Genomic DNA, 214,409 nt, shown 5'->3' on the forward strand with positions numbered 1-214,409 from the left:
CACAGCATACAAACCGGTTCCTTGTTTTGGTGTTGAGGTGGTGCACGACCAAACACACGTTGCAAAACATGCATGACACCAACCTGTCATCTGTATCACAAACATGCACGTGTGAGTGAGTAATGCCACGAGCTGTCATCCACTGATGTGCTTCAGGGCCGGGAGACGTGGAGTTACCTTCAGATTGTCCTCTCTGCTACTGCAACACTGGCAGAGCGATGGAGGGAAGCAGCACAGCGCCGCTTCATGCTGGAGGTTAATGTGTGTCTGTGTTCACTTGTCAGATGTAATTGAAAGGAACAGCTTATGAAAATGAGGTGGCAGGGATGAGCTCTTTAATTAGATCAAGATCATGGACAGAAATGAATTAGAATCCCTACTCCCATTACCCGCAGCAAAAGTGGAGCAGCACGACAGTGAGGAGATGGAAACTTCAACATCCCACAGACGCTGCTGCTGTCTAAACAGAGTTTTCAGGCAACCGCTGCTCTATTTTATTGTACCTCACCCGACTAGAGCCAGGAATACGAGGCTGCCTGTGTACTATTAATCTCCATGTTGTTATATCTGAGGCCTGGTGCCGTAAATCCACTGAGTTCATTATTTGTGAATAATCCTCTGCATGTCAATGCTCAATTTAGCCCAGATTTACAGTTAATAAGGCTTCATGGAACTCATACGCCACCTGGTGCTGAGATCAGGCTTCAGATGTTCAATGATGTTACATTTGTATGTTTTTATCTCTAGTCTTTCAAATAAAGTCTGAGGACCGTGAAACTATATAATGATGATTATTATTCATGTGATGATGATGATGATGATTATTATGCATGTTAAATTAGGTCTAAGTCTCTGAACTGTGCATTATTCATGTTTATGTTGGTTCATGTGCAATTAATTTGACCTAACGTATGCTCACACTGTACATATTATGTTTACACTGTATATATTAGTATCGCATGTTACTTCCTACTCTAATGATAATTGTTGACTGCCCTTGTGGCTGTAATATTGCAAATTTTACCGTAGGACTAAAGAATAATCTTATATTATTATTATTATATTATTGTATTATATTATATTATATTATATTATATTATATTATATTATATTATATTATATTATATTATATTATATTATGTTATATTGTATTGTATTATACTATACTATACTATACTACTATACTATACTATACTATATTATATTATAATATATTACATTATATTTGTTTTGTTTTTTTATTTTTTTATTTTTTTTTATTAATCAAGGGAAGAACAAAAGCAGGTTGAAGAACTAGATGTAAAAAAATCCAAAATATTTAAAGTTATGTAGTAAAATAAAATGAATGTCTTATCTGTAACTTTATAGATAAGGCACACATTTTATTTTACTATATAATCTTGTTATTCTTACATCTAATTCTGCAATCTTACTTTATAAATCATATGAGTGATGAGCCGATGTGATGATATTGATTATATACCTGATAAAAGTCAGGGCAGAGACATTTGTTGAGCATGAACTTAATAACATGAACAAATGAGCATGAACATTGTTTATTGTATTCTTTAGTTGTATTTTGTATTATTTTCCACATAAACATTCACTGACCTTGAAACACTTGATTCCCTCCTGTGTGTGTGATGTCATACGGCGACAACGTAGCTCTGAAGGGGATATTTTCCCCCTGAGTTTGGTTTGCCAGGCAAACTTCCTGCCAACGCAACACTGATTCCATCCATTGGATTTGTTTACGCGATGGGGGCGGGGACTGTTGGCTGCCTGACAGGTAAAGAACAGGGAACATTTTCCCACCCATATGAAACGGAAGGAAACCAGGTGTTATGGAGAAGGAGCACATGAGGAGTCGGTGTCCCACACGTGTCTGATGCTTCGTAAACAAGAAGAAGAACTCGTTGAAGTTATAAACACAAACACCAGCCGGTGGCTCGCAGTTTGACTCCAGCTCCTCTGCAACCGTGTGGTGAGTTCAGGGTCTGGGTGCTGGTTTGAATCCGGCCACGTTTAGTGCTGCGACAGCTGTGTTTACATGTGAAGATGCTGTAGAGTCAGTGGACTGGGACATGATGGTTAGCTGAGCACAAGCTACAGTATGAGTCTCCACTAAACAACGCGATGTTAAAGCTCATGTTAGGGAAACAGATGATTCATGAAGCTAACTGAGCTAACTGAGCTAACCAAGCGAGGCCAAACTCTCCTGTGTGTATTCAATGTTTAGATAAAGTCAACAAACACTGTTGTCAGAAATGTGAAATGTCGCTGTGTTGCGACCCGACAAGAGTCTCTTCCGGTTTTGATTCTACGTCATCGCTCTTTCCCGCCGTTTAGTCTCCTGACATGTGTCAATCACGTTGCGTCATCACAACCACGTGTCACTCCTTCACCCTCAGTTTGATCAGATTCTCTTTGATCAATGTCATCGTGTTGCACCAGTCGACCCCACATGTAAACAAACATGGCGCCCACCTGCCAGGTTTATTAAGGGCATGAATTTAACTTGTTTACTTCTGTTAAATTGACTCGTTATACATTTAAAACACGTTATACTTTAGTAATCAAGTGAGAAATACATCTGCAAACATTTTATAGAAGTGGTAGTAATACAGCACACTGTTCATTATCTGTATTGCATCAGCTCGACCTCTCACATGTGGTTGTGCAGGTTGTGTTGGACATATTTTTTAAAGTATTTCTTTGATAGATAGATAGACAGATAGATAGATTACTTTATTCATCCCCGAAGGGAAATTAAGTCGTCATAGCAGCCGGTATATTTGAATACAATAAAATACAATACAATAGAATAAAATAAAAAATATTAAGGTGGAAAGAATAAAAACAGAAACACAAGATAAATAGGTAGATAAGGTGCAGTGGCAAGATGATCGTAATAGTACTGATGATATGATGGTAATGTTATTGTTGGACAGTATATAAAAATAGTACAGTATACATAGTATATAATATAACATAATATATATTTATATATGATAGTAATTATACCAATATAATAGCAGTATATAGTAATAATGGCAGCAACAGTGTATATATAATAATAATAGTAAATATAATAATAACATGTACACATGTATAAATATGTGTATATAGACTTATATATACAAAGAGTAAGATATGATATATAGTAGAGGTATAAATATAAGTATTTGACTACAATAGATAATATAATATACTATGAGTGTAAGAATATGTAGACAGAGTGTGCAAAAGACAATATTATTGTATAAAATGATATATAATATCAATAAGGTTTATATTAACACATATTTGTGTGTTTGTGTTTAGTTGTAACAAACCACCATGAAGTACATCCTGGTGACGGGAGGCGTGATCTCGGGGATCGGGAAGGGCATCATCGCCAGCAGCGTGGGAACAATCCTCAAGTCCTGTGGCCTCCACGTGACGGCCATCAAAATCGACCCCTACATCAACATCGACGCTGGCACCTTCTCACCATATGAACACGGTGGGTAACTGAGCGTTTTTTAACATTTAACAAGTTTTTTGTTTTTGTTTTAGTTGCTGTCATCTGCTGTTTTTGTTTTAAATCCTGTGGGTGTTGGCAATTTCTGTTTTAATAAAGATCAAGTCTTTCAGAGATTTAATTTGACGCCTCACAACACATCCTGCACATGAGATAATGAGAAAATTTGAAGGAAGTAACATCAGTGATTTATAGCCGTTAGTGGGGTCACACATTGACAGTGCGTGTCTCTACTGTCTGTACTTTGAGTAGGAAAACAATGTTTTGGTGATGGCGAGAACTTCAGGTCGTCTTAATTAGTCCTTTCCTTTGAGCTGGTGCTCAACCAGAGAGAGTAAAGACTGTGATGGAAGAAAAAGATTTCCCAAGATAATGAATTAAAAAGAAATTAATAAAGCATAAAGCTTAGAAATTTGAATTTGTAATATGTGCTTGAGTCTTGCACTTAATATTTGATGCTGAAGGGAGCATGGTGGTCCAGTGGGGAGACGAACCACTCTCTGTTGAGTGGTGTCAGGAAAGCTGTTTCCATACAATAGATATGTTATGTCCTTAGACTATATATAAAGATGGACGACATGTCTCCACTTTCTCCTGTTATACAAAAATTTAACCAAAATGTCCTGGATACCGACATCATCCAAAGCCCATGTCTGCGCAGAAGTGATGGTGGTGTAGTTTTCAGTTTCACTAACTCTATGATTAATGTTCATATTTCCTGTGTGGTGCAGGTGAAGTATTTGTTCTTGACGACGGCGGAGAGGTGGATCTGGACTTGGGGAACTATGAGCGATTCCTGGACATTCGTCTCACCAAAGACAACAACCTCACCACCGGAAAGATCTACCAGTCGGTGATCAACAAGGAGAGGAGGGGAGACTACCTCGGCAAGACTGTACAAGGTTAGAGACGACTGTATTTACCTGGTTCGGTATTCTTTAATAGTGAAAAGAGATTTATGCATTGTCAACTAAATTAATTGTTATTTACATTAGTAATGTATCAGCACAAACAACACATCAATTGTATTTTTATATGTATATTTTGGTCAAAAAAGTGTCTACAGTGCATTTTTTATATGATTTATATGTATCTATTTTCTCAGTGGTACCCCACATCACAGATGCCATCCAGGAGTGGGTCATGAAGCAGGCCAGGATCTCAGTAGACGATGACGGCGTGGAGCCACAAGTTTGTGTCATAGAAGTACGTTTGTGGTCAAGATGAATTTTGTATTCGTAGAGAAAACACCCGAAGAATGCTGTGTTTGTGAGAAGTGTCATATTTCAACAACCCTCATGGGCCAATCCGAGCTCATCTGGGACCAGCACATTTTGTTCTTGAACATGAACAAGAAACTGAGAAGGTTTTCATTCAGAAATGAAATAAAGTGTGATGCATCGGGCAATTCAAATTACTGGCTCCATCTGGCAAATGGAGGAATTTAAAAATTATTTTGTTGAGGAGAGGAGCCTGAAATTACCCACTTGTGCAAACCTCGCTCTGTTTCAATTCTATAAGAAAGAAAATTCCACAGGGGTTTTTTATTCTGTCAAAAAGCTAAAACTAATCTCGGTGGTGGTTTAAATCAAGTGTTTGTTTGACAATACGTGCTGCTGTGGCATTTCATCTGGTATTTTACCAGTCAAATCCTCATAAACCAAGTTAAATTATTACCCTGCCTCCAGCAGTTCTCTTTTATACGTCATGCATCAAACGCAGCACCGACAGTATTATGGGCTCAGTGCAGCTGATGGCAGTCAGTACCTGCCAAGACTCTGAGTGTGCTGGGAACCAGGCGGTGTATCCATGCATGCAGTTCTGTGTTCTGAGCTCGTGTTGGTGTGTCAACAGCTGGGAGGCACAGTGGGGGACATCGAGAGCATGCCCTTCATCGAGGCCTTCAGACAGTTCCAGTTCAAGGTGAAGAGGGAAAACTTCTGCAACATCCACGTCAGCTTGGTGCCACAGGTACGGCACACAGACACATACATTATGTATTAATCCCCGAATAACACAGACAGCAGGATATTTACAGAATGACAATGTCAGATTGAAGTATTTTTGTTCCTGTTTTGAATTAAAGTCTTTAAGTAGCAGTAAACCCAGCAACATCCATTTACTTAGTGTGGTGATATGGTTTGCTTGTTTACATTTGTTTCCATAGCCCAGCACCACAGGAGAACAGAAATCCAAACCAACCCAGAACAGTGTCCGAGAGCTCAGAGGGCTCGGCCTCTCTCCAGACTTGGTGAGTTTGATTCACAATTTGGTCTTCAAGTTGGTCCATCCATATTTCCTTTCATGTGCAGAGGAATCAGTCATTTGTTGACAAGCAAATTGTGGATACAAACCTTAGAGCCTGTACCTTGGTCCTGATGGGAAATATGTTTTAAAATGGAGCCCTCAATTTTGACAGATCATGTGCCGCTGTACATCACCGCTACAAACTGCCGTGAAGGAGAAGATCTCCATGTTCTGTCATGTCGAGCCCACACAGGTACGGTGATTATAACCCACAACCTCATTTGAAATGTGTGTCAACATCTGTTATGAATCAGACCATGAAATGAAGGTTGCTTGCCTGAAACATGTTGGCAATAGTCCGAAGTCAATTCTCTTTTTGTGTATTTGTTTATCAGCCGTTATCTCAATTCAAAATCGATCCCTGTTTCCAGGTGGTCTGTGTCCAGGATGTGTCCTCGGTTTACAGAGTGCCTCTGCTGCTGGAGGAGCAGGGAGTCGTCAGCTACTTCTGTCAGCGGCTGAACCTGCCTGTGGAGATAATGAGGCCCAGAAGGATGCTCACAAAGTGGAAGGAGATGGCCGACAGGTGAGGAAGTTTGTCTTCGGAACACGGCTTTTTCCTTAGTTTGTGTCTTGGTCAAAGAAAGTGAGAATATTGACTCAAATATATTCAGCTTTTTAGTTACGGAACAGTCTGTTTAACCAAAGAGACAATTTGTTACCTCCAGGAATTTAGTAAAAATTCAAAGAAAGGTTGAGCTCTGACAGACAAGTGTTCCTCAGTCACTACAGCACAGAGGCAGTGGAGGTAAAATCTAATGAACATGAAATTGTTCATGAAATAGCTGTGAGGTAATGATCAAATAACGTTCTGTGAATCATCTTCCTTGTTATCTTAGATCTGACCGTCTCCTGGAGCATGTCTCCATCGCCCTTGTGGGGAAGTACACAAAGTTATCGGACTCCTACACTTCAGTTATTAAGGCCCTCGAGCACTCAGCCCTGGCAATCAATCACAAGCTGGAGGTCAAGGTATGAAAACACCTCACGCTTTTATGTTTTGTATATTGATTTCTGGATTCAGTATCACTGCATCAAACACTGCTTTGTAGTTTGTGTTCTTTGTTGTTAGAGAACTGGAATAGTGCCTCACATGTGACTGTATTTGTGTTGTCTTGTTGTCTGCTTGCTGTGATGCTGACTGATCTCCCTCCAAATGCTCTGCTTGTTGTTATTACAGTACATAGACTCTGCAGACCTGGAGACTACGACTCTTCAAGACGAACCAGTGAAATATCACGAGGCCTGGCAAAGACTCTGCAGCTCTCAGTGAGTAGACTCACCAGGGAGAGCACGGCTGCCAGTCGGCTCGGAAGATAGGAACATTTTACAGCTGGTGATATGAAGCTTTACTGGTGAAAGTGTTCCTAATGCTAAATGACAGTCGAGCGCTGTCATGCCCAGTGCTTTCACGCCTCAGTAAAATGGTTTGTGAGGTCGTCTGTGCTTAAATGAGTTAAATAAGGCTGTTTGTTGGCAAGACAACAGAAGTATGCCGTGATAACCAGTGTTTCCTACTATGATTAGATAATCAGCTATAATTTCTTACCCACAACAAATCAAAATGTGTCTCTACTGTTGACACCAGTCATTTGGGTCCATGGATTCAAGATGTTGACACAGAATTCTGACCAAACCGCCTGTGCTCCTCAGCAGAAATCCAGTTTCATTAGACCACATTACATTGGACTACATTTTCCAGTCTTCTTCTGTGGTTTTATTGATTCTGTGTCCACTTTGATTTCCATTCTTGGCTGACAGCAGTGGGACCATATGTGGTATTCAGTTGTAGCCTATCTGACGATTTTGCATGCTGTGCATTGTGAGATGCTTCCTCTGAACACATTGTAAATATGAGTTATGGGAGCTCTTCTTTCAGCTCCAACCAGAGTCTCTGACCTCATCAACAAGAGCTGCCACTCACAGGATGTCCTATTTTTTGTTTTTGTTTTTCACATCACTGTCTCCTGGAATTTTGACAGTAAAACAACAGGAGAGGAGCAGTTTCAAAAATACTCAAACCAGCTCCTCTGGCACAAACAATAAATCCACAGTCAAAGTCACCGAGATCACATCCACCCCCCCATTCGTATTATTGATTTGGACATGAACTCAAGCTTCTCACCTGTGTGTGTCTGTGGGAATTGATAATGAATAAATATGCTAGAATGTGCAGGTGTTCTATTACAATTCTGAGAATCTGTGTTGTTGACTGTATCCTCCAAAAACATAACCTTGGCTTTCTTTAAAGAAATAACCTCATGTTGTCAATATTTTCTTCCTCCCACAGTGGTGTGTTGGTACCAGGAGGTTTCGGTGTGAGAGGGACAGAAGGAAAGATTCTGGCTATTAGCTGGGCAAGGAAGCAGAATAAGCCGTTCCTGGGTAAGAAAAATTCAGAACTACTTTGTCTTTATAAATACTGCATTTTTTCATAATGCAGGCTTTTAAATAAACGAAATGCAGACTAGACATGAATCAAACGTGGGCCTGTTTAAGATTCTGCTTCATATTTTCATTTCAGTGTCTGTTTGTGAATCAAACAACCTACTTAATCGTTAAATTGTCTTTAAAAGTATCTTCTGCTTTGGGCTGTCATGTTTTATTGTTTAACTCCACTGAATCACAGTCGATGCTGTTCAGTTTTTGGCAGAAATGTCACAACAAGCCTCCTAGATTAATATTAAGTGTAGTTCAAAATAAAATATATTTGATTATATAACCAATGAACCACTTTGTCACACTCATCCATCACTGGTGTAGCCCAGAGGATTTAATAGTTGCATAATAAATTAAATGCCTGTCACCTGCATGGCTGCAAGATGCTGTCGGGATATTTTACTGAACAAGCCCCTGGAGGCTTTATGAAGGGTAAAATGACTTCAGCAAGAATTAAGAGAAATCTTTAAGAAAAATCTGCTGCAGTCTGCCAGAGAACTGTGACTTGCCAAAGCTACAAATAATGAAAAGTGATCGTATCAGTGAACTGTGAGCAGCCAAAATCAATATGTGGCGGTCAATGTTGAAAATGTGGCACTGGCCACGGATAAATCAATGTATATGAAAAACTTAAGTTAAAAAATATTTGGTTTATTGTGAACAGATGAGGACGTCGGCTGAGTAGCTGATCCCTCAATGTGGCCCAGGACACATTTGTATTCACATTGCTAAAAGAGCGTGAACCTTCAAATGTGGCCTGAGCGACTGGATCTTAAATGCGTCCTCGAGGTGTCTTGAGTTCACACTCTTACTTGTGATCCGATCACCTGAGACAGATTTTAATGCCGGGTCATCACAGGGCCACGAAGGTCACAGAGGACTAGTTTTAATGCAGTATAATAGGCGCAGTATAATAATATGCAAAGACTGTAACATTAGCCATGCAAGCGGCTTGCACAGTAGGGATCTTGTTAAGAGTCTTTCTTTTATTTATGAGTCCTTACATTACCTCTCATTATGCAAGAATCCTGCTGGTCTTGTTTTGTGCAGGAGTATGCTTGGGCATGCAGCTGGCTGTGTGCGAGTTTGCCCGCAATGTTCTCGGATGGGAAGGTGAGTAGTGGCACAGTTCAGTTGGGCAAACATTCAAGGAACATTTAGTTCCTATGGTTTCTAATTTAGTGATGAAAGAGCTTTAGGCCTGATCAAAAGTTCAACTGAGCTGAGACGAGTTTCTTTTTCAGATGCAAACTCCACAGAATTCAACCCTGACTCCAAACACCCTGTGGTAGGTTGTATTTCTGGTGCTGTCCTCACCTCATTTTCAGTCTTTCAACAGAACGGTTTTAATATCCGTTTAATGTTTGATCTGGGCAGGTGATTGACATGCCGGAGCACAACCCAGGGCAGATGGGTGGGACTATGAGGTTGGGGAAGAGGCGGACGATTTTCAAGTCCAACACCAGTGTCCTGAGTATGTTTCTACATGACGTTAGTGGTAGCCTTAACTTGTAAAGCTTTCCAGTGATAATGTTTCTAATGACTCTTTAATTCATTTTTTGCAGAAAAGCTGTACGGAGATTTCGAATATGTTGAGGAGCGGCACAGACACAGATTTGAGGTAGAGATGAAAATAAGACTTTAAATCTTTTTTCTCAATTTTATTTTTAAAGGAAAACAAATGTATATTCTACAACTATTATTCATCTAATGCATATTTCAGGGAGTTGAGGCTCCCCTTTAGTCTTAGTGTTTTGTATTAAAAATCTCTTGATTAGTCTTAAAACTTATCCTGAATCATCTCTTCTCATTTTAGGTGAATCCGGAGCTGAAGCATCATTTTGAAGCGAAGGGTTTTAATTTTGTTGGTCAGGATGTGGAAGGAGAGAGAATGGAAGTCATTGAATTGGAAGGTGAGTGAGGAAAACAAGCCTCTGCATGCTATCGATGTTCTCTGTTTAAACTCGCTTTGGTTTTGATATACAATTATTTCTCCTCTTTAGTCACACACTGACTCCGAGGACTAAAGTGGAGATCAAAACGTGTATTGATCCTCGTGTGGGTTTTGTTTCAGGACACTGTTACTTCGTCGGAGTGCAGTACCATCCAGAGTTCACCTCCAGACCCATCAAACCCTCTCCTCCATACTTTGGTCTCCTGCTGGCGGCTGCAGGAAAACTCCAGGGCTACATGGCCAAGGGCTGTCGCCTTTCTCCACGGTGAGCTCCCACCCGGCCCAGTGCTGTCGTCCCAAAGATTCAAATGAAATCTTGTGTCTCGTCAGTCTCCATCCTTAGCTCTTAGTTCTCACAGATACACTTCTATTCAGTTTTTCCCAGTACTGCAAGCATGCAAGTTATTTCAGTGATTTTTCATGACACTGTAACATCACCATAGCATCTACAACCACATCAAAGTCGTCCCTGCCACTTGTTACTGCTGTAACACTCGTTGTGTCTTTCATTTCAGGGACACCTACAGCGACCGCAGCGGCAGCAGCTCTCCTGAAGTGGATAGCTCCGAGCTGAGGTTCCCCTCTTTGTAGTTGTAGAGTTGTGTTTCTGTCATTGAAGCAAATCAATACGAAGCTGCTCTGCCCCCGTAATAACGTTGCGAACCAAAATATGTGTTTGGTTATCATGGTTTTAGCTCTAAATCAGCGCTTTTGTGCAGTTAAAGGGTTATTTTGCTGGTATCTCTGTTTGTGCTTCAAAGTGGCTGCGATAAGCAAAAAACTTGAAATGAAAAGCTGACAGGGATTAAAGTTTAACCAAATATGGACATTCTAGAGAAACTATAAAGAAAATGGGGAAATGGTATAAATAATTAATTGTATCTGTATGTTTCTTCAAATACATAAGGAAATGGACTATGTATTTTCCAGTTAGATGGAGAAGACGTAGCCTCAGTGACAGATGTCTATGGTTGGAGTTAAGGTCTCTGCAATCGGGTTTTTGTTGGAGTAACCGTCCTACGATTGAAAAACTGAAACGAAACAGAACTTACGCGGTTTTATGTGAAATTCATAGTCGAGTAGAGGTAGTGATCTGTTTTCCTCTCAGAAATGTTGTTTTTCTCTCATACAATTGTATTTACTGTGCCCTCAGGCTTACTACACAACACTGTAAACTACGTGTTATTCTGGTTTGAGATGACCTTGTATTTTGTTCTAAATACTACGACTTTACTTGCTATTCCAAGCAAATCTGTTCACGGAACAGAACAACAATGTTGCACTTTTGTGGCTGCGGGATGAATGCATTTCCCTGTTGTAATGAGGTGAGAAGTTTTAATACGACAAGGGTGCTGGGATTTTGTTTCTGCATGCAAGTTGTTATTTACACTTGTGTTGTAATTAGTTTGTATTCCCTGAGTCACTTGCTCTGGTTGCATGACTTCCTGCTTTTCTTTGGAACCTTTGAGCTGCTGACATTAACAAATATTGTTTTCTGACTCCACTGCCTTTGACAGTCCCATGTGACCCTCAGCTTTTTAATATGAAATCTACTGATCCAGTCATCTCAGAATCCGGCCAAATTTAAGTGACCCTTGAGTTAACACAACTGGTTTGGCATATGAAAACAGAAATCTGACCTAAATTTGATCTCAAAGCTTCAGTAGCAGCCAAATACGGATGGGAAGCATCAAGCCCCCAAGTTACATTTTTGACTTGGAATCCTGTTAAATTATTCCTGCGTTTGTGTCGGTGACCCAAATGTAAGAAAAGAAAAGCATTATTTTATATTTATGAAGTTCTGATGCCTGTGTGAAAGGAATATGTGCATTTATCCTCAATAAATAAGTGTTTTATTTCTCATGACATTCTCGCCTTCATTTAAGTTCAGCTGCGAATCTTGGTAAGTTTTTGCTTTCTGTCACTGACTAACAGAAAAACTATAAATAAATGTACAGATCACACCCACCGCCTTCATTACAGCCTTTACTTCACCTTATGGTATGGTTTTGTGCATCTTTTCTCTGGCAGCAGAATCACTTAAGGTGTCTCTCTGGTTTGTTTTGTGTCTTTACAAAACTAAACGTCTTAATCTCTTCTAACTGGGGTTTCTTATTGCCCTAGAGGCTGTACTAGTCACTGTGTCACACAATATCACAGTTCAGCAATGAATGAACGTACTGTGGAGGAAAGTCCCACTGACCAGGTGTCTCACTGCTGTGATGCTGTCTACCTGACAGGATGGAACCCTTATTTGGTTTTGTCTCACTGCTATGACCTTGATAAACAGGGTATATGCCCTTATTTGGTGATGTTTCTTCTAACTGCTACAGCGAACGGGCACAGCATATAGACAGATGATGATTTCATGTCTTTTTTTCATACTATGTTTTATGAAACGCCTCTTTGTATAAGTTTTGGCTTTTGTGAACTTGCAGCCAGTTTCATTTTGAGCATACTATTAAAAAAACTCAAAGGCAACTCCAGTCTGAGAATTTCATTATTTCAAATCTCAAGATGAATTTCCATCACAGTACCACCAAGTCAGATGCTGATGATACCTTAAAGTTCTTTACTTAAACGTAACACTGTTGTTTTGTGGGAGCAATCAAGTTAAAAGGTTAATCAATGTGGAAGTGCTGTCATGGTCCAGATGTGTTTTAGAAAATTCACAATTATCTATTGTAGAATATTGATTAAGAATACAACTTTAAAGCCTTTTGACTGACTATTTTATCAATTCAAATTTTTATTTTTAAAGGAAAAAAGATTTAGATTCTACAACTGTTATTCAGCTTATACATATTTGAGGGAGTTGAGGCTTCTGAATCATCTCTCCTCATTTAAGGTGAACCTGAGCTGAAGCGGCATTTTGTAACATAGGCTTTTTCATTTTGTTGTTCAGGATGTGGAAGGCGAGAGAGAATGTTTTGTCTAAGCCATTAAGTTAAAAGGTTAATCAATGTGGAAGTACGTCATGTCATGTGCAGTTTAAAGATTCATAATTATCTATTGTTTAATTGATTTTGAAACTCCCTTCACGTGTACATGTGAACCAGAGATTGTGCTTCCAATAATGTATCGCCGACATAATAGCCATGATGTCATCACTGAAATATTAACGGTAAATAGAGCAAACCTATTTTAGGAAACTGGATTGTATATCAGAAGTGTTCCGTATCCCAGGGGATGTGAAACTGCATTGTTCCTGACTTCCTTTTTCAGGTGGCAGTTTTTGCCCTGTGGTGAGGTCTTATGATTAATAATGGCATGTAAATATAATTTGGTGATAGGAGGACTGACAAAACTTTTGTGCATGGCTTAAAGTCCAACCCCTACTTCATCATCAGCCCCCCTCCGTTTCTTTCCTGCGTCTGTCCCTCCCTTTTCACAACAGCCCTCCCTGCGTCCCTGTGCTCTCGCCCCTCCTTTTGTCAAGTATCAACAGGCAAACCTTTAGTAGTCCACACCCCTGCCCAGCACACACTCATGTGCATGCTCACAGTGACAGTCAAGATCAGCGGCTGGGATGAGATCTGCTGGGATTCGACTCACCAGGACAGATCTTTCTACTCATGAGCAGGATTTGAGGATCAACTGAAGGAATGACAGAGCTGAGGTGTAGCTGTACTGGGCCCAGGAGCAGGAGATGACTGTGGACACAGATTTCTGTCCTGATTGGGACATTTCAATAAGGAGTGGCTGCTGTGGTTTTCACTTAACTTCTGTACTGTAGGAGTGGGTTCCTAGTCTCATTTGCAGGTTTCAAGTTTCCCCAAAACTTGAAAAACTTCCTCAATCCTTTGTTGTGAGGCTAGATCCTATCTTCTGGTCTTTACCCTTTCACCAGCACCACCAGCAATGGACCTCACCCTGTGGCAGTACCAGTTCCGGATCATCATGCTGGGGGACTCCACGGTGGGCAAGTCCTCCCTGTTGAAGCGCTACACCGAGAACTTGTTCCTGGAGTCCATAAACCAGACGGTGGGTGTGGACTTCTATGTTCACTTCCTGGAGGTGGAGCAGGGGGTGCGTGTCAAGCTGCAGTTCTGGGACACAGCAGGACAGGAGAGGTTCAGGTGAGGACAAACTCACCTCAAAACAAAGTGTCTGTCCTCTGTACTAGTGGTAGTTATAGCCTATGTTTGGATTCTTTCCAGGAATGGATGTCTTAATATATTAGATCTTTACAGGACCTCTTTAAGCACAAGGCCTGGTAATAAAGAATTTAATCTACTACCCATATAAACAACCAGTGCTTATCCTTGTTTCACCAAACCTGTTAATCAGTGTTTGCTTTCAGTTCTGTATCCGGACTCTTACAACAACAACAGTGTGCAGTGTTTACACACATGCAGCAATTGCAAAGCTTAGAATGGGGAAAAAAATGCAGATCCTTGAAAAGGCGTTATTCTCCATGCCAAGCATATTTAATGAAACGCAGACGAGTACCTTGTTTTCGCTCGGTATCTAAATTCATTATTCCACTTCTCCAGTTGAATGAACCGTAGCAAATTGCAACGTGTGCCTGTTTGTGTTTACCTCCTCTCTGCCTGGTATCTGCTTCTCCCACATGAGTCAGCTAAAAGCTCTGGCAAATCAAAGTATTCTAATGGAGAAGTCGTTTTTCACCCAGCGGCGCGGATGCTGTTCTAAGCCTTTCCTTTGGTTTCAACACCCGGTGACTCATGGGGGAACTATGCCACATGCCAGATTGTTGATTAGGAGGAAAAAGTCAGTGGTTATCAAGTTCTTACAGAAGCGGAATCTTTGTCAATGTGCTTATCTAAAAAGATCTCGGCTCAAACAATGTGGAGATTTAGGTGAGTGTTTGCTCACTGGAACAGGAGCTGGTACCAAAGGCTGAACTCTGCACTGCCTTGTCTGGGGTTTCTCTCAAATATCCTCCTGGCTGTAGATCAGGAGGTAGAAAGGTTTGTCCACTAACCAGAAGGTCGGTGGTTTGATCCCTGGCACATCCAGTCAGTATTCTAAAGTGTCCTTGCGCAAGATACTGAAAAGGCTCTAGATGACTGTGTGATAGAAAGGCACTGTATGTAGAAGTGTTCTTTCAATCTCTGTGTAAATGGGTGAATGTGACTTCTGAAGCACAGAGTGGTCGATGAGACTGGAAAAGCACTGACGTTTACTTTCTTCCATGTGTGTTTTCCTCAGGTCAGTGACCCGTTCTTACTACCGCAACTCAGTCGGAGGCCTGCTGGTGTTCGACATCACCAACCGCGCCTCCTTTGACCGCATCAAGGACTGGCATACCGAGGTGTGCGAGCGAGTGCAGCCGCACAAGGTTCTGTTTGTCCTGGTTGGACAAAAGAGCGACCGCGACGCAGTAGGAGAGAGGGCGGTGAGTCGAGAAGAGGCTGAGAAACTGGCCGGGCAGCTGGGGATGCCGTACCTAGAGGCCTCCGCCAAGTCGGGCCACAATGTGAGGGAGTCTTTCGAACTCCTGGCTCGTCGGGTCTACCAGGGTCTGTTGAGCGGGGAGGTGGAGCTGCAGGAGGGATGGGACGGAGTCAAGTGCGCCGCCCCCCAGGCGCTGCAGCTGCAGAGAGCCAGTCAGGCTACGGTCAGCAAAACCTCCAACAGCAACAAGAAGTGCTGTGGTTGAACGGTGGACTGACTCTGACATGGTGGTGACCTGCAGCCAACATACCCATATGAAATGCATTAGCACCTTTTGTTGTGAGGATACAAGCTTCAATACTTGTAAGCAAGGGACTGATTTGTGTGACCTACATTTTGGTATTTCTAAATAGGTGAAGATTTAACTTTAAAAACAAAGGTTCTTTGTTTTAGTTGAGCAAGGCTTTGTGACAGACACTTATTGGTCCAGAAACAGTAAATAAACCGTACCCTCATTTGCACTTTTTAGAACTATTAGCCAACGTTAGCCTAATATCAAGTTATAGTATGATGCTCTGAAATATATCATTAGCATTGTGAGCAAAGTGTGATAACAGCATTTGGCCCAATCCTGGCGAAGGTCAGCAGAAAGATTAGTGTTCTCTTATGTGAGCTACACAGGCCACAGGTCATCAGACGCCTCCAACACGGATCAACAGGTCATCAGACCGTACAGACTTGATGAGGTCCTGAGGCTGGAGATTTTTTTCCTCATCTTTCATATGAGTTTGTTACCAACACATTCTGTGTTCATCTTCCCTTCCACTCAGTCTGGGAGCTTTATAGACCCGCGCATTGGAAAGATGTTTTCCAACCTTAGGTCTGGGCTGTCCGAGGGTTCTTAGGACATATGAGGAGTCATTTTACGCATCGCTTTTACAAATCCAAAATGACGAATGATTCAAAATATAACAAGGAATGCAAGTAAACACTGGTTTATTTGAGGACTTGCAACCCCAAAAAGTTTTGGAACCGCTGCACAAGAAAATTCTGCTTTTACCTCCAACCTTAATTTTCTAGACATAAATCTGTGATTCTTGTATTGTTTGTTCTGTCAATAAATGGCAGCAGTTAAGTTATTGGGTCCCCTGGTTGATTATAAACATCACCTCAGGCCCTTATGTGAACTAATCATCTGGGCCCGAGCTGTTATTTAGAAAAAGCCTTTTGTTTTCACTTCTAACTGAACAGCATCCTGCGAGTGACTGATAGTTTTTAGGTGCCGTTATTTTGAGATTAAATAAGAGCAAACTCTGAGGTGCCTTTGGATATTGTTCTGTTGAAATGTTGTGAAAGGTTTCCATAGCAATTACTGTTCTTCTGGCTGATGAGCAACCTCTTGTGTTTCTGCAGGTTTATTTTGCTAAAGACACACGGATCCACTGCTCTGTGTCCTTGGTTGACAGCAATTATACAAGATAGCAAGTAAAATGACTTTTTAAAATAAGAAAATGAATGTTTTGCTTTCGTTTGACCCTTTCAAATGTGATGTATGTATTTCTTGAACTTAAAAAAATGTTCAATCACAAATATGAAGAATCTTATTTAATTGGAAAGCAAATGACTTGCATTAGTTATGACCTTAAATGTTACCCTTTGTAAATATGTAGGTCTCTTAGCTAACTTCAGTGTGGCGACAGAAGCCATACTCCAAAACGTGTTTTTTTTATAATATCAGTAATTTATTGATTGTAATTTTTTTTTTATCTGACATTGTGAAAAATCAATATCTGGGGATCGTTTCCTTTACCATTATTTCTAATCAATAAGGTAAATGAGGCAAACTTCAATACAGAATTTACAACAACGGTTGAATTAAGTGTTATAAAACCTACAACATTGAGTAACAATACAAAAAATACATGTAAACAACAAAGTAGAGGAATTTACTGTTTGTGCAGCAACTATTTGCAGGACAGGAACTTGTTGTCATAAACCCTCTATGTATTAAAACAAACTATCATCAACAGCATGAAAAGAGGGTTAGATGGACAGGGATGCCCAGATACTTTACATACTTTACGAGGATCTATTATTGTCGAGATAACACCAAAGACCGGTTTAAGGAGGCAGAAGAATCTGTAACATTCACATCCAAATGCTCTCTAGTATCAAAAGGCACACTGGATACAGCAGTGGTCACAATAAAAGGATTATTCCAGTAAATGTTTATTCACAAAAATGCAACGAACAGTGTTCTGCCAGGCGTAGCTCGATGGAAACAAAACATAATCGGAGACAATAATTACATAATTGTGTGACGATCCTGACAAAACACTCAAATGTTAGAGAGACATAGCAATGATTCACGAATGTCAAAAGAAAAATATACCCCCCCTTTTCTTACCCTTAGTCCAAAAGATTCCACTTTAAAAAGGTAAATAATCAAATAAAAACTATCCAAAAAGAAAAGACATTAGACAGAGAGGGTCAACATTTTAGTTTACAGTCTTGTTATTTTTTGGTTGTCTTACGGATCAGCGCCATTCTCTGAAATAAGAAAAAGAGAAAAATGTCAGGTCAATAATAATTTAAGTGCATTCCAATACAAAACAGGTTGATATTACAGACAAATGCAAGAATGCAAATTAACAGTTAACGTTTCTCAACCAATGCAAACTTAAAATGTACCATTAACAGAAAGAAAGCATTCTAGGACTCACCTGTTTGTGAGCCTCTGTGGTGCAGGCCTTCTTGAACGGCCGGATTTCATCTGAGCCATAACCAGGAATCCACATGTTCCACTGGCGTTCTGCGGGATATTAAATTATGAATAAATTATTGCACACCATCAAAAAGACATGAGCTGTCTAAACGACTCAGACCTTACACCAAAATACTTGTGTTTAAACTCAGTCTATCAGAGAAATTTCTCTCGGCCACAATCTACTTTCCATCTTATTTCCAACAATTGTTTGAAATTGTTGCATTTTAAAAGGATAAAGATTTAAAAATCAATGATCTCCACATAAAACTGAAATGAAACAGGGAAAACAATATTCCTGCTACAACATCTTTGAAAGAAATCATACGGTATATATTTGTGTGACCTAAAGAGACAGACTAAATCCAACTTTAAGAAAATATTCAGTGGAAGAATCTTGCAAAAAAAAAGCCACTTACCAAGATGTAACTGAACATCCTTCACCTCCAAGGTGTTGGACTTGCGATGGCGAGCCAGTTGACAGGCTGCTGTCACTACACTCTCTATAAAGTCGTCTGCAATTTGTAGCAGCATCTGAGGAAAGACAGGCGGTTTGAAATCCATCAATCATGGTCAGCAAAGGAAAGCAACTCTCCACAACAGCTGGAAAGTCCCTTGTGTTTTTTCGGCTGCTCACCCCATTTATCATGCAGCTAAGCTTTCAACAGAATTAAGTTTCAAAATGATGGATGTGCAGTGGAATGGGGACGCTTTAGGGCGGCAAGAACATGCAAGTGGTTTTCATTTCACTGAGAAAAATGCGCTGCTGCTTATTTTGTTACTCGATGCTTATAAAGAAAACATCTAAATACAATGTTCATTTCAAACTGCAATTAGAACCGCAGACAGACCTCCTCCACATCTTCATCCAGCTGCTCATTTGGGTCAATCTCTCGCACCAGGTCCTGGAGCTTCTTCTTACTAAGAACCTGAACAGGAAGCAGAAGAGTACATCAGTTAAATACATCTAACTTAGATAGTTACAGAGTGTGTATGACGTGTGCTCTCTAAAGTAGTCTAGTGTTGGCCTGAATTCTGAAGTTAACAATCATCATCATCATCATCATCCACTGTGGAGCTGTTGGGTGTCTCCATAATTGTTACGGTATTGACCTTCTATGTTAAGTACCTTGAGATAATGTGTATTATGATCTGACACTATCCAATTAAATTGGAAATTGAAATGTATTTGAATTTTCTTAATTAAAGGCAATGGACCTTTTTTGGGGGGTTAAAATATATCTTATATTCATTCATGTAGAAATAAAATCTTTGTACCAAACACAATACAGTTGTATACAAACCAGCCGAATACATATAATCTGTCACTCTGATCATTTGAGGTGGTGAAACAAGATATGCATAACAATAAATACATTTAACATGAGCCTGACCCCTCTTTGGGCAACTCTGATCCTAGGAGGATTAGTTCTTGATAATGAATTAATAGTTAAAGCCAAACGCACTGTGGAGACAGTCGACTGTCTAGTAGAGAGCTGACAAACTTGAGCTTTGGTCAAAATCATTTCATAATTCAAAATAGATAAAAGTATCTCTTCTAGGATATAAGATCTTCTGTATTAACAAACAGTTTTTAACCCTTATTTGCAATAGAAATGATAGATCCTTGTGTGTGTGCAATGTAAGCAGCGGACTGACCTGAGATCCCTCTGGACTGGTTCTGCCAGCAGGACCAGGGGTCCCCAAAACCTTCACAGCCGCTGTGGTGCTGTTAGCCATGCTGGTGGCTACAGGAAGCGTGGAGGGACTCTGGAGATCCTCAGGAAGTTAAGTTCTTGTGTCTCCTCTGTGTCTGAGTCCTGAGTGAGAGTCCAAGATCAGCAGCGGAAAGATGTGTCGTCTTCGGACAGGGACCACGTCTGTAAACCTGAAGGGAAATCAGAAATAGCATATGTAGTATAGTATAGTTATGTAACAGGGTTAAAGTGACAGCTTCAACCCCACAGTATATAATATCTACTGATACATCCATCAAGTTTTATTTTTCTTCTAATATTTGATCTACTCGCTTTTCTGATTTCTATCTCGTAGATTGTGTCATTTAATTTAATTATTTTCCTTTTCTTGATTGACAGGAAACAAAAGTAAAACCACGATTTAATTACTGAAGTTTTAATCTTTCTTATTTTGTGTGCTGGATACATTCGGTTCTGCAGAGCGTGTTTTTAAAATCTTTACAACTTTCACTAAAGACATTCTTCCTGTTTAGCTGCGAGACTCATGTAGCGGTTTAGCCTCAAACAACGGTATCGATGTATTCACCTCATCTAGTAAGTCTCAGCAAACTAACACCAAGTTTATTAAAAACGGACCCAACAAATCTAAGTGTTCAGTGGTTTTGAGTCTCAATCAAATGATGAAAACGAGTAAAAATCCGAAGCTAACGTTGCATTTTGTGCTAAAAACAATAGCCGCTACCTAACTGTTGGGTTAGCCTCACAGGCTAATCTGGCAGCTAACCCAACGGCGCCGCTTTGTGCTCCTCGCATCTTGGATTCAGACGTGAAAAGACAAACTCACCCGGTTAAACAAACACTATCTGTCCATGTCCACGTCGCTTCGGTCAGAAATATGAGGATTTGACACAGAAAATCCGTCTTGGACGCGTCCGCACAGCTAGCTGATCTGATGGGGGGATAATTTTCACTACTTCCGCCCTGTTCACAACTGTTTCCGGTGGCAACGGATCCCCTCTACACTGCCCCGTGCTGGTGATACTGGAGAACTACATCAATATACCGGGACGGATCACGTACCCAGAGTCCTATTTAAATAAACACCTGATCTCAGAGCAGTTTTACACCAAAGAAACTCAATACTGTTAAATTATAAGTCTGCATGAGACAATGTCCACTTCAGGAATGACAAAAACAAAATATTGTAATACACATTCACACATTTACACAATAAAGCTCTAATCTTAACAATTAAATAAATAGTAATATGCCAAAATAATACTAAAAGTAGCAAATTAGTGTTTTTTATTATTGTGAGCAATGCATGCACAAATATTATTATTCCCCATACTTCTTATTATCGCCAATATTCTTCGTTCTTCTTCCTCAAATTTTATCCCGCTATTCCTCTCGCAGTTGGATGAACACAAAAAAATCCCTTCCCCAAAGGGATATAGGGTTCGCTTGTAAATTGCGAAAAACCGGGAAAACTTTTGGAGTGGGAGCCAATTGAAGTCTTCATCAAAGGAAGGAGTGACAGTGTCAGTGGTCATAGATCACAGGAATCAGTCAGTATCTCTCTCTCTCTCTCAGTCAGTATCTCTCTCTCTCTCTCTCTCTCTCTCTCTCTCTCTCTCTCTCTCTCATGCTGAAAGATGGCTATTTACATTACTAGGAGAAATAAGGTCGAGCAACAACCAGGGACTAATGTCATTGCTCTGTTTCCTGCCCTGGTAAAAGCCAGAGTTGTGGTTGATTTCAGGTTTTATGAGCTAATGCAAAATCTTGAAACATTCAAGGATGTATGGTGTGTCAAAGAAGCGATCTGCACTGTAAAAGAAAATGAATTGCATTTTAGCCATATTTTATAATTGATTTTAATGTTGTTTGTTTATCATTTTTAATCTCTGAGTCTTTGATGGAAAAGAATAATTGATTGCCCTACTTTTGTTCTGTAAAAACTGAATAAAGTAGGTATTTAAAAATCTAAAAATCTCTCTCTCTCTCTCTCTCTCTCTCTCTCTCTCTCTCTCTCTCTCTCTCTCTCTCTCTCTCCCTCTCTTAAACCAGACAGTCTAAATCCCAATGGATAATTCATGTGGATTACCATTAAAACAAGAAACCCATAATCAAAACCGTATGGCCGATAATAAACAGTAAGTAACCCTGTATGGAACACTAGACTCTATAACCACAATGAATCAGGTGCAGATATAAATATTAATATATATTAAACAGTAATATGCTTTAAGTACAGAGGTTTGTAGTAGATGCAGAAAGACTAAAAGCTTAATATCTGACTGCGAGGGGGAAATGTAATACTTCAGAGTCACTCAGTCTAAAGATGTCGAGTGCGAGTGTGCGTAGGCCACAGCAAAGTATCTGTGAGAGCTTGACAGACCGAGTATCTTTCGATTCTGTCTCCTGCTCAGCTCTGGTTAACAGCTAATGAATCAAAGGTCAAAGAAAATGAAGCGTAAAATGTTTGCTTGTCCAGCATCAGATATCACGCCAGGGATTTTCAAAGCTCTGTGGCAACATGTCGAGACTACTTTCCAATTCCAGTGAAGGTCTTCAGACGAACGCCGGCCTGTAGGTAGAAAGGCTCAGCCTGAGAACATGATAGACCTCACCCCCCTCAGAGACAAGTGACGTGCAGCGAGTGGATTTGATTATTGGAGCAGGTTTTCTTCCCCCATTTGCTGTTCAGATAAATAATAATCAGGTGTGAATTCTCATCAGCAAATATAAGTCAAGACCACAGACATATAACACGGCTTATTGAGCCTTTTATTCTCGGCTGTGTGATGATTTGCATGGATTGTTTTTCCTTTTTCTTTTCATTTGCTTTGAGAACTTGAATCCACTTCCTGCCAAACAAAGAAATGAAAGCCACTCCTCCACTGACTCAGAGATAAATAGAGAGCGAACTTTCATTTCTGATTAGACGCTGCGTAGCACTGCACACTGTTTGTCTGATACTGGAAAGCTCTTCTACAGCCATGAACGTACTTCTTGTTGCTGCAGTGGTCGTCCTGATCCACGGCAGTTATGGTAAATATGCTTTTATTACCTCGTGCCGTTTAACAGTTTCATCTGAGAGAGGAGTTGTATTGTAATGGGCTGTTGGTTTAGTCTTCTAGTATGATTCTTCTTTTTTCAAAATGATATTCAAACAATTGCTATTTCATGGTTTTTATTTTGATGTGTGTGTGTTTGTGTTTGTGTTGGTGTGTTTGTGTGTATATCTTTATATATGTGTGTGTTTGTGTGTGTTTGTGTGTTTGTGTGTGTTTGTGTGTGCGTGTCTGAGCTTGTTTGTCCTCTAGAGGAACACAAATTCTTCTGTAACGCTGCCGGGAACTCCCTGGTGGTTTCAAGTCTCAGACCAAAACAGGAAATTGTGGTGGACTTATCTTGAAACTGCCACGAAGAACAATTAAATGTTTTTATATATTGTCCAACCCCCATATTTAGTTATCATATTTGTAAACATTGTGTGATGTGTTTTCATTCTGCCGTAAATCCTCCGTGAGGTGAAAGGCAGATTGCCTCCGTCGTCACTTGTTTGCTCAAAGTGGAAGAACCTGCTGCTGCTGGTCATGTGACCCTGGTGACATTGAGAGTACTTTGGCAGTTTTCCAGCAGGAGCCTGAAACAAACGACAGGAAAAGGGAGAGGTTGTTTCTCCAAGTTTTTACACAGAGCAGCAGTAAGATCCCCCAGCGCTGGTCAACACGCCCGAGCCACCTCCCCGCAAATCTATTCATGTTGCAATCAATAACTTTTGTCATCTCCTGTCCACACGCAGCCACTCTGCTCATCACAGGGCCATCCCAACTGGTTCTGGAGGGAGACCGGGTGACGCTGGAGTGTCGCTACTCAGACTCTGAACTCAACATCAGCCAGGTCCGCTTTGAGGTCTTCTCCAAGGTGAGCAAAGACAATGTATCCCCCCCCTCCACCTTGTTCACTTTTCCTACATAAGTTGCCATGACGCAAAGAGTTTCTGAGCACACCCCCATGTAGCGTATCAGATTTCCTCCAATGTCAAATGATGTATAACATCATTTATCCATATTCAAAACACTGGGGGGGAAACAAATCCGTCTACTTAAGCAGTTTAAGTCGTCTGCCTAAAAGAAAAGCAAAAGCTATCATATTTCCTGCCTGACAACTTTATTGTTATTGTTTGAGGTATTATCAGGCAAGAGCATAGATTAATCATTTTATTATGCTGTTTTTGAAATGCAGTGTGATACTTTACCCGGCTTTTACAGCCTTAACTCATTTGCATTGCCTGCTCCTGGATGTGGAAGCTGCTTTATGTAAATATCCCATCATGCAGCTGTCTGCTGTGGGGTTTAGCACAGTCGGGAATTTATGAAAACTGTAATAGATGAAATGCAATCCGTGAAAAACTCTGTTGCAATAATGTGACGTGATTATGTCACTTTTGAATAACACCTGAATCTCAGAATATGCAGTTAAACAGACCAGCAGGCATCTTCCACAACAATGATCAATGTTGTTTTTGACCTTAACTCCCTTAAATACGTCACTTTCTTATAATCACATTGGAACAGCCAACACAATATGACAAGATAAATGAAAGTGTCTCTTTTCTCTTTGTCCCTTTGTTCTCTTTCTTTCTCTCCACCAGTATTTGCAGAGCTGGCATCAGATCTACGAGCGCTCTTGGTGCTTCTACTCGATGGAAACCGAGCTGACAGCTGACAGCCTGCTCCTGACTATCCCCCACGCAGGGAGTTACTTCCAGGGGCCTTATCGCTGCGTGTCCGAGGCCGAAAATGTGACCGCGCCAGACAACTCCTCCGAGCCGCTGGCCTTCAAAGTGCATTGTGAGTTCCTCGGGCCGGGGTTGATACGAGTGGGAGCCGTGTGTGGGAGCTGAAACTCTGTGAAACAATGACTCTGTGACTCTGTACTTCCCTGTTGCCAAATTGAGAAACCTTGGTTTTTGTTTCATGTCCGTGTGCCGCAAAGGTCGAAGAGATTTCTGCAGCAATATGATAAAAACTTGCGTAAATACAGTGTGTAGCAGTGCAAATAAGATATTGTTTCACCTTCCGATAAGGTAAAGCTGAGAATACTGACATAGAGGGGACCTGAAGATACACCGGTAAACCCAGAGAGAAACTCTGAATCCTTATTTCCAACCAGCAGGAAGTAAAGATCAATCTTTCAAACACCGTGGACACAACTTTCCTCACAGTGCGAGACAGAAAAACACATTAATAATTACTAACATGAGAAATATCAATGCAAGGCAGCCGCACAACAAAACAGCGGCGCAGGTACAATGCTAACGCTGCCTTAGTTATGATATCTCGTCTCCAAACAAGCAAAGATGCACCGATCAGGCAGGATACCCGATAGCACGAAATACCATCCGTGCCATAGCTGGTCATATTATCAGCGTCCTCTATCTTCTCGGTGGTCATCAAATCGACAAATCGTAATGCTGTTTGATAGGCTCCCTCGGATTCATGGGGGGGGGATCAATAAGAGGCAAAGATTAGAACGGACAAAAGGCCTGAAGGAGACGGTGGAGGAGAGGAGCCAGGAGCTGGATGGACGTGGGCCATTTATTGAGATGGAAGAGAAAAGGAGCTATTATTCACAACACTGCCTCTCTAAAGACTTCGATAAGATGAAGCCTATTATCGTTAATATCGATCGCCTGGAACACTCTGCACCACTGGGGGTATTTTCTAGAATATGCTTAAAGGATGTAAGTGTTTACCAGCTGCTAGCACAGAAAACATACGTAGCTTCATCTGACTTTCTTGCTTCTCCTTCTCCTTCTCCTCCTCCTCCTCCTCCTCCTCCTCCTCCTCCTCCTCCTCCTCCTCCTCCTCCTCCTCCTCCTCCTCCTCCTCCTCCTCCTCCTCTTCATTTCAGACATGGGGAGTCTGTCAGTGACCAGGGAAGGCTACACCCGCTACCTGGGTATCCCCAAGGACCTGAAGGTGCAAGTCAAGGAGGACGTGGTGCTCAAGTGCTCTGCCAGCTCGTCGGAGGAGCTAAGCTACTTCTGGCAAAAGGAGGTGAGGAATGTGCACAGTGGCAGTGTCCTCATTATGCTTTTGGATACATGTCATTCTGTCTCCCTCCCCCGTCTTTTTCGATGTGACCTCTTTATTTCCTCCTCCAGTCTCTCCAGGTCCCTCTCGGCTCTCTCTCTCCTCCTCTAAACACACAAGCCACTCGTTCGCCCCGGCCTCTCCATCCCCAATCCAAAGTGCTCCGTAGTTAAGTGACCGGTTGGCTTATGCGCCCTACCTCTCGCCGGGGGGATTGCAGCTCGCCCACTTACAGAGGATTAATAGTTTAATGAGGTCTAGACAAGAGCCAGTCAACCTGAAAACAATTATGTGGAGAGATTCCTAATGATTTTTTTAGTGTTTGGTTTACCGACATTGAATTATTCAACTGGTCTCGACGCCGAGCGGAGAAAAGCTCTCGCCCGGGGGAAATTAAGACGTCTCGGTGTAAAATGCTATTGTGACAACAGGCATGTAGAACAAGAGCTAAGTTGAGATGAGTGGGGAGATGCGCCGTGCCCTGGTGATGACAACGGGGTATTACCCTTTTCAAGGTGTCATCCACATCACCACTGGCAGGTAACAGGTGTAATGAAGCTGTGAGGAGATATCTGGGGAACGGGAGAAGATAATGATTCAGTTTCCTCTTCTTGATTGATTTTGGGTTTGGGGTTAATATATTCGTTAAATGGTCACAGCCAATACTGGTTTTAAATGCGAATCCAAGACAGTGGATATTTTATACGGCCGGTACCGTTTGTCCTCCACACGATTACGTGTTGTTGTGTTTTTGTCGTTTGTTAAATATACAGCTCTGACATTTCGATGAAGAATAACACGCGTGAGTGACAGCTTCATCACCTGGAATCAGTTACTGCACCGTCGCTCGTGATCCACCTGTTGATGCTTTCCTGCTTTATTTACATAAGTCACATGACCTTTGGAAAAGAGGAAGGACAGGTTCAGGGACATGATGAGATGAGATGGAACGTTTGATGGGAAGTGTGTGTGTGTGTGTGTGTGTACGCCCACTGTATGTTTGACAGGCCTGGATGTGTCGCAGGAAGTGGCATCAGAATGTCCCACTTTGACAGACAGTCGCCATGGACACATTGGCCCCTGGTAATGACAGCAGGACAGACGCAGAAACAGGCCACTGCTTTGGGAGCCAGTGGATTTGCATACAAAATGCTGCTTTGGCCAGACCCGGTCTTTATGGGAAATCCTCTTAATTCAGATCCATTCAAATTGAAATAGACTTTCTTGGCAGGAGCTGCAGCTCTCAGGAGCCAAATCATTTGCATGGTGTAATGTCTTTAAAAAAAAAATGTTATCAACCCCCCTCTCTCTCCACGTTCATTTGTTTTCCAATCCTTGTGTTTGGCCTATTATTTGTTTCCTCCTATGTTGGGCTCTGCCTCATAATAGTGCTGCTATTTTCGTGTCAACAATTCCGCCCGCTCCCTCGCCATCTCATTACGTGTTGTGTTAACAGTGTGTAGTGGCGGCATCATTCTTTGCGGATGAAGGTGTTATCGGGGTTATTGACTTGTGTTGATGTGTGATTCATTGGGATTACAGCCCAGGTAAATACACTTCCCTCAGGACTTTGCAGCCTGTCGTTTCTGCCCTTCGGACTCCGTCTCATGACCATTGACATTCCTGAAGTCCATGTCTCCATATCTTGTTCTGCTTTCTTTCTTTGTCTTTCTTTCCACACATTTACACATTCACTTTCTCTTTGATCAACAAGCTTTGTTTAGTCTCAATTCCCCCTGCTTTCTCTTTCTCTTTCTACTGTTTTTCTTTCAACAGACTGCAAACAATCCCGCCAACAAAATATTGCTTCTCCTCACTGCCCTCATTATTTTTCTTGTTCCTTTCACCCTCTTACACGCTCCCATGTCTTTTCATCTCAGGGTAGCGACTGGATCCTGCCGTCCTCGACTCTGACACTGAGGAAGGTGAGCGCCGAGGATGACGGAGAGTACACCTGCATGGCTCAGAATCGTGACGTGGAATCACTCAGCAAGAAACGCTCAGTCAGAATCACCGTTCTCCCAGGTAAGAAAACACTTCATCTACCCGGACAAGGACTTTCTTTGTACACAGCTTTTTTTCTTCACTTCCCTGTTCTAAAAACAGGTTGGTCATTTCCTTGTATCTGTGGGGAAATTTATCTGTAAGAGGCAAAACAAACTTGTTCTAATTCCTCTTAAATCAACTTCTCAAATGTGACCGGAGTGGTTAAGTGTTTGGGTTCACTCACGTCATCAGGATCTTGTGATTTATCTTTAATGCCTAAAATCTTTTTGGGGAAGTAGTGCAGGGTTGAGGTTCAATTTATCTTCTACAGAATTTCTGAAAAAGTAGGAAGAGGGCCGCGGTGCTCCGACAAAGAGAGGTGACGACATTTAAGAAAACACCTCATACCGAAAAGGTGACGGAAAGTCCCAAATGAAATTACCTCTCAAATGTCAAAGGACAGCAGCAGTAACTTTAAAGGATGAGAGGATGAAGCAACCACACAAAACAATATTCTACCTGACCTTTGCTATGTTCTTCTCTTCTTACAAACAGACAGAAATGCACCATATAGAACAGAGTCAAGAGACAGAGAAAGTGAATTTCGTGGGCAACTCATTCTTTTATTTATTAATTTTCCTTTCTCTTATCCCATTTATTTCTTCGTATTTGTTCTTAAATGATTCAGATGTTCCACACGGCATCGGCTGACAGAGGCTCAGGGGGTAGACGGGGTTGTCCACTAACAGATGGGTCGGTGGTTTGATGCCCGGCTCCTCCACTCTGCATGGTGGTGTCCATGGGCAAGAAACTGAAGCTAAACTGCCCTTAATGACAGTGTGTGATAGAAAAAGCGCTGTGTACAGAAGCATGTGCTTGAATGTGTAAATGTGACTTGCAGTTTTAATGTATTTATACAGCACTGTGAGTGATATATACAAACAGTCCATTTATCATTTACCATGAGACTTTATAAAATGGTCAGAGCGTGTACAGTACTTTGCAGTACATGATAATTATAGTCGACAGACGACGGACAGTCAGTTGATTGGAAGTCTGCTCGTCTGTCAGCGTTTGAAGATGGATAATCTGCAGAGAGACACTTTGTCTTTGTCTGATTCGACGGACTCATCGCGCTCATTTCTCCTGAAACATGAATTTTGTGTTCAAGTGGAGGACTAATTTCATTACAACATTGTAACTAATCCAATTTACAGCACATCATCTATCTTCATCATCTTTATCACTGACCTGCGAGACGACGGCGCTGTGTGTTAATTCACTGCAGTTTTTAAAACATCCTCCTCTCACCCTGCAGGATTCATAGGCCTCGTGATTCCAATCACCGAAATTACACAACCTCTAAAAATGCAATTAAGCCAATGCACGTTATTTATTATGTTACAGTTATCTTATTACTGCAGCAGTCGACTCATTGGTCACTGTGCTCCTCGCCGTCTCCAGCATCGCTCCTGAAGCACATGTACTAATTAAAAAGGTTTTAATTTCTCGAAGCTGTAAGAAATGTTTGCTCAACCTCGGAAGTACGTTGAGCGAAGGCCACACGTCACTGATTCCTGATGCTAACCCGCGTGGGACTCCAGCTACCAAGAAATCCTCTTCACATAAGGAATTACTGATCACGTGAACAGACAATGCATTGTGTTGCTGCTTCGGAATGTCATAACCTCAAATTTTCAATGTTTACTTTTTCCAGCGTTCATAGCAACAGTTTCAGAACATAAAGTCCCTTAGATTTACTTTTTTTTTAAATATTTGTAATTGTGGAAATTCATGCACATAAATAACATAATCTGTATTTTAATTTTTATTTATTTTTTAATTTGAAAGTTGAAAGAAAATATTTTATGATAAACAGTTTTTTCTCTCTCGATTAATTTCACCTCCTCAGTCAAAGTATCAAAAAATTTGAAGCTACAGACTAATTTACCTTTTGTTTCCTCTACTGTTTTGTTTTTTTTTAACATTATTTTTCATTGAAGTTTCAAGTGCATATCAAACGTTATGACCATAATCTGTATTTTTAAAAATATGAATCACAGGTAGACTTCTTGAGGATCAGTGCTGCTGGTAGAACTCTATAAAAGTCTGAACTTCTGACAAACACTCTCTCATCCCACACAAACAAACAAACAGCAGACACTGTTAGATCCTCGCCCGGAGGCAGGAAGATCATAGTTTAGCTGATTTGATATTCCATGTGATGCATGTTTCCCTTCATGTCCGACTGATCCGTCCCACAGAGGATGCCCCTTGGTACGAGTCCAGTAATGGCCGTCTCATTCTGATGACCTCGGCGGCGGGTGTGGCTCTCCTGGTGTTCGTCCTCTCTGTGAGCGTGTTCCTGTGCCGCAGGGCCAAGCAAGGCAAGACCAGCAAGGGACCGATGTAAGCAAAGACTGTCTGTGTGTTTGTGTCTGCTCCTCTGTCATCATAAACAATCCCTCTGCTCTTTGCTGGCGATGCTCGTCTTAAATCATGTTCAAAATCTGATGGATTACGTGCCTCTGAACACAAGTAAATATATGTGTGTGTGTGTGTGTGTGTGTTTGTGTGTTTGTTTGATTTCTTTACAATGCTTTATGAACCTTCCTATTTTCCCTAACTCAGCCTCAGTGCCTCCTGCTAAAGTCAGATTTATATAACAGATATTAATAATAATTCTGCATTTTTTCATCCTGTCTTGTGATACAACCACGGCCAATTCAGATACTGTGGTACTTTGGTAAATTCAAATTCTATGCATGTGCTTTGCCAAAATGCTACTCCGAAAGGACCTCTCTGCAAATGTGCACACTTGTCCCTGATGTGTGCTTTTCATGTATTTCAGAATTGTGTTATTCACACTATATGTGAGTTTGCCTCTGCAGCTCCGACCTACTTGACCCAGTCCTTGATCTCGCTCACGCTCCCTCCTCTGCCGCGTGTTTCCACACACTTCTCTGCTTATGAAAAGCCTGAGCTAATATCACGGCTTTACCTCTGTGAACCACAGCAGTGATACGAAAATTAATGGAAGTCCCATTAAACCTGCATGTTGACGGCATGTTAATATACACCTGACCCTGTGCAGCTTCGCTCATTAACTTCTTTCCACAGCGGCTGAAAAAAGCATTTTCAAAAGACTGAATTTCCATAAGTGCCACATTAGCGTATGCTTCATTTGTGATTTCCGAGTCTTTGTGGTTGCGTAGCGAGTAAAAAGGTTTAATCCTCACAAACGTGGCTGAGCATGTGCCGCCATGAGTTTATGAGCATGTGGGTCCAAAGATGGACAGAGAGTGAAAGAGAGACAAATGGACTTTCATATCAGCGGCCAGGTGTGGCTCCCTCGCTCAGTTTACAGTCTATAATTTCCTCACTTATGCTTTTCGAGTCCCTACTGGGAGGTCGATAAACTGGTAATCATGCTCCTCTGTCTTTCCTTCTTCTCTCCCCCTCTCCTCAGCGACGACCACTCCCAGAAGAAGCCCATCTACCGGGGCAGCTCGGAGTCCCTGCCCTCCGCCTGCGGAGACAAACAGCCCCTGGTGTGACTGCACAGGCTGGGGGGAGATCGGGGGGGGAAGATAGAGCGAGAGGCAAGGAAGATGGAGTGGGTGGCCCGGGAATGAGGGATGGCATAGAAGGTATATTGAAAGAAGGAGGAAATGGTATAGGATTTGAAGTCTGGAGGGTGAAAATCAAAAATAAGCAACAAGCTGGGTGTGAACAAATCCTGAAGGGCAAATGGATGCTTTAGAGAAGCTGCTTTGCTTGTGGGCGGATGCAGTTATACATCAGGAGCACAAAGGTGGGCAATTTTCTCTTCACTTATTCCGCGGCGTGGAAAATGGTGAGCTACGTTCTTAACAAATACCAAGGTGGCAGCGGAAGGGGGGGGTGGGGGGTTCTTGTGTACTGTATGAGCTGAATAGATCGACGTACAATCTTCTCCTTTCTGTTGCAAACATAATTGCTGAGCTGTCTATTACCAATAAACCAATCGGGTGACGGGGCAAGGTTTTATTTTGTTGATTTTTTATTCCCTTTAAAAAAAAAATGTATTTTCAACCAGCTCAACGAATCTGTGAACATGTCTTTATGATCTCTGTGCCGTTTGCAGCTCCCAAGCACATTGCACTTCACCGTTTAATTTACTGTACTTTGTATTTCTTCTTATATTAAATGGCTTTTTTTTTTACCGACCCTCCTCTGAGTGCCATCGATTTTATTCCCACTTTAGAGATAAAAAGGAGATTGCTGTGTATTGACGACGTGGCGAGAGCCGGACACGCATTGCCTGCTCGCTTGGCCGCACATCTTCCTGTGTATCTCCGTCTTGCATCAGCTTGTTTACCAACCTTCCCCCCCCCTTTCAGTATGTAGGACCACACACCAAAGCAATGTCTTGAACTCAGTGCCCCCCCCCCACCCACCTCCCATCCGCCTATAAGCACATTCTCAGTCAGTTCAGCGCACAAAGAAAAGCACATGACCTAAAAGTCTCACACGATTACACAAAACGAGAATAATTGCAAAGTCAGGTAACCTTGAAGCCTTGTCCATTCACTGCGGGACATGGTTAGCCCCCCCGCTAGCTCTTTTGTTACCGGACTAGATTGAGTCTGTTCCGACCCCCCCCCCCCCTGAAAAAAAGTCGTCATAGCTTACAACTTCATCTTTTTTAATTTTCTCCTCTGTTGCCTTGTAACCCTCGACGACCAGCACCACAGCACCGTCACTTATTACCATAACTGTGCTCATAATGCCCAGGATTTCATTATGCTTGTCTGCTGAAGTTATGTTGGGTTTTATGTGGTTTTATTATCGGTGTGTGGTTGACCGTAGGCCGTCGTTAATAACGGGCGAAGTGGCAGTTCAACACTGACACTCCATTAGCGGGTGCATGCGCCACGGAGCACAGGCAGGATAATGTTATTAAACTGATTATTCAAGCCCCCCCCCCCCCCCTCTGTTTGGGCCGCCTCGGCTGCAGCCGTCCCTCGTGGAGCATTTTACAGACTCCTCCAATTTTGTTTGTGCAACTCTCCAAACTTCTTAGCCTGACGTTGTCATACTCAGAATTCTAGTCAGAATATGAGTTTAGGGTTGCAAAATTCCGGGAATATTCAAAGTTGGAAACTTTCCATGGGAATTAACGGGAATTAACGGGAATATACAGGAATTAACATGAAACATAAACTGGAAATGTTGTGGGTAATTTATACTAACTGTATTTATCTTGTCATATACAGTCATAAATATAAACATTTTGTTGTGTCATAGGCTGATTTGAGCCCTGAGGAAACTTTGGGCACTTGACTATATGCTTCTGCATCGTTGTGTCATTCTTAACATAGGTCTTTGCACATTATTTGCAAATGTACACAGCCTTTCCTTCTACATTGGATGGGGTGAAATGTCTCAACACATGAGATAGTGCACGTGGCATTGTTCTGCAGAATAAGATGAGAAAAAAGTTTGTAAAAAAACACTAATGCAATGCCAGAGATATAAATAGTTAGCCAAACAATTGGAATAGTCTGTAATAACATATTTTACAATTGATGGATAAATTAATGGAAATAGTAGTGTGCAGGATGCTGGGAGTTGTCTGTGCATGTGATGGAAGAATGCACAGTGGAGGGTTGAAACTCAACATGCAGCGTGTGCTGCATTCCATTCATCTTTAAAATAGAGTTTTGAATGATGTTTCTATTGCTCAGCATTTAATTTGCATTTTTTTCTTTTTTTCAAAATTCCCAAAATTCCCAAGCTTAATATTCCCATGGAAAGTTTCCAGAAAGTTTCCGGAAATTTACCAGAAACTTTCCGCCCCTTTGCAACCCTAGCAGTGATTATGGGGCGTGTTTCAACCGGACCAGGAAAAGAAATGCCTCTTCGCTCAATTGGATAGACCTACAACCAATCAGAGCAACGTAGTATGTGACGTATGTCAGGCGACATTGTGAGTTATTTACTAAGTCAGACAGTCAAGACTTTCTCTTACCATTTGTAAGTAGGCGTGTCACGATACCAAAAATTCAGTAGTCTGTGCCAATACCAGTAAAATAACACGATTCTCGATGCCAATGTTACTGTTGATCATCTGTCCATCATCGTATAAAGCCCGCCCTGACAATTGGTCCGATAAGTTTCTGTTCGGCCATAGTTTCTCCCCAACGGAGCAATGCCAGACCGAACGTCCCAACCTCAAATGTTGTGGGCGGGGCTAAGTTCGTCTGAAGACAGCGAATGGAGAGGGAGACTCTGACCAGAATAGACTTAGAATAAAGAAAAACAGTCACGCTCTGAAGGGGAAAAAAAACACAATGTTGTAAATTCAAAAATGCCCTGCTGCATGCCAAATGCCAGCGAGCACCATTTTGTTTTGGCCTTTGAGAGTCAGTCATGAGTGAAAAGCCACGCGCTCCCCAGTGGGCTCTGGTCCGGGGGGCTTCATTCATTCGGTCGGGCTGAAAAAGACAAGATTATGTATCAGGAGTTTCACACAGCGGAGACGTCCCTGAGGTGCCAGGCTCCGGTCGAGAGGGGGGGGGGAGAGGTGTAGTTTACAGTGACATCTTGACCTTGACAGTTCCTCACGGATAAACCACCGGGCAACAGCTCAGGGCGAAGCAGGAGCCGCGCGCTGAATACCGAGCAGCCGCCCGCGCTGTGCCGGGTCCTGTCGGGGGGGCCGGAGTCGACCCCTCGGTGAGCACAACCAACATGGAGAGGTGACTTCTACCAAACATGACACCTCATTGAGTAATGCCCTCGAGTGCCAGACGCTCGCCATCGCCCGCTGCTGTTCTCGTCATGGCTACTTGCCTCCGTGTGTTCATCCTGCATATGCTGTGTCAGACGTGGGGAAATGAAGTGGTAAAGTTTGCAGGTGTTTCCCTCTCATTACTTCCTGACAATTCTGCATCTGGTGCGAAGGAAGAGGGAGACTCCCTGCCAAGTGGGGAACAAACACTAGCAGAGAGGCTGATGGGTAATAATGGGGCGGGATGGAGCTGGGGGAATGAGAGGTGGGACTAGGGCTGCAAAGGGGCGGAAAGTTTCCGGTAAATTTCCGGAAACTTTCCGGAAAATTTCCATGGGAAGTTAAGCTCGGGAATTTTGGGAATTTTGAAAAAAAAACAAAACTAAGCCAATTAAATGTGAGCAATAAAAACATCATTCAAAACTCTATTTTAAAGATGTATGGAATGCAGCACACACTGCACGTTGAATTTCAACCCTACACTGTGCATTCTTCCATCACATGCACAGATAACTCCCAGCATCCTTCACTCTACAGCAGGGCTATTGAGGCCTGCTGTAGTGTGCAGGACTAGTCAGATAAGTTTCGATGATATTACTGGGTGAAAATATATTAGCATGCTGATTGAGGATTGTTCATCTGTTCATCTAGCCTATTTCCATTAATTTATCCATCAATTATAAAATATTTTCACAGACGATTCCAATTGTTTGGCTAACTATTTATATCTCTGGCATTGCATTAGTGTTTTTTACAAACTTTTTTCTCATCTTATTCTACAGAACAATGCCACGTGCACTATCTCATGAGTGGAGACATTTCACCCCATCCAATGTAGAAGGAAAGGCTGTGTACATTAGCAAATACTGTGCAAAGACCTATGTTAAGAATGACACAACGATGCAGAAGCATATAGTCAAGTGCCCAAAGTTTCCTCAGGGCTCAAATCAGCCTATGACAAAACAGAATGTTTATATTTATGTCTGTATATGACAAGGTTAATACAGTTAGTATAAATTACCCACAACATTTCCAGTTTATTCCCGTTAATTCCCATGGAAAGTTTCCAACTTTGAATATTCCCGGAATTTTGCAACCCTCGGTGGGACATATAACTTTGGTCGAAACAACAAGGTTAAAACACGTGTCAGGAAAGAGACTCGTTTAGCAGCAGGCCGCAGACGTTCAGATTTCCCACAGATCCATGAGGTCAGACACGAGGCAAGTGCTCAAACGCAGCTTTGTGCAAGTGAAGGGTAGAGAAATATTAATATTAATGCGAAGCGACTTCTCTGATGCCTGCAGCCTGTTTGAACTCCTCTGACTGTTTGAACCAAACTGACCAAAGCGCCTGGAGGATTTGTGACAGATGAGAGAGTCGCCAAAGCAGAGTGGAGACCCGTGACGTGCTACGCCCCAATGTGACCTGAAGGGGGCGCCAAAGACACAGTTACAAAAAAACATGCTTGAGGCTCACAGGCCCGTGGTGAAACACTGGATTAGGGAGGGAGGGAGGGAGGGGGGAAAAAGAGATGTGGAAAGAGAAACAATTTTCATAATGGAGAAGCGCTCTCTGGCTAGAAAACGCAATTATGGGCAAACTATGGCCACAGCATGAGGGTAAATTTAAAGAGCCCCTTTAGAAGGAGGTAATAGGCCCTGACCACAGAGGAGCAGAGACACTGGCTCATCCGGAGCACACGTTTGTGTTGCGGACCATTAGCATCATTGTGGACGGTGAATTAACTGGATACATTCAGGTGTGTGTGTGTGCAGCCCCCCCTTGATGAGTCCTGAGGATATTGTTGGAGACAAAGCAGCTCCAAACACCCTGAGGATGCTGCTGCTGCACAGAGGAGAGGATCTGACACCACATCTCCTGCATAAACACCAGAATAGCCACAAAAAGAAAAAAGTGATAGAGTAAAAACATGAAAGATGACACAACAAGTCAGCCTTATAGAATATGGAAAAGGTGAGTGCACACGACATGCAAATGAATCAGCAGCACACACACAATAAAAACCACTGATTCATCTGCATAATCTGTTTCCAATTGACTCCATGCACACAATGAACGACTCCAACATTGTTCATCTCGTCCCACAATAAACATCTGCTTCACTTTCGTCATCTTAATCAATGTGCCACGTGTCCTCTCCGCTCCGAGGGGCTGCGTTTTGAAATAAATTGGTTATTTGCGTCGGGAAAATTAATGTTGGTTATCAATCACGTTTACAGCGAATTGAGTGCAATTAATTGGAAGACGCGCGGGCCCCCCCCTGTGTCCCTCTTTGCTCTTCAGCTCCTCTGCTCCTCTGCTTCCCCCCCCCCATGAAGCCCGGCCCCTCTCTCTCCTCCGCACCCCCCCCTCCACCTGCTCCTAGCTCGCTGCTATTGGCTGGGATGACGCACGGGGACCCGCCTCGTTCCGGAGCTTTTTAAATACACTTCCAATGTAAAGGAAGCTCAAGAACAACCGGTCGAGCTGTCACATCCCCGGCAGTGACAGGAAGTGTGTGTGTGCGCCAGAGAGAGAGCAAGAGAGAGAGAGAGAGAGAGAGAGAGAGAGAGAGAGGGAACCTTACTATGTAAACACCTGCTGTTGCGTCCAAGCACGGTGGCACGCGTGCGCACACACACCCACACACACACACTCTCACACACTCACACACGCACCAGGAGAAGCTGCTGTCGGAGAGTGGACCTGCGGGTTCCCGTCACTCTGGTTTTCTGCAAAGCAAGAGGAATACTGAGCAAGACGTCCCGCAGAGAGGGGGGGGGAGGACCAGCGATGGCTCCAGCGACCGTGTGGAACTACTGCGTCCTGCTCGCCATCATCTCCGTCTCCTGCCTGGCGCGCACCGGTAAGGCTCGGCTGTGGATGTGTGTGGTGTGCACGGAGGAAGAGTGTTGAGAGGTGGTCGGTGTGTTGTTGTGTCTGTCGGTTGTGTTGTTGTGTCTGTGCAAGTTGTCACAACTCCTCCAGGATAGACGCAGAATGACGCGTAAAAACGGACCGAGCTGGGTTTGGAGAGGAGGAGGAAGCAGGAGCGCGCCACGGGATAACAAAAAAACAACATGTGCATATATTTCAATATCACAAAAAACCCCGTCCTGCATGCGGACACACACCATTAGTATTCACCAGTAGAGAGTCAGAGCCTGCATCCGTTTAGCGACTTGGGTGTGAGTCATGTGTGTGGATCACTTCTCCTGGAAAGACCCGAAGAAAAAAAAAAACCCCACTGGAATAAAACCAAAAGTGAAAGGGCTCGGACTCGCTTTTACTTTTCTCCCACGCAGCAATCTTATCGTGCTCTCTTGACCCTTGTGCGTCATGGATTTTTGTGTTGTGCTATTGTGTGTGTGTGTGTGTGTGTGAGTGGACATCCACGCATGTTCATAAACAATCTGACAGCGAGCTCATAACAAATGCCCGCAGTGGAGCCCAAGCGCAGGAGCTCAGCCAGTGGTGTGTGTGTGTGTGTGTGTGTGTGTGTGTGTGTGTGTGTGTGTGTGTGTGTGTGTGTGTGTGTGTGTGTGCCTCTGTGTGTGTGTGTCGCTGCTTTCATATTCCACCGCGGTGCTGAGCCACTGAACGGACCTCAGAGACCTCACCTTATCAGATACAATAACACCAGGCCATCTAATACACAGCTCCCCTCATAACAGCACCTGCAGTGCCTTTGTTGCTCTGCTGCTACCCCCCCCACCCCCTCACCCACCCCCACTGGAGCATCTCAGCTTGGGACAGCTCTGCATCCCTTCTGTCACACACTGGTTTCCTGCATGCTCCTGGTGTAAAGGGCATCATTCTGCAAAAAAAAATAAATAACAACAACTGGGATTTGGTCCAGGCTCCATCGTAACTCTGAACGACCTTTATAGCCCCGGTGCAGTGTGTTGCTGTGTGTGTGTGTGTTGCTGTGTGTGTGGATTGCGATGCAGACTCATAACAAAGCTGATAAAGCTCCAGCCAAAGCTCCAGTGGCTGAGAAAGGAAACGAGGAGGTGCACACAGCTCCAGTGGTTGTTGCACTGTTGTTGTGCTCCTTGGGGGGGGGGGGGGGGGGGTTGTTTACCTTGTCCCGAGGCAGTGAACGGGTTAAGTGCCAGTGTCACACAGGAGGCCTCTGCTGTGCTGGTTTGATGTCATACACACCAGGAAAGGCTACTTTGCTCCTGTATCCATTCTCCTGGCTGCACTGATTCCACCCTCACCGTGGCCTGTGTATTGATTTCTCCTCTTTTGTGTGTGTGTGTGTGTTTGGTGTATTTATATGTCTCCTCCAGGAATGGTGTATGCTTCATTTATATGCATGGCTGTGTGGGTGTTTTTATGTTGGTTTAAGTGAACTACTGTGTTTAAGGTGTGTGTGTGTGTGTGTGTGTGTGTGTGTGTGTGTGTGTGTGTGTGTGTGTGTGTCTCGCTGCTCCTTTACGAAGCTTGTGTGTTGTATGTAAACGAGCCTGATGCCTGTGTTCATCGCCCTGCGTGCTGCTCACAGTGCCGGGTTTTGCCGGAGCTGCAGGCAACCTCTGCTGGGGGCTGCGCACTGATCACTGCCATTAATCTAGCCACTGACAGGGGCCTGGAGAGACAGGCGGCCGGGGGGGGGTGGGTGGTGGAGAGGAGGTGCAGCCCCAGAGAGTGGATGGAAGAAAGGAGGAAAGGAGGAATGAGTGCTAAGATGGTTTGTTTCTAAACACGTATAGCACAAATGGATTTGTGTTTTTAACAAAAAATTATAACAAATCACAATGTCTCCATTTTTCTTCCAAATCGAAAAAATGTCAAAATCAATTGAGAGGAAAAAAAAAGCCGAAGACGGAGAAACAGTGGGAGGATATGGGGGGGGATGGTGGTTGTTATTATTGGAGGATAGAGATGGACAGATTGATTGGGCGGACTGACGGATGAGTGGACGGAGAGATGGAGAGGCTGCTCTGATGATGGCGTGGATCTCCTTTGTCACAACGAAAAGAGAGACAGCAGCAGAGATGGAGAGAACAAGAACGACGGAAAAAAGAGCAAGGGAGAGGAAGAAGAGTGGGAGAAGAAAAGCAGAGAGACTTCACAGTGTGTCTGACGGGCAGGCCTGAGGGACACACACACACACGCACACACACACACACACACACACACACACACACACACACACACACAATTACTCACACACACACAATGTGTTTGTGCGCTGAGTGCATGGCTCTGTGGGGGTGGCTGATCCTCAGCAGCTGTGGGCCAAACTCCACGTACAGTAACAAATGTTGTTAACTCCATCTCTGCTGACCAACCTTAATGACCACCACGCCCCCCCTCCCTCACTTAAGTTCCTCCTCCTCCTCCAGCCTTCTCATGCCTCCATTACCACCTGCCTTGTCGCCCTGTGCATTAAATCACCTCCATTTGTTTATTTGAATGTGTGTGTTTATATGAGAGTCATCCGTTTGAGCTTGTTCCCCAGTTCGGAACCTTGGCTGGCGCTGTGGCGGTTGAAAAACGGCAGCAGTTGGACGTAGTTGTGGGAGGAGATTTGAATAGCAATTATAGCTGGTGTATGTGTGCAGGCAGACACACACACACACACACACACACACACACACACACACACACACACACACACACACACACACACACACACACACACACACAGAGGCCATGCATAAATCAATGTCGCTGTGAGTCACAGAAGGGAGGCCTGGCGTGTAAACACAAACACGCAGGAAAACGCTGTTTACACAACTAAGTATGGATGCACATGAGCACGCTTATGCTACATAGATGCACAAACACACACACGCTTTGTCTGTGGACAGCTTACGTAGTATATTAGAGTTTCCCTGAAAAAAAAAAGGGAATAGGAATGTGCATGCAAGAGTTTTTCTGACTCCAATTGCAGTTTTTGATGCTTGTCAGGTGCAGTTTGCATCACGCCACGGCAAAGATTGCCTTTTTCACTTTCTTCCCCATGGCGCTGGCCTTGCTCTTTCAATGTCTTTGTTCTCTAATGCGAAGAAAAAGTCTCCACCGTGAGCCAAAGGTTTATCGCGGGCAAATGGGTTTACCCCAAAAATAAAAATAAAATAAACGTGTTGACAATTTAATTAAAAAAGAGCGAGACCTTCCATCCTTGCTCTCTGTGTCCCGACATCTCCTGGTTCACGGTGTAAATCGTGAGCCCGGCACCCAATCGGGATTCAGTGCTACATTATTTTATTTTAAGTCTTTTTTTTTGCTGCAGGTCTAAATAATTGGACAACTTGAACTTGGCAGACAGCTCTGGCGTGCCCATCATGCCGCCTGCTGCTGGGGTGCGAAGCCCTGTTTGATCAGCTGATGCAGTCATAAAGGGTCCTGACAGGGGGGGCCCACTATCTCAGCTGAGCAACTGCCTCGGCATAAGCTCCATAAACAAATTGGACTGTGTGGCTTCTCGGGCAAGTCACGACTGAAAGAGTTACGGAGCTTAGAGTGGGCTGGTTTTTTATTCTCCCCTGAGCTTTTATTGGTCCATTACTCAGAAGTTCCTTCGGCTCAGGTACAGGTGATGTATTTTACCATAATTATCTCCTCTGGAATGCAATCCATAACTCCTTGTTTTGAATTGCTGTTGTTTCATACAGTGATTACATCTCAATAACCCCCCTCCAGCATTATAGACCAGGTCCATGGAGGATTTTATTTTTAACGCTGACTTAAATGGAAATAGAGCGAAAGAGGAAAAGTTTCCACTGAAAGGATACATCATTAAACCCTCTCATATCCCTTGTCGGTTCCTGTTTACTGCAGCAGTGTGTTGTGTTGTCCTCGTGGAGAGGTTCATTTAGAAACAGAATACATGAGACACAATGCTTGAAAGGCTCACGCAGAGGAGCCAATCGGTAATTGAAGCCTTATATCTCGTTTGACCATTTGTTTAATTGTCCATTAGTGAAACTTTCTGTCAGTCTAATCAGGCCAGTGCTAATGTAGAAACACTCTTTATGACTGCCACCTCATCTCCCTCCCATTACTATTCCCCAGACAGAGCCACTTGCGATTATCATAATGGTGATCTATGTCGTCCTTACGTGTCTCTCTCTCTCTCTCTCTCTCTCTCTCTCTCTCTCTGAGAACAACTGGCGTTTCACCAACTTTGCTGCTGAAGTTTTTTTTTTTGTATTTATGCTGAACAGGATGCCAAGGACATCTCCTCCATTTTGCTGGCATGCGAAGCCTGCCAATCAATCAGGCGTTCTCTAACTGCATCTGATCCGATTGGCTTGGTACAGAAGCAAAACGCCGCCCCCCCCCCCCCCCCTTGGGTGCAGCTTCCCGTACTGCAACCTGATGTCCCCTGAGCCAGCAGCTTTTCTCCAGCCACTGACCCTCGCTCACATTTGTCTTTGCCAGTGGAGTGTGAAATCACAAAGCGCCGATTCCCGCTGCATCGCTTCTCGGCAATACACCCAAAGGTGGTTGCTGTGTATTGTCTTTACTGGGGAACGAGGTTGTACTTGTGTTTAAAGCCAGTCGATGTGGAGTTTCGGTCAGGGAACGTCGGCGCAGAGGAAAAAGATGGAATCCTGAGTCTGAAAAAACATTTAGATACCGGTGCCATGGGGTGAGCATTCCTCACTGCTGGTGACACAGTTTCCATGACAAAAGAGTAAATGTTTATACCGCCTGCTCATCCCTGGGCTTGTTTAACACCCTCGCCTGCTGCTGTGATACCTGTCTCCACAACTCCTGCAGGGCGTTATGCTAACATGGCCAGACAGCGACCTCCAGTAACGCTGGCAACCAAGGTGATTATCCCCATTCAGGCACTGCGACGGAGCCCTCACCAGCCATGATTGGACGAGAGAGGCTGATTGAACTGAAAAGGGCAAGTGCCTAAAATTGGAAAGCTTGAATGTTCAGATTTCCGCCAACGCACATCCCATTTGGAAGATGATGATGTTGATGTAGAGACAAGAGGAAGCTGTTAATAAGGTGCTGGTCCAGGGCCGAGGAGGATTAGCTGGACTTAAACCCAGGTGGAACTGTCAAGCCCGGGGCTCGGAGGTTGCCAACTAGACCCCGTTTCCCCTTACCCCTTGGGAGGTCTGTGTGTCCAGTGGGGGCCAGCTGATGAAGAGTGACCGGGCTTAGCGGGGGCACCGAGGGACTGATGAGGTCAGAGAGGGAGAGTGAAAGAGAGAGGGGTAAAGATGGCTGGCTGCACAGTGTATAAGGGAGTGAAGGAAGAGAACGATGGGGGGGGGGGGGGGGGGAACAGTGCCAGGGGCATGCGTCACAGACCAGTGGAGCAGGGAAGAGCGGATCGGAGGAGAAAGTCAGGCAGAGAGCACTCCAGCAAACGAGTGAATGATTGCAGGATTTCATCTCTAAAATGGGGGGTTGTACATGTTTAAAGAAAAAAAACGAGAGACAGAGAGAGAGACGGCAAACAATGGCTGCAAATAGTGACAGATTTAGAGTGCCCAAAAAATTGAGGAAAGGTGATATTAAGAAGGAGGGACCAACACAGGGTGCTGCTGTAAGAAAAGGATGGGGGTGAAGGGAGACTGAGAGATGGATGGCGATACATAGAGATAAAGAGGGAGAGGGGGCAAGCTCTGTGTAGGTGACCACTCCAGAGAGACGAGGCGCCGCGATCGATGAGGTCACAGTATTGCACACACGCTGACACACACTCGCAGACACCAGCAGGTATTGATATTGTTTTCCCAGCGAGCCCATGGCGAGTCCTCCCACTCCCAGCGATGCTGCATGGCGCTCCGGTTCCAGAGACTTGTACAGAATCCCTTCTTTGTATCGTCGCCATTGATAAGATTCGCTTTGATGAGATTGTTGGACGCAAAAAACATTACCAGGCAAAGCAGTGCTCTTATCTACTGGGAAATCAGAGGGAAATTACGAGAAGCGGCCACAACAATGCTGGAGAGGTCTCCGGAGAGTTTTCTATCTTTGAAAACTCTCAAAATGTCTGGAGTGGTGAATTCATTTCAGCTAAGACCATGTCTGGCATGAATAAAGCAGTTGTCAGACGCAGTGGTTACAGAAACCTCAATAATGACACGCTTTCAAAAATGCAATCATCTCCTCCATCATGTTGGCGAGTGTGGAGACATTGAGTCAGTAGCAGATTATCAGGTTTCAGCTTTGTGTGATCACACATATTTGCAAATGTTAGACAAAACCACACATTCAGGGAGACAGTATGCGATGGAAGAACAGAATGCAATCTCTCAACGAGTATCAAGTGATAACAGCAGCTGCCAATAGATCAAACTCCAGCTCCGTTCTGGACAGATGCCAAGTGATTGTTGACATAGCGACTGAGAAAAAACTCAAGTGCAGCTTCTTCTATACTGATGCACTCCTCCACTCGCTGCAGCTTGTCTTTATCTTTCTTTTCCCCTCTTTGTCTTTTGCGGTCCTGAGACAAGGGCCTCAACATCAGGAGCAGTAAGCTTTCATCCACTTCATTAGCAAACAGTAAACAACCATTAATTAGAGGCAATTATTCAGCAGCACATGAAAACAATCCTTGAAAAGTTGGCTGCTCTCAAAGACGACCACGCACTTGTAGGCAGGAATGACTGAGAGAAGGAAAGACGAAGCAAGAAGAAAGAAAAGGGAGAAATTGAGGGGAAAGGCCGGCGGTCATGCTCAATGTTCTGAGACGAGATTTACCGCAATGATTTGCTGGGTTCTTTTGAGATTCATAAGGTCATCAATTCATGCTCTGCTTTCAGCAGGGTAAAACAAAAGTGAGGCTATGCAGCCGTCTTCACTGAAGTAAAGAGGAAAAGAAGGCAGGCCAAATTGGATTGGTGCTGTGATTGTTTCTGCAGAGATTGTTACAGTTGGCAAGGCCACTTAAAAAAGTGGCCACGCACCAACGACCTTGAAGGAAAGCTGCGTTTGATTCTCTCCCAGGATTCATTTTCCCTTGAGCGGCTGGAGGGGCATTTAAGTGCATGACTGCTGATTCACCTTATGGCCGTTAGGAGGTACACCCCCCCCCTCGCCTCATTTCCAATAAAGTGCACCGGCAGATTGAAGTGGCCCTTTAACTCATGTTCACAGACATGTTCCTATCTCTGTGTCCATCTGTTGGGTAAATCATGTTATCGTGGACCACAGAAGGGCTCTCTCTTTCCTTCCTGGCTGTTGCAGAAGAGTGAAGTGGAACAGCAGTGGAGTCTGTGATACCCAATGAGTTTCACACAGGCCTTGGGCACTGCGCGCAGTTGCGGAGAAATGGAGGTTCCTAGCAACTGCCACCTGCTGGGCCATGCTAGTGAATTGAACCGCAGAGCAGCTTGCAGAGGCCAGTGGGGTTCAGTGGTCGGTACCAAAGTAATTTTTAGCTTTTGTGGACCATGTTGCCCCGGACGACAAGTGGTTTTTTGTGTCTGCAATATAGATCCTACATTCTGGAGAGCAATGCAGTACAAACAGCATGACACTGCCGCCGCTTGACTGCATATACAGTAACATACTTTATTGCTAGAGAAACTAATAAAAGAAAGCTGTGGGGGAATGTGCTTTCATTCTTGATTATTTTTCACTTCCCAAGGGCCAAGATGGCTGCCATCTGTCGCCCCTTGTATCAGAGCAGTTCTCTACTGTTTCAGTCATCTAGTTTCCACTCGAATGACTGATCCATCTTGATTTGTTAAGGGATGAAGTACTTCTTCTTTTATTCAGTGTGAAAAAAGCCCAACGTGACAGGTACCTCTAAGCTGTTCTTATATAAGGTGAGTTTAAACTCAAACAGCACAAGATCTGGGGATATTGAATGCCAGGAACTTGCCAAAAGTGCAGCAAAAAAACCCAAAGGCTTGAATTTTAATGAATTAGGTTTGAGTCTGCGAAAGCAACCAGAAGATAAAGGTAATATCTCAAAATTAGAGGTGATGTCGGCTAAGATGTGAATCTGGTTAATACGTCACTGGGATATATTTGAGATAATGTGACCCTGGATATTTGCACATTTCAACAAATAAGGTAAAATACAATTTTAAAATTTGATTAGTATAGACAAACCAATGTCAACCCAAAAACTTTTACGACGGCAAAGTTCTTACTCCTATAAAACAACAATTTGTTTAACTTAACTGTGCTAAATCATTTTTACATCCAACTTCCGACTGCATTAGGGGGGGGGGATATTGAGTTTTGTGGCACCACTAGTTGTATACGCAGTCATAGCCGATGCTTATTTACCATGGAAATGGATTTGAGTTGTACTGTGGGGATAGCGATTTATGAGCTTATGGGGAAAATTAAAAACAAACATAAACCATTGGTAATTATAAAGCAGGTTGATCCCAAATGATGACTTAATCACCGGCCGCCTAACAGAAATGTGCAGAAACATGCGCAGAGCACACGCCCATTGGCTTGTGTGCATGCACTCAAACACACATTTGCATATGCATCAACACCACAGCACACTCCGGAGACGGTGGAGACCTTTTGGAGTTTCCAAACTTATTTGCTGCAGCGACTCGGCTGCTGATGCTCTTTGCTTTTTAAATGCCATGTTCTCTCTGTGGCCTCCTTTTTCATGAGCTTCTCTAGCACATAGCAGACAAACAGACGAGCACACCTGGTGATTTGGTTCCAAGCACACAAACGTATTCACGAATGCAGACAGTGTTTTCAGTTTGACTGTCCATGCAGCACCCTGCCTGCCTGTCTTTTTATTCTTAAATCAGACGTGCTCTTGTAAACTGTTGATTGCTGTACTGGTTCTCCTCACATTGCCTTTTTTTTCTTATTCCTTGTTCTTTTTTACGCCCCCATCTGTCTTTCTTTCACTCAATGGTTTCTCTCTTCAAATTCTCCCGCAGTGTTAAGCTGGTTCAAGGGTCTCAGCGGTGATGTAGTGTCTTTTTGTTTGTGCTCTCCATGATCTCAGAGCGGGGGTGCTGTTCCTTTGAGTACCACACTGCAGCTATAGCACGAGGGCATTGAGGTCATTGTCAAGGATATGTAATAATATAGACAGAAAGGTTTTACACACAATAGTCAACTATATTGATCAAATAGTGCACAGACCTAGGGTTAAGTATAATGTTAATATAATACACAGCAGGCAGCTAAACTTCTAGCTAAGGAGTATTATTGTGGCAGGTTTTAATTAGCGTGGCATTAAGCAGGATCGGTGAATGGATACAAGCTGCCAGTGTTTTAAATCAATCCATTTACGTTCCCCGAGCAAATGAAGCCGCGCTCCGAACATCAATTCTGAGGAAATGTTGCAGTGCAGGCAGAGGTCAAGCTCATCTAATACGCAACGGTATAAAAGTGTTGCTAAGGAAGCTGTTATTTTCCAGCATGGCCGTCAGTGTTTAATAGGCTGGCTTTGTAATGTTTCTTCAGAAGAAGAGAATGAAAGGATGTTTTGCTTTCTTTTCATCCTAACTAATACTGGTTGAATAAGAAATAAATTAATTCACTGTGGCCTCCAGAGCTGCAGGCAGCTATAGGCAACTTTTAAGGTGGAGGTTGTTTTGACTCAATCAATAGAGCTTAAATGTCAACCATGACAACTTTGACCGTAGCAGCTGTTTTTGTGGATATGCAAAAATATTCTATATTCCCTTATGCGGAGTAAAATAGTGGCAGAGGCTGTTTGCGGCCTCTATTCCTCCCTGTTGGTACTTAAATATCAAGGTCCATGCTCGTGCACATCTTCCACTTGTGTGTTCCAGGTGCACGAGTCCACGTCTTCTCCAGCTGTTAGCGGTTTAGTTTACAATAAGCAGTATATCACTAATAGCTGACAAAAGTCATAGTCTGGTGCAGAGACTTTTCATTGCCAGAATCGCCTGCTGGTGGATCCTTTGGCAAACTCTCCTTGCCCCCACCCTGTCTGCTGTCTCCTCTTCCCATCTCCGTCCCTCAGTAGCCACGGGCTGCACGGATGCCAGGAGCAGGTATGGAGAGGTAGACGGCGAAGGGGGGGGGGCGAGGAGGAGAAGAGATTTACAGGACCCAGGTGGCCGGCTTGAGCGCCTGTGCCTGTGCTTTCCTCCTCTCATTTGCATAGACAAAATGGTTTTCTCCCACTGTCTGACTCTTTACTTCCCTCCCTCTCTCTCTCTCCATTTGCACAAGTCCCATCATTTCTTTTCCAATATTATATTTTATATCCTGCCAGCTGCCGTGGCTTTTTCTCTGAATATGTTAAACTTCCTCTTCCGTCCTTGTTCTTTTAACTTTGTTTTCTTTTTTGCAGTCAATAGATTTGTATTTATTTATTTTTTACTTTACCTCCAGATTTGCGTTCTCTCCCCACCTCTCCTGCTTTGGGTTTGCTGAACTATGCATTTTACTTATATGCCGCACTGCAATATTCTGAAGGTGGAGGCGGATTTCCACCATATGTGCAGTTCAGAGATTGTACCGTCCCCCCCAACCGTCTTCATTCATCCCCCATTCACCCTCTCCCACTCCCATTGCTGTTAAACCAACATCTTCTCTCTCCCCTTCCACCGTCCTCCTCTCTCCTCCCTGACTTCTTTCATGTCTCCTTAAGCCTGTGCATAACTTTGTTCCTTGTTATTTACAGCAAAGGAGATTTTTTCTCCTTCATATTGAACTCCCTTGTCTACTTCCTCTACCCATCTTTTTTCCTCAGGCACACACACACACACACACACACACACACACACACACACACACACACACACACACACACACACACACACACACACACAGTTCATCCCTCCTCTCTCTTCTCCTCTATTTCCATCTTTCTTCCTTAACCTTTTTGTCACTGCACCTCACTTATCCATTATATATCATGTCTCACCTCTTCTTCTTGGCCTATTCGTGGCACATTAGGTCATTTTTACAGTCGTGTGTGTCTGTGCCCTTGTTTTTGTGTTGCTGGAAGAGCCTCAGTATTCTGCTCACACATGCAGGCACACACACATGCATCATTGTCCTTGTGTTTTTGTCATGCCAAACACACTCCTGACTGGCTGAGCACGACACATGATACATTTTACATATCCAGGCGTGTGCTCGTGAGATACATTTTGATATAGCGGGGGACTTTTTTTCCATATTCAACACACACACACACGTAAACACATCTTCTGTTTGGAGATATGCCAAGTTGTCGTGTGTAAAGTTTCACAGGGCTATATTTTATAGCAGCTCCCATGCACACAGTTGTCTGTCTGTCATATAGCTGCACACGGAAACACACACAGACGAACACACAAAAACAGCCATCAGGTTTCCTTAAAAATTGATAAAATTGAGTTATGTTGCCTGTCAGTCTATTCCCGGCTCCCACACGTGCACACATCCCCGACAAGTTTCTTCCCTTACACACACACACACATGCCCGTCTGACTGTGCATATTCCGCATGGGGAAGGGACTCAATTACCGGGAAGGTGAAAGAAGCAATAAACACAGCACAGATACAGTGGCGCTCACCCAGCAGCCCTGCAGTCCATCACAGAGCCAGGCAGGCAGCCACCGCCGCTCTGCCCATCCGGTGGAGAAGTGGCGGGGATGGCCAGGGTGTATGGGGAGGGGGAAGTGGAGGTGGTGGAGGTGGAGGTGTGAAACGCTGACCTTCCAAAAAGGATCTGAAGACCTCCATGGACCCTGAGAGGTCAGAGGGGAGATGAGGGAGGGAAGGGGAGAGTGGGTGATAACAGCCCACCATCATTTCAGCCTTAGGCATACGCACATAGTTACAGTGCATGTATAGACTGGTCACACACACACACACACACACACACACACACACACACACACACACACACACACACACACACACACACACACACACACATACACACACACACACACTCTCGATCGTCACTGTAACACCTCTACATGATTAGGTCGCCCACTCTCACTGAGGGCCAACAGCACAATCACAAAAGAAAAAACAAAAAACTGATTTGTTTGCCCAGAATGCGTCTGTTGTCCTTTTTCCCTTTGTGCGTGTGGGTTTATGTGTGAAGCTGATGTAACACACACTCTGCCTGATAGAACTGTTGTTACGACCCGGCTTCTGAGCACTAAGCACATGTGACCGCTCGCCACTTTACAATCAGACATTGAATAAGAGCGACTACAAACAACTACGACCGTGACCCTGCTGTCGATTTCCCAACTGAAGGTTGTCGACGAGTTCAAACCTTAGAGACGGATTCTGCTGTTGATCCAAACGTGGATGATGCTTTCGTCTTCAAACTAAAGATGATTCTGTTTTATGACATGTGTTTGTGGTCTTGCCCAGTTTTTCTACATTTTGCTGAGATATGATAACACATACGTCAAATAGAGTAAATGCAAGAGTGGGACGTAAATCAAATCTGTGGTTTTCCAGACTGAATTGGAAGACAGACTTAGATTACTATCAACTTTTTTATATAAACATCCATCACAGTATACAGACTGCAGCAATTTAGAATTCGTCAACTACCGCAGTTGTTCCCTTGCTTGAGGTTTTAGATAAAAATGTTCTTATCAGTCGACGATAAACATCACAACAAATATCACATTAGTCTTTCTTTTACGTTTAAAGACAGATTTCGGCTCCTGAGTGACTGTTGTGGTTTTAAACTCGTCTTTATGAGCCGACAATAACAAACACTTGATAAACAGCAAAGCATTTATCAAATCTGAGGTCCATCAATTATGTGATAAACCTCCTCACTGTGTTTGCACAATGCGAAATAATTATATTGATATTCATTGGCTCTTTTGTTATGTTGCTATTGATTTGAAGCTATATTGCGATAACTATTTGTATTGTTTTATTGCCCGGCCACAGCTGCTTGTAAATCCCATCTCCAAGTTTGCCAAAGTAAGTTGGAAGAGACTGAAATTTATTACCAAGTGTAAACAACCGTCACAGTTTCCAGAATGACTTCCTGCAGCAATTTTGAACCTTCTCCACTTACCATAGTATTTCTGTTTTGCCTCTAAAAATGATCTGACTAGAGTGTTGACATGTTTACAACACCGGCTACCGTATGTCGGCTCGTATAACCAACAAAATTACAGCTGAAAATATGAAAATGAGTTGTAATAAATCAAAAAGTATTTTTTAAGTGCTAGTACCTGGTTGCCGGTATCACTGGGCTGGAGCACGGCTGCGTTGGTGGGTTTGATATTCGGTAGCCTTGGGCATGTTCCCAAACTGACAGTTAGTAGGTTACACTTGGCAGACAAGTCAATAAATAAATAAATAAATAATCATACCAAAAATCATATAGACAGCTGACACAATCCTGCTTCTCCTCCGCTCTAACACCAAGTCTGTCTGTGTGGCATATTTTTTACCAAGTGTCAACGAGAGTTCACAACCTCTGTCAACAACAAGTATGTTAATCCTACAGGCACAGAGATTTACCTGCAGTGTTTTGCAAGTAAAGCATTTAAACACATTCTGTAGTTGTAAGTGGATTTAATCCCCGTACGCACACACACACACACACACGCACACACACACACACACACAGTTCATCTACATTCCCAAACACACGCTTTCAAGCCAACAGATGAAGCTTTATGCATATCCCGTTTATTGTCGATGCAAAGCACACAGACAGGAGAACGAGTCCTGGAGCTCACACGCGTCACACAGCGACAGTTTAGTAGTTGCATTAGCAGCGTTGCATGAAGCAGGATTTTATAACTACAGAGGTAGAGGGGGGGGGGGGGGGGGGCAGCCTGCTGAGAATCTAATAGTTCCAGCAGCTCCCTCACTCACCTCAGCTCCTTTTCGATCCTATCTGTCTCCCTCCATCTTTTATTCATTTCTGCTCCCCTCAGCACATCCGTATTTCTCTCTGCCTCCTCCTCCGTCTCCCTCGCTCTCCACCTTGTCTGCCTCTGAATTTACCACCGAGGCCTTTTGGCAGTCCCCCCCCCCCCCACCGTTTCTCACCACCCGGCTCTTCGCTCGCTCTTGTGTCTTTTTCCCTCTCGTTCCTCTTGGCCTCCCTTTCCCTCTGTCACAGTCGCTTTTCGTTCCATCCCGGTATCAAATCCGTCTCTTTTGTGCTCGGGCCCGAACCTCTTCCTCTGGCTCTGCACCTTCTCTCAGAAGTTTGAAGTTGGCAGAGAGCTACGTGGAGGCAAAGCCTGGAGCAGGAGGGAGTGAAAAAAAAGTGTCGTGGGTGTAATAAGGTCAGGCGTAGAGTCAGAGAGAGACCTGCGCTGTAAAGAACATTGCAAACACGCGTCCGCCAGCTTTAGATTAATCTCATTAATTGCTCGTGCGAAACACGGGGTTGTGACACTCTTGTTATTAATAAAGAGAGTTACAGAATGCTGGGGCCTGGAATCAATGAGCTGGTTTTAAAGGGAAATTAAACAAGGAGAGAAGGGGACGTGGCATATAGGGACAAGTTAACTCCGGCCCGGGCATCGTTATTAGATGCCGCTGCTCTTTAATGAGGGTTATTAAACAGGCCAGCGTTCACGGTGCACGCTGGTTTGAAAACGCATCAACAAACCAACGTCGGACAAATCGCCTTTCAACACCGAGCTGAAACAGTGAGAGTGAAACAAGGAGAGAAATATGACGGGGCCTGAAAAGAGCAAATAACTTAGTCCCCACCCTCAGGCCTGCTGACCCTTAAATCCCCCAACACTCCCTCTCGCTTGTGTTTGTCGTTTGTTCCACTCCTGTCGACATTTACCTCTCTCCGCTCTGGGTCTGTCTTTATCGCTCTCCTTTTCCCCGCAGCAGCCTTCTTTTATGGGAAACGTATTCATTACGGGACAATAAAGGTCTGATTGGAAAGACTGGACCATCTTCGCGAGCGCCGTGTTTTTTTAAAAGCGAGCCAGGAAGCAGCGAGGGTATGTGATGACATTACACACCTGATGTCTTCACTCAAGTGGTTACACTGATTCTCTCCCCCGCTGCCGCTCGCTCCTCAGCTTCGAATCAGAGCTCAGCGAGAGAACATTGTTTTTTACGCCATTAGAGCTAAAGAGAGTTCAAGGAAATCCGGTTGTGCTTTACCGCTCCGCCCGGCCTGCAGCGCAAATACAGAGCTATTCGTAGACTAGTGTGACTGCAGCTCGGGTCTCACAGCCACTCGGGCGGAGCCGTATTTACATCTAACAATTGTGTGGATGCGCGTGACACTCGTTCAATTATGTGATGTGTCTCCCCTGTGTAAACAGCATCGTGGTGTAATGTGATTCTCTGTAATAAAGACATCTCGAGGGAGGGAGACAGAGAAGGATAGAGCCGAGCAGCCACACACTCGTCTGCGTGGCTCGAGTTCTGCCTCCGCTATCGCTCCCAAATTCTCTCTTCTTCTTTCTTTTCCTTTTCCTGTAAGTTTCACATAAAACAAAGAGGAAGTCAAAGATTTCAAATATAGAACTACACTATTTGGAAAGCAATGCTCATGGAGTGAAGTCTTTACTTAACAGTTGTACTCGTAGGAATATTGTGTATATATAGTAGAAGGTATATAAAGATGGACGACATGAGAAAAGTGAAGCTAAAACTTCCTGATTGCCACCTGGTGAGCAGCTGCCTCCTCCAGGTTAATTGATGGGACATGGACCAAACGAAAAAGTATTGTTTTCTCAAAGATGATATCTGCCATATTAAATTTAAAGTATTAATTCTGAAGTGCTCTCTGATGTTATGAAAACAGGGTGAAACATCATGATTGATAGCTGAGATTGACACGTGATTGGTTGAGAGAGGACCTGGTTACCCAGTTCACTGCTGTGCAGACTGTGGCTCTAAATGTGCAGAATTCATATCCGGGATATTTAAGTTCCGTTTCTGAATAGATAGAGGAAGTGGGGATGTGTCGGCCATCTTTGAATCTTTAATTTCGTTTTGTCTCTAAGTCTAGGGTTTATATTAAGGGGGAATTCAATATATTATGTGTTTGACTGGTAAAATGGCCAGAACAAAACATCTGAGGTCATTGTAAATCTATTGGTGATGTGTTGGTTGATGCATGAAAAGATATTAAAGATAATTTAGAAACAGTTACCAAAACAAGTTTGATGGATCCTTCTATTGTTATATTGATATGACCAACTTCTTAAAATATATTGTTATTGGATAAAAACATAAATATTGTTGGTGGACTAAAATAATCTGCATCCGTCGGGCCGTGCAAACGATATTACAGCCTTCTTTCCTCTTCTTAGCATCAGATCAAGTAGAATAGAACTTGCATAAACATACAAAGGAAAACCACATTACATTCCTAAATTAAGATAAATATGTAAATATATGGCTGTGCAAATGGGACAAAAACACATTTGCACTGGAATAAACATAAATGATCATATTTATTTAGGTTTTTTTATTTTATTTTTAAAGATGCCAAATGTTGACATCATCTTTGGCTTCCAACAGCCGCCATCAAAGATTTATAAAACACTACATAACCAGCAGACAGTTTTATTACTTTCTGGCTCAGACAAACTGTGGCATTTGATTGGAAAACAGTTCACCGACTGAAAGAAAACAAAATATAAACTGGACTTTACTTCACCCCCCACAGAATATATATCTTATACAAACCACTGCAGCAATTAAACAGAATAACATCATTAGAATAAAGTGATGGGAAATGGCTCTATAATGTGTGGGAGCTTCAGTTTAATGAATATAAACTATTCTTAGTGTCTGTGCTTTCCAACAAAAGATTCATAACCAACAGCACAGAGATCTGCTGCTGAGTACAAATGCCTGTCATGAAGAATACTTGCCTCAAGCTTAATAGCAGAATTTGTCGAGTACACCTGAGAGCAGTTCCCCCATCAGTTCCTTAAATGTCAGCTCAAGCTGCTCATTTACAAAATTTGCAGTATTTTAAGCAGAGAGAGCAGAATGTGCTCTGGTCGGGGGATAGGCTCAAAAATGTCATCCCGATAATTATAAGTTTAAAGTCTGAATTTAGCTTCTGAGTAAATGGAATAGAAGTCAGACAATTAATTATAGCTTTAGAAAATCAACAAAAACACAAATTATTTCACAAACCTGAGGTTGAATATTGAAAAACAGTTATAAACATCCTCGCTGTGCCTGCACATTGCAAAACATTATATTGTTTTTCTTTTATATAACTTTGTAATATTGCTAAAGAAGAAAAATTATATCACAATAAATAAGAGCTCCAAGGACCAAATGATTCAAAACTCAAGGTCTGTGAAGCACAAAAGCACAAACAAGGTAATCTGAACTCCGGACCACATTTTATACTCATAACCTAATTTGTATAGCGAGGTTACAAAGTGCATAACAAAATCCATGGCTAAAAATGAATGAACTAAAATGAAAGATATTTAATTCAGTTCAATTCTAAGCGCCAAATCATAACCTATTATGGTCGAGACCTTAATATAATTAAAATAACCCCTGGTCAGTGGAAAATTTTGCAAAAAGGGTAAACACAGGATGTCGGTTTGCACAATTATCAAAATAACGAAATCCATTATTCACAGCACATGTGCTGCTCACAGCCCTAATGTCATACATGTTATTCCCGTGGTGCAGCATAATTTGTATGAATGTTAAAGCATTTACTCGCTGAAGGATAAAATTATCACGAAGACAGTTGGATGGTAAAGCACTCATCTGTTGACATTATGTGGAACTCTGTTGAGAATGAATGAATAAATCAGTCAGACTTTATTTGGACAGCGCTGTTCATATAACCACAATGTTAAAGTGCTTTATATAATAAAAATACCCACCATTCTATGAACAAAGCAATAAATGGCTTTGTTTTAAAGAAAAGACTCAATAAATACACGGACTGAGGAACGAAGTAAACGCCGTCATGAATCTCATGAAATTGCAATGAGGACTGGAGGTTGTATTAAAAAAATGAGTAGCAATTTAAAAATGAAGAGTGGGGAATGAATAAAAGTTAAATATTAAACACTGAAGTGAATAAAACCAGAAATAAAATAGAATCTATTAAAGGGAAATTAATCTAGAAAATAAAGATAGAATATACTAGAAAAAAAGTAGAAAAATTAATAAAATGTGTTAATAAATAAATAGACAAATAAGTCACCTAAAACAAATATTAACATTCCTTGCCGCCCTCAGGAAAGCTGTTCCACAGACGTGGACCGTAGTAATTAAAGGATTCCTCACTGTGGGATTTTCCTCTATAATTAAAAAGGCCATTACCAGAAGACCTAAGGTTTGTAGGGTAAAAGCAAGTCTGATAAATGAGTAAGACCACAACCATTAAGAGCTTTATAAACCAATAACAGGATCTGAATATCAATTCCTAAACACACAGTGCAGAGACTTTAAAATGAGTGTGATGTTGAATCTGTTTCTGCTCTTATTCAAAACCCTGCTGAGATTTGAGGGACTTGTAATTCAGATATTCTGTTCTTATAGGGAGATTAGAAACCAGCGCACTGTACATAGTCCTGCAGGTATAGAGAAGCGTGCAGGAGTGTCTGTGTTTCAGCTTCAGAGAGAAACAGGTGTAATCTGTCACTGTTTTCCAGATGATTATGTTTCTAATGTGAGGGTCAAAACAGACGCCAGACTCAGACTTGGTATCAACATCCATCTCTGGGAATCGGGTCACGAGTGGACGGCTCCAAGTGCGTCAGTTCACACCTGACAATAGAATGCGTCTCCACATGCGTCTCCTGTGACCACTTGGGATCAGCTCTCACTCCCCCCCCCCTGCTCTGTATGCAAATAAACGTGTTTATGTTCACAAAAGACCGAATGATGTTGTTTGTAGCCAGTGTGTCTATACAAATTGGTTTGTCGACAATGTGCATTGTGTCGGCGTTTGAGAGAGAGATGTGGTTCAGTGTTAATCATTTGTTAGTTGCCACGAATATTTCATTGTCCAGGAAACACTAAGAAATATAAATAGTTTCAGTTCATTATGAAACAGTAGCGGGCCAGAGGACGTCAGCTGAGCCGGTGGAGCAGGTTGCCCACGTACCAGGAGGTCGGTGGTTTGATTCCCCACTCCTCCATTCTGCACGCCCTAGTGTCCTTTGGCAAGAGGCCACAAATTACCCCTGACGGATGTGCCTGCAGTTTGATATGTGATATCTTTACATGGATGCACTTTATGGACGTGTATGTGAGCGTATGAATGGCAAAATTGTACTGTAAAGCACTTTAAGTGAAAACTGCTGCATAAACATAGACCATTTACATGCATTCGCGACCACCTCTGAATGTGACCAGAGTGATGGGCACTTAGATGCGTTCTCAAAGCGTCCGGTACTTACAGCCACCCATTTGTGATCATATCACCGAGGCAGATATTTATTCCAGGTCTGAACAGGGCTAATGATGATAGCTAGTTTGCTCACTTTCTGACATTCCACTGAAAATGGCATTAATAGTCCCTGGGTCATCAGGAGACAAAGCAATATAAAGCTGTATGTCATCTGCATAGCGATGTATAGTGATTCCCTGCCCCCTGATGATGTGGTAGCATGTAAAGGTTGAATGGCGTATGTCCTCAAATTGAACCCTGAGGAACACCACAGTTAACTCCATAGATTTGACATCAGCATTCATTCATACTTACAAGAAGAGATTTAACTGTAATGGGATATTTGAACCTTACCACAGAGGATGTTTGTTTTTTCTTGGGCCTGAGAAATTGTTGAGAATTGTTGAACAGGATTTGCTGCAAAGATCCAAAGACTCCAAATCAAATTTCACCCAAATTCCCTCTTTACTCTCATCTTTCTCTTTTCCACATTGCTATTATGCACTCAGCTCGAGAGGGTCTTACAAAGTGGGATGTGAAGCATGTAGGATAGTTAGTGCTGAAAGTTAAATTAATTGAGTGGATTGAAAATTAATCAGCGTTTATTTTGGAAATGAATTATAAAGGGCCTGCGATTCCGTGTTAGACTTCTCAAATATTAAACTGTTGCAAAGAGGTGTTTCTTCTGAATGGCTCTCCGTGGTGCTGTTGCCAGTGAAGACCGGCTGCACAAATCAACACGTTTGAATAACGAGGTGTTGGGGTGAGTGTAAATGCACCAATACACTAGAGCCAGAGCAAAAACACAGCCATAGGTGCATGTTTACACACTTATTGACATGCAGACTCACGTACACACACATCTCACCTTCCCCTTCTTGGTAAAGAAGAAGCTCATCAGTATGTATCTCAGACTGCAATGATTTACCTTGCCCATTTAGAAACAACCCACTTTATTTGATGTTAAAATGCATCAGTTATCACCCAGACTGTTAATACAAGAGCATTATGCTCCACCTGGAATACACAACACAAAGGGAGAAAGCGAGTACGTTTATCGCTCTGAATCAGATGAGATATTTGTGCCTGTGCATCTTCACTTTAGCCTTTTCATCTGAGTGTATTAATGTGTTTCAAGCCTGCGAGTGCGTGTGCGTGTGTGTGTGGGGGTATTATGTGCGTGTGCATGATCAGACTTGTGTTTGTTGCCGTTTCTGTTTTGAAAGAGTACAAAGAGCCCACGGTGGGAGTGAAAGCTCAGCCTCTAGTGCTCTAGGCCACCGATGGAGAGATTAGCGGGGAGGACTGTGAAATAAAGAGTGTTAATTAAAAGCAGAGAGTGGGGTGTGAGAAAATCAGGTAAGAGAGATAACACGGAGTCAGAGCGCTGAATGAAAAATATTTTCCTGCCCACACACACACACACACACACACAAAAACCTTTTTAACCAGAGCAGATAGGGGTTGCGGAATGAAATGAGCAAGTTGGTGATGTGGAAAGTGTGTAACAGAGGCAGCATCTCTGAGTAGGAGGCAGTGGGAATAAAGGATTAATTGAATCTGATTTTAATCCTGTTGTTTGTCTCTTCTTGTTGAATATGTGTTTTTACTGAAATTGAAAAGGTGGGCTGCTGCTGCTGCATGGGTTCTCGAATTCCCGAATGCAAAGTTTGGTTCACATGCAAGTGAAGTCAAACACTTACAGCGAGTCCTAACTTTAAGTAGTGTTATTTGCGATCTACATATGTTGATAATGTTGATTGTGAAAATGAAGTGAACCTGTCTTTATCAAATGGGCTGTCTGTTTGGTCTGTGGTGACACTGGTTGAGTTTTGGTTCTGACACTGTGAAAGTGACCTGCAGTAATTGAGTCGTGTTGATGCTGCACCACCGCTGCTGCACCTGTAGCTGTTCACAGGTTCACTCACAGCTCAGCAGAGCTCGACTCAGTACGCAGAATCGCTGATGAGTCCCATCCGTTGCTACTACAGAGCTGCCGGTTTATTCAAGATTTATACATTTTGAAAGTGTCATTTGTCCAAATCGCACAAAATCTAACACTGCACTTCCTCGACCCGTAACAACACACATGCCAAGTGCGAAGGCGACAAGATGGACAGTTGTTATTATTTGCAAGTTACATACAATAATTATTCGATAGATGAGAGCAGGTTGTAGTCAGGGTACCATATATATGTGGAGATTTGAAAAGAGGAAAAGGAAAATGTGCCTCACCCCCTTGGTTCCTGTTTGAAATACAGAGTAAATGAGAGCAGATAACATTTCAGCCAGGCTTCCTAAACCATGACAGTTTGTAACGGTAATGTAATTACAGAAGGGCAGAATGTTTACGTGTCTGAACGGGCGAAAGAGAGCCGGGGCAAAGGTGAGGGAAAAAAAGGAAGGGAAGAACAGAAGCGGCGACAGGATGTCGGCTCGTAAAATAAAACTGTTTAACCTGCAGAGTTGGGAGTTATGGGGGTGGGTCGGGGGGGTGAAGCCGCAGAAAGTTGCTGAGGTGGAAAGGGCGGCGAGGGCGAAAGCATGAAAAGAGAGAGAGGCGGGGAGCAGAGGGGATTAATCGAAGCGGATTTTAATCCCGGCGGCGATATTAGGGTGAGTAATATTTGGGGGGGTGCTGGCAGGGGGGGACGGGGACTCGGAGAGCGAGAGAGTGGAGGATGGGGGGGGGGGATTACATCTGTAAATCTTTTTAATGACGCCTCTCCTCTGCATTAGAGGGCAGCCAGGAGGCCAAACAAACAGTGTGTAATTAGAGCGAGGGAATGGGAAATAGAGAGGGGCGAGGGAAAGTCATTTGGTAAAGTAAAGGATTGGAACAGGAGACCTTTGGACAATAATGGTTATGGCTCTCATTATATGCTGCCGCTGTTAAGAAATGAGCCCCGACAAGCTCTGCGGAACCGCTGAGGAAGAGGAGGAGGAGGAGGAGGAGGAGGAGGAGGAGGAGGAGGAGGAGGAGGAGGAGGAGGAGGAGGAGGAGGAGGAGGAGGAAGCTGCAGGCGGCCACAGCGGTGGCGTTGATGATGCGCTGATGATGATGTTGAAGGTGATAATGTTAGATGGGCGGGTGATGAAGGTGCCGCAGTAATGACGATTATGATCACGACGGTTGGAGTTATGATTACAGTAATGGAGATGATGATAAATGCAGGGACGGTGTCGCTGCTGCCAGTGCTGTCAGTTCTGCTAATTATCCATCCATCCAATTTCTATACACGCTTATCCCGCTCAGGGTCACACGAGGTTTGAGGCCTATCCCAGAATGCATTTGGTGGGAGACGAGAAGCTCCTGTACACTCACATCAACACCTTTTTTTATAAATCCTGTGAACTGCATGTCTCCGAACTGTTGTAGAGATTTGGAGCCCGGGTGCTGCCCGCTGAGCTAATTATCGTAAGGTAAAAATGAAATTTTCTTTTCAGCTGATCCACATAATTATTTGAGAAGTCAGCAGGATCTTCAGGTTCAAACTGTGCAGGAGCCTGAAGTGCTGTGGCCGAGACATTTTTATTTCTTTACCTGCACTTAATGGAGGAAAGAAACTAAAGGTTACAGGTTTCCTTTCGCTGCAGGGAGCTTATTCTTCTACTCCCGCAAAACTAATTATGATTGTACAAATTGAGCGGCTTTCATGTTTTTACAAATGATATATATGTGGATTATTTTCTCTACTCTACTTCAAAATAGGCCATTTTCAAATCATTTGTTTTGTTCATACAAAGACAGAAAGACAATGAGTAATAAAAGACTTCATGAACATACTCATATGCAGCAATTTAGTAGCTGCAAGTTCACCTGTTAGTTTTCAGTTGATTTGTTCAACTCTTCAAGGATTTGGGATATTTTAGTTTTCTTGGGCGTATCTGTTACTCAAGGTTTTGGAGGTCATCTTCACAAATTTGCTAACTTTGATGAAACTTGTCGTAACTTTTGTCTCATGTAATTGTGCCAGCGTCAGCGATGGTAACGTTACTGTGAAGCCTAGTTTATGTCCTTGCGTGGCGGCGCATCTTGCGGAACATGGATGTTCAGGTCAAGCCACTATGTTAATAAGGGAGCAAAGATCATATAGACCTTATCCCAGATGACTCATGGAGGGAGACTGCAAAGACTGTTGGTAAATACCAGGCATTCTGCAGGAAACCATGAAAAACCACTGCGACTGGTTTGTCGGGTCAAAGAACTGAACACAAACCCGAAGCTGTGCATCTGCGTCTTACGGGCGATGATTGTGCTGAGTCATCAAACCTCAAGCGCGTGATACAAAGTGAAAGGCGTCGCGTTCACGGTGCCGTGACCAATCTATCAAGCTTAACCTTTAGCTTCAGTGTCCTTGTCTTAGAATAACTACAAATAATATGTGCACGCATTATGAATATTGATTTAAAGATTACCACCATAATATCGCACTTGTCAAAGTCTGATTTGGACATCACTTACCATGGCAACTGTCAACGCTTTGAAGCATGTGTGTCGGCCCTAAATCAAAGCATCTGCACATCCTTTAAATCCATTTGCAGAGGTCACAGGTCAACGCCCCGGCACAAGGTTGTTCCTCACACGTTGACACTGCTGCCGCTAGTGTTACCACAGAGCTAACGCTGATAATGATGAGAATGAAGTGGCACATTCGCTCTCATCAGTCACCTAACGGGGATCGGCCTTTGTCATTTCTGCACGACCTCCTCCTCACACCCACACCCATCCATAATTCATACGCTGTGTGTGTGTGTGTGTGTGTGTGTGTGTGTGTGTGTGTGTAGTGTGTAGTGTGTAGTGGCCGATCTGCAGTGATACCCAGATCCGATCTGCTGTACACGGACGGCTGTTTGTTTTGCCAAAGAGCTGCATATAGATGAACACACAGGCAGGAAGGGAAACCATATAGGCTTATCTAAGGGGGCAACGGATGCTGGCTCGGCAGTGGATGAAAGGGGTGGGGTGGGGGGTGGGGGGGGATAGAACAGAAGGATGAAGAAGGAGCCAGGTGGAGAAGTGCAGCTCCGTGCACTCAGCGGATGCATAGTGTATGTGCTCTGCGAGTGTGCGATTGTAGATGCGTTTAGCAGAGTGGAGAGGACGGGTGGGAAATGTGCGGAGGAGAAATTCGAAAAGAGGAGCGGGGGGGTGGGGGGTGGGGTAGGGGGGGCTGATGAAGTTGCGCAAGCGTTTCTGTGTCCTTGTGACTAAAGGCATGTCTGAGAGTGATTAGTCTCTGACCTGTCGCCTCTGGCTGTGTGTCTACATAGACCCTCTCATTTGCACCGCACACACACACACACACACACACACACCACACACACACCACACACACACACACACACACACACACACACACCACACACTCGTCTAAATCCAGTGGATAAATCCAGCCAAGGGCCACAGGGCAGGCAGGGGAAGCACCTCACAGACACAGAATCTCTCTCTTGCTCCCACTTTTTCCGCTCTCTGATATCTCCCCTCCTTCAGTCCCCCCCCCCTCTCCACTCGTTCCTCATCTCCCTCTCCCCTAAATCCTCATCTCCATATTCATAGACAGAGGGGCTCTTTAAGAGGGCTGCTATCTGAAAATGGGCCGGCAGCACCCTCTTGTTTGTGGCTCTCCAAATGGAGAAAAGCCATTTCCTGTTCCTGTCAAGCATGGAGGTGTACTAGTTTGGGCATTTATGTGTCTGTGCATGCCCGTCTGTGGAGTGCGGCTCTGCTTGGATGGAGAGTTGCGTTGTCAGGCAGTTTCACCGTCTTATAGGCTGAGAGCCGGGCCAACTGTGGGAAGCTAAACCCTCACTTCCACTTTCACAATCACACTTCTCGTAAAAGCCCTTCAACCGCAGCGGTGCCGGGGAAAGTTGGGAAACTGAAGAGAAGAGAGAATTTTTGAGTCGGGCTTTGTAAATATTTACAGATTTCGTTGTCGAGATAGCACCAACAGCCGCATTAATACCAAGCACTAAGTGGTTCTTCTCTGAAATCGCAAAAAGTTCAAAACCCCGTATTTCACACGGCTCTGCAAAGCGTGATTGATGGCCTCTTGTTCTGTGATGGATTATTTGTGCCGACTGATGTTTCCCGAGCGGATTTCTGTGGCGTTTGGAGAATGAATGGAAGTAAACAGCAGTGCATCGAACATATTTAACAAAATAACATCAAATGAGCAAAAACTAAGAAATTCTGCTCTGTGACCTTTTGAAATACAACAACAAAAAGAAGCTCTTTGAATGTGTTAGACTTTTGAACTGTATTTAATGTGCTGTGGAAAGTGTGGCTCCAGCGAGAAGCACAATATAAATGTATTTCATTAAATGCTGGAATAATTTCATAATGAAAAGGCCCATAAATAGAACTTGATTACAAGTGTGCATAATTGCACCAGTGGAATAACTCCAGTTCATGTAGCACTGCCACCGCAGCACGTTCTCTCTGCAGCACAATGACGCAACCCCATCGCATTTTCTAATTTAGAATGAATGAACATGTGATCACTAGAGAGCAATTGAACTCGGTTTTATGGCCTGAGGGAGGTGGAGAAGTGAGAGAGAGAGAATGTGACTGAAACAACGGGTGGAGGGGAGGGGTGAGGATGAAACTGAGCAAGTTGAAGAGTGTTAGGAGTAGGGTTGCAAAATTACGGGAATAATCAAATTTGGAAACTTTCCATGGGAATTAACGGGAATATACAGGAATATACGGGAATATACGGGAATTAACGGGAATTAACGGGAATAAACTGGAAATGTTGTGGGTAATTTATACTAACTGTATTTACCTTGTCATATATAGACATAAATATAAACATTTTGTTTTGTCATAGGCTGATTTGAGCCCTGAGGAAACCTAGGGCACTTGACTATACGCTTCTGCATCGTTGTGGCATTCTTAACATAGGTCTTTGCACAGTATTTGCAAATGTACACAGCCTTTCCTTCTACATTGGATGAGGTGAAATGCCTCCACACATGAGATAGTGCACGTGGCATTGTTCTGTAGAATAACATGAGAAAAAAGTTTGTAAAAAATATATTTTCCCCAGTAATATCATCGAAACTTACCTGACTAGTCCTGCACACTACAGCAGGCCTCAGTAGCCCTGCTATAGAGTGAAGGATGCTGGGAGTTATCTGTGCATGTGATGGAAGAATGCACAGTGGAGGGTTGAAATGCAACATGCAGTGTGTGCTGCATTCCATACATCTTTAAAATAGAGTTTTGAATGATGTTTTTATTGCTCAGCTTTTAATTTGCTTATTTTTTTTTTTTTTTCAAAATTCCCAAGCTTAACTTCCCATGGAAAGTTTCCGAAAAGTTTCCAGAAATTTAACGGAAAATTTCCGCCCCTTTGCAACCCTAGTTAGGAGTCAAGAGTTTTCTTTTCCCTTCTCTCACCTTCCCCCCAGTGATTTCTTTCTTTCTCATCTTTGCTGTATCCCTGATGCAACGGAGGGCAACGGCTGCTTTACTTTACTTGGAGATTCGTTGACTCATCAGCAGGGAAAGGAAAAAAGCGGCTGATGAAGGAGGTGACTAAGGATGGTTTCTTTATTCCCTGCTCCTGTGTTCCCTCCCCGTCTTTACCTCCTACTTTGTGCGGATTAAGTCCACCTCTGCACGATCAAAGGCGTGATGTTGCATTAATGCTACGTCACCCGTTGACTCATGTCGAGCCTTCCCAGAAACGCATGTCGGGCTCAGAGTCAAGCTGCTGCTTCACAGAGTCAAATGTTCGAGGCTTTTGCTTCTTAGAACCTAAATCCCGCAGAGCTTTTAGGAGAATTTGGGTGGCTGTGTGGAGGCTGCTGTAGAATTTGGATGGTGCATTCAAGTGCAGAGACAAAGAGATAAATAGCCGGATAGATAAATGGATGAAATAAAAAAAAACTTGTATTCAAGTGATTTGCATGAGAAGAAATATTTTGTAGGAACAGTTTTAATCAATATAAATACGTATAGGAATATAACAACTTATCCAAAAAGTTGCTGCATACAGTTTAGATCAGAGTGGTGATGGACAGAATGAAGTTTTCAATCCTAGAACCTCAACACTCGTGACTAAAGGAAATCAATGCTTAAGATGACATTTTTATTTCGACATATTTAACCAAAATAACAAGTGTTTTTAGCTTCATCTGATAAACACTTGTGATGCAGGATGCCGTCTCCAGGTTTTGCTGATTCTATTCGACCAACCACCCCCCCACCAGACCTCCTCCTCCCCATAACCTCAGTGCTGTCACACTTCTGGATGTAAAAAACAAAAGAGTAAATATTATCCATGCAGCAGTTACACTTCCTTTTTAAAAACCAGATTCTGTCGTATGTGATTGTCTAATCCAGACAGACGTGTTTAATGGAACCACACAAATAAAGTAGTGAAATGAAAGCTCTGAGAATAGCTTTCGTCTGTCTACACTTTATTGTGTAATGATAATGTTTTAGTCAACTTGACAGGAATGAAAGTGTCAGTCATCATCCTAGATGTGGATCATACTTCAGTAACTCACTCATCTCTCTGTGTGACTGGTTGATTGGCAAACATTAAGCCACTGATATTGACCTTTCTCAGATATATTGATATCAGAGTGTAATGCAGAAATAGATGCTTGATGCAAATTTAGATATGATGTCAACACATTGTCATCACTCACTGCAGAACGTGCTCCAACTACATTGATACTGTAAAATATCCTCAGAATTATCTGCACGTGAACGATCGGCACATCACAGATGAGCAGAGTTGGTGTAGAGTCAAGTGGTGTCTTCACCGTGTGCAGCTCTTTTGTGGAAAAATACATTGCTGGAAGGATAATTAACAATAACTAAGTAATTTTCCATGGTCTCCATAACAAATTTAATATAATTTTACAAATAGGTACCTATATTTGCCCCCAAAATCCAATATTGGTGAGGCTCTAACACACAGGCCTCTGCACTGTTCGTGAAGGATGAATCATTTGGCTCTGTTTTATGTGTGTACCTGTGTGTGCGTGTCCTAAGTCGACTGTGGTACCTCCACAGAAGGTAAGTACATCTTGCCAGTCCTATAAAACCAGTCCTATAAAACCAGTCCTGTGTGTCATTAAGACTTATTCTGCAACATCATAAAACACATAAGAGGATGTGTGACAACTCGCCTTGGTGCTTAAAAACAGAAACATAAATTCACAGGTACAGGCACAGGAAGTGTCGGCACCACACACACAACCACAAACACACACACAAACACACACACACACACACGCAGGTACACACAAACACTTAACTGTACATTTATCCTCATTTACTCCTCCTGCCTCCCCCTCCTTCTCTCCCTTTCCCCTCACTAATCCTTTTTTTCTCAGCACTCTCTGTGGGCCGATTTTCTCCCCCGCTCTCCCTCCTTTTCTCCCCTTTCTCCCCACTCTTTCCATTTTTCACTTCTCCCTCGTTGATTCCCCCTGCCTTGTTCCCTTTTCTTCTCCATCCCTCCCTGCCTGCCTCCTGTCCTTTCTCCTTCCACCTGCTCTCATTTCTCTCCTTGGCTCGTTTTCTCCCTCTCCCTCTGTCTCCCAGTGTATCACTGCAGACTCTTGTAGTCAATTATCCCTTCTGTTAATGAGCAGATAAATCTAATTGCTCTCTCCTTCAGTGCCTGACAGCGTCTCTCTTCTCTGCCTTCCTAAGCTCGTAGGACGCGCCTCTCTCCCCCCTGTCATTTTTCAACCTCTCCTAAATACGGTGTCACTTTTCCTCTTTTCCTCTTTTTCTCATCCTTTCTCTGCAGCTCCTGCATTTCACAAAGATTTGAATGGCTCTACTTATTGGTTCGCTATCTGATGGGTCTTTTTCTGGGTTGATTACTGTGGGTTGTTTCTCCTAGAACGGAAATAGCCAATCAGTATTTTCCCTCCAGTTAATGTATTAGAAGCGTCTGCTATTCGAAGGGGGAATAATGCTCTCGTTCTCACTTTAATGACACTCTTGAGGATCGTTTTGTTGGTTTATTTCCTCGTCTGTGCGGTAAGCAGCAGTTCCCTCCTGCTGCTGTTACAGTGGCCTGGAAACCCGTGGATCAACACTCTGCTGTGTCTGCGAGACGCTGGCATCGCAGTCACTGTAATAACAGACATTACACAGAGGTGGAGAACAGCATGGAGGTAGCCCTGGAGCAGTTCACCGGGCCAGGCGGGGGGTCGGCTTGAATTATCGGTTAGCATCACGCTTGAAACAAAGTCGTCCGGGGCAGGCAGGCGTGTTAATGTAGAGGGATTCCAACCGGCTCCTTCCGCCAAAACACGGATGGATGGTTAGACTGGGAGACTTATTAATATGCAGTGCAGCTGCACAGGCCGAGGCAATGCAGTATAACGGCGGCGCAGTTGGTTTTTTAATTTGTCAGTGTTGGTTCTTAGAATAAAATGATTAACAAGCTACATAACAAACTTACTTTAGTTCAGTCAGCATGGAAAATAAACAACTGGAGATTTAGAGAACTTAGCCAACACAGATGCACAGACGGTGTCAAGGAAACGTCTTTCCAAGTCCTTCCCCAAGAAATTAGTCACCATCCAAAAATATAAAGTTGAGAAGTTTCACACTTGAAGCTGAAACTTGAGGAAAGTAGGAAAATATCAATTTTTAAAGTTATAGTTGGAGAGGCTCCAGTCATTTCCTACAGAAGCCATGTCTATGTATAGATATATACAGTGTTTGTTGGTGTTACTGCAGATAGACAGCTGCAAGGATTTTCTGCATTGCTGAGGGAAAAAAAAACTTCTGCCATTTGAATAACCAGGAAGTGAAGCATGACAAAACCCTCCTGTAGACATTCTCACTCTGTGACAAAATACATCTCTGATTAATGATTGCACAACGTGTGAAAGTGCAGGAAGAGCAAAGGAAGTGTTTAACTTGCTCACTGACAAGTTAATCATCAGGCTTTATGAAACAGGCTGAAATAATCTCATAGTGCAACGTGTCAGAACCACACTGTCAAAGCAAGGTATGTTTCATTATCCATCGGGAAGTTGTGTTTTGTGAAGGTACACACAGATAGTGCTGGCGAGTTACCCAGATTCATTTTATCCTGGCAGGAATTTTGTCTTGGCGAAATAAGTGATATACGTCCCGGTATATTCAGAAAGGCTGCTAAAAATAATCCTTCATACCCGTGGAAACCTGTGAGAGGTTTTGAAATGCACAAGGGAGAAAAAGCATAGCAGCAGGCAGGAACATAGGTAGAAATTATGTTTCACATAATTCATAACATAGATAAACATCAAAGCTTTCCGCTCTCTGCAAACACAGATGAGTAAAAATGGACTCGAGTGCGGCGAGACACGGGGAAAAACAACATCTCTCACACACAGTAATGTGAATCCGCTGTACATGTACACAGAGAGATGTAGGAAATTAAGAAAAATAATGTAAGAACATCAGAGGAAAATGTACACACATGCATCAAGGCCGGGGGGGAAGGCAAACCGGAAAGCAATGAGCCATCGTGTGGTGCAGTCAAGCTGTGGGATCCATCTACTACATGTTCAGATTAAGTGTCTCTGCATTTAATTTAAGTGTAAATGAAATGTTGTATCAAAGGGAAGCCGAGATGCTTTTATCTATACCAGAGCCGCACACTGTCAGTGTCAGTGCCGGCGTGTATGAAAAAACCTGAGCGGCGTGTTCTCTCGTGGCAGATCAGGCTCAGTTCACTTTCACCTCGAGCGCCTCGACCCCCTGCTGTGCCAATCAGTGTCCTCCAAGATAAACCTACATCTCCAGTGGTGCCCAGAGAGCCGAGCAGAAGCCCTGGTCTATGCACATTTGCACACCTGCGTGCATTCAAACCCAACAAATGCAGGGTAGAAACGCTCACTTCAGATCTGCTGGAGTCTCTCGGTCGGCGCGGCTCTTTCCTCATCATCCCGGCGCCCTGTGGGAAGTGAGGAGAGGGGGATAAGGATGGTTGGGTAATGATAAAAGAGGTAGTTAACGCATAATTTGGAGCCGCACCCATTTAATCGTGCTGCTGTCATGAGACGAAGCTCCCGTCAGGAGCCAGACAATTTTGTCTCCCCCCCGCCCACGGCACAGGTCAGCGGCAGAGCCTCTGACTGCCTACATCAAAGATGGTCATTCTCTCAGAGTGGGTGGCCATGCTGCTGGAGCTGCCATCTCGGGCGCTCAGACTCATTTGCCACCTGCTGGCACATTCACTGCCAAATTAGGAAGCCTGTTGTTTCATCAGAAGCCTGCGAGTGTGATGTTTGTTCAGTGTGGAGGAAAACTTGGGTCTGATTACAGGCAGCAATCAAAGAGTGCTCCTTTTCAGGGCAGGAGTGAAGCATCCAAATCTTATATGATGCTTTCTTGGTTTATATCGTATGATAAAAATAATGTTCTCTGGCCTTGGGGTTAGATAAAACCGAATAGTGTAGTCGTGAGCGAGAGAGAAACTAATGAAAATATTAATCCTGGTTCGTCTCTGGCAGATCTAAACAATGTGTAAATGAAGTGAGTAAAATCAGTACAGTCTGTGGTCTGTAATCACACCTATAATCACCGCGGTTACAGTCTATACCTGCTGACCCGGCACAGCCACATTAGTGACCACTCTGATCCCCATCACTTCCTCACTGCAGACAGGCACATTTCATTTCTGCCCTGCTATTGGAAAGCCGTCAGAGGTGATTGATTCCATTGGAAGATACACCTTGATAATATTGATCACCTGCCGGGCCTTGGGCAACATTTCCTCCACTAACAGTGAGATGAAATCTGCTGCAAACAGCTCAAAGCCAATTCGTCTCCGTGCCAAGTGCTGTTTGTCTTCCGAGGAACAAGAGGCAACAGATTTGACCACAGGAACAGTCGAGGGTCTCAGATGGGGACGGGATTCTTTGGATTTTAATTTTGATCAGAATCAGAATAAGAATCAGAAGTATTTTATTGCCAAGTACGTTCACACATACAAGGAATTTGCTCTGGTTATTGGTGCAAACAATGAACATAGAAACATAAAAACGCAATAAATACAACATGCATAGGAGAGCAATGAAAAATGGGAAACCAGTATATATTTACTCACTGTTTACTTCTTATTTACTCACTTTTTACCAATATTTATACAAAGTAACATTTATTTTGAGATAAACATTTCTGAATAAAAATATATAAAAGATTAAAGATATAAAAAGTGAAGTAAAAAAGTGAAAAGCTAAATGCAAAACAGTTAACAGTGTCATATTGCAATATGCAATGGAATGCATTATAATATAATATGATATGATATAATGTGTTAATTTAACAGAATAGTCTAGCAAAGAATCCTGATGTTTTCACTTATTGAATTTATTTTTTGGGGTATAGCTTATTTCCACTCTAGATGGTAAACGGAGTCTTCATTTCCTCCGTCGGTGAGGTGCTTTCATAGGTGCGAATGGTGGAGCCTATTCATTATGCATAGGATGACGGTGCTACTGGACATTCATGCAAATGTGATCTATAAATAGCAGCTGTTGGCAAAAAGATGTCGTTCAGTTCAAAGTCGACTATCTCTGCTATAGTCGCTGCAGTGAGTGCTACTTCAGGTAACTGTCTCCGACCACCGACAGCGCCGCAGGTACGTATATATTCCCGAGGATGAATTTAATTCTGAATCCGGCAGCAGCAGCAGCAGCAGCACGGAGAAAACAATACATTATATGTTTTTTTTTAGTTTCTGCTGTCGGAGATCATGTAATACAATGAAAAGGCTGTGAGAACACCAAATTAAAAGCACGACGCAGCTTTGGAATTTAGGAGCTTTGGAAATGAGGCACTTGAGGAGTGGAGAGGAGCTGATTAATGGAAGGGACCAAGTGTGATTGATTATACGACAAAGTTAATCTTTAATTTCCCTCCCACCAGCTCCCTTTTCATATTAAAGCCCCCTTCACTGACCTCAATACTCCTGTGCCACTGTTTAAAGTTGTCTTTTTTCTCACTTGACTTTGCTGACGACGTGCGATTATCTCACAGTTTAGCAGGTACGCTGGTGGATCAGCAGAAAAACGTGCCCAGATGCTCACAGCTGGTCCTGGAAGTGGAGAATCCGTGTGCAAACCAAGGATCAGCTGCAGAAGAGTGCCTGACAAATCTCAGAGGAGCCGTGTTTAAAAAACGAGGGTTTGAAAGTGCCTGGGTAGCGTCTTTAAATTACAAACTCAAACGGGGATAATGAAAAACCACACACATCCCTCTACCTGGCAGAGTAGCTGTCGAGACATTCGCATCGATCAGAAACCCTGTTAAACCGCCGCAGAAGAAGATGTTGATTTTAATTTATTGATCCTCAAAAAGTGTTTCTTATGCCGTCTTTGAAACTCCAACCTCACCTATCGAGCAGTTACACAACGAGAGGAGCAGCCGAACGATAGGATGTCAGATTTTAGGTCCGATAATGAAATTCCAACCTCTCCTGAGAAGCGATTCTTCAGAACGAGCTTAAGATTGCTTTAAATTTGTTGTCGTGATGAAAAAGCACACGTCACACACACACACACACACACAAACACACACACACACACACACTTTTTCATCACACCCCCAAATCTAATTCCACGATATTGTAGTTGTCTAATTCATTATTATTTCTTTGATGAAGACTTACAGCCTATACCAGAAACAGAACATGAATTCACATGCTGAACACTGTTGTGCATTAATTCATCTCCTGCACAGAGGGAACAAATCAATCAACATTATTACTGAATCCCTGCAATATGGATCAAAGTGTGTTCCACTCTGGGTCCAGCTTGTGTTAAAGAGACAACCCACCTTGTTACCGATCGTGTAATGTCCTGAGGCGAGAATAACTAAAACATTTCCATCAGTGCAAGAGGTGCTGTGTTCCCGACCTGTGCATATTGCATCAGTGGTAATCATTCGAACATTCAAACAGTTCATTCCAAATTAATACAGGAACATTTTCTTGTGTTTGCTAAGAAATAAAAGAAAGTGCTGCTCACTTGCCTGGGGAATGGAAGCAGGGGTTTTGTCATGGAGAATGATGAAGTGTGACTCTACATGCAGAGACAACACTGATTGGTCGGGTGGAGGAGGAGGAGGAGGAGGAGGAGGGTATTGGTTGGTTAGTCGGTCTGGAGAATCCCCAGACGGCTCCCGAGCCCTGACTGCAGACAGATCTCGCACTCGTCTGACTCTGCCTCGGTGATCTCATGTGGGCCCAACATCAGTTTCCTCCTCCAGCTCTGATTGATCATGACAACGTGTTTTCTCCTGCACACATCCCCCCCCCGCCGTGCGGCTACACAGTGCTTTATGGCAGCTGCAGTTGGAGACGGGCGGGTGCAGGCAGAGCGGATCTCTCGGCTTGTAAAAACCCAGAATTCCTGGAAACGGCCTCAGCGAGTTTGGGTTTATATCAGCAAATAAATATGACAAAACACAGGAGGACAGAGAGGCAGAGGGATTGTGGAGGTAACAGTAATAGAATAAGAAATAATAAAAGGCAAGGGGCTTATAAAACATCACACTTCAAAAGTAATGGACCAAAAAAAAGCCATGACAAAAGCAGGACTGTACAGAGGAAACCAAATCACAGCAGTACCCAACCAAGAGGATATTGCAGGATATTTACACAATAAAAGTATTTCAACAAATGAAACAACGGCAGTAAAAGCAGGGATAAGAATAAAATACATCAGTGCCCTGTTCATTTTGAGCATCACTATTCTTCTTCATGTGAACGGCAGAGCTTTCTCTTCATTTTTCATGCATTAACCATGAGTAGATTAAAGTGAGTGAGTTGGATCCTTGCTGGAAAAACACATCAATAAGACACATGGCGGCTGATCGACACCTCAGATGTTGTGGCGACTGAACCTGTGGACGTTGCCGCTGAAGGAATCGTTCTCTCCAACCTCGTCTGAAACAAACAAAGACAGAAACACCGTCTTGTGTTAACTTGGGTTGTTGCTTAGAAAAAAGATCAAGAAATTTCGATTCCTTATGTGATGAGGGCAAAACAAAAAAAATGAAAACCCTGACAGCCACGTGTCTGATGGAACATGAGTTGTATAGGTATCCTGCTGAGCGTGTTTTTTCAAACATTACTTATCTGGAAACCTGCTGCCAGTTATCAAAGTCATTGCTTGAAATGAACAATTGGTAAAAAAAATAAAAGAAGGGAAGCTTTTTCTTGGCAATAAAATGAACATGCTGCATTAACATTGATGGATTGCAGCGGCAGATTGACCCGATCGTCTGTCAGAGGGAAACGTGATGGAGTTCCAAATTCTGTGTATTCCTCGGAGGCCTCGACTCGCACGCCGACACACGGCTGCTCACAAATACAACTCAAGAATAAGAACCAGAGTAGAAGAGAAGCACAGGTGAGTCGAAAGTGGCGAGAAATATGGCGAGACGTCAGAATTAGGGTTGCAAAATTCCGGGAATATTCAAAGTTGGAAACTTTCCATGGGAATTAACGGGAATTAACGGGAATATACAGGAATTAACGGGAATTAACGGGAATAAACTGGAAATGTTGTGGATCATTTATACTTACTGTATTTACAGTTTATTTGAGCCTTGAGGAAACTTTGGGCACTTGACTATATGCTTCTGCATCTTTGTGTCATTCTTAACATAGGTCTTTGCACAGTATTTGCAAATGTACACAGCCTTTCCTTCTACATTGGATGGGGTGAAATGCCTCCACACATGAGATAGTGCACGTGACATTGTTCTGTAGAATAAGATGAGAAAAAAGTTTGTAAAAAAATGCTAATGCAATGCCAGAGATATAAATAGTTAGACAAACAATTGGAATCTTCTGTAAACATATTTTACAATTGATGGAGTTTTGAATGATGTTTTTATTGCTCAGCGTTTAATTTGCGTAATTTTTTTTTTTTTTTTTCAAAATTCCCAAAACTCTCGAGCTAAACTTCCCATGGAAAGTTTTCCGGAAATTTACCGGAATCTTTCCGCCCCTTTGCAACCCTAGTCAGAATCCCTGTGTTTTCCTTCAGGTTTATCCTTCGGGGGGCGTGTTTAACTTCTCTTTGACACCAGAGTTGTCTTTGGGGCATTTTTCGAAACTGCGGCGAGAACCCGTGCTGAATTACAGGCGCCGTCAGGACTGTAAGTCGTCTGCCATTTCCACGACGACGACGATGGATGCCTCGGCGCTGAGTATAAGCTGAGTCGCGCTTTGACAGGTAATCACTATTATGCCTGTGTTTCCATTCGGGTTACTGATCACAGCATAAAAGCCCACAGCCCCTGATTTGTGTGCACTATAAAGCCCGGGGAGAGCGAAATGAGAGAAACAGTGAAGTGGAATGGGGGGGAGAGACGGAGAGATATAAGTGTTAGAGGAGGTGTGATAATGAAAGGATGGAGGCAGCAGGCAGGGATATATGGTAGTAGGAGGAGGAGGGGGAGGAGGGGGGGGGGGTGTCTGAAAAGTCTTCTCATATGGAGATGTGGGGATTGGACAGGAGGGCGAGAGACTGGAAGAATGACAAGTGTGTGGGCCAATCAATAAGCTCCTGTCAGACAGATGGCAAATTGGAGAGTGGCATGACACTGAGACAAATTGACACAATCAGATCTACGAAGATGAACATTCGTTGAAGAGCGTCTGTGTGTGTGTGTGTGTGTGTGTGTGTGTGTGTGTGTGTGTGAGAGACACATGCAGAAGACAAATAGCCAAATCACCACACACACATGCACAGGGGGAGAAATGTGAGAAATGGAGAGGGTAGTGAAAAAAGAGAGACTGAGCAGGGAGAGGAAATGAGAAGAGGACGAGTGGGAGACTGTGAAGGTGTGTGTGTGTGTCTGTGTGTGTCTGTGTGTGTGTGTGGCTGAAGAGTGCATCGGCCATAACCTTAAATCTGTCAGCGTTGGGACCAATATTCTCCTTCTCCATCCTTATGTCACTCACACATTCTCTTTCCATCTGAGTCTCACACGCATTCCCTCTCTTTGCAATTGCACATTAATTTTTCAGTGTCAATCTGGCTGGTGCCCTCAGCCCTCTACTATCTGCTCCGCTCTCAGCTTCTCATTCCTTTGCCACTTTTCTTCCGTTCCCCACGTTTTTTTTTTTTCATCCCTCTCGCTCTCTCACTCTATTTCCTCCCCTTGGATTTGTTCTCTTGTTGTTGTTGTTGCTGCAGCAGCATGTCTTTTGGTACACGTGTGTGTCTGTGTGTGTGTGTGTGAGTGTGTGTTCCTCGGTTTGAGAGCCTGTTAGTGCCCATTCACTTTTCGTTCCGTCGCTCGACACCATTTGTCTCTTTTGTTTGTTTGTGAACGAGCGATAGATAAATATAATTAGACAAATGAAATAGCGCCTTTCCCCGGGTTTTATCTCTCCCGGCGCTCCCTCTCTCGGGCGTGATCCATCTCGCTGCTTCTTCCCTCCTTTGCCCCTTTTACCCTTCTCTGTCGTCTCCCCCTTGTTCTCTCTCTCCTCCACCCCCCCTGCCTCCCGTGCTCCCTCCCTCTCCGTCTCTTGCTCCAACGTATTTTCATTTGCGCTGTGAAAGTTGCTGTGTGAATAGGCATATTTGTCCTGCTTAATAGCATACCTCCTCGCTCACTATGTGATTTAGCTCCTTGGCCTTATCTCGTGCAAACACAACCACTTCTCTCTCTATCTGGGGGCTTCTCACACTCGCTCCCTCTCTTTCTCTCCCTGGTTTGTCCCCCCTTCTTCTCTCCCCTCCTGTGTCTCTCTCTCTCTCTCTCTCTCTCTTTCCGCCCACACCTCCGGCCGCCGCAGCTCCCCATGGCTTTATCGGAATAACGTAAAAAAAAGGCGACAACTGTGCATTTTGTGTGACCAGATATGATAATTGTAGAATTATGCCATTACACCGAGGCCGCCCGCTGTTAACCCTTTATCTAAAGGACGGCAGGTCGCTGAATGCACAGATTCATAAATCTTATAGTGGGGACAAACCCTGCAGCTCGAGTGTTTGATTCCCACCAGCAAGAGACAAAGACACGTTCTTTATTCTTTAAACATTTTTTAGAAAAGACACCTCTGAACCTCTGGAGTGAGCCACTAGCTGGTTGAGCCACAAGTGGTTTGAGGATCTGAAACAATTACTTCAGCAGCTCTGACAAAGACTTAACACGTCTTCATTTGGGATTTTACTCGACTAATTTGAGCTTTTGCTGCAATTACGAGTTATCTGACAATATGAGGTGTTTGAGTCTGACCTTTAACAAAGAAGAATCTGGTTTGGAAGGAAAGACAGATGCTGTCGTGACGTCTTAAAAATCATCACCAAGGTTACATTTCTTCCGCTGCTCCAGTGGAGCCTTGTGTTCGGCACCAGAAGACTGCAGTCGCACTGGGCCGCTCCCCGGTGTAGCTGTGTGCAACTGTGAATGTGAATGAATGCAATGAACAGCTTTACAGAGACAGAATGTCCGCGGCTCCATGGCGGTGGTTTGAAACCTGAGCGGCTACGGCAGCATGGGGTGTCTCCGTTACAATAAAAACAAAAATTCATTTAAATTATGACATACTATGAGGTTTGGGGCCACTTAAAGGGATTTTTGTCCCAGGATGAAGTCGTAATTTAAGGCTTTGTGTCGTGTTGGAGGAGGGATATCAGAAGATCAGCCTGTCGCTGGTAATAAAACCATGTTGGTATAGGTAATCTTCTGGCTCACCAGAATCACACTATCAGTATAATATCATGTATTTGAAAAGATGGATGAAACTAAATCAATTCCAGAGAAGGAACCACACAAATCGGGAGGAAATCGCCTCTTTAGTGGAGGAGGAAATGTTTGGAATTGGTCGACAGTTCTCGTTACCTCTGTGTGATATTCAAAGATTAAAAAACGATGGGATTGGTTCAAAATCTTCAATTCAGAAAGAGTTCTCCTCACAGCTTACTCCAAAGATTTTTCTTTAATTCTTGTAATAAAATGGGGTTTTCTCATTAAATTACATAATTTTGTTTTTGTGCTGTATAACAACTATTTTTCTTGTTGAATTACAATTTGGCTTCGTAATATTAGGACATTATTCTCAAAATGTCAGGAATTTCTTCACGTCCCTAATACTTCGTTGTATAAATTAAACACTTTCAGGGTAAGTAATAATTTAATTTCCTACATTTTACCGAATGCTAATCTTCTGATCATCTTTGCACGGATGTCATTTCTTATCCATTTCTATCGGCCACAGTGCTGATTATTGTTTGACAGTGTGTGTTGTTGTTGTTCCCATTTCAAATGTCAGTGGATGTGCAACAGGAAACTATTTCTGCGTCACAAAATATCTCTCAGGCAAACTTGGAGTCGTCCCCCAGGAGACAGAGACGCTTCCAAAAACCCAATTACATCGTCCCTCCGAACCATCAGTCAACCATCGCCCGCATCTGCACAAAGTCGGGGGGAACAAGTCAGACTGTTGTTCCGTGGCATGAAAGCACATTCTGCATTTCTTTTTCTGTTTCTTCACCTCGGGGGGTTTCGAGAACCAGAAAGAGAATGGGGGAATTCATCTGGAGATTATTGTATTGTTTGTTGTTCAACATTTTCCCAACATATCTGAGTGACCTTCGCCGCTCGTCCTGCTTCAGCCTCTCCGCTCGTGTCGTTTATTGGATTGACATTTGAGGCGCCGCTATCTGTGGATGGGGATTTACACCGAACACATTCAGACACAAATGTTGGAATCCGCATGAAGTAGATAAACAACTGACGCATCGTCACACATGGACTTCCACACGTGATGTGACTCTCACGCATGTGCACAGACACTCACTGTTTGGGGCAACGCACAAATAAACACTTATCCTTGTAGAGTTGTTATGTAAGGAGATTTACGTAATCAATGTCTGAGACTGTGACTGTACTGTCAGTCTTTGTCTGGCCGGTGCACTGGGAGTTCTGGGAACTGTAGTGGCATTGTAGCGCTCAAAAGGCACGGAGAAGTGGGACCTGACCCCATTTGCCCTAATTAGTCTGATCTTGGCTCTGTGTGTGTGTGGGTTTGTGTGTTTGTGTGTCTGTGGTTGTGTGTACAGATTTTTCTCTCTTTTAAATATTCTAAAGGAGCTCGTGGATTCGAGGTTACATTTTCCTCCCACCTCTGTTTTCATTTGAACCGTAGTCTGTGTTTTTCTTTCTCTGCCTGTCCTTTCATGTCCTTTTATCTTTTTTCAAAAGAAATATCTGGAGAAAACAACCGTATATATTGCAACGCTCTTTGTGGAGGAAGGCGGCGGGTTGGGGACCCGACTGTAAAATCAAACATCAGTTTTGCTAAATCTTACAGAAGTAGCTGGTGAAGATGGCTTTCTTTCGTCTGCTGACTTATGGGTTGTGAGTGACAGGAGGCGGCCTCTAACAGGAGGGTCTATAGTAAGTCCGCCTACGTTCCATTAATGAAAACATTGAAGCTGTTGGTATTTTTTAAATATAAAATTCCCAGATTGAAAGTCCTACTGTAGAAACACACAGGAATATGACACTATGACACTATGGCATTTATCCAAAGGTTTTGATTGGTTCCATGTCCCAATTCTTACCTAAACAATAATCAAACTATGATGGCACTCGTAAAATTCCCACCAATCTATCATCTTCATTTGGAAGCAAATCTTTAACTATTGAAGATATTTGTAAGTGTTGACTTGTAGATTATCTCAGCTGCACAGTGGTGGTAGTTACAGGTTTTACAAGCCAATCCTCCTCTGACACTTCATTTGATTCAAGCTAAATTTGAATTTCTATTTTGATCCGCACCACAGTGTACTCACTCATACACATCATCATTCATACTCATCATATTTCCTGGGAAATCTGTGAAAATGTAAAAAAAGAAAGTCTTGTCACCCATACAATAATGTATTTCCTCCTTTCTTGGCCCGTGTTCCATCCTTTCTCCAAGTTTTGTGGAAATCCATTGAAAAGTTTCAAACCAACAAACAAGCAGAGAGGGTTAAAAACATTACCTCCTTGGCAGAGTTATAAAATATGGATGATTTTTCCCGTAGGTGATTTGACTTATCGTGGCCTCTCCGAGTTGAGAACAAGCTATTAGACACCAGCATCTCTTTTCGTATGACCATAAAACCATCCCAGGGTAATTTATTAGAGCCGTTTCAGACACTGCTGCTCATTTAGATGAATACTGAGGCCTGCATTTTGCAGGTGCTCTCGGTTCAGTGGGACAAAGTTAAATAGGCTTTGTTGTCACCTTCACAAATGGATTAAAGCAAAGGAGTTATGTTGCAGAGCATGAATAAACCAGCATGTGGACCTGCCCTGATGGAAAGGGCTTGGTGGAGGCATTCACAGGTCAGGGATCGTGCTTCAGGGTTGTAAGTGAATCAGAAGGATGTTCTTGCACATACCGCATTAAAAACCTGTTTAGGATGTCTGTCACTGACTTAATAATGTGTGTCTGGGTGTGCGTGTGAACTCCCATAGTGCTGGTATGGGCGTGAACTGTACATGTTTGCAGCGGAGTGTCACCCCAGGCAAAAGTCCAGATTTCACTCCTGCAGATCTCGCCTCTTAACAGTTGTCCTTCGATTTGCTTTAGCACATCCAATGTTCTCCGATTGCACCTGCTATCTGCATATTTGTGTCACCGTGCTGCAGGTAGAATGAGTGGGTGTCCACGTTTGGCACCGAGCTGTTTCGCTGCGTGCCAGCTCACCAGCGTGATTTTTCTCGGGGACAAGGCTAGGTCATGTTTGTACTTGTTAGTCTCGGGAAAGCGGCTGTGTGTGGGTGCCAAGGTGTGACTCCGGGTAATTTAGCATGTGAGCCTGTCTCTCTTATTGACAAAGTGCATGTGTGTGTGTGTGTGTGTGTGTGTGTGTGTGTGTGTGTTGTCGTCGTCTCCAGTACATCTGTCTCCGTCACCTCATGAAAGAAGGAAAATAATACTGCTGCTTGTAATTTAATTTATTAAACCGCAGCTCACGAGAATAAGGCTCTACGATTTTTTATTAATTCTAATTGTGAAATTCTTTCTGCTGAAAACATACTGCACATTTTTATCCTTCAAACATTAGAATTGGAACCGTATTTCAGTAGATTTTAGACATGGAAGGAATTTGTTTGTCATTGCAACTTAAACCAGTCAAATCATGAGCAGTTAAATGTCTAATTGACTGAAACAGTGAAGAAACACATTTTATTGTTCGTCGGATTAAACACATTGAAGGTTTTACAGGCAAAAGACTTGAACTACTGTCAACTCCTGAACTGATTTTTTTATTATTTTGCACATAAAGAAGGATCATATTACTAAATTTAAAAAACACAAACAGTTGTCTATTCATACGACACCGGGAATCTTTCATTTTGAGTCGTATTTCGAGTCTTCCATTCATTTAGTCTCCACTCAACTCTTGCATGAATCATCTTAAGCTACTAAATACAAGTTGCTAGAGGTTTGTCTTTCGTTACAGTGGGTTTAGCTGATATTTTTTGCTTATACAAATATAAAACCAAAAAATCTTACAAAAAGCACCCAGGTAAAAAAAAGAATCCAACCCACACTGTCCTTCGGATCCAGGCCATTGGCCGCTACAGAAAAACCTGGCTTTTGTAACTTGTACTTAGAAATGAGTTTGAGCAAAACAACCAGCTGAAAGTTTTAGAGACATTCAATCGATATCAGTTTCTATTATTCTCCAATGACAGGATTTTCTCTTCCCTTCAAAAAATACATTTGCAGACTGAATACCTTTTGGGTGTCTGCACTTTTGACTTTACAATACAAGAGAGTTGAAGTTGTTGCCTTGGACTCTGCAGAGTTGAGATTGTTATATAATATTCTGACATTTCATCGACCAAACACGGAATAAATGAACTGACACGATTTCCAAATGAACCCATCATGAAAGTAATCGTTAGTTTCTATCATTAAATGAATTACAACAATTTTAGATATATTTATGCTTCCAAACCAGCAGTGAAGGCTAAATGTGAGTGAACCTCATGACGTGTGTAAAGCTTAATTTGCAATGGCAAGTGTGTGTGTCTGTGTGTGTGTATATGCTACTTATGTAGTCAAGGAGAGTGTTGTGAGCAGTGTGTGAATGTGTGTGATTTGATGTGTGTGTGTGTGTGTGTGTGTGTCAGACTGTCTTCTCCTATCAGTGCCAGAGGTGTTGGGTGTGAGATGTGTTGGTGTTGTGGACATATGTTTATTTATATCGCTCTGCATTCGTGTCAAAACGTCAGGCAGGATTAGCATCAGAGAGTTAGCGGGTGCTTAAGCACACTCGGGGTGAGTGTGTCTGTTCACTGAGTTGGCCTTGAGTGTCAGTGAACTCTCATGTCAAAATGCCTGTTTGGGTGAATGTCTTTATTTGACTCTTTTTTTAGGGGGGGAATGCGTGTGTATTGAAACAAAGTCCTCTTCGTTTATTTTCAAGTTTTGTCCTTGTGTCCTCGTGTGACAGAGCACGAGTGGGTGTTCTGCATGTGCGCACGTACATGTGAATGTGTTTGTTCCGTGCTTGTTGTCCACTGGTAGATGGAGAGGCTGTCAGCAGGCTCGGAGCCATGCGTCTCCCTGCTGCTCTGTAGACTGTCTCTCCATCTGGGTCTATGTGTTGGTTAATAGGCTTTATGGCTTGTTGGCTCGCTGGGTCCGTTTCCCAGGGTGAGTGAAAGCCTGGGATGTTCTAAATTGTCCAAATGAATGTTTAGATAACAGTTTGGAGACCCTGTTTGTCCACATGCAGTTTCATTATCCTGGAGGAGTAACTGAGAGAAGAGCGTGTTCACAACAAGCATCGTTTTAATCGGACCTGCATTATTAAAATGCATTTGCAGTTAATGTCCCTTTACAATTCCCTGGTGTCTTTTTGTTTATAGTACTAATGTATATTTTGTTCGAATTTTGAATGTAGCTGTTTTAATAACGAAATAGTTGACTTTAGTAAACTTTATTTTGCATAATTTAGAAAGTCCTGCATTACACCTTGTATTCCAAAGCTGGTAGATACCGAGGAATGGAGATATTTAGTGTCTCTTTCATTTAACATTTATCTTTAGTGGTCCAATCACATGTTGAGGTTAAAGTCTAAACACACCCATATGTGTCCTCCATGTGTCCTGAGACCTGGCAACTCAGACCACATTCAGAGCCTCATTCGTTTAGCTGTGTGTCCTTGAAAGACGTCCCACTCTGCTTACGTCCTCTGACTCGCTACAGTTTCACTACGAATAGAACAAATGTTTCCTTCTCTCAGTTCCTATATGTGGATTTATTTGGGGCCTCCATAATATCAACACCTATCACCATATAATGAGTGATACTTTTCCGAAACTGGCAATATCTGATTCCATAGAACTCCATCCATCCCCTCCTGACTCCTCTCTCGCTCTCTCTCGCTTCTGTCTGGCATTTACTCCCAGGTCAAATCAAACTGCAGTAGCTACGGGTTTTTATTGGTATAGATTGGCAGTGATGGAAACATGACACCTATAGGTTCTTCCTCTACTTTATTTCGTCTAAATGCTGACACTGCACCGTTTCCACCGCGATGTTACACTGCGAATTGAACTTGTGGAAGTTGGCAAATAAATAACCGTTTTTTTACTTATCGGGGAAAAACGTACAAAAAGAGAGAGGCAGACTCCTCTACGAGCGCGGGACAGGAGTCCTTCGCTTTGTATCCGAGTTTACAAAACCTGCGTATACTCGCTCATATTGGTGTCTCTCTCTCTCTGCGGACACAAACATATCTGTAAACTCAGACCGGCTAAAAACATCGTGATTTTCTTTAATTTGAAGACAAACGTGACATGTTTCTTTGGGATTCGATCACAGGGGACATGCATTGGAACTCCAGATGTGAACAGATACACTTGGGATCATATCTTTCAGGACAGATGTTGATATCACATCCATTGTTCTGCTCCCAGTAGTCTGGGTGGATGGATGGATGCATGGGTGGATGGGTGGATGGATGGATGGATGGATGGATGGATGGATGGATGGATGGATGGATGGGTGGATGGATGGGTGGATGGATGAACACCAAGCCTCTTCCTTTTTTACCCTCCGAATGTCCCAGTAGTCTGCAGCCGCCTGACAGGCTGTCAGTCTTAAACTTGCCCAGAACCATTACTCCTCAGTCCCCAGCTTCCTGTGTGAATATTTAATGAGGGCTGCATGCATGCTAATAGGCTGCTGTAATTACCCCTTCCTCCTCCTCTCTTTCTCTCTCTCTCTCTCTCCCTCTCTCTCTCTCTCCCATTCCTCAAACCCCAGCCGCCCAATGCCAATGTTATTTTTAGATGGCAGTAATGATAACTTTCCCACATCACAAACTTCCCCCCACGCCGCCCATTAGCAGAATCAAACTCACCCCTGTCTGTCTCTCTCTCTCTCTCTCTCTCTCTCTCTCTCTCTCTCTCTCTCTCTCTCTCTCTCTCTCTCTCTCTCTCTCTCTCTCTCTCTCTCTCCTCTCGTTTTTCATTCCTGCATTTCCGCTCGAACCTTCGCTTCACTCGTTCTCCCGTTTGGTCTCTTTCTTTTTCTACGCCTCCCCCTCCCCCACCCTCCCCACCTCTTTTTCCATATCATCAGCTCATTTCTCCTCTCTGCCCACTCTTTTCTAATCCCCTCTTTCTCTCTTTCATCTCCTCTCCGGAAAATGTGATATCAACAAACATTCATTCTGCCTCGGTCCCGATTCTCTTTTTGATTCCAACCCCCCCCCCCACCTCTCTCTCTCTATCTCTTCCTAACCTTTATCCTCCTCTCCTGCACCTCCCTTTCCTCTCATGCACTTTTTTCTCCCCTCTTCCTTCCTCGCACCTCCTCTATCCCTCCGTGCGCCCCTTTGTCTCACTTCCTCACCTCCTTTGTAACGGCCTGTTCTCTCTTTTTCCCCCGAGAAAGTTCCTGCGGCTTCAGGATGAGCGATCAAGACGGGGTGTTTTTTCCTCTTCTACCACTCCCTCCATCCTTTTCTTCTTTTCTCTGTCTCCCTTATCTCTCCTTCTTCAAACCTTCCTCCCCTCCTGTCATTCCTCACCTCACAGGCTGAACCTCAATATCTGACTGGGCTTTATTAGTATGACATTCATGGCTGCAAAGCCCTTTATCCCAGTCTGCCCACCACCCTCATCTCTCACTTCCTCTCTCTCTCTCTCGCCGTCCTCTCACTGCACACACACACACACACACACACACACACACACACACACACACACACACACACACACACACACACACACACACACGCTGACAGAGTGATAGGCAGTCAAAGACACTCACACACACTCACACACACTCGCTCTCACCTCTTTTTCCAATCTCGCTGTTGATTTTTGGATCCTCTGATATGCTTTTTTTTTCCCTCCATCCACCAACTTTTCACTGCACTTACCTCACCTCCTCTTCCACTCTCTGCCCTTTTTCTCCCCCCTCCTCTTTGGTCATGCAGTCAGTCATTCAACCAACTTTTAAATCTGTCTGTCTCCCTCTGTCGTTTTTTCCCCTCTCTCTCTCTTTTTCTCTCAATAAGAGCTCAGGTTAAATTAGGGTTCTAGTTAAAATAAAGACAGCTCGGTGTAATTCAACTGAGGAAGAATAGGGAGAAAATAAAACGAAATAAAGGCTGGTCGAAAGAATAGAGGGCGAAAAAAAGGTCAGCAGAAACCGGAGTATAGGCAAAGTATCTTGTTCTTTATTATCTCTGTTATTCTCCTTTTCTCTGTGTTTCACAATTTCCTCTCCTTTCTCTGTGTCCCTCGCCTCCCTCTGTTCCTCTCACATTATCCCGGCCTCCAGAGGGATCCGGTTTAGAGCTGCATGAAAATCACCCCTCTTTCATCTTGTTGTGACATGTTTTTTTTGGAGTGTGTGTCTGGAGGGGGGGGGGGTCTTTCAGCGTTTAGTCATCCGTGCCCTCCCATGTTCTTTTTGGGGAGGCTCAGTTGCATCCACTTTGAAAACAAATCACTTGGTGTTTGTTAAAGGTGGAGTGGTGAGGGGGGGGGGAGAGCTGAAACAAAGCAACCCCAGTTTTAGCGTCCTCTTGGCTCCATGATCTGCATAGTGATTGGAGTGCGGCGGGGGGGGGGGGGGGGGGGGGGGGCAGAGAGGGGTGTCTCATTTAGGATGGACGTGTTTTTGAGGTGTGTCCTTTTTAATTCTAAAAGTGGCCCGCCCGCTCTGCCAGGCGCGCTAATCCAATCGGTTTGTCCTGTTTAAAAGACTGAATTAACCCCCGTCTAACCTCCAGCCGTCCACTCCGTCTCCGTCCGTCCCGTCGCCCCGGGCAACGGAGGGGAGGGGCGGACGGCAGAGGATAAGTCGGAGAAGGAGACAGACACTCCAAGGAATTCAAACCCTGTTATTGTGTCTCACAAGGGTTCAAGTTAAGTGTGTGTGTATGTTTGTTTATGTGTGTGTGTGTGTGTGTCTCTATTTTTGTGAGAGGCAGTCCAAGCTCTAAACATAGTGTTAGTCAAAGTGCATCAGCTCTCTATATTTATCTCAGACAAGGAGGACGTGTTTGTTTGTCAGCAGGATTACGGCAGAAAAACACTGAAGCTTGGTTGAAGGATGGGACATGGGCCAAGAAAAAAAGCCCGTTGAATTTTGTTTCACTTTCTTTAAGATAGTTTTGACACTTTCACCAACTTCCCAGAGAATAATGCACGATAAACATCAGGCGTATTTAGGAGATTTAAGACTGTGCCACTGCTGGAGAATCAAATATCATCTCAAGGCTCAAATGCAGTTTTATAGTTAAACTTTAATAACAGTTTGACTTCAGTTTCCTCATTGTAATGGCGGTCAATCAGATTCAGTTCCTGTTTCGGCTGATATGACACAAATGTTTGCTCCCATGTATGGCGGTTGAGCCAAGAGGCATCACACTGGGCCTTCACCAGTTTTTAAGCTTTGATTCTGGTATTTTGTCAACTTCTTGAAACCAGAAGTAACTATAATGGAAGAGAGCTTGCGGAGTCTGCAGGCCACCTACTCCCGCTAACTCCACAAGCGTTCGATCGCATTGTATCCACGCTCCACTGTGTTTTATCGTCTATTTTAAGCTAAATGGGACAATAATTTACTGAATGAACCTGATGCTGCATTGAAGAAGACTTGAAGCTAGCGTTTGAGATCAAAAACGCTGTATGAAAGTATTTACTCATGTTGTAAATCAAGTGAGAAGTCATTCGAGACAATACAGGATTCAAGGATTTCCAGTCTGGCTTCACTTTCTGGATCTGGAGTCGACGTCCATTTTTATAAACAGTCTTGGATTTGAGCATAGAGACAAATTGATGATTCGGATGCTGCAGTTCTTTCATTAGCCACTGGAGCAATTAATAACGCGATTTTCCCGAATGTTACGTAAGCTGCTTTCAGACATGCACTGAACTTTGGAGAACCTTCATAGTTTCTCCACAGGAGCTCGTTGTGGGGTAATGACGCCTCTTACACCATGACGCACGAAAAAACTCAAAATTTAAAAGGACAAAAATATCTGTGAATGAAAAGATGGAGTAAACAAAAACCATGTGATCTCCGCAGCAGAAATCAGGTCCTGCCTGTGAGATCAGGTTGAGAGGAACCAATAGAGAGCTGTCATGGGATTATAAATAAGACGACAAGATGTGTTTGTCCATCACTTCATCCCCCGAAACGCACCCAAACAAATACACACAGGGACACGACAAAAACGACTTCTGTTTTTTTTTCCTTCCCCTTTTGGAAATGAAAGTGGAGGCAAAATAGAAAACGCTATACAGCACCATAAATGCTCGAGGCCATGGAAGATTTATTTGTAATACAGAGTGCCAAACCCCCTGGAGCATTCATCATATTAAAATTCTATAATATGTTTTGTTGTATTTGCCAATCCCTCTCCGACACACATTCACTAACTCTCGCATACACAAAACACACACATACACACACACACACACACACACACACACACACACACACACACACTACCACACACAAGCACCTTGCATTTCCAGCACTGTTCAATTTGTCATTCTAAAATTGCAACCAAACAATGCTCTTTTCTTTATTTGCAGCTTTTTCTTTCCCCTCAACTATGTACATTCTCTCCCTCCCTCCCTCTTTCTCCACCTCCTCCTCTCTCCTTCATCCCACTCCTCCCTCAGTCCCTTTTTTTCCCACCGTCAGCCCCCAGGAGTCATATATAAAGTGTCCAGTGGGGATTCAGTGCTTTCATTAAAGTCATTACGCAATCGCCCGTGCTCTCGCCGCACCTCTGTCGTTTTCTCTTCCCCCTCTCTCTCTTTCTCTCGCCCGCGGTACTCTCTCGCCCACCGCTGTCTGTCACACGCTGTAAGAAAAACACGGGAGATTAATATATTTATTCCCTCCTCTGTTTTTGCCTCAGTCTTTCTGGTTTTTCTCTCACTCCCTCGCTCCAGTTTTCCCCCTCTCATCTCCCCTCCTGCTCTTGTTTCAATCTGTTTCCATCACTCTCATCTGTCTCGCAGCCGCTTTTCGCTCGCTGTTTCTCCGATGCTCCTGTCTCCTTCTCCTTTTTGTCTCTCCATCCCTTCACCTCACATCATAATCTCTCCATCTTCTCTCCTCTTTCCTTCTTACCTCTCCCAACACAGCTTGCCTCCCTAACACGGGATGTAGCAACATGTAAATCCTTTACTATTCTCAACAGATTAGAACCGCCACGCAGGCTCCCCACATCTGTTTTCTATCTGTTATCCACACCTCTTTTGATCTCGCCATGAATTACCTCTCTCTCGCTGTCTTTCTTCCCGTTTTCCTATCCCATACTTACCACTTTGATTTTTTTTTTTCCTGCTGGCTCTTTTTTGCCGTGTTGTGCTTCGCCGCATCCCTCATCTGCACTTCCTCTTCCTCTCTTTCAACTAACTTTGTCTATCTTTTAATCCTCCTCATCTCCCCCTCAGTTTCTTTTCCTCGTTTAATCCCTCACTCTGCGCTCTGTCATTCTTTCAATTTCTCCAGGCTTCCTCCACTCATCTTTCCGCTAACCAACCCCTCTTCTTAATATCTATAAAAAGCCATCTGAGGCTTGTTAGAACAGCTCAGTTTCTGCTTCCTTTTTCCTCCTCTCTCTTCTTTTTGCTTTCTCTTCACCCAAATCCCCCGACATTAATACAGTATGTGTATTATAAAATGTATCTACTCATTTTCATCATCTTTAGGACGTTTTACAGACACAAACACTGACCTTGTCAGGACCAGTAGATCTCACGGAGACCAGAACTTGGTCTAATGAGGCAAAACATCCTCTCCGAGCTCCTGGTTCAGGTTCAGACGTGAACTGGGATTAGGGTTAAGGTTCGGGTTAGTTAGGAATTTGTCATGGTTGAGGAAAGGGATTAGGTTGTAGTTTGGCCCCCCCACAATGAATGGAAGCCAATGCAAAGTCCTAATGAGGATAGCTGCGCAAACCAAGTGTGTTTGTGTTTGTGTTTGTATCATCAGGCCCTTGGTTGTTGTTCCAGATCTGAATGGGGCCCCTGGGGGACCACACCTCCTAACAGTCTAATGAATTCAGGGTCCATCATGAATATTTCAAACTCTGCCTTGTTCCTGTTTACTTAATGACGGAGCTAATTCAAATGGCTCCATTGATTAAAAATGTATTTTTATTTGTTAGATGCTTGCGTTTTATTCATTCCTACCACTGCATACATAAACTAGCAGAATGCAAATGTGTGCATGTATATATATATATATATATATATATATATATATATGTGTGTATGTGTGAGTGTGTGTGTGTGTGTGTTTCTGAGACTGTTGGGGAGGAGAGATACTTGCCGACGAGTGCAGGCTTGCTTTGTTGCTTCCTTGCGCTCGGCTCTGGAGTAGGTGTTTTGTGTGGAGCGAAAGAGCACACAGGCGTGTGTTTGTGCGTGTTTGTGCGAGTGTGTGTCTGCGAGTGTTTGCATGGCCTAATTTCCACATTGTTTAGATTTTCCCCTCTTTCCTCTAGAGGCCTCACTATCACAGCAGAACATCTTCCTTTATCACAGAGAGAGAACACAGAAACCACGCCGCTCTAATGAATTCAGACCTCCTTTATTCCGTCTTTTTGCGCCTTCTCATTTTATTCAAATGATTGCGGCTGTTCCATCTTTTCACCCTGCTGTATCCCTCGCTCTTTCCCTCTCCTATTTTCTCCCATATCCTCTCTTTTATTGCGATAAAACAAGCGGCTGGTTTGGTTCCTCGTGTCTATTTTGGTGTGTTTGTCTGTTTGGTCAGCGCCAGTCTGCAACCCGGTGCTTTCACTGGAAAGGTGCAGGTCATGATGGGAATGATTAACGCCTGGCTTCCTGTGGGTGTGTGCCGGCTCCATTTTAGTTCTTATTTTTTGGAGCGAGGATGACGTGCACGTGGGCAGGTGCGTGCGCACGCTCGGCCCACGGATCCCAAGTGACAGCTGATCACAAGCCTTCTGCATCGATGCATGTCTTCCTTTAATTGCTCTGTTCTTCATCTCTCCACTGATCTCCCCCTTTCCCTGCTCTCCACATGTACCTGCGCTCTGATCCTCCTCTTTGTGTCGTTTACACTCTCCATCTCGTTTGCCTCTCTCTATTCTCTCTCCCTTTCTAACTCTTCCAGATGTCGGGAGAAGAAAAAAAAAATCTCTTTCATTTGATTTTTTTTTTCTTCTATTCCACCCCCCTCCTCCCTCATCTAATCTTGTCACAAGGCCCTGGGAAGTGAGGTAGAGAAAAGGAACGTGTGGATAATGGGAAATGGGGTCTTTATTCATGTTCTCCCTTTTCTTCTTCTCATCTGCCAGTCTTTTCGCCAGAAGGGCGAGTTTGTCGCACATATCTTAGACGACAAAAGCGGGAGGAAATGCTGCGAGAGGAGCGAGAGATGGTACAGAACAGCGGGGGGACGGAGCGGAAGAGAGAGTCAGAAAGTGATTTTTTTTGAAGAGTTGTCAGGCCATGTCGAGTCAGAGAAAAGAAAGGGACAAGAGGAGAGGGGAAGAATGCGGGGGTGTCAAATCTGTTTATCTCCCTAAAGAAAGTGACAGTCGTTTACCAGCTAACAATCCATCCCGGCTGCCGCACTCCTCTCTCTGACTCCCTAGCCTCTTTCACTCAATTTCGCTCCCTCGCTCCCTCCTCCCTAGAGCGTGCTTTCAGAGGCGGCCCTGCCAATTTACTGTAACTCTCCATCATCTTTTCTCTCTTTTCCCTCATTTTCCTTTTTCATCTGTCCGCATTTCCTCTCTCAATCAACCATACGTGGACTTCTTCAGGCCCTCCCCCCCCTCTGTCCCTCTTTTTCTCTTCTGTGAAACATCCGCTCATGTTTTCTTCCACCACTGTCGCAGCATTTTATCTTGACATTTCAAAACTGAGGCACTCTCTCTCTCTCTCTCTCTCTCCAGGAAAAGATGTCTCAATTGTGCGCATGCAGGAGTTTTCATTGGAATGTGTGTGTGTGTGTGTGTGTGTTTGTGTGTGTGTGTGTGTGTGTGTGTGTGTGTGTGTGTGTGTGTGTGTGTGTGTGTGTGTGTGTGTGTGTGTGTGTGTGTGTGCGTTACTGCCATTATTCAAAGTTGTGCGCAGGTCCTCCATTTCATGAAGTATTGTGATGCCCTGCGGCGTCGCTCAGAATCACACCATTCATATTGTCTACACGCTGTTGTCAACCTCGACAACAATCGCTCTGTCTCTGTGTGCTTCTGTATTTGTGTGTGTTTATGTGTGGACACGCTATTTTGAGATTGCTGATGTGTGGACAAGGATAAATAATTGATTACGCTGGAAGTATAGCCGCCATTGTCTACATGACATGTGATGGATGCTTTGCTGGAGGGCATGTGAGTGTGTTTGTGTGTGTGTGTGTGTGTGTGTGATTGTGAGTGAGAGTGTGAGGGTATGTTCTCTCAAAGACTAATTATCACTGGAAGGTTGCTGCCCTATTGGCGAATGCCAAATGTTTTGTTCTGCTCTGCTCCAGGTTAATTGGCTGATTGAAGTACAAGACTCCTACTAATGCTTTATTGTGCTGTAATGTGTGAGTGTGGGCGTTTGCAGGGGGCGACTCTTCTCCCGTGGTTGAAGCATGCTAGAAAAAGATATGCTGCTCAAACCAGGAAACGCAGTGCTTGAGGTGGTAATGAGTGAAATCCTGTTACGTGTGTGAAGATGCACTGAATGTCCTTGGAGTAGTTTACTCTACAACTCGTCTTGTTTTTTGTCGTTTCTATCTGTTGTGAACTGCTGTGAAAACTGCTGAGGTCAAGCAACATGAAGATATTGCTAAAATGGAAAAGTCTGATGGAACGGAGAGTTATTTTATTACCAAAATGTGAAGTTAAGTGCACATGAAATGTGGTGATAATCTGTCATTGAACAGGGAAACTGTTTGCAAAATAACTGTGGTTGCCTGTAGGTGTTACACATAAACTGTATATAAAGATAGCCGACATCACTGCTGCCCAAACAGACGTGTAGATCACCACCTGGTGGCTCGCTTTGATCCTGCTTCTCCCATGTTAGCTAATGGGACACAGATCAAACGGAAAATTAATAATTAGTCTCAAAGATGGTTTCTGTCATTATAGCTGGCACCTCACACTTATTCATTTTTGTGTTAAGTTTGGTTTAATTGGTTATTTGATGCTAAAAATGGGTCGAAACGTCATGATTGACAGCTGACACTGCCTTGGTTGACTGTATGTATCGGGAGGATCTGAATACTGTGACTCCATCAGATCACTACTGTTCAGACTCTGGCTCCAATTGTGCAGGATGGCAACAGATACATAAGATACATTAAGATACATTTTTATTTATCCCACACACATGCACAAACATGCACAGACACACTCATGCAATTGTGGGAAATTTGTCCTCTGCTTTTATCCCATCTGGTGCAGGAGACACAGAGCAGTGGGCAGCCATGTACGGCGCCCGGGGAGCAGATGTTGGGGGAGTAAGGTGCCTTGCTCAGGGGCACTAGACAGGGTAGGGAGAATAGTCTTTTGATTTTTTGGACAGATCCAGACAGATCCAGGTTCGTCTTTTGTTGTTATTCCATCCAGGTAAGTTTTTGTTGAAACTCCGTGGACTCGAAACGGGGAGTCGAACCAGCATCGAACCAATGGAGATATTCAGGAAAATCACATTGTGGATTGTGCGTTCATATTTGGGATATGTTGGTGGTCGTCCTTTTCCATATACAGCCTATGGCCTTACCATACCACATGGAGCTGAACCCTGAATTGGAAAACTGTGCCAAAACTTTGGTTTACCATTATTTACGACTCATTGTCTGACCACTTCTGTGTCTTTACCTGAATTATATAAACTTGGTGATGTCACCAGTAGAAACCCCGGGCGATGTTGTTATAAACCAGACATACATCTTTCAAGAGCACAATCCAAAATCTCTAGACTCCTCTACTAAAGAGCAACACGTTGACCTGAGCATTGGAAAAACTGCAGGCCCCCCCGCCTTGGGGCTACATTGTCTCTTACGCATGAGAAGAATGCATGTAAATCTCCAGGCGTGTGTGTACACGCACATTGTGTGCACGTCTGAGTGCTCAAGAGTGAAATGGAGACAAAGTGTGTCCTTTCAAGCGTGAGCGTGCATGTATGTGTGTGTAAGCTCGTGGATCAGCGCTGGTTAAATGAAAGGGGTTATGCTGTAGCTTTGTCGGAGCGACGAGGGGCCTAAGTCAGCATTAGTCCGACTGATCTCCATTTGTTCCACCCATGTAGAGGAAGTCAGAGGGAGAGCAAGAGAGAGAAAAGGAGGCAAACTGAGAGAGAGAGGGAGTGTGATGAATTACATCAGCATTGGGGAGCTGGGATGGGGCCGAAAGGTTGAGACAATGGAGGGAGGCCAACAGAACAAAAAACTAAAGGAAATGCACAAACTGTGACGACTCAACCGGACAAATTGGGAAAATACTGTTTATCTGTGAAAACAATGTGAACATAAATATTCATGTGATTTTCCTGAATATCTCCATCAGCAGTGAGAGCAGTGGAAGCTCTGTGATGCCTGTCCACATGAGGCTGGAACTACTGTGACACGTGAACATCACTGTGGGCACCTGCAGGGAGAGATGTTATGGACGAGTGCCCCGGCTCACACAGGAGCCGACGTGGACTCTCGCCAAATCTGAAGTAAAAGCACCTGAGCATCACGCAGGCTGGTTGAGCCAAATCCTGTCAGGTGGTGGGTGGAATATGGAAACGAACATAAATCCATATATAGTCACAGCAAATATCCTCTTTTTGTGTTAATCAAAGACTGCTGATGGCATGACTGCTCCCCAAAAGTGAAAGCAAAGGGTCTTGACCGCCACCTGGTGACTGGCTGCAGTATACATCCCAACTCCTCCATGTTAGTGGATATGGACATGTACCAAGTAGTTTAGTAGATTTTATCACACTGGTGTGCTTCTTTGCCTGGTTTTAATTGCTTGTTTACATAAAAACAGATGATGGTTTGCAACTGAGACTGAGACCGGTCCCCATATTGCTACTGCACAAACACAGGTTCAAATATGCAAGAGAGCAGCGTTCATATCTGAGATAGCAAAGTCACATCATTAATCTCATATAGTCTGTGTGTAAGTTCTTCACACTTTGACACTGTTGTAATTAGTGAGTTTTAATTTCTGAAAATCAAAGAGAAAAGTTGTTTTTTGAAATGTAGCTGGTTTCAAAGGAGAGAAAAATGATTGTAAAGAGGAGATGGAGAGGAGGAAGATGCGTGGCCTGGGTTTCATTCTCCCTCTTCTCTCCCTCTTTCTCCCCCATTGCAGCTCTTTGATCTGAGCTCATGCCAAATTTAGAGATGTGGTTTGGCCGTAACCTTTCGTCATCTCTCTCTCTCGTTCGAAAAAACACACTGATAACTCTCCCCCTCTCTGTTTCGCTCTCTCTCTCACACATATACAGCAAAGATCCATGCATCCGTGCACATGGCTTCATGCCGTTGTAATTTGGGTTTTGCATGAGTGGGTGCGTGACGATGACAGCTAGAGGACGGCATGAAAGAGCTGCCATCCAGTTCCCCGGGTTGAGACGAGCTCAAAGACCCACACCGGGCCTTTGCCGACTAACCAGCACCACATCACATTATAACCAAGCCTCAAAAGTCAGAACACTGACGCCCTGGGCCCTTTTCCAGAGGTAATTATCACCCACAGGAAATCTCACTCCTGCATTCACGTGTCACTGAAATGAAGTCTTTGAAAAATGACCCATTTACTTTTTCTTTTCAACAGTCGCTCGGCTCGAAGACTGTAATCTGTTTTCTGGAATGAAGCGATGTTATGCATAGTAGAAAACCAAGAATGCATGAAAGGTAGTAATTACGAAATGAAAAAAAGACTTATAGTGTTATCAACAAGCAAAGGTTATCGGCTTAATGGAAAATAAAAAAAAAAAAAACAGCCCATCAAAAAGGCAAGTGCACAGATAGAAAAAACAGAGACGGTTCTCGAGCTACAAGAAGGGAAGAGTTTGTAAGAGAAAGCTACTAAGAGGCTTACTGTGACTGGTGCCAAATGATAAACCAGTTGGCACATACCTCCAACACCCGTTCTCTTTTTCAACTAAATTAGATCCGGTTCTTTAACCAGTTCTATTCAGGATTCTTGGAGCCTTGGTGCCGTCCAGTGAACCAGCCAGCAGTTTCAGTGGAACCATTTAATCAAGGATGCATCATTAATGGAGGACATTTGTACAACTGACAATGAAAGGAAACGCTAGTAGCAAGATGACAGGTTGCATTGATAACCTTCAAGTGTTTGTCCACTCGTTTGTCTCTATATGTCATTCCTGTCATATGCTGTCAACCTGTCCAGGGCTTCTTCAGCCAATGTCAGCTGGGATTAGCTGCTGCCCCCCTGTGGCCCTCGAAGATACACGGTATAAATGATGGATGGATGGATAGGTGGATTGATGAGTTTTCTGCAGATCACTTCATGTTCTTTTTCTCTCGTCCCTTTCCATTGGTGCCTTCTCCGTTGTCTCTTTTCCAACCTTTGGTTCCAAGCATCGTTCGAACACTGAGGACCCAACTTTATGTATTTTAGACCAATGTACTTTTGGCTGAAATGCCCCAGTTCAAAATGAGGTGCACAAACCAGAACAGGGACCGTCCCCTGTTGATTATAAACGGTACCTGTGAAATCGACCCAATCAGCTGTGGCCCAGTGCCTTGTCCACTCGAGTCCTTGGGTTTGAGACTAACACCCAATGTCTGCACCTTTAGTTTGTGAATGGCATGATTGTTCAGAGAAGTGCTATAGAAGAACTGGATGAACATGTGCTTGAATGGATGGGCTTCTTGTATAAATCACTATGCGGGGTCATTAAGACTAGAAAAGCGTGATATAAATTCAGTCCTTCTCCCATTTGCCATTTCATTGTTGGAGGAAATTCACTGTGGAATCATTCTCTAAACGTTGCTGATTAGGTCAGTGTAACGTTCACTGAACATTGTATCACAAGTAGTGCTACAGTTGAGTGCTTGCTCATGAAGACCTTGAGAGTAATACAAGTATGAGAGCTTCTAACTTTGACTGCTTTCCATATTTTCCTTCTGTTTTTCAAGTAAACGTCTCTCACTGAGAATAAAATCTCCTTTTCTAAGCAAAATCTGGCAAAGGACATGTTAACATGAGTGAATGAAAACAACATTAGGCCAAGACAGCTGTTCAATACAAACAAAAAGAGCACAAGATCCAGTTAAGATGAGTTCCCAAAATACAGCAAAAACCATCAAGGCCAACGCCTCCAACAATTTCAAATCTGTTTGAAAAATGTTCCAAGAGGGGTGTTTAAAACATGTTTCGCCTAGCTGAAGGAGATATAGATGTGTGCCGGATCTGGGGAATCAAACCATCGACCTTCCGTTCACTAGGCAGCATCTCAAGAAACGATCTCACAGCTTCAGAACCGCAGGCGAGAGGATACTAATCCTGTCCTAATCCTACTGTGACCTTTAAAATCGTTACAGTGAAGTAGACAAGGGTGCATTTAAGGAACCCAGAGAAGCTACGGGTAAAAAAAACAAACTAAGAAAAAACTGATAAGAGTTGGCTGGCTGTAATGGGCCGATACGGTGTGTTTATGTTGTGCCTGTGTAACCGTGTTACACCCGACCCTGACCTTCCTGCTGGCAGGCTTCCAATTTGAGTCGGTGGCCCACAGTGAGAGTGTGTGAGGAGAGAGAGAGACGCAGGGGCGCTGAGTCTGGGACGAGTTTCCAGGAGGAGGTTGTTGGTTGGTGCACTGCCTGAGCCGGAGGGGTCGAGCATTAGCTGTGGTCACAGGATGTGTATTGAGAGATTGTGTGTGTGTGCAGGTGATGCTGTTGGGTTGTGTGGTGTGTGTCTGTGTGTGTGTGTGTTTTATCCCAACCTGAGGGTTCAAGCAGCCGTTTTCGATGAGTTATGAGCAGGATTTGTGTGTTTGGGACCGTGGTGTACACTTTTATACACGGGTATCGGTGCATCTGCGAGGCTCGTGGGTCATGTAGTGCTCGCCGCCTGCACTGTGCTTTCTCTGGCTGTGACAGGTGAGAGGTCAGGATATGAAACAACTAGGGAGAGGGAGAGAGAAGCAGCGGGCGAGCGCGGTGAGAAGGTTGTGTCGGCCAACACTTTCTAATGAGACCTGGCACCTGCCCGGGAGCAAGGAGGGAGGGAGGGAGGGAGGGAGGGAGGGAGAGGAAGGAAGGAAGGTGACAGGGTAAGAAAGGGAGGGAGAGAGCGGTGACTCCAGATGGATGCAGTAGGAGGGATGTCAGGTTTTCTATTTGAGTGCATTTTGAGTATTCCTGACTTGTCTGTTTCATCTCATCATAACTTTGCTTTTTCTTTTTTGTCTGATTTTACAAAGGATTCGGTTACGTTCCTATGAGAATCATTGATGACTTGAATGTCATCATCATCATCATAGAGGGGCAGAATAGGAGAGAAGAAGGTGAGGAGAGAGGGAGACGGTGTCGCAGTTGTAGAAGTTTTTCTTTATTGTGTCAATTTTCCTTTAAGTTAGGAAACATTTATTTTCTTTTATTTCAGAATCATTCAAGTCTTGAATGCCATCATCTCCATCATCATCATCATCAGAGAGGAAGGATAGTAGAGAGAAGAAGAAAACAAGTGAGGGCCTCTGTGCCGCAGTTGCAGATGGGGAAAGAATAGCTCAAGGCTAGAAGTTAATTGAGAGAGAGAGAGAGAGGTAGAAAATGAAATGATGAGAGAGCGAAGGAGAAAAAGATTGATGAACGGCAGAACGAGACAGAAAGATGAGAATGAAGAGGCGCGTGAACGAGTGATCTCTTTTGAGGTGCAAACGGGACAAAAGCAAATGAGGTAACCCGAGGAGCAGAAGCACAAGAGGAAAGATGGGGAGAGGAGGAGGAGGAGGAGGAGGAGGAGGAGGAGGAGGAGGAGGAGGAGGAGGAGGAGGAGGAGGAGGAGGAGGAGGAGGAGGAGGAGGAGGAGGAGGAGGAGGAGGAGGAGTGGGATTACGTGACAAAAGTGAGTCGAGTGCCGGTCCGTGTGGAGGAGAGCGTGACACGGGAGCGAGGGGAAGGAGAGTAGGGAAGACAGGAGGGGGATGAAAGAGCAAGGTCAGAGTCTCGGTATCAAAACGTCTCCCTTCACCTGATACATCATCGTCAGGATGCTGCACCTCTGCACCCCCTCTCCCAAAGTCATTCATTAAGACGCACATCGAGAGCTCGGGGGTGACGGACACCGACTCGACCCCTCGGCTAAGTTTTCACATTTTGAGCTTTAACGCTGTAGCTGCAAGTTCTTCTGAAAAAAAACGTAATAAGTTGCCTGTGAAAAGATGCTACAGTTTGCAGTGTTCCCGTAAATCTCCGAGCTGATGAGTGAGCTCTTCCAAGCCTGCAGGGTCAAACATCACTTTGGACATTGATTGTCGGTACAATTGTGTGTGTTTTTTTTTTTTTACGCTGCTGAGTGAGCACTTCTGAGGCAGCACCGTCAGCCAGAAGCTGCACCGAGATTCATGATGTTGATGCTCAGAAAACGTCTCGTGCGGTCCTGTAGGGGCTGACACGCAGGTAGGCGGGAGTTTGTGCTGACTGGGGAGCAGATGAAGGGTGTTTGTCGAGTTCTTAGGCAACACGGAAAACCCTGTTTGTGCAGGATTGGTAGAGAAATCTGCAAATGTGTGACGGAGCACGCAAACGAGCGGCGGTTTAACCTATATTTAACCTGATTGCTGTTTATTTAAACAGCGCGGCTCAGATCTGACATGAGGAGGTGTTAAGCTGCATTACAGCTCGTGCATCGCAATCAGTGCAACGCTTCCATTCCCTGCTATTACGCAAAAACCCAAATAAATTTACAAGTGTGGATAAAAGCTCGGAGGACTGCGAACGCCAGAATGAGGGGCCAGACATTTACGGTTGCTTATTCAAATAAGCTGCGGAGAGAAACGTACACGGGGTCTACAAAGAAAACGAGTTGAATAATATCACAGCGTAATGAAGGAGATAATTGTGGTAATGATATGGTGTGTTTGTGCCCAGGAAACTTTTTACCTGACTGCATAAGGAACGCCGGCGCACTTTGATGCAAACAGAATTACGGTGGAAACCCAAAGTGGCGTGCAAATGAGGATAATTCGTAACCACTTATGAAACGATGATGTAGATGCAAGCAGCACATGCAGGTTGTATACGGTATAATTGGACTGTGGTCGTGTTATGTTAAAATTCATGGATAAGCAGTAGACGCCAAATCCAATGAGAGAAAGTGTGTAGTTTTGTACACTTGCCATTCTTTTTTTAAGCGGCAAACCTCTCTCCTCCTCCTTCCACATGTCCTATAATTACAGTCTGTCCCTCCCGCTCATCACTCCATCACGATGTAAACCCTCCTCACCATGACGACCCATTCACACCTTCGTTCCTTCTTTTCGCAGTTTCCCTCGTCCTCGTGTCGCGCCTCGTTTCCTCCACTCACATCTGCCCTCCTCCCTTTCCACATCAGTGTCACCGTTTTTTGTTTTTTTTTATCTTTCTCTCTATCTACCCCCTCCGGAATAGCTGTCTCTCCATATTTTTCCCCTCTGTTACTCTATTGGTTTACCTCGCAGCTCCCCTCTTGCCTTTTATCGTATCTCTTCTTTTTTTTCCTGATGCGCAGCCTGTTCTTTCTCTTTCTGTCAGTAGAATGAAAGATAAAGATCTTTAATTAATCAATCCACATTCTGTTGCGGACATTGTCTCTCTCTCTCTCTCTCTCTCTCTGTCTCTCTCGCTGTCTCCGGCTCTGCAGCTGGAAAAAATGACCTTTCCCACCTTTTCTATAATTCAACTTTGCTCTAAGAATACAAGACTATTATTTTCCCATAATTTGTGAGGTCAGTGTGACCGTACACTCACACCGGACCTGGGGGTGAAAGTGCACTCGTTTTGTGAATCTCAAATAATAAAAAACTTGATGACTTTACTGCTCAAAAGTCTTTTTGTTTTTAAATCAGCTTTTAGTTTGATGTCTTAATGAAGACATTTACATGGACCCTCACGGCTGTGTGGACAGGGGAAGTATAATTCGGTTCCTGTGTCACCTCTGGGAGACTTGGACCCAATGCAGCCGAACCAATCACTAATCCGCCCAGGAGGAGCAGCAGTGTTCTTCACACTTACTTTGTTCTATTTATAGTTTTTTCAGCATCAAACCCTGCTGAGTCCCTTTCAAATAACACAGAGACACTCACAACCCTCCTGGCACTATTTAAAATGAGCTGATTTACCTTTCAGCACTTCCTGTTTGCAGTATACCCACGAATGTTCAGATGAATTACTTTAAGAATGAGGCATTATATTCCGGGCATTCATTCCAAATGGACCTTAACCCAAAGCCTTTTATATCGTGTGCCATGCGTGAGTCTCTGAAACCTCTTATCTCTTCAACATGATCAATGCTTCCCTGGAAATCCTGTTGTACACAATCTGACACGTGTCCTCTGCCTTCTGGTGGATTATCTGTTCACTGCAGGCGCTTGGTGGGTCTTAAACGCCAAATCAGTGGGCTTCACCATAACAACTCTCTCCCTGCTGCTTTTCAGAATATACCAGCATGCATGTGCATTTTGGTGCCAAACCTTAAACATCTACACCAGTTCATGCAGCATAGCCGACGTATTATTGCAGCTGTAATATTCTACTGAAAACACAATTTTATTATTATAGTAAAACAATCTCAGGATCTGCTTTTACTACCTGATTACTTTCCTTTTTGATAGTTCAAGTACATTTTGCCTGTAAAAGTTAATCAATATTTCGCGTCGCTGTTTATTTGACGGCTTTAGTTACTAGTTACTCTTAAGATAAGGGTTTTTATACAAGCTTGTAAAAATCAAACACACTGTTAAAACTATGAATCCGAGCTGGAGTTTGTTCTCTCCCAATAAGGACGCCACGACTTTATCTGGTTTCCCTCTAAAGCTTTATATAAAGTAGTTAAAACCAGCTCCACCTCGATGATGATGTTATTAAGGCTTGTAGTAATTTATCAGTCTGAGGCACCAAAGCAGGAAGTGCTTGGTGGAAGGATTTGGCACAGTTTAAGGAAGAAGCCATTACATTTCGGTGTGGATTCGGACCAGGGGGCAGATTCAGGATTCTTCATTCCTCCCTTTCTTCAACATTGCATTCAATATCTTAGCCGTTTTTACCAGTGAATAATACATGGGTCTGGAGGAAAAAGGCACATTTAAGGATCTCTGCGTGCAGCTTGATTGAATTTAAGGGGACTGTTGGTAAAGGTATTCACTCTATCGAGCACCATTCTAGATGGAGCGTATAATACTTCTGTAGATTAGATTTTCATCCAGGAACTTTTCTCGATATGGACTATTTTTATGTTGCTACTTGCTCGGCTTTCACCTCCTTTCACTGTGTTGCACCAGACGAAAAACAAGAATCCTGCTTCAGCGTCGCCCATTTCACCAAATTTGTGGCAAACAAAGCATCTGTGTCGCTCTGCTGGACTCCCTCCATCAGATTATACTCTGGTGTTTTGAATTTGGTGACCGTAGGTGCACTCACCAAGCAAGAGCCTTGATCAGATGCCCAAAATGGAAATGTGTCTTTCTGATTTACCTGATAAACACACACAGCATATTGTTCCTCTCCTTTGCATGTTGGCATCGTGGCTCTTTGCCTTCTGCACGATCCCTTTCTTGCTGCTCCGTGTCGGCACGCACACGTACATTAACACAGATGTTTGCACATTACACATGCAGACTCGGTGTGAGCCAGAATTGTCTTCTGGAGACAATAAGAGCAAAGTGTGACCTCCTCCAGCATCTGACAGTGTCTCTCTGTAATACCTCATCTCTCCCTCTCCCTCTCCTCATCTCCACCTGCTTCTCCTCACACTTCCACTGTTTCTGTCTTGTTCTGCTTCTTACAGCTGATTTCTTTGTCTGCCCTCCTTTCTTCGCTTATCTGTTTTCGTCTTGTTTCCCTCCCCCTCCCCCTTTCTTCTTCGCCTCTTTCTCTCTCTCATTTCGTGGTTTTCTCATTCTTATTCTCTCGTTTTCTCTTCAACTCCAACATGTTTTCTCTCCCCAGCCTCCAACCCTCTCCACTTGTTAGCGAGATCACTACTCACCACCTCCCCGTCCTTCTCTCCTTCCCTCTCCTTCTCTTCTTTAATTTCATCTCATGATGCCTTTTCACAAGATCTACACTTGGCTGTGTTTACCTCTCCAATTAAGGTCAATGAATCAAAATTAGCGTTAATAACTCTGCTTTTACTGGCAAGCACGGGAAATGACTTCATGCTACAAGGGCATATTTCACTGGTGTAAAACAAAAGCCAAGACACTCGGGCTATATTTCTAAATGGATAAACACTAATTAAATTGTGTAATTAAGAGACACTGCAAAGTGGGAAGATGGTCATGCACAATTTAGCGCAGCTCAGCATGCTGCAAAAACCCAGTTCCACAGATTTGTTCTTAGTTTCTGTAAATGACAGTGGTATGAATCATTTCATTTCATTTCACTGACAGTTTTCATTTAGCTCAACTTGTTGCGACTTCCAGAGAGGCTAATTACTCGCTAAAAGTATCTCTGTGTTTGCTTACATTGTTTTGCTAATTTTAGAAATCTGAATTATACTGTATTATACAGTGGAACATCATTTGTGTCCTCATTACTTTCTTTAAAGCTGAGATACAAACTTCTTGAACTGACATTGATGTGATTCTGCTGGTGAATCTCCAGAATCTCCATCCAGTGTTTAAGCTCCTTATCTGTAATGACTCCGGTCCAGACGAAGACATGTGACCATTCACGTCCACTGGGCATGGGTGTGCCGGTGTAAACAGGAAGCAGATCGTCTCCTCTGCAGCTTGTTGCATACTTACAGCAAATTATACAAACAAGTAACAAGAGAAGAGATTTTTTTTCTACGATAGAGGACAAGGTGGAGCTGTTCCTGACAGTGCGACTGATAAGAACCAATCAGGAAGCGAATACAGGCGACTCTACAACGCAGAGGTTTTCAAACCCAAATGGTGCTAGCAGTGTTTTGGAAGTTCCTCCGTTTTAGGTGCTTGGTAACTCCTGAGTGATTTGGATGGCAGCTGTGAACTTATCAACAGTGTGTACTGGTCTGGTTATGTAGCCTAAACCTCACAACCTTGATAGTGTTAGGGTCCATTTGGTTGAAATTAATCAGTAGGGGTTTTCCAAAGGAGCTAACACGTCACTCGAATGTCTCAATTACTGTAGAAATGTGTGACTCCAAAGTTTTGACATTTACGTTTGATGTTCAGAGAAACGTTGAATCGTTTTTCCTCCGTCTCTAAGTCCACTTACCCGACAGGCAAGGTGACATTTATCTTAACAGCCATCTGATTCATGAAAGAAAGATGACAAAGAATTTCCCACAATGCTGTGAAAAATGTCATTAAGCACTCGAGAGACGGCCGCAGCGGAGAGGAGCTTCTGTTCCTGCAGACCTCGAGTCCTCATTGTCACAGAGTGCGATCCTGTCTCAGCTGCAGGAAAACGTCTTTTCACGTGTTAGCATTCTCAAATGTCTTATTTCACCAACAGCTCAAGAAAATATATCGGCTGCCACTGTATTTGAACAATGAGCGTCAAAATGGAGGCGTATTGTGTATTCAAAAATGTGGACTTCATGTTTAATGCATCAATCTCTGATTAATTATCCCTCCGGAGAGTTTGAAGTGTTGAAACAGATTTGGCAGTCTGCAGCTACACCCCCCCCCCCACTTCTCCTCAATGAGACCCGCTTGCCGTGTCGGAATAATATTGGGAGAGAACAAAATAAATGGGCTTACATTTACACAAGTGCAGCAAGTTTATTTTTTCATCACATTTATACGGATTGAAGTTGGCTGTCTCCTGTGTCTTCTTTTGTTTTGCCGTCTATCTCCCGTCTCTGCTGATTTCCATTCCCCCATCCCTCGGTTCTCCTTTCCCTCCGTCTCCGTGCCTGTGTGTCCACGGCTTGTGGCGAGAGAGAGAGAGAGAGAGAGAATTATTTGAAAGATTAATTGCTACCTACTGTACTGTGGTTACTGTCGGCGGCCCCCGCCAGACCGTACAGAAAGTGAGAGAACGCGACGGGGAGCAGTTAACAGACTGAGATTGAGAGCGAGAGAAGAAAATAAGAGACGGCCTATACGAGACGGGGCGAGACAGAGGGAATACGGAGGCGGAGAAAGGTAGAGAGGGAAAGTGGAAATGAGTGAGAGATGGGGACGGCAAGGAAGGGAGGGGGAGACGGGCAAGAGTCCGTGCAGAAAATGGAATTGCAGGCTACTGTAGCGTTACTCTATCGAGATGGAAAAATAGGGATATATGTGGATTCAACGCTGTGTGCGAGAGAGGGGCTTATAGGCAGTGAGTCATAGGCTAAGATAAGTTTGTGGGCCCCTGTGTGCGCGTGCTTGCGTGTTCCCCTTATGTGTGTGTGTGTGTGTGTGTCGTTGTGAATAAGCGACTGCATTACCTGAGCGGAGGTAGCACTGTGCAGCTCACAGATTTGGTTGTAGACACATTCTGAGAATCTCTGCGTGGTCGGCGCGAGCGTGTGAGCACCTCATCTTCCTCTCATTACATAGACTAAGCCAATTTGTCCTTATCTCAGACTTAAGATAGTCGCAAATGAAAAAAAAAAAACCCACCAATATCCTGGTTCTCTGCAGAATTTAAAGACGGCTTAACCTGGGGTACTCGGTGCACGCTCCCAGTGTAATTAGATTACTTAGTCCCTTCCGTGGCTGCTTTTAGAGTAGTTTTTCACTAAAGCCTACTTAGCTCTTTTTCTTAATGTTTTCCTCCTTTATCCTGCACTTCGACTCTCTGTTCAATAAAAAGCAAAAATTATGGAGCCAGTAATGGTCACAGTAAAAGCAGTGGTGCTAAAATATATGGCGTTGTAATTTGCATTCTGTTTAACACCGGGCACAACTGTAGCTGTCAGAATCCTCAAGGATCCTCCCGGCGCTGCCTCATCAATTACTCTGCTGCTCAATAACCACTGGCAGACTCAAGTACGACTGTAAATGAGATTCTTACATAATACGACACGGGCCAATAATGACTTTGGAAGCCCACTGCACCGCATTAGGTCTTTGGTGGCCAGGTACTGCAGCTGCGCAGTTGGAATCCAATACTTTAGTGCGAATCGACAAATCCTTCCATCGACACACGGCACTAATAAAGTTATGCAGCGAGATTCGTACCATATGTCTCAGTTTTGGCCCACTGATATCACGTTAAGCATCATCAGCATCATCATCTAGCATCGTCTGGCTGCCAGCTCCTGAGCACACGGCTCATTCTGATCAGTTTTCCATTTTTCTTCTCGTCGTTTTGTCGTTAGGTTTCCAATAACACGGCAGAACAAAGCGGTGCAAGGTGTTTTCAGCAGGGAGTAACCCCAACTCTCTTTGTCCCGGGGTATTGATTTTGTTTTATGGTCAGATATTGGGAATGTGGGCATAAACAGGGAGGAGAAACAGCCACATAACACCTGTAAAAAGAGTCTTTCTACCACTTTTCTTTTGTAAGTGTACAACAAAAACCACCATATCAATTTTAACTGAGCTGTGAGCAGTCATGTCCACCTTGTCTGATCAATGCTACATACACATTTCCTACTGTGAGATACAGGTACAGAACCAATGCACTGAGCAGCTGTGATCAGAACCGATGCTGACTTCTCTTTAGGGGTCTATCCTCACTGGAAGGAATCTTTTATTAACCCTCGTCTTTCTCCCAAACTTAAGCCCCTTCTCCAGTGGTCAATAAATCCCACTAACACCTGGCTTTTGTCTGCAGTTAAGACGGATACAATTTACATTCTCTCCCGGGTCAAATCCCTCAGCAGCAGACATTGTTTTTTATCTGCTCCGTCTCTGATCGGCTCTGATGGAAACATGACACATGAGTGAACGTACTAATTTGTCAAGAGAGCGAGGTGAGAGAGAGAGCGCCTCGGTGTGAGGCTGGGACGTCGAAACATGACAGGAGGCAAACTCCTCTATTGTCAACGGATCGGAGTCGATCATCTATTTTTAATGGCTTTACCCGATTTTAAAAAGAACCTGCTGATACCTGCTTATTTTGACGTGAAAGACAAACTGCTCAACAGCATAGTTCCTGAGTTGTGCTTTTTGTCTCCACCTAAGAAAACCACCAGGACTGATGTTACAACTTATGGAAAAACAATGAATTTTTTATTATCGTTTCTCCTTTAGCGTGCATATATAAACCTCTTCAATCGTGGCACTGCAGCACACCGAGTTCCTGACGAAAAGTGACTAAATGTATCTGACACTATATTTAGATAAAACTTCTGGTGAAGCGAGCTAACCTCAACCACTGGCAACGCTTTAATAAACTAAAAGAGTTTTTTGTGTGGTTACGCGGCACACGGTGGAAGTGCTCTGTTTGTACCCAAAGTGACATTCGCTTACCAAGGAAAAAAGCACCAGGCAGAACAATGAGGGAAACAGCAGGACTCCTGCGCTGACAATTTGAGTGACGGCTGGCGAATAGTGATGCATAAAGCAATATAACGGGCCACAGATTGCTGTGCTGGTGAAAACGCAGGTGTAGTGGGCCGCCGCAAGTGAATGAATGTTGCGGAAACATTGACATATAAGCAATGCAGTGCAATGACCATGAAATAAATACCTTTTTGAAGCCTGTAGAGTTCGATCTTTATTAAGTCTGTGTCAGCAGCGATCACTCAACTCCATGGTCACTTTCTTTGTTCCCTCCATTGTTGCTACTGCAGCGATACCGACCCGTGCATGCTACACTCACAAAGGTAGCAGCAACTATTGCGTTGGCATTATATGAAATGTGTGTTTGCCGTCAGCAGACAGTTGGTTTTTTGATTAATTTTAGCAAATCGTGTAGGTCAGTTTAGAGCTGTTACATTCTGACGCTCCTGCCAGCCCACACATCGGGCAAACAGCCACACACACACACACACACACTCTGCAAGTGGCAGTATGTGGAGCCGACACACGGAGCCACCTGTGGCTCAGGGGATGGAGTGGTTCGTCCACCAATCAGAAGGTGGGTGGTTCAATCCCCGGCTCATCCAACCCACATGCTGAAATGTCCTTGGGCAAGATACTGAACACAAATTGCTTCTGATGGCTGTGCCGACATGGTGTGAATTTTGTGAATGTTATATGAATTTTTCTGTGGGTGAATGTGACTTAGGGTGTAGACTGTGATAAGATCATAAAAATGCTATATACAGTCCACTATATATTGACAATTGCGATATAGGCTTCCAGACATTTTTATTATGGAATATTGATAATGGTATCTGCCAGGATCTACTGGTTTGTCTCTGTATGTGTGGATGCATCTACTGTAGTGTGTGTGTGTGTGAGTGTGCGTTTTGCCGTCTGTGTGTCTCTGTGTCTGTGGGTGGCCTTTGAAATGTGCACAGGGGGTTGTCTGTCATTGTGCATCAGTCAGTCGTCCTGTCATGGATGTCTGACAGCGAAGCAAAAGGAGGGAGGAGTCGGAGAAGAGATGAAGAATTGGACGGATGAGAGCAGGAGGAGAGAGAGAGACGGCGAGGAGGTTGTAGGAGCTTGAATAAGACAGTTGTTCCAGGGACAGCGTGTAAGTTTGTGTGTGTGTGTGTGTGTGTGTGTGTGTGTGTGTGTGTGTGTGTGTGTGTGTGTGTGTGAGCTTTAAGTTTAACCTCCGACTTATCAGCGTGGCAGCTAACACACTCTCTTTAGCTGGTAGTAGAAGAGACATTCACACACTGTGACAGAAGTCCAGGCCGAGATAAAAATCCTGCACAGAAAAAAAAGATCTATCGAATGCACCTGCACACCTCAAGTGAGGGCACCAAAAATGTGTCTGTTCATAAATAATGGAACACACACACACACACAAAGACACAGAAATCCCAGCTGGACAGGAGTCAAACATCCTTTTAGAGATAGTCGGATTCACCCAAACGCAGTAATGAGCTCTTCAAGCCTTTGCTACACACAGGCTACTTCTCCCATGTGTATTCACCCAACTCAGACATTAACACGCTAAAAGATTAAGTGCACACACACACACACACACACACACACACACACACACACACACACACACACACACACACACACACACATTAACATACACATACGCATAAACCCCTGCACACTGCCTCTGTTTCAAGCTCTCTCTCTCTCTGACACCCACACACAACGAGACACACACACTAACACACACACAAACACGCAAACACACACACAAACAAACGAGGGCTGCTAAGCATACCAATGTATCATCGATGAGGTGTCCACTGTACTTTAATTAGACGTGAATGGCATGGCTGGGAGTGCTGTTGTGTACGTGTGCACATGTTTCTCGTGCCAAGACATGTCCGTTAATGTGCCTGTGTATGTGTTTTTGTGTGTGTGTGTGTGTGTGTGCTCAGTCGACTATCTCTGTGACCGCTGTAGATGGATGGGCTCTCAGTGCCTCGGTCTTAGTCTCTCTGGGACTTCAGAGCGCAGCAAATTCTCACCCAGACGCCGACCTGCAGGCCAGAGGGAAAGAAAACAGACTAAACCGTGTCTACACTTACCCAGCAAAATCCTTTTCTCTTCATTTTGGCCTTGTTTCCACCATGAGCTTGTCTTTCCACTATACCACAAGGTTTTAAAAACACTCGGTGGATAAATCCTCCAAAAAGGTCAGCTCGGCTTTTTTGCTTCATCTGGGGATATTCAGCTTGATGTTGGCCTCCTCGTACATGTTAAGTTAAGGACACGACTTTGTATTTCCTTCCGCATTCAGTCCAAGCACCTCCTTTCAAATTCAACATATACCCTATGCCACAATTAAATATTTATTCTCTCTTTATGTTTTTATCCTCATCTTCTCCAGTACCCTGTGAAATAGTCATCTGAAGGATGTCTGAGTGCAGCAGACCAGGGATCACATTCATGGGCCGGGATCAAATCATCATTTTTAGTCTTGTTCAGATGTTTGACAGCCCAGAGAGGAAAAAAAGATGTGAATGGAGGCAGTTAAATTGCACGTTGTGGGTGAAAATGGAGGGCAGGGGATGGCAGAAGGGTCATCTTAGTCTGCAGGCCAAAAAGAAGAGTCAATGGAGATGATTATGACCTGAAAACACTAATATGTGAACTAACTCATGCACATGTGAAAAGCTGTTTCACATTTAGATGGTTTAGAGCGGATCTTGTCGAACAGACCAAGGATTTGTCGAGCAAAAAAAGGAAAGTTGTGCCAATTTTTCAGTCTCATATGTTCGACATAAATATATTTAATCCGGCAAGATGCTTGTTTATGTGCTGTTGTGTGCGCTTGAGCATTTTCACCTGATTGTTTGTGTCCTTATCTACATATAACCAATCCTGGTGATGGGAAGCAATCAATTGTCCGACTACCCCATTAGAGGCAGAGCAGTGTAGACAAAGGGTGTGTGTGTGTGTGTGTGTGTGTGTGTGTGTGTGTGTGTGTGTGTGTGTGTGTGTGTGTGTGTGTGTGTGTGTGTGTGTGTGTGTGTGTGTGTGCGTGTGCGTGTGTGTGTGTGGTGGAGGGGTCCTGTCTGTTAATTTGTGTCAGGCTATTTGCATTCACAACACAGCCAGAAAAGAGCCAGAGAGAGAGAGAGTGAGAAAGAAAGAGAGGAGACAAACAGGAGAGGCGACCGAAATGGACAGAAAACAAATGGAGTGGAAGAAAAAACAAGACCCGTGGCACAGAGACAGAGGGACAGATTAGATGAGAGTGGGGGGGGTAGACAGAGAGAGAAAATGGGAAGAGCGAAGTGTGAGAAAAGGCCAAGGAGTCAAAGTCAGCATTTAATCCCCGAGACGACGGCTCCCAGTCGGACCAGAAAACTGTTTCACCACAAGTCACTGAACCACACGAGCACACGCACACGATATCATGCATGTGTTGAGGTGCGACCTCATATCCACTCAGTGCTATTGATCTCCAACATGCACATCTGTTTATTTACACAGTTTATTTACACACATTTAACCAATTGCTCATTTTAGAATAATGATACAGGGATCCTGTGCATAAATAGCTATGCTTAAAGTCTGCTAAATGTAAAAAAGAAAATCAGGATAACGTCAGAAATCCATCCATCCATCCATTATCTACACCGCTTATCCTCTTGAGGGGGGGCTGGGGGGGCTGGAGCCAATCCCAGGTCGCCAACGCATCGCAGGGTCGAGACAAACAACTTTTCACACTCATGTTTACACCTACAGTCAATTTAGAGTCTCCAATTAAAACTGCATTTACCAATAGAAATCCCACGCAAACACTGGGAGACCATGCAAATACCACACGGGAGACCCCCCCCCCCCCGACCAAACCTGGATAAGAACTGTGCCGCTTTGAAGCACCAGTTCTAACCTTGTTTCCATCGTGACGCCCACTGCTTCGAATACTGGAGAGAAAATACATTTGATGAAGATTTAATCAAATCCCCTCATTTCAAACATTTTCTTTAAAACTAGGTTGTTAAGTCTCTTTAAATCACTCCATATACATATATACTGCACATGTGTTGATGCTTGTCAACAGTATGTGTTGTTCAGTGTTTTCCAGGCGGCTGCACTTCGTCACCAACACACAGACATTAGTTACTCCGGTGCAAACCATTTAATTCACAAGCCATTTAGCACCGACCTCTTCCAGCCCAGTAACCAGATCCCTCTGTCCGCAGCTTTTCCACTAACATTAGCTCCGGCGTTTCGTTTCAGCCTCGGCTCCGGCTGCAGGAAGTCACCCGCTCTATTAATTAAGTCTGTTTTGAGCGCGGAGCATTTTCCGATCACGTCGGCGCTCGAACTGAAGCAGGACCGCTCTGTCCTGCCTTGTTGCCTCCCTCATCACACGCCTGCTTCTCTTCTCAGCCTTTGCCTCTTTGTCTCCCTGCCTTCCCTGCTCTCATTTTCTCCCGGGGTCGCTGGCCAACCTTAACTGATAGAAACTGTCAGCGTTTGCGTGGGCTTCTTCTATCCCTGTGAGGACGTTTCATTCCGATGTACAGCGTGTGCTCGGGCTGTGCTCAAGAGGCTCGGGCAGGAGTTAAGGTAGAGATGAGTCATGTAAGAGGGAAAGGTTAATAATGAGGGTTAAGACCTGGGAGACGAATGTCCTGCTCCGTGAAACTATGTTTATCCTCCCCTGTGTGTGTGTGAGTGTGTTTGTACTTGTGCGGATATCTTTGCGAGGACCATTGAGCCTAACAAATGGAAACATTGAAGTCAAGTGTAGAACATCTGTCCGGCACAGGAGGGAGACGGGAGGCGACGCTGAAAAGGTGAATACTGAGCAGGAGGAAGCAGACAAGCGTTTGTGCATTTCATGACATCACTTTCCACAGAGCTCAGCTGAAGCCATATGGTCCTAGAGACTGATCAGCGATTTTACCTTCCCATTAAAAATGTGATGATGAGGGTGTAGTAACAATCTCGTGTTATTACAAGCAGCCGGCAAGCGGATTGTCTCCTACAGGTGAACATGAGCGATTTTCCTGATAAATATAATTGGTCAGAAATACAAGGAATCAGAGGTCGTGTTGGGAACTGATTGCAAGTGTGCTGCTGGAGCAAGAGCCTTTTTTATTTATCTCAGCAGAAACTCTCCTTAAACTGCCAATTTGCAGCGTGTGAAGTGGAAGATCACACAGACTCACTGAGCACAACTTTTCACATACAAGAGACACACAAACCCGGGGAGCTGCTGGAAGCACAGGCACAATCACACAAACCAGAGACCCATTATTATACACACTTATTTCAAGTATTTTGGTCTTTGGGTTGCGCTCCCCTACATTTAAGCTGTAACAATAGATGTGTTATTCCACTCAGTCAGGAGGTGATTTGTAGGTTTTCACCATGAGGGCTGGTCACCAACTAACCACTAATTGGTCGGGTTGGGGTCGACACCCCCACAGTAGAGAAGTGTCTATGCATCTGAGAAAAAGTGGTATCTACCCAGTCTATGCTGACTGATGCCTGCCTTCTGAAGACAGTAAAATCTTTATGGATGACCACAGGCCACCGACTTCAGTAGGTAAATCTGTCTCTGAGCATCGTTAGTGTTTATGCGAGACAAACAGCGCCGCCCTCCAGTTCTTTTTGACGCCATTCGCTCTAAACTTTTTACAGTGAACAGCAGATCGTGTGATTAAGTTAGCAGACAAGTTCTCGATCTGCACATGCAGCACTCTCTCTCTCCTTGGGGCTGGGGGACGAGTTGGCAGGCTGTAAGGGGGATGTTTCATTTGGTGTAAAGTAAATGTCTTCCCCTTACAAATCGCCTCCTGAGTACATTTACATCAGAGCTATATATAGTTTCTAGTCGACACTGACAACACATTGCTGTGGTTCAAACTGTAATCCGACAATTAGATATGGACTCTCTTTATAATGAGCATTTTGAGTTTTGATACGTGAATTAAATATGCTACAAACAACGTGCTTTTTAATTTAAGTAATTGGATACATGGCTGATATTTTCATTTTTAAACAACATGTGGCAGTGCAGCTTTAACTCAATTAAAACGTCAGAAAACACAGATGTTTTCCTTCTTAACTCCCCGTCATTAATCTTCATCGACATAATTCAGCTGCTATCACATGAAGCATCTTTTCATCCTATGAAGAACGAGTGATGTAAACATTGTCAGTCTTGCATGTGTTTGCATATTTATGTTGTTCTTTTTGGTAATTCGCGACATATGGACTTGTCTTTTTTAATCTAAACAGATATGCATATAGGCAGTGTGTTTAGCTTTTTTTTTTTACGCAAAAGATAACGTTAATAGGCCATTCAAGCCGCTTGAGATGAACTGAGCTGATGAAAGAAGTAAAGATCGGGGCAGAAGCAATTTAGCAGAGGACAGAGAGAAGGAGACAGAAAGACAGATCGAGGGAGCAACACAAAAAAGAGAGTAAGAACCAGTGGATGAGCAGCAGAGAGAGAGGGAGAGAGAGAGAGAGATGAACAAAGAGGACAGAGAATCACCTCTAATGAAGACGAACAACAGAGACAATGTGTCACAGAGGAGTGATGTCTGATCCACGCCAGCACTGAAGAGAGGAAGATGAGCGCCCCCCTCCTCTCTCGACGCTCCTCATCATCATCGGGCCTCCCGGCGCTGGTCTGCCCGGCCCGGCCGCCCGGTGACATCACTGTACTTTACTGAGAGGGACTCCGGGTGTTACTATCGCCGCGGCAACTTGCTCTCATCCGGCTGTTGCCAGGAGGCAGTCTCCATGGCGATGTATATGGTCGAGGGGTGGGAGAGGGAGAGAATAAATAGGAGACTGAAGGGCTAATGTGTGTGTGTGTGTGTGTGTGTGTTGGTGTGTGTGTCTGTGTGTGTGTGTAAGTGTGGTGGTGGGGGGGTTGTAAACAGCCGTTATTAAATGTCCTTAAGTATAACTGCATTCTATTTAGTAGCAATCAATTTAATGATGTTAAATATAATGGTGCTGTTGATGGATTTTCTCTTAGTGCAGTGTGGGTTTGTTGGAGGTCTGCTGCTCTGTGTGTGTGAGTGTGTGTGTGTGTGTGTGTGTGTTTCTGTGAGTGTGTGTAGAGGTCAAGATTAAAGAAGTAGGTAGAAAGTAGTGATGGGAAGTTCAGATCATTTTACCGACTTGGTTCTTTGAATCTCGTTCAGTAAAATGAACAAATCTTTTTTCGAGTCATTCGTTCATTTCAACGGGGGCACGGTCCCCTTGGAGACAGCCATGACTGACAGCTTTTGTGTGGCAGATCATATTTTTTAAAGAAAACCTCTACTAAATACAGTACAACATGACAATTTGAATGGTTTTAAATTGTCATTTATTATCACACTGGCATTTAATTATCACGGCAAACAATTACACTGCACTAAACTGTAAGTGTAAATGTAAAGTGAAAATAACAAAACCAGTCAGTATCACTTGTGAACTGTTTCCTCTACGAAACCAATGCAGGTCACGTGAAAAATGATCCAAAGACTCATACCCGAAAACACAGTCGGGAAATTAACGAATCATTTCTGTTTCCTCTAGCTACCAGTACTGAGCGTATGAATGCAGGTCACGTGAAAAATGATGAGTGCACATGTGCCTCGTTTTCCCTCCATACTCTTTCACATCCCCTCTTTCCCGCTTCACTTCACCTCCTTCATCTCGGTAACTGCCCCCTCGCCGTCTCTCCTGTAATCACATGTGAGTAACCGCATTGTCGTCCCTGAGCAAAGCCACTACTCTTCTGTTTTTCTGAGTCACCACACTTACACGTAGTACACGCTCGCACGCACACATGCACGCATCATGTGTGCTTTGCCATAGGGAACGTGTTTAACTCTCTGCTTCAATAAACCCTCGGTTTGCCGCAAGACCCAACACAGTGTTATATACTGTATCAGCCGTTTATTGAGCCCCATGCTGCTCAGCACACACATAAGAAGTGCAACGAGCTGACGTGATCAACTGGGACCTATTGTGCTCTGGGTTGTACAGTAGTTCTGCAGGTTTGCTCTCAGTGCAAGTGAGGGAATCTGTGAATTTGATCCACGCATCCCCCACGGGTCTGATATCCGCTGATTGAAATATTGTATTTGTCATCACGAGCCCCATTGTTTTCCCTGTAATAGGGATTCTAACTTTGGGGCGGGTGTCCATGAGGGCTGCTTGTGTTGCTATAACTCATTCGTCACACACACACACACACACACACACCCCCCTTTGATTGTGATTGATTGAGCTATTTACCTCGACATCACCTGGCTGGGGAGGGAAAAACAATCTTGTTTTTTCTATTTCTGCTGCGTTTGATAAGTACGTGGAAAGCATGTGTGTTCTGTCCGAGCCCGATCCATCACCGTCGTCCTCCTAATGGCAGCTCGTCAGCGGTGATCAATCCGGTCTCCAGAGGAAGTCCAAACAATGGTCTCACGTATCGTCTCCTCTGCTAGAAGTATTGTCTCTGGGTTTTACTCCGCTGCAGGTTCAGGGTTTATTTAAAATAGATAGATGGATTTGACAGCCCATGATGGATCCTAATAAGCGGCAGTGGACAATGACTGTGGACTTAAGTGGCCTCTGATAGGGATGGTGGATCATGATCCTGCTGGTTTCTGACCATAGACTATGATTGCAGCAGGACTGCTTGACATACTGTATTGAAGAGGTCCTTCAAAATGTTTACCCTATCAATGCTGCTAAAAAATCCCTCACATGGCTCTCTCTGAGGTTTCTACATATTTTTACCCTGTTAAAAGTTTTTTTTTGTAGTTTTTCCTTACTCTTGCTGAGGGTTTAGGACAGAGGATGTCACACCATGTTAAAGCCCTATGAGACGAATTGTGATTTGTGAATATGGGCTATACAAATAAAATTTGATTGATTGACTTGATGTAAGTGACTCATCATAATTTGGGTGAGGGTCTGCCTTCACTAACAGCTAGAGGAAAAGTCTGGAGTGCAACAAATAATGAACTGGGCATTTCCGAGACTGATTCCTTTTTACTGTATCAACCCGTTCTATATGATATCACACTCTGATTATATTCAATCGTGCTTTACTCCTAGCAAACACACATGATAACTGTGTCTGCAAACACTTATCCTCCGGGCCTTGAAACCAAATAAACCCCTCTATTATCTCTTACATACCGTTGACTTCATGGGCTTTTTAACTCCCCCACTCTCTGCCCGGACATACTCCGAGCTCTGCATTCCCACATGCCTTTAACGGTTTAATCTGCAATTGTATCCTGTGAATTTAATTTGCAGGCAGAGGAGGATTCGCCTCAGGTGTGCAAGTTGTACCGGAGCTCTTCCAGCGTTGAGCCTTTGATGAGGACGGCCAGCTAGTTAAACAACCAGTTTCTACATTTTCGCGAAATGGGTTAATCATTCAAATTACTCCAGGACTGTTGAAGGTAAAATGTTATTTTAGACCCTCTGCGGAAGCCCGGGCTGTTTAGAGACACCGCTATTGCCTGCAGGGATTAGTGTTGTTGCTCTGCGAACTGAGACACCCTTGCTGGCCATGATCTACTAGTTGCAGCTCTGCCAGTTTTTCTGCCAGCCACTTTAATCAGCTCCTCTTTGCTGCATGAATTCCCCGTGTAGCCCTGGCCTCCCTCCCCTTGTGCCTGGCAGCCTGTTATTTTTCCCTGCCACATCCACCGCACATCAACCTGTAAGTGTCATTTAGCTATCAACACACACGGCTCCCCAGAGCTTTTTTGTTATTAAAAAATGGGACAGGCGGCCCCCCGCCACCAGGGTGCCTCGTGTTTTCGTGTGTATGTGTGTGTTGATGCTCATCTCGGATACCGACAGACAGTGCTATTACTAAGAGTAACCCCGCGTTCCCCTGGAGGAATCAATGAATCAAGAATTATTTGAGCGTCCCTGATTCAACGGGTGTGAGCACATCTTTTACAGCTCCACGAAATGAGCAAGTTCATGTGCTGTGTTCTGTATGTGTGTGATTCGTGTTGTTTGTTTTGTGTGGGCTGCAAAAAGGCTCAAACTGCAAGAGAAGTATAACCCTGGAAATCTACTTTTCCCTCATTACTGTCTGTCAGGTCTCCAATTCGCGGCTTTTACTATTACTTTGATTTTTTCTGCTTGTGAATGTTTTATACATTAGCTCAGATAAGTTAGGTGATTACCTACTTAGATGCATTTGATTTACTGGCTTGTATATCACTGACGGAGTTCTCGAGTCTGATCTCATGTACAGCTGACTTCTCCTGCAATGACTGTAACTGCTAGTTGACTTGGCCATAGTATTTTATTGACGAAATGTTTTATACCTTGTATTACTGTGTATATATATATGCATATTTATTTCATTCCTATTTATTCAATGTATTCACTTTTAATGTATCAACTTTTTTATTGTACCCTTGACACCATTGTAAATGAGGGTCTTATCCCTCAATGTGTCTTCCGAGGCTTAAATAAATATTCAATCAAAAAATCAAAAATTCAATCAAATACGATGGCATTGGGGGTAATACTCTTGTCTTGTTGTTGGAGAGCCTGACCTGCACTAGAGTTTCTGTGTCGCTGTTTAAAATTTGCCGTTTTCATTTCAGTATATTTTATTATTTATCCTGAGTGGGGATGGAAAGGAGGAGTGTTTATATCACTGAATCATTAAAAATGACAAGTAGAAATGTCTCCGCGACACAGCCGCCTGCCATCACTGGCTTTGTATTTCACCAGTTCTGCAACTGGAGCAAAATGAGCTGTCATATATAGGGTGTGTGTGTCTCTGTGTGTGTGTGTGTGTGTGTGTACAGGTTTTATATTTGATCAAAACTAAGCTGTCAGAGATGTTCGTCTTTAGTGTGCATACTTTTGATCAATATTGAGTTGCCACTGGAGTTTGTGTGTGAGTGTGAGTGGGTGTGTGTGCACAGTGCTTCAGTCATATTTCTCAGAAGAAACACTGGAACAAGCTTTAGCCTCGCCTAAATCGGGGCCATATTAGTATTTATTTATTCAACTTCATTTTCCACTCGTTTACACACAAGCGCAAGCACAGAGGTGCACACAAATAGTGTACACACACACACACACACACACACACACACACACACACACCAAATGCTTTATTTATTTGTGTGTGTGTGTTTTTTTTAAGCTAATTAGTTTGAGTCCAGGGGAAAACAGTAATTGCCTCCCAGGAGTAAAGAGGGATGACAAAGAGAAAGAGAGAGAGCAGGGAGGCCTGCAGGGAGAACGAGAAACTGCAGAAGAGTGAGAGAAAAACAGAATGTTGTGAGGCAGCAGGAGCTTTGCCAGATGTTTAAAAAGCCACATTTTGATACACACTGCGCCCGTGTGCATGTGTGTGAACGTGTGTATCAAGAGAGAGAGTGTGACACGATCACCCGTCGACGGGCGATTGAAACAGCGGTGCCCTCCGAGACTTCACCTTTGTGCAATTAGCGTACGAGTCGGTCCGCGCTTGCTCAGCTAATGGTGCGTTGGGAAGTGTGGGCGGTGAGCGAGGGATCCCTAACCGACACCGACAATATCATCGGAGTGATGGAGAGAGTGAGCGGGCTGCAGCAGAGAGAGAGAGAGACGTGGAGAAGCCGGCGTTGGAAAGTGAAGGGGATGTGATGTTGGAACAGATACATGGAGACAGGAAGAGACGCGGAGCAAAGTTAAACAACTAACGGCGAGGCGGGAAAGGCCCGACGGCGAAAGGAGGGATGGAGAAGGAGGAGGGAGGGAGGGAGGAATGAAAGTCGATGAGAGAATAGATGAAGAAAAACACACATCTCTCTCTCTGCTTGCCTCTTCTCTATTAGCGGAGGAAAATGTAATCAATAATGTATTACTCATTGAGAGAGAAATGACTACTTGCTGAACAACAGAAGTACATTACTTGGAAAATGACTTACCACTGTGTTCATAGAGGTAAAGTCTAAACATTTTCCAAACCAGACCTGATGCTTTTGAGTTAAGTGTTAGAAGCAAATGTTTTTTTTTGTGTTTCTTCCCTGTTCAAGCGATGCATGTCGAAGTTTTAAACGAGGGTTAAAAAGATATTTCTCTTCATTTTTCTCCAGCAGTGTGGCGGGAATAGAGAAGTCGAACATGCAGTACTTTTATCTTCTTCATCCGTCTAATTCACATCTCTCCCTGTTTCCTTTCAGAGCTGCAACTCGTTTCCTATTCAGCACGATGGACAGTTTCGGTTTATTTAGAGTAAATATGGAGTAGAGTGTGTGATTTGTTTTGTTTCCTCCACCGGTGGTCGCTCTCCCGGTCAAGGTCATTAGTCACATTGTCACGGGGTCACGACCGGTCACCACAGAGTGCAGCCTGGGCGTGTTTCCACCCGCTCATCCGTTCATCTCTGTCTGTTTCTTTTCTGTTTTTCTCTTTCTCTCTCTTTCTGTTATTTTCTCTGTTTCCACTTACAGTAGCTGCCTCCTCATTTCCTCAACTTTTTTGTTTATCTACGATCTCTTTATTGTATCCAGACATTTGTGATTTTACATCTTTTCATACCTTTTAATATTGTGAAGGAGAAACCTTACAGATGCATTAGATTAGAATGTTTTAATGGATAATTTGTTCCATTCTTAAAAAAAATAATAACAATCATGGGTTTGATTGTAAGTTGGACCAAGAATCTTCTCTGTCTATGTTGTCAAAAACTCATATATTCAAGTACAGACAACTAAGGCTTATTTAGTTAACTATTTTTGTATTCTATTGCTTGGGAAATATTGTTGATTCCCATGCTATTAAAGAATACGTACGTAAATGTAAATTTGACGATAGGGTGACGAAGAAAACATTTTGCACAAATTATTGAGCGTAGCGATCAATGTAAGAATTAAACAGTGCCCTGTTTGTCATCCCCTGTTTTTCTCTTTATTTAATTTCTCTGTCTAAGCTCTTTCTGTTCCTCTTCCTCTGACTCTGCTTCACCTAAGGTCAAATCAATTCAAAATGCTTTATTGGCATAAACCATAGCAAAGCACTACAGTGCAAATAACATTATGTGTATATTATTAAATTTGATTAACACAAATAAGGACATGCATCTATACAAATCAATGACAATACGTTGCATGAGGCCATGTCTGCCTCATGTATTTTTCCCTTGAAGTCAAAACTCTTTATATTCCTGTCACACATACAGCCTGTGTTTCAGTTGTGCTTATTACACATGTGATGCCCCGGAGTGTATCTACAGCAGCAGTGTGTTTGTGAGGCTGACAAAAGAAACACACAATTTCTCACCTTCATGGTAACAAAGGAAGATGTCACCCTGTGGCTCCTTGACGTGTTTTTAATAGTTTCTGACAAACGCAGGAATAAACCACATCAGTACGCACGATAAGTTCCTTCCTGGTTTTAGAACCTTTCAGGCACTTTGTCAAAATTGAGCAAAATAATACAACTTCAACAATGTCATTCTTTGTTTACACTTTTGCATCACCCCCTTTGTTTGTCTCTTTCTCTTTCAAGTCATGTCAGTTCTAATCAGCATAAGATGTTCACCGGCAAGATATGAATACATGTCAGTTCACAGTAATGGAAATAAGTGCAAATTAGCGTGAACGTGTATTGACGCCAATAAATGCGTTGATGACAATTACGGCAGCAGTGAGACAACATGAGTAGAAGGTATGAAATGTTAGAAACAACTCAGATTGCTATTTGAGAAACATGTTAGTTAATGATTAAAGCTGTTTACGGGAATGTGGAAAAAAGAAACACTCGTATAAAAGTACACATGCTCTTGTGTGTTCCTCCTCCCATTGACATCTCTGCCGTCTCATTTCACCCCTCGTTCCGTCAGACTCTGAGTCTTCTGTGCTGCTCTTTAACTGTATTAAAAAGCCATTTTCCGACAGTAGCCGCTCTGTCTCTGAGTGTCCCCCCCCCCGCTCTCTCCCCTCCCACTGGTTCAAATCAATGAAACTGCACAGGCCCTTCCTCTCCGCCTGACTCTGTGAATACTGTTCTCTCTCGCTTTCTGAATACTTTTCCCCCCCCTGCTGTGTTCTCTCCCTCTCTGTCTCTCTCTTTGAATGCTCTCGTCCCCCGTCTCCCTGTCAGTCAGTCAGTCGGTCGGTCTGTCTCTAGCCGTCTCTCTGTCTCTCATCTCTGCTGGACGGTCGGTCTGTTTTCATAAAACTTTCTCTGTCCTCCGCTGGCTGGCTTTTTAAATGTCAGATGAGAGCCAGATAGCTGCGTTTTTGAGTTTTTTCCTTCCTCGACACACACACAATGTCCCCTTCTCTGTCTCTCACAAACACACAAATACAAGTATGAGCAGGCCAGACACGCACACACTAGGGCTGAAACATTAATAAGAGCTCCCTCTACTCCTCTTCACCCACACAGATCTTTGATTTCTCCCTGGCTCACACACATGTATGGGACTCAGACTAACAGGTAAAGCCGTGTCTCCTGTGACGCTCACACACAGTCTGACGGCACCTTGTTGACACGCCACATGTTGGTTCCCCGGTAATGAAGCTTGTGAGCAGTTCTGCTCTTCAACAGCAGAGCCAATTACAGCAGGCATCCTGAGCTCGGCTTGAGAATCCTCCACTGTGGCGAATGTTGAGTTCAGCGATGTTCTGTCACACACACGTCATTCCCCATTTTCCCCCGGCAGAACGTCGGGAAGGGGGAGGGGACTCTCTCCATATTGTCATTGCTGCCGTGTAATTTGTTGTGGAGTGGAGAAAGCTAATTACTGATGCTAATCTCAGTTATGGGGAATTTGTTGAACTGGAAAAAAGAAAGAGGTGAAAAAACGGCAAATGCGTTTGTGTGTGGTTAAGCACCCTAAAAGATTTTTCACCATGTCGGATCTGAGGAAGAGGTTTCATTTAACAGCTTCTTGGGGACGTTTCTGTCAAAGTGGATGTGTGTAGCAGCGTGTGTGTTTGTTTACCGCTGCTGATAATGTGTGTTTGTGTTTCTGTCTCTGGATTCTCAGTGGGGATGTGTTCATGCGTGCGTCTTTTCCTGCACATATTTTATTTGTGTCCTGGTACAGAATGTATCTTGTTAGAGATGTCAATAAGTCAATGTCAATAAGTGTGTGTGTGTGAAGTTCAATGACATGCAGCGTCAATAGCGACGTGTGTGCAGCCGTGTTTAGCAGCAGCTGTGTTTGTCTGCAAAGGAAATGGATGGAAAAGCTCTTTGTCCAATCACAAGCAGCCTGCAAGTGTGACTCTCATTCAGAGAGGCACTGAGAGACGTACAGTTGCAATCTTCTTTCACACGGGGGCCAGAGATGGAGAGGGGCGGGAAATGACGGAGGAAAAATGTTTACAAATGAGAGGAACAGAAAAGCAGGAGGTAAAGGCGCAAACTGACAAAGTGAAAGCAAACACAACTGCTGCGGCAGAAGATGGATGAGGAGAGAGGAAAAGGGAACGCCGCTCTGACTGACACCATTATGGGAATAGACGGCAGGATGAAAAAGAAAAGCGAGTGATGAGCAGACATTTAGTGAAGAGGTTAAACGTCAAAAACGCTGGCAAAGGACAAACACACAGTGAGAAATAGAGAGAGAGACGGAGGGAGAGCAAACAGCAGACAGGGTCATGCCAGAGTTTCTTCGCCACTGTCAAAGTCAAATGCCGCCGGTCGCTCAGGAAACATGCAAATGAGATGCAAATGAGCGGAACCTCAGGAGGAGGGACGGTCTTCGTGTTGACGTTGTCATGGAAATGCCCGGCGACACACAAGCGCACGTGTGTGTGTTTGTGTGCGGGCATGTGGCTGGATGGAAGGACCCGGTCAAAGGGGGGAAAGAGGGATATAAAAGAGGGGTGGACGGGCAGTTAATGAAGATGAAAGAGTGAGAGAGTGTGAGAGGAGGAGGGAGAGGACGGAGAAACTGCATCTGGCCATTAATGCAAAATACCAGCGAGTACAGATTTAACAGGGGTGAGCTGAGTTATTGGCGAAGGGGAAACTTTGAATGTTATTGGTTAAAAAATGAGACGAGTTGAGACGACAAGAGTTCCCGTCTGTGTCACCTGTTCATCACTCTCCTCCCCTCTGTCCTTCAGGGTTACTCCTCCTCTCCTCCATTTATGGATCACTCATTATCCTCCATCCTCTTAGGGAGCTCACTAATTTGCCTGGAGTTAGGGAACTGCAATAACTGCACCAAACCAGCACCCTGGAATATTTGCACCAGCACCATAATAAGCATATTTGAATATTTGCACTACTGCACAAATTGAACATTCATCTGTAAAGATATATATTTAGATGTATATATTTTATTTTCTATTTTAAATTTTTGATATTCTATTTCACTGTTCTATTTTATTCTATTTTATACTATTTCTATTTTATTTTTTGGGGTTGAAATTACTGAGCATTGCTTAAAGAGAGTGTGTGACCCAAGCATTTCATTGACAGTGACTACTTCATGTTAAAAAATCTTGAATCTTGAATCTTGAATCTTAGTAATCTAGCCTTGACTGTAGAGTTGCACCTATATATAAATATTTGAACTCTGATTCATCCATGCACAGTTGCATGAAAGACTGCATTGATCTGTCCACCTTCAAAAGGCTGAGACAAGACTTCCCGTCTGTGTCACCTGTTCATCACTCTCCTCCCCTCTGTCCTTCAGGGTTACTCCTCCTCTCCTCCATTTATGGATCACTCATCATCCTCCATCGTCTTTTCGTCTCTTGTTAGTGACCCTCATCCGTCCCTCAGTTACATTTCCAAGGCTCAATCTGTGTCTGACTCTGCTGAGGCGCCATTAAACATAAGAGGTAACGCATGCATAAGTGCTGGTGGCCGGTCCAGCCACGGAGAAATCCCGAGTCATGGATTTTTTTTCCCTCTCCTGGGTCGGACCTACAGTGACACTGCCGGCCGTGTTTTCCCCTAGACGCTCTCTTGGAATAAGGCCAGCGTATATTATACTGACATCATCTCAAGCAACCAGTCTGCCGCTCGCTCTGCGAAACTCTGAGTGACAGCGACAGCCGTGTGAAACTTTGATTGTTCCCAACCACTTCCTCTAGGGAGCGGAGCCAGAGTGAGCAGCAGTTCAACACATATCCTATGCAGTTTAAAGTGCAGATTCCACAGCGGCTGCATGTTCATGTGCATATCAATGCGAGAGCGCGTGCAGAGAAATAAACTCGTAATTACGTTCTGCGTAAAGGAGCCAATTCCGATTCCCTAAGGGCTGCTGCACACCAGAGGATTCGAAGTTTTGACTGATTTTAAAAAAACATGGGAGACTTTAATTGACCAAACGAACACAGTGGAGGATTTGGCCGGAGTCCGCTTGCAGTTTGTAGGAAACAATTTCACAGTGGAGATTGCAGAGACTTGAAATCTCACAGAAACTCGGGATACCTTCTTCTTCTCGGCGTCCCGTGTTCTGATTTTCAGCCAAAAAACCCAAAGTTATATTTACGATTTGATATTAAGGAGGCTCCGACTCAATCTGTAATATTACGATTATTTTGTAAACCTCCACACTCCAGGATTATTATTATTAGGGGCCAATCAGGTCAAAAGTTGGCCCATTATTCTCTAGAGGATAATGGGGCCAATTTTCAACCTGATTGTGCAGCAGCCTTAAAACACATTATGAAAGAAGTACAAGAGGTTGAGATGGAGGAGTAATGAAAGTGATGGACTAGAGAAAAAACGAAGCGAAGATAATGAAAAAGGAAAATCACAGGGAGGAGGAAGGGCAGATGAGAGAGAGAGAGAAAGACAGAACGACAGAGAGACAAACAACCACAGAAAGAGGATGCGTGGTGCACAGGAGGTATGGAAATTAGAGTCGAGAGGGGAAAGTGAGGGAAGGAAGCAAAACGAGTGATTCGAAGACGAGGGGGGGGGGGAGACGATGAGGGAGGGGAGCAGCCGTGCAGGGAAGGGCTGTGAGGCGAAGGAGAGGGCTAACGGAGGCCCGTGTTTTACAAATTGCCATTTTAGAGGAGCCAGCGGAGGGATGAGGGGAAAAAACACAACCACAGACTGGCTCCAGATTGCACACAGCAAGAGACGTACTCAGGCACCTCCGAACACTGCATCATGCACACATGGCTAAACACACAGACACACACACAAACACACATACACGCACACACGCACAAATGATTCACATGCAGGTAGTAAGAGAGAGCAGATGCATACAAGCAAGATTTGAAGTGTGAATTGGAGAAGTGCACCCATCATTTCTGTCTTTGAACTCGTTCTCACCTCTCCCTGATTGCTCTTATTCAACCGCTCATCCGATCGACTTCAGGAGTCGTCGGGTTTGTTGCCGGGGACCCGGAGAAGCGTATTGAGTCAACTGTCAAATTCTTTGGATGAGGGTTTGTCGAGACCCTAACAAGACCCCTCACCCCTCCGTTTATTGTATGCTGCGCTCGTGTCTCTTTTGTCTTTTCCCTTTGGTCTTTAGCCGCAGCAACGTTGAAGTAGAGTTCAAGTTTGAAGTCGATCGGATGAGCAGAAAGATAGATTCTATATTCATTATTATATAGTCTGATTTATTTATATTCTCATACATGAGTCAATATCTGGTGGTGTCTCTCTCCACTGGGAGGAGGAGGAGGTTAATGATGAAAAAGGGTGTTACCATATACTGTAAATAAAGATGGATGACTCGTCTCAACTTCGTCCTGCTGGGCAAAAGACGAAGCCAAAATATCTTGAATTTGTCTAACGCCATCTTGCGCTTTTGACGTCATTTGGATCCATACGGTCGACCAGTTATGACGTGTCACCCTGTTTTAATTCAAACCAAATTTACAGGAAAGATTAAGACTAATATCATTCTGATAAAATGACGAATAAAGAGACCTTCTTTGAGAAAAACTTGTATTTTGACTTTTTAGATTGGTCCATGTCCCAATTACTAACATGGAGAAGATGGGGTATATGACTTGTGTATCTTTGTATACAGGCTACACAACGTATTGTACCTTGTTTTGTCGATACACAGCTGGCGATGGTGACAACACTGTTGAGTCATGAGTCCGATTCTTGCAAAAACAAACATCTGTGGCTTGAATTCACTTATTTTTCAAAGTTTTGGTTCTTTGCTCTCTTCTGCCTGTTTGAAAAAGAGCTGGTGGCGAATTCATAAAAACACAACTCTGAACATGACTAACCTGGCCTCTCTTGCCTAAAGTTTGTCTTTAAGCCCAACACAAACTTTTGTACAAACTGTTTTTTCCAAGAGTTCTACTCTGCATCTCCGAGAAATATAAGGTTAGCACAGAACAACACGTACACACTCAGACGCACAGTCAGAGACGGTCTCACTCTCTTTGTCCCACTCAGTTAATCCCTCTCAACCCACCAGGCGCTCACTCTGGAGCGTATCCTTCCAGAGGCCCTGCTGACTCTCCTCTTTCTTGGTCCCCCCCCCCCCACTGTTGCAGCTCCACGCTCCAGCGACACAGGACATCATAAAAGTTCCATCAGCCCAGTGCCACCTTCTTCTCCCCACCCACTGTCCCTTCAACCGCCCACTTCACAGCCTCACTGCTCCCCTTCACTTCATTCGGGCCATCAGCAGCAAACCAAGACAGACTGAAAGCGTGACGGGCAAAATGTCCTTCCAAGCAGTTTGACTCCAGTAGAACCTGCTAGATTAAGAAAAGGGGTTAAGTAGATATAGTTTATTTGTAAGGTCACATTAAATAGTAGAGTTAGTGTATGGGAATGTCCTAAACTGGTAGCTTTTTGGAAAATGGTTGTTCAAACTCTAGGTTAAATCACAGGTATTCAGATACCCTACCCTTTTCTGTCAACTCTAAGTGTAAGAATCTGATCAACTTTGGCCTCCTGCAGGTCAGAAGGATGGTTGCTTTATCTTGGAGAGAGACTGAAGTATCGTCTACACAATCTTGGATTAGAGAGATGGCGATGTATGTTACATTAGAAAAGCTAACCTATGTAATCAGGGGTAAAGCACAGGAATTTGAAGAGGTGTGGGCACCCTTGATGGACTTTCTCAGGCAACGGTAGATTATATCTATCTGTAGGGATATCGAGTGTGACATTTTTATTTTATATTTCATTTATTATTGTTATTATTTTACGTAGGTATGTATGTTTGTGTGCGTGTTTATCTTTATTTATTTATTTATTTTTTGTATGTATGTGTAGGCGGTGAAGTTCGCCTGCATTTCATTGTGCAACTTGTGTGGTATGTGTCAATGTGTTTTGTAGGTTCTTATTGGAAATTAATAAAAAAACATTGTTCAAATTTTTTTTTAAAAATAGTAGAATTGGTAATCCCTCAATTTATTATTCGTGTATTTATTGATTTTAGTATTTGTGACACTCGCTCCACAAACTCATGTGACCTTGTTCAGTATCTCACCAATACTAAGTTTAAACCTCCTTATGAAACCTGTTTTTTCGAGGTGCAGGAAAAAGCACTTATTTGAAAATTCACTCACAAACACACTGTGCACAGCTCTTAAGTTTGACAGGACACATCACAGCTCACAGCTCCTTCTGCTTTTTTCCACTTTCGCCACATTATCCCCATTGATTTTTTTGCTCAACCCAGATCTGTATTTCAGACATGGCTTCATTCTGCTCAATCACAAACCCCTTTATTCACCTTTAGAGACTTTTGAAAAGATTCATCAGCACTCTGTCCCTGCTCCTCCGAGTAACTGCAGCGAGTTGCCACATCCGAGTGGAACTGGAGTTTTGAAAGAGAGGGCCGCGGTGTCGTGTTTTTTTGTGTGTAATCCAGGTAGTGTGAGAACTGTGTCACACTGTTGTGTCTCATCCTTTGACAAGGCCCCTTCACCATTCTGCTCCGTCAATATAGGCCACGTCCACTGGGGGACTGAGCTGAATGCAGGAGCAATTTGGAGCCGAGCCTTTTCATGCACTGTTTGTCTCTGGAGGTTTACGGATTCTGTTTGTGTCACCGAGACACGCAGTGTGTTTGCGTGCAGTGTGTTTGTGTGTGTGTGTGCGTGCGGTCTAGGTATTACTCATGTTGTTTAGCCCTTAATTTGATTACAACCAAATTATTGAGTCTTCCTTATCAGGAACAAAAAAACAAAACCCCAAATTACATGATGTTCAGGTGTGGAGTGTGTGTCAGGTGTTCTCAGAAGTGTGTGTGTGTGTGTGTGTGTGTGTGTGCGTGTGTGCGTGTGTGCGTGTGTGAGGGTTAACAAAGGCTGCTGATAGGCTGATGTAACAAGACCCAAGGATGAGAATAAACACTTTGGTCCGCCTGTCGAATCGGCTTTGATTAATAGACAGAAGCTCTATTGATGTGCTCGTTGTGGGTTTTGGTTGAAAGACGCTCATGTGCATCTGATAAATCCTTCACAGCCAAAAACTGCTTTTATACTTTTTCTTTCCTTTGCTTCCTTTTCTTTTCCTCCATCTCCTCCAGTTTAACCCCTGACCCTGACAACAACTTGCTGCTCTGGATTTGAGTCGTCTATATTTCTTTTTCAACTTTATCCAGACCATGGATGGACTGAGTGGACCCAGACCCACAGGGGCAGGGAACCCGTTATACCAGAGCTTCCGTGTGAAGTAACATAAAGATTTCACACGGCAGAATGAAATGGTAAAAGTCTCTCTGACAAACTGAAGAAATAGGCCAAATATTCTCTTTGAAGTTGCCAAAAGAAAGACACAAAAGTGACACCTTCAAAGGGCTTGTACGCATTTGTCCCTGCAGGTTTTCTGTCGGATGGTTAAGTCTTGTGCTCGGCAGGGATAGCAATGCACTATGGGTGCTACAAGTGTGCAAGTCCACACCTGTGCACTTGCTTGACCAGCAAAAATTGCACATTCATACTCAGGGGAGCATCATTTCAGCAGTGGCCAGAGTTTTCATTCTTCAGGACCTATAGCAATTTTTGTGGATGCGTAGTAAAATCGTTGTAAACCAGTAAATCCCCAGGTTTTTCCAGGGTCTTTCTGTGTGGAGTGTGCATGGTCTCCCCCGGGTCTTTGTGGGTTTTATCCAGGTGGTCCCACACGAAGACGAGCCCTACTTCCCTCCAGATGTGAGAATCTGCTCCAGCGCCCAAAGGATAAGCGCCATAGATAATGAATGGATGAATGCATAGTCAGACCCCAGAGGTGATGAACTGTTTGACTTAACAGCTCCTCATAGTGTTAATACAGACCAATGACTCGGTGGAGTGTTAACCGGGCTGTTTATTGGTCACCGCATCAGCCGAGCGCTGCTTCCTCAGCCTGTGGGTCAGCGGGGCAGAGAAATGGTTTGGTTTTGGTAAATGGTTTTGTATTTATATAGCGCTTTTCTAGTCTTGATGGCCACTCAAAGCTCTTTACAGTACAGTTTTACATTCACCCATTCACACACACATTCATACAGTGCATCTATTCGCAGCACTTTGTTATTCTATGGGGTCCATTCAGGGTTCAGCATCTTGCCCAAGGACACTTCGGCATGCAGATGGGTCAGACTGAGATCGAACTGCCGACCTTCAGGTTGGAGGACGACCACTCTATCCCTCAGCCTCAGCTGCAGCCGAAGAGGTGATTGTGGAGCTTGTTTTTTTCTCCAATGTCCCTCACTTGGTTTTGAATTTAGTAGATAAATATGGGAGCAGGACAGAGGGAAACAAAAGAAGAGGGGAACCATTAAAGAGTAAAAAAGAGGGATGCTTGTGTACGGCTCACAATGACCTCAGTTGTTCCACACGCGAGATGGGAGGGAGGGAAAAAGAGAGAGGAGGGAGGGCGTCACGCTGAAAGTGACGAGACGACTGCAGAAGGTAAATAATCCCAGCAGTGGGAGCCGAGCGAGGGAATGGGGGAGTGGGCGGTCGACGGGGGAATAATGGCAGGGATGCAGACGAGGGGAGGAGAGAGGAGGCGTGGACGGTCGAGCGGGATATGTCAAAAATGTGCGGCCTCCGGCAAACGCAGCCGTGTTGCCCACAGTTGACATTTCAACCGAGTTTTCCAGGGAACGAGTGGAATGCAGTTATTTAGATTTCCCATCTCTATTAATCCGATTGAATTGTCCTTTCCACTTGTTTGGATTCTTACGTGCGCATGAATACATCTGCATGAATATATCCTTTATATCCCTGAGTTACTTCTGAGCTCCCACACACACACACACACACACACACACACACACACACACACACACACACACACACAAACACACAAAGGTGCCCTTATCCTCCCTCCCTCTCTTTGTGTCCGTCCTGCTGAATAAACAATAACTCATCTTTGTGACGATAAAAAGTTGACACCCCATCCTTCCCATGAGCGTCTATTCAGGATGAATGGCCCTCAGCACAATGAAGGAGGGCGACACACTCGGCCCACCCCCCCACCCCCCTCCTCTCTCCTCTCCTTCCCCTAACTGTATCTCTGCCACCTCTCGCTCTCCGCTTTCCCCCCCTACCAATGCACAACCCTCTTTTCCTCCATCGCCGTCTCTCTCTTCCTTGGAGTTAAATTCAAATCCTGCTCGCTGCTTGATGAATCCATTGTTACCCAAGCACTTCACACAGAGAGCTAAATGCGGACTGAATTAATGGGGGGGCTCAGGACCGAATAGCTTTCAAAAGGCAGCTCCTCTCCAGCTCCTCTCATTGCTCACGTTCATCCCTTGCTCCCTCTTTTCTTTTCTGCTTTCTTTCTCTCTTGTATTCTCTGTCTCCCACTCGCTCTGTATTCTCCTCCTCCCCTCAGGGCTTAGATAAATACTCTTTCTTTCTCTTCCCCCTCTCTGATGAAGATTCCCTCCATCTCTTTCTCTCTGACGCCCTTTCATCTTTTTCCGTGTTTCTGTGTTTTTTTATCTATCACGTCGCATATCTCGCCTGCTTCCTCCCTTCGCTCTGTCTCTTGCTACCTCTTTGTTTTTCCCTTTCTCATTCTGTCATCACAAATTGCCTTCCCCTCTCACTCTCTCCTTCTCGGCGCAGCACGCTCTCCATCTGTATGTCTCTCTCTCTCGTCGGCCTCCACCTCCCATTCACATATTCTTTTTTTCTTCCCCCTCTTCATCTGTCCCTTGCATCCCTCTGTCCTCCCTCTCCTCCGAGCAGCTGGGCGTCTACAGCTCCCCAGGGTGTGTTTGGTTTCATGGTAAGGCTTGGTCTTGTCGCCGTGGGCAGCTCTCATCACCAGCAGCCATCAGCCACATACCTGCGCACACACACACACACACACACACACCCACACATACACACATAAACACACACACTGTTGCATGCAATCACACAGCTTTTTAAGATGCTGACTCAAAGCAGCCGGGGGTCGATCCTCTAGGGACAGTTTTGGCCCAAGGGCGGTGACATTATCAAAGTGCTATCTTTGTGTGTGTGTGTGTGTGTGTCATTGTCAGTGTGTGTCAGTGTGCGTGTTAAGAAGTGACTCCATGCAGGGATATTACATATTTTAAGTTTGCCTTTGCTCTCTTTATGTGAGTGTGTGTCCCCATATTACCATCCATTAGCCTCCCCTTGTATCTCTGTGAGTGTGTGTATGTCCATACTCCAATATTGTTAGGGAGACATCACTCTTAATTGAATTTTTGTGTGTGTGTGCAAGTGTGTGTGTGTGTGTGCAACCCATTTAGCCCCCCCTTTCCTGTCCTCTCGTTGAACTCTGCTCCAGCGTTCACCGCAATAACCGCCGGACACAAGGACCATACCAATCAGATTCTGGGAACACACACATGCACGCGTACACACACACACACACACACACACACACACACACACACACACACTCACAGACATGTACAGGAACCTTGTTTAATGATTTCCACCAAACCAGAAATAGACGGCTTTAATAAAAGGAAAACGCAGCATCCATTCGAACCGATTCTCCTCCAGCTGTGTTACGCCTGAGAAAGTTTCCTGCTGCCGGAGGAACTCGTTCACCGCAGCCAACCAAGGTCGTCTTATAAACGAGTGAAAAGCGAAGAACATGCAGGAATTAATAAACAACAATGTGATAAGAAGATTTGAATACCACTTTTATCATCTGGCGTTGGAGAGAAAACATTCTTTTGTGCCGTTGATATTGTCTCTTTTAAATAAGAAATTATATGAATGTGGAAAAAGATCCTTGTCCCTGGAAATATAAAAAAGGGGAAATAATGAACCCTCAACAATCACGCATAGACAAGCATGTTCTTTGTGAACACTTTAGTAAACATGAAAACAAACCGAAACGTTGATAAACACGTGAGACGGAGAGAAGGACACAGATGAAAGCTGCATAATTGCGTCATGTAGAGGAGATGAAACGCAGAAAGACAGTGAGAGAGAGAGAGAGAGAGAGAGAGAGAGAGAGAGAGAGAGAGAGAGAGAGAGAGAGAGAGAGAGAGAGAGAGAGAGAGAGAGAGAGAGAGAGAGAGAGAGAGATGGTGAAATGGATTATGAAGAACCAGCAAGAAGCCGAATGTGACAAACGGATAAGAGATGACGCGCGGTGACATGGAGACGGACGGGGTGTGAAGGAGGGAGTGGCAGCGGGATAGAGGTAGCATGATGGAGGTGGGGAGGGCATGAGGGATATTGAACAACAGAGCAGTGGAGGGGAGGGGGGGTGGTGGGGAGGCGATCAGGCGAAAAAGGACAGCACACCGGGGAGAGATAGAAATGATGGAAGGAACACAGCTGAGGCCCGGTGAGGGAGGGATAGAGACACAGAGAGAGGGGGGAGGCAGGGAGGGAGGGAGTTAAAGGAAGAAAAATAAAAAACGCAGGCGGTTTCCAGTTTGTCCTGCTATCTGAAGTGATGTCATGGCAACATAATAACACACAGTTTGACAGACGTTGGTCACCAGAGTTCGTCACACTTGTGCAGAGACATTTTGATTAGCTCGCGGTTCGGCCGCGGGAGATGAAGTCGCTAAACTCCAGTGACAGAAGCTGCCGGCTCCAGACATATTTTTAACCAGTCTGAAAGTTTTTCTTTTAATGATATTGTCACTGTTCCTAAACATAGATTCACTAGTTTTCCTTGGTAAATTTAAAGTGACAGGTCAAGATATATATATATTTTTTTTTATGTTAGCTGAGTGCTCACATCCGCCTCAGCTTCGGGACAATACATAGAAATCCAGTCTCAGAGCTGTAGTAATATAAGAGGACTTTTTAACTGGGAACGAAACATGTGCTGGAATTGCTGAAATTATCCAAAGTAACTGTTTATCTGAAATAGACCAGACTTAAACTGCAGAACATTATATTTGATTGCTATTAATCACATTATGTGGTGTTTAGTGGTGCAACTTGTATGGTGAAATAACATGATGTGATATCATATTTTGATCCAGATCCTTAAATGTTTTTGTCACTGCGAGATTTCCAACATTTCTGTAAATTTCTCAGAGAATATGTGTAGATCTTGATGAAGAACTGAGAGATATTGAGGGGATGAGTATCTAATATAATGAGCGTGTGCAGTTCAATAAAAAAATATGAATTTCTAAATGATTTCATGAGGCAGACTAGGTTTTTTTCAGCCGCTGTGTGGTTGCAAATAGTTTTAGAAACATGCAACTAAAACTAATGTGTCGCTGAGAAACGTAAAGGAGCCTTAGCTTAAAGGCTTATTCAGTTATCTGGTCTATTCAGAGCAATTCCAGTATATTATATCCTATATATGTTTTATATACTGACTTCCGTCGTTTCCTTTTTTCTCGAAAAACTTGATTGTAACATTATGCAAATGCTCATTTTCTCAACCGGTGATTCACCCATGCAGGGAAATGGCCATCTAATCTCTGGAGGTGCTGCAGCTGCCGGTCACCTCTCATTATCGATGCAGTAATGTGGTATGAATGGGACAAAGCCCCGGACACCTGAAATGAGTCTTTATTGCTCGACCCAAAGAGCAGACGAAGAGAAATAGGAGCTGGGTGTAATGAGGGAGAGAGAAAAAGAGACAGAGAGAGATGGAGATAGAGAGAGAGAGAGAGGGAGGCAGAAAAGGTGTGAGACAGAGATGGAGTGAGGCTGGTCGGACGCCAGAGGATTATCAGGCTGATTTACAGCTGCTTTGCCCACCCGGAAAATTGGATCAAAGGCTTGATCGGGTCCAGTGGTCAACCTAAATTATATCTGTTACTTTTAAGATTCAATTCCTGCAAACGCTTGCAACACACTTTAATGTCAAACATGTCTGATCGTTACCGAACATCTGTCGGGATCCTGACCAATCCCTGCTCTGCATGGGGCATCACAGCCTGAGTCCGGCAGCAGATCTAACAGTAACCAGTCAGAGCCCAGTTCATTAAAGTGTGAGGTGAGGCTGAGTTGTTCTGATTGAGGTTTCATTGGATCGAGTGAGTTCTTGTTAGATCGGAGCTCTTTAAAGTCGAAAGAAAGCGGCAAAATCGTCTTTGTTTTACCGTCACTTCCTAATAATTGTTATTAAACTCTCTCTCTCTTCTTCCTATTGTTCCCAGTGGTGCTTTAACAGAGCTGCAGACAAAACGGTTAATTTTTCCACCATCAGAAGAAACTAGTTTTCCTGCCATTTAAATTCAGCTTGAAAAAACAACTCGCACGCCGCAGAAAATTGCCTAAGACAGAAAAATCCATCAGAGTGAGAAATAAAAATGAAGCCTTGATTTGGTCTTGTTAGAGTTTCTGTTTTATCATTATCTCATTGTGCCAGCGAGTCCCCAGGTTGAGTGCTTTCATATCGCCCGCATTACATAGTGCGCCGCTTACTGTCAATCACCTGACAGCCACGAGAAGAAATGAAAATCTCTGGCGGGACGTAATCCCTCTCCAAACATGTTGCATTACAAACACTGTCACTGTCTGAAATACCATCACAGCCATGTCTTGTTATTTGAGGTATCTTTGTTACAGGGTGGCATGTGAATTTCAATTTCAATTTTGGCAAATGCTTAAAAAACGAACAGTTAAACAGACGAGAAGCTGAACATTTGGTGAAACAGTATCCAGATCTGTCTCTGCCTCTCTGTGACTGATGGAAAAAAAGAACCCAGTCCGCAAATACTCTCTGTCTCCGCAGTGTATCTGTGAAATGGGTTTTGTGTTCTGAAGTCATAGGGAGCCGCCCACGCAGAGACAGAGGGCAAGAGGGGAGAGTGGAGCTGACGAGAATGAGGTTCGAGTGCTCCGACATCAATAACTGTGTTAAAAGAACAAGAAAACCGTGAAGAGTGAGAAGCTTGACAGAGAGGGGGGGGGGAGGTTTGTGGCAGCCCCTCTTGAAGCCCGATTGACTCACCTCCACGCTTCCTGCTCCCCACCTCTCGACCCCCATCCGAGTGGTTTGTCCCAGGGGAGCAACTCCCCTGATTGGCTGTCGTTTAGGGGGCAGGCGACTTGGGTCCAGGGGTGAGCGTGTTTCCTGATAGGCGGTTGCTAGGCGACGGATGTCAGTATGAGGAGCTGGGTGTGGAGGCAGCTGCAATGGATGTGTGTGTGTGTGTGTGTGTGTGTGTGTGTGTGTGTGTGTGTGTGTGTGTGTGTGTGTGTGTGTGTGTGTGTGTGTGTCTGTGCGTGTGCAACTATGTCCATGTGATGTCAAGGGGGCAGTTGGGTGCATTTTTCTTGTGTGAATGAATTTGCTTGTTTAATGTGTTGGTTTCCTCCAGAATTCCTCCATAGCCGAACTATACATTTGCACATGTATCACATGAGTGTGTCAGTGTGATAGCCTCCTGCAGGCAGAGCGATGTAATAACTATCATTACCAAACCATGGGCTGGAGCTCTCATTTAAGACTAAAAGGAAATTAAAGGAGGGCCGCTGTCAGAGCCAGCAATCACGAGTGTGTGTGTGTGTGTGTGTGTGTGTGTGTGTGTGTGTGTGTGTGTGTGTGTGTGTGTGTGTGTGTGTGTGAGTGTGTGTTAGGTACAGATGAATAGATATGTAAAACTTATGCAAAATGCTTTAGGATGTGACTTTTTAAATTATGGAGTAAAACCGGAAGTTCTCCATCTATCGTTCATTCTCTTACTTACACACACACACACACACACACACACACACACACACACACACACACACACACACACACACACCTTGTAATCTATATACATTCTCATGCAGACCCCATGTCGTGCCTTATTAGGCCTGTTTGTGACTGCTGCAGTTTAATGAGGTCCCCTGCTGGGGTGTGATTCTTTTCATTAGAATTATCAACAGGTGTACTGGGGCCTCACGTATAAAACACTGGCTGATAGCAGCAATGTTACAAGTGTGAGTCATGCTGGTGAGGGTCCTACTCTTCTTCTTGTTCATCCCCTCTGAAGGGTTCTCTGATCCCCGGTGATCCCTAAAGGCAGTTAACCAACCGTGCTGTTGATCAAGCAAATTGAACGTGAAACGTGTTATTTTTTAAAAGAGGCAGGAGGTTTATAACATTCAGGCTGACTAATTGCTGTGCGCTCCTTCAGCTCATTTGATGCCTCCCTGTGCTGAGGCTTGGCAGCTCCTCCGTCCACGCCGAGTCGTCCAGGAGTAAACAGAGGGGGGTGCGAGATGCGCCAGTGTGTATGTATGTGTGTGTGTAGATGTGTTGAATTCTCTGTGCACAGTGTGCTGTCTGCTTGTTAAAGCTGTTTGAACAACCATATGCTTGTTAAAGGCAAAGTAGCCACTGGACAATAAGAGAATAGAAAACAACTCTTAGATGAATTGATACTTTTTTTTCATTCACTTAGCACAAGAGGGATATAGGCTGCTGAACTAGCTGCTGCTCATTCCGGCTCCTGGCTGTGAAGCATTGTGCGTGAGTGTGTGTGTGTGTGTGTGTGTGTGTGTGTGTGTGTGTGTGTGTGTGTGTGTGTGTGTGTGTGTGTGTGTGTGTGTGTGTGTGTGTGTGTGTGTGTGTGTGTGTGTGTGTGTGTGTGTGTGTGTGTGTGTGTGTGTGTGTGTGTGTGTGTGTGTGTGTCTGTGTCTGTCTGACAGCGCTAATAAAAGATAGGGTGAGGTTGAATTTGACAGATTTCCTTTTTTAAACCCAAACTCATAATAATCAATCAGTGAAGCTGAAAAACAATTAAGAGACCGGAGACAGGAAGCCTTTGTCAAGCTCTGCCAGTGTCTGTGTATAAATGTGGCTTCTCTGCAAATTAAAAGCAAGATTAATGTAGTGTGGACAGACAAAGTCATTTTTTCTACACAGTAGTGATGGATCATTGTGTGTGTGTGTGTGTTTGTGTGTGTGTGTGTGTGTGTGCACACACGCAGCCAAATGGCTATTGCTTAGTCCAGTGCGAGAGCAATAACTGCAGATATAAAGACAGTGGTGGCACATTATAAATGAATAAAGAAGAGCCTCAGGGCAGTTGGAGCTGCAGGATGAGAACAAGAGAGAATAGCAGAAGAGGAGGAAAGGGCACATGAATAAAAAACAGTGCTGTGTCAGGTCACTTGTGTGGAGGCAGTGATCGGTACCTTGAACATGCCAACAGGCTGTTTAGTACAGTGCTGATGGATGTGGGCAGGGTGTGGAGTGATAGCGAGGGAGGGATAGAGGGAGAAAACATGTGCTGAGTTTAATTTCTTCATCTATCTAATGTCAGCAAGAGAAACTAACTTTGAACGGGACGAACACACCTTGGGTCAAGCTCATTTGAGGGCGTGTCACATAAGAGAAAAACAAAAAAAGCCTTAAAATGCAAAAAACAAAGGAGGTAAAGAAATGAAATCAAAAGCCATAAGACGCTTCACGCTGCAAGAAAGATGAACGGTGAGAAATTATAGCCGGAAGAAAAGTGATGAACGTGTTCTAATCCAATAGATCATACTCGCTTTACCTATCAGTAATCTGTTTATCAACCATTGTTTGTCAAAAACACACAATTAGAAGCCGCATCCTGTCACAGTTAGTGCAAAAGACATTTATCTGGATTGATCGTAACTCAATTCTGATTATTTAATGTGATGCACAGCGTTAAAATGTGTGCTATTTTATTTTTACAGTCACAGTCTTGTTAAAAAGCACATAAAAGTTATGGATATGGTAATAAAACAGCAGAAAATACAGTTTTTTTCTAAATACAACACACAAACACCAACTGCTATTATGCTATTGTTTTGTATTTATAGAGTTTTCATCCTTTCTCAGCATAAAACCACTGAACATCAATAAAAAACCCTCGACAGCTCTGTGACACCAATTATTTTACATTTATAATTACTGAGATCACACATACAACTACAAAGATCATAGCGCTCTCATCTGCAAATAAAAACTTCACAATACAGTAATTGTTATTCCGCTGACATTCCACTAAAAAGAGAGAGAGAGAAAGAGTCCAAAAAGATATGTTCAAATCGAAAAAAGAGACAAGAGTCAGAAGAGAGAGAAGACCTCAAAAGAACAGAAATCAAAAGAAGTGAAAACAGGAGGACTGCTGTCAGAGTCACCTTGTAGGAACAGGAAGTGAGTGTCCCAGTGAGGGATGTTTGCAGCGAGTCTGACTAAAGTGAGGAGAACAAGGCAGAAGAGAGAAAAGACAAATGAAAGAGGAGGAGCGGGGAGAGAGAGGAGCTCTGACAGATTGTCATAAAGACGGACAGCTGCCTTTCTGCACGTCGACTTATAATCCGTAATAGGCACGGACACACATTATAGTACCCATATTATATAGACAGTATAAACAACATTTCTCCACTTCCTCCCAATACCGAGCATAGAAACCAAACTATCCCACACTAACTGGGGATATCAGAGGATGTAGCCGCGGTCGTATTGTCCAACAGACACTCAGGCTCCACCCATTCTGAGTCTGTCTCACTTGTCAATCATCACAATTCACCTTTTAATAGCATCAAAAAACAAACTTACTGAAAAATCAACCCTTGATGCTAAGATCCGAAATGACAGAAACCATCTTTTAGAAATATTTATTTGATGTGTACTTTCACTTCTTTGTAAAGTCCGTGTCCCATCTGATAACTTGGAGGAGAATTATGACCTGAAAATGGTAAATAGTCTCTATGTATATATAGAGCTTTTCTAGTCTTGATAACTTATTGTCATTCATCCATTCAGACAGTATTGGCAGCACTTTTACTATGATGAGCAATTCTGGGACCAGGATCTTGTCCAAGGAAACAATTTCGGCATGTGGTGGTAAGACTGGGATCTAACCACTGGCCTTCTGGTAAGAGGACGACCGCTGTATATAGCCACAGACTGCAGACAGCCAGCAGGTGGCGATCATAATGCTTTACTTCTGTGGAGCCATCACGTCGTCCAGCTTTATGCTTAAAACCAAGACTTGTCAAACAGCTCTTTGAAGTTGTGAGGACTTGCTAAACTGTCCTATCTCCATAAAGTTTCTTACTCAAACTAGCCCTCGTCAAAATAAAAAGTAGAAGTAGGCTCACACACTCTTCTGTGCACGTGGGGCAGTGTCCTCGTATGCATAAAACATGGCTAGAGAGCAGGAGCAGGGGCGTGAGGGAGATTGGGAGAACAAGTGTGAACGGACAAAACGCGTATGGTAATGACCCGCATAACGAAAGGCCGCTGCGAGAGTCGAGGAGAGAGACAGTGAGAGAAGGGCGAGTGTGAATGTGATAAAGTAATGGTGAGGAGGGAGAGGGAGAGAAACTTTCCTCACGGCCTGCTGCCTCTGGATTGAACAGCATGCAAATGAAAAATGGAGATGAAATAATTAGACAGGCTGACTAGAAGCGCTCATCTAAATATGTAAATGCACTTAATTTTACTTTGATTTGCTCCAGTGCTTCCCTATCACTCTCCCACTTCCTTCATGCCATTCTTCCCCTTCGCATCTCTTCCCGTTCTGGGCTTTCTTCATGTTTTTTCATCTTTTCTCTCTCTCCCCATCCCGTGCTTTCTTATCCTCTTTGTCCTTCTTTCTCTGTTTCCACTCTCTGCATATTAAAGCTACAGTATGTTAATACACCGTCGGTGCATCAGCTCAGTTATTCACTCTTTTATGGACTTGGTGCAGTGTGTATGTCAGAGAAATAGAGTGTGTGTTTTTAATTAGCTCGCTCATGCCTGTCGGACTCTGTGAGGGGGGGTGCATGGTTTCACACACAGCTGCGTGCATGTTCGTAGTAAAGAATACGTTTGGATGTGTTTATGTCCGTTTTAATTCAATACTCGCAGGTCATTTATACAATGGTCCTTCAAAAGCATTAGTACACCCAGTTCCTCCTGTCCATACTGAAATAAATCAGAGGATTTAGTCGAGTGAGTCAGACAAATAAATTAAATAAAAGAAGCGCCCACCCAACATCCCTCATGGTGCAAAACGCCGACCGTCATCACAGGAACTTACACCCACTTAGACATTTAGGGCCCCAGGCAAAATGGACCTGGTTGTCCCGACAACCAACAACATGTCCTTGTCTCCGTCTCCTGGATTTCGCCGATCAAAGAAGTCAAAGGGATTTTCACAAAATCGTTGTTGCTGTGGCCTTGCGGAATCAGCCGTTCTCAGGGGGCCGTCTCTCAGCTTTTAGGCCCCAGGCCATTGCCTCCTTTGCCCACCCTGTTGCGACGCCCCTGGCCAATAGATACACACTTTGAAGTATAAAGTTCCGTCCTTGTGTTTAACAGTAGAAACTGTTTCCCTGCTGAGACACAACAGAGGGATTCATCTGGTCATGTAGGCTTGTTGCTGGACAATATGAACAATAAGTCTACTCTTGGAACAGGCTGTGTGATGCTGGTTGCAGCTTTCTGTCTGAAAAGCAAGTAAAGACCTTTTGCAGGACTTAGTCCACAGAACCCTGAAGCTGCTGTTGGTGCACAAAGAGCTGCTCACCTGTTTATGTGAGCAGCTCTTCAAGTTCGGTCTTGAAGAGCTGCTCACGTTCGGTCGCCAGGTTATTCAAATTTTAATATCAAATGTCAGAAGTGTTCAAAGGCAACTGAACTTGTTTGTGTTTTTTGAAAGACGGTTCAACTCTCATCCAAGAGGCTTCTTCAGATCTGAAGAATCAGATGCAGCACAGACTTCCTCCCTCTGTCCCGCCCTCACGCACACTCCACCTGCACTACACAACTTCTGAAGATACCGTGACCTGGACGACTGAGGGTCTTCACAGATTCGAATGAATGTCCTGCTTGTCCAAATCGCACTGAATTAGACTCGGCACTTCCTTGTGCCAATCAATACACACGGCTAGTGCAAGGCTGAAGATGAATAGTTCTTGAGATCTACGTTTCACAGACAGACAGAGATTTCTGGAATTATCCGCTAAGTGAAGATAACTATTTGACACGAATAACTCAGACTTCTTACACCTCCATAATAAAAAAGTAAAGTGCTGGTTCGCCTCACTCCATTCACCCAATTTGACCTCCAGCAGGAAGATGGGGCTCAATTCATTTCATCTTGTTTTTGAACTTTTCTTTTGATGTAGCTCACATCTCTGCTCTGTCTCTTTAACGTCCAGTAGCTTTGGAGACAGTTTACAGATCCAGTTATAATTAACTACATTGTACATATATTAAAAACATGACTGCTTTCTGCACCTTGTAAACAAAGCCGGCCGCAAAGAACTGTGAAATTAAAATCTCCCACGCTCTCGTTTTTTCCAGGTATTTCAATAATTGCTTTTCTTGAATGTATATTGACCGAACATTAAACTCTGCATATTAACTGTGACTTGTATTTGCTGAAGTTAAACTAGATCTCAGTGAGAGCGCAGCACCTGGAGGCATAAGTGAAAAGTCAAAATGTGAGCAAGTTTGTGTGCGTCTTGGTGGTCTTTGTCAGCGTGTGTGTGTGTGTGTGTGTGTGTTAGAGTGTGTGTATGTATGTGTGTGAGCGTGTCAGCCCGTTAACCTACCTGCTATTAAACCCTTCAAATTAGCATGAACCATGTCGAGAGCAGCCAAGCCACATTAACCTTCTATCACTGGTTTTCCCCTTTTCTTTATGCCTTTCTTCACATCCCATCAATCTGTCTTTCACCTTGCTCTCACAATCTTTCCTTCTCTCCCTCCTCCTCTTTCACTCCTTCTTCCTTTCTGCCTCACTGCTGCTCATCACTTTGTTTACATCCCCCTTTCCCTCTGTATTACTTCCCCTTCTCCTATAAATGCCCCCCCCCTCCCCAATTTCTACACCCACACACATCAGCACAATCTATCAGTGTGTGTGTTTGTTTGTCTGTGTGTGTGTGTGTGCATATCTGTTTGATTAAGCATCTTTGCTTTGAGGCCTGTTTGTGTGTTTCTGTTTATGTGAGCGACTTTGCGAGGATGAGGAGGTGTGTTTAGGCTGTCTGTGTGTTTGTGTGTGTGTGTGTGTGTGTGTGTGTGTGTGTGTGTGTGTGTGTGTGTGTGTGTGTGTGTGTGTGTGTGTGTGTGTGTCTACAAGGGAAAGAGTGTGTGTGTGCGAGTGTGTCTGCTGGCATAAAAGGTTGTTATGTGCTTTAGGTGTTAATTGGCTGAGGAGCTTCGTTAATATTCTCCTTGCGAGCCTGCTCATCGGGAACAGAGCCGGCAAACTGATGAGTGTGTGATTTTCCTCCAGGGAGAGCGAGCGAAAGAGAGGGGGAAAGTGAGAGAGAGAGAGAGAGAGAGAAAGGGAGAAAGGGAGAAAGGGAGAAAGGGTAGCCGGAGTGACTTCAGTGCAGAGACCCTCTGTAAGGTCAGAGTGAGAGACGAGTCCAGCAAGAAAAGGAGTGGAAAAAAGAAATGGAGGCAGAGGGCGAGCGGGGTGAGAGACAGACGGGCGAGAAAGCAACAGACAGAGTGGGAACGACAGAAAGAGATCGAGGGAGGGAGGGAGCGAAGGAGAGATTGTGATAAAAAGCCATAAAGGGTTCCATTGAAGCGATGGGTGAAAGGAAAGATTCTATCATGCGAGGAGAGAAATTATCCCTTTGTCAGGGTTAGTAAACTGTCAGAATGGGGGCAAGGCGGTTGGGGGTGCACCCCCCCCCCCCCCCCCCCCCCCCGGCAAGGTGGCACACAGCCTCTTAATTTCAATTTGCCAGCTCCGCCCCAGCGGTGCTCAGCCACCGGACCCCCGGCTCCGAGCCACACGCAGCCAAACACACGTATTGTAATATCGTCGTGCAAAAATTTTAAATCATAAGCTGGGGACTCGACAGGAGGATGTGCTCATCAGTAAGGTTGCAAAATTCCGGGAATATTCAAAGTTGGAAACTTGCCATGGGAATTAACGGGAATATACGGGAATTAACGGGAATAAACGGGAATTAACGGGAATAAACTGGAAATGTTGTGGGTAATTTATACTAACTGTATTTACCTTGTCATATACAGACATAAATATAAACATTTTGTTTTGTCATAGGCTGATTTGAGCCCTGAGGAAACTTTGGGCACTTGACTATACGCTTCTGCATTGTTGTGTCATTCTTAACATAGGTCTTTGCACAGTATTTGCTAATGTACACAGCCTTTCCTTCTACATTGCATGGGGTGAAATGTCTCAACACATGAGATAGTGCACGTGGCATTGTTCTGTAGAATAAGATGAGAAAAAAGTTTGTAAAAAAACACTAATGCAATGCCAGAGATATAAATAGTTAGCCAAACAATTGGAATAGTCTGTAAACATATTTTACAATTGATGGATAAATGAATGGAAATAGGCTAGATGAACAGATGAACAATCCTCAATCAGCATGCTAATACATTTTCCCCAGTAATATCATCGAAACTTACCTGACTAGTCCTTCACACTACAGCAGGCCTCAATAGCCCTGCTGTAGAGTGAAGGATGCTGGGAATTATCTGTGCATGTGATGGAAGAATGCACAGTGGAGGGTTGAAATTCAACGTGCAGTGTGTGCTGCATTCCATACATCTTTAAAGTAGTGGTTTGAATGATGTTTTTATTGCTCAGCGTTTAATTTGCTTTTTTTTTTTTTTTTTTTTAATTCCCAAAATTCCCGAGCTAAACTTCCCATGGAAAGTTTCCGGAAAGTTTCCGGAAATGTACCCTTTGCAACCCTACTCATCAGTAACCCATCACACGCATACACCTGGAAACTACAGGACAAGATGGTGAACTCGGGCGTGCACGTATAGGCCCGGTGACGACCCGTCTGTCACACGTACACACACCGGGGGGAGCAAAGCAGAATTCAACACACGCCAACACATGCAAATGTTAGCACACGCACTGGGAACAGAGAGGAGAAGAGACTGACACGTGCACTGCAGCGGAGGGAAAACGCTGAGCAGAGAGCTGAAGCCTGTCACTGGGAGGTATGATGCCACATGGATAATGAGCGTTACTCCCAGCAGGTAGCTGTGTAGCATGTGGCTCAGAGCGCACACACAGAAACACTTGTTAGGAAGCCCCGGCAGTGCGTTCCTCCATTTGGCAGGTAACGCTGTTTGCATTTATCTTACTGAATAAGGGATGACTGAGCTGGGTGTTCTGTTGCATCCCTGTGGGGGGGGCCTTCATGGTTATGCATGCAATATGTCACTAATGCCTTCTCATACTTAAACTGTGTGTGTTTTCTAGGAAGAGTGTGTATTCTTTTAAAGCAATGCGTGGATACAGCACGGGCCGGGACGCCTTTGTTTAAAAAACCTCTTGCCTCGCTGCTCTGTATCCTCGAACACTGGGAGTGGGGGGGTAACCTCTGACCTCCAACAGCCAACAGACAATTCCAAAATGCAGAAAAGGATCTCATTATTGCAATTTATCTTTCAGCCAACATGAACCAACGTGTCTTTCAGTGTGATCCCTTCTGGCTGTTTGCCTGTTAGTTCAAGGTCAGGCTGAACAAATCACACGTCGCAGTTACGAGTCAGCGAAGACAAGCGTCAAGAAAATAAAAGCAGATGATGAGGTTTCTAAGAGAAATGAAAAAGTCAGTGTTTTTGTTGGAGTAAAAAGGACAGACAGTGTTTGTGGTTTGCAGACAGGACAATCTCCAGCATCATTAAAGCTGGAAAAATGCAGCTGAAGTTGCTGAGACAACTGCTCCTGGATGAAGTAAACGCTCTGTTCCAGAGTCTTTAGTCCCCGACAAGCAGCTTTCACAGTTTTCTGACAGATTCCATTTCTACGCCTCTGGCCTGAGGAATTAAGCTCGTGAATACGGTATCCTGCTAGGGAGTGTTTGAGCTAAAACAACCAAGAAAAGCTTCTCTCACAAGAGAGGTTACGGTGATAAATGTGCTCAATTATTTAGTTTTTGGCCTGCGAATACAAATATTAAATATTTAAAATGAAATGGTTGTTTTCCCTAGTATCCAGCAGTTCCCTTTATCCACCCCAAAAAAACCTGTGGCTACCTTGAATCCTACAGATGTTAATCACACTAGAAAAGCTGTTGGCTCCTCTGAAGCAGATTTTCTTTAACTATTTAAACAATTGCTGTGTTAACTTTTTGCTGTGGATTTCCATCTTGGATACAAGAACATCCGGTTACGGTTTGTGAGAGAAGGTGAGTCAGTGAATCTCACCTCACGCTTCAAGTTGCCTTTGTCTATTTCAGTGTTAAACCAACATCGCAATATTATTAATAATAGTTTTATTTTATTTTTCTTGCCTGAAGTTCATCATGAATTATTAATCCCACTTGAGGGAGTGGATTTTATCAGGAAAACCAAATACAAATGCAATAACGGTGAAAGCTGTGCAGATACGTCGCATTTGCAGTGAAGACTTTGCAGCAGTTTATGGACGTTTTCCTTGTTTTATTGATTTAATATATGAATAAATAATTCAAGCATCAGTATGTTCCAAAATGCACACTTTCACCTAAGCTGTAGTCGAGGTTGAAGTATTATTTAAGGATGTCAGGCCTCTTTTTGCTCATATCACAGTTCGAGAATATAATCTTAGAGTATAAATATGATCTTGCTCTTGGATAGCAAGATACTTACTCGTGCCAATTTGGCATCTCTTTGTGCAAGAAAGTTGTTGAAAAAAAAAATATCTCTTTTCAATATTTCTGACCCAAGAGTCTTTTCGCTTTTTTGTGCACTGGCATTGAAGAGCGAGATTCCCTTAGAATCCATCGCAGGGATAAATTGCTAAATCTGGAAAACGCTGATGCACGGCCCCAAGTCAGGAAAGTTTCTCGTCTTCAGGATGAAAGCATGTGAGAGAGGTGGTGAGTAACTGCTCCATCTGATTAAGTGAATTCAACACATGTGAATGAAACAAGAAGAGAGTATTTGGACTGAAGATGCAGCCATCAGGAGCATTTTCCATCCTAAGTTCTTGCAAAGTGTCACTTGAGAGCGTTTTGTTCCAAAGTGCACGCTCAGTTCTTTGCCAGGCTCAAAAAGAAAAAGCTAAAATTGTCCCCTTTAACACGCAGTTGATGCATGGTAAATGCATAATGGGACAAGACTAATAATAGGATGACTACAATAGTTACCACAGCGCCTTTATGTCCCCCCCATCCTCTCTGTGAAACCAGTGCCAAGTCTGTTGTTTGCCAGAAAAGGAGTTTAATCTTCTCGTTTGCTGTAGATATATAAAAGAAAGGTGAGGCAAAGCTTGGTGCATGGCTCTAGGCTGGCTATTAACACCGAGTCAGCCAGACGAACAAGAAATGGGAAAAAAGCCCGACGTGAATGTTCTCAGAACCCGGTCATTATGCGTCTTTTAGTTTATGAGAGAATGTCTGATATTGTGGGATATCTGGTTTTCCCCTCGCAGGAGTTATACATAAAAAAGAGGCATTTGGTTCTTTGGATTTTCTTAACCGTAGTTGCAAGTAATATCGTGTACTTTGTTTACTCCCGGAGGAGAGTACACGATCAGGACGGCTCTGATAACACTTTCCTGTGAGTGATCAGCGTCTCTGGTCGTGTGGGCCTCTGTGGCAGCGCCGTTAAAACAAACACGACGAGAAATGAATATAAAACTTAACCGATTACGCTCAGAATACGCACAATCTCTATTCATGAATGTCTATATGTATGAGCTCACGTGCACGCTAATACTCACTTTGTGCTGAACGCCCCTTGGGGGAGACTTCCCTTTGGTTTATGTTTACCTTTAAGGAACAGATGCCCTCCTTCACACTCTGCCAGCTATTAAACCCTAAAGATTCACACCTACACAGACGCATAAAAATGTAACCCACACACATGGGCTCCTCATGTACATGCTTCCAAACCCACTCTCCCGCTCACCCCCCCAGGGAGACATGTGAAATACATTCGACACTTCCGTTTACCCGAGAAGCGCCTTGAGGACAAAGAGGAATTTAATCTTGGTTAAGCCTCCCGATAGAATCTCTGCATTAGCCTTCTGATGCTGGTTCACAGCCATCCCATCAACCCGTACCTCCCACACCTTGGCCTGATTCCCTCACATCCCTCCTCCTCTTCACTGCTTCTATTTTATTTTTTTATCTCCTCCTCCTTTACCTCTCTCTGACTTTCTCACTACTTCTTTTCAGTTTTCCCTTCCTCGTCTTTGTACTTCCTTCCTTTCACCACCCTCACGATAACTCTTCCCCCCTTTTGTCCCTCTATTAAGTCTTCCTTGCCCCCCCACCTGCTCTTCCCATTCTTCCTGCCAACATCTATCTCTCCATCTATCCCCGGTTGCGGTGCGTACTGTATATATCTATATTTCTGTTCCCCTCCCTTGTCGGAGTGCTTTAATACCATTGGTATTAAATGCTGGCGCGACCTCCTCGGCATACTTAAGCAGGCAGGGATCCTTGTAAGGCTGTTTGAGTGCTTAATATTTTCCGCACGCCGCTGACTTAAGCCCCTTAAGTGCTTTGGCAACACTTATTCCACGGTGGCACCAATGAAGCCCATTAAAAATTTGATTTGGATGAGAGAGGGAAAGGGAGTGGAAAAAAAAGAGGATGGGGGGGGGGAGATAGGGGACACAATTTACCATTACCTCTCTTTCTTCCGCACACACTGCGACAAAAACAAACAGACCCATCGGGGTTTGCCCACACGGGGACTTTGCAGACTCGCAGAAACACACACTGCAGGCTGTCGTGCGGTGAATCGCAAGGTTTTTCTTTTTGTCTGTAATTATGTCCCGTTATGACCCTAGTTTGTTAAAAGCGGTTCATAAATAAAATGTGATTTTATTTGACTTGGTAATAGGGAACAGCGTGTTTCAAATCGAATGCACCAAGATGTTTGTAAATACGCCCCGTGGCAGATTAGAGCTGATACTTTACGATCAGTTAACTAAGGACGAGTGGAGGTGCGATTATAATATCGAACCTGCGTTTGCCTTTCACGTATTTTACAGGACAATGAAAGTCACAGACAAGGAGTCGAGGGTAGTTAGCGCCGACCGTTGGTTTTGTTTTGCCAGTTTTATTGCCAATAACATTAATGATACATGTTGCAGTGAGCTCGAACAAGGGAGTTGCATTATTCATGTGTTGATGGTAAAAGACGCTGACAGGTTGGACTGGCTGTTAGCAGTGATACTGTAGAAACAACACTGAGCAGATACCTTCTTACTGAGCCTGGTTCACATCAGCATCACTCACAGTCACATTTATTTCTGCTTTATCTGCATCCGCTTTCGAATTACTAATGCCTAGGGTTGCAAAATTCCGGGAATATTCAAAGTTGGAAACTTTCCATGGGAATTAACGGGAATTAACGGGAATATACAGGAATAAACGGGAATTAACGGGAATTAACTGGAAATGTTGTGGGTAATTTATACTAACTGTATTTACCTTGTCATATACAGACATAAATATAAACATTTTGTTTTGTCATAGGCTGATTTGAGCCCTGAGGAAACTTTGGGCACTTGACTATATGCTTCTGCATCGTTGTGTCATTCTTTACATAGGTCTTTGCACAGTATTTGCAAATGTACACAGCCTTTCCTTCTACATTGGATGGGGTGAAATGTCTCCACACATGAGATAGTGCACGTGGCATTGTTCTGTAGAATAAGATGAGAAAAGTTTGTAAAAGAACACTAATGCAATGCCAGAGATATAAATAGTTAGCCAAACAATTGGAATCGTCTGTAAAAACATTTACAATTGATGGATAAATGAATGGAAATAGGCTAGATGAACAGATGAACAATCCTCATGCTAATACATTTTCCCCAGTAATATCATTGAAACTTACCTGACTAGTCCTGCACACTACAGCAGGCCTCAATAGCCCTGCTGTAGTGTGAAGGATGCTGGGAGTTATCTGTGAATGTGATGGAAGAATGCACAGTGGAGGGTTGAAATGCAACGTGCAGCGTGTGCTGCATTCCATACATCTTTAAAATAGTGTTTTGAATGATGTTTTTATTGCTCAGCGTTTCATTTGCAAAGTTGTTGTTTTTTTTCAAAATTCCCAAAATTCCTGAGCTTAATATTTCCGTGGAAAGTTTCAGGAAAGTTTCTGGAATTTTACCGGAACCTTTCCTCCCCTTTGCAACCCTATTAATGCCGCACACAAACATGTGCCCAGTTATGTGTCTGCAGACAGCAGTGCACATCCCTGCAGCCTTTTAACATAAAGAGACACAACGATGCCTGTGTGTGCATCTGCATGGATAAATTAATGGCTGGTAGATAGTGAAAGGGCCAAAGAGACAGACAAATGTACACCCTGCTTCGGTCAACACTGGACAGTCGAGCACATTCACACACACACACACACGCTGCCACTGTTTGTTGACCTGAAAGGCGACCATTGTCGATGTGTCCATCCACACACACACACACACACATCTGTAACCTTCACAAAATAGTAGGCAAAATATGCAGACACTGATCCCACACTGACACACACACGTTCCAAGCGAGGGGAGGGAGGCCAGGGTTATATAAATGGAAGACAGAAAGCGGATAGACAGATGGATGTAATCAACAGCGATAGCACATTGGGATTAAAGCAACTTTCGTAGATCAACAGGAAAGACGTGGAGCAAGAGGACGACAAATTCGTCGGGATTTGACTAACTGCTGTGGATTGACTGAGAGACAACGAAGGCAGAGCGGATCAACTTAACACAATTTGAGGAGATCAGTTGGAAACGTGTACAAGAAAAAAGGAAAACACTTTGTTTCCCCGACCGTCTGCTGCCAGGCCCCGGACCTGCCAGACCTGAGCTGCTGGTGCACACCCACACAGAGTCGTTCTCTCAGCGTCAGCCGGTTGACGGGTGAAGTCAGAGCCGGGGGGGGGGGGGGATTGGGCTTGATCTGTTTTCGGCTTTGCCAGAAGTGTCAGGGCCGTCGCCGCTGGAGCTCATTGTTTCTGCAGTGGCACAGAGAGTGAGAACGGGCAGTGGGTGGTAATCTAAGGATGACACCCGAAACTTTATTCCATCAGATAGCGCCGCGTGAGGTTTGAGGTGTGGCCCGTCTCACTTTATCTTGGCCTTAGAGCGCGCACATATAACACTTGGACTCGAGCACGCAAACCCACCAGAGATTCACTCTACGCCGACGACTCTTTAGGTCCCGACAATCAGCAGGAACCCTAAACGTAGCCGGCTCTTGGATCTGTGTGTATCACTGAGTGTGTGTCTGCAGTTGAAACCAGGCGCCGATTTATCGCCCAGTGGAGCGTGTTGGAAAGGAAGCGTCAGGCGGGTCGATGCTGCACGATTATTCTGTCTGATAGCCTGTGATTATTCTAGAGTAGTCTAAAATTACCATGTGAAATCACCGTCCGTTTACGCGGCAGTGTATACATGATAGCATATCGTAAAAGGGGTTCCGGCATTCGAGCGAATAACGGCGGATACCTGGTGAGGATAATGCTCACGTCTCTGGGGTAAAGTAGCCGAGCAAAAAGTGTAAAGTGTAATCTCAGAAAAGTGAAGCGCATCGCTGGTGCGTGCTCAGACCTTTCCACGTCGGTTCGCTCTACACTCGGAGTCTCTATAGAGCGGCACTTAGGCTCAATGGATTTTATTTAACCTCAGCTATCTGCAGATGAGTTTCAGTGAGATGGTGTCTCCGTCCCCCCCCGAGGCTTGACCCGTTCGGTCACAGCTCAAAGGCACGTTGACTTCCACCTGCCTGTCGGTGTGAGGAGTGCTGGGAAACCTCGCTTGGTCTCATTAAAACACAATCTGTTGAAGATGAACATCGTTGCCCTAGATTCCACCGTCCTTAAGGGCACGGCGATGTAGGTAGCTGGATTTTCAAAAGTTAGCGTTTCCGTCAACATCAGTGAGTTTAAACTTGCATTGCTTTAGAAGTCTGTTTCCCAGCCTGGATCTGACGGAAATATAGTTGAATTGATCGCTCCTGAAGCCGTGGAGCAGTGCGGTTTGACCTGCAGGAGAGAAGCAGTCTACATGTTGTGGTGACTTTGTGAGGCTGACTCTGACGTCACCTGGAGCCGGGAACTGGTTTGAACACCGTGTGTGATCCGCTAATTAACTTGTCCCTCATTTTGTTAATTACATGGCTTGCCATAATTGAAATCCCTCGCAGTTAGAGAACATAGAATTGCAGGTATGCTGTGGTTACACTTTGTATCGGCTTTTCTGGTTTATTGATCCTGAGGTCTCTGGCTTTGTTCCTCTGAGGCTCACGGCGCCGAGGTAGAAAATATCTCGCCTCGCAGTGTTTGCCTCCCCTGTCATTTTTGCTTCGATGGGACCGAGCTGCCGCGCTGCTTTGTAGCTGCAAGACTCCGGCGCCGTATAGATTAAAGACTCCGTGTCGTAAGTTCTTTCTACGCAAGGTGCCAAAGTCGAGAGTATAACTTTTTTGCCTGAGCTAATTTCTGTGTGCATTGTGATGTAGCGTCGAAATCGGCAGCTCGGGGAGCAATCCAGCGTGCAAGTCTCGGCTGAAGCAGTTTGTTTGCATGTGCTGTGATGCACTGCAGCGCATAAGAGTCCTTTCATAAAGTGTTGTCCTCAAACAACAACTTCTGTCTGATTGCAGTGAAGTAAAGCGGTTGGCGTGCACACGTGCCCCCAGCTTTGCAGAAAACGAATTGCAGAGCGTGTTTTGTGTGTGTGGGCGTGTGTGCACTAGTTTATCTATAGCGGTGCAGGCTGGGTCACAGTGGAACCATTGATTTAACGTGCACATCCACACACACGCGTTCACACATACACATAGAGCTCCTCAGTACACAATGGAGCCTGTCCGAAGCTCTGACCTCCTCCCTGCTCCCGTGTCTCTGGCCCTGCGCTGCCTGCTCCTGATCCTGCTCTGTATCACTCGTAAGTCATGCACACATGAACACACAAATGCATATAGGATAAATGAGACACAGAGATTTAATGAGGCACGTACTACTACTGCAGGGAAAGTCAGATCACAAGCAGTTAATGTTCACATGCACACTCTAATTTCTACTTGTATCCATGGACGTGGAAATTTAGTGTTGTTCTTCTTGTTTAAATTCCCTGCAGCTTTGCCCCCTGAACCCTGCAGTGTGATGTATCTATTAGAGAAAAAAAGAGTCACAATTGTGAATATGATACTAATTGATGTAAACTGATCCACGGAGAGATTCAATGCAGTGGCCAGCGAGCGACAAAGAGAGGAAATCGTGAAATGAGAGTTTCGGATGAATTGCTCAAAATGCCGGTAATTACGATAGAATGGGTAATTAAGATTAAGAAAAAAGGGAGAATATGAACACTGGAGTTTATACCCAGGAGGGGAAAAGACCGGGGAATGAGGAATCGAGCAGAGGAAGAGAAGAGATGGTCGGACCAGAGGACTTAAAGGGAAAATCGTCTCCAGTGGAAAGAGAGAAAGAAAGAATAGATAGATAGGACTGGCTGGAGCCTCTTTTTTTTTCTTTCTCGGTTTTCTGAAGGGCCTAATAAAAAGTTGGACCCCAGAGTGGAAGAGATATAGTGAGTCAAATGGAGAGGCTGCTGAATGGAAAGAGAATGTGTGGGAAAAGAGCTGAGCGAGAGAGACCTATAGAGAGAGAGAGAGAGAGAGAGAGAGAGAGAGAGAGAGAGAGAGAGAGAGAGAGAGAGAGAGAGAGAGAGAGAGAGAGAGAGAGAGAGAGAGAGAAAAAGAAGGACTGAACCAGATAGGAACTAGTACTGAGAGAGTAAGGCAGCAGTAAAAGGGGGAGACACAGCGAGAAAGAGAACAACAACGTGCGTGTGTGCGTGTGTGTGTGTGTGTGTGTGCATGCGTGTTTGTGTGTGTGTGTGTGTGTGTGTGCGTGTGTGCGTGCAAGAAAGGCTGAGTTGCAGGAGAGCGGTGCAAAGATTAAACGAGAGACAAGGTCTGGAAAAGAGCCGCACAAGGTCGAGATTTGAAAGACAAGTCACCGGAGACGTTGAGAAAAAAGCCATGCATGAAGTGGAGCGGGATCACTGGCAGACTCGCTAGTTGCTATTAATACCTCCTGTCGTTATTATTATTATTATGTATCTAATGCAGGGAGATGTGATTTCCCTGCTGCTCATTGGTAAACAAGCGTGGTACCACTGCGCACAGTACCTTCTCCTCTGTGTCAGCCAAAATCTCAATTCAGCGCTGTTGTGTTTTCCTCTGTTTTCCCTTTTTTGCATATTAGATCAACAGAAGGACATTGTGTTGTTTTGTCGGATGCTGTGCGGGGGGGAGGGGGGCGCGGGATGGGGGTGACATTAAGGGAGTGGGGGACGCAGAGAACAAATGGGTTTGTGACTTGGCACTGAGCGTTGTTATGTGATTCATGCCAGTTGGGCAGTTTTGTGTTGCATGGGCATTGAATGTGCACACACGCCCTCTGTTGTGCATTTGACAAAAACACACACACTTCTCACACGTCTCACACACTTGCTGTTTGCACGGCGGCAGATACACACACCAGAGGGACGGCTGCCATGTGCTGGATTTCGAAAAGGGGTTTTGAGACCGGTGCTTTTGGCTGTGGTGAATCTCCAGTGTGGTGGCCGTTGCGTAATAGGCCTGTAAATTTCCTTTTTAAACCGCTGTTGGGTTGTGTGTGGTGGCCATTGTCGCTGGGTTGTTGAGGCTGTGACAGACCCGGGCCATAAAAACACTGCACAGTAGATAGAGCTAACCAGCTTTGGCTGTCAGAGAACACGGACAGGAAAAAAGAGAAAAGAAGGAAAAGAGCGAGTGAGATGGGGTCTGGCGAAGGGTGAGAAGAGGTGAGTAAGGGAGCAGAAAGAGTAATAGGATGGGTGGACGAGAGAGAGAGGAGAGGGGGAAGCGCTCAGGGAGATGCGGTGCAGCACAGGGAGGAAATAAAAAAGAGGGGATGGGGCGAGAGAGGGACGAGGTGATTGAAATACGCCGATGGGCTGGAGAGACATAAAGGAAACGAAGGTCAGAATGAGAGATGCAAGAGAGCGGACAGGAGAGGGGGGGGAAAGAGTGGAGGAGGTGATGGGAGGAAGGAGACAACAGATTTTCTAATGCGGAGGATGGAGACGGCGGGAGTGGGGAGCAAAGTCAGCGAGTTGAAAACAGGATGTGAAATATGTAAATAACCCAAAATAAATGTTTCTAATGAGAGGTCGAGAGTGAGAAGAAATGTTTTTTTTATGCTGATTTTGCTGATTAGCTGTGCTCACAGTGTACAGCAGTGGGTGATGGAGAGAAGGAGGGCGGGAGGGAGGGAGGGAGTTGGATGAGAGATGGTTGGAAGTTCCTGCCAAAGAGAGAGAGAGAGAGATCGAGAGAGACGGACAGAGAGAGAGAGAGAGAGAGAGGGATAGAAAGTGGGCTGAACTATATGACAGGCAATTAAAAGAAGCCAAAGTAGAGAAGGAGATGAAAGAGGGACGGGGAAAAAAAACTGGGAGATTCTCAGTCCTCCACTCCGCTCGTTTGTTTTGTCCTCTTTCTCTCATTCTCCCCTCTCACTTTTTTCCCTGTGTCTCCCTTGCTCCCTCTCTTCCACTCTGCCGGCGCTCTATAAAAACAGCGTGATTACGCCGCAGACTTGAGCTGCAGAACAAATCACGTTTAGCGAAAGGAGAGAGTGTGGAGATAGAACCGGCAGAGAGGCAGGAAGAGATTCCCACTGAGTCACAAAAAAAGAGAGGAAGAATGAGATTGCAGAAGGAATGAAAGCGTATTGCGGCTTGGAAAGGAAGCTGTTGCAAGGGGAGGGGGGGAAGAAAGGGAAAAGATGGAAGGACAGGAGTGAGGAGAGGGCAGCTAACAGGGGAGAGAGAGAGAGAGATGGAGAGATGTAACAGTTCTCCTGAGGCCCCGGAGAGAAGAGGAGAGGAGAGGGGATCTTTAGGACGTCTCTGATGAGGAAGATGCATGATGAACGATGCAATAAAAGATAAGAGCAAAGAGAGGGAGGGGGGAAAAAGAGGAGAGGGGACAGATGAAAGGAGGAGGCATCCAGGATGAGATCAGACGGAAGGTGGGTCGGAGAGGGATGGAGGGACCGTGGGTTTGAATAAGAAGAGAAAGAAGGGAGAGATGGCGAGAATGAGATTGCACAAAGGCTGCGGGAAAAAAAGAGAATTCTGAGTTGTGGACTAAGTGAAAACGAGGGAAAGAGAATGAGAGGGAAGGAAGGAAGGGAGGGAAGAAAAGGAGGACGGGAGAAAGTGATAGAAAGAAGGTAATGAGAGAGACGGGAGTGAGATTTGTTAAGGATTATGTTTTATTTATAGAGGGAGCACATTTTTTTTCCCCGTGCACTGGATTTGATTGGCAGTGTTCTAGCTCCCGGAGAGAGATGGAGTGATAATTTTAGACCGGGAAGAGAGAAAAAAAAAAGTGTGGGGGGGTGTGTGAGAGGTAATGCATTGGGGAGGGCGGAGGGGGGAGAGTTGTGGGTCTGCACGGGGAGGTATAGAGGAGAAGAACCTCAAAGTCAGCGATTTCATAGAGTCGGGCACACTGCAAAAGTGTGATTAACCTGGAGCGAGACAGTGCACTCACACACACACACACACACACACACACACACACACACACACACACACACACACGCACACACACCAACTTCATTTGCATACATAGCATTGAAAGCGGCCCGTCTCGCAGGCTCCGGGGGGGGGGATGTTGGGAAATTTGTAGCCCCAGATGGGAGGAGATGGGAGAAGTTGCCGCTGGACGACCCCAGCAGAGTGGAAGCTCCAGTATATGAGCTCCTGTTATTGTTCCAATTAGAAGCAGCAATAACATAAGGGGCTTGTGCGTTGTGGTGCCCGGCATCGATCCCCCCCGACGAGCCGGGGCCGGCGTGCAAGAGAAAACATGAGCTCCTGGCTCGGGTCCAGCTGAAAGATAATGAGAGATAATGAATCAGGGGACAGTGATGGTACGGCTCTGAGGAGACAGGGGGGCTTGTTTGGGGGCAAATGGAGACAGCTCATCTCTTGTGTCAGGGGTTTTCAACCGGGGCTCCGTGGCCCCCTGGTGGCACACGAAAGCATTGCAGGGGGTCCGCCAAATTCGCTCTGATATTTCAACACATTTCCAGATTACTCTTGAATATCGTGAAAAATATCTAAAACAAGACATTTCCTGCTGCCACCAGGGGGCGCTGTGATTTTAAGTCATGTCTTCAGGTCGCGACTCTTGTCTTATGAGTCTAGTTTGGACTCGATTGTCAGAGATACAGAAGCTCGTGTTTTGATGGCGTTTAATCAAACTTTGACGCCAGGCCACGGTCACACGCTCTGACGAAAAGTTGATCTTTTGATAAATTTAGTAGTTCATCTTGTTGTGATGACACTCGTTTAAATTTTAAGTTGATCCGATGAAAAGCTCTACAACAAGTACATCAAAGTAAAAATATGGAATATGGCCAAAATGGCCACTAAATCCAAAATGGCGGGCTTCCTGTTGCGTTTTTCATAATGCACTGAGAGGCTTTTTGGTGCATCTGGTCATGATACATCAAATTACTCCAGAATACGTAAATTTTTACCACTTTCTAATTAACTGTAAACTTTAGAAACTTTTTGAGCATGTTAAAGCCCTCAAAAAGCCCATTCACTACGCTCAGAATAATCCTTTCAATTTCAATAGGGAGGTGATCGGGCCCTAATAAGATAAATATGTCTAAAATAACATAAAGGTGATGAGGGGACTTCACCATGCCCAGATATGACACAGATAGGCCCCCCCTCTCTCCACACACACACACAGAAGTACTACTCACCCACCACCCTCCCCCCCTAACACTAGCAGTAGGTGAGATTCGCTGCTGGTGATCATGAGATTAAACTGAAGTAGGCCTCAATGTGTTTGTGTGATATTGTATGATTATCATTTGTGACATATGTTGCATTACTTAATCATCTTCCCTCTTCAGTTGTAGCCCCAGTTTATGTTGATTGTTATTGATCACCGTTTCTTTAACGTTCTCTCAACATGTCGGCTACATGTCTGTAAGTTTAAGTCATGAACGTTATGTATTGATGTACAGATGGTTCTGAGATAACTACAAACTGCATTTTAATTTTGTTTTCAATTCTTAAGCACTGAAAATCAACCGTTTTTGTTGATTTTTACACAGTTTTTTGTAGATTTGTTTTAGGTTTTTAAGTAGATGAATCTAGATTTGTTTGAGGTTTTTATAAACCAACGTGAAAATCCAAATGTCCAAAATCCAAACATGCACACACACACACACACAAACACAACTAGGCCGCGGATTACTTTCCAGTCAGAATGGGGGTCCCTGGGACAAATCCAGTTGAAAACCCCTCTCTTATGTGGCTCGTCTTTATTCCGTCGCTCGCCCCCCTTCGCTCGGGGAGGGAGGGAGAGAGAGAGAGAGAGGCAGGCGCAGCGTGGCGGTAACTCACCCCCCCGCTCACCCTGCACCGCCGAGGCACTTTCTAGAATTTACCGTGACCGAGGGCGAGCCGGCGCTCCACCTGGCCGCCTCCCAAACCCGCCCTCTTTCAACCTCCTCCCTTCATTGCCTCCCGCCTCCCTCCATTATAAGTCATCCCCATTGTGGGACCATTAGGATGGGGCCCCCCCCCCCGAGCAGCCTTGTCTTATGAATTTGCACGCCTATTATTAATTTACTTGTTTATGTATTTAGAAATGATGGTTGGATCTCTATTGGCACAGGGGGAGGTAGCTCAAGAAGGAGCCATCAAGTCACTGCTATGAAATACTGCCCCCTACTTGGTTGAGGAGGGAAGTGGTTTGTTTTCGTTGCCCCCCCCCCCCCCCCTCCTGTTTTATTTATCTTCTGATCATAACTGTCAGGCCACTGCCACGGTATCGATTGCTCTCGGCATTCTCTCTTAATATAATTCCGTTGTTTTGTGGAGTATTTTATTATGGCCGCCGATTTTAATGGGGCCCAGATTAATACCTCTGTCACAGGGGGTTGATTTCCTCCCCCTGCCCCCCCCCCTCCGAGCTGGTGATCAGAGGCTCACGGCCTTGATGTGAACAGCAGCCTATAAAAACCCACAGCCAGACCAAAGTGCCGTACCCAGCTGTGTTATGAGCGGGAGCAGAAGAATATGCGTCATATTTCTCGTCCGGCCCCCGCCAGCTGCATTATTATCCCCAAACCATCGCTTCCTCACTCCCTGCTATCGCTGCTGCCTTCGCCCGGATTGATCCTCCACCCGCAGCCAGCAGGTGTTTCTCGGTGGCGTCTCTCAGCGGGATGACAGCGGATGCCAGTCGTCCCGCTCATGAGCAATTTCTATATTTTTATTTTTTTCTCTGTTGCTTTTCTTTGCCCTTTCACCACAACGCTTCTGCAGCTAATTTCCCTCAAAGGGCGGACAGCTGTTTGTGGAAGTGTTTGTGCAAACGCACGGCAAAGTCGTTTTTTCCCAGGCACCAACTTTTGACCACTCCCCCTGCTCTCTCCCTCGAGGGCCACTTCCTCTGGGATGTGGCTGATGGGTCACTAATAGGGTTGCAAAATTCCGGAAATATTCAAAGTTGGAAACTTTCCATGGGAATTAACAGGAATATACGGGAATATACAGGAATTAACTGGAAATGTTGTGGGTAATTTATACTAACTGTATTTACCTTGTCATATACAGACATAAATATAAACATTTTAGTTTGTTATAGGCTGATTTGAGCCCTGAGGAAACTTTGGGTAATTGACTTTACGCTTCTGCATCGTTTGACATTGGATGGGTCGAAATGTCTCCACACATGAGATAGTGCACGTGGCATTGTTCTGTAGAATAAGATGAGAAAAAGGTTTGTAAAAAAACACTAATGCAATGCCAGAGATATAAATAGTTAGCAAAACAATTGGAATCATCTCTAAAAATATTTTACAATTGATGGATAAATGAATAGAAATAGGCTAGATGAACAGATGAACAATCCTCAATCAGCATGCTTATATATTTTCCCCAGTAATATCATGGAAACTTACCTGACTAGTCCTGCACACTACAGCAGACCTCAATAGCCCTGCTGTAGAGTGAAGCATGCTGGGAGTTATCTGTGCATGTGATGGAAGAATGCATAGTGGAGGGTTGAAACTCAACGTGCAGTGTGTGCTGCATTCCATACATCTTTAAAATACAGTTTTGAGTGATGTTTTTATTGCTCAGCGTTTCATTTGCGTAGTTTTTTTTTTTTTTTCAAAATTCCCGAGCTTAACTTCCCATGGAAAGTTTCCCCTTTGCAACCCTAGTCACTAATCACACACACACAAACACACACACACACAGATGTTGCCATGACTTTGTCAGGACGCCCAGCAGAACTGTTACAATTAACTCCGTTTAAAACAATGGCGGCCTTGCCCGGTTGCCACGGTGATGAGTAATAACAGCCATTAGGAAAATAATTGGGATGGCGGTGGCATGCCCTGATGCCCCCCCGATATGAATCACAATATTGATGCAGAGAATAGAAGCAATAATGACTGCAATTAGTGGTAATTGTCAAGAGTTTTTTTTCCTCAGTTCCACAGAGTGTTTGAGTCGCCTTTTGTCTTAATCCCATCTCGGCTGCTTTCTGTCTTCAGTTCAATATCCACAGTGTCTATCTGTTTCCCCTGGTGTGATGAATATGTAGGCTTTGAGTATTTCATTAAAAGAGATTAAAATCGAGGGTAGAATTAAATTTGGATGAAGTTGGCGGGATCAGATGATGTCAAAGTAGCTTAATTGCAATATGCCAACCCTGGCATCTGCACATCCAGTGCCCAGCTATTGTACACGTGCACTCGCACACACAGACAGGCACACACACACACACACACACACACAGGCACACACAATAATCTTGTGACATGCTCGGTTGCAGATAAAGACATTTATTTTGGCCCGAAGCCGTCAAGTCAGCAACTCCTGCCATGGCAGCCACCATCTGTTTGTCTCACAACATTTTCTGCCTCTGAAGGTGTTTTTTTCGGAGCTCAGAGACTCTGCGATACCCGGCAGTTCATTATATATTTATTCACATATAACCCCGCCATCTTTATCGGCACTCATTGCCTGCTCCATTATCATGTGTCAATATTGATGTCATTTATTTTTTTCTCTAAATCCTCCCAATGGCCGACACTCTGCCAGGGAGAGAGGAAATGCACATAGGCAGGCAAATTGTTAAATACTAGTTTGGGGAGCCGGGCAAGCTGCTGCTCTCTTCAAGGCAATCACATTCCACTCCTTGCTTTGGCCATAAGACTAATTGCTCCGCGAACCATTCATATTCATAGGGTGGAGCTCGGTGTCCATTGTGCTCAGTGGGAGGTTGGACTGAGCCGAGCCGTGTCAACAGTCCGACCCACAAACACTATAGGGCCGCTTCCATCAACTGCTTAATCAACCTCCTCATTACTCACTCTCGGGCTTGGGCCGGATGAGCAACATCAAAGATGCTCCCTGCTGCGTCCCGGCCCGCTTGTCTTAAAATATTGGGTTTGAAGGCGAGACAAGTTTGTCGGAAAGATAATGTGCCAAAGTTCCCGCGTCTCTAACTCTGTATGCAGGCGTAGTTCTGCATGCATCTGCAACTTGGTTTGTTTGCTTGTTGCAGCACATGGACGGTGATTCAGTGAATGGGTTTGTTTATCCGCAGGAGCCGGAGTTGCCACATTGCACAAACCTGTAATAAGAAGCATTGATAAAACTGCTCTTTAAACTGCTATTATAACCCAAGTGGTCCAGGTTGTGTTGTGTTTGTTTGCCCTTGTGTGAGTGTGTGAGCGTGTGTATCTCATGTTGTTTATTCATGCGTGTGTGCGGGTGTGTGTCAAAATTCAAGACCAGCGGCCACTTAGAGATTTAATAGGGCATCATGTATTGAAATGTGTGTGTTGATGCATCCAGACGAGCCAGAGGCAATGCTGGGCTGTGTGTGTGTGTGTGTGTGTGTTTGTGTTTGTGCATGTAAAGGATGAATGACAATAATTGTAATTATTCCTACTATTATCTCAAGAACACATTGTTCATGGAGGACCCTCTTTGCCTTGAGTCTCTCACTCTCAACCTTCTTATCGCTCCGTTTCCTCCCCCCCCCCCTCTCTCTCTTAATGTGGTTGCATGATGAATAGGGAGTAAATGAAGGATGCTTTCAGTACTTTATTTTTGAGAGGTTCTATCTCACGTCAGGTGCATATCTGAGATTTCTTTTTCTCAGCGTCTCTTTGTCCTGTTTGTCGCTTCTCCCTGTCGTCCATATCACTTTATTAACATCCATCTCTCTCTCTCTCTCTCCTGCAGCTCATTGTCAGGCGGTGCAGGCGGAGAACGTCACAGTCTTGGAGGGAGGTACGGCTCAGATCTCCTGCCGTCTGCAAAACTACGATGGATCAATCGTGGTCATCCAGAATCCCCGCCGGCAGACTCTCTTCTTCAACGGCACGCGAGGTGGGAACCTGAGAGCACATTTGTCTCCGCAGACAAACCTAATCTATCTGAGTCTAAACACTGGCCCTCCGCTGACATTTGAAGCCGTCCAGAAAAACAGCCGACGCTCACGCTTTATATTCTTCTTACTGTAGATGTCCTCGCTTTGCCTTTGAAGCGATTCCACATTAAACAGTCAGATAACGGCAGAGTTAATTTAGGGGATGGTTTTACTCTTTGCCCTAACGCTGCGACGGCTTTTACTGTTTTAAAAGCCTAGTTTGAAGCTCTCTGCATAATCCACTGTTAACCCCAGTGATGAGATCACAGCTTTTTGCAGCTTCTCATTAGAGCGCGGGTCTTGGCAATCACATGCTTTTCTTTAAAGGCGGCATTATGGATAATTATCATTGTAACCAGTATGATAATGAAGGCAGATTTCATTTGAGGGCCTGGAGGTGGGCAAACACTACATGTTGTCTCTTAGCTAATTAAGAGCAAAAGTTGCCAACTTAGCCAGAACATTTTTAAATCTGTGCTACTGGAAAAACTCACGGCAATAGAAGAATGATCAAGGATGTTTAACATGCCTTTGAAAATTTATGTGGGGCGGCTTAATTGAGGCTAAATTTGGATTTATGTTGCAATAGTTATTTATTCTCCGCGTAATCTGTGATAAACTATTTAAGACGTCAGCTCCTGCTTAAACAGTAAAACCAGGGGTTTGTTAGAGTTTAGACTTGAGGGCAAGAGGCTGAGTTGAATATATTCATAACTGGAAGTGGAGCGCATACCTCTGCCAAGGCCCAACAGCCCCCTTGAATTAATTCAAGCCTTAAAGCCACATTAAGGTTTTCAGCTGTCGGGAACTTGCAGGTTTTAAGCTCTGTTTGTTACCATCCAGCAGCTGAGAAGAGCCTACACCCCTGCCCACATTTGAATCCACTAGATCCAGATTTTTTTCTGTGCGATTTGAACAAAATTGCCCTCACACATCCAGGGAGGTAAATACTTTTCTGCGGACTTTCTCTGCCTGGCCCCAAAGTCTGCAGAGAGTCTTGGGGAGCCGATGTGAGCGCACAGCAGGAGATCCCCCCCGCTGGATTCACAGCGAGCGAATTGGTGTGTTGAGGACGCTTCTGACAAAACATAAACAAAAAGAAAACATAGATGTCAGGACAAAAAAGGGGGCGCCATGCAGGAGACAACACCAAAGGTGACAAGAGAGTTTGTGGTGATAAGAGCTGATCTCTGCAGCAGAATGAATACTTTACATTCTGCCTCACACAATGGGGGGTGATCGAACTACCGACCCTCTGTTCAGCTGACGACCCCCCTCTACCTCCTGGGACACAGCCACCACCCCCCTCAAAAAATCACCATCGCAAACTGGCGCAAATTTTACAAATCCAATCAACTAAGAAATCATCTGTACGTAGGTTTGTGTTGTTCATTTAGGTGAATGGCACAAACCTGCACACAGGTGCTGGATGTTTTGGCACATTCTGTATGGTGATTGTGCTCCACTGCACAGCGCTTTTTTATTCCAAAATCATAACCCAGCACAGTCTGCTGCCATCCAACATAGAAATCTTCTCTAACAGGTATCGGCTGAGCAGCCAGTTGGAAAACCCAAATCCCCTTGAAAGAGCACACGCTCAGCTTCCATTCAGGAATCTTGGCACCGTGTAAACCCCTCCGTCGTGTCTTTTAACATCTACATCCCAAATGTGATCCTCTCGCTCGGCTAAACCGCTCAGCGCCTATAGTTTTTGACTGGTTATGATTTGGAAAAAAACATTGTTCTGCTTTTTTCATTGAGCGACAGGTGTTAATTTCCCCAGCTTGAGCTCACTGGACCCACGCTGCTCTCGCTGAATGTCGATAATGGCCACGGTACCATATGGGAAACTCACATTACATTGATGTAGACTCAGTGTCCTGCTGTGGCTCAGGTGACACTTTAGAGCCGTCGTTCAATTCAGTTAAAGTGCACAGGCAAAGTTAAACTTCTGATTTGTGTCTCTGTTCAAGTGCCTGTTTCACACATTTCAACTATATAAAGTGAAATTACATCAAATGCTTGTGTGCAATTTCCCTCAGCTACAGTACTGTGTTTATAGAAAGGGCTGAAAATGAATGACTGCCACAGCCGGAGGTTTTCTGACCTTGCAGTCAAACCTCCGCTTCATGAGGAATTTTTTAAAGGAAGTTTTAGGGCATACTTTCAAATCATTGGGCTGAGTGAAGGTAAACTATGCTCAAACTGCTTGAATAGACTGGGATATGCACTTTTAAACACAGAAAATAAATGAAAAAATATAAATAAGAGTAGTTTTTGTAGCGTTGGGATATTTTTGCATGTGAAATTTTGCACTCATTTCACATGTAATCTCTGATTCAACGATCACGACTCCTCCGCTCCCCTTGGGGACAGGCCCTGTCAGAGTAGCAGTCACCAGGGGGCAGCGTGCCAAGATTTGACAAAACAACTGCAGACAAAAGAGCTGCTCTCCCTGTTCACTGATACGACTTTCAAATGCTTTTGTTCCACACGTTTACTTCACTTGTTAGTCGCCTCGCTCACGGGCAGGGCCTAATTGGGGCCTTCAGGTCGCTGCTTCAGGAAACCGTACTTTTCAACTTTCCTCCCCGGTTCTCACATCAGCTCCATTAAGTATTTAAACGGCGCCGCCATGTCCGCTTGCCCACGAGACGAGGACTCGCACCCTTTTGGGAAAAGCGCTATGAAGCCTAATCAGGGCGAGGAGGAGAGCAGGGGGAGACGAGAATGAAAGAGAAGAATGAAGAATAGATTGGGGGAAGAATGAGACGGAATTGCGGACGTTGGAGAAAGACGCAGCATCAGGGGGAATGAAGAAAGGGAGCACCAGGTGTCGGAGAGAGAGACGGCCCAGGGAAATAATCCAAAAGGTTAGGCATGGAATAAAGTAGAGATGTTTTTCCAAAACTAATCTCCCTCCCGTAAACACCAAAAAGCCTTTTTGGGTACATTTCCCCGAGAGCGTAGAGTACATCTCGCTCTCTCTACCTCCATGTGTGCTCCATCTCTCGCTGTAGGGCCTTTCCAGATCCGCCTATTGCCCATCTGCTGCCCAGACATTAGGCTCACAGACTCAAAGGCCTTTCTGTGCCGAGCCATTCCGCGCTAACTGCCCAAATAGGGTCGCGGCTGTAAATGCTGCGAATTAGACTGCCTGTTTTGCAAGCGAGCAACCAGTCAGGGGTGTGTTTTATGAGATTGCGGCGACTGATGGCTATAATGGAGCTGTGGAACTAACCAAATGGACCATTCCTCCTCGGTGGTCCATATCTCTCTCTCTCTCTCTCTCTCTGGCTCCCCCTTTGCCAGCGCTCCCCGGCATGCAAATGAGACGGGACAATAAAGGTGAACTTGGACATGAACAGAAGCCTGACATTTCGATGCCATTTAGTGCAGAGAGTGGGGGAAAAAAAGAACTACCTATCTGTGGGGAATAGCGCTCTAACAATGCTTTTTGCTGCCGTCCGGTGGAGGGGGTAATTCTGGGTGGGGGGGTGGTGTATGGGAAGATTAGTGCGGTGTACTTGCAGGAGCGGTGGACTAACTCCATCGCTCTGGGCCGCTCGCTCAGTCCCCTGTGGATTTCTATCTCTATCTATATCATTTTTTTTTCCCCGCCGCCTGCCGCATTATGTAGCTATATTAGTCTTTTTCCCCTGCACACTCACACACACACACGCACTCACAAAGCCAATATCTATACTGTAGTGTCTGTGTTGTGATGAATTATCCGGCGAGATGGCCGGGTGTTACATCAGGGAAGTGTCTACTGTTCCCTCCCTGAGCCAAAGCCAACACAAAGGAGCGAGGAGAGGGACGGAGTGAAATAGAGAACGGGCGAGCGAGGGAGAGGTTTCACAGTCAAGTCAATACAAAGTGAGTCTCAAAGGTATTTATGGGAATCTATGGGCATCGAGCCACTGTCACCCACAGGCTGTTATTAGCGTTATTTGTTATTATCGGCAGTTTTCTCACTAGTGAGTCCACTCTTTCTTCGGCAACAAAAGGAAAATTGTTGCATGTTCTCCAATCCTCCCTGTCACCCTCTTTCTCTCTCTCTCTCCTCCGGCAAATGCAGCTGGTTGGTGAGCAGCAGGATGAAAGCCGATGTGTTTCTCCCTCTTGTTTTTCTCCCAGTGTTTACCCTGTGTATGATTGGAGTATTTACTCTGTCTCTCCTCGAGTCAGAGGGCAGCACCACTCGCTTTAATAGCTTTCCTAAAATAATTTCTGCTTGTGCAAAGAACTTTATTCGCGTGACATTTTTTCGCTAGCGAGTGCTTCACAGCGAGTAAAACAATGATGATTAAAACATAATAAGATGAACAATAAAATGCCAGACGCTAATTGGAAAAGGGCTTACAGAGGAATAAAGCAGGCAGTTATAAAGAGAATAATTGAGTAAATTCTAGTTTAGGATGGTCCAATCAGTGCTTTGGAAAATGAGCAACATTCTCCCTCAAAGCTTGAAATTAAAGAACTACGACATCTGTTATGTTGTATCAATGTACGGCCCGAGCGGCTCCATCGAGACTGACTTTGCAAACTCTCTGTGAACTTTTCGTATCAAACCGAGTTTTTAGATTCAGCAGCGTTATCAATTCCAGACCAGAAAATCGTCCCGGGCGCTGTCACAGACACTCTTTCTCCCATGTTTTGCAATTTTTCTTTATTTTTCCTCCTCTGCAGGGCTGTCCTTCGGAGTGACATCACAAATTACAAGGTGGTGAAAACGCTGCTCTCGCTCCAGACCGTGGTAGAACTTAACCGCGCCACTAATTCAGAGTGATACTATCCCGAGGCAAAGAAATAAGTGATTCCAGTGCTGAGAATGTCAAAGAATTCAATTAAAGCTGCCGCTGCTTCTCATGCTGTTTAATGTGCTTCTCAGTTACTGGTAAATATTCTGTATTTTCACACAAAAAGGATTTATTCTAAATATGTATCAACAAGTATTGTCACTGATTTGAAATACCTGCCACCGGTCCTGACCCATGCCGTTCACTATGCAGAGCCACAACCCGAGCACTTGCCAACCTGCAATCCTGGACTCCTCTAGTATATCACTTGGGCCCTTATCTGCAATAAAAGTCCTAGCAATTGGTGCAACTGTCACTTTCTTGGCCGGCAAGTGGCAACATCAGTGTACCTATATCTCCAGGTCTAAAATGCTCTTTTCCCTCAAGTGGTGCTGGTTTGCACTATCCAGGTTCCGCTCAAATATCTTTTTTTTTTGTGTGTCATTGATTGCTGCTGCCCTGGTTGGAAAGAGGACCAGGCCAATTAGAGCTTTTTCCTGTCTCCTCTGGGTCTTATAAAGCTGGTTATTGTGGGAGCAAATCCAACGAAACAGGCATTCAATATTAACAAGCTGTCCTCCTCTGCAGAGAAAGTATTAGAGAAAAATATCTACGACTAGATTGATCGGAAAATACAGAACCCTTCAGACAGAGACGTGATATCAGATACCATAATAAGCTAATGAAGTTAAGTAAAGAAAGGACGTTGATAGCCCAGCTTTGTGGGAAATGTGCGAGTGAAGAACAAACCGGCTCCCTGAGGTGCGTCTCATCTACAAACAAACTCCTAATAAAAGCCAAGCAAAGGCCTGCCAGTTAAACATCTTGAAACAAGCTCTTTATAAATATCACTTTGGCAATCTGAGATCTGTGTGCGTGTGTTTGTGTCTATGTGTGAGTTTATGTGTGTGTGTTTGGAGGGGACGGGTGGGGGGAGCATTTAAAACAACTAAAGCTAAAACAAAAACAGCTCTCAGTGCTCCGTGTGTCTGTCTGTAAAGCAATTGAAAAAATAAACAAATGAATCAATCACTCTGACCCAGAGTGAAACTATTTCCTCTGCTGTTTTTCCCTTTGTTTGTAACTTAATTCTTGTTTTGACATGAAAACAGTGTTTAGCGGCGGTTTAAATTTAGTTCCTCACGTATAGGGTTGCAAAATTCCGGGAATATTCAAAGTTGGAAACTTTCCATTGGAATTAATGGGAATATACGGGAATATACGGGAATATACGGGAATATACGGGAATTAACAGGAATTAACGGGAATAAACTGGAAATGTTTTGGGTAATTTATACTGACTGTATTTACCTTGTCATATACAGACATAAATATAAACATTTTGTTTTGACATAGGTCTTTGCACAGTATCTGCAAATGTACACAGCCTTTCCTTCTACATTGGATGGGGTGAAATGTCTCCACACATGAGATAGTGCACGTGGCATTGTTCTGTAGAATAAGATGAGAAAAAAGTTTGTAAAAAAACACTAATGCAATGCCAGAGATATAAATAGTTAGCCAAACATTTGGAATCGTCTCTAAAAATATTTTACAATTGATGGATAAATGAATGGAAATAGGCTAGATGAACAGATGAACAATCCTCAATCAGCATGCTAATATATTTTCCCCAGTAATATCATCGAAACTTACCTGACTAGTCCTGCACACTACAGCAGGTCTCAATAGCCCTGCTGTAGTGTGAAGGATGCTGGGAATTATCTCCCAAAATTCCCGAGGTTAACTTCCCATGGAAAGTTTCCGGAAATTTACCAGAAACTTTCCGCCCCTTTGCAGCCCTACTCACGTATGCTAATAATGATATTTTTCCACCAGTGAACTAATCAGCTCACCTTCTTTCTCCTTGTTCTTTCTTCTACCTCCCTCCATCATCTCCCTCCATCCCGTCTCCCTCGACCACCCCCGACCCTGTGCCTCCTCCCCATCCTCCTCCCCAGCGCTGAAGGACGACCGCTTCCAGATGGTGCTCTTCACGCCACGGCTGGTGCGCATCACGTTGACCAACGTCAGCGTGCTGGACGAGGGCGGCTACTTCTGCCAGCTCTACACGGACACCACCAACCACCAGGTGGCCACGCTCTCCGTGTCGGTGCCGCCGGAGACGCCCACGGTGGACGTGAAGCAGGAGGCCGTGGAGGGCGGGGAGGTGGAGCTCACCTGCATGACGCCGCGCAGCAAGCCGGCCGCCACCCTGCGCTGGATCCGCAACAGCCGGGAGTTACCAGGTATATCCGGATGTGGCTGACAGATGGACTGATGGATGGTTGGGGATGATTGCGATAAATGAAACCAAATTAATGAAGGGATACAGGGGAGGTGAGGTGCTGAATAGAGGAATGATGGATGGATGGGTGATTGATGGGTTGATGAAGTGAATGGCAGATGGATCCATTAATGGGAGCGGGTTCTGATGGATGGTTAAATGGAGGCAGAGGAGGAAGGTTTTGGAAGCACTGGGGTGCTTTCATTCCCTCCCTCCCTCCCTCCCTCTTTCTTTCTATCCTTCACAAGCAAGTACAAATCCTTTAGTCAAACTATTTTCGCTACAACAACAGTACACATTTCCTCCTTTATGTTTACTAGTGTCTGTTGTAAACCTGCTTGTTTGTTTGGCCCGTGGTGATGCTGGTTGCAGTTTTCTTTCTAAAACTGTTAAAGGGACCTGTAGTAAATTAAACTCAGTCCACAGAACCCTGAAGCTGCACAAAGAGCGGCTCACCTGTTCAGTGAAGCTCGTGGTCAAAGTGACCGAAACCTGAACTGGAGAAACAGGCGTCGTGACCACGTTGTTGTCGTGATTAGGGTTGCAAAATTCCGGGAATATTCAAAGTGGGAAACTTTCCATGGGAATTAACGGGAATTAACGGGAATATACGGGAATTAACGGGAATTAACGGGAATTAACGGGAATAAACGGGAATAAACTGGAAATGTTGTGGGTAATTTATACAAACTGTATTTACCTTGTCATATACAGACATAAATATAAATTTTGTTTTGTCATAGGCTGATTTGAGCCCTGAGGAAACTTTGGGCACTTGACTATACGCTTCTGCATCGTTGTGTCATTCACAACATAGGTCTTTGCACAGTATTCTGTATTCAGTAGTATGTTCTGTAGAATAAGATGAGAAAAAGGTTTGTAAAAAATCACTAATGCAATGCCAGAGATATAAATAGTTAGCCAAACAATTGGAATCGTCTGTAAAGATATTTTATAATTGATGGATAAATGTATGGAAGTAGGCTAGATGAACAGATGAACAATCCTCAATCAGCATGCTTATATATTTTCCCCAGTAATATCATCAAAACTTACCTGACTAGTCCTGCACACTACAGCAGGTCTAAATAGTGCTGTAGTGTGCAGGATGCTGGGAATTATCTGTGCATGTGATGGAAGAATGCACAGTGGAGGGTTGAAACTCAACGTGTAGTGTGTGATGCATTCCATACATCTTTAAAAAAGAGTTTTGAATGATGTTTTTATTGCTCAGCGTTTCATTTGCGTAGTTTTTATTTTTTTCAAAATTCCCAAAATTCCTGAGCTTAACTTCCCATGGAAAGTTTCTGGAAATTTACCGGAAACTTACCGCCCCTTTGCAACTCTAGTCGTGATTCACAACGTCACTTTCCCCGCTGCTCGCCTCTTTATTTAAAGTTTACACAAGTGTGGAGCCGATAAGATGAACGGTTCACGAGATATGCAAACCACAGACAGACCGAGATTTCTGGAATTATCAGATAGAAGATATATACCCTTATGCTCTCTTGGAAATAAAATTCAAATAAGCTTGGTCTCGCACATAATCCGACGAGAGCACCATTGAAATGAAAATGAAATGAAAGCACAAACACACACTCTCCAGATGTTCTGCTTTTCTCGCTCTGCCTCTCTTTTTTGCATAAAAAACACACTTCCCTATCTATCTATCTCTTCTCTTCTCTTCTGATGCATCTGTGAACCATCCATCAGTCTGCTACCCTGAGCCGTCCGTCTTCACAATGCCGTCTCCCTCGGCGTTTCACAGTTCAAGGTGAATTTGACTCGTGGGACTTATCTTTTCTCCGCTGCCTTCAGTCTATTTAACCTTAGCCGCGGAATCAGCGTTTGTGTGTTTGGTTGAATTTCCTCAAAAACTCGCTTGACTGAGCACAAACAAAAGAAAACTTGCTAAGTTATTCAAAGAGTCTCTCGCTAAGGCTCATGGCTATTATTTTAATTTTAATTTATCTCTGCTCTTTTGATAAATATTGTTACGCATTCGTTCATTCTTGATGCCTTCACCTATAACTCCCACAGACCAGAGGGAATAATGTGGTTTTCTTTCGGGGAGATTTTGCAACGTTTTGCCGTCTCAGACTTCACGTCAAGCATCGTCTCGCTTAGTTTCTATTTTCGTCTGACACTCAGCGTCTCTTTCATCCAGTCTCTTTGCCCCCTTTTCTAGATCAGAACCAAACTGTCACCTCCATTCTGTCTCCCCCTCTCTCAGTTTCCTCTTTAATCTGCCTTTGCCTTTCATTCTGCCCTCCTTCTTTCTTTGAACTTCACTGGGGACAGAGATGTGAGATCCCTCCCCTCAAGGTTATTGGTGGATTTAACAGTCAAAGAGGGAGACAGAGCTTGAACTTTTGTCTTTCTCCCTGTTTCCTTCATATTTTCCTGTTTCCTCTCGTTTTTCCTCTCCTCTTCTCTGGTCGTCTCTCCTCATCACTCGTCTCCTCTTCTCCTGTCCTCTTTGTTGGTCTCCTCTGCTCTTCACTCGTCTCCTCTTCTCCTGTCCTCTTTGTTGGTCTTCTCTACTCTTCACTCGTCTCCTCTTCTGCTGTCCTCTGGTTGGTCTCCTCTCCTCTTCACTCGTCTCCTCTTCTCCTGTCCTCTTTGTTGGTCTCCTCTCCTCTTCACTCGTCTCCTCTTCTACTGTCCTCTTTGTTGGTCTCCTCTCCTCTTCACTCGTCTCCTCTTCCCCTGTCCTCTTTGTTGGTCTCCTCTCCTCTTCACTCGTCTCCTCTTCTCCTGTCCTCTTTGTTGGTCTCCTCTGCTCTTCACTAGTCTCCTCTTCTCCTGTCCTCTTTGTTGGTCTCCTCTGCTCTTCACTCGTCTCCTCTTCCCCTGTCCTCTTTGTTGGTCTCCTCTGCTCTTCACTCGTCTCCTCTTCCCCTGTCCTTGTTGTTGGTCTCCTCTGCTCTTCACTCGTCTCCTCTTCTCCTGTCCTCTTTGTTGGTCTCCTCTGCTCTTCACTCGTCTCCTCTTCTCCTGTCCTATTTGTTGGTCTCCTCTGCTCTTCACTCGTCTCCTCTTCTCCTGTCCTCTTTGTTGGTCTCTTCTCCTCTTCACTCGTCTCCTCTTCCCCTGTCCTCGTTGTTGGTCTCCTCTGCTCTTCACTCGTCTCCTCTTCTCCTGTCCTCTTTGTTGGTCTCCTCTGCTCTTCACTCGTCTCCTCTTCTCCTGTCCTATTTGTTGGTCTCCTCTGCTCTTCACTCGTCTCCTCTTCTCCTGTCCTCTTTGTTGGTCTCTTCTCCTCTTCACTCGTCTCCTCTTCTACTGTCCTCTTTGTTGGTCTCCTCTGCTCTTCACTCGTCTCCTCTTCTCCTGTACTCTTTGTTGGTCTCCTCTCCTCTTCACTCGTCTCCTCTTCTCCTGTCCTCTGGTTGGTCTCCTCTGCTCTTCACTTGTCTCCTCTTCTCTTTGTTGGTCTCCTCTCCTCTTCACTTGTCTCCTCTCCTCTCCTCTCTCTCTGCTCCTCTGTTTCCGTTTCCGGTGTGTGAGCGTGAGCGGCGGTGGCGGGGTGTGTGAGTGCGAGTGGCGCGGAGTTTTGAATTGGTTTCTGTCCCTTTTTCCTGGGTTTTCCGTCTGTTCTATGTGCATGATCAGGTAAGATTTATTTTTATTAATATTTCTACTGTGTTGGTCGATCGAGCAGTGGTTGTGTCGGGAGGTTTTCGGGAGGAATGGCGTCCTCCGAGACGCCACCTCCGTCTATCCGGCAGGGAGTTAGGATAGTCCCGCCGGATAGTAGCGTTACCGTGGAGGAAGTTCTGTTGGCTGTCGGGGAGCAGGTAGGTCATGATAAAATATCTTTTGCATCTCGAATGAATAAAGCAGTGGTTGTGTTCATGAAAGAGGAGCCCCTTGTGTATCAGCTGGTAGAGAGTAGCGTGTTTATCAGGGACTTATTCGTGCAGGTCTCCCCACTGTCAGTCCCATCCACGCGGATCACCGTGTCCGGTGTTCCGCCGTTCATACCGAACGAGTTATTAGAGATCGAGCTACGTAGGTTCGGCAAGTTTGCCGGTGGATTTAAAATGGTGAGTTTGGGATGTAAGGATCCCAAACTGAAGCACGTACAGTCTCTGAGGCGGCAGGTGTACATGTTCCTGGACTCGCCGACACAAACACTCGATGTGTCGTTCAGAGTGAAGCACGGTGATGGGTTTTATATGGTGTACGCCAGCTCAGGACAGTTCAAATGTTTCGAGTGTGGAGATGTGGGACATAAACGCTTTGCGTGTCCACATAGACAGCAGGAGGCGGCTCGCTCCGCTGATGCGGCGAGCGGCTCCGGTGCTGGGTCCGCGGTTGTCGGGTCCGGTGCTGGGTCCGCGGTTGTCGGGTCCGGTGCTGGGTCCGCGGCCGGGTCTGCGGCTAGCGAGTCCGCGGCCGGGTCTGCGGCTGGCGAGTCCGGTGCTGGGTCCGCGGCTAGCGCCGCGGAGGCGGGTGCGGATCCCGGTGCTGAGGACGTGGCAGCCGGTGCCACTGGTTCACGTCCTGAGAATGATGACTTAGATAGGGAGGAACAGAGTGAGCCTGAGAAACAGCAGGCTCCTGTGGCTGCAGAGAACCTGAAAAGTTCTCAGTCTGCAGGCAGTGAAGTAGCTTCCACAAGTTCTGCAGGCAGAGATCCCACTGTGATTATCAATGAAGGACAGGATATGTTAAGTAGTCAGGCATCAGGTGAAGGAGAAGACATGGAGTATGACTCTGAGTCAGATACAGTATCGATAGGTGAAGCTTCCATCAGGAACACAGATCTCTATTCTTTAGAGGAAATAAACCATTTTCTGGATGTGACTTTTAAAAAGTCTGTTAAACTAAATGAGTACTTCAGTGACGCTGACAAGTTCATCAGATCTGTTGGTGTACTGCAAAGATTGGTCGGTTTTGACCTCTTGGACGAAAAGAAGCGTTTTCGCCTTAAAAAGCATATTACAATTCTGAGAAAAGCAAAAAAAGGTAAAACTGCTAAAAAGACTAAGAAGTAACATGATCATGTACCACACGGTGTTTTTCCTCTTTTTATGTTCCTTTCTTGTTCATCTTATCTGTTTCTCTTTTCTGACCTCTATGCGGAGCCTCAAAATAGGGTCTTTAAACATTAATGGTGGGAGGGACGGACACAGAAGGGCATTAATTTCTGAAGTCGCCACTCAAAAAAGGGTTGATGTGCTGTTTTTGCAAGAGACACATACAAATCCAGCAGACGAGATAGATTGGGGTTTATGGTGGGAGGGCTCGTGTACCCTTAGTCATGGCACCAACCTTAGTGCAGGAGTAGCTGTTCTGTTGAGGAAAGATGCCAATATAAAGGTATTATCTTCTACTGAAGTGGTGAAGGGCAGGTTATTGATTGTTCAGGCAGAATTAGAGGGCTCTGTGTTCTGTTTTGTTAACGTATATGCGCCAAATCGAGGTACAGAAAGAGTGGGGTTTTTCACCCTGCTAAAAAATGAGATACGAAATTACCAGTATGATCTTTTCATCCTGGGCGGGGATTTTAATTGCACTCTGGATTTCACTGTAGACAGGACAAGTGAAGAACCCCACCCACAGTCATCTCAGAGCCTTAACAGTGTTATCGCACACCTGGATCTGTTAGATACATGGAGGGTCAAACATCCACAATCCCGTCAATACACATGGGTGAGGGTCAGAAATAACAGGGTAAGTGCGGCTAGACTAGATAGGATTTACATTTCCAAAAGTCTCAGCTCTAGATTAGTCAGCAGTCACATAAGTCCAGTTGGCTTTACTGACCACCACTATGTTAGCATAGACTTGGTCATTTCGCCAGGTGAAAGGGTTAAGTCCTACTGGTCATTTAATAATAGTCTTCTGCAGGACCGTACTTTCTGCAGAAGCTTTGAGTGTTTTTGGCAGCAATGGAAATTTAGGAGAGCAGATTTTGTTTCTTTGAAGCTGTGGTGGGAAGTTGGTAAGGCCCAAATTCGGGTTTTTTGCCAGCAGTATACCTCCCATTCGACTGAAAAAATAAAAGCGGCAGTTCAGGAGCTTGAAGCCAGTATTAGGAACATCGAAGAGGGGTCACATAGGGTTTTAGATCCCACCACGGGTAATCTGCTGCAGGAGAAGAGATTGGAGTTGAGTTCCCTCCTGCAGGAGAGAGTGAAGGGAGCTCTTGTCAGGTCTCGTTTCCTCCAGCTAAAGGACATGGATGCCCCGAGCTCTTTCTTCTTTAATCTGGAGAAATCGGTGGCACAGAGGAAGCAGATGACCTGTCTTAAGCTTCCTGGAGGCAGAGTGACCACCAGTCCAGTTGAGATGAGGACCCATGCAATGGATTTCTACACTGACCTCTTTGGGGCAGAGCAATGCAGCATGGAGTGCCGCGAGGAGCTCCTGGAGGGACTTCCTCAGCTCATCCCAGGAGAGAAAACTGCTCTGGACTCTGAGCTGACTCTGGACGAGTTGACAGTCGCTGTAAATCAGATGGCATCAGGACGGGCACCTGGGATTGATGGTCTCTCCACTGACTTTTACAAGCGGTTCTGGAATACCCTCGGACATGATTTACATGGGGTTTTATTGGAGTGTTTCAGAACAGGATCGCTTCCTGTCTCGTGTCAGCGAGCTGTGCTTTCCCTGCTTCCCAAGAAAGGAGACCTGGCCTTACTTAAGAACTGGAGGCCGGTTGCTCTCCTTTGTACGGACTATAAGGTGCTTTCCAGAGCCCTATCCAACAGACTTAAGGACACCCTGGGAATACTTGTACATACAGACCAAAGTTATTGTGTACCTGACAGGAAAATTATGGACAATATTTTTCTTATTCGTGATATTATTGATGTATGTAGATCTCATAATGTAGATGTTGGTATTGTTTCTTTAGACCAGGAGAAGGCCTTTGATAGGGTGGATCACTCTTATTTGTTTTCTGCACTTAGGGCTTTTGGTATTGGTGATGGGTTCCTGTCCTGGATTGGTGTAATGTATAGTGGTGCTCAATGTATGGTAAGGACGGGGGCAGGGCTGAGTCGGCCAATCCCTGTACAGCGAGGGATAAGACAGGGTTGTCCTCTCTCCGGTCAACTATATAGCCTAGCTATTGAGCCCTTGCTGTGCATGTTGAGAGGTCGGCTCAGTGGTCTCTCACTGCCTGGGTCTTATAATGTTGATTGTCCACTTACCGTTTCTGCATATGCAGATGATGTTAATATTTTTGTCTCCAGCCAGGGGGATATTCAATGTTTGCAGGATACCCTGTCCCTGTATGAAAAAGCCTCATCTGCTCGGGTGAACTGGGCAAAGAGTGAAGCCTTATTGGTGGGACAGTGGAGGGTTCAGGCAGTGCCCAGTCTGCCTGGAGGTCTCGAGTGGGGGAAGGAAGGCCTGAGAGTGTTGGGAGTATTTTTGGGCACTGAGGGTTTTCAAAAGAAGAACTGGGAGGGAGTTAAGGAGAAAGTGTGCGCTCGGTTGTCTAAATGGAAATGGTTGCTACCCCAGTTGTCGTATAGGGGAAGAGTTCTGGTGGCCAATAACCTGGTCGCCTCGACTCTTTGGCATAGGCTCTTCGCTCTGACGCCACCGGGAGGCCTGATGGAGGATGTTCAGCGAGTCATCCTGGACTTTTTCTGGTCTGGCCGGCACTGGGTCCGGGCAGCAGCCCTCTACCTGCCTGTGGCTGAAGGGGGGCAGGGACTAATTAACATCCAGGCAAAAATTGCCTCTTTTAGACTCCAGGCTGCCCAAAGACTTATGTACAATTGCGGCCTAAGCTGGTTTGACACAGCTCGGCTGCTGCTGAAGAGAGCTGGGCGATTGGGCTTCGAAAAACAGCTTTTTCTTTTACAGCTTGAGGATGTGGACCTAACTGGACTTACACCTTTTTACAGTTCGGTATTGCAGGCATGGCAGATCTTTAAGGTTTCACGTGCCACAAATGAGATTCCGGGCATGTGGTTGTTTGAGGAACCTCTGTTTTATAATAATTTCATAAAGACTCAAACACTGCAGTCTGCCAGCCTGCGAGCCTATCTTAGGGAGGCTGGCTGTACCAAACTGGGGCATCTGATGAAGATGACGGCAACATCTGTGGAAGCCCTAAGAGAGAGAAGCAACATCACCTCCATCAGGTTGATCAACCGAGTGGTGGAGGAAGTCTGTGCTGCCCTGCAACAACCTCTGAGGGAATTTGCACAGAACCGCACTCTATGTGACCAGTGGAGCGAAGAGGGAGAATACAGTTTTCCCGCTGTGTCTATCGCCCCAGTTGCGGGGGAGTGGCAGGAGGGAGGAGGTCAGCTGCTGTCTCTCACAACCCCACACCTGGAGAGTTTTCAGGCTGCAGGGAAGAAGGATTTGTACCGAATCTGTTCTAAGGTGCTGAACCTGCGCTCTTTGGCAGGCATGCAGGAGTCGAAGTGGACGGGTTTTTTTGGTTCGGACGTTTCCCCGAAAGGCAGCTGGCGGTCTCTGTACAAGCTGCCCGTTGAAAAACGGACAGCAGACCTCCAGTGGAGGATTGTACATGGAGCGATAGCTACGAACAGATACAGAGCGCACCTGGATCCAGAGCAGGGGGAGGAGTGTATTTTCTGCTCTCAGAGCGAGACCCTGGTGCATTTATTCGTTCAGTGTCCTCGGCTGACAGTGCTGTTTGAACTTTTAAAAAAGTTGTTTCTGGGTCTAGGGGAGAAATTTTCTTTTGATTTGTTTATTTTTGGCCCGAAGTACTGTGCTCAGAAGAAGAGTGTACACACATTGGTGAACTTTTTATCTGGTTCTGCCAAATTGGCCATTTGGCTAACACGCAAGAACCGGGCGCAGAGTGTCGGTAGTGTGGAGCCGGTGTTGGTTCTGAAGGGACTGCTGAAGGCCCGACTGAGGGTGGAACATTTCTTATTATCAAATGATGGACGATTTGCAGGGTTTCAGACACATATGGGCTGTTGGAGGGGTTTTATGCTCTGTGGGGAGTGACGGAGAGCTGAATGTAAGTTTCTGATTTGAGAAACACGCTCTCAGGTGGACGTTTTTGTTGTATTTTAGGGATGTTTTGTTTTTGTTTTTTTGCTCCAAAGGGATGATGTGATAGTGATCTGCTGTTCTCTTTTGCAGTGGTAAAATAAAGGGATTTGAAAACCAAACCTCTGGTTGGTCTCCTCTCCTCTTCACTCGTCTCCTCTTCTCCTGTCCTCTTTGTTGGTCTCCTCTGCTCTTCACTCGTCTCCTCTTCTCCTGTCCTCTTTGTTGGTCTCCTCTCCTCTTCACTCGTCTCCTCTTCTACTGTCCTCTTTGTTGGTCTCCTCTGCTCTTCACTTGTCTCCTCTTCTCTTTGTTGGTCTCCTCTCCTCTTCACTTGTCTCCTCTCCTCTCTTTTTCACTTGTCTCCTCTTCTCTCCTCTGCGTTAGTTTCCTCTCTCTCTCACTCGTCTCCCCTCCTGTCTCTTGGTCTCCTCTCTTCTTCATTGGTTTCCCCTTCTCTCCTCTTCTTTCCTCTAATCTTTCCTCTGCTCTCCTCTCCTCTCCTCCCCTCTTCTTCTCCTCTCTTTTTTCCCTGAGCTAAATGAACTGTGACACTAAAGGTTAGCGGCAGATCCCGTGCAGATAGGGGGGGGAGCACTCTTTAATTAAGACACTATCTTTCCCGCTGCTCCCGCTCATCTGCTTTCATGCTGTCCTCTCTCACGCTTCGATAGGGGCTTACTTTCATTTGATCGCAGGCAATAATTGAAAACTCAGCGCGATATAAGTAACACTGTTGTATTCTGCCTCAACGGGCACAAACTCGCCCAATACGTGACCGCGTCGAGCCCCGTTAGTTCGTCCCCGTTGTTCCTCCGCCCTCCTTCTGGCTCTCCTCCTCCTCTCTTCTTCCATCTTGATTCCTCTCCGTGTCTGCCACGGCACCCTGATCATCCTCTTTCATGTCTCGCCTCGTCTCGCCATCATGTCCATTTTGCCGCCCTCTCTTTTCGTCTGAGGCCTTCGCTTTCGTCTCTCAGCCTTTGACGCCTCTCTCTCTCTATCTCTCTCTCCCTCTCTCTCTCTCTCTCTTTCTCAATCCCTCTCTCTCTGTCTGGCTCAGTTAAAATCTCAATTCAGTTGTGCATATTCTCCCTTTTATCCTTCTCTCTCTCTCCTCCATCCTTTTGTTGTAGTTTCCCTTTAATACACACACACACACACACACACACACATACACACACACACACACACATCTAGTTGATTTACCATCCACAACAAACTGTTCTGCTTTTTATAATTACCATGAAATGTAGATGCAAATTGCTTTCACTTCTCTCTCTCTCTCTCTCTCTCTCTCTCTCTCTCTCTCTCTCTCTCTCTCTCTCTCTCTCTCTCTCTCTCTCTCTCTCTCTCTCTCTCTCTCTCTCTCTCTCTCTCTCTCTCACCCACCACTCATCCTCCCCTCCGCAGGTACCCCGCTGCTCCTCTAAGAATCTCGTTCATCTTTCACTTACTTCATCTTCCTCTCTCTGCTCACTTCTTCAATCCCAGCTCCTTGTTCTCCTCTCAAAGTCTATCTCCCCCTCTCTCCATGGGTGTGATGTCTCAGCTGAGGGGTGGTGAAAGAGGACCGGCCATGTTTTGGCTGCTTACTTGTTTCCCTGCCGCCCCACCTGTCCGCTCTCCTCTCCATCCTCTCATCCCCTCTGTTCTCCCTGTCTCTCTCCAGGTGTGGTGTCCCAGCAGGACAACGGGAAGACGTTCAGCGTGTCCAGCACCATCCGGATCCCCGTGGAAAGGAAAGACGACGGGGCGGCTCTGAGCTGCGAGGCGTTCCACCCGGCGCTCGGTGGACAGAGGAGGATCCGCCACTACCGCCTGGATGTGAATTGTAAGTCTTTCTTTCAGGTATATGTGTGTGTGTTTACATGTTATTTCCAAGAGCCTATGAACCCATCTTAGAAACAACTTAAATAACATATTGCTCAATACCAAACACTTCACAAACGCAGATTATTCCATCTGTTGAGTCACTTGAGTTGCCAGGCTGTTCATTAAAGTCTTTCACTTCAATGTCAGCCATCAATTTGAAGCATTTTCAAATAGTGGATATCTTATTTTTTTTTTAAGAAAACTCATTTATACACAGTCCAGGATTTTAACAGAGTGGTAACCAGAGCTGCCCTGCAGGAGAGACCTGCTCTCATTAAAACCTAATACATACAAATCTTGTCATGCAGCGAGCGGGTAGAAACAGGCCTGTGGCCAGTTTGGGATCCTGGCCTGTGGTTTAAGGAGCAAACCGTCGTCAGCTGATAAAGCCTGAGTCATATTAGTATGTGCGATGGTCCCAGTTCTGCTCTGGGATTGAATGAACTTTGCTGGCTTATTTGCACTCTTTAGTCTGCTCTGAAATCTCTGCACATACTTCTCTGCAATCGAGGGAGGTGAATGCAAAGAGTCAAAATACAGTGACAGACTTCAATTTATAATTGGCCAAAGCCTAATATTTCACTCAGGGCAAAAAGTCCAGCTCGAGCCGTGTTTTCATTTCAATCTGAGTTTTCAATATTTCCCCAAATCTGTGAAAGGTTCAGTGGGATAATGGTTGAAACGTTGCACAGCTATCATTTCAATATTTTTGGGAAAAGTCACAATAAATCTGTTGAATGTAAATCCATTTTGTTGGCACCTAATCCTATCAAACATGATTGCTGCTGTCACTGCAGTTTTGTCACTTCTGTCTTTTGTTTTTTGATGTGAGAAAGAACAACTGTCATCTGTTTATAATCCAGTAGGATTAGTATCTAATAATGCTGTTTATGTGCATGAATGTGTTTGAAAATCTTTCATTTAAAACGGAAAAACAAAGTTATAAAGGAAGCACGTCAACTGCCACTAAAGGGACCAGATTTCAGAGAAGAAATTAAAACTGTTATAGTATAATTGTTTTGGTCCCATTTTACGATGACAATATCCAACAACTCAGCCAGTATCCAATTACTCCAGTTGCGCTCTCATATCAGTACTGCAGACAGTTATCAGTTCTTATCTGATTAAACATCAATAATATTGAAGACTCAAACATTCCACAACCTTGTGTAGATATTTTCATAAAGTACTTCTGGTACAATTCATTCATCACATGTACATTAATGGCTGTTGATGGATAATAATGTGTAATATTCAACAGTCCTCCCAGTCTGGGCGCTGGTGGTTGCTCCATCCGGAGAACTGGCAGTAATGACCAACTGTCAGTAAGGATTTGGCTTCCCATCGCTCTGCTGCTGAAGTAAGAGCAGTACGGCAGCTGCTGGAGCGGTGGGCTGCTTATGATAACAGGTGTCTCAGCCGTTGTTTTGTCGGCTGGTTGCCTTGGAAACAGATGTTAAAGACCCTACCTCCTGCCGATCAATCACTTTTCACTTGTTCCTCCTTATTGTTCCCTCTCTTGTTGTCTCTGATTTTCCTGTATCTTGATTACTATTTTTCATTCCTATGATCGCCGCTCAATTTTAATCATTCCATTCATTTTGTTGTCTTGTGCTTTTCCTGTTTTTCTCTCTCACTCGTACAGATGCTCATTTATCTTCCCTTGTCCCTTCTGTCTCTCTCTCTCTGCAGTTGCACCCACAGTGAGAATCGTTCCTCCTACTGGGATTTTGCGAGAGGGTGACTCGCTTACCCTCACCTGCTCCGTCACCGGGAACCCGCTGTAAGTCTGTGTGTGTGTGTGTGTGTGTGTGTGTGTGTGTGTGTGTGTGTGTGTGTGTGTGTGTGTGTGTGTGTGTGTGTGTGTGTGTGTGTGTGTGTGTGTGTGTGTGTGTGTGTGTGTGTGTGTGTGTGTGTGTGTGTGTGTGTACCATAGAATGTTTATAAAGATGGAAGACGCTTCTCCATTTCCTCCCGAAGCTAAAATATCCTGAATACAAACGCTGCCATGAGAGTCGGAGCAGACGAGATCCTGGTGTGGAGCGACTGTGCCGAGGAACAAGTGATTGATGCACTTGATACATACTCAAGTTAATCTCAGCTGCCAATTATTCAATTCAAAGAACTTTATCCGTCCCTCAAGGGGAAGCTCCAGGCGAGAGGGAGAGTGAACAGAGGTGCACCGGCAATCCACCCACTCACTTAAAAGTCAAGAGTAAATACTGAGAAATCTAAAAAATACAAATAAATGTAGAAAGTACAAAAAAAGGAAAAAATACAAATATGTGTGATATATTTTTTGGGCATCAAATAACTCACTGAAACGAATTGAAGAAACATCAACATTTGATAAGAACTACCCAAATGACAGAAACCAATTATTTAATATGTACTTTTTACAAGTTTGGTCCATGTCTCATCCACTTACATGGAGGAGGTGGGGTTCATCACCTATACTGCAGCCAGCCACCAGGGGGCGATCAGTTCAGATTAATTGGCTTTACCCTTGAGGACTCGCGTCTTTCATCCTTATAAACAGTCTATGACGACATTTATGAGGATACTTTTGTGCCATTTTATCTGATCTCAGTTTACCCGACATGACACAAACCTGAAAATCTGGAATACATTGAAAATACTAGTTCATATTGAAGGTTCATTTTCATTGGTAGTAAAGTTAATAATAAAAAGCCAGAGAAAACTCACTAGACGCTACAGTTGTTTTATAAACTTTATTGTCCTCTAAAATGTGAATCATCTCTTCTTTTACTAAAATAAAAATGTGTGAAACAATGATGGAGTTCATTGTCTAAGCAGGTTACATGACTTCATTTATTCATCACTTTTCAAAAACGCAGTTGAATGAAAAGTAGAATCATAGATCATCATCGAGCTTTCACTTCCACAAGATACTCAAACGTGCACATTCACCAGCTGGCACCAAACTCTTTCTTTTTGGTTTGTCCTCACTTTTCTCTCCTTCTGTAATGAATTCACGACAAAATAATCACAAAGTATGAAAGGTTTGTCTCGGCACAGCGTCCGTGCTGACAAATTGGCTTAAGGATGCACTGAGAGCTTTTGATTGATGAGGACATGCGGGAGGTTGCCAAGTGTAATGTCAGCCCTTACAAGCATAAAATTTCACAAATGATATTAAAGGCCAGTAAATGCTCATATTGAAACAGTCTGGGGCAATTGTTTGGCGCCACTACGAGGATGACATTTAGGCCCGACCATAAATTAACAGTAGGTAGCTACAAGCCTGAAGGGCTCGACTTTCATTCTGCCTCTCTGTTTGGAGGGAGACGTTTTCACTGTCCTCTTTACTTGCCTGGGATACCTTTCTCCATCTTAGTGCAGAAAAAGCCTGAGCTAGGAGCATAGCAGTTAATCGTAAGGGTAATAAGTATCTGGTAAAGTTTCTTGGTAGGATTAAAAAACTAAGAAAACTAAGAAAATGTATAAATAATAATAATTAATTTTGATTTGAAAAATGTCAAATGTTTTAAAGATCATCAGGCTTATTAGTGTTTTAACCCACAAAAACAGATGCGGTCATTTCGAACAATGTAACCGTCACATACTTCCATCCTTTACGTTGGCATGGTTGCTAAGCAATATTTCCACTAGAGGTCAGTGAAGAGTCGAGAGTCTCAGCGAACATGGTGATGGAGGCGGTTATGATAATGTAGCTCAAAAGTAGACGTGCCCAGCTGAAGGAACATCCCATAGATGCCTGTATTTTTGTTACCAAGTCGCAAGAATCTCCTCAAAACATTGAGGCGGTGGACTAGGAGAGGCGGTGGACTAGTGGCAGAAAGTTGGACTACTGGCAGAAAAAGGTCTCTGGTTCGACTCCACGGAGTTTCAACAAAAAACTTACCTGGATAGAATAACAACATAAAGACGAACCTGGATCTGTCCAAAAGTTCAAAAGACTATTCTCCCTACCCTGTCTAGTGCCCCTGAGCAAGGCACCTTACTCCCCCAACATCTGCTCCCCGGGCGCTGTACATGGCTGCCCACTGCTCTGCTCTGTGTGTCTGTCCAAAGATCACACCAGATGGGATAAATGCAGAGGACTAATTTCCCCATTGCATGAGTGTGTCTATGCATGTTTGTGCATGTGTGTGGGATAAATAAAGTGTATCTTATTAGTATCTTATGACATTTCTTGAACTTTTGACAACAACGCCCTCTCTGCTTTCTGGTGGTACTGCCGCATGAGTTCAACTTGTTTTCAGAAGACATGCACAAATACGGACCACCTGAATTCAGAGGGGTCCATCCATTTCCATGTAGGTGTGAGCGTCAAGACATTGTCAGGATTAGATTAAGCAAACGGAGGCAATGGTCACTTTCAGTCCCACAAGAGCAGATCATCATCTGTGTGTGTAAAAAGACAAGCGCACTCATTTGCCTCAAGATAGCAAATCACCGCCATTGTGCCTGACCACACTTCATTTTGAGACCAAAATGGGCTCAGGTGGTTGCAAGTAAATTTGCTATTCAGCCTGGGAGCTGCTTTGTGCCGGGAGAAAGATCGAACCCTCAATGTTTGATGGATAAAAGATAAAAAACCACCTGATCCATATTTTATTACATAGAGAACAAAGACGAAAAAAGCCTTGAGACTGAGTATTCCTCTGGGGGCTGGGGGGCGTTTAAGGACACTCGAAAATGAGAGTAAATAAGGACGTATTACAATCGTGTGTGTGTTTAAGGGCCGAGCCAACCAAGCCAATCAGCAGTCAACACTTTAAGAGCCAAAGCCGGTTTTCTAGTGTGTTCACGGCCCTTTGTGCACTCTCCAGAAGGGTATTGGGTCCTAAGCTCTTAAACCCTCCCCGAGATGGTCCATCCGTCTGTGGGCATCAAGTCCACTAAAGCTCCCTAGTAAAGCAGCCAACATGTGTGCATGCTTGTTGGTGTGTGTGCGATGACTTTAGAGAAATCCCTACAGCCGCGCTGAAGCTTTGCAACGGCTGGTTGGGGAAGCTGTGTGTGTGTGTCTATTTGTGTGTAATGCAGGAGTGTGACTCTGAGGGATGGGGCAGCGTCCCACTCTGGACTTTGACCCTCATCTCACGCTGGACTGCACATACACACTCACAGACCCACAACAGTCCCTTGTCTCCCACACGCCGGCTCTCTGGCCCTTGTTACCGGCCTGTCAAGCTTTAATGACCAATTATGTGCCACTTCCTTTCAGTGAAGGGCGACAGTCATTGTTTGTCTCTTATAATAAGACATGGAGACAATATCTTGTCATTTTGCTTATTTGCGTGTCACCATTCGATGGATTTACCACGTGTGCGATCACATATATGTGTGTGTGATAGAGGGACAGAGGCAGATCTTGTTAGTGCACATAGAGTGTGAGTGTGTGTGTGGGACAAAGCAAGCAAGGGGTTTAATTAGACTTCCTAAGGGATTAGAACCCAGATGAGTCAGAATTGTAATCTGGCCAGGGTGGCATGAGCCATGACACCCAGCCAGACACACACACACACACACACACACACACACACACACACAGAGCCGTGTTCACCATGGTGTCTCTGTAATCCTTGCCCTTCCTCTATGCTCTGCCTGCCCATCTTTCATGACCAATTTATTTTGTCTGTCTGTTCCTACCTTTCATCTCCCATCACACCATCTCCTCTCCCCTCAGTCCTTCCTCCACCTGTAGTAACACGTTTCCCTTTCCTGCCGCTTTGGTGTTTTCCACCATTCTCCATATCTGATCTCTTGTTTCTCTATCATCTGCCCCTTCTCCTTCCTGTCAGCCGCTTCACAGCATGGCTGCCCTCTGACTCCTCATTATGTGTCAGGACGCAGTCCTCTGTTGCCATAGGCTCTTTCTCCAAACCCCTTTTACTCTTTCTTCTTGAGTCAACCTTGGGCTCCTGTACCCTCTTTGCTCACCTCTCCTGTTGATGCTTCAAACCCTTTTCTCTCTCTTCACTTTCTCATTCAACCCTTCAGCCCTTCAGGTTTCCTGGAATGTGGTTACAGACATTTGCAAGACTTTCAAATAATCGCTTGGTTTTTGGTGTTTTGGCAAGTTACCTAAAAAACTTTATCAATTACACCCTGTTAGACACAGTCAACTTTACTGACAACATCTAATTTAACAGGTGACCACATGCATCCATTCAGCAAAATGAGACTTGTGATTTAAATAATCAGATGGATCATTAAGTGTGTTATGTTCTCTTAACATTAGCATTGACATCCAGCTAATTTAGCTCTATGAGACGGAGCAGTGAAGGAGAGACGAGCAGTGATTGGCACCGCTGGCTAACGCTGACTAATCACAAGTCGATATGTGCGGTCACTTTATCATGGAACGAGAATGGATCAGTATAACTTCTCAAGCCTATCGAGCTACTTAGCAAGCGGAAGAAAGATATAATGATTAACATTAGTCTCACATAACCAGACCTATCGTCACTCATCCATTTAGTGCCGTGCCAGAGCTGGAGAGTCAAATATATTCAGTAGTCTCAAAATATAGTTTAACTATTAACCTCAGTTACCTCAAAGATCAACATGATTCCAGTCAATCCAATTCGATGTGTGTTATGTCAAGTGTGGACAACTGGAAGCCGACTCCAGTTCACTGAACAGCCACTGGTGTCATTAGTGTTTTCTGAATGTCACAAATCTCCAGCCAATCGGTTAATTCGATGTTTGTTTTCTCTCTTGTCGCGTCCACCAGGCCCAGGAACATTCAGTGGTCAAAGATTAATGACACTTTACCTGAAAGGGCAGAGATCTCCGGCCCCACCCTCCAGATTTCCCGTCTCAGCCAATCACACAACGGGACTTACCTGTGCCAGGCCCAGAACAACTACGGACGTGCCGCCGATCATTACACCCTCCTGGTGTATGGTGAGTAACCATGGCTACCGGTTATTTATTTGCTGAAAGTTTTCTCAGAATGTCCACAATTACTTTAAAAGTAATTTTTTCCAATTGATCTTTTTCTTTTGTTGTTTTCATGTGCTGTCAATTGTCAATTGTCTGAATAATTTCACGTTCATTGAATCTTTTGTATGTTACATTTCTCGTCCTTGTGTTTTGATAATGTTTGTTATTTCTTTTTTTTTTTTTTAATCTTTTGAATTCTATTGATCCTTTTTTATCTCCCCAGTGTCTTTGCAGTCTGGCTGTTCTGGCGCTAGGCAACACATCCATTAAATCTTGACGCTTGTCTCATTTGTCTTTAAGCTTTTCTTTGTTTTCCTGATTTGGTACACAGCAGGAAACCTCTGCTGAACCTCCTGTGCAATTGAGTCGGCAGAGGTATCGATCCCACAGGTGGATGTTGGCCACAGAGCGCTGATACTAGTCACCAACATCATTATTCAGGCTACCTCTCGTAAAGAACCCATTTATCATCTCCCCTGTGACCCACTCCTCTCTTAGAGGAATTCAGAACAAGTTAAAGTGCAATACATAAAGATACTCGATGTTTTCACAACTTCACAATACAAGCGACAGATTCAGAAAACTCGTTAACACACACTGCTTAATCAGCCTGAAATTTTGGATTTTAAATGGCAACAGTTGGCTATAAACAGCATCTGTTGCAGTTAAAATGCAGGCAAATTAACTTTGATTTGAGCGAATGCATCCGAGCGGGAGGAAGATAGCGGGTTAAGGGCTTTTTGTTGTTAGGTTTAACAAGTTTTGCAAGATGTTGCACCTAGATTCAGTGTCGCGGCTAAATTCTTAATGAAGGTTGACCCAGATAGTCTGCACCCTGTGGCTCAGAGAGGGTGACGGCGGAACACGCAACATCACACGGGAACCTTGAATCACCACATTGTTTCGGGAAATGGGACAAACTTTGGCATATTAAACATCTGAGTAATGCTGCAGTCGAATAAGAACAAAATAGGACCAGTGAGGTTTTAATGAAATAGCAGCAAAAGTTAAATTGCAATGCTAGCTCATCATTAGAGGCCTCTACAACAACCAATACCTTTGTGGTTTGCCCTAATTGCATGTACACCACTGCTCCTTGGCAGGTTTGCCTTTTTGATCTGCAACCCCCTGCTGGCAGCCCGTGTCATTGCACCTTTGTGCCTGATTTGCAGATCAGAGGGAAACGGGTGGATGGAGGGAATAAAGACATGAAATCTTATGTAACATTTTTCGACTGCTTTTGGTTTGCGCCCCCTCATCTATCCATCACACTACTCCCATTCTCTCTCATGCGCGCACACACACACACAATCAACAATCGCACTCATGTACAAGCGCGCTGAGCATCAAACGGCACACATAATGGCAGATTTCCACAGGCATCAAGGGTGGCAACAGTGGCACGATGAAAGGTGACATACCCACCCACTCCCCCATCCCTCTCCCCTCCTCTGTCTCTCCTTCTCTATCCTAGAAGGTTCCACACGTCGAGCTTTGCTGTAGAAAAATGTTCTGTCTCTTTCCCACTTCTTAGGCTTTCTGCATCACAATTTTCTTAGCTGTTGGCTTCATTTGTTTTTCTCCGTGCCATTTCTTCCTTCCCACATTTCACCATTTATCTTCTTTATGTCGCTCTGTGCTGGCCATTAATTTGATTTATCGCTGTTTTTTTCCTTCTAATCCTCTCGTTTTTTGGGGTGTGTTTAAAGTAAAGAATTGAGCTTTGACCAAAATCCATAAAAGACCAGAAATCCACAAAACCAGCATAAGCCGGGCGCAGCCCCTCTGCTCTGCACCATGGATTTCCAGCAATCAGCTTTTAAATCCTCCTCTTGTAGCCCAGTATCAGTGGTGGTTTGCTGTATTTAAAAAAAATGAAAGCACTCTCCCACTGGGCAGATTGTTTCGCACCTTATCTCAAAGAGCTCAGAGTTGTTGATTCAGCCATCATATTAACTCTAGACGGCTGAAAGTCACTCTTGGTTTTCCCTATGTCGCAACTAATGATGGAGTGTTAATTTTTTTTCAAGAAATGTCAAATGGACTCTTTGCATTTAGACTATAATGTTCCCAGTGATGTGTTTGTCGATTTAAATATGGCATAAATGCAAACTGCGCGTCAGCCACATCACTGTCGATGTAAATAAACCACCGTGGATGATTTCATTCAGCGTTACTGAAGTGCTGGTTTCTGATCATCAAATTTCGTTAAATAGGTTCATCAGTTAATACTGAAAATAAATATGATTCCAAGCTGTAAAATATGTTAAGATGACTCATCGCTCTAAAACATTTCTGCAGTGGGTTGTCTTTCATTTCAGCACCCACATTATTACCGTAGCTGTCTTATAATAACTCTCAAATAGAGAATAATAATAATTATCCAATTAAAATAATGTCTCATTTCATAACAAACTTCTGAAGATGAAGTGACAGAAATTCTTCTCTTGCTCCTCTTTTTGAGCCCTTTCAATGTTCTCCTACTCTCTTTTCCTTTCTCTCCTCCTTACTGTTCTCCCACCATTCCCTTCCTTAACATCCTTGCTTTCTTTTACTCTGCCACATGTTCTCTCCTCTTTTACGCCTCTTGTCCTCTTCCTCTCCGCCTCTCCACTCCTCCCACACCCTCTCAACTTTTCCTCACCTTGCCACCATGTTTGCCAGTCGTTCTCGGTTCAGCTGCAGTTCAGCCTCTTTACTCATAGAGGTCCTTGCTTTCTGGGAAAAGGGCAGCGGGAGAAATCAGTCGGGCTGAGTGGGGGGTTTGGAAGGGATGGATAGAAGGGGTGAGTGAGCGAGGGAGGGAGGTATGAAAAGACAGAAAGAACGGCGATGGAGGTCGAACGCAGGTTAACGTTCAGTTCCACTGTCTGTCACTTAAGTTGGCTCCCACACTGTTACCAGAGGGAATACCAAGGTGCACTGGGGGAGTGGAAGCGAGGGGGCAAAGAGGGAGCGCTGGAGGAGTGTGTCGTAATGGATGAGTCAGCAGAAAAGAAACCATTATATTGCAGGTGCAGAAAAACCACCGGCGCTCTCTCATCTCTCTCGCTCTCTCGTTTCAGCCTTCCCTCTGTGAGAGTTATCTGCCATCGGGGTCGGCGCCGAGCGCAAACGGGCAAAAGTGGCTGCCAATTTGTTGCAGGTGTTTTTTGAGGGGGGGGGGCTTTGTCCCTGGGTTAGTTCTGGAGAAGGAGATCAGAGGTAGAAAAGTCACCAGGGAGCCAGGGCCGAGGCAAAGACGTGACAGATTGAAGCTGAGGTTTATTTAACTGGTCACAGTGTGTGTGTGTGTGTGTGTGTGTGTGTGTGTGTGTGTGTGTGTGTGTGTGTGTGTGTGTGTGTGTGTGTGTGTGTGTGTGTGTGTGTGTGTGTGTGTGTGTGTGTGTGTGTGTGTGTGTGTGTGTGTGTGTGTGTGTGCATGCAGTTTAATGAGTTTATGATTTAGTGAAGAGTGTGAGACCTTTCTTGTTTGTGTGCGTGTATGTGTGTGCATGAGTTAGTGCAATGAAATTAACTTTCTGCAACTTTCCGAAAGTTACTAATGATGTAAAGTGGAGGAATTGTTGTGAGTAAGTCAAATGCACACACACACACACACACACACACACACACACAAATATTACACACATATTACACACATACACACAACAATCTGCACAATTCCAATTGAATGTGCCCTCTGATGGTTGTTTCATCTCTGCCACCATTGTTTAGGAGAAATTGGATTTTTTTTATATGTGTGTATACGTGAAGGTGCACGTAAAAGCATGTGACTGGGAGGAGAATGCTGCTGATTGTCTGCTGAAAGCCCGGAGGGCTCCCTTATGTAATTGAACTGAGTCGCTGCACTCAGATGAATCGCCGAGCCAATAAAACCCATTAGAATTGAATTGCATGAGAGAGTATCGGAGGTGGAGGGAGGGAAAGATAGAGATGGAGAGAACTGTTAGTGTTTGCATATATGCAATCAACTTTTGCATGTTTATGTGACTGTGTCTGAATATGTCAGGCAGGAAGCAAAGGGAAGAACATAGAAACTAATAGTTTTACAGAAAGATTCATGGAAAGTAAAGGAGAGGGATAGAGGGATGAAAGGAGGGATACATGGTGAGATGAAGAAGGATGCTAGGTGACCAGGGATTACTCTCGGCCTCCTCCACTGTTGTAATGAGCTGTCAGGGTAATTGGAATGAAAAACACAGACCTCGATTTAATGAAGTGAAACTTTCAAAAACAGAATGAAAATGGGAAAAAAAAAAAAGGTGTCAGAAGAAGCCAGACGCAGATAAAGTCAATTTTGTTTGAGAAGAAAAGTCTTCGCTTCTCTTTTCCTCAGCACATGACACCGCGCCTCCGTCGGTGTCTGAGACAATCAGCGCTGGCCTCGGCGGTGAACCTCTGACCGAACATCTAACGCCGACGCACTCTGATTGACAACTGGAGACACTGCTGCTCCTGGCAAGGCCCTTATAATTAGAGACAGCGAACATGAAAGCGTAACGGCGCTCATCCAAAATGGTGGCGCGGTATCCTCAGGCGCACTTCTGCAAGAATTAGATACAAGGAGAAACGTCATTATCGCAAGTGCCGCACCATCCATCCCTGGAAATAACACGGGCTGCGTGCCTGATTGGCAGCCATATAGTGGTAATGAGTAACAATATGATGTGGGGGGGGGAAATGACGCTTTCGGCCAAGAGAGCGACCGCTGTAGCATTCCCCTTAATTAAGTTGAAGAGAGGCAGTGGGGGGGAATGTAGTCACTGAGGAATAAAACTAGAGAGGCAGTCGAATGAAGGCAAGGGAAAGAGGGGAGGGAAGGGGGGTGCAAGTGAGGGAAGAGCGCTCGGTTTCAGAGAAGCGAGAGATGGGGGTGGAAAGATAAGGAAAAGTTAGAATTAGTGAGGAAGAAAACTATTTTAAGGTTGTCCGGGATAGTCGAGAGAAATTCATCAGCGTCCACTTAATTAGTGCAGCGACCCCGGCCATTACTCCTCAGGCCTGAGGCTCAGTCGACAGCCACACACACACGCATACAAATATACACACACACACATGCAACATACTGTACAAGAGAGCATCAGCACGCACACACACACACACACACCTAGATAACTGTAGGGTAAGTTCTCTTTTCTTTCTGACTGCTGCGATTTACCTGCTCCTCCTCTCTCTCTCACTTTTTCTCCACAAGAAAACTCCCCTTGTTCCACAATATACATCATGTACATTTCTTTACAGAGGGAAGACGACCTAGACAGAGCTTGAAGAAAGGAAGAAAAAGGGGGGGGGGGGGAGAGGGGAGGTATAGTGCTGACACAAGAAGAGTGCAAAAAGAGATTGATGATCTCAGGGCCAGTGGGAGAAAGGGAGGAGAAGAGACGGAGGAATACTTACCAATAAATTACTCCTGAGAAGAAAGGGCAGCGGCAGTGTGTGTGTGTGTGTGTGTGTGTTGCAAGCTTTTGTGAGTATATTATACAGTATATCTGTGCGTGGGCAATTAATAATTAGTATGGGTGTGTGTGTTAGCATGCTTTCATATATTTAATAGAAAAAGCTGTGTGTATGTTAACGTGTGTGTGTCCTGAGATGAGTACGTGGACTTTGTCGTACATTGTGGTTTTTGATAGATTGTTTGATGAAGTGGCCTGTTATTCACTTCTACACACACACAAACACACACACACACACACTCACGTACACTCAGCCATTATGTTGTGTCTTTAGCGGCAATAGGGACTTGTCTCCTTCTACCTCTCTACCTACCATTGTGCCTCAGCCATTGATTTGGAGAATGTGTCATGATCCAAGCTATTGTTCAGCCCTGAATGAGACAGTCCCTGCATGGCGGCGTTCCAGTGGGAATGCATCTGTCACAGGCGATGTCTTTGTCTCTCCTGCCATTGTACCACAGAAAGTGTGTCAGTGATGGAGAGAGCGCTCCTATACATTCCATTTGCCTCGTCGATGAATGTCAGTCTGCCAGGTGTAATTCTCCTCAGACGCTGTTTTAATGCATGTCTCACCCATGGTAAACATTTCTTTACCTCCCGCAAACCGGCGAATAGAGATTCTCCGGAGAGCGTCTTTTCTCCGCCGTCTTTATCGCTTGTCAAGGGGTCGAGATCGATTCCGTCTCGCACTTTCAATTTGGGGAAATAATTAGTAACATTTGTCTCTGGTGGTGAAACGGCATCAGCCTCCACTGCTGAAGAGCGTGTTTCAAATAAGTCTTTTGTCCATTTATTGTGTTTTACATGTGTGCCTGCTTATCTGAACTCACTGGAAAAGAGACGAGTCGTCCGCTGATTATCAAGCAGGCTCCTGAACCGGAGCCTCTTTAATATTCAGCCATAATAAAGCTCGCTTCCTGTTTTATGTGCAGTAGTAACTTTGCTATAAAAACCCTGCATAGATGCCTGTGTGGAAATGTCACTGCATGCTGTAGATAATAGTATTTGTGTACATGTGTGTTATCCCTATTCCCTGTCTGTCTGTAGATAATGTGTCAGTCACTACCTCGGCCCCTCCTACTCCCACCTCCACTCAACATATCACCTCCCATCCCGTCACCCCAACCCTCCTCCCATCCAGCTTCGCCTTGGACCCCAAAGGTAACGCACATGCACACCTTTTCCATTCCGCCTCCGCCGCGCTCCATCTCTCTCCTCGTCCTTTCCTGCTCTCCTTCAGTGTCTCCTGCTCCCCGACTCATTTGATGGCTCTCGGGTGGCCTGTGCACACCCTGTTTCTGCTGCAACCTTCCTTTGCCCTGCATCATGAGCGGACGTGCGTCTGCAGACACTTGGGTATGCACCGTGCACAGCCACCCACTCTCCCTCTCTTTCTTATCACTGCCTGTTTGATGCACCCCGCACACACACACTGCCCAGTCAGCATTTGTGTGCGTGTGTGTGGTTGTGGGTGGGTCCCTTGGGGCTTGGTGGGTACTATTAATGAATCTGTGTTAAGAGTTTAAGGAACTGGCAGCACATTCAACCTCTAACTGACTGACACCGGCCTCTGGAGGACTAAGAAGATGCTACACAAACTTATTTATCTGCACACACACACACACAAACACGCACGTGCAGAAAAAGGGTAAAGGGAGGAAGGAAGGAAAGACAGAAGGATAGAAAGACAGACAGATGATAATAGAAAGACAGACTGAAGGAAAGATGGACAGACAGGAAGAGAGACCAGGGGTCTTGGTAGCTGTCTAATCATGGGAGTGTTACGCAGCAGGAGAAAGACAAGTGTGTGACAGTGCTGCGGCCGTGTGTGTGCATGCATATATGAGTACTTGCACTTATACCTCTGTGAGGACCATTTTAAGCATAGACCTTGCAGAGTGAGGACAAGTGAAATCCTCAAGGACTGTTTGAGGGTTAAGGGTTAGAAATAGGTCGAGGTTCAGCATTTAGTTTGGATGTTTAGGGTAAGGGAATAGGGAATGTGCTGGTTCAATGAGAAGCCTCACTAAGATAGAAGCAGTAGAATGTGTGTGCACGTGCATATAAAACACGCTTTCCCTTTTCATATCCATTTATCTCATAGATACACTAACACAGCCATGGTATCTCCTCTCTATCTCCTCGCCTTCGGCCGCTCTCTGTTTCCTTGAAGCCGGGATGAAGCAAAGGGAGCGACAGCATCCCTCTTGTTCTTCTGCTACAGCTGCGGCTGCCGTCTGTGGCGGTTGGAGCTTGTTCACCTGCTGGGCTTTGGGCGCAGATGTCATCGATAGTCATAAAAGCTGCGGGTTGAACTGTTCGGGGAACATTTGGTCGATGGTGATGTGTCATTCGAGAGAAACAACCTTCTTTTTTGATATCGCCACTCGCCAGTCATTTGGTGTGGAGCTTTGGGCGCCAGTGGATTAAGAACCCAGCGCTTGCTTTTTCATTTCCCTCTGAAATATTGCTTAAGCCTTCTGCTTGATCATATCAGTGTTCCTGCAGATGCACAGGTTTCAATTTTATCATACACAGACACACACAAGTCCACATTTGATCATGTGGATCAGCAGTGGTGGAGCAAGAACTCAAACATTTTATTTACTTACTAAAAGTGGAAATGAATCAACAAAAATATAAAAGTTAAAATACCACATAATGTTTATATTCAAAGTAGTAAAAAGTTAGTCAAAGTTAGAGAGTGCTGTAGCAACTTCAGATATGCCATTCTCCCTAATACAGGTTTTGAACCATCTAAAGGATTTTGAAACTAAAAAAAATAAATCTTAAGCTATAAAAACTACTAGTATTACTTTGAATATATTTAAAGTATTTAACGTTAAAGTACTTGCTGAATATTCCCTAATGCCACGTTCTACTACATCATCATGGCTCTTGGTGGAGGCCTCTTCCAAATCCATCTCAGATGTGTCTGTTCAACAGTGATGCTGCTGCTGCAGGAGGCGGGTCTAATGTTGCCTGGTCACTCTGATTGGATCAATAGATAAAATCTCATTGATTTTTTAGATATTGTGATCATGCAACACAATGCTCTGTAAACATTTAGTGGAGTAAAACCATATACGGCACATATATGCTGTTATATGTAGTGGAGTAAAAGGGCAAAGTAAATCTACTTTATTAAAGTACAGATACATGAAAATTGACCTTAAGTAAGAAAATAAATCTACTTAGTTCTCTGGGACCAGGTAAGCTCAGTCTCTTCCTGTCCTTCATCTCCTCCATCACCCTCTCTTTCCTCTGCTGATCTCATATGTTATCACTGTATTAATGATATGTGTTTTAAATCCGCTCTGTCACGCTCCAGGGGCTGCATCAATAACACAGTGTTCTTGCCCGCTGTTGGTCTCACCAGCTCTTACACAACACCCCCGCCAGCGCCATAAAAAAAAAGGCTTTTTGTTATCGTCAGCAACTTGGACTCAGTCTCAGTATTTAAGTGCAGACACAAAGATTATCTTAATTTGTACTTTACTAAACGTTTCTGTCTCTTTCTCTGTATCCCTGAACTCAATCGCCTGCTTTGTCAGATAATATTTCCTGCTGAAATTGCACAGAGACCTGCACTGTATCTGCATGAACCCAATCTGTTTCTTAAGTGTTGCTGTATGAAGGGCTGCAGCAAACAGTTGAGCTGTTGATTAGTTTTGAAACTCGACTAATAGTTTAGTCCATGTCAGAAAATTCGGAAAAATTGCATCACAATTATCCAGCGTTCTCAGGTGATGACTTCAGAGTTGTTTTTTCTGACTTTCTTTCCTCTTCAACAATCAATTTGTTATATCACTCTATTAAATTTAAATTGATATAAAACCAATCCTGAAATACAGTAAATCCTGATGTTTGCTACATTTTAAATAAATAAATATTTTTAATTTTTCCTTGATAAATGTCTTAAATAGAAAACCAATAATGTAAATGTGTCTGTCAGTTCATTTATTGCTTCATCTAGTAATCATTGCATCACTAACCTACAGTTTTCTCTTTTCCTCCCTTTTTGTATTTTTCCATTTCTACTTTAAATTACTTCTACTGTAAAGTTGGTTAAATAAAAAACAAACTGAGGTAGACACAAATAACTTCTACATAACCACTGCTGCGATTTTACATTACAAAAATGTCAGAGAATTTAATTTGTCTGTCTTATCCTTTTTATTTCTCTGGACTCGTCTTCTGCTAAAGTGTTTGATTCCATTTCCCAGCGCTGGCTACCTGCCGTGTAAACACACTGAAAGTCCCCTCATTCAAAATGCATTGTTCTCTTGACAGGTGCTTGGCTGGAGTCGGGTTTTTTACAGGCTGACATTTTTATTTCTTTATTCTCTCTCTTCATTTCTCACCCAATATTACTGTCTGGCATTCTCTGCAGTCGGGAGGGGGGGGATGAAAGGTGATAATGCAAGATATCGACTTCTCTTTTTGCTCCTACGTGCTCTCTCCCACAGGGTTAGGGTTCCCACACTGGTGTTTTTAATGCACTTTCTGTCTCTCGCTTTTATTTCTTTCATTTTTGATCTTTGACTCCACTTTATCTCCATAGTTTCACTTTGCACCACTCGCTCCAGCCCCACACGCGTTTTTTAATGGCCTCTCTGTTGTTCTTCCTCCCAGATCCCGGCGCAGTGGTGGAGACTCACAGTGCCGTGCCATACGCAGTGATAGGTGGTGTTCTGGCACTGCTGGTTTTCACCGTCATCTGTGTCCTCATCGTCACCATCTGGTGCTCCGTCCGGCAGAAAGGTAACACACACTCGCACACACTCGCACACACACCCACACACACACACACGAGTTGCACAAAAGTTTTTCTCTCAAGCAGGAGGCAAATCTTGGCACTCAGAATATTTTATCACATTTTTCACAGCCATGCTTTCTCATTTCTGCCGTCAAAAAAAAAAAAAAAAATCACTGGGGGCCCGTTATTGCCAGATTCTTCCAAGTAATCTTTTAAACCAAGGGTGTAAAATTGTCAGCTCAAAGCATCTCAGGATGGGATGCTCCTCTCCAGTCGGGCACGGCCCGTGATGGACGACCTTGGCCAGGATTGTGGCAGAGATAGGGTGGGGGTGGGAATTATAGGAGTGGTCCTATGTTTTATGATTATATGTTAGTGTATCAAGGTTCATCTATTAAAAGCAGCCTTCCTGCATTCCCTATCTTTTTAAGTGCCCTCACTTTGGCAGCCTTCTGACTGCACAGCAGCTGCCAAGAAATGATCCTGGATCAGTGTAGCCGGCTGCAAACAGCCATTACTTACCCTATGGCTAGACAGGCCGTCAGTTAACATTCTGCATGGCTTGACCGCCAATCGGCGCAGAGACAGGGCCATTACAACCAATCAGTGTTGAGACAGGGCCATTAGGGCTTTGTCCTGGGACGCCGTGACTGTCAGCACGCCAGTCACCCTCTGCGGTAGGGAGAATGAGAGTGTCACTCACCCCTGGAGTGAAGGGACACTCCGGCAGGAAGATGACTTGTGAGGTTCTCGCCCTCTGTAACCTGCACGCCACCGAGTCATTAATCATACCAACCTGCGGGGCGCTCAAATGTATCTGATGGGTTTTCTGAGTGATGCACGTGCCGTTGTTCTCTCGCACCTAACCTTCCCTCCACTCTTTTCTGCCAATCTCTCCTCCCTCCCTGTCTGGTGCTCTCTGTTGTCTTCTCCACCTCCGCTCTCTCCTCTTCTGTCTCTCCTATTCACACATGCAACCCCACTACCTTTTTTTAATATCCACCGGTAGGCTCGTACCGTACCCGAGAGCCTATTCTTGCTTGGTATTGACCTAACAATCAGTTAACTAATGAATTAATCATTTACAGGTATGGTATTCAATAATATATATTGCGCTGATTGTTTTGATAATGCTGCATGGCACTGGAGTGATCATGACGCTTTTCCACCTAACCTTCCCCCTCCGATCTCCCTCTTCGTCTCTCTCTCTCTCTCTGTCTCTCTCTCTCTCTCTCTTTTTCATCCAGGTTCCTATCTTACCCATGAGGCCAGTGGGTTGGATGAACATGGTGAGGTGCAGGAAGCCTTCCTCAATGGGAATGACGCCAGCCAGGGCAAGAAGGAGTACCTACTGTAGCCCTTCCCAGTCCCCTTCTCTTCTGACCTCAGCCCTCCATCCCTCCCCCTCCCCGTCTCCCTCCTTATATACAGTATACACACACAAACACACACACGTACACTTGTACACAATGCGCCATAACAGGCAGCCTTCTGAAAAACGACTGTATACAGATTCCGCACACAGCCAGTCCAACCTGCTCCATTCCAGCCCATATCCTCCACACACACACACACACTCACACACAAACCCAGAGACAGACTGAGGAAGCGAGAGCCTATAGACCCACCAGCCATTAACGAATGTGCCATATACTGTAAGCCGGAGAAACCGGGGGGTAAATGGAGAGAGCGAGCGAGCGAGCGGTGGGGGAGAGGGGAGGGGAGGGAGGTTGAGGTGCATGTAGGCAATAACAAAATTATGCCGTAATTATTTTGATCGAGAGGCAAGCAGGGAGCACAAAGAAAACTGGCATTCCGCCCGTTGCAGCCACCAAAGTGGAAGCGGAATTAGAGGCAGATGACTGCTATAATTCCATGCCTGGAGAAAAGCATTTCACAAAGCTCAATCTTTAACCTGCGGAGACAGAGGCAGCCAGTGTGCTAGGAGGGACGGGGGGGAAACCGGGGAGAGTTGACCAGGAGCTATCGAGCAGCCGGTGCTAGAAAATTGAAATTTTGTCGAAATTGCCAAAGCATCTTGCCTACAGAGCGCCGCTCATATATAATTTCATAACAACAGTGGAGCGTGTAAGCCCAGAGTCCCGGGAAGGATCCATACTTTATGAACAAGCTAACTGTCCTCTTTTGCTTTCCCTGTTGGGTGAGCTGCCAATAACTGGTATTTTCACTCTCGCCGCACTAGTGAGGAGAATTAATTAAGTCCTTCTTCCTCTCCACTCACCTGTTACCGTCCTCTTCCCTCTCCCTTATATCTCTTGTTCTCTCCGTACGCCGCTCCCTCAATAGCTCCTCCTTTGTTGGCTCCTAATAATGAAAGGATTAGTGTTGGGCTGCGTTCCCGACAAAGAAGAAAGGAATATGACTTGCTAAGGCATTAAAGAAAAGCTTAATTATTTTAGAATGTCATTAAGAGGATAAAAAGGTTTAAAAGTCTTATTAAGAAGGGCAAGGGGAGCAAAAGCAAAAGGAATGAATGGGAATAGGACATGGGTGGATGTTTTCTTCCTGAATGCTACCACACACATGCAGATACATGCACACATTCATACGTACAGTGAACACATCCACAGAACAAGTATACATATCTCTGAATTCATTATTTGTATAAAAAATGAACAGCAACATAAATTAAAACATAAAATGAAACTTTTAAGAAATAAGAAAAAATGTTTACTATTGAATATCATTATGAAGCAACTATACTAACACAGAATATTAGCCTATAGAGGTGCAAAGCCGAACAAACTACTGTCCAGTGATCTTTAAAGAAAAAAAAGAAAATAATAAAAAAAAAAGTTTGTCTTTATGAGAAACCAGAGGTCTTATTGATTTTTGTATTAATTATTATAATTATTATTTGAACAATTATGATTGTTGTTACTGTTATTATTATTGGCGTTGTTATTATTATAATTGTAAATGTTGAAGAAATGTACACTTCCCATGATTTTTATTTTTTGGTTCTACTGTAGAGAAATTGCTGTCTTTTTTCACTCTTACCTTTCCTCTCTCTCCCAGTCTTTCTCTCTCTCTTCGTCTCCTGTGCCTAGTCGTCTCTTCTCCTGTCTTTCACTCTTGTTTATTTTAGAGTCCATGTGTCATTGTTGATATATAGCTAACTATTTCTTTATAGGGGAAAGATACAAAGCACGACAAAATAAACAAAAAAAATATTCCAAAAACCATCTTCTGTATCAGGCTGTTTTTTTTTCTTGGGTGTATTTTACTGTGTAATTAACAGATGCCGTTTTTGAAATCGCGTGAAAAGAGAACAGGCCCTATGATCAGATCAATGGGGAGTGGTGGATTTATAGGTGGGGAGATAAAGATGAAGGCGGAGGAGCCGGTTGTAAGTGACAGCTCGTTCAGAATAAATAGAATAAGCAAAGCATAAGGTTCTGTGGTGCTGCTAATGAATCATAAGGAACAGATAGCGATGAAGAAAGGCTGACAGGAGGGTTGAGTCAGATGCACACAGAAAAATATGGCGCTGCCATTAACTTCCATGCAATCAATACCCGATTCTGTTGAGAAGCACTCAACATGTCCATCTGTGCACAGGGCTAGATTTGAAAGCCGCCGGAGGTCACGATGTGATAGATCGATGTGTTTCTCTTGCATCGACGGCAAGGCTCCACGGTCGCCTGTCATAAAGACAGATTGTCAAATGGCAATCAAAGTAATGGACTTGCCAGGCGCTACCAGCATGAGTTGACACTGTGGCCGGCAAACAATTCAGGCACAAGTCAACACGAGACATATCTTCAGTTTATGGTGACGCACCGTAGCACAGGTTGTTCCCGCTATCAGATCCTCTGTGGTCGATGGCTAATAAAACTGGGAATATTGTCCCTTTATGTCTTCAGAACAGACAGAAGTGTGTGTCCTTAAAAAAGGTTTGTTTTTTCCTGTGGGATTCACAGCTCTCAGGCTGCTTGTGATTGTTATTTCTGTTTCTCCTCACAGGAAAATACAAAACTCGTCACCAAAGTAAACTTTAGTTCAGGAATAGTTTTGTTTGTTTATCATAGAACAAAGATTTGGATCATTTTGAAATTCACCGTGTTTACTGCTGGTTAGTTAATGATCCTGTAACCGCTTACACTGTTGCATCCTGGGAAACCGGCCATTATCCGACCATAACAATGATACAGTTCAGCTGCTGGACCTGATGACAATCAGACCACCACTGCGATCATAGAGGGTGATTATCAAATCAATGGACATGAGCAAAAATGAGACGGGGACAAGCCAGACAACAGTCAGCTGTATTCCCCCCCAAACTTTACGACGTGCAGTGAATGCACCATAATCCGACCAATAATGAGGAGAAGAAGCCTATGAATAACTTACGCTTTTCTCCCTGGTGCTAGTTTCACAGATTAACGTCCTGGAACGGGTTCACATCAGAGAGTTCCCCATTTACGACTCATTTATGACAATCGTATCTCATTTCTACGAGTTGCAGTAAATATCACAGTGCATCCAAACACAAACTGTCTATATTTCTTGTGGCTACATGGTGCATTATACACAGTTCTGTCCATTTTTTTGAATGTCGCCCATCGTGACCCTAGAGGATGCTGGTTTGCACAGAGCGGCAGCGTAGCATGAGGCATTGATTGAGGTGGCTGAGTGTGCCGAGGCCTAGCGTAATCAGGAAGCTTTCAGGCAGACAGAATAATTGAACGGGTTGTCACACTAGGGAAGCTGAGGAAATTTTTCCCCCTTTTGCACCAGAATGTTTCAGTAATGTTTCCTATTCCGGGAGATTTGCAGTGATGGAAGACACACTGTACTCATATGCTGGGCTACATAAGGAGGAGATGGAACATGACATGAAGATCTGTAAAAATGAAGAACTAGGAAAGAGCTCTGCTAGCAATAATTCTAAACTCTGAGCGGAGAGAGGAGGGAAACGGAGCGAAACAGGCCACGATCAATGGAGACAAAAGAAGAAGCCAGACAAAAACTTGTTGACTGTCACGGCCATGTTCCATGCAGAAATAGATAGATTACTCCTTTTTTCTCCATCAGTGATTTCTAACACCAACACGGTTCAAGATGAACAATCCAATTAGTGCGGGCAAGGCCCATTTATTACAAGAGAGCGTCACATTGTATTCACACGTTTAATCAAAACAGCAACGAAGATTGTGTCATAACCAGGTTAATTATGTTTTGCCTACAATGCAGCGTCCTCCCTGGACCACCATGTTATTACCCAATGTTTAATTAAACGCTGTCACTTACATATCTACATTACTGGTGGTTGGCTTAGCGGAGTCTTAAAATAGGCTTAGAATGAGCCCCACAGGAAGAGCAGTCAAAGGAAACAGACATCTGTGATCAGGATAGCAGTCGTCATCTCGAGACTTAATTTTCTCACTGACATTTGGTGTGGGACCTGATAATTAACTGGCCTTTTCATTTGCGAGTTATGCATAATGTTTGTGCGTGAGCTCGCTGATTAGTTAAAAAGCCAACAACAAACACGAATATGCTATATTTATTCTTCCTCGGTCTACAAGTCATTTCATCTGAACACTTATACAACCACATCACAGAGGAAACACAGCGATAGGAAGGTTATTTAGCTGCTTCTAACATCGCACATCTTCCACTGGGTCAAGATCTCAGACGTCTGGGCACACTTTGGCTTTCAGGGAGAGTTTGGCTGGAAACCACGGGCCAGCCTGCACCGCTTCGCACAGGGCCAAGCGGACAGATTTGCGTCTGGACTGAGCCACTGCAGGTAGCCTTCCACCTGCAGTGGGAACAGAAAGAGGGAAGGTGGCTCGTTCCTCCGCGACTTGTCTCCTCGGAGGAGTGAAGAGGATCTGGGGCACGAGGTCGTACAGCTGGAAGAGGAAGAGGGCAACTGCATGAGCCCAGGCAGGAAGATTGATGCCGGGGTTGAAAAGCAAGAGAGCATGGATAATGTGGATCGGCAGGCACAGTATAACTAAAAGGGAGAGAGACAGAGCCAGGGAGCGGACCTCGCGGGAGTCATGTTTTGGAGGGTCCATATGACTAAAAGGGGTCTTACTGGGCCTTATGCACAGCAGATCAAGGTAAATCACCAGCAGGCACAGCACGGGCAGCATGAACACCATCATCCCATGAACATAGACCAGGAATTGGGGACTGAGAATAGTGTCGGGAGCACACACTCCCCAGTGGCTGCTGTGAATCTCAGCATAGGTGAAGTTGCTCATGTCCTCCACATAAAACTTGGAAAGGAAGCCTCCGTATGGAAGGTACTTCCCGATGATCTTGCGGGCGTGGTCGTACTTAGGGGGTGGGGAAGTGGCAAGATGGGGTAAAGAGCTCGTCCAGTTGCCATCCAGCTCGAGACCAGTTGTGTCCGTACCAGTGTCGACCCTTCTCCGGGTGTCGAAGATGTCCGAGCCGATGAACTGGGCGAAGGACGACAGAACAGAGCCCACCCAGCACAGCAGCACCACACACAAAGCTCGCCGACGGGTCACCACCTTGGAGTACCTGTCACCCAAAGACATGAGGGTGTGGAAAAAGAATTAACATGTTTGTATTATGACTGCACACTCATCTTACACTGATAATAAAACTATAGGTTGGCTAAACCATAGACATAGGATTCATTTCAGGATAGTGGAAAGAAATGGAAATGCGTTATCCATTTTTACTTTTTAAAGTCTGTGGTCCTGTAAACCTGTAAAACCTTCTAGATGTAAGCTCACTAACTGCAGGTTTCTGTGTTTGAGAACATTTCTGAAAGAAGTACAGAAAAATACAATCTTTCTAACATCGGCAGGATAACTGATTGTAACATAGCAACAGAAGAAACCGACATATTAACACAGACGCTCCAGAGAAAAGCTGTATTTGTAGGTCACTGTCAATCAAACATCTCAGAGCTTCTGAGCCAGTTGATATTTACTCATCCATCTCCCAGGTGGACAAAGCAGCCGTATGAGCACTGAACAATCTGTTTGAATAAACCATACAGTCGCCACAGCTTTACATGTTTACTGTTTTATTTCTTTTACCCTGATATGGAATCATTGCTCGAAGCACACTCTTGCCACCCACATATTCTTTCACACATACAAGGAAGTATTGAAAGTACTGAGAGTAATTGAAAACTGCAGCGCGAGTGTTGCTTTATCACATTTATGTGAAAACATCTTATGCAAACACACAGCTTAAGTGAATATGTAATGTTTTTTTTGTACCAAGTTAAAGCCATAGTTCACCGAAAAATTTCAATTCACTAATTATCCACAATTCTGATGGGGTGGGTGAAGTGTTTGGGTCCACAAAACACTTCTGGAGTCTCAGGGGTAAACAGCATTGCAGCCGCATCCAATACAATTAAAGTCAATTGTGATCGCTTCTTCAGATGTAATAAAACAACGGAAAAAACATGCCTCCATACTGCTCGTGTGGTGTTTTTTGCTGTTGTTTTATTACGACTGAAGAAGAGGTCACTTTGGCTGAAACACTGTTTTCCCCTGAAACTCCTGAAGTGTTTTGTGGACTCACACACTTCACCCACCCTTCCATCGGCATAGTGGTGAGTAGATAATAGGTGGATTTTTCATTTTTCAGTGAACTATCCCTTCAATGTCCGACACAAATGCTTCCACTTCAACTGACTCTGAGGATTTATTCACTTATTCTTCTTATTCAGCTTAAACCAACTCAACCATCTGCTCCACTCACCTGTCTGCCAGGTGACGCTGCAGGTGGGTGTCCAGCGTGAGCAGCATCAGCAGAAACATGGTGAACTGCCTGACCAGCAGGGGGAAACACACCATGGTGATGCAGGTGTACAGACACTGGGTGGTCCGCAGGTTGAGTAGGACGGTTGCAGGTACTTCCACTGCGCCCCCTACAGCCCCCACCCAGCCCAGGCACAGTCGAAGACAGCGTGAGACGCTCCCGGTTGGAGGCCCAGCGCCCTGGGTTCCGCTGAGCGCCATGCACAACCTCACACTGACCACTATTGCGGATACAGATAGGATGCACTGGCACAGGGAGTAAAGCCACATGAATTCCATATCTAAAGGAGATAAAAAAGAGAGAGACACAGAGGAGGATAAAAGCAAAGAATATATTTGACTACAGTTTAAAAAGCCATTACTGAAGAGGGTCAAATAAAGAGAAACACATTGAAGCTTATGAAATTAAATCTCTTTCACTCCCACTCTGGTTAGCACCCCTTCCCTATGTTCCCACATGTCTCTTTCAACACACTATGCCCCTGCGAACTCAGCCGCATCAGCTGAAGAATGGTGGACCATACAAATGAGAATGCAGTGATAAAGGGTGGAGGAAATTGTGAGGTTAAGCATAAGGGCATCGGTCGGAATAATGAAAACCAGTCAGCAAGAGAGACAGGAAGCACAGATGTGGAGAGGGAGAGAGAATATATGATGCAGGTTTGTGCTGGGGGCACAGAGATGGGCAGGATGAAACTAGATTATTTTGATAGCTATTGGAGAGCTGTAAACGTGCCCGGAGAGTGAAAAGGTCAGGCCGAGACCAGACCTGACAGAACTTCTCCACTGAGAATGTGAGCACCATGCAAACACTGAGCAACAAGCACCAAGCTGGGTGGCAACACACTGTTATCACACTCTCCTCTTTTTTTCTCGTCTTTGTCTCGCCTCTCGTCGCCCGCTGGCGCCCTGTTCATCATTCACACGCTCACACTCTCCGAAACACAAATAGACCTGGACGTCAACGTGGAAATACACGAGCACGCACTCCCCCCCGAAGAGTAATTCCCAGTAAATGTATGCAAAAAAGATTGGAAGCTAATTCTAGTGCATTTTTCAAACAATAGTCTCACATAGAGTGGAGTGGATGAAATGTCGAAATAGAAGATTTGCCGCCTGTCCATTCCAAGTAATTAGTTTGACCTTTTCAGAACATTTGGTGTTAGTCGTCACTTTTCCATAATAATCATGACTACACAGAATAAGCTCTTTATACCGCTTCATAATCACTCTACACAGTTGTCTCCTGTCTCGACACTTGAAGGGGCCTCGGCGAAATTGATTTACTGAAGTAATTAATGGAGGTTTAATCCACCTTGTGTGAGGTTTCAATTCATATTGGCGGCTGGTCACTCTCAGTGTAATTAATTGCTTTAATTAATCAATTAAGCTCTTTGAAGTATCATTCAAGCGACGGGGGCCAAAGCGTTTCAGTGCGGTCGCTGGCATTCAGGGAAAAGACAGTGAGCGCCATTATGTTAGTATTACATCAAAGAAGTAAATTAGGGTAAAAAGACACAGTTACCTGTTGTGAAGCCCTACGATGACGCAGATAGTTTATACAAAGCTCTATAATCGGCTGCCTCTTTATTTTCCTCCAGGATCTCTCTCTCTCTCTCTCTCTCTCTCTCTCTCTCTCTCTCTCTCTCTCTCTCTCTCTCTCTCTCTCTTTCTTTCTTTCTCTCGCACCTCTCACTCCTAACTGTCTCCCCCCCACTGACAGAGTAAACCTGATTCATAGACCTCTACTTATCCACCTGCCTCCTACCTCTCTCTCTCCTGTCTCAGCAAACATATCAATTGTGTCAATGTTGGAGCATGGCTGCCCTTTCCATCTGAGATGTGCAAAGGGCAACACTCGGCTGGCCAGGGCAATATGTAAATAAGGTACACACACGCATGCACATACATGAGAATGGACTCACACACACACACACACACACTCGTTTTTTTCTCTTTCATTTTTATAGTAAAACCCTTTTTCATTCAGATTTTCTTTGATTTCTCCAATTTTCCCTTAATATGAGAGAGATAAAAGAATATAATAAGTAGCTCTTAACTCTGAAGGCAGTGTGCTTTTTGATGGAGTGGGTATGAGTTGGAGGTAATAAAGATGAATAGAGCTATCAAAGACATTTACAGTCTTATCTAGAAAGAATTGTGCCTTGGGACAAAATATACACTCATTTTATATAATAACTACAACATATTGAACTATTTCTGACAAATGTGAACAGAGGGAATCTATACCCTCGCCTTTAGTCGTATACTTAAATTATCCATAGAGGTCCTGTGATCTTAGGCAGTCCACTCAATAGTATATGATACTCTCCAGCAATATGAGCTCTAATGAGAACCACAACACACAGGGTGGTGCTTCTCCTGAAAACGTACTGAGGACTGATGCTGTGTGCTACTTTTGTTTTACATGTAAAGTAAATCCATTGAAGTGTAGGACTGACTGTTATGTCTCCGGAAAAAATATGCCTGTATTTCAAGAAAAATAAAAAATAAAATAAATCACTCAAGCATATCATTGCGTCTACAAATCATTTCCTCCCTGTCTGTCAAAGGGCCAAGCTCCATGCTCCAGGCAGGGTCGTACAGAGCCAAGCCGAGTGGGATTTACCGAGATAATACCCACCCAGAAATTGACAGAATTGCTTCTTAGTCTCATTTTATAGACCTAAGACATTTTACAACGGCAGAAAAATAAGTTCAGATAAATCTATTTTTTATTTGTGCCTATTCACTGGCTCCCTGCCACTTTATTTTTTGCTGTATTTTAAAATTGTATTGCTCTCTTTTAAGGTGACAAAAAGATGGGTCTTTATATCAGAGTCCCTGTGTAATGGAATTCACTCCACTTCTCTATAACGTCTTATACCCCCTTAAAACTTTTTTATTGAAACTTTTGCAAGCAAATGATTGACATTAGTTCTTATTTAAACTAATCCTATTTATTTCTGTTCTATTCATTTTCTGTACGAAGTTCTATCTTTTTACTATTCTGAAAAAGTGTTATATACATTTATTCTATAATAATATTATTCAAAATAATAATCATTATCATTATCATTATTAATAATATTATTGTTATTATTATTAGTAGTAGTATTGGAAAAAACAAAGCCCAACTCTCGCGTTACAAAACGGGATCTGCCCAGTTAAACAGGGGCAGGAAACCCCGTCGCAGCCTCTTCCCTTCGCTGTCCAGCACGCAAGGTAAAGCGCTGTGATTCCTTTCCCGTCATTTCACCTTAAAATACGTCAAAACTCCTCAATTTCTCCTCGAAACGCGGTCAGGTGGGATGTAAAGTGTAGCTGCATAAACCCGTCGAGCTGTTTTGGGGACATTAGAAGCTTTTAGTGGTTATTTGACGAGGTTTTGCCCGATTGCTGCGCTTCCACCGTCGCTCTCAGTCATGGCTGCCCCCATGCTGCCGCGGCGAGGCCTGCTAGCTTGTGGCTAACTCGCAATGTAGCTTCGCGTTTGTTGCCGAAATTCATACATAAACTAAGCATTCAGAAACAGCAGACGTCGGCTTTTACATTGTATGTTTCTGTCATAGCCACGAATTGACGTAATGGTGCCGTTTCACGACTTTAAAGGACGATTTAAAGATAGCTACCACAGTTAGCATGTAGCTGCTAGCTGATGGCTTAGCTAGTGCCGGGTGAAAGCGTGCAGCCGAGTGTCTACACTTATATCTGACGTAAATGTGTCTGTGTGGTTAATATTCTGAGTTTGTGCATCTCTGAGAGTAATTCTACATCATCTGTAGCAAACCGGAGTGATTAAAACATGCTAACACATTGCATATCCACAGAAGCAACACTTGACTTCATGTAGATCACGTTTTTCTACCGGACACTGCTCCGGGCTAAAGTATATTCAAATATACATCTTCATATATATATTAAAAACTTGTGCCATGTTATGCTCTCTCATGTATCTCGGAGGAAGTGTGGAGAGTAACTCTGGTGTGTTTTCTTGTTAGATGCCAGGGATCACAGTGAAAGACGTCAACCAGCAGGAATTTGTCCGAGCCCTGGCGGCTTTCCTGAAGAAGTGAGTATTTAGTTTGAACTCTGGTATAACTATGAATAATCCGCCCACTGATTTGTTTTTCCTAGAAAAATGCTGTACAAATATATCGTATGATACTGATGTAAATGGCTTCTTCACACCAAATATCCCTAAAGAGGCTAGTTTGGTTTTATCATATTCATGTGGTACATCATCCTGACTCCTCTCCCACCCCAGGTCAGGAAAGCTGAAGGTGCCTGACTGGGTGGACCTCGTCAAGCTCGGCAAGCACAAGGAGCTGGCCCCCAGTGATGAGAACTGGTTCTACATCAGAACTGGTAAGTCTGAGTGTTCAAGTTCACTCTTTTTCTGAAATGCCTGTAGCTTTTTTTTGTTTGTAACAAAGTTCGGCAGGGTTTTGGCAAGAATCTGTCAGTGCAATGTGTCAGCATGGTACCCGGGCAACAATTCAATGTATGATGATGTAAAGACAATATATTGTCACAAATGTAAACTGGGATTGAAGAGACAAATTGATGCTGATGGATTTCAACATTATCTTGTGCTCAGGGATTGAAGTACCACAGAATGAACGGTTGTATGTCAAATCTTTAAATGTAAATTAACAACTAGACATAAAAGCCTTGATGTTGACTGTGGATTCCCTGTTAAAATGCATGCTCATATGTGACAATATTTTATTATACCACTACCAAAGTGTTTTGGATTTTGCAGTGTTTACATATATATATTTTTTTTACAAAGAATAGTAACAGCCACATGGTATTGTAGCTGCTGTCCCTCTGAAGGACTTTATTATAGGGTTGTTTAGATGTTTCAAGATTGTCACATTGTAGTGGATACTGTTATACATGCTGTGTGGGTCTCACTGGAAAACCAAAACCCAGTTCTGATATCTAGTCCTATATGGTTTAGTTTTTACTCAATGTGCTAAGGTCTGTCACTGAGACTTGATACTTCATGGCTATAATGGAGTACAAGTGACTGTATTCCATCACTTGTGAAGATGTGAATGGTTTCTTAGGTCCTACAATTTAAATGTGTGGACGCGAGATTAGAACAAATGTTTAATGATGATGTACAACTTATTCACTCTTGCCTAATCGTTTTCTCACGAAATATTTAAAAGCACTAATTGTATTGATGATAGACTGAGACCACAAACCCACACGTCCAATCATTTGCATTTAATGTTGAGAGCGAAGCCCAAGGTAAAGCACTGAGTGATTCTGACAATTTCCTCTTCTCTTTCAGCATCCACAGTCCGCCATCTGTACCTGCGTGGAGGGGCTGGTGTTGGCTCCATGACCAAGATCTATGGAGGTCGCAAGAGGAACGGTGTGTGTCCTGCCCATTACAGTGTAGGATCCAAGAACGTGGCTCGCAAGGTGCTGCAGGCCCTGGAGCTGCTCAAGATGGTCGAGAAGGATCCCAACGGGTACGCATATCCTGGGTCTTTACAGCTGGGACTCTTTGATTGAATTTAGGGCCTGTTTCATTGACAGTATGTTCTCCAAAACTCAAGTTCACTTTGAAGAAGTTTGTGTATTTTTAACTGGAGATTTATGATATGTATCATAGTACATGCAGACAAAGCTGGCATGATGTTGAAGTTGGCCTGTACATGAAAGATTTGTAGTTCACACTCTTTCATGCAACACTCAGCCATAGCTCTTTTCCCACCTGCATTTCATCTATGCAGAAGCGTGAGAAACACAATCAATGCCCGATAACTATGAAACTTCTAAAAACTCAAGGTTGTATTTTACTTTGCACAATAATAATGCAGTGAGTCTGTAACAAATGTTATTGGTTAGTTTTATTCAGTACAAGTTGGCAGGAAAATTACATTTCCTTCTGAATTGGTTTATGGTTGGATGCTTTTTGGCCAACATGTATGGATGGAGAATTGATCATCCTGTGACTAATACTGTGGTCAATGTGGTGTAAAGAGGAAGTTATTGAAGTATTAAGCTTTTTGTGAATGGATTTTTGACTCCGATGTGTTTTGTATTTTCCTGTTGTAATAGTTTCTGTTCTATTTTCTCAGTGGTCGCAGACTCACCTCCCAGGGAACCAGAGACCTGGACAGAATTGCCGGCCAGGTGAGAAATTAATCTGGCTTCCCTAATGTTAACACACAATTAAATCATAGTTTGATTAATTTGATTTTTTAAAACCAGAGCATACCTTTTCATGGTATCATAACTAATCAGATATTTTTGTTATACTCTTTATTGCACGTGTCTTGGGTGCCACTTCACTTTTTTGGGCATATTAAGCCTATAACAGAACTTCGGTAATAGAGGCTATTGTCTTTTACTTTTTAATGTTGGGGGGTTAAACCGAACATATGTTGAGTATTATTTTGTCACCATATCCAGTTTGTGTTTGTTTACTAAAGTGTATCTTATAATATGGTGTACTGCATACCCTGTGTATGGAAGAATCCAACAAACTATGGCTTTGACGGAAGACAATGAGAGGGTCAGATTTTATACCTCTGCGACATGTTTATTACAATACTGTCATTCACAATATTGTATTTAAAAGACAAATCACTGTATTGCTGCTACACATAATTACTAATGAGTGATACTGGTATTGTTGGCTATGTTTCCATATAATTAACAACTTGATACGTTGTGCTTGTCAATATCTAGTGTAACATTAGTCGGATTACGATCCCCTGTTAACTACCTTCACTGTGACTCACCACCGTCCTTGGTATATAATGCAGGGGATATAGTGATATATCTGCCTGTCCTTAAACCGTAATTAAGTGTTAACTACAGAACCAGAAAATCTTTTTAAAAAATGTCATGAATCCTTACAATTATGTAAATCATGTAGTGATTAGTGTCTTTGATATTTTGGGTTTGCTGCAGGATGTGTCATCTCGTGATGAACTTTAAAGTTTTTTAAACGCACTGCTTGTAGTCGGTTTATCTGTGACTCATGTAGTGAAGAAGCATTCACGGTGGTCTATATTAGAGATTTACCCTGGTCTGTGTAGTGTAGTGACAAGGTCCTTGATTAATATGCAAACATTTCAGTTGAAACATTTCATAAACACAACTGAGTTCTCTGTTGTGCTGTGATATCTGTCCTCCATAAACCACACTGCTGCTCGTGGACTGAATCCAACCAGATCTCCCTCCATCTCTGTGTTGCTAAGGAATAAAATAGTCAAAGGAGAGGGAGCATCCTGGTGCTTAGAATCTAATGAATGTCATGTAACCTCATGCTGGTCAGGCAAAGGTTGCTTTCAACAACTGAATGATACCTGACATACAGACGCTCCCGGTGTGGTGCCTTAAGCATATCTGATCACACAAATATCCATTTATGCTTTGATGTGACACCTTGTCTGTCACACGGCCCTGGTGTCACGGCAACACGCAGTGATTTTTAAGGCACGTGTCCTTGGGCAAACCATTTTCTCTGCCAAGAAAGTGAGTTGCGTATCCTTTATGGCAGACTAGTAGAATTATTAGTTTGCGCTACGCTAACAGAAAAGTCTCTGTCTAGCCATGTCAGAAATCAGAAGCGAGGCAGCAGCGTATGTGATAATCCAAGGGTAAAGGGGGGAAGCATGAGGAGGGAATTTCATGCTTGACAAGTTCTGCCGTATGGCAGCAGTTTTCTCCTTGTTTACCCAATGCTAATGAGCAGAATGCAGATGAGCAGACCTGGGCCCGGCCCGCCTGTCTGCTGCACACAACTGGCAGGATGCATGTTTCCCCCTTGTGTGTAGTTTCTGATGGCTTCTTCATCTTCTGAATTTGCTTAATGTTGTGTTTTTCTTCTTTTTTTCCCAGGTTTCAACTGCAAGCAAGACAGCCGCAAAAATTATTATTGCAGCTCAATAAATCTTTTTTGGAAAAGTGGAATGCTGTGTTTCTGTCTGTTTTTATTTAGCTGTGAATGATCAAAGATCAATCTGAGAACATTGTCTCCTCAGAACTCTGACACTTCCCTCATTCTTTTAGTGTCATGCGGCTCTTGATCAGATTCTGCAGACAGTTCGTTGAAGATAAATTGAAAAGATGGGATAAATTTACCCGATGCACAATGTCTCTGTTAAATAAAATCTGCACCATTAAATCATCCCACGCTGATCTGTGTCCTTCGGTATGAATGTCATCTGGGCTTAAAGGGCAGCGAATGACCATGAAGGTTTTAGATCCTCATCCTGTAATGAGCGAGCGCTCTCATCGGGGGGGCAGCTTCAACACTCGGCGTGAACAGGCTTCGTCAGGTCGGTTTCATCAGAGTCCAGAAGCTCCCGACTGTCTGCTCCATTATGTGCTTCCATATTACTCTGGTTTCTTGCCAATGTGCTCATGTATCTGATTGATTCTTGATACCATGACAACAGTCAAATTAACAGAACCTGATGATTAAACTTCAAACAGGAAATGCTTTGAGTACATTTTGGTGAGGAATGTCATTATTAAGCAGATTGGTTTATGGCCACAGTGCCATCTAGAGATCCAACCGGCCAAAAACACTCGGGTTGATGTGTTGATTTGAAATGAACGTACTCTCTGCTTAACTCATCACTGCCACGTTAACAAGGCTGTGTGCGAAAATGGCCCCAGAACTGTATTTGGTCATCGAATGTGTGTGGATGTGGTTGATTCAGAACAGGCCTCGGTACCTCAAGCTGAGATGGACTCAGCTAAAGTGCTGGGTGTGACTGGGCTGGAATCTAAGAAATGGTATGAATTGAGTCTTTGTGGTGTTCGGTTTGAGTCAGTGGACAAAACATTAAATCCCCCTGTAGAGGTGCGGTTAGACTTTGTAAAGCTCGAGGTTCAATCAATGACGTCTTGACTTTTTAATTTGGCCGTGCTCCTGAAATCCTGCAGAGGGTGCCAAAGCCTCTAGAATATATATCATGGCTATATGTGCACTTCGGGGGCTGATGGTCTCCGAGGTGCCGTCACAGATATTTAAAGTAGTAATTTATAGACTGTCACCAGCCTGAAGAATAGTATAAAAGCCATGTGTTGTAAATATACGCTTTCTTTCATAATGGGCAATTTCCATGTGTAATTTAAGAAGAAGCGTTTGGTTAATTTTATCTGTATTATATAAAATGGATAAACTTCACTTTATTCATTATGCACAACTCTCCCTAAAATGTGTTTGTTGAAAAGGCTTCAGGATCTTTTCCACAGAAAAGTAATGCGCCGGTCCAACTGGCTGTAAAATATCCAATCTATTTTAATTGTCATCTTTACTTTGGGCCAGTGGAGCTTCATGTGTCGGCTTTTTATTATTTTATTTTTGGCGTTTCTCAGCGAGCCTTGAGGCAAGAGAACTATAAAAACAACCAAATGAGAAAGGCGGCTTGTGTAGCAACAGTGTTCATGTATCTCATGTTCCCTCCGAGAGAATACAGATTGCTTTTATATTGTTAACTCAATTCATGTCCAGATTTGCAGATCAACAACCAGAAGGCATTGTTTGCTGTCTGAGCTGAGCTGCTGTACAAAGCTCAGAGAGAGGGTGTGTGTGTCTGTGTGTGTGTGTGTGTTGGCGCCTACACTCTGTTGTGTGTGTTCGCCAGATATCGTGTGTCGTAGATCCCTGGACAGTGAAGCACGCTCTGTTAGTGTGTCACTCGTATCTGTGTGTGCACAGTACACACTGCACATCTGCCTTTTTTATACTGTCAATCATCATTAACAATTATTCTGCACGTCTCTCAGGAAATATTAATCTCTAGTCTCTTTATACACCCACTCGTTCTCTCTCACTCATCCCCTCCATCTCTGTCCTCCATCCACCCACTCCTTTTCTTTTTTTTTCTCATTTGGAGACAGCTGTTCCTGAACACCTGAACCCTCCCTCCCCCTGGCCCATCCCTCTCTCCCCCCTTCATGATCCCTCTTCTTTTTCTCACCCTGTAATTTGGGGGAGAGAGAAGGATAAACATGTCCTTGAGAGTTAGGCAGAAATGTGCGGAATCCACCAGAGGAGGTCGTGCCGTGGTTTCCTCACTTATTGCGATTCGGCTGCATGTACGTGCATGCTCCCACATGTAGCCTGTCGTTTCCACAGCTATTTAAGCTCCAGTCAAATTCTGTGCAAAAATTAGGAGGTTTCACTGTAACAATTATTACTGTGGAAGAATTCCCACATAAATGCACATGGTTTGTCTTTGTGTGTGTGTGTGTGTAATATTTTTTTGCAGCTCGGTTTGATGACACAGAATTGATGCAGCCCTCTCACCTCCTGGGGGCTGGAGGCTGCAGATAACTATGTCTCCGCTGCACCAGTCTCTCCAAAATAGAACCACTATCAGGTGGGCTACACACACACACACACACACACACACACACTGTCAACCCCCAGCTTCATGTCCTGTGGCGTGTTTTCCTCCGAGGAGCCGACATGGGCCTGCCTCACTATGTTCCCCAGCACCCCCCACCTCTGGCATGTTTTGAGTCAG

At 44.1% G+C, this 214,409-nt stretch overlaps 7 protein-coding genes across 7 annotated transcripts; 5 read left to right on the forward strand and 2 right to left on the reverse strand.

The window, feature by feature from the left end:
- Window positions 1-1,837: 1,837 nt before the first annotated feature.
- On the forward strand, window positions 1,838-12,086 carry ctps1b (CTP synthase 1b). The gene is made up of 18 exons (XM_061080434.1): window positions 1,838-1,984; window positions 3,325-3,505; window positions 4,255-4,425; window positions 4,629-4,729; window positions 5,378-5,494; window positions 5,691-5,774; window positions 5,943-6,023; window positions 6,202-6,356; window positions 6,670-6,802; window positions 7,011-7,099; window positions 8,121-8,215; window positions 9,320-9,382; window positions 9,514-9,557; window positions 9,647-9,743; window positions 9,835-9,890; window positions 10,086-10,182; window positions 10,344-10,488; window positions 10,739-12,086. Exons 2-18 carry the CDS (start codon window positions 3,340-3,342, stop codon window positions 10,812-10,814), a joined length of 1,770 nt encoding a protein of 589 aa, XP_060936417.1. The 5' UTR covers window positions 1,838-1,984; window positions 3,325-3,339; the 3' UTR covers window positions 10,815-12,086.
- Window positions 12,087-13,706: 1,620 nt separating this feature from the next.
- On the forward strand, window positions 13,707-17,128 carry rab42b (RAB42, member RAS oncogene family). The gene is made up of 2 exons (XM_061080435.1): window positions 13,707-14,302; window positions 15,399-17,128. The coding sequence occupies exons 1-2, from the start codon at window positions 14,085-14,087 to the stop codon at window positions 15,847-15,849; spliced, it is 669 nt and encodes a 222-aa protein (XP_060936418.1). The 5' UTR covers window positions 13,707-14,084; the 3' UTR covers window positions 15,850-17,128.
- Window positions 17,129-17,795: 667 nt separating this feature from the next.
- taf12 (TAF12 RNA polymerase II, TATA box binding protein (TBP)-associated factor) lies at window positions 17,796-21,031 on the reverse strand. Its single transcript, XM_061080436.1, has 6 exons — window positions 20,890-21,031; window positions 20,008-20,236; window positions 19,200-19,277; window positions 18,768-18,882; window positions 18,308-18,396; window positions 17,796-18,134 (listed from the first exon to the last, which is right to left on the reverse strand). The coding sequence occupies exons 2-6, from the start codon at window positions 20,086-20,088 to the stop codon at window positions 18,099-18,101; spliced, it is 399 nt and encodes a 132-aa protein (XP_060936419.1). The 5' UTR covers window positions 20,089-20,236; window positions 20,890-21,031; the 3' UTR covers window positions 17,796-18,098.
- Window positions 21,032-22,863: 1,832 nt separating this feature from the next.
- si:ch211-79k12.1 (uncharacterized protein LOC568891 homolog) lies at window positions 22,864-32,347 on the forward strand. The gene is made up of 7 exons (XM_061081399.1): window positions 22,864-23,099; window positions 23,857-23,978; window positions 24,709-24,907; window positions 25,971-26,116; window positions 28,033-28,177; window positions 30,403-30,547; window positions 31,608-32,347. The coding sequence occupies exons 1-7, from the start codon at window positions 23,048-23,050 to the stop codon at window positions 31,693-31,695; spliced, it is 897 nt and encodes a 298-aa protein (XP_060937382.1). The 5' UTR covers window positions 22,864-23,047; the 3' UTR covers window positions 31,696-32,347.
- A 5,272-nt stretch (window positions 32,348-37,619) lies between these two features.
- cadm4 (cell adhesion molecule 4) lies at window positions 37,620-197,793 on the forward strand. The gene is made up of 8 exons (XM_061081630.1): window positions 37,620-37,780; window positions 160,798-160,944; window positions 167,748-168,035; window positions 178,749-178,910; window positions 180,644-180,734; window positions 185,679-185,851; window positions 195,985-196,113; window positions 197,356-197,793. The coding sequence occupies exons 1-8, from the start codon at window positions 37,708-37,710 to the stop codon at window positions 197,463-197,465; spliced, it is 1,173 nt and encodes a 390-aa protein (XP_060937613.1). The 5' UTR covers window positions 37,620-37,707; the 3' UTR covers window positions 197,466-197,793.
- Window positions 197,794-201,765: 3,972 nt separating this feature from the next.
- On the reverse strand, window positions 201,766-204,174 carry LOC133013556 (adenosine receptor A1-like). The gene is made up of 3 exons (XM_061080532.1): window positions 203,837-204,174; window positions 201,897-202,633; window positions 201,766-201,806 (listed from the first exon to the last, which is right to left on the reverse strand). The coding sequence occupies exons 1-3, from the start codon at window positions 204,172-204,174 to the stop codon at window positions 201,766-201,768; spliced, it is 1,116 nt and encodes a 371-aa protein (XP_060936515.1).
- A 2,899-nt stretch (window positions 204,175-207,073) lies between these two features.
- rps19 (ribosomal protein S19) lies at window positions 207,074-211,839 on the forward strand. Its single transcript, XM_061080641.1, has 6 exons — window positions 207,074-207,120; window positions 207,897-207,967; window positions 208,163-208,263; window positions 209,201-209,384; window positions 209,997-210,051; window positions 211,768-211,839. The coding sequence occupies exons 2-6, from the start codon at window positions 207,897-207,899 to the stop codon at window positions 211,816-211,818; spliced, it is 462 nt and encodes a 153-aa protein (XP_060936624.1). The 5' UTR covers window positions 207,074-207,120; the 3' UTR covers window positions 211,819-211,839.
- Window positions 211,840-214,409: the final 2,570 nt, after the last annotated feature.

The sequence above is a fragment of the Limanda limanda genome, chromosome 11 (genome assembly GCF_963576545.1).
Source record: "Limanda limanda chromosome 11, fLimLim1.1, whole genome shotgun sequence".
In the NCBI taxonomy this organism is placed as follows: domain Eukaryota; kingdom Metazoa; phylum Chordata; class Actinopteri; order Pleuronectiformes; family Pleuronectidae; genus Limanda; species Limanda limanda.

Coding starts and splice junctions, on each gene's coding strand:
- rps19 (XM_061080641.1), top strand. CDS start 207,897: ATGCCAGGGATCACAGTGAAAGACGTCAACCAGCAGGAATTTGTCCGA. Junction 209,385..209,996: donor GTCGAGAAGGATCCCAACGG/GTACGCATATCC, acceptor CTATTTTCTCAG/TGGTCGCAGACTCACCTCCC. Junction 210,052..211,767: donor TGGACAGAATTGCCGGCCAG/GTGAGAAATTAA, acceptor TTTTTTTCCCAG/GTTTCAACTGCAAGCAAGAC.
- LOC133013556 (XM_061080532.1), bottom strand. CDS start 204,174: ATGGAATTCATGTGGCTTTACTCCCTGTGCCAGTGCATCCTATCTGTA. Junction 202,634..203,836: donor CAGCGTCACCTGGCAGACAG/GTGAGTGGAGCA, acceptor TTTGGGTGACAG/GTACTCCAAGGTGGTGACCC. Junction 201,807..201,896: donor TCTTTCTGTTCCCACTGCAG/GTGGAAGGCTAC, acceptor CGTGGTTTCCAG/CCAAACTCTCCCTGAAAGCC.
- ctps1b (XM_061080434.1), top strand. CDS start 3,340: ATGAAGTACATCCTGGTGACGGGAGGCGTGATCTCGGGGATCGGGAAG. Junction 7,100..8,120: donor CAAAGACTCTGCAGCTCTCA/GTGAGTAGACTC, acceptor TTCCTCCCACAG/TGGTGTGTTGGTACCAGGAG. Junction 10,489..10,738: donor GGCTGTCGCCTTTCTCCACG/GTGAGCTCCCAC, acceptor CTTTCATTTCAG/GGACACCTACAGCGACCGCA.
- si:ch211-79k12.1 (XM_061081399.1), top strand. CDS start 23,048: ATGAACGTACTTCTTGTTGCTGCAGTGGTCGTCCTGATCCACGGCAGT. Junction 24,908..25,970: donor GCTGGCCTTCAAAGTGCATT/GTGAGTTCCTCG, acceptor TCTTCATTTCAG/ACATGGGGAGTCTGTCAGTG. Junction 28,178..30,402: donor CAGAATCACCGTTCTCCCAG/GTAAGAAAACAC, acceptor TCCGTCCCACAG/AGGATGCCCCTTGGTACGAG.
- taf12 (XM_061080436.1), bottom strand. CDS start 20,088: ATGGCTAACAGCACCACAGCGGCTGTGAAGGTTTTGGGGACCCCTGGT. Junction 18,883..19,199: donor TGGATGAAGATGTGGAGGAG/GTCTGTCTGCGG, acceptor GTCTTTCCTCAG/ATGCTGCTACAAATTGCAGA. Junction 18,397..18,767: donor GGATGTTCAGTTACATCTTG/GTAAGTGGCTTT, acceptor AATATCCCGCAG/AACGCCAGTGGAACATGTGG.
- cadm4 (XM_061081630.1), top strand. CDS start 37,708: ATGGCTCCAGCGACCGTGTGGAACTACTGCGTCCTGCTCGCCATCATC. Junction 185,852..195,984: donor TTACACCCTCCTGGTGTATG/GTGAGTAACCAT, acceptor TCTTCCTCCCAG/ATCCCGGCGCAGTGGTGGAG. Junction 196,114..197,355: donor GTGCTCCGTCCGGCAGAAAG/GTAACACACACT, acceptor TTTTTCATCCAG/GTTCCTATCTTACCCATGAG.
- rab42b (XM_061080435.1), top strand. CDS start 14,085: ATGGACCTCACCCTGTGGCAGTACCAGTTCCGGATCATCATGCTGGGG. Junction 14,303..15,398: donor GCAGGACAGGAGAGGTTCAG/GTGAGGACAAAC, acceptor TGTTTTCCTCAG/GTCAGTGACCCGTTCTTACT.